The sequence below is a fragment of the Mya arenaria genome, chromosome 4 (assembly GCF_026914265.1).
Source record: "Mya arenaria isolate MELC-2E11 chromosome 4, ASM2691426v1".
NCBI classification, from domain to species: domain Eukaryota; kingdom Metazoa; phylum Mollusca; class Bivalvia; order Myida; family Myidae; genus Mya; species Mya arenaria.
Window position 1 is genome coordinate 74,605,302 of NC_069125.1, and position 288,358 is coordinate 74,893,659.

Below are 288,358 nucleotides of genomic sequence, written 5' to 3' on the forward strand. Positions count from 1 at the left end.
TAAATAAAATTACTACGCGATCTACTTGCTGCGGACTTAAACGTACCTCTTTTTGAGTATGTAAACCGTCCAAATACATCCGAGGTTGTTTTCGATAAAATGGCCGAGGAGCTCCGAATGGGTATTTCGGAACACCTCGGATGCCAACTTCCTTTTCCGGTTTCACACCGATCATCATATTGAACAAAATAAATACTGACCATAAATTCAGCGGAATCGCATACATTATGCCGGGCAGAGGTAAAGGCAGGAAGAGGAAAGCTGTAGAGACCGTTGAGGCACCCGTTGAGTTGGAAAGCACGGACGTTTGGTTGGTTGGTGACTCCCTTATTCATTGGGCGGGTCATTACGCTCAGGAGAATGGACGGGAAAATTTGGGGCTTCCACATCAACTGGACTGGATGGGTGTTAGGGGGATGCATTGGGAGCAGTTCACGCACAAGATGCAATTGAAGGTCCTTTTTTCGGAGCCACCAAAGGTTATTTTCATCCATTTAGGGGGAAATGACATTGAATTATTGACAGTGTGTAGGATCATGAATAAAATTAAATTGGGGTTCCGGTACATGCGGGCTGCGTTTCCTGATTGCCAGCTCATCTGGGTGGATATTCTGCCTAGGCTTGTTTGGGCATCAGGGAGCCCGGAGGACTGCAAAAGGCGCCGACTCAATAGGCATGGTCGGCTTGTAGCGTCCTCTTTAAAAGGTCACCAGGTGGGAGTGGAGATTGATAACACCACCCCAGGTTTCTTTAGGCCGGATGGTATACATCTCAGTCAAATTGGTCTTGAGATGATGCTTGATAACCTTAGGGATGCTGTAATACGGGTTTTTTCACAGTAAATAATAAACGCACGACTACTTGTCTGAGATTCGGATAAATATTTGGGGGATAAATTTTGGTGTTAAAATTTATTGTGGCGGAAAAATTCAGGCAGCTGACAGTCAACTTGGTATGCACTATGTTTCAATTTTTGGGAATAACTTGTAATAGTAACTAGGGGTTTCCCCTTTCAGAGGCTCGACTTAACGGTTGAGAGATCCAACGGCTGGGGTTACAACTGTGTTACTTCAAAATTTAAGATTTTTGAGGAGTTGGGTTTTGCCCGGATATTTTGGTAACTCCCAGCTACTCCTTTGGCAACTTTGTATTTTTGGTAGGGATATTTGGATTGGATATAGGGATTGGAGGATGGATTTGAAATGCGGATTTGGATATAGCACTGCGGATTGCACTGTGGAATGTGCGGGATTGTGAGGAGTATGGATTTGGGAATGGGCTTGTCCCTGTAGCGTTCATTGTTTCATTTCAATAAGGCGGGTTAAGTGCATATCGGGTTGACCGTCGGTTGTCTTAGCTTTGGTAGGGCCATTAAAGAGCAGAGCCTACCTTGGGGCTTATGTTGCGGCCTATATACTCCACATATTACATTTACTTATAACCTTTTTTGATATTATTTTGATCTGTGATGAAAGAGCTAGTCATAATAAACTCTTGACCTCTCATTTGTTTGATATTAAACATGTAATAAATATTTGAACTGTTTATGAATAGTTATTTTAGCTGTGTTAAACAACAAGTCTGGATATGGTATTGTTGTTTATTTTAGGTGTAACAGACGTGGCATAATACAATAATGGTGGTTTTACAGCAGCTTCTTTTTATTATAATGGTATACGGGATTGGAACATGCTTCCGAATAACATCAAAGACACAGAATCAAAGTATGTTTTTAAGAAATTAGTCAAAACTCACCGCTTAAATGAGATGGAGAACTTTGAAAAGTCTGTCTTTTTGTATTCATAATTTTTATGTATTAGATAAATATAAGTGCGCTTTCTAAGAATACGCACAATTTTTATAAAGTTGCTTTGGTAATTTTTCAATATTCCTTAACTATTTGTATAATTGTGTGGTATATTATACAATTATGTGATACTGATAGTAGTTTATTTGTGATGAATGTCATATATTAATTTATTTTATCTGAGTATATGATATAATATTATATAATACTGTTCAAATAGATAAATATAAGTGCGCTTTCTAAGAATACGCACAATTTTTATATAGTTGCTTTGGTGATATAATATTATATAATACTGTTCACTAAATCATTAAATGCCAACTTTAATACCTTAGACATGGACCCCGTTGGAAATAAGCTTTTGTACTTGTGCAAATCTTTACGGGTTATCCTGTGCAATGTCATTTATTATGTTAAACTTTATTTGGTAAAACTTTATTTGGTAATAAATTAGATAGTTTTATCATTTACACCAGAAGTAATACTTGTTTTAGTAGATCTAGTATTATGTATTTCATGTTAAGCTTTCTGTGATATAACTTATTAGGACTCTAAATATCATGCAAATACAATATGTGATATATCTTATATTGATGTAAAATGTACTGTTATTGACATAATGCACGAATAAAACTACTACTACTACTACTACTACTTTGGTCATTGTATACTACTTATGTTGATTGGTTCGATATTAGGTATAACTGAAGTCTTTCAGAGTGTAATAGTTTTGAGATATATGTAGCAAGTATTTCTAGTATACTAGAGACACATTTGTGATAACTGTCATAAACACGCTTTAGAAGAAAGCGATTTTTATATTTTGTTCAAATTGTTGTGTCTGATCCTGATGACCCCTAGCATTGTCCTATTTGTCGTTGGTCGGACCCTGGTTTGATCCACTGAGTCTTCATTTACCAGCCTCAAATTCTGTATTTGTCAACATACTTCGAATAGGAATGTATATGGGATAAATGAATTAGTACCTGGCCATTTAAGCCAAGTATAGCTTTGTCTAATTACATGTGTCATCTCTGGCGTAAATAACGTTTGAGTAACGGCCCTTAATGTAATGAGAAAAACAAAGCGTTGCCATCCACTTTCTGATTTTGCACGTGTAAACATGCCATCATCCTTACGTAACATATGCATTTGTTTTTCAAAACCTACAATACTGCTTGAGGCAGTTTCGATCGTACCACTGCGTGTTCAACTGTTTGTGGTGTCTATGTTCCCCCGTCACTAGCACTGTGAAACCATTTACCAATGAGCTCTTCCAGGTACAGATCCGTTTGGTTTCATTACTTTCCCATACTCGTGTTTGATATATCTGGTTTTAATTGACCAGTGTATGCGTTATTTTTCAATAGATATTAATAAAAACAAAACATTTATTGAACATATACAACCCGACAAATATTCAATTGCAAATCTAATTTATTAAATACCATATAACAACAATTAAAGTTACATATAAGCCACATGCATGTAGGGTATCTCCGAGGTAGGATAGTCTGCGGTCTTTAGTACAGTACAGGATCTTGAACACTAGAAGTCACTGTTGGCTGTTGTTCTTTCCGAGTGATACAGAAAGAGTCGAAACTCTTAGACAGTCCCTGCTGCTGCTGTTGCTTACGATGATGACGATGCTGCTGATACCACGGGAGATGTCATGCATGCATGTGGACAGGGGACAAGACGAGGGCATTCTGGATTCCCGAGATTGGACGAGTCGTGAGTCGATACCGTTACCAGAACAAGCACTAGACAGCGCCTAATATTTGCCTGCAATGACAAATGAAACTACTATTGCGACTAGATGGAAATATGATTTAAGCAAAAGCTCTGTTTATATATAATCGCGCGTAGTTTTGAAGGTGATGTGCGCTGGGATGTCCTTTACACATCTGGAAAATAAAAAAATAAAATGTCTGTATAATAAAATGCATATAATTCATTGCGATTGCCGAAGACTATTGGAAGAATAATCGACGGAAAACGGATGATAAACATGACTTAATCACCTTTGGGAGCTCCACCCTTGCCCCCGGCTCCGCCTCCCATACCGCCATTGCCGCCGCCCATACCGCCAGCTCCACCAGCGCCCATACCGCCCTCACCTACGAAGTCAAAGATAATTGTACTTCGAGTAATATACGGAAATAATTGCATACATTGATATTACCTCGGTGTCCTTTTTCTATGTTGTGTATAACTTTGTATACGAGGTATTGGTTCCCACAATAAACGGTAATTGCGTTACCTTAATAAAACAAATTTCACGGAAGTATGCTACCAACGCTGTTCTATAACGTCTGAAATAATAGCAAAATTTATATTTCATTAATACATGTATATCGAGGGGTGAGTGTCAAAAGATTCTAAGTGACATTAAATGATGAAGAAGATAGAACCTTCTAGTGGTTCTAATTTTGATTAATGCGTTCCGACGAATTGGTCGCAAATCTCTTGATGGTTCACCATTATTCATATAATTTAGGCAACATAACGCTACTGTACCTCCTCCCATTGCGCCACCCATGCCACCACCGGGCATCATCATCATGGGCATGCCGCCTCCCATTTTGCCGCCGCCCATTCCTCCGCCCATCATTGGCATACCGCCGCCCATGCCACCGCCCATACCTAAATGTGGTAAAACAAAAATATAAACAGTAAGATTATTGTTTTGAAATGTTTAAATGAAGTCGAAAACTTGTTATATAGATTATATAAAGTCTTTACCTCCGTTTCCACCGCCCATTCCTCCAGCGCCGCCCATGGGCATCATCATCATCATTGGCATACCGCCTCCCATACCGCCTCCCATACCACCGCCCATGCCGCCGCCCATTTTACCGCCTCCCATTGCCCCCATACCACCGCCAGGCATCATCATTGGCATACCGCCACCCATTTCACCGCCTCCCATAGCACCGCCCATGGGCATACCGCCTCCCATCGCACCGCCTCCCATTCCGCCGCCCATTTTACCGCCTCCCATAGCACCGCCTCCATTGGCACCACCTCCCATACCGCCTTCCATAGCACCGCCTCCCATGCCGCCGTTCATAGCACCACCTCCCATGCCGCCGTTCATAGCACCGCCTCCCATGCCGCCGTTCATAGCACCACCTCCCATGCCGCCGTTCATAGCACCACCCATCATCATTTGCATCATCATCTGTGAATGAACATATTTTTTTAGTCTACACGATTCATTTAAATGCAGACTTTGACAATATAATGTTTTAGATTTTAAACAGTTGAATGTCTTCTGAAACAAGTGTGTCGGAACTTGATATAAACATTTGTTAATCCGTTTGTGTTAGTATGAAAAAATAAATATTAAATATACCTGATCCATCATGGCCATGCCGCCTCCCATTCCACCTTTACCGCCGCCCATACCGCCGCCCATGCCTCCGCCCATGCCGCCGCCCATACCACCAGCGCCGCCCATGGGCATCATCATCATCATGGGCATAGCGCCCATTGGCATGCCGCCTCCCATACCACCGCCCATGCCGCCACCCATGCTTCCGCCCATTTTTCCACCGCCCATTGCTCCCATACCGCCGCCGGGCATCATCATGGGCATGCCGCCTCCCATGGCACCGCCTCCCATAGCACCGCCCATGGGCATACCGCCTCCCATTCCACCCTGGCCGCCTGAAAATCGGATACACATTGAACTTGTAATTTTCAATTAATACCATTTAAAGTGATTGATATGCTAGAAATACATATAAAACCATTCTAGTTCCAAGACATAGACAATATGAAACCAGCTTACCTCTCCTGCTCGCATAGCGCTTGTATCCTAAAACCAAACCATAACATGTTGTTAGTTGAGTAATTAGAATAAAACCGACATCTTGCACACTTTATATTTATTTCGAAGTTATATAACTGAATACTTTGAAACAACCATTTTTTCATATGACTGTTTTTATAACTATCTAAATCCGACAAATACATTTTAATTTTTTGTTAGTTATTTGTATATCTGCAACATTGCTTACTTTTGCCGCTGCCACCTGCAAGAGAAAGTGAAACATGTTTAGAAAAAATATACATACGGTATCACGATCTATACACTTTAATGAGCTGGTAATATCTTAATATAATGGCCTTCGCACTTTTATGAATTAACAATTAAATTAAGTTCCTCACAAAAGACTAAAAAACGTTTCAAACGTACCGCCCATAGCGGCACCCATTCCACCGGGCATACCGCCCCCCATGCCGCCGCCCATTTTACCCATTCCACCTGCAAAAGCAAAATCAAAGACGCTCTCGGTGATCTTCTGTGTACTTATACAGTATTTGAAATGAAATGCATAAGTCCAAGCAAAAAAATCAGATCTAAAAATAATTTTATCGAAAAATGATCAGACACATACCCATTGGCATCATGGGCATTCCACCGCCCATGGCTCCCATACCGCCCATGGGCATACCGCCACCCATTCCGCCGCCGGGCATCATCATTCCTCCCATGGGCATACCGCCGCCCATGCCGCCGCCCATTCCTCCCATGGGCTTTCCGGCGCCCATTCCACCACCGGGCATCATCATTCCTCCCATGGGCATACCGCCGGCCATGCCGCCACCCATTCCTCCCATGGGCATACCCCCGCCCATGCCGCCACCCATGGCACCACCGGGCATCATCATCATGGGCATACCGCCGCCCATTTTTCCGCCGCCCATTCCACCGCCCATCATTGGCATTCCGCCTCCCATCATTGGCATACCGCCACCCATTCCACCGCCCATCATTGGCATACCGCCACCCATACCTCCCATGGGCATACCACCGCCCATTCCTCGGCCACCGCCGCCACCTGAAATTATATGCTAGGAAATGAAACAAATCTGCATGGTAAAACACGTCTATGTTAAATAAATAAGATAATTTAGATGTACATTTTTATCCACTGCCTAAGCTTTATTAAACGTAAGGTAACACATGGCTCAGAAGTTTAGTTGTACAATTTGATATTCATGAAAACAGTATTCATATAGAAATAAAAAGCTACGTTAGTTTACGTTAGTTTTTTTTTAAGATTTGTTATGCTCTGTGGATACCTACATCAAAAAGTGAAATATCCATTTTACTTTCCGAATTTTAAATATGGATTAAATAAATTGTTAAAAATAAATAACATTCGCAAAAATACGTTTACATATTGCACCTTTTTTGACAATTAAAACATGTAAATAAATTATCAATCTGACCAAAGTGCCAATCTTGATAATATGACCACAAAGCGTCTATTACGATATGATTTTAATAAGATTTAGGTTAGATTTCGAAATACTGTGTTTTTGATTGAATAAGGTAATCTGTACTTGGCGAACATTATATGAGCGTATGGGGTAACCTAGCACTTGGAAATGTTGCGCAAGAAAATAAATGCTCCCCTCTTTGGAGAATCGCCAGAAACAGTCCAAATGTTCGGCCATTCTGTGTAAAACTCCTGAATGTTATCGGACACGTTGTTTCACGTAAATGTCCACAGCGATGTAACCTGTGCAGTTTATTGACTGAAAACATGACTGAACATGTTCTTTGTTTTTGTCATATGAGAGACAAACGGCAAAAGGAATTATGGAACTCTATCATTAAAGAGTATAGAATTCGCAAGTTTAGCTCATGTCAATGCCCTATGCTGACCAGTGTGCGTATTAAGTGTTTCCTCGGCAAGTAGCTACGATTGCTTAGATAATTGTGATGAAATGGTTGCATGTGCTAGGTGTTATGCTCAAACTATAGCGCCTTATTTGAATCTACTTTTTGTCTGCATGTAAACTAGTATGCGTTGTACCAAATCACATATTAATTATGCATAACTGTATTTTGTATTTTTAATGTGTTGAATTGCATAATTATCAACCACATTAAATTGCATAATTATATAAAATATTTAGCAGCTCAAACATGTACTATATACATATATTATGTAATATGTTTGTATATGTTTATCTATTGTAAATACGTTTTGCTCTTCATAATAGGAGGAAATCAATATATAAATATATATATATATATCTCCCTTAATCATGTGCAATGTGCCTACAAACCAACTATTTGCATTAATATGATATGCTAAAGCAACTGTTTTACTTTCTAGAAGTTCTTATAAAATACCGAAGATTTTCGAAAATTAAATAACTCAAATGACTTAAAAACGAAAAAATTCTGAACTTTTTGGATAAGGCGTTATTCAAGAAACTTTCACTATAAGTAGTAGAATGTCAGTATCCTTGGGCCAATTCCTGTTACATCTCATAACAGCAACTTAGAATTCATATTATAGCTTATAACATGTACAAGAACGATCCAGTGCTGGGTTTGAACCAATGACTGCCGGTTTATGAGCTGTTAACTAGTCAATCCTATCAAAAACTACAATACTTGAACACCGGGATCAAAAGAATTATTTTTACTCGAGATTTTTACGAATTTTACAAGGACGAAAAATCAGAATCGATTTTTGACCTTGAGCGTTTTGGTTACCACTAAATTGAAACCCAAAATCTGTCGAAGTTACGTTTAGATTTAAAAGGTCTCCAGCACTTCATTCGAAATATATTTCATATTGTCAAATAAATAAAGATTTGTTTACCTCTGTAGGCGAAAGAAATGGCAAACAATGCCGAGATCAGGGTGATTCGAAGTGGATTCATGTTTGCAGCTTTCTGAAAAGATTTGGGACAGTGTTATGACTTATGAAGTATATTCATCATTTTGAAACGGTAAGTTATATATCTTCTACAGTAAAAGAAGTTAGCCTAGTTATCCTGGATGCAAGAATCAATGGATTTGCTAGAATATCTATTTGGCAAACAGCATTGATACTGATTTTGATGGTAATGGTACATTACAAAATTAAAACAAATATGGCAGACAATATACACAGTACTCACTGAAAGACGTTCGGAGCAAGTAAGATGAGGTCCGATGTTCACTGAGGAGGCAACCTGTTGATCAGGCTTCTTCAGGTGCTTATATATTGGCGAGCAGGATGCTCCCGGGCGACGGGACACTCCAGAAAGGCGCCCAGTCTGCTCTTGCTCCCGAGGGCCGTTCAAAAGCCATTCTTATCAGGCGCAAAATAAACCTTGTTTGGTGACCTAAGTTGATAATTAGTTTAAACTTTCATCTGAATTACGCTGCATGTTTGTGACACGCGGTTCTCTTTATCACATCCGAACATACATAAAACAACAACAACAACAACAACACAACGACGACGACGACAAAACAACATCATAAACAAATAAAAACGAAACAAGCCAATATCAGCAACTTCATCGAGCAACCTAACGCATGCTATTCGCAAACACATAAAAATATTAAGATGCTCAAAACATTTAAGCTCTATGTTGCTATATTCAAAAATGTATTTCTAGAATTAACATCGAATAGAAAGTAAGACCAGGGGCAGCATAATACTAATTAGAAATGTTGGAACTGGTCCGGCTTAACTAGGCGAGGCAACGTTATTTCTCGGACACAATGGCCTTCACATTATTTTGAAAAATAGTTGTACTTATTTTATTATTTAAAATGTAATGCATTATCGGAAATAGGTGTATACTGTTGAGACACCCCTCACCTTTTTATTCGGTGGTTAACTATTCTACGAACATTTAATTTTACAAGCACAGAGGTGTTCATCTGCAAGGAACATGCAACCCGCTTGTATAGCAATGATCCACCTCCTGTTACCGCGGATCAAAGGGCGTAGAAAGCGTGAAACGTGATCGTAAAGCTTGTTAACACATGTTCGCAACAACGTAAACAACGTTAAAGCGCTAAAATTGTCCAACAACGTGTTGTAGTATGTTCGTAAATACCAAATTACAACAGAGCGGAAAACCTACCGACATGAATAAGGGTGACCGTAATACTGGTGTTTACAGTAACTACAAACCGTACCATCAGAATGGCTATGAAATGTCTGATTGGCTGCTTTTATCACTATATTTTATTGATAAACGCTATGCTACTAAGATGCAGCAAAAATGTACTAAGTATGCTTAAATGCGTATAAGTTAATAGTTTATCAAACGATCAGCGATCAAACACATTAAATATGGCTTGGCACTTAGGTTCACTAAAGTTAAGATGACTGTGGTGCGTATTACACCCATGATCCGTATTCAAAAGAAACTTATGTTAACATTTCAACTTAATTTAAAAATGTGATATTGTACAATGTCTGTACACCAAAACTATGAAAATAAGCAAGAACATGGTATAATAAATGATTACATATCAACAAATTAGAAATAAAGAAGTAGAGGATATTAAAAAATAATTTTCATTCAAACAATCGCAATTTTCTCCATGTTTTTTAACTTCATTTTTTTAAACCAAGTAAATTTATGAATACAGCCCCTATAGCAGGTCTGCATGTCAAGGCCACAAACCGCTTTATTTTCCTATAATGACATATGTAAACGTATTAGTTTATATTCTTGCGACTAAACTTTATCCGCTTCAACTGGTCCATACCCGGGTATGTTAGAAATAGGGCTCAATTCATAACAACCACTCTCCCTCACACTGAATGAGTAGATCCTCTGTAACCACATAACGGTTCAGATATCTAGTGAAAGGTCTATCCGTATTCACAGGTGTGTTTTCGTGTGAGTGGGACATTTGTGAGTGCTCGCTAGGTCACTTGGACCGTCCTCGAGGATTGGTTGTGAATAGGAATTGAATGAGTGTGAGTGTTAAATGTACATGGCAAGTAAAAAAGATGGAATATGTCAGGAATTTGCAACACCTAAGGGAAATCCGCGTTCCCAGACAATATTTTAGAGATTAGGATAATCTATTGGAAAACTTCAATCACGTGAAATTCTAAAAAAATGAATGAAGTCTGAGACTGTTCGTAATCACTGCCCCTGGAGTCTTTCCGTGATTCTAGAGTTTGAAGTGTTTCCTTAATTATCGTATTTCCCTGATACTGAGGATACCTGATACCGTTTCGAGGCCTGGAGAATTTTCGTGATACTGGAGTCTGTATTTTCTATCGAAATGCTCGAAACCACGGACATACTCTAGGTCCCGATATCACGGAAAAATCAAGGCTTCAGTATCATGGTAAATAATCCTGGCACTAGTATCACGGAAATACCCCAGGTCCCGCTATCATGGAAATACTACAAGCCGCATTATTACGGAAATTCTCCAAGCCCCAGTTTCACGGAAGTACTCAATGCTACAATGTCACGAAAATAACCTAAGTACCAGTAGCAGGGAAATATTCAAGGCTCCAGTATCACGGAAATACTCCTGTACACAACATCACGGAAATACTCCAGTCTCCAGTATCCCAGAAATACTCAAGGTATTACGGAAATACACAAGGCTCCAGTATTACGGAAATACACTCAACGCTCCAGTATCCCAGAAATACTCAAGGCTCTAGTATTACGGAAATACTCCGGTACCCAGTGTCACGGAAATACTCAAGGCTCTAGTATTACGGAAATACTCCGGTACCCAGTATCACGGAAATACTCAAGGCTCTAGTATTACGGAAATACTCCGGTACCCAGTGTCACGAAAATACTCAAGGCTCTAGTATTACGGAAATACTCCGGTACCCAGTGTCACGGAAATACTCAAGGCTCTAGTGTTACGGAAATACTCCGGTACCCAGTGTCACGGAAATACTCAAGGCTCTAGTATGACGGAAATACTCCGGTACCCAGTGTCACGGAAATACTCAAGGCTCTAGTATTACGGAAATACTCCGGTACCCAGTGTCACGGAAATGCTCAAGGCTCTAGTATTACGGAAATACTCCGGTACCCAGTGTCACGGAAATACTCAAGGCTCTAGTATTACGGAAATACTCCGGTACCCAGTATCACGGAAATACTCAAGGCTCTAGTATTACGGAAATACTCCGGTACCCAGTGTCACGGAAATACTCAAGGCTCTAGTATTACGAAAATACTCCGGTACCCAGTGTCACGAAAATACTCAAGGCTCTAGTATTACGGAAATACTCCGGTACCCAGTGTCACGAAAATACTCCAGTCTCCATTATCACTGGAAATACGGTCATTTCTCAAGCTCAACTCATGTACAACTGCTTAAAACATATGCAACTTAATATGGTTACAATTTTATGCAGGGTTTACGCGATCTTTTTGCATGACTCGGCGATGATCAAGGTTGTGACTCTTGACTCGTTCATCTCTTGGTGGTAGAGCGCCCGCATCGGGTGCAAAAGGTCCCGGGTCAATTCCGGACTGCGTCTTTCATAGAGACGTTCAAAATAAAGCTCCGAGGCTCGGGATTGGAGGATAGTGCTGGGAAATGGGAAGTATTCAGTATTGGTTAAACCCGTGCATCGCTGTATGACATCTGACACGTTAAAGAACCAAGAGGTCTCTTCGAAGAGCCAGGATATCGCACTCGGGTCTCCTTATATCTAACTCGTTATCTTTTTAATGTTAATATCAAGATGTGACTGGGAATTGCAATTACTTCTGTCTACGGTACATAAAAAACGTGAGACTTGACAGCGTGGTCAAGCCATACTACAACCATTGTCACGGGTATATCTTTATAACCTCTATACAGCACAGGAACACAACGAAACCTATACGGTTCCAACTTGTGATATGGGTAGATGCTTATCTAGCCATTACGTTATTCTGCGTTGCAGTGCCGACCTGCCTTTTGTGTATTTTATATCGACAAAAGAGCATCGCATGCCAATTATTTCGAGATGTTTAATCCATTTTGGGCTTTAAAAATGACTCCGCCTGGAAACACTTTTCTGCTAGACACAACTTTACCCTTGTACCGTTCACAAATAGTTTAATACCGTAAATGCAATATTATCTTTGTATGTATATAAACACTAATTGTTTTGTAACGAGCATTGACAAACATGTTCTCAATACTTATCAATTTTACAACTGTAGGTTTTGGACGGACAGGATAATATATAATGTAGACATGCACAAAACGCATGTATTATGAGCAACCAACTGCATTAAATAAATAAATGTGCACATACACTAAAATAAATTATAACAAGTGCAAAACATCAAAACAACTATTGAAGCACACAGCAACAAGGTTCATCAAACAGTCAGTCATTCACAGATTCGTATTCGCAAAACAAAACTTATGGGTCATTTCAGCTATCAAATTCTAATGAATTTGGATAATTTCAATTTATCTCAATATCTTTGAGTGTTTTTATAAATCAAATTAACGTTCTTGTGTTTGGTGGCGTACACAATATTGTCAATAAGTGGCGTTCAACACGCACAAATAATGTTCGTGATTGTCCATGTTTAGACTTGTAGGAGGAGGGCAACACCGCCAAGGATCCACTTACTAGGCTTCTCCTTTGTCTTCAGGTTGAATGTCCAAACATACGTGGGACCACGGGTCTTCGTTTTGTAGACGGGGCACTCGTAAATGTTCCTGACGTCCTGGCGGTCCACAGGGATGGCCTTGAGGAAGATGACGGGCATAGGCGGGGCCAGCTCCTTGAGGCGAGCCTCGTTGATCATGCTGGTCTGCATGTCCCAGCGGGCACCCTCCATGTACAGACCGTGTATGTAGGCGCCCTCACGCGGCGGGCCAGCCATGTCTTCGCGGGACTTCTTTGTTACGTCACACTGCAGACACATGCGATCGAGTGGCCATTCATTCTTCCTGGCCATCTGCTGCATGATGGCGGTAAGGAAGGACTGCGGGTTGAAGAATCCTCCAAGCCAAACGGCTGCTGGCAGTTGGAAATCTGATGTCCACGTCTCCAGCTCCTTCACCCTCTGCAGCAGGTCGACGTACCAGGCACCGAGTAACATCAGGGACGGGTAGGCCTTCACGGACCATGATGCGGGCACCATGTCAAGGAAAAGAGCGTTACCAAGCTCCTCCATATCTGCCGTGATAGTCAGCTCACCCTACAATATCCACAAAATACAATAATGCACGTATACGTTTTCATATGCCGTAAGCTAGTTTTATACATCAATAACTGATGTCTTGCACTGTAATGATTTCAAATGTGATTCATAACTATATTTGTCCAGAATAGTACAGAAATGTTTTAAAATTGTTTTATGACAATACCTTAAGACCAAGATCCAGTTCCTTGAGAGAGCGCCTGATCTGCGAGGTGAGTCCATTCATTCTCTCAGTTTCTTGGAAAGCGACCACGACATAGGGCGTCCTCTCCTCTGGCGGCACCTTGCCCATGATCTCAATCATGTTGAACTCTTCCGGCAGCTTCTCCAAGATCTCATCTAGGATACCCTTGATCTACACATCACAAGAACAAACAAAAACAATTAGTGTGCCCACTGACTTGACAATCGGTAATTATATTTCAATTATCAAATACTAGTTAGTGTGTTATAATCTCAAACAATAGTAAAACAACAATTTAAGTTTTCCCTTATTTCTATTTATCAAGCATAAATATATGTCAAATACGTTTACCTTTTCCTCTCTGGTCACTCCCCCAGCAGCAGCGGCGCCGGAGTCACGAGGCTGCATCTCAAACACGATCCTGAACAGATTCTCAGAGATGTTTGTGAGGAACTCAATTTCGGCGTTGGGGTGGAGGCCGTACAGGTAGGGGGTCTCAGGGGGCAGGCACTCGTCTATGTAGTTGTGATATCCCTTGTAGTCCATGTTGGACGGCACCGGGAAGCCTGGGGCCAGGTAAAGCTCACCTTCCAACTGTAAGGTGAAAAGAAAGAATATTTATTATCATGTTATCTAATAGCTTGGATATTCCCATGTCTCTTGCTTTACTTTTAAGACAAATATTGAATCAAAGTCTATTGCAGTTACAAAGATAAGAAATTCAAGTATTTGTTTTAGTCTACAATCAATTGACTAAGTTTTATTTCCTTACCATATCTGGGTGCATGTACACCTGCAGATAGGTCCGGCACAGGTTCCTGTCCCAATCGTCTGTGATGTGACCGCCATACATAATCTCTCCAAACAGGTACCGTAAGTCCTCCCATGGAACCTACACCATAATAAAAAAAACCTTTGAAATTTAAATTGCACAAACAGAAAACACTTCATCTGCAAAATATAAACCCACCTATTGTGAATAATTTTTCTAAATTATTGAGCTACTTAGAAATTCAGATGTTTTAAGGGAGTAGAAAAACCAATACATCAAGTAAGGTATTGTACCTTGGGGTTTGCCTCCAAGTAGTTGTAAAGGACGTTGACAGAGATGGTGAGATCTCCAGTGTTGAAGGGATATACTCTGTTCCAGCCCTGAGCACCGAACTTCCTACGCTCACACACCACTGCGTGAAAATAGCACAGGGAAAACAGGATTGACTTGAACTCCGTCTCCCTCGCACACATCTCGAGGGTTTCCTGTTTACCAAAAACATTAATATAATACATTACATCCACATTGTTCATGTTTTATGAAATACTGAGTTCTTTTAACAAGAAAAATTATTGAGTTCCACTGATTGTATTGGAATATGTGAAATCTCCTTAACAGATAAAATGGTTTTCTTGCTGAATTTCTTATTTATTTCAAAAAGTGTTGAGCAATACCTGTGAGAAGTTGTCAAGGGACTTGTGCAGGTTGGCCATCATGCCTGATGGGGGCTCGTTAGTGATCTTGATGGATGCCTGCAGGATGCCCTGAGGTATGATGTGGGACTCTGCGGTGGCCGAGGGCTCTGCGCTCACGAACAGCCTATAATTCTCATTGCTGCTTACAGAGTATTGATCTACCAGCTTCTCCAGTTTTGGTAACCACTTGGCCACCAAGTGCACATTCTGTAATTTGACAGCAATAAGTGATAGCTACAAAAACAATACACTGTCAACATGAAAACTAATGTCACACCCTTATTGGGTATTAATATCTATTCACATTGTAACAAAAGAACAACTGTTCTATTCTAAACATATTTTGTTGTATTTCAAGAATTATGCAGCCAGTCTCACCTGCAGGACGACCCAGTGCCCCTCCTTTGATCCGAGCTCCATCTTCTGTTCTGCGACCACCTCCTGACCCTGACCCAAGGACACATTGTGAAAGTTGCCGTTGTCTGCAGTGAACTGCAGCTTGTTACCTAGTTTCTCTACGTCCTTGAGTGGATCCACGCCTGGCGACAGGATAAAGAAGATTGGGGTTCCGATACCTGACTCCTCGTAAGACTTCGCAAACTCAGTGGCACGACCCTCAACAAACTTGGTTCCCATCTTCTCCTCAATAAACAACCTATGGAAGAAAGTAATGCCTGTACCAACATGTATGACCTGAGACCCTGTTAGGTTAACCTTTCATATCTAAATTTTCATTGATAATCGTAAACAGTAGAATGACGTTCTCTACAAGAATTATTTATAATTAGTGACTATATAGTATGTAACTTACCTGAGGGCATATGTCATTCTGTCAGGTCTGAGGGCTCTCATCATGCATAGTTTCTGCAGGGAGGACTTGTTCTTCCATTCCTGTGGGAACTTCTCCTTCTCCGGACACTCACTCTCCACAAACTTTTTCCAGCGCTTAGCAGAACCCTCGATGTCACGGTCCAGGTTCCTGAACTCCTCCATGTTTGCCAACGACTGTAGATACACATGTACATGCAATTGTGTGTAATTTAGAACATTCAACCTTTTCTATAGTACAGTAGCTTTACTGTCAATCAAGTTTCAGTTCAGTAAAACGTGCTTAAACGTTAATAATAGTAGAAGTTGAAATATTAAATCACTATTAGAAATGACGCATACAGTAATGAGTTGTAATTCTGTTCTCCTTCAATCATTAACAGGACCTAAGAGACACAAAGTTGACAAAAGACATTACCTTGATTCCTCCCCAGCCATTGTTCGATAGAAAGTCAACTGGTGTGGTGACATTTGGGATGGCCGGGAAGCGCAGCAGAAAGTCTAGCTCTGATGGGTTGATGTCTTTGCTCATCAGCATGATCTGCAACATACAGGTTTTTAACATAGGTGAGCATACCAGTTTGCTATCAAACTTTGTCGCTCTTAAAAATGGTCGAAATTACCACAACCCGCAAGACCTGCACTGGTTAAATGCTACTTTTGCTTTGTCAAATACTTGAACTTATAAAGCAGGGCTAGTTCAATTTCGTTATACCTGACAATTGTGTTAGAATAGCTAGGGTCATGTTCATCAAAAAACTGACTAACCATAACTGGCTACTTGCCAATTATAATTGAATGAAAAAAAGAGAATAGTTTATGGAACTTTTTAATGATGTTACAACAGGAGAGGAAAATACATTTGTACTTCGAATGTCCTGCAAACAATGTTAATCATGTCTTATTTTATAGAGTAGATTACCTGGAAGCACATCTGTGTGGTGAATATGAGTTTGTCCTTCTCAAATAGACCCCTGGTGGTGTAAGTGTATACGGAGAATGTGATGCAGTCTATCAGGTTTATCACACGGACCCTCACCTCCTCCGCAGGCTCAGAACGGTCAATGGCCTTCTCAAACACAACACTGAATGCCTGTAAACAAGTTGCATAGTTATAACATTTACATTTCTTTGGAGAAATGCCAACATTGGTTTTGTGAATATATGCTTAACATATCATATATTACTGTTAACGTTTGGTTAAGTGTGTTCAATTTATATGTCTATATACATCATTGCAATGATTTTTTAGTTGCAAAAGGTGTCTTTTATGAAGACCATCATTTCCATGTTTTTAATTTACGACTATACGGTCCCATCAAACTAATCCCTGCAGTGTCATTTGGTTTCTATTAATCTATTTTAAATCAACAATAAATACAGCTGAATAATATCCACTTCATGGCGGAAAAGAGTTTACCTTGAGTGAAAACTGGTACATTTGGTTGATCTTGTTGAGATCATTAAGAATGAAGTAGAGCAGGGAGGCACGTGCAGCTGCTGGACGGTAGTGCTCACGAGCGAGGTTGATTTCTATCTCAGTTTTCTTTGCCTCTTCAGCCTTCACCTCAATCTCTGCAGCGGTCCTTTTAGTTGTTTCAAGGTTCTCCACAAGGGCGTAGTCTCCCAGGAAGTTACCCTCAGCCGCAGACAGACGGGCAAGCAGATTGTCCTCTAGCTCCTTCAGGGTGATCTTAAACTGGTTCTGCTGCCTCGTTAGATCTGACTTCAGTTTCTCCAAGTCGGGACGCTCCTTACTCACAACATCTGCCAGCAATTGATCCTCAAGGCCGTCCCTGGTCACAGTGAAGTTGATAAGGGTAGTCTGGGCCTGCATTTCAGGCTTGTAGTGAGGGTTGGCCAACTTTGTGTGCATGATGAGTCGGAAGTCAGGATGATATTCAACCTCTTTATCACCCATCTTGATAGCACGCCCCTTCTTGATGGTATTTCTTCCAACTAGAGGATCTAATACAGGATCAATTGATTCTTGCATGTTTCAATAAGTACTACATCTCCATTTGAGACGGCCCTTTCTATTGCATCTAAGTAGCCCTTCTTGTCCAGATGGACAATTTTCAGGTCTTCACCGTAGCGGGTCTTGATCCACTTGGATCCCTGCAGCTGAGGGTCGATCATTAGGGGCCAGCGTTCACAGTTAGTCAAAATGGTGGCGTTCTCTGTGGACATCCTGTCACTGGGCAAGCCTTCATTGTTCCAGGAGGCAATAGTAGCATCGTCTGTTAGCATAGATAGTGGATCCAGGCCTTCAGATACGGGGATTGGGTTCTTTAGAGTTTTCAGGAAGGGGAACCAGCAGTCATCCAGCAAGTGAAGCCTATACTGTTTGGTAAAGCAGCCAACATATGATGCAAAAGCTGTGATGAGAAGGACGTCGCCAGGCAGGGTCTTCTCTTGCACTCTGAAGTTGCTCACAGCATCTGCCCATCTGACATTCTCAGAAGCCAAACCCCCAACAAGACGGTTGGCCAGTTCAATAGTTTTTGCTGTGGTCTCAGCCTGCTGACAGCGAAGCTTCTCATTTGTGGCCTTTTCAAACTCATCAGTCAATGTCTTGAGCTCTGATTCCAGCTGGTTGATCTTATTGGTGATCACTTTCAGTTTTCCTTGGCTGTGTTCAGATCAGTATTGGCCTGGTTCAGGGCAATTCTCTTTGGCTCCACATCACAAAACACTACGTAGTAGGTCATAATGTTTTTCACCCATGAACACAGACCAGCAGCAGCAAGTGACTTGGAGCGGATGAAATCTGGTTCAAACTCTGGGTCATTGAGGTATGGCTGCACAGCCTTCTGGCAGTTCTCATGGATGTTGTCTTTGTCATAGTTCACAAGGTTATCCAAAAATTGGTCAACCTACATACAAATAATTATTTCAGCATAATTCATTGTGATAAATGCACATTTTGCAGTAAAAAAAATGTTATATTAATAAATCAACATCAGAATGCAATTTATGTAAAACAGTCCTTAACTAGACGATGACTTAAAATTAAAATGTAATATTTAGACAATGACTTTGGAATAGATGTTTTACATTTCTATGTTAGACACAGACTCATACCTTAGACATAATAGTGCTCTTAGCATTCTTCCAGCTCTTGTCCTTGGGGACCTTTCCTCCTGGGGCCAGCAGACACATCACGGCAGCGGTCACATTAACTACAGCTGGGGGTGGGGTACCAAAGGACTTCAGCTCAGTGAGATTGCCCTAATAACCCAGAAAACAACTTTTATGCATGACTGATTCGCATAAAATCGTGTTGCCATTTTTCAATAATTGTCAAGCTACACCAGTTTGATACTAACAGTATTATATTTACTTATCAAAACTTAATAATGCCTTACCTTGTTCAGAGTGTTCAAGGCCTCCTTTGCAGCAAGAAGGGCAGGTTCAGCCTTCGCCAGGTCGGCAGAACAGTCTCTAGCCTTTTTTGTGACTTCATCATTGATCTTAGTCACCTTCTTTTCCTCCTCATCTGCAATTGCCTTCTCCTTGGACACTTTCTCAGTTTCTGCTCCGACCACAGCGATCAGCTTGTTGGCATCCTCATTCTTCTGGGCCAGTTCCACCTCCTGGGAAGCCAGCTTGGCTTTCAAGTCATCTACTTGCTGTGCTGTACTCTTAAGCTTCTCAAGACCATTCTCCAGACGTATGATCTTAGCCTGCAGATCTGTGTTCTTCTTTCGTAGAAGGTTCTGGTAGAGGGCAATTTGTTCCAAGAAACTCTTGGGAGTTGTATAGTTATAGCGCTTCTCATTGGACAGGTACTGTGCACTTGTCTCATTCACAGACTTGTGAACATAGGCCATGAAGTGGGAAATTGAGTCGCAGAGGTCAGGCTGAAAAATGAGATACTCCAGGTTAAAAAAGCTTACTTTGCATACAGAAAATAAGGTGCTGTCTTTTTTTTTTTAAATATCTTAATGCATCCATAAAAGATTATACAATGTACGTATTGCTTTTACGTGAAGGAGTTTCTAATCTTGAGTCTCAAGGCCATCAATGTAAGTCTTTGCTAAGACTTAAATACTAATTTCGCAATTTAAACTATTAAAGACGCCAATATTACCACAACCTAAGTTGTTTGCATACGCGTTGAAGTATTGTTCCTTGGTATGCTTTGATCTAATATAATAAGGGTCATGTTGTATGTCCGCAAAAAAACAATGAATAATCGTGGAGAAAACAGATCAGCAGCGAAATGATAAGAATTGTGATCAAGGAAAAACTATATTTGTTTTATGACACACGTTACCTTACATTGAAATCAACAAATAATGTTCATGTCATTTCATCAAAAAACAAATAAAGTGATATGACCGCTCTTGCAAATGTTGGTTCACATTCAGGTAAGCAGAAAGATTGACCAGTTTAATGTCAACAACAGCTTATATTTATACATTATGCCTAATGTAAGTGATTTTAATGAAGGCTCGTACTACTTAATTTTTACACTTTTGATGAGTCGGCTTTAGCAATTACCTGCAGAGACTTACAGGAAGTGTTGTGTTGATATGTAAAAATTCACTATTTATAATTAATAAACAGGAATTTATAAAGATTTTTTTAGTACTTACAGGAAGTTCAGACCCTTCTGTCAAGAATCTTCCAGATACAGAGATTAAGGCCTCTTCTGGCCACTCATGGAACCAGTCAATGCTGGTACAGTGTCAGGGCCGGGAACTTGCGGCTACGCACACGCAGGGTGGCTCCTCCACAGGTGAGAAGCAAAGCACAACCTGTCAACAGTCATAAATGTTTTTATTATTTGGTAAAACCATGACCAATCTGAGTCAATTCAGTTAAATTCTTGTTCTCTTAAATAATGGAAAAAATAATATGTTATGGTTTAATTTTGTTGTTCATTTCAGGTGTATCATCTGCATAAATGTTCACCTTGAGTGTTCTGCGGACTTTATCAATAAAGAAGCTCCAGCAGTTGTCACGAGAGTCTTCCATACCGAGACCTTTCACCTCGTTCCTCACACCATTGATAATGTTCTCATATTCGTCATCAGCAAACAGGTCTGGGATCTCACCAGAGGCCAGTAGGTCGTTTATCAATACAAGAAACCTCTCGTCAGCCACCTGGGCGTCTGTCATGAGAAACACGAGCCCCATGTTCTTCAGCCCAGCTTTCAGATACAGCTGTGCCAGCTCAACCTTCAAATCAGCAGTGGAGTAACCCTTTCTTAGGGTTATCTGGAACACATCTAAGCTACTGATGAACGCAGCCAGGCGTGACAAGCTCTGCTTACCACTGCCACCCACACCGATCAGAAGGGCATTACCCCGAGGAGACTCCAGGATGCGGTTGATTCTACAGATGTGGCTCATGGCATCTTCAAACAGCACGAGGTTCATTGCAGCATTCAGTTCATTGTAGTTGTCAAGTGCCTCAACCAGGATCTTGTTAAGCTCAGTCCAGCCCTCTGCAGGCAAATACTTTGCCTCACCGATACCTGAGGCAAAGTGGCAGAATATCACAGGCTCCTTGTACAGGGCATTCTCATCTAAGTCCTGCAAAACATATAACATCATTATAATACGCAATCATATGACCACCTTAGGTTTTGTTTACAAAGCAAACTAGTTTGCATGCAGTCAACGACTATACACTCAACAGTCAAAATCCGCATTCAACAAGACTGGTTAAAGATATTTTTATATCTGATTATTAATGTTAAGAAACTGACCTCAAACGACTTTTTGATGACGTCCTTCCTGAGTTTGTCATATGACTCCATATCATTCTCTTCGACGAGTTTGTCCCGGTACACGCGGTCTGACTCATGCATCCATAGGCGCACCAAGTCCACAGGCGTCTTCGCGCAGTCCGGCATTGCAAACAACACTCCCTGTAATCAACACATGGACTTAATAAACTACTTCAAATATGAAAAATAGAACGCTTCCATGCACATGTTTATATTCCACTTCGTTTTTTTTTTGATAACACACTTCTGTACAAAATAATATGTGTATCGTGATGTTTACCTGGAAGATGTTCGACAGGTCTCGGAGATTGAAGACGTAGTGAAACTTGATAGCAGTGGGCAGGAAGGTGGAGGTCACCTTGTTGTGAAGTGCCAGAGCACCGACAATGAGCGTAGACGAGTACTTCTGAACATTTCCTGCAAAACCGTTGAGAGCCAGATGCTGGGACAGAATACTCGTGTAGATCGTAGTAAGGGCCTCTTGGTTCGGGAAGTTCACAGAGAAGACAGCAAAATGTCTCTGCAAAAGAATTAAGAATGAACAATCCAAGTAAAGTTTAAATAGTGTACATTAAAATAATTTAATTAGATTAAAACATGGTAGACAAACTGCTAGAGAAATCAGTTATTTTCTAATCATATCTTATTCAGAATTGTTATGTTTTATACAAGGAACAATTTTCGTGGAAAACATGCTTGAGCTAATCAATAAATTAAAAAGTTCAACAAACTAATCTCTGGATTACCTTATGTTTTTATGATGTCAGAGCACAGGGATTTGCATGCACACTGTATAATTTTATGTCTGATATCATAAACGATCATACAATCGTTGTTTCAATTGTGTCAATCACGCTATGTGACTGACACCTGTGAGTGGGATGACTAGAGTCCGAATGGTTTGAATGTTCCACCATGTATAATAGTGATCTTTTTTGGTTTTTTGTTTGTTGGGTCATTCCTGAGTCAGAGCTTTTTGAAAGGAATATTATAACGATGCACAGTATTGCATTGAGTAAACACGTGTGTTTTCCCTAAACAGGCAACAAAATAATAATTTTCAATTTTCAACAATGGGAGATTTTAAGAGCTTGTTTCTGATACACCTTTATTGTGTTTGACTAATTTTACCAATGAGATTTCTAGTTTACGTTTATAATGATTAATACAAATCTTCATTTTATTTCGTTCATTTTTGAGGATTTCACACGAAGTTCCGTTATCCCGATTTTATACTCATTTTGCTTCGTCTTAATACCATGAGTTATGATTTTCTTTTCAAGATTCACAGACTACTCAGGCTGTATAACTGCAATGTATTTAAAAACATCATTGCCTTACGTATTGCTAAAATATTTTAAAGACTTAAGAATAATAATGATGCATGCTTTCGTTTATCTTCTGAAGACATCATTATACCACACCTGTTCATATGATAGGACAAAGAATACACACGTGCAACTGGTGTACCCTTTGTTTATAAAACGGTTTAAATATATTTAGGCACTTCACTACCGTATTATGTTGTGCTCGTAAATAAAAAAAGTACATAATACTCAGATGGTGTTGTTTTGTCTACACTTTTTTCTACCTAAATGTTAATCATGATAATCTAATAACAACAGTGAATGGGTCTGAAAAAGAACCCAGGTTCAACAATGCCTGTACAGACGAAGTTGTAATAAAAAAATAGATGTTGAAATTGCAAATAATTTTACTTACCTGTAAACGTGAGTCAATAGTAAAGCTACCAGCTGTTGGGTTCATGCAGGCGACATACTGGGTGTTGTGGATTTCCTTGAGGGTGAGCTTGGCCCTATCATACCAATGGCTGTGGTCAATGTGCTGCCTCATGAGTGTGTGGGGCTGCACTGTGAAGTATTTGTCCACCTCCGGCATGTTCATATCATCAACAAAGTAGATGAGACGACGTGTGCCTGGGGGACCGAAGTTGCGACCAGCCTTCTTTTCCAGAGGCTTCTCAAGCACACCTTGCAACATGTGCGAGGTTGTGTAAAAGTTGAACGGCACATTTGCGACCATGAAGTCCTCAGACAGACTGCGTAGCTTGTCATTCATGAGTACTGTCTTGCCTGTCCCAGCATTTCCCACCAGCATGACAGGGTGCTTCTTGTCAACCAGCATGTCTAAGAACCATTTTACTCTTGTTGTCTCGGATGTGTGCACAAGGGCAGCCTGAAATTGAAATGCCAATACATAATGATGAAGATCTAGAATTTAGAAGCATATTCAGTCTGGTCTTTCATATTAAAAAGCATAGGACAGAGTCATCTTGACACTGACAGTAAAATTCATTTCAAAACTCTAACAGCACTCCCAGGTACCAGTAAAGGAAAAGGGCTAACCTGGAGTGGCTGGTCTGGATCCAACTCAAACTTCTGCACCATCCTGGTCCACGGCTCAAACTTGTGTGTCTCATTGTCAATGTAGTAGTCAAACAGAGTGCCCTGGGCTGGGAACTTGATGGTCTTAAACTCTGTTATCCACCATTTGGTGAATTCTACACGATAGTCCACAAGCTAAAATAAAGGTTTGAATTGTATAGTCATGTAACTGTTTAAGCTTACTTATAATATATCCATCCATTGCTCTGCATTAAATAAAACATCCAGACAGTACTTCAGTATCTTTCTTCAAAGAATATGAGTTGTTGTTTTTTTTTCACAGAAAAGTGCAATTAGATATTCTTTAGATCGTGGGTTTAATCAAAGAGTAACGTGTTACCTGATCTTGGAAGGTACAGCCACCAAAGGCCCAGACAGCAGCAAACACAAAGTAGAGCTCATACAGTTCCTTGGGGCAATCTGGTGGGGCATTCTCTGGGGTAAGGAGGCACTCCAGAAGGTGGCACAACATCTGCACATGACTGATCTCCACTATGGGTGTGATCTTTTTGAACCTGTGCTTCATTGTCTCAAGACACAGGGGCACATACTTGTCAAACAAAATGAGCAGGTTGGCCTTCTCTGATTGCACCTCACGTGTATCGATCCAACTCTGAACAAACCTGTGGATGACAAGAAATCAGCTGGAATTAATATCCTGTATCAGAAATAATTCATATTAAATTTCGTATTTTGACCACATTTTTTCATCAATATACAGAAATAGAACATATCATTTTTTTAAAAAGCAATCAAAACGGTTGTGACAGAACACTTACGGGTTCCAGCCAAGATCAGTGGAGTTGATAAAGAGGATACCAGCACGTGACACAGTGGCAGGGGTGGCTGTGCGCAGATGGCTGATTTCAAACAGCAGACGCATGGACGGGGTCAGAGGAATACGCTCATTACTGGCCAACGTCAAAACCTACAACAGACAAACCAGTATATACATCAACTATTCAACACAAAATATGTATGATTTTAAAGAAATATCAAGACAATATTAAGTTTTCCAAATTTCGTAAGACGGCAAAAAAAAAAGTTTTGGGATAAAAATTCAGGTCAAGTCTGTTGGAGATGTTAGGAACCGACCTTGTTATCATCCATGACAGTATTGAGGGATTCAATCCACATAGGATCAATGTCTCCATCAAGAACAATCCACTTGGGTCCATCAGTGGTCAGATTGGCCAGGTCACGCATAATGACAGAGAACAATCCTGCAGCAAATACACATGGATATCAGTGACAGCAAATTTAAATACCAATAGTTTTCATCAAGATGCTAGTACATACAAATTTAACTATAAATCAATAATTTTATAAATAAATATTAGGTATTTAAACTGAACATGGCATTAGAAATATTTCTATGATAAATGAAAGGAGCTTAATGTTTTATATGCATACCATCTTTCCATTCTCTAGTGGAAGGGTTGATGATACCAAACAGCTCATTGTTAGTAACAGCCTTAGGGTCAAGGTCGATGGCCTGTGGTTTGCGTCCCTGGTTCCTGTATGTCCTAATGAGGGTGTTCCACACCTTGCTCTTGCCTGCGCCTGCAGGTCCCAGCAGGAACACCGAGTGACGCACATCAAACAGCTCCTGTAGCTGTACAACCTGGCAACACACACAAGCATATATATCTTAACACTTCTCGTAAAACAAAACTTATATTGTATGACATTATCTGGAGTCTCAGACCAAAACTGATTGTATTATCTTAAGATTCACTTCCATACGGTATCAATACCATACAGAATAAAACAAAAGCCTATTAAATGTCTATAAAGACAAGGTCATACCTTGAGAATGAAGTTGTCCTCTGGCTGGAGTTTCTGGTCGAGGGTGGCCTGTCTAATCAGCTTCTCAAAGTCCATGTCTCGCTTACGGGGCACGTCCAGTGACGGGAACAGATCTCCAATCAGACCCATGATGATGGGCACATCGTCTGTCACAATCTTTGGCAAGTTGAAATCTCTCAAAGCTCTCATCAACACCTACAAATAAACAGAGCTCTGTGTTGTCCATGTGCAAAATTGTAAATGGAATTTGGCCATCTCTTACGGTTAAAATAGAAGTTTTATGACAAAACTAACAGTTCCGGTAAATTTAATCACATGAATAAGTTCAGAAACATAATTAATCAAAGACTATCTTTATGATGTTCAGACTCAATTACATTTAAATCTTATTTATAAATATTATTACATTTTAAATTTGGTGCAAACAAAAACTGCAACATTGTACAACATCACAAACAATATCATGTTTAATATAATCATTCAATCATGCATGCTGCAGAACTTCATTCACCACTAATTATAAGATTGACTGACATGATCTACAGCATGTGTATTAAAGTAAAACAAAATGTTTGTTATTCCTAGTACATTTCACATGTGACACTGTCATTAATAGATATGAATGAAACCAAGATGATAACTCATGATTCTGAAAGAAAAAGTTTCACATGCAAGTTGACAGAGATACAATATAAAGTGAAATATATAACATAATGTGCATGGCGATTCTGACATTTTCTTGGTGGAGAAAAATAGCTGGGTTGTAATGTCGCTTTGGAGCAACAGGGTCGTCACCTTCAACAAGGTGATACTGAAATGTAAACAGTTACGACGTTCACACAGCCGTACAGCACTCCAGACAACAGGAGTGGGCGATACCTTAGCCTCAAATGGGCTAGAAAATGTCGCCTGTGTCTCGGGAGGGCTCTCACAGTCCTCCTCTTGTGCTCCAAGATGTAGCAGATCCATGTCAATCTACCACATCAGTAATACATGAACATAGTGTCGAGATAGTTGAGAACATAGCAGCAATAAGACCGGCTAACAATAAGGCTTATAGCTGAAGTTAAAATATCAAGGAGTCTAGAAGATGGTAGAAAGCTTACTTGAAATTTAAGGAGGAAATATGTTGTAAAATCTTATAAAATAACTATTTTTTCATCATTATGTACCTGAAAATATGGTTTAAGTTTATAATTAGAGCAGAAAGCTCAACAATTAAGCAATTTTCTAAAAGTTAGTAGAATAGTTAGTTTTTTAATCACAGCAGCATATAGGGCTACAATACCCCAGCCTTGTACCCACCTGATCCTCTGGTCTGTCAGGGTCTCCTCTCTTGAGAGCACCAGCGACCACGAGCACAGACTTGATAGCGCGAAGACCCCAATCGTAGTGGTCCTGCTTGGATAGCAGCTCCCGGCACAGACTGTACAGTGTCAGGAACTTCCTGGCCAGCAGACGAGCCTCAAGGAAGCCCTCAGCCACCAACATGATCTCAGCAATCAGCTCAAAGTCTGGCACAACCATAGCACATGGTCTGAAAATAGGCAGTCATTGCTACATTGCTTAAAAGATAGCTATGTAATATTTAATAGAGGTTCATATTGCACAGAATTGGATGATGGTATTAGAAAAAAAACATTTGTTACAATTCCTGTAAAAACAAAACATGTGCAGTAACAGTGAAAATATAAATCATGATACTGGCAATACAACATGATAAAACATGGTTACAAAGTTTAGGCATCATTTTCAGTACTTAATATATGAAAATAGCAACATAAAGAAGGCAAAAGAAAACAAAATGTTTGCTGTCCTATCAGTGATTTCATGAGGCCTTTTAAGTTGAATTAATGGTGGAAAATTAATATTGGTGCGATTTAACATTTGATTGACTAAAAATGATAAATTCATATTAAAGTTAATTTGTCTTAACATCTTATTTTAACAAGTATATCCTTTGTGTATTTTGCAGTAGTTTAGTAAATTACAATAAGGGAATCAATTAAGCAAAACTGTTTATCTTTCAACAGTTTATGCATGTTTCTGTAAAACAAATTAACAATTCCGGAAGGGTTGTCAAGTTTATTTGCCTCATGCCTTGTTGTTATACATACATCTGTATCGTTTACATTATGTCTTCTTTGAGAAAGTCTATTTTTTCAAGCTCTGTTAATGCGACATTTTTGTACAACATTTCGCATTAAAGACATGATAAACTATGGTGCTTTATAAAATTTACAAATCTTTCATCCATAATGTTGTGTTATATCACAGTTTGCAGACATTCAATTATATCTAAAAATCACAACTTTGATAACGTGATGTGGACATTGAAGTATCTTCACAATGCTTTGAGCACAAGGGTTTTCAAATCCTATCACATAGTTGTACATTAATATCAACCATAAATAATTCTGCTTATATGTACACCATTTAAATAATTGATTCTTTTGTTATACACAAACAAACATTAAATACTTTCAAACTGAAAGCAATAACCAAAAGGTAAGACACCAGCCAAAAACCTACCTGAAGAGTGCTTTGAGGTTCTCTGGCAACTCAGTTCGTCCGGCATAACCTGGGTTCATGGTGATGAAAATCCCAACAGTGGGCTTCAGCACGATGTTTTCTCCCAGGAAGTCAAAGCGAGCCTTCTTATGTTTGATGGCATCCTGGATACACTTCACCTGCACAGCAACCACAGACAACACCTCTACAGCGATACGGTTGAACTCGTCAAAGCATCCCCAAGCTCCTGACTGAGCCAGACCCTTGTAGATGTTGCCAATCGACTGAAAGAAATAGAAAGTGGTATAAAATTGAATTTTTTTTTATTAATGTCTTTAATACAAAAGAATCCTACACTTGTTAGTCGATTGAAAAAAATTGTTTCTGAGGTATAAACACGACAAATTGTACAGATATAAAAGAGAAATAACCATTAGAATACCTTGTAGTCCATCTGTTCTGAGCAGTTGAACACATACACCATGATGCCCAGGGCTCTACCAAGATCCTTGGTTGTCTCTGTCTTGCCAGTACCGGCGGGCCCAGCAGGAGCACCACTCATGATCAAATGAAGGGACTGGGTCAGGGTGATGTAGCATCTGCAGAACAATACAGGATACTCAAATGATCACTTCCTGCACTTTTGAATTGAATAATTACAAATTGAGAAGAATTGTATGGTACTATAAATATACTGCAAACCCTTTATACCTGTCAGTAAGTGGTGTGATGACCAGACGTGGTGTGTTTCCTAAGTACTCATGGGAGTATCGGAACTGCGCATCACAGATGTTTGCAAAGCAGTCACGTTCATTGTCATCCCACCTGTGGCGCAGCTGAGATAGCCAGGCAAATGCCTGTGAGCTGTCAACTTTGGTAGTGATCAGTTTGCTGATCACATCACGAGCGTGCACATCTATGGTACAAATGGTCATAATCTTCTGGCGGTCACCAGAACTCAGTTTGCCTATCAACATGACGATCAAAGCATTTAGCTGGGTAATCTGTTTTTTGTTATAGTCCTTCAGAGCATTTTCGTAGCCCTCTTCCAGTCTGCTGAAGGCAAAATTGACCTCAGTGGTCCACCAGATCTGTGTGCCACACAGTGCCACCTGTGCCGGGAAGTCAAACAGCCACTGGTCACGGGGCTTCTCCTCGTATGACTTGACGGCCTCAGTCATCTGGTATCGCACAGTAGCACAGTGGGACTCCAGTAGACGCATCAACCAAACCTCAACCTATCAATACAAATTTAACACATGTCAGCCATTTTCAACTTAAACAGAAGGAAAAAAATAGGAAAATCACATTGGAATATTTATTTTCTAATATATAAAAGAAGGAATTTCTCCTACCTGTCCTCCAAGATCGCATTCCTTGTCGAGGTCGACATATTCACCATCCTTACTGAACATGCCAAGAGCAACCTTCGTATTGTTGCCTTTGTCATCCTGCTGAAACTTCAACTTCGCCATGCTGTCAAACAGCTTTGTCAGATGCTTAGCAACCTGTAATCAAGATAAAGTCAAAATGTAATTGAACAACAATCATGTGATTTGCCTAAACTGCCTTACACACTGTGAGCCATATACAATTTATTTGACCATGTATTTCCATAGAATTCACTGAAAGCTTTGGTTTACATACCACAGTAGGGTTGTTTCCATTGGACAAGATGTCGAGAAGATCAGCAGAGGACACAAAGTAGAACCTGGGGAAGGCAAGTCGCTTGGTCTCGAGGTACTCGGCCAGGGCCTTCTCACACAGAGTAAGATTGCCTTGCAGCCCCTCCAGCTTGTCAAACAGGTTTGGAATATTTGTTGCCTCAACACAATTCTTGGTCTTTTCTACATCCTTCACAAGCTCCTACATAAACAAACAAACAACATATTTGAATCAATTTCACACATTCCATTTAAGCATAGTTTCAATCAACTGCTGTTTTAAAAATAAATGACCTGTAAAGTTTCACATCTGGTTAAAAAGAAACAATATACCTTGAAGTCAGTATCAATGCCATCAAATCTCTTGGAGTCCTCTGGCAGCTGGTTTCTGATATCCTCTGAACCGATGAAAATACTCTCCAAGTGTGACCATGTACGCTGCACCTCCATCCAGATGCCGATTACCTGGTCAGCCGTTGACAGCTTCTTTTGCCAGCCAGAAACCTCCTGCAGGAAGTGGGCGATGTACTTGGATGTGAGCATGTTTTGCAGTTGCACCTGAAATACACACAAACATTTGTATTTTCTATGACACAAAATACCTAGAAATCCAAGAATAACATCAGACAAGCTTAAAAACATGTAAACCCAAAACAACAGGTTATTGTTTTCACCTGGTTGTCCTCTAGGGTTTCAATCAACTCCTCACTGGTCTTGAGCATGGTGATGCCTGTTCGTGGATGGGGATCATGTTCAAACTCCATCTGGGCCCAAGTGACATCAAGCTCCTTCAGCACCTTCTCCATGCTCATTTCCTTCACAGCCTTGTCAACAATACCGCGAACATCATCCTCAAAGTTGTGCAGGTTTAGTGATAGCAAGTCAGCCAGTGTAGTGCTCTCATCCATCACAAAACGCACCTGTAACAAGCATGTATTTTGAATTAGGAATCTTCTCAACAGTCCATAAGGCTATTTCAAGATAGTTAGTACTTAGGTAAGAAAAAAATGGTTGTATCTGTACTGTGAATTACCTTAGTGGCTGCCATGAGCTGCTGCCAATGTCTCTCCCTGATGGCTGGGTTCTGGAGCTCGCTGACAGCCCTCAGTGATGTGAGCATGTTCTTCACTGTGTTCTCCACACCAGTGTACGTGTCCCAAGCACGCATCTCCTTATCAAGGGACCTGTAAACACACAATACATATAAAAATGGGAAACTTTACTCTAATTAAAAGCAAATAATCAGTTTTTAAAATGACTCAAACTTATATTTAATAACCATATTTGTCTAAACTCCTTGCTAACCTGATATCCTTGGCAAACTTCTTGCAGTCCATGTCCATCTGCTCGACATTGATTTCCTTCCAGGGCGTTGTTTTCCAATCGTCGATGCTACTGCGCACCATGACCACATAGTCCCATAATGTCTTCAGCATCTTGATCTCCTTGCGACACTGCTTGAGCTGCTTGAAGTCTGGCACATTCACCTCAAACAGGCTGGCTGACTCTAGCAGGGCCCTCATCTCCTTCTCCATCACAGCAATCTCCTCATGGAACTGCAACCAGAAACGTAACTGGTTCAAGTTAAGTTCATTAAAATGATTATTATCATCAGAATTTAAGAATGCCAGAAAAAGATGCCTGTTAAATAACCTATGACTAGCATTTACAAAGGAAGATCTATCAATGGTTCAAACATTTTGCATACCTTATCTAGAGAATCATACGGCCTTTCGCAGTCATACTTAAAAGGTGGAATGGCACGGAACCTTTCCCTGAACTTGTGTTGGTTGACGTCGAATGAGGCACTCTTGCGACGGATGTTGGCTACCTCATTAGCATGAAGTGGAGCCACCTGCTGCTTACCCGTGATGGCAATCTTCTTTGTGTTGTTCCACTGCTCTGGCAGCTCCTGTCATGATAATAAAACATTGGTTATTCAACCAACTTGAATGTGAGTAGGAAATTTTTACCTACTTATCAATACGTTTTGATCATAAGGATCGTAGAAAAGGCCTTGAAATAGAATTCTAGGTTACAAATATTGTGAGTCCACACTGACCTGCAGCTGCATGTGAACTTCCTCAGGCATCTCTTGGTCATAAGTCTTCAGCAGTTCAATTGTCTGCTTGAGTGGTTCAAACATGTCGTCAGTGTTGGCCTGGCGCTCCTTGACAGCAGAAAGGTGCATCATGCAACCCACCAACCCATTGTAATCTCCCTCCTCCACAGGCTTGGTGAGACCATTGTCTGTCACCTTGATGAAGCCTGCCAGCTCCTTCAAGCTGAAGCCCAAATATTCCAGTTACAACAAGGTTTAACATTTGAGTAAGGGTATTGTACAATACATTTTTTAGAAAGTGTAATTCTAAAATAAAACAATGTAATATGTTTATCTGTTGATTTCTTGGGCGGATTAAGACTATGATAAATTAATTGAATCTGTGTGTCGAAATACAACAACTAAGATCACTGAAGTATAATTGTAGAACTGAAGACAAGCAAGCAGTCTACAATAGTACATGACATGAAGCACCCTACCTGTTGGTGACATGGTCAATAAGATGCTGTTTGAACATAAAGCTCCAGCGTTTGATGATGTTGAGCAGGGCCTGCTTGAACGGCTTGCTGTCGATACGGAACCAGTGGTCAAACACCTTCACAGGGTTGATCTGCTCACACTCCTCATAGATCTTCTCATAAGTGTCAATCTGCATGAATTTAAATAATTCCATAAGTTTCTTATCATTTATATCATAGTTAAAACTTAAATTTAGTAAATAGTAAATAACATGGTTTACAAATTGCCCTCTTGTATGAGCTGTTTTCATTATCTAAATATTTACATTAAATGACAGACATGTATATCATCTACCAAACAATACCCACCTGTTCTTTGAACTGCTTGAGAGTGGGTGGGTTTTCGGGGACACCATCCTCTGCATGCTGTTCGATCTCCTCCGTGGTGAGCACATGGCCATACAGCAGGAACTGGCGCATGAACTCATTGCGGTCATCCACCCAGAGGTAGGCGTAGTTGTCAAAGGAGTTTCTGTACTCCATGCTCTTGTTCATGATGTTGTGTATGCGGTCCATGAGCTCCTGTCTCATCTCAGAGAGCTCCTCCATATCCTCCAGGTCTGGCTGGTAATGGTCCTGGAAAATACCAAACCACATATTACCTCCATCAGTGACAACTGTAATATTTGCTGCCAGTGTGCACTATAGACTTACCGGATAACTACAAGCAAAGTACTGCTTATGAAAGCTCATTTTATTTTAAATCTTTTACGGAGCTAAAACGATATGCCTGTAACCATACTGTAATATATTGCAATTTACAGAGCCTGTACAGCAATAAACTGCATTGTTTACTTCATTCAGGACAAATTATTCCATCATCATAAAATTGATATTTTTAAAACATGAATCATTAAATAATTTACTGTAACATTTACTTTTTGCATCAAACGATGCAAAACATATTTATGAATAATGGTAAGGTTCATCATGTTCCAATTTTACAAGCACATTGCAATCATCTACAGCCAGTATACAGGTTTAACCTTGTTTGTTTGTTTGTTTGTTTTTTTACTGAACCCTAATCCACAGAGGCTTAGTATTAAATACTAACAACACAATAATTCATTAACTTTTCTTACTGTCACTGCTCAAAACAGTTACAACATTTTAAAACATTTACAAGAAATTGAAAATATTTATTTACTTGACCCTAAGTATAATGCCAATAAGCATCAATGTCTTCTTTTTAAAGAGTGGTTAACAAATGTTAAAGTTAAAGAGCAGACATTAAAGTTTGATGTTCTGACCATACCAATAAAGCCGCTGGAAATGATGACAGACAGTAAAAATAAAATACCTGTCCACTATGAGCAGCAAGGCGTTTGATGAGGGAGGCCTGTTTGTAGATGTCACCAACCAGCCCATCAACAAGGTCATAGAAGCCGTCGGGGACGCCAAACTCCAGTGATGGCTGGAAAATCATCTCAGGAGCCTGCAGCTCTAGTAGTGCCTGTAGTGGGGATAGTATTTAAACAGTCATTATTGATTTATTTATTAGACCTTCTGATTTCATAAAAATGACAACGGTTCTATTCTACCAGTAAAGTCAATTTCATTTAAATAATTTAGATAAATTTGAGATTAATTCTTTTGCACATATAAGTTAATTCTAAACAATTTAAAATTATGTAACATCTATTAATTAAGACTTAATTAACTAAATCTGAAGTACTGACCTTGAAGAGGTCATCTGGGTTGTTTTTGGCATCGGTGTTGTCCAGGAGGAACTTGAGACTGCAGTGGATCGTGTTGAAGAAGCCGTCAACCACCATCTCATCCACATAGTCGACATACGCCTTCCAGATGTCAGACGTGCTGTCTCCCTTGAACAACTCGAGATTTTTCTGTACGAGAAATATAAAGAAAGATTATGTTTTATATTTTCACTACATCTTTAAGCATTGTTCAGCTCTAGATGGGAAGCAATTTGTTCTTATTAATAATTCTGTTTTGAAAATGTTCATAGATGATTGTACAATGTACCTTGACGAGTCCATGGATCTGGTCTCCAAGGTCTGTGATCTCTTTGTAGCGCTTCTCTAGACGATCTTTCCTGTCTGTGAGGTTGAGCAGCGTGTCATTCTTCTCTTCCTTCCTTGTGAAGAGCGGGTTCTTGCTCCATGTCGACATCAGCTTCTGAACCTCCTCAACGTTGTTCTTTGTCTGCTGCACGCGCGATTCAAGGTCAATCACTGTGTCTCTTGTGCTCTGAATGTATTCCCAGATTCCTGGAATACATTGAAAATGTGTAGAGTGCATTTCTTCTATTTGTATTACAATCGTCACCAAAAAATCATAATGTATTGTGTGCAATAACATGATCATCACTTAACTTTTGAAAACACATTCACACAAAGATGTTTTATATGTAAACATTTATACATTTGACTGTACTTACCATCACTGTTCCAGTTAGAGGTGGTTTCAGCCTGCTGGAGCTTGCTGTCGATGTCAGCGATCTGGGACTCGATGAGGGGGAACTCCACTTCTAGGACGGTAGTGCGCACCTTGTTGTACAGGCTCACAGTCAGGTCTAGGTTTGTCACAAACTTCCAAAGTGTGTCATAGCGACTGTAGATCTCCTTTGCGGCTGCTGGGACCTCCTCCTCTGAGCGAACCTCGAGGTACTTTACTTCCCGCAGTACTGCTACAAGCTGAGGGTCAAAGTTGACGGATATGATCTTTGTCTCCTCATTGCGGTTGATAAGCGGTTGGTTGAGGTTGAATGAGCAGGCCTCATCCACACCAGCAATCCATTCCTTGTAGAGGTCCTGATCCCACCTACAAGACAACAAAATGACAGCAATGTGAAATTTCATATCAGAAATGTATCCATAGGATGCAGATTTCCCAACTTTGTCACAAAAGCAGTCTGTTGCACAACAAGAGTAGAGGCATAAATAAGCAACCCTCGAAATAAACCTACCTTTTTTGTCACTATTCTTTTAATTGTAATAAAGATATGAAGTCAAGACCTTTTTTCTATTTAACATTACAGTTGCCTTGATTGGGACACCCAGGTACACAGCTTCACATGCAGCTAAAATCTCTGTGAAGGATTTTGAATCTAACTTAAATACTTGTTTCGATATGTGTAACACTAAATCCATGCTATGTATGCTAAATTTTAATTATGTCAAGGGCCATAACTCTTCTAGGAACAGCCACAAACAAAACCCCTGATGCAAATCTTCATATACAGGTATACATTCCTCTTAATTTTCATCACTATAAATATGCATAATTTAGAGAAACATGCGACACAATATTGTGTGACAAACGTACGGATGGAAAGATGGAAGGATAGAAAAAAGCAAATCTATATGTTGAATCCCTTTAAAGAGTGGGGGCATAAAATAAAAATGAATGTATTCATTAAGGTTTCAACATTTCAAATTTTGTAAATGCTGGAATGTTTACAGATTGTAATTCAGTCTATTGTATTAGGAATGCAGGACAAATACAGGTGAAGTAACGGAAGTGGTTACTTACTTGGCAAGCAGGTCCAACATCTCCTGGTGCTTGGTGAACACAAGCTTCGCATTCTCACTGTCCATCACACTGAAAACGCATACAGCAAATTAACATACACATTGTAACAAACACTCAATCATTTACTAATTCATAATCCAGCAAATTATTTTTAGAGAGCGTTTTAACTAGTTTATAAGTGTTTTGAAGATTAAGTTTAAATAAAAGATGTGCATTACAAAGAAATAAATTATCCTGATAGGCTTTTGCAGTGTTTTGATTAGAATAAAGTAATTGATAAGAATAAAGTTGTTAATTTTCATACAAGCTGAAAATTCAGTGCTGTTAGTGAGTGCTGATTAACAAAACTATTTCTATTGCAAAAATATTGAAACAAAACAAAATGCAAAACATACAGTAAATGATGTTTTAACATGTTTTGGTATCATGTAACAGAAATCAGAGCGCAAGTGATATGTTTTCAAGGATTTATTTCTCCATTCCCGGAGTGTGCTAGAGCTTTCAGAACCATTGTGTGCATGTTCAGACCTGGACCAGAGCTGTTGAAACTCGGGAGGAGCAGCATAATGGATGTGCCTGCCAGCCGCCATCGTGCATGGCTTAATGTCCTCAGGCTGAGGCCGTATTGCTCTTATATGGTCTTTGAAGTACTCTCTTTAATATAGATTAGATGGTGGTAACCCTGCCAATAACTTTGAACTTGTACAAAGTTCTCCTTCTTTTGTACAATCAACAGGTGATCCATTTTAGGTTTTCTTTATAGTTTAGGTAATTCATCAGTTGAATTTATATCAAAACTAATGTTTAGTTGAATTTGATGTGTATATAGATAGTTTTTAAGACACAGAAAACAGTGCTAAGTAAAACATTATCAAACTCAAGGAAATATTTTCAGAGTTGATTGCAACAAACCAATTATAAAGGAAAGCGTGATGAGGTTAAAACACACTAATAATTGGCAAACAAGTTGAGCCGATCTTTTCTGTTGTACTAACATTATAAACCAGCCACTCAAAATAATACTACCCATCAATTGAGTTTTTCAACATTTATGTTATTCATGTTATGTTTAATTTTGCCCCTAAAAGTGCAGAATCAGCATCATGGAAGCCTGGCTGTAATGGTTTTGTATCAAAACTTTAACCCAAACTTCAACCTAACACTTAACGTTGCCCATCTGCCCACCTGACTGGATTTTGCTATTCAATCTTTAAAGGGATGTTTTAAAAAAAATGCGGCTAAAAACAAGAATTAAATTCTAAACTGACCAATTAGCTCCACTGCAAATAGTTTCAATGCGTATAATTACATGCTTTTAAAAACCTCAAACACTCAGTGATTGAAATAAGCACAAGCATGCAAGCCCGAATGAACCCCTGACTTGTAAAATATTTTGTATTTTGTTATTTTTTATATAGTCGGGCTTGTTCAAGTAAATTTTACAATTAAATGCAATAGACTATTCAGGTTTGTTGAAAAAATCTCAATATCAATATCTGACATAATCCAGACAGAATACATGCAAAAGATTTTTTATGTAAAAGATAAATTGTGATAGATAAACATTAACAAACTGGATAGATGTAACTGAAATTTTAATCTTTTATACTGTATATGGCTGCTTAGTTGTTACTTGTTATGTTATGAACTTGAAGCATATACAGTACTAACAAATCAACACAAATTGTTTTTGATTGCTATTTTTTCTTGCATGCAACAAACAGTAAACATTCAAAACTGAAATCCAAAGTTAGCAATGATTTTCTATACTCACATTCTAAGGTTTTGAAAAAACAACAACACAGATACAAATCTATTGTACTTGAGTAAAATGTATATTGTAGGAACAATTCAAGAAAGAATCAAAGACAGATAATTAATAACATCTTTTAGAAGAAATAGGTTACTTACGGGTGTTCAAGGTGCTTGAAGTTGGCCATGGGGATGCTGATCCTCTCCCGGAGCTCCTGTGCCCATTTAAGGCCACCAGTCATGTAGGGCATGTTCTTGTGGATGGGAATCTTGCCTCTTTCTGCCTTCAGGGTCATCTGCGCGTCGTAGATCTCCTTGGCTGTGTCAAGTTCCTGGTTCATCATGTCTACAAGGATTGGGTATTTTTCTTCAAAGTCCTTCTTGATAAGTGGTCGGTCTAGCAAGGTACCCAAGATGTCTAGCAGCTGCAACACAACAAACACATTACAACCTACTCAGGTTAGTCACATACATAACTGTTATACAAACAAGATATGACAGTCCTTTGTTTTCCATCAAGAATTTATCAAATTAAAATTAGAATAACTAATTCCAACCTATAACGTGACGTAACCTCGTGTGAAATATTCACTTTTGTTGTTTTCAAGGTGAAAGACATTGCCATCATTATTGCAATCAAGCAGTTTTTAATTCTTTATGCTTAAATTTTGTATTAAAAGACTTTTGATTGTATTTTATTAGAAAAAACACGTTTAACTGTATGCCCACTCAACATTATTTCAGAAATGAACGATGCCATTTTGTGTCCCAGCCTTGTACATGCTGATATTTACTTTGGATAGAAAAATGGGCCAAAATTCTTAACAATGAATTATCATTTATATTTCATTGATTAATCATTATAAACCACTGGAAAGCATACAAAAAAACAACTTTATCAATCAAGTGAATACCTTAAATGCATTTTCCAAACCAGATGCATCATCAAAAGCCTGGCAGATGATGGTGGCCATCCTGCGATCAAAGTCTTCCACAATCTCTTGAAACTTGTGGTATTCATTGATGAATGTCTGAAAACAGATAGCTACCATTTTAATCAAATTTCATTGAACACAAAAATTATTTATCAATTGTCAAAAAAATCTTGTTTTATTTTGTATGTGAAGCATTTTAGTAATAGCCCAATATATACCGGATCGTTGGGATCGAGGCAGTCATAGGTGGCGTCTGTGAAGACCTTGTAATGTGCGTGGAACTCCTCAAAGATGTTGACAACCTGCTGGCTGAGCACCTTGCCCTTGATCCCACCCAGCTCAACCTTCTCCAGCTTCATGAACTCCAGGGCAGACTCCATCAGGTCCTGACACACACAAACACACAGACATGAGGAAAATTGGAACAAACACATACTTAACAGTTAACATTACATGGTTGCTAAAGTTAAACAGCAATTTGTTAAGCGCCCATATCAAGACAAGCCCTGTATGGATGCCCTAACCAGTTGGCCACGGAGAGGGTATATATATACCTTCTATTCCAAACTTTTTATTTCTTAGAGTATTTTTTTCTCTTGTGATATTGTTATTGCTCACCTTGACAGTTTCCACCCGTTCACAGAACTTGTCGTATCTTGCAAAGACAAGCTGAGGAGCAAACTCCCATTCCCGGGGCTCCTTCCCATCCTTGAAGTACTCAGATAGCTTCTTGCGGTGGACCTCATACTCATCCCTGAAACCCTTCAACACGTCACATGCCTTACGCACCTTGCCAATCACCTCCTCCACCTCACCTTTGAAGAGCTCCATTGGCTCCAGGAAGTTGCTTGCCTGAGAATTTGATACATATTTCGTTATACTTGGTGCTGTTCAAGAAATTTGTAGACTTTCAACATGAATATTGTATATATAGTGGATTACAAACATAAGACATGATGATATTCTGCTCTTCAATATAAATGTTGTTCTCACATTCTACTTCTATTTCATAAGGTATTAGGTGACAAAATTTGAAATCCATGTATGATTCACAACATAACCATTTATATTTCAGCTTAAGCCGTCCTATTGTTTCATGGTTCAACTACTGCCTTGATCATAAAAGATCAGCTGCTCATGTTACATGTAGGTGAAAAATAACATTCAGGTCTTTAACATGATTTAACATGTGAACAAATTTGGAAGTTACTTAATAAGTTCTAGAACAGCCCTCATAATTTTTTACCAGATATTGACATTACAGAATTTATGTCTTTAAAATCTGTTATATGACGTAGTATAATGTCATTGTGTATGTACACTTCCTATATAATCTACATTCCAGAAATTGAAATTACAATGTTCTCTATTACATAATTTATTAAATTTCAGTGTGATAACAACGTCAGTATTCACTAATTCTATTAAGGGCTCTACATGATTTACAATTGAATATTTGAATAAAATTATTAGCATAAAAAAGCTTGAGTTCAACCAGAATGGCCTGGAAAAATGCCAAGAATTCATGCTTGCGCCTTTTTATCAACATTTTAGACAGCGTCTTGTAAAGAGTTTTTTTAAATATCTGTAATCTTTTCAATCAATAATGAGTAATATCGATTCTGTGGCTTAGTTCCAACATGTCTTCTTAAGTTTGGCAATGATTTCTTGCCCATGTTACCACATTAATGAAACATCATTAATTGAGCAAAAACACATGATCATATAACACTTACATATAAGCAAAATTTGTAAACACTTCAAGTTGTCTCCTATAGCTCTGACTACTATTTACTTAGCTCACCATCTGAATGATCATGTTGCACATTTCTTGCAGGAGAACAATGATGCGCGCGGGTGTGTTGTAGTACTCTGAGTTGGCCCACACCAGACACAGGGCGTTCATCATGGGACCAAACAGCTTCTTGCTCTCATCAAACTCAGCCTGCTCATAGTCCTCAAAATGGTGTCGCATGGGTTTAAGGTACATGTTGATGTCCTGTGCCTCTGTCAGAGCTGAAGAAGACAAATATTCTTTTATATTAGACTTTAGTCATGCTTTCCACTTGAAGCTGATTAAGACAAAAACTTAATTATGAATTTCTATCTATATTCATACAAAAACTTATGAGATATTGTGAGGATTATAGCCTATTCATACAGAATATAATTTCAATGAATGTTAAATGAACAGTAAGTGTGATTAAACTGGTACCTGCAACACAGTCTCGGAAGATCTCCTTGAATGAGATGAAGTAGCTGCTTCCAGTCTTCTCCAACAGCTCAGCCATCTTTCGCACTTTAGGATCCCTCAGCTGGAAAAAAAATAGTCAGGTCATTTAGACTAATTCCTTAGGTGGATTTATTGATTTTATGTGAAGAGCTGTACTTGTTTTAATTTTTAGTACACACATAAAATTAACAAAAGAATTCACAGAAAACATTTATGATATTAACCTGTTCATAGATGCACTCTAAGTTCATTGCTTTGTTCTTCCAGAACTCAAGCTCAACAAAAGGTGTAGGATTCAAGCCCTCAAGGAGAGGCTGAGCAGAGTCTTTCTTCAGCACATCTTGGATCTGATGAGTCCACTCAATGACCATTGACTCAATGGTGTGAATCAAAGCTCTGTCAAGGCTGTCGGCACTGTAAGCAATAACATTTTATTAAATACTGTATACAATAAACAGGAAAAAAATCAAAGAAATTTTGTTTATAATATATATTCAATTTGTAATTACACAAAAGCACCTATTACTCTTTTTACAGCAATCTAGACTTTTAAAAAAGAAAGAATAAAATATAACCTGTCCAGCTCAATCTCATGGACTCTTTCAGCTCCAACAGGCAGGGGCAGAAGGGTTTTGCCCTTGGCTTGACCGGAGACAACAAACACATTTCCTTTCAAGTTGTGGACATGGCGTGTAACATCTTTCGAGACAACATTTGGCCAGTGGTCATGGTTTCTCTCATTGGAAAGTAGCGGCACAAGAACCTAAAATGCAATTTCACATAAAAAACATGTACATTACATTTAGATTGTTTTAATTTACTGGTAGATATGAATTTATCTAAATCAACATATAAATGTTATTCTGTTAATTCTTCACAATATGATATCCAACAAACTAGAAAAAGTCATGATTTGGTACAAATGCGTTCAATGATGTTCCAACTTGTACTCAGTAAATGTTTTTTGTTGTTTTTTTTAAAAGGGCAGATAACAACCAAGCAAATTTCCATTGCCAAAAGAAGTTTAGTAAATTGTCTCTTTGATATCATCTTCAACTGCCAGTTATCAGTTTTATTACACAAAATATTTGATAGCCTTAACCATTTAATTCTATGACTGCAGAAGGTTGATAATGCTGCTTTTCTTATTAAGGTGCCTTCAGAAACAAAAGGGTGCAGCACCCTTCCATAACTCCTTAGCTAAAACACTTACATTATATATTTACAAAATGAAAAGGTAAACCAAGGCAGTTGAATATCAATGCTATGATTTCTGTTGTTTGTTGAGAAAATGAATTAAAATAAGAACAACATGTTTACCTCATCTACAAACGCAGAAAGTTGATCCAATGGCGAGTATGACAGATCACCATACAAAACAGCTTGTCTAAATGGAATGTCCTTTGGAAGTGCTTCTTTGGACTTCTTCACAAAATAACAAGCTTTCTGCTTAGGGTTCGATGGCCATTCATACTGTGCAGTCAGAGACCCGCCTGGGTTACTCACAATGATGAGCGATTGGAGGTCTGCCTTTTCGAACCATTCCAAGATCATTTGTTTCGTTTCGTCCACGTTGTACATCTTCATGAACTTGTCTGGCTTGCATTTTGTCGTTTTTATCACGTAGTCCGCTATAAATTCAACGCGGCTATCGCCTAACTCTAAGTCCTTCACAGACGACATATCTGCGCGTTTTAATGTTTAACTTGACATGGGTAGATATGCCGGCGTTCCTTTCCCACCTGCGAATGTTCGTTTGTGTCCTTGTTGCTTGGTTAGTCGTTATGGGTCGCATTTAAACTCTATACAAGCTTAACAGGCAATACTCTATACAGTTATAAAGTGATGTCGTAAAACATTTTAACATTGGTTTCTACACGATTTCCTAGTATTCTAATTATATTGAATATATGAATAAATAAACATATATGACTCCATTAATACGTATTAAATGCAGTTAAAGCTGCACCTTCACAGATCGAGCATTTGACATTTTAAAGCATGGAAACCCTTATTTATGCGTTCGAAAATGTCCTTACTATCGTTTTAAGAAAAAAAATCCGCAGTTATCCGATCAAAATAGATGTATGTTTTTCATTTGCGTTTGAAAATGTCGTTACTTACGATTTAAGAAATAATAAATTTTCAGCAGTTTTCCAAACAAATTAGATGTTCTATTGCGAGTTTTTTTTTTCATGACTGAATTAAGGGCATTGGTGTTTAAACAATATTGATTCTGAGACATTTTGAAAAAAGACAAAACTGTTTATCTGTGAGAGTGCAGAATTATTTTTAAACATTTATATAATATTGGTCTGTCTGTGACGGATCGGTCAACAAGCCGGATCCAACAATACACGGTCTACTTTATGACAATTACGTTTGTATGTACCAAGGTTGTGTCAAGGCTGATACTTGTATAGAGATTAGCGTCGTTGTTATGGACTCAACAGGTGCCCGTTCTTATTTGAGGCAAATATTGTTGTTTTTTGTTCGAATTATAAATAGCTTTATGAATATTTTTATACGCAGTAATCTCCCCTGACAAGTGTCTGTATAAATTAAAATATAATGTAGATGACTGTCTGCAATGGCAGTACCTCGTGCTTTAGTGAGATTTCGAAATTTACAATAGCGAGCGGAATAGTTTTAATTTGACATGTATTTCGGACCAACGTTTACGAAGGCTATTAAAATAATAGCTCTACCAAAACACTGCATATAAAACATTTGTATAGGTAGTAAATATAAGTATACATTTCACAGAAATCTTCAGGATCTTTTTTTCGTAGTGTGCAAAATTTAATGTTCAGTTAGATTCGTTGAGTTTGCTTGATGTTTAATATTTAAAACAGGTGATGTACAGTAAAACAAGACGGCGCAATCCAATGACGTCAATCAGTGATTTACCGAAGTTGTTTTCATATGTGCAAAACGACCATTAGTTAGCTTAAAATAAATATTGTTATTGTTTTTATTCTTAAATTATATTTTGCGCAACTAGTCACTATATTCAAAAGAATAAAGCTGCATCTCTACACCAAGACTGATTGCACAGTTCCGTTTAATACGTTTAAGCCCAGCGAGCTGAGATATACAGAAACTGTTATTTCAATGTTTTTTTTTTTCAATTTGCACTTTAGGAGTATCGCGTTGCCGCAGTGATGTTAAAATAGGGCAATACTCATCTATTACAGCTTTAGGTTTCAACATTAAACGAACATATAAGCGGTATTACTGTATCTAGGTATAATTTTTAGCAAACTTTGACAGAAAGCTTAACAGGAAATGAGTTTTTTATGAAATCTACAAAGACACACTGTTCCGTCCATATTTCGAAGTCATTATTTTCTATCACTCACTTTGGTAAAAAAGCTTGATTCTCTGAAATTTGAGTCAGATATGTTTATTTTTCTTGCATTGACATACACACCATTTTTTTATCTGTGTGCTTCTGTGTGCTTAGCATCTTATTGTTGTTTGTTCTTTGTTGCAGTTTCTTTAAAAAAAATCCTTAGATATAAATATGCTCAACAAATATAAAAAGAGAATACAACATCTTAATAAATTCCGTGGTAGTACAGTTTGACGGGAAAGGCAGGTTATGTAGTAGTGTTATCGTGTTTCGTGGGAAAAGGAAGACATGTGGTAGTGCTGATTGGCGGGAAAGGCAAGTTCTGTGGTAAAACTATCGTGGTTTTTTTTGGCGGGAAAGGCAAGTTCTGTGGTAGTACTGTTTGGTGGGAAAGACAGGTTATGTAGAAGTGTTATCGTTTTTGGTGGGAAAGGCAAGTTATGTGGTGGTACTGTTTGGCGGGAAAGGCAAGTTCTGTAGTAGTTTTATCGTGTCTGGTAGGAACGGCAAGTTCTGTGGTAGTACTGTTTGGCGGGAAAGGCAGGTTATGTATTAGTTCAACGTTTATCGTGTTTGGTGGGAAAGGCAAGTTATGTGGAAGTACTGTTTGGCGGGAAAGGCAGGTTATGTATTAGTTCAACGTTTATCGTGTTTGGTGGGAAAGGCAAGTTATGTGGAAGTACTGTTTGGCGGGAAAGGCAGGTTATGTATGAGTGTTATCGTGTTTGGTGTGAAGGGCAAGTTCTGTGGTAGTACTGTTTGGCGGGAAAGGCAGGTTATGTATTAGTTCAACGTTTATCGTGTTTGGTGGGAAAGGCAAGTTATGTGGTTTTACTGTTTGGCGGGAAAAGCAGGTTATGTATTAGTGTTATCGTGTTTGGTGTGAAGGGCAAGTTCTGTGGTAGTACTGTTTGGCGGGAAAGGCAGGTTATGTATTAGTTCAACGTTTATCGTGTTTGGTGGGAAAGGCAAGTTATGTGGTAGTACTGTTTGGCGGGAAAGGCAGGTTTTATATTAGTGTTATCGTGTTTGGTGGGAAGGGCAAGTTCTGTGGTAGAACTGTTTGGCGGGAAAGGCAGGTTATGTATTAGTTCAACGTTTATCGTGTTTGGTGGGAAAGGCAAGTTATGTGATAGTACTGTTTGGCGGGAAAAGCAGGTTATGTATTAGTGTTATCGTGCCAGGTGGGAAAGGCAAGTTCTGTGGCGGTTCTATCATGCTTGGTGGGAAAGGCAAGTTCTGTAGTAGTTTTATCGTATTTGGCGGGAAAGGCAAGTTCTGTGGTAGTTTTATCGTATTTGGCGGGAAAGACAAGTTCTGTGGTGGTACAATCGTGTTTAGCGGGAAAGGCAAGTTATGTGGTAGTATTGTTTGGCGGGAAAGGCAGGTTCTGTGGTAGTACTATCGTTTTGGGCGGGAAAGACGTTGGTCGAGTTCTGAGGTGGAACTAACGAGATGTTCACTCTTTAACATTTTAAGATATGGTTGATATTGAAATATATAAAATCTTTTATTGATACACAATTGAGTTGAGGCACAGGTTATATATATCATTAGAAACTCTGGTACGATTATCAATCTTCCACACAAAAGTATCGAAAATGATGCACATATTTATATTGTACATGCTTACAATCGAACACATTTAACCCACACAAGACATTCAATTTTTAGGCTTGAGCGCTAGCTCAAGACTTTTGTAATAGACCACAAAAAATCTATAGAATACATGTGGAGTTGAAAATCATACTTGAATGAACCAGATTTCAATGAAAATCAATTCATGAAACATAACTGGAAAAATCCTTCATTTACAAAAAAAGTTCATGTTTAGTTAAAAGTAAGAGTGTGTAATATTTTTCGTATATTAACAGAAAACACAGTTATAAAACGAGTGAGTGAGTGAGTGAGTGAGTGAGTGACGAGCGAGTGCGTGGGTGGGTTGGTGGATGGATGGACGAGTGAGTGAGTTTTGCGGGAGCGCGGGCTAGCGAGTATCCAATAGAAGAAAGTCATTTAAATTGATGTGGGTTTTGGTCAGAGACTTGTGTCATTGCGCCTTAACTGGCCCCACACTGTATAGAAACAGCAACAATCTACTGCGACAACCAGATTTACCCAGTCTCCTCATTATATGACTGTCTCTTAATTTCTGGGACACGAGCCCCATTTCGTCTCCGCGCTGTGTGATATGAGTTTTTTCCCTTACACCTGAAGTCAATTTCTCAGGTAAGCGGTGCGACCTTACTTTTTGATGTCAATGTAAACACAGGTAACTTGTAAGAAAAATGTGATAGATTGGTCATCTAACCATATCGCACAGCGGGATTTTACAAAATTGACTACCAACAATATACACGGATACTGTAATTTTAAATCATTTTTGACCCATAATAACGTCATGTATGTGATCATGGTGAAAGTGAAAATGGATTAATTTGACACCTGGGCTGAGGTGATTAACGGATGAATGGGAGACTATCAAACTTTATAATGTAAATTTGTATTCAAAATGGCGGAATAAAATACAACATGACTAAAAAATGTAAACAGTGTATTAAAAATTTAATATGAATTATTTGATGGCAGTGTTGGAATATATAAAATGTGAGATGATCAGACAGCTACTACTGGCACCACAGTCACACTTTACATTCAACTCATGCAAATGATGGAGGGCAATCCTAAACAAAAGAAGAAAGACAGGGTATGTATGTAATAACAGGATAATACTCGGGGGGGGGGGGGGCTGGTTAATTTAAAATGGAAACTGTATATGTACATATGTATATGCCGTATATGAATACAATTGTGACATTTACATGTTTTCAAATTATCGGATGCGAAAGGGGAGCCACTTAGTCCAAAATAATAGACGTGTTATACGGGATTCTTCCAATCCCTAACGTCGTGAAGGATTTGCCATATCAAAAATCTAAAAAAAATCCGTCAACTACAATTATTTGGACTAGGGAGCCACTAGGGTAATGAGGGTATGGGATTGTTGTTATAATGGTAAGTAAAAAAACAAACAGAGTGGCATCAATGGATAGAATGTTCCTACGTTTGACCAACGGCTTATACTCCATTCATCATATTAATGCAGAGTATTTGAATGAATAGATCATTTATAATGTTGGTGAAATAGATGAATATACCTTCTAAATTCTAAAAGAAGATGTTGAAATCTGAATCTGAGTGGGTATAATGAAGCGACCAATACTGGCTTTTATACCATATATCTGAGTGACCTGCAGGAATACCTTGGTTAAAGTTGTTAAAAGTGCAAGAAAGCACTTTGCTGTATATGCGGGTCAAATTTTATGGACTGTTGTTCTCGTAATTAAATTTGTGGCTGTACATAAAGGAACTGAATTTACTTATGCCCCACCCTTTTGGTATGGAAGACAGTTGTTGTATTCTTAAAGAAAGAAACTATCACATATTTCAATATTTTTTATTTAAGGTACCATCCACCCTTATTTTTTTGTAAAATGCACTTTTTTGTATGACGAAATAAAGTGTGGCACCACAGTTTTCATAAGCGTTTTCAAGGCTAATAATCACTTAATCAGGGGTGTAGAAATGGGCCGGGAGCCGGTAAAATCACCCGGTAACTTTTGCATCCTCACCCGGCTACTTTTTAACAGCAACGAAAATATCATTTGTGTAATAAATTATGGCTGTCTGCAAAAAATCGGAAGAAGTTACCAGGAGCTTTAGCTAAGGCTTCAGTTTAAAACACCAAAGGAGGTGCAGTTCACTGTTCTGAGGCTCAAGTAGATTCAGTTTCTGTAAGTGGTATAAGTAGGGAAGAAATTTCTGAAATTGTAAGGAGGGAGTTGCTAGCCTATGATAAAATGTGTGACATTGAATACTCTGAATCTGAAAATGATTCTGATGGTGATAGCTGGGACTAAGTTATCCAGAAGCATTTGTTTTCTATCGATAACAAAACTTATCAGTTTTTATATAATAATATGAAGTAAAAATAAACAAAATCAAACACCAGGAGACTAGATTTTTGAGTTCAAAAATGGCTGAAATCATTTTCAGTCGGGGGGCTTCGCCCCCTGAACCCCCCACAGGGGGCGTTGTCCCCTAGACCCCTAATGGGGGATGGCCCCCAAACCCCCCGGCTACTTCAGGAAAACACCCTGCTACTTCAAAACATTTCTACACCCCTGCTTAATTTCGGCTTTGTTGTTGCATGATTGGTTGATTGGCATTAGCATGTGATGTTGTCAGTGTATTGTTTAGAGGTCAAAATGTCATGTTTTTTTATACTTTTAACTGTATTTTTTTCTGCAATTTAGATATCAGTTAGAGTAAAATTATGATAAAATAAGTGTTTTCAAATACATTGCCGGGAAATCATAAGTTAGAGTAAAATTAGTCCAAAAACATGACCTTTAAAGCATTCTTTATTGTTTCTACTAATTTTAGACAAAATCGAAATTCCAAGTCAAATTTCCCAAAATGGTGAGAAAAATCATTGACATTTCATATTTGAATATAATTGACATATGGACTTGGTACCATCTGGAATTTATATTGGGGTGATTATTTGGCTGGGTGTTAATCCTGAAGTCCAGCAGTTATCCCTGTAATTAGGTCCTATCTCCATACTTGCACAAACACAATAACAGGGCTTTATGGTCACACAAGAGGCAGTTACTGATAAAGAAATCTAGAGGGTCTCTCCATCACACCATTTTCCCCACTTGAAGTATCAGTTCAACATTGTTAAATCTCTCTTAAATTGACTTATCAGAAAGTTAAGCATTGAAGAGCTTTAAGAACAAATCAAAAGAAAATTGTGTTTGGGAATGTTTCAGCTCTCAACAATTCTTTTAGTATAGTAGCTGTCATATTTATGCAAATGTTGTAAATCAACTATTGTTGAGTGGTTTGTTGCTGGTCTATTAAACAAGAATTTATAGGGCAAGATAATTTATATGAAATACAAGGAAAGAGATAAAAATAGTAAATTATGATGCTTTCTAAATGAAATTAAACTTTAAAGATAGCTAAGCATAAGTTTTGTGGTAGATTTGAAGACTTATCAGTTGAAAATACTTAACAAACTTAACTTCATTGTATTCTTATTTATTTGAAAGTGTATGTTTAACGTACATGTAGCAGGTCAATGGTCAATCAAGATTTGAAAAATATGGTGGAATTATAGGAGCATTTTGCAAGATTAAGTTATGTAGTTATATTGAACTTAAATATGTACCTTCATGGAAATCTTTGGCCCATAACTGACAGTGGAGGTGATAAGCTACTGTTGTTACATGATCATTCTAATTGATTAAGTACTACATTGTTTTAAACAAGGGTTAACGAAATCACCGTTTTTGAAGATTTCCGTTTTGATAATGTCAATAGATTTAGCTATGTGTGTCACTTTCACTTCTGTGAGTTTGGCTTGTATTTATTTCTCTGTGTGAGTTTGAGACATGCATTGATTGCATCAATTAATTTGTCATTGAGTAAAAGTTTTGGATAAATTTTGACCTTATGTGTTCACTAATAAACAATGCATTAACAGAAAAAAATCATTGTTTAAGTTTTATGTAGAGTCTTGTTTTTTGTCACTAAATAAATTCTATTGATATCTACAGTTGTCGAAGTTAGACTTTTGGATGAACAAGCCCAAATTCTTATACTATTGGTTGGCATCAAACTTTTGAACAAGCCCTCCTATATAAAATTCAGAATTTGAGCAAGCCCGGAAGACGTTTTACATGTGCAGTTCTTGCGAGCTTGTGTTAATTTTGACCACTGTATATATATGGATACAAGACTGGTTCGTCTGTGACCGAAGCTTTCTGTTTCAACTTATATACATGCTTAATCCAACATTCTTTATGTTCGAATAATTGAAAGGAATGTTATGACTTAAATCCTATTAGATTAACAATGATATTAGCATATTGACTTGTGGTGAAATAGTTTCATTTCATGTCTGTTGTTTTGTCAGTGTAACTATTTTTTCTTTTGATTTTTGTAACTGACTTGCCCAAGTTACGGTAATCAGATTATTGTTGAAACACAGCCAGTTTTGTTAAATATGGCCTAACTATGTGAATATTTGTGTTTATCTTACATCAAAGGAACTCATCTGTAACAAAAAGGCTTACATATAAGTGGAGAAAAATTTGTGCGACTTGTTCAAAACTTAATTAACAGGACAGTTTTTGTTTTATTTATAAATGTTTGAAGTTATTGGTCTTTCTGCTATACAAAAACCTTTTTAACATCTTGGATTGTTAAATTTTTATTTCTACAATAAAATTGTTTCAATGTGTCAAAAATAAACTGAAAATGAATTTCGATTCTTATCTCAACTTCTTTTCTGATATTTATTTGAACAGTTCTCAATTATTTTTTTATTTGAGTGTATCAGGTGACATTGGAATTTTGTCAATATTTGAATGATTGGTTGTCACTGTGGTTCATCAAATTGCTATTATTTGATTGCAGCGTTCACTGTGCATTGTGTCTCAGAACCTCGAAATGCATTTACACTTTCTTACCTGAAAATGACAGGTAGCAAGATCTTTTTGAAGCACAAAATACATTAAGACTGACTGATTGAGGCTTTCAATGCTGGCCCCTAGCGCAGGCTTATACCAGCCTGTGAGACAGGCTTTTACCAGCTCTATAATAATATAAGCACAAGCTTATACTGATCGACCCCTAGAACAAATATTATATGGACCTCTAGCACACAATTATACCAGCCATTAGTAACAGTTTATACCTGCCGCTAGCACAGGCTTATAACGACCCCAAGCACAGACTTATTCCAACCCCAAGCACAGACTTATACATGCCCTAAGTATAGGCTTATACTGGCCCCTATCACTAGATTTTACCGCCCCCTAACCAGGTAGGCTTATACTGAAGCCTAGCATGTGCTTATATTGACGCCTAGCCTAGGTTTATACCTATGCCTAGCACATGCTTAGTGAGACGCCTAGCACAGGCTTATATCGACGCCTAGCACAGCCTTATACAGATACCTAGCACCGGCTTATACAGATGCCTAGCACAGCCTTATACAGATACCTAGCACCAGCTTATACAGACGCTAGCACAGGCTTATACAGACGCCTAGCACAGCCTTATACGATGCCTAGCACCGGCTTATACCGATGACTACCACAGGCTTATACAGACGCCTAGCACAGGCTTATACAGATGCCTAGCACCGGCTTATACAGACGCCTAGCACAGCCTTATACAGACGCCTAGCACAGGCTTATACAGACGCCTAGCATAGGCTTATACATATGCCTTTAAGCACCGGCTTATACAGACGCCTAGCACAGGCTTATACAGACGCCTAGAACAGGCTTATACAGACGCCGAGCACAGGCTTATACAGACGCCTAGCACAGGCTTATATAGACGCCTAGCACAGGCTTATATAGACGCCTAGCACCGGCTTATACAGACGCCTAGCACAGGCTTATACAGACGCCTAGCACAGGCTTATACAGACGCCTAGCACAGGCTTATATAGACGCCTAGCACAGGCTTATATAGACGCCTAGCACCGGCTTATATAGACGCCTAGCACAGGCTTATACAGACGCCTAGCACAGGCTTATATAGACGCCTAGCACAGGCTTATATAGACGCCTAGCACCGGCTTATACAGACGCCTAGCACAGGCTTATACAGACGCCTAGCACAGGCTTATACAGACGCCTAGCACCGGCTTATATAGACGCCTAGCACCGGCTTATACAGACGCCTAGCACCGGCTTATACAGACGCCTAGCACAGGCTTATACAGACGCATAGCACAGGCTTATATAGACGCCTAGCACAGGCTTATACAGACGCCTAGCACAGGCTTATACAGACGCCTAGCACAGGCTTATATAGACGCCTAGCACAGGCTTATATAGACGCCTAGCACAGGCTTATACAGACGCCTAGCACAATCTTATACAGACGCCTAGCACCGGCTTATACAGACGCCTAGCACAGGCTTATACAGACGCCTAGCACAGGCTTATACAGACGCCTAGCACAGGCTTATATAGACGCCTAGCACAGGCTTATACAGACGCCTAGCACAGGCTTATACAGACGCCTAGCACAGGCTTATACAGACGCCTAGCACAGGCTTATACAGACGCCTAGCACAGGCTTATACAGACGCCTAGCACAGGCTTATATAGACGCCTAGCACAGGCTTATATAGACGCCTAGCACAGGCTTATACAGACGCCTAGCACAGGCTTATACAGACGCCTAGCACCGGCTTATACAGACGCCTAGCACAGGCTTATACAGACGCCTAGCACAGGCTTATACAGACGCCTAGCACCGGCTTATACAGACGCCTAGCACCGGCTTATACAGACGCCGAGCACCGGCTTATACAGACGCCTAGCACAGGCTTATACAGACGCCTAGCACCGGCTTATACAGACGCCTAGCACAGGCTTATACAGACGCCTAGCACAGGCTTATACAGACGCCTAGCACAGGCTTATACAGACGCCTAGCACAGGCTTATACAGACGCCTAGCACAGGCTTATATAGACGCCTATCACAGGCTTATACAGATGCCTATCACAGGCTTATACAGACGCCGAGCACCGGCTTATACAGACGCCTAGCACAGGCTTATACAGATGCCTAGCACAGGCTTATATAGACGCCTAGCACAGGCTTATATAGACGCCTAGCACAGGCTTATACAGACGCCTAGCACAGGCTTATACAGACGCCTAGCACAGGCTTATACAGACGCCTAGCACAGGCTTATACAGACGCCTAGCACAGGCTTATACAGACGCCTAGCACAGGCTTATATAGACGCCTATCACAGGCTTATACAGACGCCTATCACAGGCTTATACAGACGCCTAGCACAGGCTTATACAGACGCCTAGCACCGGCTTATACAGACGCCTAGCACCGGCTTATACAGACGCCTAGCACAGGCTTATACAGACGCCTAGCACAGGCTTATATAGACGCCTAGCACAGGCTTATACAGATACACTGGCTTATACAGACGCCTAGCACCGGCTTATACAGATGCCTAGCACCGGCTTATACAGATGCCTAGCATAGGCTTATACATATGCCTTTAAGCACCGGCTTATACAGACGCCTCGCACCGTCTTCTACAGACGCCTAGCACCGGCTTATACAGATGCCTAACATGGGCTTATACAGACGCCTAGCACAGGCTTATACAGACGCCTCGCACCGTCTTATACAGACGCCTAGCACCGGCTTATACAGACGCCGAGCACCGGCTTATACAGATGCCTAGCACAGGCTTATACCGATGCCTAGCACAGGCTTATACAGACGCCTAGCACAGGCTTATATAGACGCCTAGCACAGGCTTATACAGACGCCTAGCACAGGCTTATACCGATGCCTAGCACAGGCTTATACAGACGCCTAGCACAGGCTTATACAGACGCCTAGCACAGGCTTATATAGACGCCTAGCACAGGCTTATACAGACGCCTAGCACAGGCTTATACAGACGCCTAGCACAGCCTTATACGATGCCTAGCACCAGCTTATACCGATGCCTAGCACAGGCTTATACAGACGCCTACCACAGGCTTATACAGATGCCTAGCACCGGCTTAAACAGACGCCTAGCACAGGCTTATACAGACGCCTAGCACCGGCTTATACAGACGCCTAGCACAGGCTTATACAGACGCCTAGCACTGGCTTATACAGATGCCTAGCACCGGCTTAAACAGACGCCTAGCACAGGCTTATACAGACGCCTAGCACCGGCTTATACAGAGGCCAAGCACAGGCTTATACAGACGCATAGCACCGGCTTATACAGACGCCTATCACAGGCTTATACAGATGCCTAGCACCGGCTTAAACAGACGCCTAGCACAGGCTTATACAGACGCCTAGCACCGGCTTATACAGACGCCTAGCACAGGCTTATACAGACGCCTAGCACTGGCTTATACAGATGCCTAGCACCGGCTTATACAGACGACTAGCACCGGCTTATACAGACGCCTAGCACAGGCTTATACAGACGCCTAGCACCAGCTTATACAGACGCCTAGCACAGCCTTATACAGATACCTAGCACCGGCTTATACAGACGCCTAGCACAGGCTTATACCGATGCCTAGCACAGGCTTATACAGACGCCTAGCACAGCCTTATACGATGCCTAGCACCAGCTTATACCGATGACTAGCACAGGCTTATACAGAAGCCTAGCACAGGCTTACACAGATGCCTAGCACTGGCTTATACAGACGCCTAGCACAGCCTTATACAGACGCCTAGCACAGGCTTATACTGATGCCTAGCACAGGCTTATACAGACGCCTAGCACAGGCTTATACAGATGCCTATCACAGCCTTATACAGACGCCTAGCACAGGCTTATACAGACGCCTAGCACTGGCTTATACAGACGCATAGCACCGGCTTATACAGACGCCTATCACAGGCTTATACAGAAGCCTAGCACTGGCTTACACAGATGCCTAGCACTGGCTTATACAGACGCCTATCACAGGCTTATATAGACGCCTAGCACAGCCTTATACAGACGCCTAGCACAGGCTTATACAGACGCCTAGCACCGGCTTATACAGACGCCTAGCACTGGCTTATACAGACGCATAGCACCGGCTTATACAGACGCCTATCACAGGCTTATACAGACGCCTAGCACAGGCTTATACAGACGCCTAGCACTGGCTTATACAGACGCCTAGCACTGGCTTATACAGACGCATAGCACCGGCTTATACAGACGCCTATCACAGGCTTATACAGATGCCTATCACAGCCTTATACAGACGCCTATCACAGGCTTATACAGATGCCTATCACAGCCTTATACAGACGCCTAGCACAGGCTTATACAGACGCCTAGCACAGGCTTATACAGACGCCTAGCACTGGCTTATACAGACGCATAGCACCGGCTTATACAGACGCCTATCACTGGCTTACACAGATGCCTAGCACTGGCTTATACAGACGCCTATCACAGGCTTATACAGATGCCTATCACAGGCTTATATAGACGCCTAGCACAGGCTTATATAGACGCCTAGCACAGGCTTATATAGACGCCTATCACAGGCTTATACAGACGCCTAGCACTGGCTTATACAGACGCCTAGCACTGGCTTATACAGACGCATAGCACCGGCTTATACAGACGCCTATCACAGGCTTATACAGACGCCTAGCACAGGCTTATACAGACGCCTAGCACTGGCTTATACAGACGCCTAGCACTGGCTTATACAGACGCATAGCACCGGCTTATACAGACGCCTAGCACAGGCTTATACAGACGCCTAGCACCGGCTTATACAGACGCCTAGCACAGGCTTATACAGACGCCTAGCACTGGCTTATACAGACGCCTAGCACTGGCTTATACAGACGCCTAGCACTGGCTTATACAGACGCATAGCACCAGCTTATACAGACGCCTAGCACTGGCTTATACAGACGCCTAGCACTGGCTTATACAGACGCATAGCACCGGCTTATACAGACGCCTATCACAGGCTTATACAGAAGCCTAGCACTGGCTTACACAGATGCCTAGCACAGGCTTATACAGACGCCTAGCACAGGCTTATACAGACGCCTAGCACTGGCTTATATAGACGCCTAGCACAGGCTTATACAGACGCCTAGCACAGGCTTATATAGACGCCTAGCACAGGCTTATACAGACGCCTAGCACAGGCTTATACAGACGCCTATCACAGGCTTATACAGACGCCTAGCACCGGCTTAAACAGACGCCTAGCACAGGCTTATACAGACGCCTAGCACCGGCTTATACAGACGCCTAGCACAGGCTTATATAGACGCCTAGCACAGGCTTATACAGACGCCTAGCACAGTCTTATACAGACGCCTAGCACCGGCTTATACAGACGCCTAGCACAGGCTTATACAGACGCCTAGCACAGGCTTATACAGACGCCTAGCACAGGCTTATATAGACGCCTAGCACAGGCTTATACAGACGCCTAGCACAGGCTTATACAGACGCCTAGCACAGGCTTATACAGACGCCTAGCACAGGCTTATACAGACGCCTAGCACAGGCTTATACAGACGCCTAGCACAGGCTTATATAGACGCCTAGCACAGGCTTATATAGACGCCTAGCACAGGCTTATACAGACGCCTAGCACAGGCTTATACAGACGCCTAGCACCGGCTTATACAGACGCCTAGCACAGGCTTATACAGACGCCTAGCACAGGCTTATACAGACGCCTAGCACCGGCTTATACAGACGCCTAGCACCGGCTTATACAGACGCCTAGCACCGGCTTATACAGACGCCTAGCACAGGCTTATACAGACGCCTAGCACCGGCTTATACAGACGCCTAGCACAGGCTTATACAGACGCCTAGCACAGGCTTATACAGACGCCTAGCACAGGCTTATACAGACGCCTAGCACAGGCTTATACAGACGCCTAGCACAGGCTTATATAGACGCCTATCACAGGCTTATACAGATGCCTATCACAGGCTTATACAGACGCCGAGCACCGGCTTATACAGACGCCTAGCACAGGCTTATACAGATGCCTAGCACAGGCTTATATAGACGCCTAGCACAGGCTTATATAGACGCCTAGCACAGGCTTATACAGACGCCTAGCACAGGCTTATACAGACGCCTAGCACAGGCTTATACAGACGCCTAGCACAGGCTTATACAGACGCCTAGCACAGGCTTATACAGACGCCTAGCACAGGCTTATACAGACGCCTAGCACAGGCTTATATAGACGCCTATCACAGGCTTATACAGACGCCTATCACAGGCTTATACAGACGCCTAGCACAGGCTTATACAGACGCCTAGCACCGGCTTATACAGACGCCTAGCACCGGCTTATACAGACGCCTAGCACAGGCTTATACAGACGCCTAGCACAGGCTTATATAGACGCCTAGCACAGGCTTATACAGATACACTGGCTTATACAGACGCCTAGCACCGGCTTATACAGATGCCTAGCACCGGCTTATACAGATGCCTAGCATAGGCTTATACATATGCCTTTAAGCACCGGCTTATACAGACGCCTCGCACCGTCTTCTACAGACGCCTAGCACCGGCTTATACAGATGCCTAACATGGGCTTATACAGACGCCTAGCACAGGCTTATACAGACGCCTCGCACCGTCTTATACAGACGCCTAGCACCGGCTTATACAGACGCCGAGCACCGGCTTATACAGATGCCTAGCACAGGCTTATACCGATGCCTAGCACAGGCTTATACAGACGCCTAGCACAGGCTTATACAGACGCCTAGCACAGGCTTATACAGACGCCTAGCACAGGCTTATACCGATGCCTAGCACAGGCTTATACAGACGCCTAGCACAGGCTTATACAGACGCCTAGCACAGGCTTATATAGACGCCTAGCACCGGCTTAAACAGACGCCTAGCACAGGCTTATACAGACGCCTAGCACCGGCTTATACAGACGCCTAGCACAGGCTTATACAGACGCCTAGCACAGGCTTATATAGACGCCTAGCACAGGCTTATACAGACGCCTAGCACAGGCTTATACCGATGCCTAGCACAGGCTTATACAGACGCCTAGCACAGGCTTATACAGACGCCTAGCACAGGCTTATATAGACGCCTAGCACAGGCTTATACAGACGCCTAGCACAGGCTTATACAGACGCCTAGCACAGCCTTATACGATGCCTAGCACCAGCTTATACCGATGCCTAGCACAGGCTTATACAGACGCCTACCACAGGCTTATACAGACGCCTAGCACCGGCTTATACAGACGCCTAGCACAGGCTTATACAGACGCCTAGCACCGGCTTATACAGACGCCTAGCACAGGCTTATACAGACGCCTAGCACTGGCTTATACAGATGCCTAGCACCGGCTTAAACAGACGCCTAGCACAGGCTTATACAGACGCCTAGCACCGGCTTATACAGAGGCCAAGCACAGGCTTATACAGACGCATAGCACCGGCTTATACAGACGCCTATCACAGGCTTATACAGATGCCTAGCACCGGCTTAAACAGACGCCTAGCACAGGCTTATACAGACGCCTAGCACCGGCTTATACAGACGCCTAGCACAGGCTTATACAGACGCCTAGCACTGGCTTATACAGATGCCTAGCACCGGCTTATACAGACGACTAGCACCGGCTTATACAGACGCCTAGCACAGGCTTATACAGACGCCTAGCACCAGCTTATACAGACGCCTAGCACAGCCTTATACAGATACCTAGCACCGGCTTATACAGACGCCTAGCACAGGCTTATACCGATGCCTAGCACAGGCTTATACAGACGCCTAGCACAGCCTTATACGATGCCTAGCACCAGCTTATACCGATGACTAGCACAGGCTTATACAGAAGCCTAGCACAGGCTTACACAGATGCCTAGCACTGGCTTATACAGACGCCTAGCACAGCCTTATACAGACGCCTAGCACAGGCTTATACTGATGCCTAGCACAGGCTTATACAGACGCCTAGCACAGGCTTATACAGATGCCTATCACAGCCTTATACAGACGCCTAGCACAGGCTTATACAGACGCCTAGCACTGGCTTATACAGACGCATAGCACCGGCTTATACAGACGCCTATCACAGGCTTATACAGAAGCCTAGCACTGGCTTACACAGATGCCTAGCACTGGCTTATACAGACGCCTATCACAGGCTTATATAGACGCCTAGCACTGGCTTATACAGACGACTAGCACCGGCTTATACAGACGACTAGCACCGGCTTATACAGACGCCTAGCACTGGCTTATACAGACGCATAGCACCGGCTTATACAGACGCCTATCACAGGCTTATACAGACGCCTAGCACAGGCTTATACAGACGCCTAGCACTGGCTTATACAGACGCCTAGCACTGGCTTATACAGACGCATAGCACCGGCTTATACAGACGCCTATCACAGGCTTATACAGATGCCTATCACAGCCTTATACAGACGCCTATCACAGGCTTATACAGATGCCTATCACAGCCTTATACAGACGCCTAGCACAGGCTTATACAGACGCCTAGCACAGGCTTATACAGACGCCTAGCACTGGCTTATACAGACGCATAGCACCGGCTTATACAGACGCCTATCACTGGCTTACACAGATGCCTAGCACTGGCTTATACAGACGCCTATCACAGGCTTATACAGATGCCTATCACAGGCTTATACAGACGCCTATCACAGGCTTATACAGACGCCTAGCACAGGCTTATACAGATGCCTAGCACTGGCTTATACAGACGCCTAGCACTGGCTTATACAGACGCATAGCACCGGCTTATACAGACGCCTAGCACAGGCTTATACAGACGCCTAGCACAGGCTTATACAGACGCCTAGCACTGGCTTATACAGACGCCTAGCACTGGCTTATACAGACGCATAGCACCGGCTTATACAGAAGCCTATCACAGGCTTATACAGAAGCCTAGCACTGGCTTACACAGATGCCTAGCACTGGCTTATACAGACGCCTAGCACAGGCTTATACAGACGCCTAGCACAGGCTTATACAGACGCCTAGCACTGGCTTATACAGACGCCTAGCACTGGCTTATACAGACGCATAGCACCGGCTTATACAGACGCCTATCACAGGCTTATACAGAAGCCTAGCACTGGCTTACACAGATGCCTAGCACAGGCTTATACAGACGCCTAGCACAGGCTTATACAGACGCCTAGCACTGGCTTATATAGACGCCTAGCACAGGCTTATACAGACGCCTAGCACAGGCTTATATAGACGCCTAGCACAGGCTTATACAGACGCCTAGCACAGGCTTATACAGACGCATAGCACCGGCTTATACAGACGACTAGCACCGGCTTATACAGACGCCTAGCACAGGCTTATATAGACGCCTAGCACAGGCTTATACAGACGCCTAGCACAGGCTTATACAGACGCCTATCACAGGCTTATACAGACGCCTAGCACCGGCTTAAACAGACGCCGAGCACAGGCTTTTACAGACGCCTAGCACCGGCTTATACAGACGCCTATCACAGGCTTATACAGACGCCTAGCACTGGCTTATACAGACGACTAGCACCGGCTTATACAGACGACTAGCACCGGCTTATACAGACGCCTAGCACCGGCTTATACAGACGCCTAGCACAGGCTTATACAGACGCCTAGCACTGGCTTATACAGACGACTAGCACCGGCTTATACAGACGACTAGCACCGGCTTATACAGACGCCTAGCACAGGCTTATACAGACGCCTAGCACAGGCTTATACAGACGCCTAGCACAGGCTTATACAGACACCTAGCGCTGGCTTATACAGACACCTAGCGCAGGCTTATACAGATGCCTATCACAGCCTTATACAGATGCCTAGCACCAGCTTATACAGACGCCTAGCACAGGCTTATACCAATGCCTAGCACAGGCTTTTACTGATACTTAGCACATGCTTTAATGTTTTAACGTTTCCCAATTCGGGCTTATTGCGCGAACGAAAATTTCCCGAAATGTCTAGGGTCTTTTCCCAAAATGGGCAGAAAAAGCCCTTTGTTCTTATACCAATGCCTAACAGAGGCTTAAACAGGTCCCTAGCTAGCATATGCTTATACTGACATCTATCACAGGCCTATATCTAAACCTAGCACAGACTTATACTGACACCTAGTACAGGATTATACTGATGCCTAGCACATTATGCTTATGCCGATGCCTAGAACCGGCTTATACAAACCCCTAGCACATGCTTATATTTTGGCGCTAAATGTGACAGGAATCTATTTTTGACCTTACTGCATATATAAACTAAAGGAGCACAGGATGTTACAGGAATGCTTGCTACATGTCTACATGCCAATGACAGTACTTTTGCTTTAAAATTAATTAAAATTATCTCAAAATCAAACTGTATGCAGTTTTAAGTAACATAGGGTGTAAAAAACGTTTTACCTTGACACTGCAGTGTGGATTTTTTTTTGTAATTTCCTGAAAAATGTGCATTTTTTCTAGTGAGTTTTGCCCAATTCATTCCGTAATATAAATGCATAACATAATGCTTAGAGTTATTGTAGCTACTCCCTAAAACAATGCTTATTTGTATTGAAAAATATCATTTTACTTGAAAAGAATGCAAATGTGCAACTGCAGATTTTAGATGTTCATGGAATCTAGATGAAAAGACCTAGAACAATCACTTGACGCTCATGTAGTAAAGCCATCAGAAAATATATGTTTAAATTTTCAATGTAGACAAAGAGACCCAGGACATTTAAGGATGATGTCGAGTGATTTTCCAGCTATTAAAGTATGTTTTAGTGTAATATACAAAAATTGACATTTTAATATTGTGGTCATAAACATTGGCAGGCAATGAACTGTACAGACACAGCTTGTGATCTCTTCCCAATGCTTTTAGCTTTAAACTTGCGGAACTTAAAATGGATAATATCAGGCTTTGCTAGTAAATAAAAAAACCTGTTTTAAAACCTCCATTTTACATGAAACTATTTCAAGCAGATTTTTTTCTATAATTATGTTCTAGTTTGTATGAGATCCTAGGAACATTAAAAATGTGCTTAAATTACCTGTCTTAAGCAGAGATAACTAGAGCTGATGCTAATTCGATTTGAACTCTCGTTATTACGACTTGATATATATATATATATATATTTTTTTTTTTTTCAAAGTCAACACAAGTTTATTGCAGTTGTAACTCAATCAGAGGTAGTGTTGCAGGCGTAGGATAGGCATTCTTGGCCTTTTGTGGGTAATCGTTGTTGAAAATTACTGTAATTATATGACGCTTTAAGAACAAACAGACAATACGCTTCTACGTTTTGATACAATTTGCAAAGCAATGAAGGATTTTGACAGACCTACGAATTGTCATGAGGAATCTCTGTTACCCATAATTCCTAATATGGGATATAATCACCATAATTCCCTTTCAGGTAAATCATCAGCGTTCGTTTAAAAAAAAGAAGATCAAATTCGGGCCTTTTACTTCCTCAGAATTTGTCACAGTTAACATTTTAGGATAAGTTGGGTAATTGTGACAATCACTACAGCCACAACAAAAATAGTATATGTTTGCTAAGCTGAATGACACATTGTACGTCTACACTCAGTGATGCAGTGATGCATAGCAATCAAACCACTGCGGTGTTTTTTTCCACCATGTTGGGAAGGGCGGGTCTATCTAATTAAAAAATGCACTTTTTTAATTTTATTTGGTAATTGACATTTTTCCTAGAAATGAGCAATTAATGATATTCCAATAAAAAAAAATATAAAAAAGAAAATAAAATACTTTTTTCATATTTGTTCCTAACAATAAAAACATAGATTCTTCCTTTCTTTCGTATATGCCATTATATATAAGGAGTCAAATTTCTGGTCAAATAATAACAGAAGAAAATCTTCAAAAGAAATTGGAAATTTGAATTTCAGTTTTGGGAAAAATGTAGATTTTGGCTTTGGGAATGGTGTCAATTTTGGCCAGAAATGCCCCCACTGCACTGTGATGGTTAAATAACTGTATCTTTAGCTACAGTCACACCAAAGCCAGATCAAACACGGAGCACCCCGCATTAACAAGCAACACTGGTCGAAATTGAGTAGACAATCCCACATTCGTCACCAGACCAGGCCCAACATGGATCAACACCGAGCCAACATGGAGCCAACATGGATTACCCCGGTACCACAATAGCATCCGTTCTTGGTCTGGCATGAACCATGTATGGTCTAGGGTCATTTGTCCCAACAGGACATGCCCTGTATCCAGGATCAACACAGTGCCACAACGGACCTTGCCCGAGCCAACACAATCACAACTACATGGACTGTCCCGGACAACCCGGAATTGAAATATCCTCATGGACAGCTGTAGATGACCACGGCAATTCTAAACAGTTTAAATTTGCAAGGGTGGTGTTCCGGACTATGATGGACCATCCAGGACTGTCCTGATTTCACCAAGGATCTTACATGGATCTGACCCTGGATTGGCCAAATTTCAGTCTTGGACAGTCTGGGAGGTCGTTATGACTAGGGGTTAATGTGTTACTGCCACAGTTATTCTGTACCACTAGGACAGAGTTTACCTCTTTACTTCAAATTTACTTCCATCAAAGTTGGTGTTTCAATGTAAACAATTGAAGCGCCAACTTTTTGACACGAATCTCAGGTAGGAATATAAAAAGGACAGTCTTTCATCATTTTTTAACTTCAACTTTTACTATTGGCCCTAAGATGTTAAAATTAAGTTAGTTCAAGGAAGAAAATAAACTGTAGGATTTGGAGTGAAAAATGAGTCAGTTGGATTAGCCGAAACAACATGGGTTTTTTATTGTTCTTGTATGAATGGAACCTGACATTCCTGTTGGAAAAACTATTCCTTCTGTTTTGGAGGCTGTCTACCATTGGAACAAGACTGAGAGCTCATAAATCAAGGTTTTAGTTTTCATCATTACTATATATGGTATTCTTTGTAGGTAACTGCAGAATGTGTCGAGTAATATGATATGTGCATTCAGTGTCAAAACTTGCTCATAAATTATCACCAAACAAACTGGATAGCTATTTTCTGTGTAACCCCAGCTCCAGTGACTTCACTGGGAGTGTGTTCTTATTTATGGATTAAATGGTAGTCTCTTGCAAGTGAATATTAATTACATGCACTACACAGAAAGTTTTAAGTCATATCCTTTCTGTTCCAGATATGGGCCATAGAGTCACAATGTTGCGTTTATATGCTGAACATTTGCCAATGGGTATTTTTTGGAGGCGTTTATATAGCAAATCAGGAAAATGAATATTTTTTATGAAGCCCAATATTTTGTCTTGGAAAGGACAAACAAAATTTTGATGAAGCTTATATCAATCAAACATTATTTGAGACATCTGTATTTAATATCAGTCTTGTTCACTTCGCGATATTATGTTGCAGAAAACATTTAAACTGTACATGTTCATGTTTGTTTAATTTTTAAACAAATTTAGAATCACGAAAGTAATAATTTCCAAAGTATCATTTCTGTACTTTGTTGAAACGATCTGCCTAGAATAAAAAAAAGTTTGATATAATATATGATAATATGTTTTTATAACAATTTCCTCCCTTTATTTTGCTTGATTTGTCGACTGCTGTAAAACCCTGACAAAATTGAAATGCCCCAAGGGTAAATCAATTGTTGCGTTTTAATATATGACATGAAAACCCCATGTGGGTAAACTTACCACACCTCCAGACTTGAGGTCTCTGAACCGTCTCCGTGGCCTAGTGGATAAGCGTCCGCTTACGGAGCGGGAGGTCGTGGGTTCGATCCCTGGCCGCGTCATACCAAAAGACGTTAGAAGTTGGTACAAGTAGCTCCCTTGCCTGGCGCTTGGCATTTAAAGGGTAGTGCTTGGAAAAGTGGTGTACTCAGTACTGGTTTAACCCAGGAAAGTTGTACCCCGTGTATCGATCGGTGCTTTACACCGAGCACGTAAAAGAACCAAGGGGTCTCTTCGAAAAAGAGCTAGGGTCTCGCACCCGGACTTCCTTGTATCCCACCACTGTCTCTTCAGCGTGCTGTCCCTTCAGCAAAAACAAAGGACCCCGTTGGAAATAAGTGCTTGCACTTTCACGGGTTATCCTTGATCGCAAGGTCTAAAGAAATACATACATACATACATACGAGGAAAGGTTACCCTTTGTGGTTGTTGGTGTTTTACATGCACATATTTGCCCCTGGCGTAAGTTTGCTCCCTAGGGTAAATCTCATCACATACACGGCCTATCAGACTCATCAATGATTCTTGCCTGCAACATGTTTGTCAGCATAGTAATCCTTGTAATGATTTATGTTCCAGCCTGACTATGGACGCCAGACATCAACAGGCTCAAGTGGCAGCCAGCCCGCCGTTCCTGTGCAGCCAGGCGTGTCAGCCCACACTCAGGCACTGTTTGTACAGAAGGTGCGGGAGAGCTATGACGCGGTGAACCGTGGTGACTTTCCGGCGGCTGTACAGGCATACACCGAGGCCATTGAGCTTGACCAGAATAACCACATCCTGTACACCAACAGGGCTGCTGCCTACGCCAAGATGCAGCAGTTCCAGAAGAGCCTGTTGGACGCCCGCAAGTCACGGGAACTCAACCCAAAGTGGGCCAAGGTAAGGCAGATTGCAAAAGCTTCATGACTTGAGTTGTTTTATTCTCAAATCAGGCATAGATTCCTGGTAACAAAGACAATTTTTGGAATGCAAAAATATAAATAATCGGAACCAATTCAACTTTTTCTTCATATATTACATCAAAGAAATACAGGTTCACATGGAGGAATTTGTTTTCTAATTATCCCAAGTGTGCTCTATACTAATTGATTAACATTTTGGCTTTGTTGTGTCATGCAGGACAATAAGGTACTTTTTATTCCGGTAATATATTATCAAGGATGAATAAATGAGCAATTATGTAGTGTTCATGTATACGATCTATTGATATTGATGTATGTTTTCTTGTATATTATCAAATTGAATGTAGGAACACAAAGCAACATGTCTGGTATATTCAAGAACCTTGGATTCCATTTATATACATATATGACCCATGGGTCTTGTGGACAAAACTCAGCTTTTTGACAATTTTACATAAAATAAAAGAACAATATTCGACAAAGCAATAGATATGCTGATAAAAAGAATTATCGGTTATAAATACTTTGTATTAACTTTTCACATGAAGGAATGGGAAATATGAATCTCTCCTTGTATTGACATTTTTCTCTGTGTGTTTTAATTGTTTTAAATTTGAGATATAATGCTATGTTAAAGGTAAAAATTAAGGAGAGAAACTTGTTATTGACATTTTACATCTGAAAATAAATGGCAGATATTTAAATCTCATTTACCTATGGTCAAATAGCATCAGACTTTTCTGATCCGAGTGCAGCAATGAGCAATTAAAGAGCCAGAGTTTTATGAAAAATCGAAGTCAGCAGTAACTGTTTTTCTCTATGAAAATGACAAGGTCAATGAAAATATATTGAAAATAAACTGAGTAACTATAAATGAGTATACATTACTGCCAGAGAATAAGTGTAGCCTTTTAAAGGTTAGCCATTTAAGTGTATTAGAATTTATACTGTAATATCCACTTTTTCCAATGACATGAGTTAGTATCCTTCTCCAACATTTATAAGACCGTGTAATTATGACCATTTATTTAATAAATATTATGTATAAATTGTGAAAGCTTCTTTCAATCAGAGACTTGAAAAAAGGATAGGCTGTTTCAAAGCCTATGTTCAAGGATAGGGGAGAGGGAGTATGGTCAAGTCGGAAAAATAACCCATTACGGTCAAAATGGGTTTTTTATGTAGAAGACTAAGAAAGGGTTGGCTATTTCAAAGCCTTGAATGTTCAAGGATGGGGGAGAGGGAGCCTTGAAAATGAACCTTACCTGTTGAAATACGAATTTTAAATGTAGAAGGCATAAAGCAAGAGGAAAGTCTTACTGTAGTAAAATTATTATCAGAAACAGTCACTGTTGTACTGGAAGTCATGTAAGGCAACAAGTTTTTGCCAGTCTTTTATCTCTTAATGGTTTCTCGTGCTAGATATTAAAGATTAACATATTCAATAGATAAAGACTTTTAAAAGATTGAAGTATCATTTAGATCAAGCATTTAATCTTGTTGAGAAGACTTCAATACTGATACATGGCAATCTGATCTAATTTAGTTTTAAGGATTAAAACTTGACTAAACACTGTTGGCCTGAAAGTATAAATTTTTCATGTACATACATTTGCTTCCAACAGGTCTTAAAAAAGTCTTTAAAAAGTTTAAAAGTGATTTCAATTATTCAAATATATAACTTTCTTCAAAATATGAAGTGAAATGTTTACAGGTTGTGCCTGTTACGAGGGGTTTTACAGGTTGTGCCTGTTACGAGGGGTTTTACAGGTTGTGCCTGTTACGAGGGGTTTTACAGGTTGTGCCTGTTACGAGGGGTTTTACAGGTTGTGCCTGTTACGAGGGGTTTTACAGGTTGTGCCTGTTACAAGGGGTTTTACAGGTTGTTTCTCAAAGAGGTCTGGCAGTGGCTTGAAGATGTGGATCAATATTATTACATACAATGTCAATATTATAACTGTGCATAAAAAACCCATAATGAGGTGACCGTCATCATTGTTGTGGTCAAATGTTAATTATTTAGAGGTGAATGTTAGTTTTCTTTATAGATTTTGGCTGATCATAATGACCATTATGACTAATTAATCATAAATTATTGATTTTATGAGAAATATATTCAGTATAAATTGTTTTGGTAAATATTAACAGGGTGGTAAAAGAGGTTAACTTTATTCTGTACTCATTTGAATATCAGCTTCATAATGTTATGGATTTCCCCTTTAGGTTTAAACTACCGTAGTTGATGAAGGTTAAGCATGCTATCCTCAGGGTTGAAACAATGACATCACCTCTGTGCTGACAATGGGACAGAAACAAAATATGCCATCATCACAAAAACTTTATTTGCTCTATCTGTAACCTGAAGCCTTCTTCAATCTGATATACAGCTAAACATTCTTTCTTTGTTATTTTAATTTATTTAAGAATTTTAAAATTGAGGACAAAACACATATGACATGGCAAACACTTTTCAGCTCTTTGGTTGGATTATAATATTATGACTGTCTTAGTTTTTCTGTATACATTTTTTTCAAACCAGTCCATGGTCATTTCACAAAATTCGAAAAAGAAAATCCCCATAGGCACTGTGTTCCCTGGTCTCAAACTGACCGTAGAAGTTTGTCCTCCATAGACATTGTGCTCCCTGGTTTCAGACTGACCATAGAAGTTTGGCCCATATATAGGCACCGTGTTCCCTGGTTTCAGACTGACCATAAAAGTTTGGCCCATATATAGGCACTGTGTTCCCTGGTTTCAGACTGACCATAGAAGTTTGGCCCATATATAGGCACTGTGTTCCCTGGTTTCAGACTGACCATAGAAGTTTGGCCCATATATAGGCACTGTGTTCCCTGGTCTCAGACTGACCGTAGAAGTTTGGCCCATATATAGGCACTGTGTTCCCTGGTTTCAGATTGACGGTAGAAGTTTAGCCCATATATAGGCATTGTGTTCCCTGGTTTCAGACTGACCATAGAAGTTTGGCCCATATATAGGCACTGTGTTCCCTGGTCTCAGACTGACCGTAGAAGTTTGGCCCATATATAGGCACTGTGTTCCCTGGTTTCAGACTGACCATAGAAGTTTGGCCCATATATAGGCACTGTGTTCCCTGGTCTCAGACTGACCATAGAAGTTTGGCCCATATATAGGCACTGTGTTCCCTGGTTTCAGATTGACGGTAGAAGTTTGGCCCATTGGCACTGGATTCCCTGGTTTCAGACTGACCATAGAAGTTTGGCCCATAGGCATTGTGTTCCCTGGTTTCAGACTGACCATAGAAGTTTGGCCCATAGGCACTGTGTTCCCTGGTTTCAGACTGACCATAGAAGTTTGGCCCATTAAGGCACTCAGTGTTCCCTGGTTTTAGAGTGACCATACAAGTTTGTCCTCCATAGGCACTGTGTTCCCTGGTTTCAGACTGACCATAGAAGTTTGGCCCATTATAAGTCACTGTGTTCCCTGGTTTCAGACTGACCATAGAAGTTTGTCCTCCATAGGCACTGTGTTCCCTGGTTTCAGACTGACCATAGAAGTTTGGCCCATTATAAGTCACTGTGTTCCCTGGTTTCAGACTGACCATAGATTAGTTTGGCCCATTAAGGCACTGTGTTCCCTGGTTTCAGACTGACCATAGAAGTTTGGCCCATTAAGGCACTCAGTATTCCCTGGTTTTAGAGTGACCATACAAGTTTGTCCTCCATAGGCATTGTGTTCCCTGGTTTCAGACTGACCATAGAAGTTTGGCCCATTATAAGTCACTGTGTTCCCTGGTTTCAGACTGACCATAGAAGTTTGGCCCATTAATGTACTGTGTTCCCTTAGGTTTCAGACTTGACCATAGAAGTTTGTCCTCCATAGACATTTTGTTTCCTGGTTCAATTCAGACTGACCATAGAAGTTTGTTCAACTTGGACTCTAAAATATTACAGTTACAAAACTATAGTAATTTATTTAATAGCCTCAAATTCTTTTATGTTTCATGTCAATAAAATGGAAGCAACTTCAGTAATTGAAAATGTGTATAAAAGTCAGTGCTGTTACCCAACACTTGTTTTCAACTATAATCATTTTGCCCTTGTAGTTATAAGATAAGTTTACATTGTTACTTTTCTCATGTTTTAAAATAAGCTTTTTTGAACATGGGTGAATTAAGTCTAATTTGATGTTAAAATTGCCATATATTTGATATATCAGGTTTTATTTGAATCAGAGAATTAAACTTGATTGGTTTGATACTATCTCCAAAATTGCTTACATCGATCTTTCATTTCATTGTAATTAACATGACACAGCCTGCCAGTCAAACCAGCTGATCAATACAAGACTGACCAATCAGCAACCAGATAAGGTGGGGCTTATCAGTTAATTACATGTTGCTTTTGGCCACATGACCTCTGATGATCAGTTCTTATCAGGAGTAGTGTAATAAGCTGTTTTCTTTATTTTTATTCTGATAAAGTAAGTAAAACATTGGCATAAAATAAAAAAAAATGTGTTCCCCATTAATGAGAGAGTTGAGACTTGATTTAAGAAAAGCAATAATTTTGTGTTGCTCTATGTTGCTACATTTTTGGTATTTGTTGGATACCAACCTTTAAATACAAGAATTTAATCCTCCAAATGTATAAATCATTTAATATAACTGTAATAAAACATGAAATATTATTATGAAGGGCTGACAAAATCTGACAATTTGACTGATTTTTACCGCCTTGAAGCGATTTCTGTAACAGAAAATTTGGTCCAAATTTTATCTATATTTTTTTTATAATTTAGGTCCAAGATGGTTTAAGTCAGTGCAAAAAGTATTACACAATCCTTGTTTGTCCTTCACACATTCCCAAATACCCCAAATAAATGTGTCAAGATAACCAATAGACCGACATAACCAAAATTGGCAGCTGCTTACGTATCCACTAGGATGATCAATCACTATAAAACAAGTCATTCATGAAAAAAAAACAGCGAAACCCTGAAACAGTTTTGAAAAAAAATCTTTTTGTTAAATTTGAAAGGCAAATTGATACAGGTTTTGTATCCATAAATTTGAGCTTAAAAATAAAGCAGCCTGAGATGACTATGATGTGGTTGGTTGGAGGAATGGTGGGTTTGGGGTGCGGAACAGAGTCTGCTAGAGGATGGAAGGTTTTGAGGTGCGGGATGGGGTTGCCTGGAGGGTGGAAGGTTGTTACAACCTCTCATTTGTGGAGAGACATATTGTTTTGCTCTGTCCATCAGTCAGTCAGTTTGATGTATGATGGTGGTGGCTGGAGGTTGGAGGTTGGTTTGAGGTTGGAAGTATGTTTGATTATGGATAGGGTTGGCAGGATGCTTGGAGGTTTTTGATATGGGACAGGGTTCGCTGGAGGACTGTCTTATGTGGGGCGCGGTCGGCTGGATGGCGGAAGGTTGTTTGTTATGGGATGGTGTCAATTGGAGGGTGGGAATTTGTTGGTCGTGGGACCTAGCAGGCCTCTTTTTATCTATGCTGAAAACTGCTAGTTAAACTATCCTCTGCTTATGCGCAGTTGAAGTTTAATAGTCTTAAACATGCTTTAATAAAGAGAACATGCAAATAAAGCTACAATATATAATATAAGAGTACATTTTCTCTGTGGAATTTCTCATTATTAGGCTGTACACATCTCAACAAAAGACTGCAGCCTGCAAGGTATTCTTCCATGTTGACAATGTTCATCAAAATTGATGTCTTAGCCTCAAACGTTTTACAAAAAACTTCAATGTAATTTCCGACTGATTGTTATATTGAGGTAGAACCAGCAATTTGTTGAAATGCCTTCCTTTGTGAGGATACCCTATTCATTCCAAAATATTTCTTGTTTCTTTAGTGCATTCTAATGGAAATGTAAAATTACATTATAATTTGAAGTGTAAACATTTTAACCACAATAGCTCACTTTATTACAAGCTAAGATTGAGGGTTTATGTTTTGTATTCTATAGGATGATTGGGTGATCTGGAACAACAGATAATTAAAATGACAGTGTTTATGGCTACCTTTTTGCTATCTAATACATAGTCTTAGTATTTTGTAATTAGTAAAGACTTCATTCTTTATTTCATACACCTAGATACTATGAACATTGTTCACAGTGAGATAAGTGGAATACAGCTGTCTGCCACACTGCCCATGTGATCCTCACATCAATTTTAAAATATTTCTATCAAACTTGCAACCATTGTAAGCTCATCAAAAACATTGAGCTATTGTCAAAGCCTTGGTATGGTTGTTTGTCCCTGTGTTATTGTTGACGGCATGCAAAATCTTAACTGAGAAAGAACTCAAAAACCACTCAAGATATTCATATGAAACTTTGTAGACTTGTTTCTTAATCATAATGAATATGCACATGTGAAGCAAGGCCCATAGCTCTTGCTTCATCATTTGTCAAATTACACCCTTTCATAGTTTAAAAAGGTCATGTTTATCTTGGTCATAACTGAATAGTTGGTCCTGATAATCACATGAAATTTTGTATCGATGTAACAATTGGTAAAGGTCCATAACTCTGGATATAATATTTTCAAATTGTGCTCTTTGTTTGACAGAGTTAAATAGTCCAGTTTGTGTCGGCATTCGCTCTTCTCTCTTGTTAGCTAGTTTGTTTTTTACAGATATTAAAAAGTCATCTTTTGTTATTTCCGTGATTTCATCACTAGCATCATGCAAAAATACTTAAAAAAGTACATACATGCCAACGAAGAGAGCACAGGAATACCAAGGCACATAACACTGGCTTTAAATGATTGAGTAATGCCCCTTGTTCAACTGAAAAAAAGAACAGATGAGTGTTGGCCTTAAAATTTGTTCCGTGGCACTCTAGTTTTAATTTAGGTCAACCAGCCTTAAAATAATGTCATGCATAATTATACATTACCGTAAATATATAACCAGAGTTAAACATGCATTCAATATAGAAACATGATGTCATCATTTCTCATTAAGTATAGCCTTTAAAGGCCCATAAGCTGTATTCTAATATAATCAATGATCAAAATGAATATATCTAAAGAATACATATAAAGAAGATGATCTTTATAAGCTTTTAGCTTCCAGTCAAATTCTTAAGGATTAAGAATGAAATATATGTTGTCACTTGTATATTTTCATGAAATAAATATGTTTAAACCAAATATATCTGATTTTTTTAATAGCAGTAAAATGAAATAAGTTTCATAAATTTATCTACAAAAAATACAATTATTAGATAAAAACTAAAAAAAATGAGGCAACAGCTGCAGGGATTGAATCAGTGTCTAAAGTTGTTGACATTCAAATGTTGATGTTTATGTTCTGAATGTTGATTAAACAATATGCTCCATTTTGATGACATGATTCGCTGCTTTGGGTCAGAAGGTTAAGAAGAAGTGTTTAGGAGGCCTATTTCTTTTTTTCATAGACATAAAGAAATACACAAGTGAAAATGGAGTATGAGCCTTTAATAATACATGCACATGTAGGTTTATCAATAAATTTTACTTTCGAAAGAAGTGTGTTTATATTGACAAAGAGAATTCCTATCCAACATTATTTTGACAAAGAATTGCGATTTATCAGTAAGACTGTCTTCTTCGGAGGGAATGTCAATATTTGCGGTGTGTACTTATTGTGACCGTGTTTGAGATTTTATTTCCATTGACATTCTGATCATGGTTATATTTTTAGTGCCCACGAAAAAGACAATTGATAAAGTTGGAAAACTATATTGCAGGTTTATATCAAAAACTTCTGTGGTGTTTTGGCAATTTTTGATTTTACGGTGCACACCATAGTTTCCCCCAGTTCCATATAAAAACTGTTTGTTCTATTTTTGTTGCTTCTTTCCTCAAATATCCACTTCATCTCACCCTACTTTAAAGGCTGAGGAGAACTCTACCATATAGTGCCAGCCCTTGTCTCTTTTATCCCAAGGTTGGAGAATGCTGCGCACCCCTCGTGTCAGCAAAGTGCTTCAATAATTACAGTGCCAGCTCTCTACTTTTCTCTGTCAGCAAAGTGCTACCATAATTAAGGTATCAGCCCTCTACTTTTCTCTGTCAGGAAAGCGCTACCATAAAGTGCCAGCCCTCTACTTTTCTCTGTCAGGAAAGCGCTACCATAAAGTGCCAGCCCTCTACTTTTCTCTGTCAGGAAAGCGCTACCATAAAGTGCCAGCCCTCTACTTTTCTCTGTCAGGAAAGCGCTACCATAAAGTGCCAGCCCTCTACTTTTCTCTGTCAGGAAAGCGCTACCATATAGTGCCAGCCCTCTACTTTTCTCTGTCAGGAAAGTGCTACCATAAAGTGCCAGCCATTTACTTTTCTCTGTCAGGAAAGCGCTACCATATAGTGCCAGCACTCTACTTTTCTGTCAGGAAAGCGCTACCATATAGTGCCAGCCCTCTACTTTTCTCTGTGAGGAAAGTGCTACCATAAAGTGCCAGCCATTTACTTTTCTCTGTCAGGAAAGTGCTACCATAAAGTGCCAGCCATTTACTTTTCTCTGTCAGGAAAGTGCTACCATAAAGTGCCAGCCATTTACTTTTCTCTGTCAGGAAAGTGCTACCATAAAGTGCCAGCCATTTACTTTTCTCTGTCAGGAAAGTGCTACCATAAAGTGCCAGCCATTTACTTTTCTCTATCAGGAAAGTGCTACCATATTGTGCCAGCCATTTACTTTTCTCTATCAGGAAAGTGCTACCATATAGTGCAAGCCCTTTATTTTCTCTGTCAGCAAAGTGCTACCATATTGTGCCAGCCCTTTATTTTCTCTGTCAGGAAAGTGCTACCATATCATGCCAGCCATTTACTTTTCTCTGTCAGGAAAGTGCTACCATATCGTGCCAGCCATTTACTTTTCTCTGTCAGCAAAGTGCTACCATATAGTGCCAGCCCTCTACCTTTCTCTGTCAGCAAAGTGCTACCATATAGTGCAAGCCCTCTACTTTTCTCTGTCAGCAATGCGCTACCAGCCTTGTCTCTTCCCTGTCCCAAGTTGTGTAAGGTTACCAAACATTGTTGGCACTCCTCTCTTGCCTGTCAGGATAGTCCTATAATTATACTATAAAGTGCTGGCCCTCATCTCATTTTAGGACAATGCAACTATACAGTGCTGGCCTTCATCTCTTCCTTGTTAGGACAGCACAACAATACAGTGCTGGCCCTCATCTCTTCCTTGTTAGGACAGTGCAACAATACGCTGCCGGCCCTCATCTCTTCCTTGTAAAGACAGCGCAACAATACAGTGCTGGCCCTCATCTCTTCCTTGTTAGGACAGCACAACAATACAGTGTGAGACCTCATCTCTTCCTTGTTAGGACAGTGCAACAATACGCTGCCGGCCCTCATCTCTTCCTTGTAAAGACAGCGCAACAATACAGTGCTGGCCCTCATCTCTTCCTTGTTAGGACAGCACAACAATACAGTGTGAGACCTCATCTCTTCCTTGTTAGGACAGCACAATAATTCAGTGCCGGCCCTCATCTCTTCCTTGTTAGGACAGCACAACAATACAGTGCTGGCCCTCATCTCTTCCTTGTTAGGACAGCACAACAATACAGTGCGAGACCTCATCTCTTCCTTGTTAGGACAGCACAACAATACAGTGCTGGCCCTCACCTCTTCCTTGTTAGGACAGCACAACAATACAGTGTGAGACCTCATCTCTTCCTTGTTAGGACAGCACAACAATACAGTGTGAAACCTCATCTCTTCCTTGTTAGGACAGCACAACAATACAGTGTGAGACCTCATCTCTTCCTTGTTAGGACAGCACAACAATACAGTGTGAGACCTCATCTCTTCCTTGTTTGGACAGCACAACAATACAGTGCTGGCCCTCATCTCTTCCTTGTTAGGACAGCGCAACAATACAGTGCTGGCCCTCATCTCTTCCTTGTTAGGACAGCACAACAATACAGTGTGAGACCTCATCTTTTCCTTGTTAGGACAGCACAATAATTCAGTGCCGGCCCTCATCTCTTCCTTGTTAGGACAGTGCATCAATACAGTGCTGGCTCTCGTCCTGTCCCTGTCAGGACAGGGCTACTATACAGTGCAGTCCCTCAAAGCTGGCCCTCTTCCCTTCCCTGTCATGACAGTGCTAATATATACAGTTCCGTCTGTAATCTCTTCCTTGTAAGGACAGGGCTACCTTACAGCGCCGGCCCTCATAGCCGGCCCTCGTATCTTCCCTGTCAGGACAGGGCTACTATACAGTGCAATCCCTCATAGCCGGCCCTGGTCCCTTCCCTGTCAGGACAGTGCTTCTATACAGTGCCAGCCCTCGTCTCTTCCCTGTCAGGACAGGGCTACTATACAGTGCAATCTCTTGTCCCGTCCCTGTCAGGACAGGGCTACTATACAGTCCAACCCTCATAGCCGGCCCTCGTCCCTTCCCTGTCAGGACAGTGCTAATATATACAGTGCAGGCCCTCATCTCTTCCTTGTTAGGACAGGGCTACCTTACAGCGCCAGCCCTCATAGCCAGCCCTTGTCTTTTCCCTGTCAGGACAGGGCTACTATACAGTGCAATCCCTCGTCTCTTCCCTGTCAGGACAGGGCTACTATACAGTGCAATCCCTTATAGCTGGCCCTCGTCCCTTCCCTGTCAGGACAGTGCTTCTATACAGTGCCGGCCCTTGTCTATTCCCTGTCAGGACAGCGCTATCTCACAGAAGCCTAACAACTGAGCCTGCTAATAGTCCCTCTTGTTTTAATGTCCTTGTTATGGTAAACTTATCATGGACAAGGCAGGCAAATATTGACATATGGATATCATACCCTTAAATTGTGGAGGCTTGAGGATTAGATAAGTTAGTTACCATATTAGTCAAAGGTGTTTGATTATAATGCTGGACAGGCACTGTTGCATGATTGTTTTTGGTCTGAGTTTTCATGTTCAGTCATGAGAATAATCAATATTTATATGATTCATGATACAGATGACTGAACAAGTCATTTCCATTATTCAGAACACTAACCCTGTTGTCAAACATTATGATTTGTGTTCACAACTTTTCTGCAGTAATTGAACCATTTTATTTTATGACCAATTTGTTGCAGTAGCCAAGATTTTTACCCACTCATTTTATTGATGTAAATATGTACTCATTTTAAATTGTAGTAAAACACACACTTAAAGAAATATATAAAGATTGAAAAAATGTGAATTTGAATTGGTTTAAAGAAAAGCTCAATTACGTAACTGGCTTAAGATATTTTGTAAACACAAATTGATTGTATATTCTACAACTTGTATCTTATGTTTGTCAAGAATGAAGGAACTTGTTTTAGGAAGGTGAGCAAATTCATATCACTTGACTGCCTTCCTGAGGTTTCAAATCCCAAACTAAACAAACCTTGTTGTTTGCTGACTTCTAAAACGTATGACATTCTGTCATGAAGCCTTGTGATTTCAAACAAATGTTTTAGAGTAATTTGATTTATAAATTAGCATGTACAGTTGGGTGAGGTGGGCAGGAGACTGTTTGAACATGTTGGGAGCTTTGTTGGCTCTAACAGTCTGTTGACTGACCACAGGCCATTAATCCATTGTTTGCTGGAACAAAAACTTAATCCACACATATTTTCTTCGAAGAATGCGTTATTCATTCAATTTAATATTGAAGGGTGTAAAATGTAGTTGGTATGTTAATTAATGTTTACAGAAGAAGGAGTTGTTGAGTCGGTATGCCTTCTAGAGACAACTGAGAGTATGAACAGATCTTCAACTGAACTCAGTTCCTCTACAACCCCTCTTTCACTTAAATGAAATCATTCGATCAGTAATAAAGTTGAGAACATCAAATGAAACTAGTTTATCATTGTAATTCAGGCATCATGAATAATTAAAGCTGCACTCTCACAGATTGAACATTTTAACATTTTTTTATTTTTTGTCTTGTAACAAGCCAATTTTTGCAAAATCCATTGAAACCAGTTATATAAGACTGCTGACGGTTAGTAATGGTTTAAGCCATAAAACATTAATTTTCGAATGGAAATATGAAAATCTACGAACTGATTTTTTTTCAGCAATCTTATATCATTTTTTCTAAGAAAAAGTTGAAAAATGGTATATCTGTGAGAGTGCAGCTTTAAAAGGGGAATCAATGTCATACTTGCAATATACATCACCATTATAGTGACCTTCTTGCTTTTTTGTGCCGCATTTTGGTAGCTTGTTGTTAAAGGATAATGCAACTTCAGGTTTACATGATTGTGCCATATTATGGCTACATCAGTTGCCCAAAAGGTCCCCATACATGTGCCATAATATGGCTTCATCAGTTGCCCAAAAGTCCCCCTACATGTGCCATATTATGGCTACATCAGTTGCCCAAAAGTCCCCCTACATGTGCCATATTATGGCTACATCAGTTGCCTAAAGGTCCCCCTTCATGTGCCATATTATGGCTACATTAGTTGCCCAAAAGTCCCCCTACATGTGCCGTATTATGGCTACATCAGTTGCCTAAAGGTCCCCCTACATGTGCCATATTATAGCTACATCAGTTGCCCAAAAGTCCCCCTACATGTGCCATATTATAGCTACATCAGTTGCCCAAAAGTCCCCCTACATGTGCCATATTATAGCTACATAAGTTGCCAAAAGGTCCCCCTACATGTGCCATATTATAGCTACATCAGTTCCTCAAAGGTCCCCCTACATGTGCCATATTATGGCTACATCAGTTGCCCTAAGGTCCCCCTACATGTGCCATATTATGGCTACATCAGTTGCCCAAAGGTCCCCCTACATGTGCCATAATATGGCTTCATTAGTTGCCCAAAAGTCCCCCTACATGTGCCATATTATGGCTACATCAGTTGCCCAAAAGTCCCCCTACATGTGCCATATTATGGCTACATCAGTTGCCTAAAGGTCCCCCTTCATGTGCCATATTATGGCTACATTAGTTGCCCAAAAGTCCCCCTACATGTGCCGTATTATGGCTACATCAGTTGCCTAAAGGTCCCCCTACATGTGCCATATTATAGCTACATCAGTTGCCCAAAAGTCCCCCTACATGTGCCATATTATAGCTACATCAGTTGCCCAAAAGTCCCCCTACATGTGCCATATTATAGCTACATAAGTTGCCAAAAGGTCCCCCTACATGTGCCATATTATAGCTACATCAGTTCCTCAAAGGTCCCCCTACATGTGCCATATTATGGCTACATCAGTTGCCCTAAGGTCCCCCTACATGTGCCATATTATGGCTACATCAGTTGCCCAAAGGTCCCCCTACATGTGCCATATTATGGCTACATCAGTTGCCCTAAGGTCCCCTTACATGTGCCATATTATGGCTTCATCAGTTGCCCTAAGGTCCCCCTACATGTGCCATATTATGGCTACATCAGTTGCCCTAAGGTCCCCCTACATGTGCCATATTATTGCTTCATCAGATGCCCAAAGGTCCCCCTACATGTGCAATATTATGGCTACATTAGTTGCCCAAAGGTCCCCCTACATGTGCCATATTATGGCTACATCAGTTGCCCTAAAATCCCCCACTTTGTTTACATGAGCCATATTATGGCTACATCAGTTGCCCTAAGGTCCCCCACTTGGTTTACATGTGCCATATTATGGCAACATCAGTTGCCCAGAGGTTCCCCATTTGGTTTACATGTGCCATATTATGGCTACATTAGTTGCCCAAAGGTCCCCCTACATGTGCCATATTATGGCTACATCAGTTGCCCTAAGGTCCCCCACTTTGTTTACATGTGCCATATTATGGCTACATCAGTTGCCCTAAGGTTCCCCACTTGGTTTACATGTGCCATATTATGGCTACATCAGTTGCCCTAAGGTCCCCCACTTGGTTTACATGTGCCATATTATGGCTACATCAGTTGCCCTAAGGTCCCCCACTTGGTTTACATGTGCAATATTATGGCTACATCAGTTGCCCAGAGGTCCCCCACTTGGTTTACATGTGCCATATTATGGCTACATCAGTTGCTCAGAGGTCCCCCACTTAGTTTACATGTGCTATATTATGGCTACATCAGTTGCCCAGAGGTTCTCTACTTGGTTTACATGTGCAATATTATGGCTACATCAGTTGCCCAGAGGTCCCCCACTTGGTTTACATGTGCTATATTATGGCTACATCAGTTGCCCAGAGGTTCTCTACTTGGTTTACATATGCCATATTATGGCTACATCAGTTGCTCAGAGGTCCCCCACTTAGTTTACATGTGCTATATTATGGCTACATCAGTTGCTCAGAGGTCCCTCTACATGTGCCATATTATGGCTACATCAGTTGCACAGAGGTCCCCCTACATGTGCAATATTATGGCTACATCAGTTGCCCAAAGGTCCCCCTACATGTGCCATATTATGGCTACATCAGTTGCTCAGAGGTCCCCCTACATGTGCCATATTATGGCTACATCAGTTGCCCTAAGGTCCCCCTACATGTGCAATATTATGGCTACATCAGTTGCCCTAAGGTCCCCCTACATCTGCCATATTATGGCTACATCAGTTGCCCAAAGGTCGCCCTACATGTGCTATATTATGGCTACATTAGTTGCCCTAAGGTCCCCCTACATGTGCCATATTATGGCTACATCAGTTGCCCAGAGGTCCCCCTACATGAGCCATATTATGGCTTCATCAGTTGCCCAGAGGTCCCCCTACATGTGCCATATAATGGCTACATCAGTTGCCCAGAGGTCCCCCTACATGAGCCATATTATGGCTACATCAGTTGCCCTAAGGTCCCCCTACATGTGCAATATTATGGCTACATCAGTTGCCCTAAGGTCCCCCTACATCTGCCATATTATGGCTACATCAGTTGCCCAAAGGTCGCCCTACATGTGCTATATTATGGCTACATTAGTTGCCCTAAGGTCCCCCTACATGTGCCATATTATGGCTACATCAGTTGCCCAGAGGTCCCCCTACATGAGCCATATTATGGCTTCATCAGTTGCCCAGAGGTCCCCCTACATGTGCCATATAATGGCTACATCAGTTGCCCAGAGGTCCCCCTACATGAGCCATATTATGGCTACATCAGTTGCCCAGAGGTTTTCTACTTGGTTTACATGTGCTCTATTATGGCTACATCAGTTGCCCAGAGGGTTTCTATTTGGTTTACATGTGCTATATTATGGCTACATCAGTTGCCCAGAGGTTTTCTACTTGGTTTACATGTGCTATATTATGGCTACATCAATTGCCCAGAGGTTTTCTACTTGGTTTACATGTGCTATATTATGGCTACATCAGTTTCCCAGAGGTTTTCTACTTGGTTTACATGTGCTATATTATGGCTACATCAGTTGCCCAGAGGTTTTCTACTTGGTTTACATGTGCTATATTATGGCTACATCAGTTGCCCAGAGGTTTTCTACTTGGTTTACATGTGCTATATAATGGCTACATCAGTTGCCCAGAGGTTCTCTATTTGGTTTACATGTGCTATATTATGGTTACATCAGTTGCTCAAAGGTTCTCTTCTTGGTTTTCATGTGCCATATTATGGCTACATCAGTTGCTCAGAATGTCTCTTCTTGGTTTACATGTGGTATATTATGGCTACATCAGTTCCCCAGAGGCTCTCTACTTGGTTTACAAGTGCTATATTATGGCTACATCAGTTGCCCTAAGGTCCCCCTACATGTGCTATATTATGGCTACATTAGTTGCCCTAAGGTCCCCCTACATGTGCCATATTACGGCTACATCAGTTGCCCTAAGGTCCCCCTACATGTGCCATATTACGGCTACATCAGTTGCCCTAAGGTCCCCCTACATGTGCCATATTATGGCTACATCAGTTGCCCTAAGGTCCCCCTACATGTGCCATATTATGGCTACATCAGTTGCCCTAAGGTCCCCCTACATGTGCCATATTACGGCTACATCAGTTGCCCTAAGGTCCCCCTACATGTGCCATATTATAGCTACATCAGTTCCTCAAAGGTCCCCCTACATGTGCCATATTACGGCTACACCAGTTGCCCTAAGGTCCCCCTACACGTGCCATATTATGGCTACATCAGTTGCCCAGAGGTCCCCCTACACGTGCCATATTATGGCTACATCAGTTGCCCTAAGGTCCCCCTACACGTGCCATATTATGGCTTCATCAGTTGCCCTAAGGTCCCCCTACACGTGCCATATTATGGCTTCATCAGTTGCCAAAAGGTCCCCCTACATGTGCCATATTATGGCTTCATCAGATGCCCAAAGGTCCCCCTACATGTGCCATATTATGGCTACATCAGTTGCCCTAAGGTCCCCCTACATGTGCCATATTATGGCTACATCAGTTGCCCTAAGGTCCCCCTACATGTGCCATATTATGGCTACATCAGTTGCCCTAAGGTCCCCCTACATGTGCCATATTATGGCTACATCAGTTGCCCTAAGGTCCCCCTACATGTGCCATATTATGGCTTCATCAGTTGCCCAAAGGTCCCCCTACATGTGCCACCTACACGTGCCATATTATAGCTACATCAGTTGCCCAAAGGTCCCCCTACACGTGCCATATTATGGCTACATCAGTTGCCCTAAGGTCCCCCTACATGTGCCATATTATGGCTTCATCAGTTGCCCAAAGGTCCCCCTACATGTGCCATATTATGGCTACATCAGTTGCCCTAAGGTCCCCCTACATGTGCCATATTATGGCTTCATCAGTTGCCCAAAGGTCCCCCTACATGTGCCATATTATGGCTACATCAGTTGCCCTGAGGTCCCCCTACATGTGCCATATTATGGCTACATCAGTTGCCCAAAGGTCCCCCTACATGTGCCATATTATAGCTACATCAGTTGCCCAAAGGTCCCCCTACATGTGCCATATTATGGCTACATCAGTTGCCCAAAGGTCCCCCTACACGTGCCATATTATGGCTACATCAGTTGCCCTGAGGTCCCCCTACATGTGCCATATTATGGCTACATCAGTTGCCCAAAGGTCCCCCTACATGTGCCATATTATAGCTACATCAGTTGCCCAAAGGTCCCCCTACATGTGCCATATTATGGCTACATCAGTTGCCCAAAGGTCCCCCTACACGTGCCATATTATGGCTACATCAGTTGCCCTGAGGTCCCCCTACATGTGCCATATTATGGCTACATCAGTTGCCCAAAGGTCCCCCTACATGTGCCATATTATAGCTACATCAGTTGCCCTGAGGTCCCCCTACATGTGCCATATTATGGCTACATCAGTTGCCCAAAGGTCCCCCTACACGTGCCATATTATGGCTACATCAGTTGCCCAGAGGTCCCCCACTTGGTTTACATGTGCCATAGTATGACTACAACAGTTGTCTAAAAGTTATGCTACTTGGTGCATACAATTATGTGTGAAATTTAGGCAAAGTTGTTGTCCAAAGGTTACCCTATGTGGTGCATGAGTGCTATGTTTGAGCCGAGTTTGTTGCCTAAAGACTACCCTATAAGGTGCCTCGACTGATGCCTACATTGACATGATTGTTCTCGGGTTAACATTATATCCCTCCATGCAGGCATCTTATGTTTATATACTGTTACCCTAATCGATGTACATATGCCATTTTGCATCATTCTTGAGTAGGTGTTCATGATTGACCTGGAGTTGAGGGTGGCACGAGTGGAAATTGTTTTGTTTGTATGATTTTTAAACCCTTAATTCATTACAAAACGTTTAGTAAAATGTGTGCTTTATGCATATTCATGTAATAAGGAAACACCGTCATGGTGGCAGTATGTCAAGCTGCAGTTCATGTCATTCCATTCATATCTTTGAGTTTGTAAAGATCTTTGACACAATATGAGTTTTATCAATATTTCTATCTATTGGTGAACGTGCTGATCCAACATTGTCACTCATGAAGTCTTGAATACAGATACTCTATAAAGGAGCAAAATAAAATAGTGAATTAACATAAAGAATGAAATTATGGCTGACAGTAATTATAAGTCCATGACATTAGGTTGTTTAATAGCCACTTAGTTATGTAGGATTTTTTGTACAGTGGCCCAAAGTCACTCATGAATGTTTGAAAAATTCATAAGACTTTCTTCCCGGCAATGTAGAAGGATTGTCCTGGCCTATAAGTACATATCATTAAAATCTACATCAACTTATTGATTATGACATTAAAATACCATTTTCATACCTTGTGATGCTGAATGAATACTACCAGTACATCATAATTAACTGCCCTTCTTCTGTGGCTGAATCACATCTAGCCCAAGCTGGCTTAGCCGAGTCATTTCCATGTGACAAACAGTTGAATACTCTTGATGCACTTCTAGTCATCAACGGAATAATAGACCCACCAAATATCATACCTGCCATTTGCATAAAAGCCCATTAAATCAGCTCTACTCTTTTGTTAGCTTCATATAATAGACATAACTTTTTGAGAAGCATTTTTCATGAATACCATGCACGATCTGAAAGAAGTATCTTCCATTTTTTGTTACTTTATGGAATATGATGGAATCTTTTATTCACCTTTATTCAACTCAAAAGATATCTTGATCATTAAAATTCCTTTATGCAGGTAAAATGAATATAAGTGAAGGTATTTCTATCATGTATGAAGTAACCATTTTAAAACAGAATAAGCAAATAGTTACATTTCTACATTTCTAGAGTATTAAGTGTTCACAATGTTATCGGTTTTAAGGCAAATTAAAACACAAAATTTATATTTAAACAAATGTTTACTTTATGTTGAAGCCTCTTTAAACGACATGTTTTATTATTTATTTATTTTTAAAGTGTATAAATGAAATGTAATTGTGGTTACAGGTGAAAGAGCCCTAAATTTCCTGTATGATGAATTATGCATTTAAACACCAACCATATAATGAAGAAATTGATAATTGTTTCGATACATTTTTAATGATTATGAACCAGATTGATTTGTAATCTATATATATAGTATCTTGATTTCAAGTCATCAATGTCACCCAACTACAAAATTCCACAATTAACCATTTATGTAGGTATTTAAGTAGTTAATGGCACCTTACCATGAATCTGCCAGATAATGTTCTGTAATATTGTCAATCTTTGATACACAGTACACAGGCTTGTGGGTTTGATCGCCACATTGATAATCGAAATAAGATCTCAATTGGGATCTGTATCGAATATCAGAGCGGTCTAACATGTCTCTATGACTAGTGGAGTTATCTCCCTTAGACTGCTCTTTGGGGGCTATAAACACCTTGATTGACAACATGATTGAAATATAAGAAAGTTGTTTTGGCTCTGGGGATTATTTCAGGGTCATAATAACAGTATTGTTTATCATTCCTTGATCCCGATATTCTAATTAACAGTACCCTTCTCCAAAAGTATTTTACATGGCTTTTGAATTGAATTTCTAGGCCTTACTGTGAATCCCCTTCAACAAACGAATCAAAATAATGTGCGATAATATTTTTTAGTGATTTTGTACAACACCTTCTTGGTTTTAAGAACTTTTTACACTTAAATATTTTTGTACACGCTTAACACTTAATTAATTAATATAATTAATGAATTTGTGCCTAAATTATTGCCTTGATCTTTCAGATAATCTTTAACAGGCAAACATACAGCCTGATATGCCTTATTTATATTTTTGTGCAAACATCAACATAAAAAAATACAAAGAATTAATCAGCTCGTGCTATGTAAGTCAAGAAACAATATCACAGATTTGGTTGAGTTGTTAATAAAAATGAACCCATTCACTTCAAGTGACTATGCACTATACATGTAGTGTCTCTGAAATGAGACTGGAAATTATGGACCAAAATCTATGCTTGCATGAAAATGAAACCTGCTATAAATTGGACCATTTCATCTTCAAGTTACAAAAATACCTGTAATACCCCTGGGCTGGACACCCCTACAGCCCTACTCGTCAAAAGAACCCTCGGTCTATATTTGCCTTTATTCTGATGTATTATTACTGTCTATCAATTGCGTTTGGCTACATTCAGAAACACAACTATTTTAAAGGGACTGTGTCACAGATTGGCACCCAAAAAAGTTTTTTTCTGTAACGAATCTCAGGAAAATTATCTAATAGAATGTGTCATAATTGTAATTATCTAATAGAATGTATCATAATTGTAAAAAAAAGTGCCAAAATGTAAAAAAAAATTGTGTCGGAGACTGGGTTCGAACCCGCGTTGCCAAAATTGTAATAATGCGTCTAACTCACTGCGCTACAAAGGCTTATTCTAATCAGGTGATATAATTAAGCTATACACCTACCTTGGTAATATCACGTGATAACACTGACTAGCCAATCACGCATAAGGAATGAATTCTACCTGGTAGACATACCCAGTAATCGTTTTTAATGAAAAAATATGAAAAACTGCTAAACTTGAATAAATTGTAAACTATGTTGTACTCCAGTTAGTAAGTTTCAATGCATTGTACACATCGATGCCAAGTTTATATCAGTTTTCAACATTTTTTTATTTTTTTTTTGCTATTTTATCATACATGGGACAGCCCCTTTAAGGTTTGGCTGCATGAGTTTCATAATGGCTGGGACAACCATACCTGAGAAGCCAATAACAATTAAGAAGAAGTTTAGGACAAAATGTTACGAAATCTGTATTGTATTTTTTAGAAATATAATATTTTAAAGATAAAAAAATCTACCTCTACATGCTATTGAATTTCAAATGAAGTGAAGAATCTGTAATTTAAAAAACAATTTGTTTACTAGCTGACCCACACTAAATTTATGTGGGTCTTCGTATAGGTAAGAGTTTATTACAGTAAAACTGTGATCGCTCGAGGACGCCAGGGTCCAAGCTGAAACTTTTAGGGAACCGATGTTTCGAACGACCCGAGTTTCAATTTTCCAGTCTGTTATGAAATATCTTTCAGTGTATTTAAGTTTGAAGTTGTCAAACCGACTGTTTACTACGACACCGATTATGTGTTGCGTTGTAGAAATCGTTCATATGTTCATACGCTGTCATGTACAAAATGTAAAAGAAAAAAACAATTATAAATGAATAAATATTCAAGTTTATTTTTACAAAAAGCACATTTTCTAAACAAGCAACATTTAAATATGACAGTACATATTATGGCATTAGTCAGATTTAAGTTTCGGAAAATCAATGATTGATGATTGGCGCATCTTGTCTGTCTTGCAAAACTGTTCAAACTCATAATTATCTTCTCAAATGCCCTTATCAACTATCATCGGTCATGCGTAAATAGTGATAAACAGTTTTTCACACCTTATCAAATTTCCTTTTCACTGTCATTGCAATTTTTACAACTTGTAAAAAAAAAAAAAAAGTTTTATTTTGGAAGACGCATTCGGGATAAAGTGTGAAATTATGACCTCAAGGTAGCCATAAGGTTTTGTGTGTGATTTGTGTATTTGGGACCGACTCCTCAACTTATTTAGGTTTTGATGCAGCGTCACTATATTTTATATGAAAATAGAAGGGAAAATGTTCGGGACCAAGCTCCGACCTCAAGGGACCGTAGGTTCTCGGAACGACCGCCTGTTCGAAAGACTGCAGTTTTACTGTAAGTAATCTCTTCGTGAATAAGTAGCCTAAGGAAGCAGAGCGCAGCGAAGCGACCGTGGTTCCTTATTCACAAAGGAATTACTAAATAAATTGTAACTGACTTAGTGTTAGCCCCTCCCAAATTGCATCAGCCTTAAAATTAAGCTGTGCGCCTGACAACTTTAAATAGAACATCAAAATCTCTGCAGTGTAGGTTCGATTTATACCATGGTAATTTTGGTTTTGTTTTGTTAATTATTCTTTTTTTTTGTAAATAAATCATTGAAACAACATTCTTGTCAATCCATTTGTGTATTCTTTATAATATGTGTAATTTGTGTGCCGCCTTTGAAGGAATTAACTCCAAATGAACACAAACTATTTTCTGTTAATTGAGCAAAATCTAGATCATTTACAATGTAGATTTCAACAGGTCATTTTTCTGTCTATAGTGTCTATTAAATGCATACTTTTCTTTGTGTACTTTTTTATATATAAAATGATAATTCTTTAGATCTTTGTCTTCAATGCCATTGCTAACTATAAACATAAATATTACCCAGTTTGTTTGAATGAGGTAATCAATGTTGAACAATTTTGACAGGGAAAACACTCATGACTGTGAATAATTAGTCTAGTTTGAAGTTGTTGCCCCTGGAACATGCTGCGCTTGTTAAGACTGAAATTGATATTTACATTTACATCTTAGAAGTTCAACCATTGAAGCACCTGATATTGTGCCAGCCCTTGAAGAGTCTATCTCCTTACTCATCTTTAACTGGGCCTCATCAGATTTCAACAATCTGAATCTTTGCAGTAAATTGACATAATGGCCCTGGGAAGAATCTCTTGTATTGTCATAATCAAGTAGACAGGAATAGATCGCAAAACTGTTACACTATCCAATTGGTGGCCCATTGTCAGTGATTACAATATCTCCTGTTATATATGGATACCTTGACTGGTTGTAAATGGGGTTTAGTACAATTGTTTCCTCAAGTTTCTTCATAATTGCTTCTTTTTGTAGTGTGACCCTTTTTGCTACTGAAATATTGATAGAGTGAACATAACCATTTATTGCCACATTCCTGTAGCTACGCTTGGGTTACTTGGAATGTTTTTGTTTGTCAAATGCTTTAAAAGCCTCATTTCAGCTCCTGTCTGCGTGCTTGTGTCTGTGTGTCTGTCCATGTCCACTTATATTTTTTAAATATATTAGATTAAAATTGTCCTGTTTGCAACTAAACATATTTCATATTTTTGTTTTCAATTTTAAAAATGTATTTTCTTTTCACTACTTAAATAAAAAGAGAAACAGAAAGTCAAGAACATGTTGACAGTTGACAATACTTGAACCTTGTATGAATTAATACCATTACGGAACCTGGCAGTCAATAGAAATGCCTAGTGGCATCCAGCAATATTTTGCTACCAACAGTGACAACTCGTTTGTCTTCTATTTGAGTTTATGATGGTCTGTCCCTGCCATAATGGCTATATTATGATTTGTCCCTGTCATATCCCGTCATATGGGACTTTTAGTTAAAAATTTCATGCCAAAATGCCATGAATTTATATTGAATGAAACCTAGATAATATCACAGACATAATTAGGTCTTGTCAAGGCTCCATCGGCTGCAGACATTAATATAATGTCTTTATCCCAGGGCGATGTGCATGCGCCTACGAACGGAAGAAGAGTGATAACCTAAAATGTTTGTTTGAGTTTAAAAGGTCTACCCGCTCCCATTGGCTGTTTTATGACTTGACCCCCCTGTGATGTCATCACTACTTTAAGTTACATAAGATAGAAATGCCTGCAGTTTCCAGTCTCATCAAGATGTTTTCAGTGTTGAAAGAACCGAGTGAATCAAACTTTGTTAAAAAGGAGCCTTTATAGATTATAAGATTATGATTGATTATAATCAGTGAAAGATGACATTGAGCTGGATGTTGGAGCACATCGGGACTGAAAGGCTTTTTGCTGGCTGTTCAACAACAGGTTGTCTTTTATGCCACCGAAGGTGGGCATATTAAAATCACCCTTCCGTTCGTCCCTCCGCCGTCCGTGTGTCCGGCTCAATAACTCGTGTCTGGGCTGTAACTTTCTCTTGTATGGACATATTTTAAAATAACTTGCCACATGTGTTCCACATACCAAGACTACGTGTCCCGTGCAAGACCCGTGTCCCTCCCTCTAAGGTCAAGGTCACACTTTGTGTTTATTCACAATGGAATGCTGCATATAAGGACTTAGGGTATAGGTTGTCGTGTCTGGGCTGTAACTTTCTCTTGTATAGGAATATTTTAAAATAACTTGCCACATGTGTTCAACATATCAAGACGATGTGTCGCGTAAAAGACCCGTGTCCCTACCTCTAAGGTCAAGGTCACACTTGGTGTTATTCACAATGGAATGCTGCTTATATAAGGACATAGAGTATAGGTTGTTGTGTCCAGGCTGTAAGTTTCTCTTGTATGGACAGATTTTAAAATAACTTGCCTCATGTGTTTGACATACCATGACAACGTGTTGCGTGTAAGACCCGTATCCCTTCCTCTAAGGTCAAGGCCACACTTAGTGTTATTCACAATGGAATGCCGCATATAAGGACACAGAGTATAGGTTGTGGTGTCCGGCTGTAACTTTTTCTTGTATGGACATATTTTAAAATAACTTGCCACATGTGTTTGACATACCATGACGACGTGTCATGTGCAAGACCCGTGTCCCTATCTCTAAGGTGAAAGATACACTTAGTGTTTATTAACAATGGAATGCTGAATATAAGGACATAAGAGTCTAGGTTGTCAAGTATGGTTGGTATTTTTTGTGTTCAGAGGCAGTTTAAAATAATTAGCCATATGTATTTGACTTATAAAGGCAAGATCAGCTCTCATGTATTGACCTTGTTCATAGGTCAATGTCACATTCGGGGGCATTCGTCACATACTGTGACAGCTCTTGTTTTGTACAAGCTAGTTCATGGAAATTACAGAGGATCTTCTCTGACTTGTCACCAGACCTTTTGAAGATTAAGCTCGTAATTGATAGTTGCAGCTAGGTCATCTTTTTCAGTGTGTTTAGCGATTATATATATATATATGCATTTATAAGGCCTATTTTTTGACTGTTCATGAAAACTGTTTGTGCACAGAACTAATGTATTGTGTTGATGCACTCTGTACTGAGGATGTGGCTGACCATCATCACTTTGTTCCAAGAATCAGTGTATATCAGTTCTTCTAACCTGGCCTGATTTCATTATGCAGCCTGAACACTTACTGCTCTGTACTTAATTGCTTTTAAGGAAATGGGTCTTGAATAAAGAATGATATTAAGGGAATAAATATTATCAAATGAATGATTTCAGTTTCTTTTGACAGGTGTGATAAGTTATTAGATATGTTGATTTGCTGCTGTTATTGGTATGTTGTTTGGGGAAATGAATCTCATTTTGCCTGCAGACAGGCCCAAATCCCAAGCTGGCACGGGTGTCTGAGATATAAATCAAATCAGCACTGCCTAAGCTGGCGGCTTAACAACCCAGACACTTTATTGTGATCTGTCCCAGTTCTGCATCAACTAATGCTTCTGGAAAAGTCTTGGACATAATAACAGTCAACTGTGTTTATCAAGTCTACTAACCAATCTGGTTCAGTTCAAGTATTGAATTTTACAAAATGATCTAAATGTTCTGATCAGTAAACACATGTTATCTTGTTTTGTCCGAATTTTTTGTGTAAAAACTGCTTATATAAGTAATGTGAATGTAGTCTTTCTCTATTGTTTATGCATTTTGAGTGCATTCTTAATGCTCAACTCATTACCCTGTTTTATGATTGCGTAAGATGGGCATGTACCTTATAAGAAAAGGGTAAAATTGCGGGAAGATGAGGAGAGAGAAAAGGGACCTGTCAAGCGGTTATTACATTTTCATGATTGTAACAGTACAGAATTAATTGTTCACTTGTCATTGTGACAGACACTTGGTTGGGAGTAATTATCCCAAACACATCACCACATAGGACTGACCACCTGTCAATGATGTACTGAAACACAGACTAATTGCTTTAATTATTGGGTGAGATATTTGTGAATGATGACAACAAGGGTCACAATATGGATGAAGTCAAGGATGCCAGGGGGCTCTTCAATTCCCTGATTGATTGTGGCCTGTAAATGGTGGTATTTTAGACATGTTCCGCTGTTTCACCTTCATACGAATAGTGATTATTGCACTACTACAGTGACTTAATTAAAACCGATTCTGAATGATTGTTTATGTTATATGATTTCATTCCTATATAGCAATATCTATCCTAATTAAAATAACAATAAATCAATCAATGATAGTGGAATCAGGGGAATGTATAATGTGAACAAGTCCCTGTTAATGGTGGGTCCTGTTTTCCTGGGTGAAGAGCTCTTCACAATTTTTGAAGAACCTGGGGTCGATTATCAATGTGCCGCTGAAGCCCCGGGGGTCGATGATGGAGGCAGTCAGAACAGTAGCCTAGTACTCTTACAGTGTCATCTTCACTCTCAGCATTGTCAACAGCTGCATTATGTATTGTTCATGAATGAATGTTATTATCCAAAATGCACAATGCTTTGTACAAAATAATCAATGATATTTAAGTTTAATTGTGTTACAAAGTTGAACATGTTTTCTGTTGTACATCATACTACCAGGCTTAGTTGCTGTAGAACAATACTGAACATCAGTGTCACAACATTTCTTTCAATCTACAGTTGTCATCTGAATGTTTCTCTATTCATAATAGTTTATATTATCATTGAATTCAATTAAAATGACAGTTACAGTTTAAGATATTGTTCCCCTGTGGTTATTTTTTCAATTTGATATTTTAAGGATCTACTTTTATCAACATGTCAATCTGGACTTTTTATTGTTTGTCATAACCATTAATGTCTATTGAGCATTCTGTGGGGAAAATGTAAAAATATGCCTACTTTACTTGCAGTTATTCTATTTGTAATAATTATACAGAAAAACTGCATGTTTTAAGACATTTCCAGGTGTATAATTAAGTGGAGCTATGAGGAATTGGTAGGCTGTCAGTGGGACTATACTGACCACTGCAGTGACCAGTGTCCATTCACGTCAGACTGACCAGCACATTTGCCCTGTCCTCATTAACACTGTCCACCTGTCATATGTTGGGAATATTATTCAAGGATAATAGTGCTTTATTGATGTTGCGAGTTTGGGTTATAGTGAAACCATTGTGTAGAGTTATATTTATCTGTGCAAAATGTTATATTATTTCTTGGAATTATCCGCCAGTGTTGTCATCAAGAAATCAACTGGGAGTCAAGTTCTGTTGTTACCAAGGTAATGCAGAACAAAAATAAGAAATGTTAATTATAGTGGAGGGAAGTATGACTATCAAAAGAAAGTGGATATATTGAGAAAATGGAGGTATTAAATATCTAAATAATTACTTGACTGGCATTGCTGCTGATTATGGAAGGAAAATTTGAAACAAGATAGCAACCCTTTTGCTGAACAAATCTGAGTTTATCCTCAGTCTGACAACATTAAGTTTGGTAGGTTTCAGCAAGAGATAGTGTTTCGGCTATTTTTTATAAATTTTAATGTACTTTTGATGCCTGTTGAGAATTTATAACGTAAGAAACTAAAAATGTAAGGAATCAAATGAAAAACTATATTTACCATTGCAGTAGAACAAAACAGTAAAAACTATAATAGATATGAAAAGACATTATTAGTACAGCCAGTAGTTTCAATTGTTTTTTTCTGATATAATATTTGACTTAACGTGTCTAATATATTATTTTTGTAACTTCGTTGTGTGGTAACCTAGTAAAAAAATTAAAAAAATGCTGATCTGCATAAAAAAATTCTATCCTTTGGCATTTTGAATCCCTTAAATGTATTTGTCAGTTTCATCAGGGGTATTCAGTATCTTCTGTGACAGTTCTTATTGAGAGATTGGAAATAAGAATCTGTGTGTGTTGCTACCAATGGGGATGAATCCTCAAGGGAGAATTTTATGAAAGTCTACATTGAAACATGAAGGATCATAGTAGGAGTGCCCTTGGGAGACAGGTGCTGGAAGACAGGGTCAGAGATCACTGCAGATTAGGATCAGAAATAGTTCCTGAAAAACAGAGGTCTCTAAAATCTGCTACCTAATATCTTACAGCCTGCACCATGTACAGGAGGATGCCGATATTGTATGAAAGAGAAATTAAGCTGATAGTCTCTTTATATATATATATATATATATATATATATAGATATAGACTAGACTGGAGCAAGAAGCTGACTGTTGGAAATGAATGGACGGGAGTTTCCTCATTCTGATCTTTGAGGATTCAGGGACGATAACTCCTTCCTGATTAACTGTTTGTTCTTGAATGAGTAAGGGCTTTTTCTACAAAGGTGTTCCAGTGCTGCTCGTAAATTTGTAATTGTTAAAGAGGGTGGCCACGGTGCAGTGCCATAATCCTATCAGTCTGCTTGCAAAGTTGAGTGTCCTAACTATTTTAAATATCAAGTAGTCTTTTAAATGAAAATTGATGGTATCTTTGAAACTTATCCAAAAAAAGATATTTGAAGCCATTTTCTTTTAACTGTGAAAGTTGACACAATTATCTAAACCACATATCAATGGAAAAAAACAGCTTAGACACCTGTCATTTCATACAGAAAAGGATACTTTGTAGGTTTTTATTGTATTATATTATTATTACTTTACTAACAAAAGCATTCCATAACAATTTATTATTTTGATTTTGGAGTCTTTCTTTCCTTGGTGAAAATGGCTTTACAAAATGTTACATTAAATAAGCTTTTGAAATTTTAGGTCGAAATGACAAGGTTAATCATTTCTAGATTTACAGTGATAAACTGTTAATTCTGTCGATTCCTATGAAGTCTTTCATATTTATGATTTTCTGTACATAGATTGAAAGAAAAAGAGCCCTTTACAAAACATTTAATTGTTTAAGATTGGAAATTGAACTTCAAAAATGTTAAAAACCAGGTTAATTCCAAAAAAACATCAAAAGATACCATTATCATAAGAGTTTTTCCAAAGTTTACCACTGATCTGCTTGTCATTGTCCCCATTGATGTATCTGGCCGCTCTTGTATGTTCCTGATAGAACGCCATGGATATTGTTTATTAAAAACTCCAACTACTTCAAGTGCTGATAAAACCCTGTGAAATTATTAGCTTTATCATATCCTGGATTAAAATCTTTATCAAAACTTTTTGATTTTTCTGCAAGAGTCAGCGACCAGGTGACATTTTTTCTAATCGTTAGGACATTGCAGGAAGTACATGATATCTTTTAAGCAATCTTGTAACCAGTTGTTCACCATTTAGTATTATTTTCTGTCCCTATACCCTGTAGCTAATGGTATTTTTTCTGTAAATTATTCATTCTGACAATAAAACTACCACACAATTTATATTGTTTTTACTCCAGTTGGTTCTTTCAATTAATTATTTTACACATATTTGGTATAATGTTTAACAAAGCATAACACAAAATACCAAAGTTGTTAATTCAGTGTGGTTGCTTGCTTGATTGGCTGGGTGAATGGTATTGACAAAGGTTTTGACTTTTGTACTTGTATTGTTTGAATGTATTGCTCCAGCGTGAAGACAGTGGGAATATCGTCCTCGTAAGGAGCGAACCCGTCACATTCTCAACATGGAGGTGGCTAGCGTTTTCCTAAATGGCTAGAGGATAGATAACTGTGCTCGATGGATAAATAGATTTTTGGGTTAAACATTATAATCTTATTTTCACTGTGGCATTCCGTCAGAGAGGATTTTAAGGTTTATTTCTGCTTTGTTTTGATTTTTTTTTTATTCTTTATGAAAAGATTCTTTTATCATTTTTAGGAGTGTGTTTAGTGTCTCAATAATAGCGCATTTGGATTTATTGAGCTGTTATAATTGGAAGAAAGTGGATGTGATCGGCCGTATGGAAGGATCAATGTATTGGACAAAACACCTTCAACGTTTACATTGTAGATTACATTGAAAGAAAATATGAAAGCAGTAGTGCTACTTGTTATTTGTTGAAGAATAAAAATATTGTTTGAAGTAAAAGTATATCATTTTTGAAGAGGAAAGTTTGAGTGCTCCACAACAATGTTCACACAATAATTGATTGTGAATTTATGGGAAGAGCTGAATTGCAGCTCACATTGTTACACTGAGAAGGAAACAGGCAGTATAGATAGTGTGGAATACAGACTTACCAGGGGAGGACTTAGGTGATAATGGTACATCAGGGAGAGGCCGTGCCCCACCTGCCTGGTAGACAGATCTAGGGACCCTGGCCCCACCCTGGGGGCAGATATTGGTTTCCAATTGCACACCAGGACTATCCATTTCTCCTGTTATCTGCTTGATTGGAATATGTGTGCCTTGGGATAATACTGGGAAGTGATTTTGGAATCAAAGAGTTGCATTAGAAGAAAGATTTCTGGCACAAAAGGAAACTGGATTATGCTTTCGCCATAGGTATATGGTATATAGTATAGTATGGTTGATAAATTTGCTGTAGGTGTAAGTGTTTACCAAATTTTGGTTTCTAATTTCAGTGTTGGAGCAAAGTGAAGTAATATATACATATTGTATTGCCTTGACTAACAAAATGTAGACAAAACATTTACATGAAACAGATGGATCTTCACATATTATCAAAACTTATGTGGCTTTATGCAAATGCAATGCGGAAAAGACTTTCAAAATTGGATAAAGTGACAAAAAAGTGACAAGGGGTTTGATATCCCTGAGTTGGGGAGACTGAGATTAAATGGTCGGATTGTTTTCAAGGGAAAGCAGAGTACTATGATGAAATGGTCCTATAAACAGCTAGAATGCACTGTGAAAGGAAAGAACAAGGTATGTAATCGTCATCTTCTTTTCTCTGAATTTTGCAAAAGCACACAACTTGTGACTTGTACAGCTGAAAAATATGCTAAGGACAAGCAGCAACTGCTTTTAAATCCAATCACATGGGTTAACATTGTTAATGGACTTAAATAGTCTAAAAGAATCTGCTACTGGTTCAGAAAAAGACTGAATGATAATTAAGCTGCAATGATTGGTTCAAAATTTCATTATTGAAAAATATTTTTCATCAGAATTGATATCTGTTGACAGTTATCATCAAGATTACCAAGTTGCTTGGCTTATCAGTTGATTATTGAGAGATGAGTGGGAACCAATATGGAATAAATGCATGGCTATTGAGTTGAAACTTTCATCTTCTACACTGAATTATATCACTGGGAGGCTTAAATCGTTTTGAGTAAATATCTTTGCATCACATAATCACCATTTTGGTTGTAATTCAATCATCAAAGTCTTTCAAGTCTAGGTTTCTTTGTCAACTTGTATACCTCTTTGAAGGTCCCTGTTATCGCTATCACCACTTCAATGCTGTACTCACATCAGTGGAATTACAATTAGGAGACAACAATGGTTGATAGTAATACCCCACTTATCACTTAATTGCTTTTTAAAAACACATTTTGGGAGAAATAAATTTTCTGATTTATGATATGATACAGGTTCAAATGCTCACTAAAGACGGACTTAACATCAATTTGACATTGTGATACCTCCCTACAAAGGAGTTTGAACTATAGATAGCTACTGAATAGGTTCAGTTTGTACTCGCTCAATTTTGTATGAGAAACGTCTTGTTTTTAACTTGATCCGCAGGTCAGACTTTTCTATTCTCTTCAATTATTCATCTTTCATATTTACATACAAAAGAGAGAGATATAATCATCTTTAATTTGATTATGTTTTAAACTCTTGGAATTATGCAGCATTAAAGCAATCTGTCTGTACAGTAACTGGACAATGAAGGTCTATTGGTTCTTGCATAAATCTTGTTAGGTTCTATACAAGGCCTAATAAACTGTTCATTGTCCAAAAATGGACTTTTGTGCTGTTCAGTTTAAAACTTATCCTATAATTCCATTGAACAGTCTTTATGACTGCATAATAGCATTTTAAATCCAAATGACTTCAGTAAATACTGGGCCTTGTTATTTCAGTATATGGGCAATAATATTTTGTCCAAAACAGTACTGTCAATGATCAAAATGAGAGCTAAATCATTTGTTAAATATTTCATTGACAGAAATGCTAGTGGTTGATATAAAATATAAATATAAGATCTTTTACATCGATTCTGCGACAAATTACAGTGAACACAATGTTTCCAACATGTTTGACCAAATTAAATTACAGACAACAAACTTTAATGACACTTATGGTACAAGGGGAGGTAACTTAATGTAATTGGTGAATACAAAGGGAATCAGTCGCCATGTTTTGGATAAAAGCAGAGCAAAGCGATCGAGGCCTGATTTAGTTGATAAAAGAAAAGCAAATTAAAGAACTGCATTTGATAAAACCTTCATATAGTTTTAATTAACACTTCTATGGTTATTAGGAGGAATATGTTGAAACGAAATTAAACCTGTTTTGTAAAATTAAACATAATAAAATATACTTGTTTATTCTTTCAAAATGTCATTAGGTTTTCTTCCTAATGTATATGGCTAGCTGAACAAGATTGAGAATATTTCACAGAATACATTCCACACAAACGTGACATAACTCTCACTTGTCGTTGACACTAATAAACTTACTGCCATCATCAGGAACATTTTACCAGTCCTTTGGGACAAATACCAGGAAAATTACGGAAATAGTTTGAAATGCTATTTAGGTTACTTAGCTTCATTAAGGGTTCTGGCCTTTGCAGACATTCAGCTGAGATTTCTAAGATTTATTTAAGATGGTATATGTTTATATGTCACCTTAATTTATAAGTGAAAGGTGCATTTAAAGTATACTAGTTTTGAATAATAAGTAATGTTCTTTTACTAAAGTCAAAAGACTAATGAAGTAAAAGTTTTTTTCCCATCATTTCCATTAATTAGAGATATGTCCATGTATTTAAAAAACACAGGTCTGAGGGCTTTTTAGTCCCAATTGTTCAAAAAGATTCCAAAAAGATGACCTGAAGTATTTAGAAGTAGTATTTAAATGATCAGACTGGTGTCTTTTGAGTATCATAAGTAACCACCAAATTGATTTTCATTACAACGGTATTCAGTCGGTAGCACTTCATCACATTAGATCAAAGAAAATTGTCAATTTTGTCAATGACATATCCCATTGAAATAGACTACACGTACACTCCATCTATTTCAAGTGGAAATGGTGGTAGTGACGGAGCATATTACCGACAACATTCACCTGAGTTGCATTATACAATTTGTTTTTTTAAAAGTTAGAAATACCAACTCGAGTCAGGTGAGACTGTGAGCAAAGTGGTGCATCACTCTCGCTTCTCACCAAGGCTTCCTGGGTTCAATTCCCAGTCTGGCTGTAAGTTTGGTAAGTGGTCATTAAGCCGGACAAGGTTTCCTGACTTGGAACTCTTAGTTTTTAATAAGTTCCACCCACAACACAATATCAGAATCGGGACTCACAGTGGATCATTGTGCCATTACCGTGAGTGGTGATGATTTAAAATGTTGTTATAATGTAATACTTCACAATTGTTGCAAAAAGTATGCAGTTTTCACCTGGTGTTTCTGATGATAAAATGTGTTTGTACATAGTTTTACATAGAAAATACAAAATGTATATGGTTATAGTGATATTAATATCTTGGAAGTAGCCCATTACGGACATGATAGTTTTTACATTGTGTGTAATCATGTCATACTTTTATTATGGTTCCTGTGAATCATGTATGATGGTGGTGTGATAGTGGCTCATATATCAACCTCTCTCACAGCTTCCAGGCACTTGGGTGTTCTTGAAATACAGGGGTGAGTTGCTAATATGTCGTAGTAATTAGCTCCTTTGCAAAAAGGGTATAATGGTAGAGATCAAGCTCTTTCTATGCTCCTCAGAGAATGCTCTTCGGAAACATTTTGTTGCATAGAAAATATCTGCAATTAGAATAAGCTGTAAAAATCACATGGACTTTCTGGAGTATCAGCTTAACCTATCTCAGTCTTTTCCTGTTGGTTAACTTCCATTGGACATCAATAGCGTGATTCCTGAATGTAACAGAATAAGTGTTTTCCACTTGCAACTTACAGGTCTTTTTACATATAGCTTCCCTTTTATGCAGGTATGTACAGTTAATTACCAGGAAGGTTTCCAACGGTTTTCCCATGGTTATTCATTTTCAAGTCTTACAGTTTCAATACTCTGCATTGAAGGAGTGTTACACCGCGATGCAAACCAGAGATAGTAACATGATTACAATTTGAAATACACTGCAATTTAATCAAGTGTCCGGGAAGAAGATTGTCCCAATGGTAATGTAGAAATTGTATCTAATTCCTGTTGCCAGGGAGGTTGATGTTTCTGTGGAGATGGGGCTGTTCCCTCTCACACCCTCCCTTCTGGTAATTACATCACTTCCAGCTGAGTAGTTGATTACAGAAAATATGTCTTTGAAGTTAACAGGAAAATGAAAAATGTATTATAAAATATAGCATCCATCAAGACTTCAGGAAATTTATTTTCAAGCTTTTTTTCTCATATCCCAGAGGTGTAGCTAGCATGCAGTCACCTATCTGACTGTTAATGAAATCAAAACGAGATTAGTGTTTCTTGGTGACAGCACTGCAATATGTCAGCCTTGTAATCAAGTGTGATCACAAATTGTAGGTACTTACTGCTGGCTGCCTACCATCTCATTAGCTGATGAGGAACTGGGACTAGACCCAACACATTTCTTGAAGATTTTATCATCTATGGCCAATATTTTAAGTCATGAATATTAATTGAACATAACTTGCCAGAAGTTTCCATCTGCGGAGAGCTTAGCCTTTGGTCTGCAAGGATTTATCTGGAACTCTAGCAGACATTTCTCTTGGAATATAAATGATTAATTTTGCATGATCAATTCATATCATTTGATAAGAATGCTGTAAATCGTATACAAAGATTGTTTCATACATCTGGACATCAACCCTATTTGGAAATACAAGGTAAAACAACAAAGTATTAAAAGGTGAAGTATGTATCATTATAAATATTCTCAGATTTGTAAACCCTGCTGTGAGATTCTCAGGGCCCTATTATGGGAGAAATATGATGGAAAAATAAATGGGATAATTACTGGGAGAAAATTGCAGTAATCAGGCAAAGTATTCACAAATTACAGCAGATTCATGCCATCTTTTGTATTTTCCTCCTGTTATAATGAATTTAAACGATTAATTTCAAAATATTTTTTTTCTTTTAATTTTAAAAGCCTTAACTTATTAGATTTTAAAACTGATACATTTTTACTGAATAAACTTGACAAATTAAAATTAACTTCTTTTTTGGTCGACTGAAATGTTCAATATTTATACAGCTTCAAGTACTATTTAATAAAATACTATGGTAAACTCCCTTATATAATCTGTGGACTTAATGCCATGTGTTGTTGGGTAAATACTTGAATGTTAAGGACACGAGCTGGTCTTTGATACAGGCTTGTGTGTCGTGGCCTTCTGCCCAGCTTCTGTGTGCGCCACTATTGTAGAAATGTTTATTGCATATTCTATAGCCCTTGTACTGTCATTCATGTGCTCTCCTTTATTCCACAAGTCATGGAAGCTTGCAGAAGTCAATTTTTGGTGAAAGAGAGATCTGACATGCCACCGAAATTGGATACTTTTATCCTTTTCTCTCCCTGAAATAGGAAAGGACTTGTTTAGAAATGAATTTGGCATTAGTTTCTCATGTTTCATTGACATGTTCAAAGAAGTTAAGTAGATGAATAAGTAGCGTTTTCTTCATGTAGGTATTAAAACAATACCTGTTGAGATTACTCTTGACTGTTGTAAGTGCTGATCAATGTACATTGTGTATTCCAATGTTGAAATGGTCGGAAATATGTACCAGTCCGTGCCCTTATGGCCATGAAATGGTCGGAAATATGTACCAGTCCGTGCCCTTATGGCCGTGAAATGGTCGGAAATATGTACCAGTCCGTGCCCTTATGGCCATGAAATGGTCGGAAATATCTACCAGTCCGTGCCCTGATGGCCATGAAATGGTCGGAAATATGTACCAGTCCGTGCCCTTATGGCCATGATAAACATTATCTGAACATCATCTAACATCCACAGCTGATTTTGTCAAAGTTTCTCTACCTCTACCTTTTCAATGTTCAAGGTCCATTAGACCTGCTTTGTTTTTAGGTATGGGTAAGTAACTTGTCCTGCTCCGACAAAGTAACACCAGAGATTACCATCTATACAGTGAAATAGTGAAAAATTGACTTGCACTTTCAAGCAAAGAATGCCTTTATTGTCTAGCATAGGCTAGGTGGCTCCAAACTCGCCTTAAATGTTTTTTAAAACACTGTACACACGTGCCTGCTAATCACAAATATGGTCGATGATTACAGTCAAGTTGCAAAGTGAACAAGCCAGTGGTTTGATCCCCTATCTGGTTTCACTTTTACTTGTGTTTCTTTATTTTCTAGCAGTCTGATGGCGGCTTTAATGAGGATTTAATGGAAGGATAATAGATTGTTAATCTTAGTTTAAGATAACTGACATTGTGAGTTCATGTATGACCATAAAGACCACTGATGTCTCATTTATGGTACCCATCATTACAGTAATAATAGTGCAGGTGAAAACATCTCCAAGTACTCAAGTACTCCAATGGCTGCATTGAGTGGGAGCAAATACTTGCATAAGCCTTAGCAGACACAAAGCCTAACTAAAGGTTTTGCTTGAATTCTTGTTAGTCTTGACTGACACTTAATTGGGCTTTGTACCAAAATGTGCCCTCTATACTTTAGTTCAGACTGTCAGTAGCCAGCCTCATAAACTATGAAAGCTACTGGACAAAGTCATCAAACAATCAAAACAAATGATATTTATGCCAGATCTTGAGTGTTGCCCTTATTTATGTGGAAGTTGTGTTGTCAGCTTAAGTTTATTGATGGATTTTATTTAGATTAAATACTGAACCACAAATAAAGATAAATGGAAGAACTCATTTCTTAAACATCACCATTTTTTCAACAAGGTCTCACATGGAGTGAACAAGAATGATATCACCTCTCATTTCCAACATTTGCTTTTCTTATCTGTTGATTAATATACCCCTTAACTTATTAAATATTCCCTTCAAGTGACAGATCACTTCTCTTAATCATATTTTACTTTTATCTCCATTTCCTCAAGATACCTGTGTTCATGAATCTGATTTCCCTGTTATAGTACTACAATGGTTGTCATTTCATTTAAATGCTTCCATGTCTGTTAGACTGTTATTAAAGTTCACCCCAGTATGTCTCATGGCCTGTTCAAATATGGATTAGTTAAAATTTATATTGCTTTCATTTAAAGGTAAGGGTTGGGCAAAAGTTTGGCCACTATTTAATTTTCTTTTTAACAAAATATTTTTCTCATTAAGGAAACATTCTGTCGATGAAGGCCCAAGCTACCTGGCTATGTTATCAGGTACAATTATAATATCAGAAATAGTAATTAATTAATCCTTCATCTCTAGTTTACTTAAGAGTCGGGTATCAATTTTCATTTGAGATAACAATGTTATATTTACAATGAGCACCTTGTTTGTCTTTATTGTGTTTGGTCCCCTACAAAGGTCAGCGCTGGAGTGTGCATGTTCCTCTACTGGAGATTATTGATAAAGCACAGCTGACCTCAGCTATGTACACCATCGGTTGACTTAAGATTTCAAAAAAAGTAGTTTTCTTCCATTTCTGTAGCAGGGTAAGGGGCACCCAGTGGCGAGCCATTGTGGCCAGGGGAGAGTCAAAGTGGATTGATTGTCATAATTTAAGTTCACTTTAGATATTGATTGTTCTCCATTAAGTGTCTGACAAATGATCTTCTGATCACTCACTGTTTCACAAAAAGAAATTTGTATTTTCTGGTCCTAATGGGTCATCAGTGAAACACATCAGTCAAATTAGAAAACCGGTCATGCAACAAACCTCATTGTTCCTCTGACTGTGTCACTCGCTGGGAAATTAGTGAAATTGATATATTTAATTCATATCTAAACCGCATATTTAAAACTTCAAACTTTCAAGTCTTAATTTCCTTTCATGAACATTGTGACATTAAAGTTAAATATTGATCTGCTTCTCTTCATTTGAAAATATATTTAGAAAACACTCCTTGGGTGCAGTATAAATATTTTCATATTCTATTAACAGTATCTGACGTTGCCGCCATTGTTTGTCAGTTTGGACAGTAGATATTGGAAGCATTCGGCCAGCTGTTAAAACTGCGGTCATTTGTTTGTTACAGTCTAACACTGGCACGGACAAATTAGGAGACATTTCAGCAGTTGCCCGGCATGTTTGTTGGTGTTTTTCAACTAATATATACTGCTTGTCAATGTTATCTTTGACGAACTTGCTATTTACCTGATATTATGTAGCGGCCTTATTTTTTTGCTTCTTTGCAACTTACCTTGTATTTCATGCCAATCAACTTTTACTTTAGGCAGGAGATTGGAGCACTACATTTGTAACTGCGTCCTGTTGTGCAGTTATTTAGTGATATTAGGAGAACAAATCACGCTGCTTCTTCTCTCTTGAGAACCTTCTAGAATTGCCAAACAAGGCACAGCTGGCTTATCGGCCTCTTCAATGGCCATTGATTGCTTACAAAAGTGGGCCTGTATTATTGTTTGTTTTTGTATATTTTTCATTTAAATATAAATCTTAAACCAGTGTGATAGTATTTGATTTACAGATACTTCAGGTATTTTCTCAAGGGAACATCATGACAAATGTTGTTCTGTTCAATTTTACCATCTTGTTATTAAATAAATATTGACAAAAAGTTTTTATCATGAACTGTTCTTGCCTTCAGCATCTTTTTAAGCAAAGTGAATGTTTTGCAATTAAGCCAGAGTACCATCAATTTAACATCAATTTGTCCTGGCTTTTCTGATAGACACAGTGGCATCTATTTACGCCATTTATGGCTGTTCCCGTTTGCTTGATTTCTCTCAAATGACTTGTGAAGGCAACAAGTTAATAGGTTCGGTGAATAAAATGAAAGATGACCTATTCCACATTGGTACATCGTTATGAAAAAATATTGACAATTCATTTCAACTTTGTCCCAATTCACTGTTTCCCTTTTCTGTGTATTGTGCTGTACTGACAACTGAAGAAGAATTTTAACAAGAAAATGAACAAAACATATGGAAGATTATCATTTTTGATCAGTTTTGATTGCGAAAGAATAGTAAATTCTGATAGAATAAACATATAGCACCACAGCTTTTGATTTTTCTTGCAAATCTCATCCCTGTTTTGTTTCATAAAATATCACATATTTTAAGAAAGGTTGATCTTTACTGTGGTACTAGACTATTTTCCTTTTTATAACTATATAGGAAGCCTTGAGCCTTTGGTTGATCATTGCCGTTGTTGCTCTCAGAGTTTGTTAAATTTGCTTTCAAGTTCATAAGAAAATGACCACAGTGTTTATGCACATGCTTCTGCCAATGGGATGCCTGGACAATTTTTTAAATATAATCATTTAGAAAGTTCTGACAAATATGACCACGAACATTTTGTCATAGATTGATTTTATTAATTGGGTTATTCAGCCGTTAGAGCACGTAAATTGGCAAGTAAAGAGACATTCACGCAGTGAGAGGGTATTAGTGGTATGTTACCTATTTAAGGCTCCTAGACAAATGGGATACAGTTCAATATAAGTCCTGGTCTCATTAGCTATCTTATTGTTTTATGTGTAAGTGAAACGCTGTCGTAAATCACCGATCTTCCATTAATTACAGAGAGCTTAAAAGGCTGTGAGCACTGAAGGAGAAAAACTCCCTGATAGGAAACCAGTCTGGCGTCATTGTAATTTATGTATTGATGAGTATTCAGTTTCACCCTTTCTTTGAGTACACAGGCATGTACAGCTATGTATTGTTCATTATTACTGTGTTAAATATTTACAGATTGGCAGTTCAATAATAATCTACATTACAGTATAGAATTCTCCCAGGTTCCAGAACTAGGGTGTTTATTCATCATTGTTATAAATAAAGTTTCACCATGTTTATTGCAGGCATACGTGCGGGAGGGTGCGGCCCTGCAACAGCTTGGTCAGCACGCAGATGCCCTAGCAGCCTTCGCCTCCGGCCTTGCACAAGACACAAACAATACGAGCCTCGTCACTGCCCTCACTGACGCCGCCTTGAAATGTCCCCTCAAAGGTATATGTAAAACAAAGCCTAGAGTCATACATGTAGTTAAATGCTGTAAGATTTTTTGGTTTAGTTTTCTAGTTCTAAAGATATGGCTAGGTGTTTTAACATGATCCTGATCATAACATTTTTTTTACTGCGTTCACTGTCTTTAGTGTTTGCTTGTCCATTTTGTATTTAGAAAATAATGCCATTCAGCAATTTAAAAGTCACCTAAAAGTAAGTTTTTCGCTACTGCAGGCTTGTCTATGAGAAGTAGTTTCAGCTTCACATGTGCCGGATTTTGTGTTATCATTTTTCTCCAACATTTATTGTTGTCATTAATAACAATTGCACACCATAAGTTGTTAGTCATGTTATCTGTTTTGGCTCTTTTGTTGCCTAACAGCTGCTCAGTGACCTGTACTCAAATGATGAAAATTTATGGAGAAAGACATAAAAATCTAATAGCTAACACATGTTCTCGCTAAAATCTGTCAGTCCCAAGTCTGTATTTTAAGTGTATGTCAGTATTTTAATGTTTCTTCGCTTTCTTATCATGTTGACAAGCAATGTAACAGAGTACAGGATTTAAGGATTTTGTAACATATATATCATGTGTCATATTTTGCAGAATTGTCTTGTTTTACACTTCTCAATGGTTGCATGTCGGGGCAGAGGCCAACACAGCATGAACATTGTAGTATGGCTGCATTTAACACTTGTCATACGCAGACAGAACAGCGTCTTAATGTTTGTTCCAGGGCCTGTTTTTCAAGAAGCTAGAAGATGATACTGTAATATTTTTCATTTATTTGTCATGGTGTGAACATTGCACTTGTGTCACATGCATTTGTTCTGTATTTTCAGAGAGGCTGGAGCCTGTCTTCCAGCAGTTACAGCAACTGAAGCTGGACAAGAGCCCATTTGTAATCATCTCTGTGATTGGTCAGGAGCTGCTGCAGGCTGGCCACTACCATGCCTCCACTCAGATGCTCGAGGCCGCCCTCAAGATTGGCACATGCAGCCTCAAGCTTCGGGGCTCGGTGTTCTCTGCCCTCAGCAGTGGCTTCTGGGGTCTCGGCAACATGGACAAGGCAATTATCTACATGCAGAAAGACCTCCAGGTTGCAAAAAACCTAGGTACTTGTCAACACTTCCATTCTTGTGAGATTGCTGAAAGAATAGGGCATCTTGTGTATAATTGTCCTTTATATCTACAATTTGAAATATCTGTGCAACATTCAAAACAGCCTAATACAATGCTAATTTTGAAATATTTCCCCTCAGCCATAATAGCTCATAGCGGTCTTAATTGACTCATTAGTCATTTACAGACTGGAAAATGTTGAAGAAATTGTCAGTTCTTTGTTGGTAATTGTTACAAGAGATTTTATCGATATATATGTGAACAGAAATAATAGCCAAACGAGTCATGTATACTTCATAATTGAAAAATTCTTTGGCTTGTAAATATCTACAGATCTACCTAAAGATTTAAGATGGTGAACTCTGATACTGTGGGTTAAAAGAGTCAAAACAATGGTTTCTGTAATGGCATTCAAAGGTCATTAAATACAGTCTTGAGTCACTTCAATATAGATTTTGGTGCAAGGGGATACATCTTTCAGGCTACTGGTTCCTTCTTGTCTACATTATGTCATATAGGTGAAGAAATTATTACCGCTTTATAGGCATTTATGGTTCTCTGACTCTTTTGTGCAGTTATGGAGTGAATGTTGATAACCAAGCCGTTTTGTGTCTGTAAAGCCAACTCACAATGAATTGGCTCAAAGATAATTTTGCTATTTGCTTTGTTACAATGTTCTTATCCAATTACTACTATAGTAGAGTACAAATGGAGTTTCTGCTATTAAAACTATTTTTCTTCTCCCATTCAGTGATACACTGTACAATAAAAGACAATAATAATTTAAAGTTGATTGTGTTGAAACAAATGGCTTGCATTTGGTATGGATTTGTTTCTATGAATCTGTTATTGTTACAAAAGATCAATATTTATTCAATGATAATTGTTAAAATCATTTTTGAACCAATGGGATGGCAGTATTTTTCAAAATATTGAAATTTTAAATTCCATTTTGATCAACAAACTAAAAGAAACAAGTTAAGTAAATTTTAATCCAAAACTTATTTTAGTAACAACTTAAATCTGCTTTATAAAAGAAGAAAAAAACATTTATCATAAACTTGACATGTCGAACTGTCAAAACATAGTTCCTCATTTATTTATATTGCTCCAGTTTCTTAAGTGTACATATATCATGAGTAGGGGCATAATCATTTTTGATTGAAAGGGGCATGCTTTGTCAGTAAACAAAAATGATTTCAACCATTATATGTATACGTTATCATTTATTTCGAGGTCTTTCAGAAAATGAAACGTTCCCCTAAGCTGTCACAGTCTAGGCTTGAACATTTAATTTCCATAATGACCTCCAAATAAACAAAATCCTGTACAAAATTCATGTCCCAAGTAAGTGTCAAAGTGATGATGCAGCCCATATAATTGTTTCAGCTTTAAAAATGGCTGAAAATGATCTACAGCTTAATCCAGAACGTGTTGATTGACATTTTATTGCACTTAATCACTTAATCCAATCAGTTGCTTTTGAGAAAACATTAAGTGGTGATTTGAATATGTTGTAATCTTATGGTGGAAAATAATCCAGTTGTTATTTTTGTGCATTTAATACATGTTACACAATACAAATGAAGTTTGTTGATAGATTTGGTCCCCTGGCTTAGCTCTCTGAATGTTGCAGCATAGGAATCTCATATGATGTTCACAAATTGAATTATAATAATCTTACCAAGATTTACATGTTTTCTTGATAAATTGTTGTTAATACTTAAAAGAAAAGGTTCCTAACCAATAATTTTTATGGAATTGTGAAACTTGTTTGTTGCTTGTTACCAGCAATCATTTATTTAACCTTATGTTGGGATTAACAATTGAAACAAGTGTCTAACATGAATGTAGTCTATTTCAATAACAATGATTGTGAATGAGCAACTCTTCTGAATCATCATAGCAAGCACCAAACAGACTCTATCTAACATAGAATGATTAATGTCCATGCAACATTCACAATGAAAACTTAATCAAATGCAATCAATGCTAATAAACAACAAACTTGTTTGTCTAAAAAAGAAACTGTTATGGCTTCTGGCAGCTATGTTATGATACATTATGATACTTTTTAGGTAAATGTACAAAATATCTTGATTGTTAAGTTATTATTTGGGACTGTGCATTTACTGTCCCTGTGAATGTCTGACAATAGCTTGATGACATCTGTTTTTATCAGTTTCTGTCCATAAATGTCTTCATTGCATTTCTCATCAACAACTTTTTTTGAACATAAACAATCAAAATGTCACATCTATATTTAGCTATATAAATATCAATGAATATCAATGATTGTTTTTGCTCTTTATTAAAGCACACACCTTGAATTCACTATATGTGGCTATGTCAATCTTCTGTATCTGCTGACACAGCGCTAACTCCTGTTGTGTATGTTTGCAGGTGATGCAGAGGGCGAGTGCCGTGCCTATGGTAACCTAGGCTCTGCCTACTTCTCCAAGGGCAACTACAAGGAGGCGCTGTCACATGACCGCTTCCAACTTGTTCTCGCCATGCGCCTCAAGGACCGCGCCACAGCAACCATTGCCCTTGGCCGCCTCGGACACGTGTACACTGCCATAGGCGACTACCCTAATGCCCTGCAGAGTCACAAACAGTGTGTGCTGCTACTGAAACAGAGTAATGAGAAGCTTGCTGAAGCTAGGGAGATAGGAAATGTTGGTGCTGTGTATCTCGCTATGGGAAACTTTGAAAGTGCTGTAGAATGTCATTTGGAACACTTGAAAATAGCAAAAAGCTTAAAAAACAGTGTAGAAGAAGCAAGAGGTTATAGTAATCTTGGTTCGGCATATCATTATAAAAGAAATTATGAAAAGGCAATAGTGTATCACAAGCAAGTGCTAAAAATTGCAGAACAGAAAAGTGATAAGTGTTTAGAGGCCCGGGCGTATGCCGGGCTGGGACATGCTGCAAGGTGCATGCAAGATTATGGATTGTCCAAAACTTTCCATGAAAAACAGCTGGACAATGCCCTCCAGACTCGTGACAGGGTCGCTGAGGGGAGGGCCTGCTCAAATCTCGGGATTATATTCCACCAGCTGCGGGAATTTGAAGCAGCTCTGAAGCTGCACAAAGTGCATCTAAATATTGCCAAGGAATTGGGAGATAAAGCTAGTCAAGGGCGTTCTCTTGGAAATATAGGGAATGCTTACTGTGCACTTAACAAATATGAACAAGCAATAAAATACCATAAACAGGAATTGGCAATATCAACAGAAGTGAATGACAGACATTCTGAGGGTTCCACTCATGGGAACCTTGCTGTGGCTTATCAGACATTGAAGATGTTTGAGAGTGCTCACCAGCACTATGTTGCTCATCTGAACATTTCCCGGGAGCTGAAGGACTCCCATAGTGAGGCTAGGGCCGTGTGCAATCTGGGCAACTTCCACAGTTCACGAGGGGAATACACCAACTCAATACCATACTATGAACAATACCTAATGCTATCTCAGGAACTGCATGATTCTGAAGGTGAGGCCAAGGCATGTTTCTGCCTTGGTTACGCCCACTTTGCTCTTGGAAACTACCTTGAATCTGTTCGATATTATGAACAGGATTTGTCACTTGCTCAGGAAATGAAAAACCAGTTAGGAATTGCTAGGGCTTATTGCAATCTGGGCCTTGCCCACAAAGCTTTGAACAGTTTCACAGAAGCTTTACACTGTCAAAAGAAATGCTTAAATTTAATGACAACTTTGAAAAATGTAAAAGGCAAGTTCAGAGCTTTAGGAAATATTGGTGATATATTATTAAAAACACATGAAACAAGTGAAGCTATTAAGTTTTATACCCAGCAATTACAGCTTGCTAAGCAAAGCAACAATTCTGACATGTTAGCCACAGCTAACGGTGCCATGGGTGCAGCTCACAGGACACTACAACAGTATGACAAGGCCCTGGCCTTCCATACACAGGAGTTGAGCATCAGGCAAGACATGAACGACCTCAAAGGAGAATGTAGAGCCCACGGAAACCTGGGCAGTGTTCACATGTGCTTAGGAAAATATATGAATGCTTTCAAATGTTATGAAGAGCAGTTAGAGAAAAGCCGTGAGCTTCAGGACAGTGCTATGGAAGCCAATGCCTGTGGAAACCTTGCCATTACAAAGATGAACATGGGGAATTTTGAGGAAGCCATAGGCTTGTTTGAGCAACAGTTAGCCATGTTAGAGCAGGTGCATGGCAACAATGCAACCTTTGACCGTGGTCGTGCTTTCGGGAATCTAGGTGACTGCTATGAAGCCCTTGGAGACTTTGATGAATCTATAAAATGTCATGAACAATATCTAGCAATTGCTCAGAGTGCTGGACACAATTCTGACCAGGACAAGGCTTACAGAGGCCTGGGAAATGCTCACAGATCAGTGGGCAACTTGCAACAGGCTTTAGTATGCTTTGAAAAACGACTAGTGGTAGCCCATGAACTGAACAGTGAGGCAGCAAAGGCTTCAGCATATGGAGAACTGGGCTGCCTGCACAGCCTGCTAGGAAACTTTGAGCAGGCGATCTCGTGCCTGCAGCACCAGCTGTCCATTGCCCGGGAAATGGGTGACCGGCTGTGCGAGGGGGATGCTGCATGTGGGCTTGGCGGTGTCTACCAGCAAATGGGCGAGTATGACAAGGCCTTGGAGTATCACGAGATGGACCTGCACATCGCTGAGGACACCAACAACAAGGCATGCCAGTGTAAGTACCCACACACCTTTACACTTGTGTATTTTCAACAATGTGATGCTTAACTAGGCATGAATATCTGCCACCATTTTAACTGTCTGCTTTTAAAGCTTTGCCTAGAAAACTGTCTTACAACCACTTCATACAGATGTAATTGTACCTTTCATTATTACAAAGTAGATTGATTTTTCCTCTCAGACATTCTTGAGAGTAAAATGAGAGGTATTACATGTCATTTTCTGTCTCGCATATTACAAGATGATGTTAGAGAACTTTCAATTACTATACTCCACAGGTCGAGCATTTGGTAACCTAGGTCTCTCCCATGAGTCCCTTGGAGAGTACACAAAGGCAATCCGCTACCAGGAACAACATCTCAGTATAGCAGCAGAAATGAATGACAGAGTTGCTAAAACTCTTGCTTACAGCAGTCTTGGTATGACCTTTGATTTGGGAATAGACTTGTCATGTAACAATAATAGGTGCTTTGAAAAAAGAGAACTTGAAAATGATTAGTAAAGGATTTGGTTCTGATTGGAACCACAACAAGCTGTCTGAATGAAATGTATAGCCTTCATCTGATAACTTAAGTAGACACTGAGACAAAAAGGGTTGTCAAATCTTGTTTCTGAACAACACAAAGCACTGCATATACTGGTATATACTCTCCATGTTATTTCCGGGTATTTGTACATCAGGTCGAGTGCACCATGCCCTCAACAACCACCAGAAGGCAGTGGAGTACCTGCGGCAGGGCCTACAGATAGCGGAGCAGCTCGGCCGCATGGAGGATGAGGCAAAGATACGTCACCGCCTGGGCCTTGCACTCTGGGGTCACGGCAACCACGATGAGTGCCAGCAACAGTTGTATAAGGCATCAGAGCTGTTTGAGAGTATCAGGCGGGATGCCCAGTTTAACAGCGAGTACAAACTCTCCCTGTTTGACCTCCAAACTGCCTGCTACCAGGCCCTGCAGGTCAGTTGTAAAATTATTTAAAAAGTGTTTAGTGTCCCAGAATAAAGAGTATCAAGGTTTATTTAGTTTTGCAGATTCTAATATTTGTTTCAAGACCCTGCAAGCCAGTGGATGTCCAATTGTTACATGTGTTGTGTTTAATGTAGTTGCTCAAAATCTGACATCTTATAAATCCTATTCATGTACAGTGAAGGTAAAAAATTTGGACACCTGCTGTATTTTGTCATATTGCTCACTGTCAAAAATAACCTAAAAAAGAGATGAATTGATTGTTACCTGGAATAGAGATATTTGGGGAAATTTTGCATTTGTCTTGAGTAATGTGTTTTGATATTTTTTTTTTTTAATTTGAGAACTGATTTTTACACCAAACAATGGGTAATAAAAAGAGGCCTGGTCATTACTCATGTGAAATCTATGTTAATTCACTACATTCTTTCACTTTCAAATGCACTTAACAGATCTGATGTACAGATCACAAAATGAATTTTATTACTTTCAAAACAATTACTAGCCCTGTAATGGAGTTAAACAGTTTAAATTTCTCCTAAAAACTTGGCCTGGTTTTTGCCAGAAGGTTGTTATCAATGAAAGCTTTAACCTGAAGATTATAGCCTGTTTTAATGTGTTTAGCATGTTTATGTTAAATAATACTTTGATATTGTTGAATGTCATTTCTGGATGGTTACATGAAGTACATGTATATACAAGATAGTGTCAATTGTTCAATGGATGAAAGAAAATGAAATCACTAGAGACCATCGTTTATCGGAGACAAGGCTGCATGTTTAGTAAATGCTACATCTAGATACTCAACACAGATGACACTTAGTCTAGTGCACAAATGCATTTTTAACAAGGTTTTCAACAAAACAAGGGTATTAGAATGGGGATGTTTTTGGGTGGCGTTTTTTTCAGAAGGGCGGGCAGGCATCAAACATTGGTTTCCGCTCAATAACTTACGCTAGTGTTGATGGATAGTAATGTTAGCTGGTGTGTAGGTAGCTTATGTAAACAGCTAGCTTGGGATTGCTTTTGGGTAGGGTTAAGGGCAAGGTCACTGTGACTAAAAATAGAAAACTTTTTTCTGCCCAATAACTTATAAAGTTAGAATAAGTGGATAGTAATAAAAGTTGGTGAGTAGGTAGCTTATGTGAAGAGATACCTTGAGATTGCTTTTGAAGGGGATAGGGTCAAGGTCACTGTTACTAAAAATAGAAAAGTTGTTTCCACCCAATAACTTAAGTTTGAATTTATGGATAGTAATGAAAATTGGTGTGTAGGTAACTTATGTAAAGAGCTAGCTTGGGATTGTTTTTGAGGGGGGTGGGGTCAAGATCAAGGTCACTGTGACTAAAAATAGAAAAAAAAATTCTGCCGTATAACTTAATTAAGAATTGATGGATGGTGATGAAAGTTGGTGTGTAGGTTATGAAGAGCTATCTTGGGATTGCTTTTGATGGGGGCCCGGTCAAGGTCAAGGTAACTGTTACTATTAATCCAAAAATGGTTTGTCCAATGACTTTAGTTAGAATTGAATGAGAGTTGATGTGTAGGTAGCATAGTGAAGAGCTAGCATGGGATTGCTTTTTTTTTTGGGGGGGGGGGGCAGGCCAAGGTCACTGTTACTAGAAATATAGAATAGAGAAAACAAATTATGCCGAATTACTTAGTATTTATGGATAGTAATGAAAGTTGGAAAGTTTTTGTAACTAAAAATAGAGAAATAATTTCCACCCAATTAATTTAGGTTGCTTCTTTTCCCTAACTAATACAAGAAATTAATTTGCTATAATATCTAATTGCCCATATTAAAAACTTGGTTTCGTCACATTGTGGTGTTTCTAGTTTATTAGATAATTGAGACATCTTGCTTCTAAAATTCCTTTCATTACATTCTTATTCCCCTTGCAGCGTGTGTTGGTGACCTTGAACCGTCACCCGGAAGCCCTGGTTGTTGCAGAACGTGCTTGCACGCGGGCCTTCATTGACCTGCTAATGGAGCGCCAGGCAGGCACAGATGGATTCTATGGTAACCATGTAACAGACCCTCCGCCCATCACCACAGACCAGATCACCAGCATTGTGCAGAAACAGCGCAGCATGGTGCTCTACTTCTCCATCGCATCCGGTTTCCTATACGGCTGGCTCCTTACCCCAAGAGATGGTAAATAGTCTGTTTTTTGTGTAACAAATTAATTTTCTCATACAAAGTTCCCTTACTTGTGAAAATCATTCTTCATTCACTACAGTTAATTTAATATGTATTCCATGAGCAGCTTTAATAAAATTATTGTAATAGATCTGGTCTGGTTAAGTGACAGCTAATACTGTGCATCCTTTAGTTAGTCTTAACATTAATTGTCAGAGTTGTACATCTTTGTCTTCAGTTGGTGTGAACAATTGTAAAATTGTTGGTATTACCATGTTGTTTTTCAATTATTGGAAATTTTAAGAACAACTTTAAAACATTACTCATGCAATATTTTGATTAATTTCAAGAGATTTTTTTTAAATATCCCTTTAAAAACCCTGATATTAACAATCATGAATCAGAACTGTTGTAGTCAAAAGGAAAAAAAAAGAATAAAGTAGATTTTTCTAATGTCCAAATGTGTGCAGCACATAAAACTTCAAGGACAAAAGAATACCTTGATAGGTCAAGTTTTACCATAATAAGACATATTTGACATTTATTTTTTCCACAGGAATAGTGAAGTTCCATGAGACGTCAATGGCAGATGTTGAGAGCGAGGTTGACGCGGGGGACAATGTGAGCATGAAGTCGAGCCTCAGTCTCTCTGCATGCTCCCTTCTGGACAACATGGTGGGCCAGATACGCGAGTCCATGGGCGTTGAATCTCATGCATCCAGTGGTCAGCAGAGGTAATCATTGGTTTCCGGTCAACATAAAAACTGAAATGGTTATGATAAAAGTAGTTTTATAAATTAATTAAAGGAAACTTTGGAAGTTCAACCTTTATTATTTATATTTGACATGCTACTTCTGAAGTGCAAAATTATTTCAGTAGTGCATATATGGAGAATGTATTTCACCATTGACATTCACAGTTGTGTGTATATTTGTAGGGGCGTGTCACGGTCCTTGAGTCTGAACGAGAGTGGGAGTGATGTGGAGGACCACTGGCAGCAGCAGCTCGAGGAACTCGGGGACAAGCTTAATGCAGAGAACGACCGCACTGGCTTTCTCCGCATTGTGAACAGAAACCACCTGTTCAACAGCAGCAACTATAGCTTGGGAAGCATGTTCAGCCTCAATGCCAGCCTCAGCGCCTCCTACCCTGCAATGACAGTCAGCAGAAAGAACAGTGTGAGGAATAAATTTGGTAGCAAATCTGCAATATCAGCCCTCTATCAGCTTCTCATTGAGCCATTTGAGGAGGCGATAAAGGAAAAGCAGGAAGAGATGGGATCTAGCTCCTCGGATCTTATTTTTGTGTTGCAGGGAGATTTATACTTGATACCATTTTCAGTGTTACGCAAAGACCAAACTATGGAGTATTTGTTTGAAAGGTTTAATTTGATTGTTGTTCCTTCATTGACTTCATTACAAAACAACAGCAAACATGAACGGCAAGGCCGACCTGTGATAGATTCTTCTGGTGCTGTTGTCGTCGGCAACCCCAAACTGACACCTTCCATCTGCCAGCACTGGCACCTACATGACATTCCTGCCTCGGAATATGAGGCGAGAATAGTGGGCGAGATATTGACAGCTAGGCCCCTCATTGGCCCTGAGGGAACTAAAGGGGCAGTGTTAAACCAGATAGAGCAGGTTGAAGTAATACATTTTGCCACTCACATCTCCTGGAAGCTTTCTTCTGTGGTCCTGTCCCCGGGTGAGGTGCCATCTCACCCACCTGCCAGGTTTCCCACCATAGACTCAGACGACAGTGCCAGTGACATCAGCACTTTTGACGGTCCCTCGCTGGCCGAGTACCTTCTCACTGCAGCTGATATCCTGAATCTCAAGCTCCATGCCAAGCTGGTTGTTCTGAGTGCTGGCTACACAGACGACCGTGCTGGCAGGATTAACACAGATGGGGTTGTGGGCCTTACTCGATCTCTACTGTCTGCAGGGGCCCAGGCAGTGCTGTATTGTCTGTGGCCTGTGCCAGACCAGGCCTCCAAACTTCTCATGAGGACGCTCTACCTGGGTCTTCAGGATGGCAAGTGTGTCTCACAAGCATTGACATTTGCAATTAAGACTGTGCAGTCAACAAAACAGTTTTCCCATCCGTCCAACTGGGGTGGATGGGTGCTGGTGGGGCAAGATGTGAAGCTAAGCAGCAAGGTGGCCCAGATGGGGCATGCTATATGTGAGCTTCTGCAGAACCCCAGCCAGTGCCGGGAAGCCATGCGAGTCCTTCTCCACCTGGTAATTAAATTCAACTATTTACCGTATAGATATTAATATTCAGCTTAAATTCTTAAGACAGAACCATGTACTTGAGTTCAAAGAAACCTTTTGATAACAGGGCATTTTTTCTTGAGGTCAGGTGCCTGTGCCTTTTAGTCCTGGAATTTTTGTGTTGTTTTCCTTCTTTATGCCCCTAAAGGTGGGCTTATTAAGATTGCACTGTCTGTCAATGCGTCCTTCTGTCTGTTTTATTTTTAGCTCGACTATTCAAAGAATAGGTGGGCTATACTACTCGACCCGGCGTCGGCGTCCGGTTAAAGTTTTAGGGCAAGTTTGGATTTTCACTTATAAGTCCAATACCCGTCATTCAATTGACTTAATACTTCACACAGTTGTTCAGGGCCATCACATGAGGTTAGATAACTCCATATTATTCTTTACACAGATTATGGCCCCTGATAGACTATGGAACTTAGGTTAAAGTTTTAGGGCAGGTCGGGATATTTATTAATAACTTCTATACCCTGTGTTCAAATGACTTAATACTTCACACAGTTGTTCAGGACCATCACACAATACGGTTACATAACTCCATATTATCCTTAATACAAGTTATGGCCCCTGATTGACTTAGGTTAAAGTTTTAGGGCAGGTTAAAGTTTTAGGGCAAGTTGGGATTTTCACTTAAAACTCCAATACCATTCATTCAATTGACTTAATACTTCACACAGTTGTTCAGAGCCATCACATAATGAGGTTAGATAACTCCATATTATCTTTTATACAAAATATGGCCCCTGATTGACTATGGAACTTTTTAGTTTTAGTTTTAGGGCAGGTTGGGATATTTATTTACGGTAATAACTTCTCTACCCTTCATTCAATTGACTTAATACTTCACACAAGTGTTCAGGACCATCACCCAATGAGGTTACATAACTCCATATCCTTAATACAAGTTATGGCCCCTGATTGATTTAGGTTAAAGTTTTAGGCAAGTAAAAGTTAAGGGCAAGTTGGGATTTTAATAAAAAAAAACTTCTATACCTTTCATTTAATGCACTTAATAAAATTCAAAATTATTTATGACCATCTGACAACAAGAAACATAACTCGATTTTAACCCTAAATACAAATTATGTCCCTTGAATATTTTTTTTTTAATTTCTTTTGAAAGGCATATTTATATATTCTTTACCACATTTTCATAATGGGAAATCAAGTTATTTGAATGATTTGCGTCATTTTTCAGGTGGTGGGAGGGCAACATCAAAGTCATATTATGTATTGAATAATTTTAGTTAGGTTTGACATAAATAGACCAAACGTGGTAATATTTATTACATTGTTATTGTATTCACTTCTAAGTCAAAGTGGCGAAGTCAAGCACGCTGTCTTACGACAGCTCTTGTTTGTGTTAAGACTGTAATATACTAATAATTGTCATGCACAGTGCAGTTTTGAAAAAAAAAAAATAGCACACTTAGTGGCCAATCATTATGGTATGCTGCATTTATGTACATAGAGATAGGCAGTGTGTCTAAGCTGTAATTTTGTAATGCACATGAGTATTTTAGAATGACTTGGGATAGATGTTTTTCGCATAAAGATGACCTGTCGTGTGCAAGTCCCCAGTCCCTATCTTGAAGGTCAAGCACACAGTTAGAGGTTAATCATAATGAAATTGTTTTTCGGTTCAGTAAGGATGATTCAAAGCTCTAACTACATTTCAGTGATTTTGGGAGTGTTATTTTTTTTTTTGTATTTGTTTCATTGAAGTGGATATTATTAGCTTATAGTTTATAGTTCCTGTGACAGTTATTGCGCGGAATTGCTTCTTTTTAAAGGGGAACCATTGTGTGCTGCCAGTTTCGGTGTAGAAAAACAACCATGATTAAAGTAAATCTGAACTAAAAAATTGAAGTAAACATCTGAACTAAAAAATATTACTGAAATTGTATTCAATTTGGAAAGGGGAATTTTTGGCTGTTGGGGGTGACTTTTTCAGAGGGAGGAGGTGGCTTTCTATCTGCCCCAAAATAGGCTGAAAAAATCCCTAGATAAAAACAAGCTCATGTCCCAGTAAACAAATCCAGCATCTAATTCTTTTTAATGTACTATTGGAAATGCTGGTTTAGAAAAATTGATATATATATAAAAGATATAACTCCAGATGATTGGAAAATATACTATTGTTGTTAATTGCAATAATATATCTCACATGTTTGGCTATTTTTCAGATTGAGAAGTCGCTGCAGCGTATCCACCAAGGTTCTAAGAACTCTATGTATACGACATCCCAGTCTATAGAGAACAAAGTTGGAGGCCTAAGTGGCTGGAAGGATCTGCTGCAGGCTGTAGGCTTCCGCTTTGAACCCTCGCTCAATGGACTTCCTCCTGCGGTCTTCTTCCCCCAGAGTGACCCTGCTGACAGGCTAACACAGGCCTCTGCCAGTCTCCAGGCTCTCCTAGGTGAGACATACCCCATTCTTAATTTAGCATAGTACGTCCATTATTAGAATAGGTATGATTCTCAACATTTTGGTTTTAACATATTTTATTGAGTCAGTTGCAACAACAGAACACACAATACTTAGATCAAATTAAATTCTGAAATTAGGATTTGTTGATTGTGACAAACATGAATTGACCACTGATTTCAGGCCTGCCCCAGGGTTCTACTATTGCGCTGGCCAAGTTCCTCAACAACTATGAGGCAGGAGAGGGCATCATCAGAGTAGTATGTTTCACATTGCATACTTCTTATAGCAGTTTAATAAATAGAATAACCATTTAAAGTCCTCTCCAATCTTTAAACAACTTAAGATTGCTTCAAGTTTACAGAAACATAGAAGGCTGCATATATTTAAGTGTGTGTGACATTTCGAGTAAGTTGTTTGACATATATAAAATGTATGGGACCTTACAAGTAAGTTGTTTGACATATATAAAATGTATGGGACCTTACAAGTACCGGTAATGTGTGTATTTAAATACAGATGCGTGACATATTGAGCAAGATGGCCGCCAAGGACAGCAACATGGACGTGAAGGTGAACGTTAAGCTGTGGAGAGTGAATGGCTGCCATGAGTTCCTAGCATCTCTCAGTGCGTACATTACAAACTAGTCTTCAGGGTATATTACCAGTCGGACTGTTTTTAAATTTCAAAGTTAACAACAGAAAGAAATTTGAGTCTGCATTGTAACATTTTATGTTGTACACTAGTCCGGCATTTACACACAGATAAATGTTTCCATACATGAACACGTCTCATTGAGATTTTTTCGTTCTCCCTGTTATATAGGTATGGACCTTGTGGAGGTTGGCAATGATGAGATCACCCTGCGACTTGGAAAACAGGCCAACAAGCGCCATCTTCAGTTTGCCCTGCAATCACTAGTTGCTGTTTTCGGTATGTTTATTGTTGATTATTACAAGTATCATTATTGGACAACTGAAATAGGATAAATATCCAACTTTCAATGTTCAACACAGTTACACTAAATGTTATGATTTGAAATAGTTTATTCTATGGCATCCTCTATGAACTTGCTTCATCACTTCTTTAGGGATACAAAAACGAAGTAAGCAAATACAATTTTCTGAATATCAATGTATCAGTATCATTTATTTCATGAATAACTGGACATTGTAATAAGTTTACATGTATGTTGCAGACACGCAGGAGGCTCCGAGATCACTGAACGTGGACAGTTCTAGCAGCCTGGAAAGCCTCTCCTCCAGCCACAGTGGCTCAACCTCCACCTCCACCTTCTCCAAGGGATCCACTCCTCCACTTTCACCACGTGGCAAGAAAAAGTCACTCTTCAACCCTGCAGAGATGGAGAAAATGAGGATCCGCAATTCACGCATGAGCCAGGTAGGGTATACTTACTAATTTCTTTAGATTATATTTTATATTAGAGAGTGAGAACCTTGTTTAATTATGACAACAGAAGAAGTTCCTAAAATGAAAGTGTCTTCCAAACTGTTTGTTTGGGGGTTGTTCTGTGTTAGAAGCTCTGCTAATATTCCTTGATTCTGTAATATGCGAGAATATGTAACTTTTATACCTTGTGATACTTAACAGTAAACTCAATGCATGATGATTTGTTATAAAGTGTTGCTTTCGAAAAATAACCAAGAAAAATCTAATACATATGTTTTGGTCTCAAAAATTAGATTAACAAACATTTGCTGTATTTTCAGGGAGGGTTGGCAGGTCGGAGGGTTGGGCTGGGTAAAGGGGCTCGGGGAAGTGACCCCGCTCTGTGCCTGCAGTACCAGAGCCAGATCCGCACCATGTACCGCTCCAACCTTCCCGACAACGACGTATCTGTGGTCGGCCTCAGTGACAGCGACACCACAGCCAGTCCTACCCTGGGCAGTAGCTCTAACAGTGAGAGGTTCCATGAACTGCAGAATGCAGAGCCGTTCAGTTTGAGTTTCGATGGTAGGAGTGACAAAAGTGGTAATAGTGAGAGGAGCATGGAGAGGCTGGCACTGACTCCAGAAATGGCCAGCGCTCGCTCATCTAATGACGGAGATGAACAGAATGAAACATTTGTGGAGCAAGACAACAGTTTCTGTAATGAAGAGAAGGAGCACATGTTTAAACGAAATGCTGACAATAGAAACTCTGATACGTCGGGGAATAGCAGCATAAGTCAGGGGACACATGGCGATAAGGAGATGAGAAAACTGGGCTCTGATATTTCTGATATGAGCTTTACTAGTGAGGGAAGGCTCACTCCAAAAAATCAAAAAGACTTGGAAAATTTCTTACAAGTGACTGACGAATCAGGCATTGTTTCTGAGGCAACATCATCCAATCAGAGTGAAGGATCCCAACAGAGTGATCAAACCAGCTACAGGTTTGACCCGGCAGAGATTGCCCAGAAGATCATGAGTGATGTGTCTGAACACAAGTCTGCTCTGGACTCAATGCAGATCTTCAATCAGTTGCAGACCCAGCAGGAAATCACTTCCATGAGGACTGAGTACCAGAAAACTGTACCTCAGCCAGAGACCAACCAGCAGACCAGTGGAAAACCAGGAAATGGGCAGACAACAGACACAAGTTCAGTGCAAGCAAATGTAGCTGCTTTATCTGGTTCTGATTCCTCAGCGTTTTCTAGTCCATCTCATAAAGCCAAGATGCCGCCTCCAGTGGCTGTCAAACCTGCAGCATTCCAGTCCAACTCATCTAACCTGAGAAATTTGTCATCGAAAGTTTCCAACCTGTCACAACTTGCGAAGTCGGAGCAAAACATGGTACAACAGACACAAGCTAACAAACCATCTTATGTCTCACAAAGTGGTCAGTCATTGAAACCATCATCCAGTGTGTTCACAACAGCAATAGTTGTAAGCAAGGACAAACTGCCGTCCTCAGCAACTGTCAGCAGTGGCATGTCTTTCTCATCATTCCGCCCAGCAGGTAAAGGTGGTCCTGTGGAGAGCGGGTCACTGCAGCGTCCTGACAGTGCCACCAGCACAAGCAGCTACTGCTCCACACCTTCATCCATGCAGAGTGTCATTTACAAACCGTATGGGGACAAGCTCTCCACAGAGTCTCCCTGTGTAGTGTCCTATGACTCATGTAGTGATCAAACCTCTGGCTCTGGCAGCACACTCACCCCAGTCAGCCAGGCAGCAGACCAACCAGACTTCACACCAAGTCTCAAGCGAGACTCATCACCAGCTCTTAGCTCATGCTCATCTGCTTCTGGTAGAAGTGGTAAACAGAAGAAGAAAGTAAGTTTTTCAGACTCTGAGCCATCAGACACACCATCACCTCTCGACTCCAGTGCAAGTTCAACACAATTGTCTTACTTTGATTTTAAGAAAGCAACTCTTGGTAATGTACCATCAAAGGCTATGAACCCTGCTATAGACCCAAAGAATCGCTATTTACCCCAGAACTCGTCAAGCAGCTCCATAGACAGTCTTGGTTTGAATCGCAGTGCAGGTAGCAATGTGAGACCTCCACCTCCCAGTTACCAATATGCCATCAAGAACTCACAGTACATCCTCAGTAAATCATTGGATGAGAAGACAATGCGACCAGGACTTCGGCCCCTGCTGTATAGCAACAGCTCACCAGGTTCATCCCTCAACAGTTCCCTGGATGAAATGACGCGATATACACCTGGGAAGCATTCACCTGGGGTTTCACAACCCGCCAACCCTCCACACATACAGCCACACACCAAAGATAGAAACAATACAAGCAGAGATGATCTTCAATATCCAGTTCAACAACCTGTTATTGGAACATTAGGCCAGACAGTGAACTTTTCTCACAGCTCACAAAACCAGCCAGTTTCAAATGGTCATGCACAGTTTTCCAGACAGCCAAATAACTTTAATGTAACTCAGGCTTTTAGAGAGGGATTATCACCCACAGGGAATACAAGTTCTAGTTGCTCTACTCCTGAAGTGCCACCCAGGGGCATCCCTCCACAGAGGCCAAACAACATTGCATTATCCAGCCAGCAACAAGAGCATGTCTCAAGGTCACACCAGCAGTCTATCCCTATCTCACCTTTGCATGCCCCCGGATCAAGGATGCAGATGTCTCCAATAAGAGAAGGTGTGCCTTTAAGCATCACACAAGATGTATCCTCTGCCAGACAAGGAGGCATTGCCTCGTTCACTCCAATGGGGATGCCAGTAACCCCACAGCATGGCCTCCCAATGGCAAACACAGGTCTAAATGCTGACAATTATTTTCCACAGCCACCAGTTCAATTTAGAGGTAGTGACCCAAATGTAACAGCCACAAACAGCTACAGGCCCAATGAAGGCTACCAAAGAAGTCAGTCCCTTGACTATATAAGCCAGTACTCAAGCCAGGGCAATGTCAACTCACCTTCACAGAGTTTTGAAATGAAGGATTTTCCATCAAGGTTTTCACAATCTCACACAAATTTGAATCAAACTCCTTTCATTGATAACCATAGAAACTTGACGAGTACTGAAATTCATAAGACTGGATATCCCTCGGTAAGCTATCCTTCCAGCACTAACCTGCCAACATCATTCAAAGCTCCCTCTGGTCGGGTTCCAGCCGTACTGCAGAAGAGGGCTCCCCCAGTACCACCAGCCAGAATTGACAGCTGGGAAAATATGGACAAACATTTAAATACAGTGACTGGATACACCGACAATACAAAACCATCATACATTCCTGGTTCTGAACAAAGATCGCAAACAAATGGACAGATACCAAACAGAGCTGCTTACCAAATTCCTGCTGCTAATGTTGTGAAGTCTAATATTCAATCAAATTTTCAACAACGACAGAACTTTTCAATGGGAAACAATAGTCCTGGTGGGAGGCCTGTACAGCAGACAGGCTACACCAGTCAGGGGTTTGGGTCGGGATCTAACCCAGCTGGCATGTCCTCCCTGGCCTATAGGGACCCACCTGGGATTCCTGGGTCAAGCCAGATGGGGGACAGCATGAATAAGGGTCCCGTTTCACCACAAAACGGTTACATGCGAGACCAGCCATCCAGCTACCTGCCACAGAGATTTGGAGGAGCAGGGAAGAGCCAACTACCAGCTCAACCATCACATACCGGTAATCAACCCAGCCTCAATAATGGTAACGGCATGCCCGGCCATGGACAGCTGCGGAGAATTGGCATAGGCTCTGACAAAAAATCCTTCACTAAGACAAACGTAATTCAAGCATCAAAATGCTAACTCGAAATCACTAGATGAAATGTACATCAGTATTGTCAGTGCCCATTTGTTCATGTTATAGTTTATAATTGTGATGGTTTGATCAACGTTTTGTTTGAATCTCATTTGCATTTAGGACATGGTCCAAAAACTATTCTTCCATGTTATAATCTGTGTTTTATATGTAGACATTTTGCAATTTATCTTTAATGTGATAGAAAGATTTCATGTTATTAAGCTGTGTTCTAAATTCTTGTAAATATACATGGTTTAGCATTTGTACATATAACGCATTGTCATATATATTTTAGATCTTGTATTCCTAAATACATGTTATTATGCAGCACCAAATGCATATTTTAGTAAATTATTTTGTACTGTAAATGCTTTATTTAATGTTGTTGTTTATGATTTACATATTTATATAGATTTGTAATACAATGTGCTGGTACATGTACCTTCTATTATACTATTGTTATTAACAGATTATGTTTCCTTGACTGGGAAAACAATAAAACTAATAACTGCCAAATCCTGGTCCTGTTCCTTCATAAAGTTGTTACCAATAGGTGCTTGCTTCGAGCCTCAACTGGAATACTTGATGGTGTCTCTATATGGGCACCAGATGTGCTGATTTCTACCTACAGGTAGGAAACGGAATATAAAGAAGGATTTATTTCGATCGGCTTAAATGCGTCTTCACAAAACATGCATCACTATAAATTTGTAAAAACTGTAATAAGTTATTATTTACAACGAACCGTGAAGGTAATAGTATATAAGTTTGAATGATAATAAAAGTCTATATAAGTCGCCTGAATGTTATCATTTCTAAAGCATTGGTAGAAAAATATAATGTATAATTATGTAAGTTTTTTTAAATGTGGGTAAAAAATAATAATGATAATAATTTCGTTAGTATACCTAATAATTAAGAGCGAATTTATCTATCTTACTTCGTTCAGTTCTAACCCCTTTCAGGGGTGCCTGGGGTCAAATCAAAGTCACTGTTAATTAAAATAAAAGAACGGTTGAACCCGAGTAACTTTAGTTGTGGTTGACATATCTTTACTGAACTTGGTATTTAAGGAGAGTTTATGGAGGCCTTTCATTAAATTGCGTTTGGGGACTCTGGGTCAAGGTCACTGTAACTGAAAATAGATAACCATTAGGTACGGAATAACACTAGTTAGGGTTGACATAAGGTGACCAAACTTGGTACGTCGCAAAAGTTTATGGAGGAATTCCATGGGATTGCGGTTTGGGCCCCATAAGATCAATGTCACTGTTACTAAAAATATAAAAACAGTTAAAACTGAATCTCACATCAAGGGCTGAAGTTCTTCTGTCAATCATTTAAACCCTGGTTTTGTCGCATAGTGGCGTTTCTGGTTTACTTTTAATTTGACTTTTTATTGCTTTTGACAGGCACATGTTACATCAGTTACATGTATTGTACGTATTCATTTCTAAGACAAAACCCTAAATATCAACCAAACATTCCAAGATTATTTTCCCCCCAAAATACATTAATTAAAGGTACGAAAGCTCTTGTTATATGTGAAGTACGTAATGTTATGTGGTTATGTATGTCCTGTAAAATAGGGAAGTATATGCATTTTGGATGCCAAAGAAAAAGTCATTTCCACTAGCGGTTCCAGGGGGCATCCGGTGCGCTCTCCCCTAAAATCGTCCAAGTTTATTCGGAGAAAAAAAGAGTAAAAGAAACGCTCAAATGCACCATTTCGGACTAGAAATTGTTAAAATTTCCAGCTCAAGTAATATACTTCAAATAGTATTAGACATAAATATTGACACTTATTATGTAATTATACAAACATCGTAATACATTAAAACAAATGACGCATGACAATGTTTAACGTACACATTTGAAACATACGTCAATAAAATTGCTTTTTATTTTATTTCATTTGTAATTTATGAATACATTACACCAATCGTGTATAAACTTGTATAAAGTCATCGTATGTTGCATAAGGAATTCAACTAAGCAGAGAAATTTTGTTTATTTCATCTCCAATAGTATTATTATTACAAATTTCACATTCCTATCAATGCGTGGAACATACTGCTACAATGTATTTTAATTTGAATATATATACCATCTTCCAGTCATCTATTGACACTGGAAGGCTCCCCACAGACTGGAGAAATGCTTTTGTCGCACCAATTTTCAAGAAAGGCGATGTACACCTAGCTGAAAACGACAGACCCGTATCCCTGACTTGTGTAACATGTAAAATCTTAGAACACGTCATCTGTAAACATATCCTATCCCACCTAGAACGAAACAATATCCTCACTTCTTTAAACCACGGTTTCCGGTCTGGCTACTCCTGTGAAACGCAGCTGATAACAACAGTCCATGACCTACTTGCCAAGACTGACCCAAGTACTCAGTTAGACATGGCCATACTGGATTTCAGCAAGGCATTCGACACTGTCCCCCACCGAACACTACTACACAAACTGGAACAATATGGCGTCACAGGCAACATGAACCACTGGCTGAGCGACTTCCTTACCAACAGGAGTATGAAGGTCATTGTAGAAGGTGAAGAATCAAAGGCAGCCACCGTTGATTCCGGAGTACCCCAAGGCACAGTGCTGGGTCCCCTACTCTTTCTCTGCCATATCAACGACCTCCCGGAGTCCGTCAAGTCAACAGCCGACGACTGCTTGCTGTACCGTACCATTAGAAACACCAAAGACCAAGAAATACTACAACAAGATCTACAACAACTAGAAGTCTGGGCCAATATATGGGGAATGAAGTTTAACGCAAAGAAATGTTACATTATGTCTATCAACCAGAAATCATCCAAATTTTACCAACTAGACAACCACATCCTACAGCAAGTGCCCGAAAATCCATATCTTGGCGTCACTATATCAGAAGACCTCAAATGGGCCTCCCATATCACCAAGATGACTAAAAAAGCGAACTCTACACTAGGCTTTCTTCGCAGAAACCTAAAGCACTGCCCTCAAAACTGCAGAAGAACGGCATACCTATCACTTGTACGCTCCACCTTAGAGTACAGCGCTATAGTCTGGGACCCCTACCACCAAAAAAATGTAGACAACATTGAAAAAGTCCAGACACAGGCAGCCAGATTTATCACCGGCGACTATACGACCAAGTCGACCGGATGCGTTACCCAGATGCTCCAAGACCTGAAGCTCCCATCTCTGCAGGATCGAAGGAAGGCGAATCGATTGATCTTATTTTATAAGGTGGTCGGGGGGCTGGTGCCAGCCCTGCCTTGTCACGACTATTTAACACCTGTACGTTCAAATAAACGTAGAGTAACCCCTAAGACATTCAGTGACTACCGATCAGAAAATATTGTGGAAAGACAAACAGTAAACAATACCAAATGCTTCGTGTCAGTGCAGTGTAAGACCATAAGACACAAACATTCGTTCTTTCCAAATACTATAGTAGACTGGAACAAACTGGAAGATAGCGTTGTATGCGCTTCCACAGTGAACAGCTTCAGGAAAGCTGTTCTCCACTGGGACTAAACCCACACTCTCTCCCGTTGCGCAACGCTGAAAGGCTCTGCAACGTACCTATCCAGATCCAGATCCAGATCCAGATAAACTATCCGTAGTTACTTTTGTCATTTTAATTTGGAACTATTTATATGGCGTATCGTTGACATTCTACTCTGAGTACTTTGGCTGTCAAACACTCGGTTCAGAAAGTGGAACTAAATTGGTAATAAAAACACCGTTTTAAGCATGTGATAAAAAAGATCTGACACTCGTTGTCATTTAATTCAAGAATTTTATTAAACTCGTCCATGAAAGTTGTTAGTAAGCTCGCCTACTAACAAATTTCATGAACTCGTTTAATAAAATCTTGTATTAAATGACAACGAGTGTCAGATCCTATATTTATTTGATAGATGGTTAATTGTGCTAGCTTTGAGAACAAGGGAGAGTATGCAGTGTTTTCACTTTTCGATTACAAAATGTTGTCTGCTCTGAAATAAAAGACACAAAAATGTCGGAAGAATTTCCAGAAAATGAAGACGAGTTAGCCAATTTAAATCAGGTTTAAACATCTGTTTTATTTAGTCGGTATATAATGCAAGCACATTAGTGTTGGTAAAGGGAGTAAGCCTTGCACGAATCAACTTTTTATTAATGAGGTATATTTCGGACGGATTATTTCGGACTGGTGTTGTTAATAGCCACAATAATGTGCGTTTAGAGATTTTTCCAACATGTGGATATTTATTTTGTTCCCTTAACAAACAAAAATCGCCAAAGGCTGAAGCGAGTGTTAAACAAAAATCGTCAAAGACTGAAGCGAGTGTTTAAATGGACTAGTATCATAGGCGGATCCAGGGGGGGGGGGGCGTGCCCCCCCCCTAAAATTTTCCAAGTATATGTATAAATTATTAATATCGTTCCATCATTGTAGATAGCTTTTAAGGTTATGATTTGCTCCACACAAAAAAATAGATCTCGATTTACCGTGGTTGTATCGAACATCTATTTGGCCACATTGGACTCTTAGGCCTAAAAAAAAAATACATTTGGTTCGGGTTACCCGACCCTACCTACGGAATAGGCGCCGACTCTACCATTTTTATAGTCAGTTTGAAAAAAAAATGAAAAACTAAAAAAAAAAAAAAAAAAAAAAATTTTCGTTTTTTTTAATTGCTTTTCAATATGTAGTTTAAACCTTAAATGCTTATACAGAAGATAGCTTTAACACCATTCTCCAATAATGAAAATGATATTCTTATATAAAGCCTAATAAAAAAAAAAAAAAAAAAAAAAAAATAAACAACCTACCCTACCTATTTTTGAGAAGGATGTAACCCTAACCAAACAATTATTTTTTTTAGGCCTTACGAAACATAATTGGTCCGAGACGTTGTCGAACGCTCTTATCGATTAAATTATCTATTATGATGTATTCAGTATTCATCCTGCCTTCAAAGAAATAGTCCGCTGAATTATCATGTGTTTGGTCATTAAAACTTGTTTGGTCCGTCTGAAAACTGGTATAACAGTTGACTGAGTGTAAAACACTGAGTGTTTTTTTTTATGAGTTTAAATGAATTGCCTCTCGTAAATTGTCCCTTACCGCTATAAACAGTGTTGACCCTAACATACCTATCGCGACCATAGTAATTTTAAAGTTAACCAGCTTGGACGAACTAACTCGGCGTCTGATCTGGATCCAAGCTGGTTAACTTTAAAATTACTATGGTCGCGATAGGTATGATAAGGGTCAACACTGTTTATAGCGGTAAGGGACAATTTACGAGAGGCAATTCATTTAAACTCATAAAAAAAACAAAAATTCCCACAATTGCTTCAATTTCTATATGCTCGAGATGCTAATACATGCGTATCTATGAAGTAAATGGGTAATTTCGATAAAGTTTTGTTTGTAACCCTAAGCATGCCGATAGCGACCGTAGTGATGTCGTCAACCAGACTGGATACGGATCAGACGCCGAGTAACTCGGCGTCTAATCCGGATCCAAACCGTTTAGCAATCCAGTAACATTTTCACCAAATCCGATAATATGAAACAAGATTAACTTAAGAGATCAAATACACGAGAATTCAGCGGACTACTTGCTTAAAGCAGACACTTTCACTCGGTGTCACTGAACAAACATTAAAGTTTGCCCAATAACTACATATGAATTACTTTTTTAATTTTACCAAGGTCTTTCAATTTATGTGGGGAAAAAAACTTGATCTATAGGGAGGTGACGATCAGCTTAACGGCGTTACTACGTTACAAAGTGTCTCTTGCAGTTCAAGCTTTGTAAAAACAGTGTAAACTATGGAACACCGGGGCGCAATGCTTCTTGCGAAATGCGAAATACTTCATACTTTTTGCATAATGCTTAATGTTTTTTGCAAAACGCTTAATGCTTTATGCGAAATGCATTTTGCGAATTGCTTAATGCGAAATTCTTTTTGCGAAATGCGAAAAGCTTCGCTTCAATATTTTTTACCGTTGTTAGCATAAATTGAGCAGAATCATTTTGTATGAAATGAAAAAAGGAACACATTAATTTGAAAAATACTTTTATCTGCATGTAATAGAGGTGAAAAATAATACGTTTGTTGTGTCTATTCATTAGAATAACATATATAAACACACCAATACAATATAATATTCAGAAACGGTAAAGTAAAGAGGTGTCCTAGAGAAAATATGACAGAAAGTCAGTTAGATTGCGAATAGCAAGATGTGCAACTCTGTATATTGCTGTAAACGCGTTAGGTTAGAAAGAGTATCGTTTCTTCCACCGTATAATAATATTTCTGTAGCAGTATCAGTAGCCTATGTCTTACATCCCCTTCACTGCCGGGAGCAGTTCGGAATGTGCACAATATTTCGTCCGATTCAATTTGAATGTGTTATGCAGTATGCAAAATGTTTTTTGGGAAATGATTTTTGTGCAAAATGCGAGATGCTAAATGCTTTTAAAATGCTTCATGCGAAATGCGAGATGCGAAGGAAATCCGTTATTCAGGAGGTGTTACTATATTTAGATTTCACATAGCACGAGCTTCCGTAATTCAGTACCCGGCCATTCGATTGGTCGAAAATGAAACTATTGTTCTATATATAGCATTTGCATAACGCATTTCGCAAGAAGCATTGAGCCCCGGCGTTCCATAGTAAACACATGCAATAGTTTAAGAGCTTGAGGCCGTCGCGAAGGCCTCCGACCCCCTGAATTACCATGAAAACACATGGGGGCCTTAGTGGCCAACAGAAGTCAATTTCAGAAGTTACGCCGCCCCCCCCCCCCCTAACTGAGAAACCTGGATCCGCCACTGAGTATTGCTACATTAGCACTGAGACATGTATTTATTTATCATTCACAGGCCAGTGGACAATTATGATACACGAGGCTTAGATATTCGCCAATAAAGTTTGCTTTCTTATTGACTTCTACTTCTACAGAGCAATGCTGTAGAGGCATCTGTAGTATTTACTCGGAACACATTTTGCATGTTTGGTATGCCCAATTATTGTGGCAAACGGATCACCGGGGTGGGCTGGTTCTGCTTTTACCCTGCCTGCATCATATTGGTTATCGTGATCGTCATCTGGATCGTTTCCCTAGCCTACAGCCGTAGCAGAAATAATTTCAATGCGACCAATCCCCTGTTTAGGCACCCGAAACTGCCAGCGCCCTAACCGTGTCCTTTGTCAACCCTGCCAAGTCCGAGTTTGTCCTCAGGCGGTTCCAACATTCCGTGCCAGTTTCGATTTCCTCAAATTCAAAATGCGAAACTGGCAATCATAGCACTCAACCATGATCTACTCTAGTACTAATCCCTCCCTCCCTCCCTCCATCTCTAGTTGTAAATTCTCCAAAATTGTTAACATTTAAAGTAATATCAAAGTTGCATTTTTCAGTTTCCAAGTGTTATCAACCTTAACGTTGGAGGTCGGAAGTTCGCGACGCGCCTGCGCACGCTTAAGCGCTTCCCAGATTCGATGCTGGCGGCCATGTTCAGCGGACGGCACGCGGTTGAGAGGGACTGTGACAATTGTTTCTTCATTGACAGGTGGGTGTCACCATATATGGTGAAGGTTTCTTATAGCAAAATATATGTATCAGTTTGTGTATACATTGAAAATAGGTTGGACGGTATATTTTAAACTTCACTGAGTCTGAGTTAACAGTTTGATAATTCAGCAAATTTCGTTTTTATTTTAGGGACGGTACATACTTTGAGCACATACTTAATTTTCTTCGAGACGACACCATGCCACCTGTTAACGTTAGTCAGGTGGTATTGACAGAGGCTCTGTATTACGGAATCGACGATTTGGTCGACATTCTCAAATCTTCACCGGCGTTATTTGCTGAATTTGTGGTTCGTGATAATATTCGTAAAAAGCTGGTTTGCTATAACTATGTTAAAGAAGAACTTGTGCGCCTTGCTCGCTTGGAAGCGGAGGAGGATGAAACCATTGTCTCAAAAGTCAGATTAGTGACTACGAAAAACCAGCCTATCCCGAGGGACCTTCAGTTTTCGAAACAAGCATATAAGCAGTACTACCGTAAGTTTAAGACATACGACAGCTTTGAAAAGTGTTACGGCAAGTACTACGTGCATATCCCGTGTGAGGACGTGGTTGGCCACCCCGATGACGTCATGGGTCAGGTGGCCGCGTGCATTCAGCACGACCTTGCCACTTCTGGTTACCGATGCGGCCACCGGAACGAGGGTTCTTATGATGACCACAAGATACGGACAGTCACGTGGTGTGATGAAGAGTTCCACGTGTGCATGAGCTGCCACCTATTTGACTTTGACTGGCTCGCTATTGACGCCACATAAACACACCACATTATACGACAGTATCGTTAGTTATAATGCCGAATATTCCTGCTGACGTTAATAAGTTCGGACGATATAATGTCGATACACAATGCAAGTAGTTCATTTACAGTATACATGTATGTCATTTGAATAGTGCAATAGATATCTTTTTTAAATGTATGAACACAGTGGTACCTTATGGTGTCTTTTTTAAATAGAGTTTTCATGTTTTACTGTTTATTATTTATAATAATTTAAAATGACAAAACTATTCAGATTGTTCTATTTTTACAGATGCGATGGCAATTTATTCATCACCATGCGTCCAAATGTTATCACTAAAACCAAAAGTTTCTATATAAGTATTCAAACTCGACATTTCGTGTGCTAGTCAAGTCGTAGCCTCTTCATATAGTGGTCTTGTACCCTGTAATTTTCAGTTATTATGTACAATACCGTTGGTCAATTGTACCCTACCGATCGATCAGTAGTTATAAGGCTGTAGGCCTCAGGCCAGAAGACTATTATTACCGTAAATCGGAATCTACTCTCGGCAGATCGACAAAATATTTTTAACATTTGACAAATAAATGCGCGCCCGGGAGTATCAACCCCAGCGCTGTTAGAACTGCGGTGGTCAACGACCTTATTTAAAATTTAATGTACATCTAAATTAATTATTTACCAATCTGCTCTAATAGAGCTCTGTTCTGCATATTAAGTAGCTTGCTAAAAGTAGCGCTGTAATGAGTATTCCTAATAAAAAAAATGTGCTATGCGGTTAATATAGTGCGGATAAGCTGCAATTGTGCGTTATTACGCAATTAAAATAATAAAAAACGCAATTATTTTAATACCATTTAAATATCAAATTATTTGTGTTACAAAACGCAATATAAACCGCAGAGTACGCAAATAGTTTCAAAATAAACGCGTACTGAATCAGAGTAAATACATACATACGAGTATATCTGTGTAAACTATTGTTTTATTGAGTATAAAACGCTTACGATTGCATTGATAGAAACAGACTCTGGTATAAACGTATTATGTTGGGAAGCGATGGTAAAGTTTTGTCCCTTGTAAGATCAATCAATGTATAATGAGGTGAAACTATTGTGTAAAACACTTGGGAACATCTGTTTCAAGGAGAGATAACCTCGCCGATATTTTTCTCTTTTCCTAAATGATATTGAAATGCATTCACAAGAAATGCTTGACGTCGGAATAAACATTGACCATATTTCAATTTATTTGCTGCTTTTCGCCGTCGGATGCGGTAATGTACCGGAGACTAAGGCAGAATTGCAGAATAGTTTACATTTATACTGCCGCAAATGGAACCTCACTGTTAACATAGATAAAACTAAGGTTATGGTGTTCAGGAAGAGTGGAAGACAAGGAAATAATACTTATTGGTTTTATGACAACAAGGAAGTGTAAATTGTTAGCTCTTTTAATTATCTAGGAATTGTATTTAGTAGTGGCGGTGCAATCATGCAAGCTACAAAAACTTTAGCTGGAAAGGGGTTGAGATCTCTTTACTCTTTGATGGCGCTAGTCCGTAATATTAAGTTCCAATAGATATAATTTCTTGTGTGCAAATCCCGGAGATAATCATAATTATGATCTCCGGGATTCTTGTGTGCAAATCCCGGAGATAATTGTAATTTTGATCTCCGGAGAATTAATTCCCGGGGATAATATTTTTTCTATTGAAATATATAGGCAAAATTATGATCTCCGGAAAGGTGAACTCCGGCCTTCCATAAATTTTAATCTTTTTGATGCATACGTATTATCAGTCCTTAACTATGGTTCTGAAGTCTGGGGGAATGGTTAAGTATTTCTTAAAACTTCATAAAGTCAAGCAAGATGATTGCATTTTAAATATTTGTATATCACAGGATCAAATTTATATTGTTGAAACTCATTCTTCTACGAACTTGACATCAAAAGTTAAGGATATTCTCCAATCATCTGGCCCCAATTTCTCGACACTTCTTAAGCTTAATAGGCTTAAGTAGCTTATTTCAATACGTCAAAGGACGTTCTTAAATTAGAATTATTTAATAAAAAATGGTTTAATGTGATTATCATAAACATAATTCCCATCTTACGCATTAAAACTCTTAAAGAAGTAAATATTACGCAAATTATTGAAAGACCAAAAAGCGAGCTTAGCTTAATCCTGTTATAAGTGACTTAAGAAGTTTCGAGAAATTGGAGCCTGGTCTTTATGAAGTATGGTTGTAAGCTGGGTCTGTAAAAATGAACGTATTTGTTCCCGTACTAAAAAGTTCAAACTTTAATCTGTAGATCCTTAAGACATCCAAATATTCTTGTTTCTTTTGTGTTGTTTGTGTGTTTTATATTATTTATATCCTTACACAGTTAGCCACAAAGTTGTATGTACCACGCAGCATGAACCCTGCAGCTGTATTTATCAACGTCGATCAGTAAATATAACACCGACATCATTACCTTTTCATTGTAAACCTTCATAATAATAACATCCTTGTTATTGTTATACACACTGTCACAATATATTTATACCAAACTTATGACTAATTTATTAATATAACTTTTGTTGTAGTTGTCACACGCCATGTCTTTTGTTTTTATTCATATTGTTGTGACGATGAGCTTTTTATGCTTAAGTCTAATACAATTTCTGTTCTGTTCTGTTTACATTTTGGCCGCGGCCGGGGAACTAGATACTATCGGTTAAAAATAGAATCTGGGTCATCGGATTCGGACAGGTTTATTCACCGGAGATTAACCCGATGAACTCGTTAAAACCCGGTAAAACATGGATCGCATTAAAGATGCAATTTAATACTTATTTGGTGTAAGATAGTCATAAATTATTCATTAGAATATTTCTTTTGGTATCATAATCAGTTTTTAGGTGATTGTAATTAATTCATTAGTATATTTTCTATGCTTAAAATAGCCTAAATCTGGTCTTACTTGACATTTTTTTTATATTGTTAGTATGTATTTATTTAAAAAAATGGTTATGCGATTGTGTCGCATCAAAGCAATTACTTTTGTGAGTACATACTAACAACCTTTAACCGTTACTAAAAGCATATTATACACTTATATAATTAAAATCAAAGCGTTGGCAGGCTTTCGACCGGCTACAATATGAGAGTTACAGCCGTCATGTAATACCGAATGGAACGGATCGAGTGTGTGAAGATTTCTCAGTTTGACTCAGTAATTTTACCCAAGGATCACGAGCATACTGCATATGCATATTTATAAACCACTGATATCTGTTATTTTTTCCACGTGTGACATAGGTTGAGAGCAATATTAAGATATATCAATACATACAGGGAATAAATAGTATGTGGGTGATTCGATCCAGGGGAATTTTGCGCGAGGATCTTGTCATTGTAGAAAGAAACCTCAAACATTAACTTAATTAACATGTCCAATGTATTTTGTTGGGTACATTTGGTTAAGCGGTCATACCCTGGTAGTAAATTAAATATGACGTAGTCAGGTTTGAAATGTAGAGTAGATTTTACTAAAAATGCTTAAATGCTTTATCCGTGGCAGTGCAAGTTCCAGATAAGGTTTTTTATGCAATTGGGTATAACTCCATACTTACTTGGTAAAAGTAATTATTTGGGTATTCCACATATTAAATAATGATTTCAAGTGAACGATACTCCATGGTTTAGATTTAATTGAGTATCAGCATAAAAAGCTAAATGTATTTGCGAAGGAATTTATGAGCATGCATATATTATATCTTAAGATGTTTATGTAAATTTGTTTTACAATTACATGGTTTGAAAACCTTTCAACGCTTACCTGGGAAGGTTAAATCCGTAGACGGTATAATAATGCGCTAATTGAGCCTGCATAGGGTAGGAAATAACTACATTTCGTGCATTCCTGTTAAGTTGTGGTTTTTGTTCATATCGATTCATTCGATGTTTCCGACCTCGGTTTTCGATAATTTAAGTAAAAAAAGTAATTTAAAAAGCTGTCGTATGTCTTTTATTGATTTGAAGAGGTCTCTTGTAATGAGTTGCTGTCATGTAAATATTGCTAGTAACAATTCAATTGATCAAATAAAAATAATGAAGTTGAAAATATCACTTATATGACGATTTTTTTGTGAATCACAGCATACAAACTTAGATTCATATGTATGTACCGTGTTTTTATATACCAGTATGCACTTAATGAGTTCATTGTGTCTGAAAAATATCCTTTAAAGGCATAATTAATTTCAGGTTACGTAACGACTTTCGGTCGGCTAGGAAATGACTTTCTATAAAGAGTACGAAGTAACTAGGGTACGAAACGACTGTAAACCGGCATGTAATTTGTCGAGGTTATTACTTGTGAAAAGTCTGAGAAGAGTGCTTAGCAAACTTTACTTGCCGGAAGGATATCGATATTTGGTACCGATAGAAGGATTCCGGTGTTATTAAAGCAGTGTCCTAATTAAGTTTATGGCGAGTTGGGTTTTCGAAACTATTGCATCAGTTGTTTGGTAAAAGTGAGTATATATATTTAAGTTTAGTTACACATGTATGTTTTAAAATGTGGCAATCAATGTTAACGACATAATTGAACATCAACGTATCGTGAGCTTTATGTGAGTCGAATGCGTACGTGAAGTCGTTTGATGGTTTGCTTTGGTTTAATATGACCTGTAACTTTTAGTGACATCTAACTTTATTTTTATTTTTTAGCTTTTCATGAGTTTAATCAAAAGGGGTCACTCCTACCTAGCATAAAATAACTATGAATTACTGGAGTTAAACGAATGTTAGAAAATCTCGAAAGGCCTATAGATATACTTTAAAGTCAAATGTCACTATAAAATTTTACAGGTCATATGGCACCAAAGCGGGAGTTCATTCCCATCAAACGATTGAGGATGAAACGAGAGCAGTATTTACTATTTACGTCTAACTTTCAGACCTTGTTAAACCATAGACCACGGGCAGGAGCGCCAAGATGAGCACTTCGGAAATGGCAAGTTAAATTTTCAAATATCTGTGTTAGTTCCTTAATGATTAAAAAAAAATGTGTACGCAACCAACGACCGGCCTAAAAAGTGCCAATGTTTAATTTATCATGGCAACGGTCAAATAAGTGCATACTTTTCCAGTAATGAAATATAAAGAGAATATGTGTATATAAGATCGTATTTTATTTTAAGAGTGTCATAGAAAAACATATTATCACTGATAAAGCATGCAAGAAGTATGAAAAAAACAACTAACGGCGGTCCACTTGCGGCCTGGCATTTTATACTTAAGTTACAAATCCATTGCATAACCTATTGCCTCATGTATAGGGAGGGAAGTTGTGGGGTGGCCGGTTCACGGGGTCAGTGGACCCCGTCATGGAACGCTTCAACCAGTCGCTGTCCTACGACCGCCGGATGTGGCGCGCTGACGTCACTGGAAGTCAGGCGTACGCCAGGTGTATCCAGGAGGCAGGTCTCATCAGCCAGGACGAGTGTGATTCTATTGTCACCGGGTTAGATAAGGTATCATAAATTAAGTTATTAATTGCAGGCAATTGCTTTACAAAATGTAAATTCACATGTTAATTGTTACTCGGAAATTGATACTAGTATTAAACAATTATGCCATAAGTATAATGTACAGTTCGGAATTGTAGAGAAAGGATATTAACGCACTATTTGACCTAGGTTGGTGCGGAATGGGAAAGCGGCGTGTTCCATGTAATGCCAGGTGACGAGGACATACACACCGCAAACGAACGGAGGCTAAAGGTTTCTAGTGATAAGTTCTATTGAGAAGTGTCGTTGAGAAACAAATCATCCTCCGTCTGTTTTAGAAACGAGTTAAGCCAGCACTTGTTCCAACCTGTTCTTTTGAGTTGAAATTTGCGTATGTCAAGTTGACATTTCAATATCAATCAATTGTAATTTCGTGTGTCATACGAAATAAACCGCTCACGAATTTCAACAATTCATCTTTTAACAAATTATTTTAGGAGCTGATCGGAGAGGCGGCGGACAAGTTGCACACCGGCCGCAGCCGAAACGACCAAGTGGCCACGGACATGCGGCTGTGGATGCGTGCCGCCCTTGCTACCCTTGGCGAACACCTTCGCAGCCTCATCAGCGTCATGGTCGACAGGGCCGCCAGGTACTGACATATTAAAATTATTACAAGTCTGAAACACAATTTATTATGTTGTGAATTCAAACCCATTTCTCTTTTTAATATTTTATACATTGTTAAGGATCTACATGTCCGGAGTTTTACCGAGTTGAGTTTGTGTTACAGTGAGATTGATGTACTGATGCCGGGCTACACTCACCTCCAGCGCGCCCAGCCTATCCGATGGAGCCACTGGATACTTAGGTTAAACGACTTTTAGTTACTACTGTATCATTTCCCGGGACGTTTTCATGTAAAGGTGACACTCTAGCCTGGGCGCGTAAAAAGAGGCAACACATTTTAAATAATTCGATCTATTGTAACACAAAAATAGTTCATGATTATATTAAAGAGATAGTATTGGGCATTGTCAGAGGTGATCCCGGCTGTTTCAGTTATTGCTGGATGTTGCGGCGGGACCACGAACGTCTCCTGGAACAAGCTCGGCGTGTGGACGTCTGTCCCCTGGGCAGCGGCGCCCTCGCCGGAAACCCCTTCAATATCGACAGACAGGCGCTCGCCTCAGGTCCGGTACACCATTCTCGTTTTGTTCCACTAAATTTACAATCCTACTTAGTGAGCTTAGTTTTGTTCTATGATAAAACGAACACTGATTTATGTTATATAAAGCGATAAATAGAGGTAATGGGATTAATTTAACCCCTTGTGTTACAGATCTGGGATTTTCCGGCATCACAAACAACAGCCTTGACGCGGTCAGTGACAGAGACTTCGTAGGTATGGACGGGTACGCGACGGGGGGGGGGGGGGGTGATTTTTCAGATGTATTTTTATAACTATTCGTTTTGTATTTTTATTGTCCTAGTAGGTAACCAGTGCTGTATGTTTTGCTTTAGCGGAGTTTCTGTCATGGGGGAGCCTATTGGCGGTGCACGTGAGCCGCTGGGCGGAGGACCTCATCCTGTATTCCACCAAGGAATTCTCCTTCCTCCGCCTCTCAGACGCTTACAGGTATCGGTACAGTTAGAACAACCAGCATAATCCTCCCAATACTAATATTAATTTATATGTCGATTCATTCAATCAATATCTACGTCATTTTTCCATCAGTTTGGATGACATGTATGCCAATAATGGCAGTGTACATTTATTTCAGTACCGGAAGTAGCCTGATGCCACAGAAGAAGAACGCGGACAGTCTTGAGCTTGTCCGGGGCAAGTGCGGTCGCGTTATCGGCAAGGTCAATATTTTAAACCACTCCTATACAGCCAGTGTAGCTTCTGAATGTCTACATCCCAAACTGTAGTTTTAATGATTCAATTGTTTTTCTTTTGAAGAGTTCACATGTTGATACGCTGATTATTGGTCTTTGTTTACAGTCCTGCGGGTTTTTGACGACATTGAAAGGCATCCCCAGCACATACAACAAGGACTTACAGGTAATCGTCTATGTATGACAGTCGTACCGAAAATAAAACGTTTCTGTTCAAATAATGTTACTTATTCATTAGTTAAATACGAATGATATATGAGCTCTGCTTTTCTATCTACAGGAGGACAAGGAGGCGATGTTTGACGTGTATGATACGCTAGAGGGCGTCCTGCAGGTGGCCAATGGCGTCATGGCAACTCTAAAGGTACAGTCACACTCTGTCGAGGTGTCCTTTCATTCTGGATAGTGGCTCTTGCGTTGTATCCATGTAATGACTATTATTGTGTTGCCTGTTATCATGTGGAAAAGCATCAGAAATTGTTAGAATGTTCATATTTTTATCATTGAATATTATATCAGACTTTTCAAGAATATATTTATTTATATTTCTATGTCACGTGTCGGTTTCAGGTAGACGCGGCCCAGATGCGGGCGGCGCTGAGCCCGGACATGCTGGCCACAGACCTCGCCTATTACCTCGTCAGGAAGGGGGTAAGCTACGCCAACGAGGGCGGGGTTTCACATACTTCAAGGGAACTTTTCTGTCCGGACTCCTGTTACCTCTTAGTTGATAACCCACGAAAGTGTGAAGTGTTCTTATTTCCACTGTGAGCCTTCAGTGTGATCATGGATGTCATGCATTAATAGTTAATACAATCATTTTTAATATAATTTTAGTTTAGTAACCATATAAATTATATTACTATTATCCGTGTAAATTGTTATACATGTAGGGTAAATGTTGTCTGTTGCAGGTTGCGTTCCGCACGGCGCACGGGCTGTCCGGGGGCTGCGTCGCTCTGGCGGAGCGGCAGGGCGTCCCCCTCGACCGCCTCACAGTCGAAGACTTTCGGTCTGTCAGGTACTGGTTTTTGATGTTTCTACATGAAGGTTGTTCATTCAATGAACAGCATGATTCGCTGTCTCGTTGTTCCTGGTGGTGGTCGTCGTTAATTGTAGCTATGTTGAAAGTTTCAAATGATCAACTATTAGAAACCGTCATACCATTCAAGTGACAAAAACAATTTTACAAGAACTCCGTCGACCGTGCTCGGAGGATAGTTGATTTATATTTTCTAGCTCATTTGTTGTGGGCTTTTTGCCTACTTAACGCTTTGGTACTCGAGCGACATAGTGCCTTAATGGCTCTCTTGTTTGTACACAAATTATCATTTTAGTAATATAGCTGTACCATTTTGATACTGTAACAGATAATACTAAATCAATTAAGAATGTAAGAAGTCGACCGGATTCTATGTTTCTGTTTTCAGCCCCGAGTTTGGGTCGGACGTACTGGACATCTGGCACTACGAGCGGTCCGTTGACCAGTACAGCGTGGCCGGAGGTACTGGGATGACCAGCGTACGGGCACAGCTAGACCAACTCCGGCAATGGCTCCAGGCGTCCGGAAACTGAAGGAGACGCAGCCCGCACAAAGCTCTCTCTGACTGTCGGTTCGGAGCACTTTGTTGTGACAATCATTGTTGGAAGGCTATACATGTATATGAACCTGCTTTTGCTATTGTTATAGTATAGTATGCTACCGTTGACGTATGCTACCGTTGACGTTTGCTACCATTGACTCTACCGTTGACGTATGCTATCGTTAACGTATGCTACCGTTGACCTTTGATACCATTGACGCTACCGTTGACGTTTGCTATCGTTGATGTTTGTTACCGTTGACGTATGCTACCGTTGACGTTTGCTACCATTGACGCTAACGTATGCTCCCGTTGACATATGCTATCGTTGACGTATGCTTCCGTTTGCGTATGCTACCGTTGACGTTTACTACCATTGACGCTACCGTTGACGTATGCTACCGTTGACGTTTGCTACCATTGACGCTACCGTTGACGTTTGCTACCATTGACGCTACCGTTATCGTATGTTACGGTTGACGTAGGCTACCGTTGACGTTTGCTACCGATGACGTATGCTACCGTTGACGTATGCTACCGTATTCTTAAACGTCTGTATGTTCACACATTAAAACCTTAAAGAGAATAAAGACGCCTCTGTCTGCTGGTCCATCCCACTTCTTTACCGCAAGATATATATTTTCCGTAGCATTGGATGTCCCCAATATAACTCGAGCTTACGAAACAACTTCAACCGTGACATCAGGTCTTGGCCCGCCCCCTTACCAAGCCAACTTCAACCGTGACATCAGGTCTTGGCCCGCCCCCTTACCAAGCCAACTTCAACCGTGACATTAGGTCTTGGCGCCCCCCTAATCAAACCAGCTTCAGCCGTCACATCAGGTCTTGGCCCGCCCCTAACCAATCCAACATCAACCGTGACATCAGGTCTTGGCCCGCCCCTGACTAAACCAACTTCAACCGGGACATCAGGCCTTTGCCCGACCCTGACTTAACAAATTTTAACCGTGACATTAGGCCTTGGCCCGACCCCTATCCAAGCCAACTTCAACCGTTACATTAGGTCTTGGCCTGCCCCTAAACAAACCAACTTCAACCGTGACATTAGGTCTTGGCCCGCCCCCTAAACAAACCAACTTCAACCGTGACATTAGGTCTTGGCCCGCCCCCTAACCAAGCCAACTGCAACCGTGACTTCAGGACTTGGCCTGACCTCTAACCACAACCAATTTTAACCGTGACATTAGGTCTTGGCTCGCTCCCTATCCAAAACCAACTTCAACCGTGATCAGGTCCTGGCCCGCCCCTAATCTACGCAAAATGAACCGTAACAACATGTCTAGATACAATTTGATGAAGAAAGTGATTTAGTTCAGCCCAATTGTAGAACAAGATTTAACAACATTATATAAATCACTTTCGTTGGCACGATGTGACGCGAGAGTGTGGTTTCGTGGGGTAAACCGGAGTACCTGGAAAAAACCCCACTTGTCCGGCTTGGTGATCACCATCCAAACGCACTTGTGATTTAAGACAGTGATTTTTTTAAACGATGTCTAATTTAATTATTTTTCTCTAAGCGTGCGAACGTTGAGGGGTCATCTCGGTGTATAATGGAAATAATAAACGATATGAATCAACGGTGCATGTTTATTATTCCTGATTTGCAAAAAATATTCCATACATAAAACAACATGTCGGAACGATGGCATGTTTCTAGAAAAAGTAGCGCATGATTGTGCTCTCATGTAATCGATGGAAAGAAAACGTTTGATGAACAAGGAGGTAGTATTTCAGAGACAAGATCAAAAATGTCTCATGAAACTAATTAATGCGATAAGTTTCCCAGTGTACAGAACAACCAATATTCAAATATACGAAACCTCCTCTAGCATAATCATCTAGATTGTTCACCGTAAAAAAAATCATTAAAAAATGACTGATCGTCAAAGACACAGAACCGTTTTCCATATTTAGCGAATTCTTCTAGTTCGCATATTCATAAAAAATACACTGCCAGTATCAACTTTGCCAACAGAGAAGCAATACAGAGGCCATTATGCATGTCCGACAAACACAAACTAGGATCACTTGTGCAAGTGAGTTACAGCAGCAACATGGTCGTAATCAAATACAACGATGCTCCTGTATGCACGTCAGAAGCACGACTATTAGTCCAGTTGACACTCTTTTCAATCTGATATATATCTGGTCAGTACCTTGGTGCCAGTTGCAGTGTTACGGCCCGCGCTTCCCGCCGCCATTTAGCGACGGTCTCTCCATCCTCTTCGAGTGTGAGGGAGGCCGGGCGTGACTTCCGGCTTAGCGACTTTCCGTGACTGCGGGGTCCCCGCTTTAACTCCCACACTGCAGTGTGGGTTACTGGTGCTATACTGTTAGTGTGTGCCACAGGTGTGACGCTGTTTCTTGTTAAATTACCCTTAAAGCTTCTTTTAAATCCATTCGGATGGAGCTCGGCAATTTTAGTTAAATCTGACGCCAGAGTGGTTGAAGGCTCCTGCTGAAAAACGTCGTCCGATAACGACGATTCCTCTACCATACTCGATACAGAAATAACATCCGGGCCAGCAGATTGTTTCAAATTTGTATTCATTTTTATTTGGTTTTCCGCGGACAAAGTACATAATTTTAATGGCTTCACTTGTACAAATCTTCCACCTTCCGACACCATTGAACCTTGGTGCTCTCTCCCTGGATGTCCATCATTCAAGTGATCTACATGACATGTGCACTGTCGAGAAACTGGAATTGTAAAACAGTTATGTGGGCAATGGGAAAGTGAAATAGTCTCGCCGGAATGTTTCACATGCAGTTGTTCCAAGGCGCCATAGTTTGCCAACATTGGTTCTTGATCAACTAGCCCCTCGTGCTCGCCCAAGGCCGAGGTCGCGTCAAGAATCATCCCCTCGGGCAGACCGGGGTCAGCACGTGGTGCCGCGTGCAAGGGGTGTTTATGTGAACTCCCTTTTTCACGGTTTATCTCGTCCTTCACGAGGTTACTTTTTTCAGTCCAAATATTCCGTTCCGGTGGACTTCCATGTATAAGGGAATTCATGGACGACGCATTTTCAATCGTTGATGATTGATTAAAAAATTGCTCATGATCTGTATTAGCGTTTTCTTTTTTACGTCTGAGAATTTGAAGAATTTTCTGAAAGCCAAACAACGCCCGTGATTTGGCCGTTTGTTGTCCATTTCCGGTATTGTCTGCCCAGACGCCCTCCATGATCATGTTTGCTCGCTGAGGCGCTATCTTGGTCGGGGATTTCGTGTAGAACATCTCCAGCTTCCGCATGCGCGCTAGGCGCTTCCGGCGGCGGTAGAGGCAGAAGTCGATGGGAAAGCAGACCAGGAAGACAAGCGCGGTTCCTCCAACGATCAGCACCACGAGCAGCCACTTTTCTGACATCGCTGAAACAGACAACAAATCGGTGCTATTTGCTCATCATTAGTTCTATTAGTCCATCACCATTGACTCGTGAAACGGTTTGATGTTCTGTAATACGTTGTTAATTCTATTTTAATGGAAACGATGTTCCTGTGAACGGATACTAACGTATTGATTCTAAGGAAAACATCAAGGCAAACGAAGTAATAAATTGTATCAGCGATTGACCATAAAATAACTGTATAAAGTCGAATGTTTACGACAGAGAAAACCCGTCTGAGATGTTGCCGATAATAGTTTCAACACTGATGCTTTAATTGCCAATGTCAATATGCATGTGCTCAATATTACACTAGAACGAGGAATTACACTTTAACGAGAAATAAAACTGAGCATGTTTGAAATACGTAACAGTTGAACTTGTACGAAGGCAGCAAAGCTCTTACATATCTTAGGACAAACATTTTTTTCAAACGTAATCATTATTATTATTATTATTATTATATAAGTATATATTCTTTGATTTACATTATTTTCTTTGTCACGAACAAGGGCAAATACGAATGAAATCGCTCGCAAGAACTGCCTGTTTTTAAGGCAGACCACAAATGTCTGCTTACGTTTACCAGTTCGTGCGCTCTCTCGTCAATGGTTTGTGCATGCCACAGCGTACAAGGAACACCGCCTCCCCACTCCTAACGCTCGCCAGCCACTCAATGTCGTCAAGGTAACATTTCCATAGAAACTTATCGATTTAACATAAGATTTAAGTCTCCCCTGTTTAGTATTAAACGTTTAAATCACCACAAAACATACAGAAAGTCTCATCGGGTTTTGCTGTCTTACCTTAACACGCGTCTAACTATCCCTGAGAAGTCGCTTTAATATCCGTAAAACATCCTGCTGTCACATTGAAGAGATGCGCTTATAACAGAAAACACACATGCACAAAAAAGTGTGTGGGTAACATTTGTGATCATATATACACTCAAACACACAATAATAGTATTGTGTGCCTAAACCTAGGGTTTATAAAATTATAGTAAATACATGCGACATATAATGACATCCATTCTGGAAAAGAAGTAGATGTGTCCACTTAAATTATATATTGAATTAGTTTTTCACTTAAAAATAAATAACCGAGTTGTTTTGGATGTACACCGTTGATTAAGACAAGCCGTGCACACATGGAGGAGCTTGGCTGTTTTCTTCTGGAAAATGTAATTTGGCAGGATTATGCGATTAATGCTTTGACCTAACATTGCGTGGGAATAAAAATCTGTATGATTAATTCAACCTAATACAGCACTGGTCAAGATGCATCCAGGCTTGGTTTAAGTTGTGATTGGTTTCAGGCGTATGATTGGTTTACGTACGCTGTATCATAATACAAATACAACACTCAGTATATCTGTTTAAATAAAATATAATTTCTTGAGACTTATGAAGTAACTATAGTTACATGTAGGGTTGAAGCTGTACATGGCAACAGTAATGCCTCGGTCACATATCCGTACCATATCCGTAGGATTGATAAAACCACCTTATCAAATCCATACGGTCTCCATACAATCGTAGCTTCTGGTCACATGCCTACGGGCCTTTTGGAGGATGCACTCGTAGGATATCCGTACAGACATCGCAGACAAGTCATGCGGAGCTCACGAGGAACTCGGTTTTATATCACTTTTTATCCTCAAGAAGTCGTACAGCGAACGTAACGCCGTGCGGACATCGAAGGTTTCCAGGCTGAAGTGCGCAGAAGCCCATATGCATGTACGAGCTCAGCCGGGGCCCTAGCGAGCTGCTCCCGATTTCGCCGACATATGGAACAATAGTCAAGATGACCCTAGATTGCTCACTTTAGTATGGCTGAACAGTAAACATGACATCGGGAAAGCGGTTTCAGCACACGAGGTAGAGAAGCACTACGTACAAACAAGAGGGCCATGATGGCCCTAAAACGCTCACCATAACTCTGTGATTAAGCATTAATAAAAATGTTGCAATTTAATCATGCCTTACTGATTACGATGCCTTGTTTTATATTTGTAAAGGGTCATGTAATGAAGCTACCTGTAAAGTTTCATTGAATTTGGCCTGGTAGTTTCAGAGATTTTTTTAACGCAACACAGTAAGTCGCCCATTTTGTTGTTGTTGCTGTTGATCAATCTCAATGCATTGTTGTATTTTTGTAGAGGGTCATGCAATAAAGCTTCCTGTAAAGTTTCAGTGAACTTGGCCTGGTAGTTTTTCAGGAGATGTTTTTTAAAAGCAAAACAGGAAGTTGGCCAGATTGTTGTTGTTGTTGATTAATCGTGACCCCTTGTTGTATTTTTGTAGAAGGTTACCTAAGGAAGCTTCCTGTAAAGTTTCATTGAATTTGGACTGGTAGTGTTAGAGATGTTTTTAAAGCAAACCAGGAAGTTGGTCATTGTGTTGTTGTTGTTGTTGATCAATCGTGACCCCTTGTTGTATTTTTGTAGATGTTTTTTTTAAAGGAAAACAGGAAGTCAGCCATTTTGTTGTTGTTGCTGTTAGTGTTGTTGTTAATCAATCGTGACCCATTGTTGTATTTTTGTAGATGGTCACCCCAGGAAGCTTCCTGTAAAGTTTCATTGAATTTGGAGTGGTAATTGCAGAGGAGATGTTTTTTAAAGCAAAACAGGAAGTCAGCCATTTTGTTGTTGTTGCTGTTGTTGTTGTTGTTAATCAATCGTGACTTCCTTGTTGTATTTTTGTAGAGGGTCATCCAAGGAAGCTTCCTGTAAAGTTTTATTAAATTTGGAGTGGTAGTTTCAGAGATGTTTTTTAAAGCAAAACAAAAAGTCGGCCATTTTGTTGTTGTTGTTGTTGTTGCTGATCAATCGTGACACCTTGTTGTATTTTTGTAGAGGGTCACCCAAGGAAGCTTTCTGTAAAGTTTTATTAAATTTGGAGTGGTAGTTTCAGAGATGTTTTTTAAAGCAAAACAAAAAGTCGGCCATTTTGTTGTTGTTGTTGTTGTTGCTGATCAATCGTGACACCTTGTTGTATTTTTGTAGAGGGTCACCCAAGGAAGCTTTCTGTAAAGTTTCATTGAATTTGGATTGGTAGTTTTAGGGGAGGTCTTACGACTGACAAAGACCGATCACAATAGCTCACCTTGAGCACTTTGTGCTCTGGTGAGCTAAAAAGTATAAGCTTAACTTGTCTAGTTTGAACAGTAAATATGTTGCCATATAACCATATAGCGAAAACCATCCCTGTGGTTTAGGAGATACATGTACTTTACAGTGACAGGAGCGCTGGGAGGTGATCGGTTGGGCAGTGTCGTGTTAATGTTTGTGAGAGGACGTCTCCCTTCCGAGGCTTGTATAGTCGGAAGGAGAGAAACTTAAATCTACATGCATTGCTAAAAACCTACGTCAGTTTTAAAAACATGTTCAGGTGCCATTTATTGTATAATGTTGCGAAAGAAGGACATCAGAGATGCTCTAGTGCTCTGATCCTATGCATGTATGTATGCCAGCGACACATAACTACGGCTATCACATAATAGATCTCTTCTCTTGTTTGCTGCCTTGACACAATGTAAACCATTCATAGTTATTATTTCATAGGCAAGGTCTAGGGTCCTCAAGATGGCTTCATTCAGACACATGTGTGAAAATTAACTCTGTTAAACAAAAGGGCACAGCAGGATGTTGTAAAAGGGCAGCAGGGTGTTTGAAAAGGGCAGCAAGGTGCCCCACCCTTCTAATTTAGGCCTAACTGAAGCACTGCTCCAATATACCCCCCCCCCCCCCCCACACACACACAAACCACCCCCTCATCCAAGTCTGTTTGCTGAGGTAAGATTACAAGAATTCATTCTGGTGTCAGCTACATTTATTGATAAGTGTGTTGAGCAGCTGTTTTTGCCCATGCACGGTGTAGAGGGCATACCGCTGCCGGCTGGTGAGGTCCATTGTCCCCAACTTTGTCTGGTCCTCTGACATTGCGCTACCATACCGACCCAAAGTCAGCTCTGCACCCCTGAAACATTCAATCATTGATAAGTTGATTCAGTTCGAAAGTATACATCCATACATGTTCAAACCCTTTCATCGAAAAAACCTTTGTGTTTACTTACCTTAAATATCATGATTTCATGCACATAGGTTTATCCTCTCTAACATGTTGCTTACATATTTATTATTTAGTTTTGCATATTGATCAATCTGTTGCTTCGTAAGACAGTAATAATGATGGACAATATCCAATCACAATAGCTTAATATGAACAATTTGTTCTCAGGTGAGCCGAAGAGTGAGTTCTAAAATGCAATAATCAATAATGTGCAAGTAAATAAAGGGCACCCGACAATGTGATACTCAAATAAGGTTTGCAGAATCCCAATGACCACATCTGTCGTATAACACAAAACTGTCATGCTATAAAAGCTATTTCTGATACTGCATGTTGTATCATAACACAAAAACAATAATTCAATTTGGTCAAGTTACCTTTTTAGAACACTTTTCCATTCCCCTTGCAATGAATCCATTGAATCTGCAATGATACAACAGAAGTACATGTGTATGACCAGTGGAAATGATACAACAGAAGTACATGTGTATGACCAGTACAAATGATACAACAGAAGTACATGTGTATGACCAGTAGAAATGATACAACAGAAGTACATGTGTATGACCAGTGGAAATGATACAACAGAAGTAAATGTGTATGACCAGTGGAAATGATACAACAGAAGTAAATGTGTATGACCAGTGGAAATGATACAACAGAAGTACATGTGTATGACCAGTGGAAATGATACAACAGAAGTACATGTGTATGACCAGTAGAAATGATACAACAGAAGTACATGTGTATGACCAGTAGAAATGATACAACAGAAGTACATGTGTATGACCAGTGGAAATGATACAACAGAAGTACATGTGTATGACCAGTGGAAATGATACAACAGAAGTACATGTGTGCGACCAGTGGAAATGATACAACAGAAGTACATGTGTGCGACCAGTGGAAATGATACAACAGAAGTACATGTGTACGACCAGTGGAAATGATACAACAGAAGTACATGTGTACGACCAGTGGAAATGATACAACAGAAGTACATGTGTACGACCAGTGGAAATGATACAACAGAAGTACATGTGTACGACCAGTGGAAATGATACAACAGAAGTACATGTGTACAACCAGTGGAAATGATACAACAGAAGTACATGTGTACAACCAGTGGAAATGATACAACAGAAGTACATGTGTATGACCAGTGGAAATGATACAACAGAAGTACATGTGTATGACCAGTAGAAATGATACAACAGAAGTACATGTGTATGACCAGTAGAAATGATACAACAGAAGTACATGTGTACAACCAGAGGAAATGATACAACAGAAGTACATGTGTACGACCAGTGGAAATGATACAACAGAAGTACATGTGTACGACCAGTGGAAATGATACAACAGAAGTACATGAGTACGACCAGTGGAAATGATACAACAGAAGTACATGTGTACGACCAGTGGAAATGATACAACAGAAGTACATGTGTACGACCAGTGGAAATGATACAACAGAAGTACATGTGTACGACCAGTGGAAATGATACAACAGAAGTACATGTGTACAACCAGTGGAAATGATACAACAGAAGTACATGTGTACAACCAGTGGAAATGATACAACAGAAGTACATGTGTATGACCAGTAGAAATGATACAACAGAAGTACATGTGTATGACCAGTAGAAATGATACAACAGAAGTACATGTGTACAACCAGTAGAAATGATACAACAGAAGTACATGTGTACGACCAGTAGAAATGATACAACAGAAGTACATGTGTACGTACATGTGTACAACCAGTAGAAATGATACAACAGAAGTACATGTGTACAACCAGTGGAAATGATACAACAGAAGTACATGTGTATGACCAGTGGAAATGATACAACAGAAGTACATGTGTATGACCAGTTGAAATGATACAACAGAAGTACATGTGTATGACCAGTGGAAATGATACAACAGAAGTACATGTGTATGACCAGTGGAAATGATACAACAGAAGTACATGTGTATGACCAGTAGAAATGATACAACAGAAGTACATGTGTATGACCAGTGGAAATGATACAACAGAAGTACATGTGTATGACCAGTGGAAATGATACAACAGAAGTACATGTGTACAACCAGTGGAAATGATACAACAGAAGTACATGTGTATGACCAGTGGAAATGATACAACAGAAGTACATGTGTATGACCAGTGGAAATGATACAACAGAAGTACATGTGTATGACCAGTAGAAATGATACAACAGAAGTACATGTGTATGACCAGTGGAAATGATACAACAGAAGTACATGTGTATGACCAGTGGAAATGATACAACAGAAGTACATGTGTACGACCAGTGGAAATGATACAACAGAAGTACATGTGTATGACCAGTAGAAATGATACAACATAAGTATATGTGTATGACCAGTGGAAATGATACAACAGAAGTACATGTGTATGACCAGTAGAAATGATACAACAGAAGTACATGTGTACGACCAGTGGAAATGATACAACAGAAGTACATGTGTACGACCAGTGGAAATGATACAACAGAAGTACATGTGTACGACCAGTGGAAATGATACAACAGAAGTACATGTGTACGACCAGTGGAAATGATACAACAGAAGTACATGTGTACGACCAGTGGAAATGATACAACAGAAGTACATGTGTACTACGACCAGTGGAAATGATACAACAGAAGTACATGTGTACAACCAGTGGAAATGATACAACAGAAGTACATGTGTATGACCAGTGGAAATGATACAACAAAAGTACATGTGTATGACCAGTGGAAATGATACAACAGAAGTACATGTGTAAGACCAGTGGAAATGATACAACAGAAGTACATGTGTATGACCAGTGGAAATGATACAACAGAAGTACATGTGTACGACCAGTAGAAATGATACAACAGAAGTACATGTGTACAACCAGTGGAAATGATACAACAGAAGTACATGTGTATGACCAGTAGAAATGATACAACAAAAGTACATGTGTACGTACATGTGTATGACCAGTAGAAATGATACAACAGAAGTACATGTGTACGACCAGTAGAAATGATACAACAGAAGTACATGTGTACAACCAGTGGAAATGATACAACAGAAGTACATGTGTATGACCAGTAGAAATGATACAACAGAAGTACATGTGTACGACCAGTAGAAATGATACAACATAAGTACATGTGTACGACCAGTGGAAATGATACAACAGAAGTACATGTGTACGACCAGTGGCAATTAATAATGATACAACTTAAGATGTTAAAAATCGTGTAATGTAAGTCTGACCTACAGAGATTATTTGGTTAAACACGACAACAAATTTGCAAAACAGATTCGAAAAATAGATTGGACACAACAAACATACCCTATTTAAAAAAGTCCAATAGTCAAATAAAAATATACAGTATCACTGAACATCTCACCCATCAATTTTGACTTTTGTCCAACTAGGGGTGCACACAGACAAACAACTTGACAACTGTTTACAGGGCAGACAAGTAGACAAAATTATATAATAGTGAACATGAAGACAACCATATAGGAGGGCAGACATGTAGACATATATGACGGCAGACATGTAGACAGCCTTATGAGGGCAGACATGTGACACCATATGTGAGGGCAGACATGTAGACAACCATATGTGAGGGCAGATATGTAGACAGCCATGTATAAGGGCAGACATGTGGACAACCATATGTGAGGGCAGACATGTAGACAGCCATATAGAAGGACAGGCATGTAGACAACCATATATGAGGGCAGACATGTAGACAGCCATATGTGAGGGCAGACATGTAGACGGCCATATGTGAGAGCAGACATGTAGAAAGCCATATATGAGGGCAGACATGTAGACAACCATATGTGAGGTCAGACATGTAGACACCATACAGGAGTGCAGACATGTAGACAGCCATATAGGTGGGCAGACATGTAGACAGCCATATAGGAGGGCATACATGTATACAACCATATGAGGTTAGACATGTAGACAGCCATATGTGAGGGCAGACATGTAGACAGCCATGTATGAGGGCAGACATGTGGACAACCATATGTGAGGGCAGACATGTTGACAGCCATTTGTGAGGGCAGATATATAGACAGCTATATATGAGGGCAGATATGTGGACAGCCATATGTGAGGGCAGACATGTAGACAACCATGTATAAGGGCAGACATGTGGACAAGCATATGTGAGGGCAGACATGTAGACAGCCATTTATGAGGGCAGACATGTAGACAACCATGTATAAGGGCAGACATGTGGACAACAATATGTGAGGGCAGACATGTAGACAGCCATATATGAGGGCAGACATGTAGACAACCATATGTGAGGGCAGACATGTAGACAGCCATATAGAAGGACAGGCATGTAGACAACCATATATGAGGGCAGACATGTAGACAACCATATGTGAGGGCAGACATGTAGACAACCATATGTGAGGGCAGACATGTAGACAACCATATGTGAGGGCAGATATGTAGACAACCATGTATAAGGGCAGACATGTGGACAACCATGTGAGGGCAGACATGTAGACAACCATATGTGAGGGCAGATATGTAGACAGCCATATGTGAGGGCAGATATGTAGACAGCTATATACGAGGGCAGATATGTGGACAGCCATATGTGAGGGCAGATATGTGGACAGCCATATGTGAGGTTAGACATGTAGACAGCCATATGTGAGGGCAGACATGAAGACAGCCATATGTTTGAGCAGACATGTAGACAGCCATATGTGAGGGCAGACATGTGGACAGCCATATGTGAGGGCAGATATGTAGACAGCCATATACGAGGGCAGATATGTAGACAGCCATATGAGGTTAGACATGTAGACAGCCATATGTGAGAGCAGACATGTAGACAACCATATGTGAGGGCAGACATGTAGACAACCATATGTGAGGGCAGATATGTAGACAGCCAAATGTGAGGCAGATATGTAGACAGCCTTATGAGGTTAGACATGTAGACAACCATATGTGAGGGCAGATATGTAGACAACCATATGAGGTTAGACATGTAGACAGCCATATGTGAGGGCAGACATGTAGACAGCCATGTATCAAGACAGACATTTGGACAACCATATGTGAGAGCAGACATGTAGACAGCCATAAATAAGGGCAGACATTTGGACAACCATATGTGAGGGCAGACATGTAGACAGCCATATGTGAGGGCACCCATGTAGACAGCCATGTATAAGGGCAGACATTTGGACAACCATATGTGAGGGCAAACATGTAGACAGCCATATGTGAGGGCAGACATGTAGACAGCCATATAGGAGGGCAGACATGTAGACAGCAATATATGAGAACAGGCATGTAGACAACCATATGTGAGGGCAGACATGTAGATAGCCATATGAGGTTAGACATGTAGACAAACATATGTGAGGGCAGACATGAAGACAGCTATGTATGAGGGCAGACATGTGGACAACCATATGTGAGGGCAGACATGTAGACAGCCATTTGTGAGGGCAGATATGTAGACAGCTATATATGAGGGCAGATATGTGAACAGCCATATATGAGGGCAGACATGTAGACAGCCATATATGAGGGCAGACATGTAGACAACCATATGTGAGGGCAGACATGTAGACAGCCATTTGTGAGGGCAGATATGTAGACAGCTATATATGAGGGCAGATATGTGAACAGCCATATATGAGGGCAGACATGTAGACAGCCATATATGAAGGCAGACATGTAGACAACCATATATGAGGGTAGCCATGCAGACAACCATATATGAGGGCAGACATGTAGACAACCATATGTGAGGGCAGACATGTAGACAACCATATATCAGGGCAGACATGTAGACAGCCATATATGAGGGCAGACATGTAGACAACCATATATGAGGGCAGACATGCAGACAACCATATATGAGGGCAGACATGTAGACAACCATATATGAGGGCCGACATGTAGACAGCCATATATGAGGGCAGACATATAGACGTCATATATGAGGGCAGACATGTAGACGTCATATATGAGGGCAGACATGTAGACAACCATATATGAGGGCCGACATGTAGACAGCCATATATGAGGGCAGACATATAGACGTCATATATGAGGGCAGACATGTAGACAGCCATATATGAGGGCAGACATGTAGACAGCCATATATGAGGGCAGACATGTAGACAGCCATATATGAGGGCAGACATGTAGATAATCATATATGAGGGCAGACATGTAGACAGCCATATATGAGGGCAGACATGTAGACAGCCATATATGAGGGCAGACATGTAGATAATCATATATGAGGGCAGACATGTAGACAGCCATATATGAGGGCAGACATGCAGACAACCATATATGAGGGCAGACATGTAGACAGCCATATATGAGGGCAGACATGTAGACAGCCATATATGAGGGCAGACATGTAGACAACCATATATCAGGGCAGACATGTAGACAGCCATATATGAGGGCAGACATGTAGATAATCATATATGAGGGCAGACATGTAGACAGCCATATATGAGGGCAGACATGTAGACAACCATATATGAGGGCAGACATGTAGACAGCCATATATGAGGGCAGACATGTAGACAACCATATATGAGGGAAAACATTTAGATAATCATATTAGAGGGCAGACATGCAGTCAACCATATATGACAATCTGTGAAATTGTTGGAATCAGGCCAGTGGTTTTTGTTAAAAAGATAATGTTTTTCCTTTTGGTTGCCATTGCAACCACAGTTCTACATGGAACCACTTTCGTTGAAGGAATCTGAAAAATGACCACCAAAGAAACATTACTGTAAAGTTTAGAGTGGTTTAAGAGGAGAAGATGTCTGAAGGAAAAAGTTGACTTCTGAAGAAAGACGGATGACTGACATATGACGACGGACAATCACCCTATCAAAACCAGCTCAAGCTAAAAATCCACAAATAACCTACCACCCACTGAATTAAAAACCTCAACAACTACCCAATGAATAAAGAAATCCATAAACTACCAACAGAATAAAAGTATCCACCAATCAGCCACTTATTGAAATAACTCTACAACTACCCATTGAATGAAATAATCCACCAACCACTCAATTAAACAAGAGCTTTCACAGTTAATGATCAATGCCCCCGAAGTGCCATCCAGTTCAATGGTTTATACAATTACTCATATGCATACATTCAGGAATAGCGATCATAACTGAAAACAGGTGCCTTTTTTATTCCTCTGTGCATGAAAAAGTAACATCAAGGACACGACCATATATGAGGGCAGACATAGGACACCACCATCCATACTGTATATGCATATGCAGCATTCAATAACGATAAAACTGTAAGTGTATACATGACCATTAAGGTAAAGAGGTGGGTCCTGCAAGCGACATTTCATCTTTATGTACTATGTAATTCTAAAATCCCTCTCGGCATGACCAGAGAGACAAAATAGAGCACGGACAGGACTAACTCTTCAATTTGTGCATATATGCAGCATTCCATAATGATTTAACTCCAAGGGTGACCTTGAACTTTGACATAGGGTTGTGGGTCTCACACACGGGACGGCATCTTCATGAACAAAACACATGTGCCAATTTGTTTTAAAATCCCTCTGTGCATGACAAAGTTACAGCCGGGACACCACCAACTATACTGTATATGCATATAAGCAGCATTCCTTAGTGATAAACATGTGACCTTGACCTTTATGGTAGGGATGTGGATGTGAATGACAAAGTTACATCCCAGACATAACCAACATTACTCTATGTGCATACATGTATATTTGCATTATTCCATAAGGTTTATACTCCAAGTGTGACCTTGACCTTTGAGGTATGGATGTGGGTCTTGCACGGGACACGCTTGAATGAAATAATCTACCAACTAAATAGGAAAAAACACCAACTACCCATTATGTGATCAGCCTACACAAACACCTTACCATGAGACACAAACATCACCTCCACCACACACAAAATAAAACTATAAATTCCACACCATATGTAAGAGCAGGATCACCATCCTCCTCATCATCACTTTCCCAGCCATCATCAGCCAGGCGCCTGTCCACTTCATCCTCGTCCAGACACGAAACCTGCAGCAAACCATGATACAGAATTAAATAGGTAAATATGAGTTGTACCTTAATGTGTTACAAGGCTGTAAATAAATTGTGGTAGCCATACATGTAGGCATGTGTACCTTAAGGACTTCTGTCATCTCCAGCTCATCCAGGATCCCATCCACGCCCACAATGAAGCCCACATCCTCCCCATACAGGCTCTGAAAGCACATCAATACCATACTTTGACATACAGAACACAATTATTTATACTGGTAAGAGATATTGAAACCCTTTAATTTCACTTTTCTGACATTTGGAACATACCTTGGACCCTTTGGTTCTATATAACTACAAGAGGAAGTTTAATGCTATGGCTAAACTATAATCCTAATTTCATTTACGAGTAAGTCATGTTTTTTTACCAAAATGGTATATACATTACAAAGACATTTTCCTGTTACCAGTAAACTGTGACAAGCAGCAGTATGGGAAACTTCATCATTAATACAAACACTTATCTGATATTCTTAAAGCCATTTGGAGTTTCCATTGTACACAGGGAATTGGCTGAGGGCATTCTCAGACATAAGATAGACTCCAATGTTTGCCTACACTATGTAAAAGCTACTCAAATGTTTGCCTAAACTATGCAAGACCGACTCAAATGTGTGGCTACACTATATGAGATCACTTATCATTCTTGCCTTCACTATATAAGATCACTTATCATTCTTGCCTACACTAAGTTCACTTATCATGCTTGTCCACACTATATAAGATCACTTATCATTCTTGCCTAACTATATAAGATCACTTATAATTCTTGCCTTCAATATATAAGATCACTTATCATTCTTGCCTACACTATATAAGATCACTTTTCATGCTTGCCTTTTCTTTATAAGATCACTAATCATGATTGTCTACACTATATAAGATCACTTATCATTCTTGCCTACACTATATTAGATCACTAATCATTCTTGCCTACTCTGTATAAGATCACGTATTATTCTTGCCTACACTATTTGATATACCTTTTTTATGCTTCCCTTCACTTAATAAGATCACTTATCATGTTTGCCTACACTATATAATGCCACTTATCATTCTTGCCTTCACTATTTAAGATCACTTATCATGTTTGCCTACACTATATAAGATCACCTATCATTCTTCTCTACACTATTTGATATACCTTTTTTATGCTTCCCTTCACTTTATAAGATCACTTATCATGTTTGCCTACACCATATAATGCCACTAATCATTCTTGCCTACACTATTTCAGATCACTTATCATGTTTGCCTACACTATATAAGATCATTTATCATTCTTGCCTACACTATATTAGATCACTTATCATTCTTGCCTACACTATTTAAGATCACTTTTCATGTCTGCCTTCACTTTAAAAGATCACTTATCATTGTTGCCTACACTGTATAAGATCACTTATCATTCTTGCCTTCACTATATTAGATCACTTATCATTCTTGCCTACACTATATTCGATCACTTATCATTCTTGCCTACACTATTTAAATTCACTTATCATGCTTGCCTTCACTTTATAGGAACACTTATCATTCTAACCTACACTGTATAAGATCACTTATCATGCTTGCCTACACTATTTAAGATCACTTTTTATGCTTCCCTTCACTGCATAAGATCACTTATCATGTTTGCCTACACTATATAATGCCACTTATCATTCTTGCCTACACTATTTAAGATCACTTATCATGTTTGCCTACACTATATAAGATCACTTATCATATTTCATTACACTATATAAGATCACTTATCATGTTTGTCTACACTATATAAGATCTCTAATCATTCTTGCCTACACTATTTAAGATCCCTTATCATTCTTGCCTACTCTGTATAAGATCACTTATCATGCTTGCCTATACTATATTAGATCACTTATCATGCTTGCCTACACTATTTAAGATCATTTTTCATGCTTGCCTTCACTTTATAAGATCACTTTTCATTCTTGCCTTCAATATATAAGTTCACTCATCATGCTTGCCTAGACAATATTAGATCACACATCATGCTTGCCTACACAGTGTGTGTATACCACGTGATAAATTACTTCATAAATGCTAGGTTGGAAGGCAACATTTTGCTTCGAATGAAGTCTTAAAACAAAGATATTTTTTCTTTTTCTTCACCATTTCCAATTTCCATTGAAACAAAGGGCAGTCTGTGCTGCTTAAAGAGGCCCCCATTCATCTTATTACACAATTTGATTAAGTGATTAGTTTCCTCAAACACTTTGACAAACCTCTTTACAAAATAATGTTTTGACGGTTCTCCATTAGGCGGAGGTTCTGCGAAAAGATTTGTCGAAGTTTTTAAGAAACTAAACTCTCGATCAAACCCTGGTAACAGACTGAAGGCGGGACTTGTAAGCATCATAGAGTGTGATATGTTTAATTCAAAATGGTAGAGAAATAGTAAAGTTATCTTTGTTTAAAGATAAAAAAAAAATCCCTTTCGGCCAAGCATTTATGATGCAATTTATCACATGGTATATACACACTATACATTGTGTATATTGCTCACCATGTTGGTCAAGAGCTGCCTCTTCTTCTTCAGGAGAGTCCCTGTGTTGACAGGAAGTGCTGTCATTGCATCCAACATCGTGACCGACTGTATCTCAACCTGCCAAAGACAAACACATAAAACAAAATGAGACAAAAATTCTTCAAAATTTGTATATTTCTAGCAAAATAACACAATAATGACACAATGTCAGATCAGAATAAGAGTTAAATAAGTACATCAAAGCTCAACATGTAGCATTAGAATTGTTCAATACTCAATTTATAGTGAAACATTATGCAGGAGAAGGAAGTGAAACAAGAAAACAATAGTGCAAAGGGCCATAACTGAGTGAAATGTGAAATACTCCTCCCCCCTTGATGGTGCACAAGGTCCCATGATTTTGTAACTAAGTCCATGGCCATTACTATGTCCCTATGTGTGAAATATAAAACAAGCACACCGTTCCAGAGTTCATCTAGGGAAAGTATTCAGATTAAGTTTTATGTAAAGTGGACCAAATGTGATGTCTCTAGTGTGTTTGAAAGAAATTTGACCTAGTGACCTAGTTTTTGATCGAATGTGATCCACTTTCACAAGCAGTTGAAAAAAGATCAAGGGGAACATTCTGAACCAGTTTGAACATAATCTTACCAATCCGGTTCCAGACAAAAAAAAATCCAAGAATTGTCCGAGTGACTTAATTTTTTGTTCACAGGTGACCTAGTTTGTCAAAAATTTCATTAAGGGAAATATTTCATTAAGTTTCATGAACATTGATCCAAATATTATGTCTCTAGTATGTTCCAAAGAGTTTTCCAGGATTTGGACCTCATGACCTAGTTTTTGACCCCATGTAATCCACTTTTACCAGCGGTCGAGATTTCATCATCGGAAACATTTTGACCAAGTTTGAATAGTATCTGACCAATCCCTTCCAAGATATGGTAAAACGCGATGAAACCAGGTTTACAATGTTTAAATGAAGAGATTCAGCCTTCGTTGTGAGATTCAGTTTAAACTGTTTTTGTTTTTTTCAATAATAGTGACCTTGACCTTAGTAACAGTGACCTTGACCTAAGGGCCCCAAAACACAATATCATGAAAGGTCTCCATAAACTATTCCTTGATACCAAATTTGGTTGTGATATGTCTACCCTAACTAGTTATTCAGTACCGACCACTTTTCTATTTTAAATAACAGTGACCTTGACCTTGACCATAGGGCCCCCAAACATAATCCCATGAATGGTTTCCATAAACACTTCCTGTATTCCAAGTTTGGTAACTACATGTATATGTCAAACATGTAATACCAAAGGTAATTTTGATCACTATGTTAAACCCTGGTTAAAATGTGTGAGGGATGGTTGGATGGACAGATAAACAGACTGAATGATGGACAGACTGACAAAGGCTAAACAATATCCCCCTGAAACCTTCTTTTCTGAGGGGGATAACAAAACCATGTTGCACATCTACCAATGCTGACCAATATTTGTATGAAGTTTCATGAGTCTAGGTGTAATACTTGCTATATCTGCAACAAGATAATCTCATTTGATTTTAATGAGTCAAAGGGTCATAACCAAATAATCTATTATAGAAAATCCAAGGTGCACTACAAGACATTTTTTTACTACGTCAAGGGCAATAACTATTCTTAGACAGAGTGACCCCAAACCCCAGCAGCCATTTGTATAAAACTTTTATTACGAGGGGTGAAAGCCGAAAGGTTCTATCTTCTTCTTTATTTAATGTAACTTAGAACTATTTAGTTCTCCACAAGTTATCCTTTCGGCTAGGTTGATTTGATTGGTTAATAGTAATTATTTGATAACTATTGAACATTCAATAAATATATTGGCTAACTTTGACCAGAATTTCTGTATTTAGTTTAATATAGTTTAACACTTGATGCACAAGGTAAGTGTATTGATTTTTGAAATGTTCAAGCGTATGTAGCCTTCACACATTTTGCATTCCTGAACAGCTTGGGCATATTCATCAACACTACTAGTAGTACAGTAAAGAACTACCATGCCCAAGTGGTTGTGTGGGTGGGGCTTGGGCATATTCATCAACACTACTAGTTGTACAGTAAAGAACTATCGTGTCCCAGTGGTTGTGTGGGTGGGGCTTTGGCATATTCATCAAGACTAATAGAAGTACAGTAAAGAACTACCGTGTCCCAATGGTTGTGTGGGTGGGGCTGGGCAAAGCCGTACATGTGTAGCAGGTGCCAGTTGGCAAGCTCCCCGTACGTGTTGAACACCTCCTCATCCTGAAAAAAGTCACACAACATACATGTACAAACACTAAGTAAGGTAGGCACACACTGCCAACATGGCTCTTGTGAAACAACATGAACAATGCTGGTTGCACTTGCAAATTTCTTTTAATGTATTCTTGCATATAGCAAACCTAAAAACTCCAGATAAATATCTACATGTTCTGTAGTATAAAAAGTACCATCATTAACCTAATGCATTGTAGCCTTTTTGCATCTGGAATTTAATTTGTCATCTCTGCACCAAAGTTGTGACCCATGTTATCAATATCATGTTTTTTCAACTTCATTCAACGTGTCAATCTGATTAAATTATACTTCAGCTCATTGGTTGGTAAAGTTTTAAATAGGGCAGTTGACAGACAGCGGAATAAGTAAAAAGTTAATATCCTAACATGGTCACTAATACATGATATCAGTACAAGAAGTACACTTAAAGATCTGTTTTGTTTTGTTTTTCTTTTCTAAGCTCAAGTTTTTTTCAAAACATGAATTGCAAGCTCTTTCGTTCGGTCCTCAAATAATATTGTCTCAAAAATGAAACAAAATGTGCTGCTATGAATGTTCATAACAATGGTTACTGTTTGTCAGCCACCAGAAGAGTATCTCCTTCAGGTTATTACGACATTGACAATTAATCATCGTTTTTGGTCTATTGACTGACTATTCAACTGTATTCAAGTTTTCAATCAAAGATGAACCTTAGTAACATGTATCCAATATATTAAAATCCTATGATTCTGAGGGGGTAGGGCACTTCCAGGTAACACCCTCCAACATCGAGCCACATACATACATGAATCCAGACCTTGATTGACCTTATTGTACTTACAGTACTGTTAAGACCAAACTTGACAGTTAAGTGCATATCATGTTCACTATCAGTTCACTTCGTAGTGCACTTCGTAGTGCACTAGGGTAAGACAAGGGTAAGACAAGGGAAAGACTAAATGGAGACAAGGGGCTGACCAGATAAGGCTTCTTCAGTCTATAATAAATGCTAACTTTACAGTGAAACTTAGAATGATGTGTTTAGTTTCAACAGATGTTTTAATGTAAACTATTTTATAGAATAATTATAATCAATTTTGACCTTTCATTTTAACAATATAGAATTACATGATTGATGTTGTTTTATAAAATAAAGTTAATTTGTCAAACATTTAGACATTTAAATGTTTTTGTTTTCTTTATAAATATGCATTGCATTATTTTCATATTAATTGATAGCTTTAATTATATAACTTTGGTTCTAAATAAAAGGGTTTCATCTTCAAATACTTTTATGACATAACATTCAAAGGAGTTCATGAGCCTTTCTTTAAAGTTTCACAAGGTGATAACTACACGTTGTTCGTTATTTGTAATAGTTAATTATCAAAGTTCACGCCTTATATATTGTTCCAAGCTCAAACTGTGAAATTCTTGTGCCATTGTTGATTCATTCAAAGGATATATTAACAAAGATTTTCTTCCAACTCTTCTGAAACTTTCAATTTTATGTTTATTCTTGTTTAACAAATTTATGTGTTCGGATTTAAGGTGACAGCCTGACAGCAATCATCATCATCAAATAAGCACACCATTAAATATTATAGTATATTTTCTACATTGTACCCAGATTTATTAATTGCATTTCTAATTTGATACACATAATAGATAAACGTATATTTTAGGCATTTTGTATTATTGGTTATGCTGCTCCATTATTTAATGAAATACTATCCATAGAAGGCTAATTTAAGCCTTCTTTAAGAGCCCCCCCCCCCATAGTACACTGTGTATTGATTTTTATCTTTATTGCCTCCTGCTATCTATCAAATGCTTTAGAATAAGAATATGAGTAGTATTTTTTATAATATCCCATTAAAATTATTTATATTTTACAACTTAAATGGAATAAAACCCTTTTTACTTTTTTGTTTATTATTTACTCCCAATCAGTCAAATTAATACATTTGCTATGCATATATGTTTATGCAAGAAGTGGTTGTGTATTAATGAGCTAATGATATTTTCTACTCTAAATGTTGTCAACTCTAAATGGCCCCAAGCCAATAAACAAATACACAGGAAATTGGCCCCTGCAATGACACTAGTGCAATAAACAAGGGATACACAGCAGACAATTAATTAACATGACAACCATTCCTAAAACTAGGCCTTTGAAGGAAACTCAATATATTTTTTACGAATTTTGTTTTAGAGAAGAGATGCAAACAAATATGTTTTAATTAAAGATGGAAAATAGTTATTATATTTTGTGTTGCAACTGCATAATAAAATAAAAATACTATTTCTTAAAGTGACACTTTTATTCAAAATCAATACATACACATGAATAACAAACATAAATTGTGACTGATAAACCATTAACTACCTACTAAATAAGGCATTAATGGAAAATATTAACTACTGATAATAAGATTGTAACCGTGAATTTAACAGCAGATGGCGCAAAAAATATTAAATGACTAGTGAATGCTAAAAGATTTACTGTACACTACTGTAGTCTACAATAGTCTAATAAGGTAGAGATAGCGTGTTTTATGCTCATTTCTTTCAAATTTAATTCGGTACCCTTATAAGAACCATTGTTTTTGACATTTATTCATCCTTTTTGAAATATTAAAACAATATTATTAATTTTGGTAAATCTTATTCTGCATCTTAAATGACACTTTTCATCATTTGTGAATCAAATTATTAAGAGTGGAGATATTTAATATTTACCATGCATATCATGTATTTTAACATCAAATAGCAAGTTTAATATGAAATAATATTCATTGTAATGCCTGGTTAATGGTTGAATGCATAGGATAATTTCATCTTTTGCCATTTTGAATGTTATCACAGCAGGGTTCCTGATACTTCCTGTGTATTGTTTATTGGCTCTGACCTATTGGGGCTTACACTGTTACAATGGGTAATCTCATTACAAAAGTATGAATAAGCATTTTATCATTTTGCTGATATTCAATTAATTTTAATGCCTGGTTAGTAGGCCATTTGGTAGGACAATTCCCTTTGTGCTATTTTTATAGAAAAAGATAAATAGATATATTCAGTATCAAATGCTAAAACTAGGCTTTAAAGATGTTTATTTATGGAAAGTTAATGAAATAAATCGTGAATATAGTTACGTTAAAAATTCTGAAAAATAGCTTGAGCTACTATTTTTAAATTATTCTAATTAAGGCAAGATTTTTTTTCAACCGCATGCATTTTTTCTTTTGTTAAATCACATTTACTTTTTTATCATAAATGATACAATGATTTTGTATTTACAGTTTGAATATATAATAGTGCTGTTCACTTTTATACGTAGGATTTAGAATTGCCAAAAAAATCATAATTGTTTGGATGTTACAATAGTATCACAATTATATTTATAACACTCTTATTTAAAATATTGGCTAAGAAATAATTTATTTAAGAAATGTTTTATTTTTATTTCATCTGCATTAGAATTAAAAATTGACAAATATGACCAGTAAATGACGGGTCCCCTTTTCTTTAGTTACTGGCCCGAAAAAATGATTTACATCATCAGGTGTGGGCTGAGTGTGTGCGTGTTATGGACAAAAACAATGTGTACTTGTGATGAGTTGTTGGGAAGAAATTTGACATTTCATCTGTTCTAGCTTACGTCTGTTAAGGGAGCAAAACAGTATTATGTGTTGTAAATATTATGATAGAAATAGTGCTGTTAACTGTATATACAAAGCATTCAGAGTTAATATTTTGTTATCACTTAATGACTTAAATCAAATGTCTGAATTACAAAAAATTGTCATAATTGTTCAGATGTTACAATAGTGACACAAGTATATTATATAACACACCTGTTTCAAAATGATGACTTGCAATTTATCATTTAATGCAGTGTATACCCCAGTGTCTTTAGAGCTTTGATATTCATAATCTAATGTACAATATTTCATATTTACTACAAAATAATGGGAAATTGTCATATTCAAATGGCTTGTTAAATTAGTTAAACCATAACCTCTTTTTTGACTCATGAGTATTGACAAATATTCTGTTTATAAAATGAACTTCAACTGTTTTTTTTCTCTTTTCTTATTTGGTAACAATACCTTCTTAATATTGCATGTTGCCACCATCTTTAATGCATTTTTCTCAAACTTAAGGTGGGCATTGTTGTTAGCAACGTGGTTCAGAATGTCTGCAAGGGGAACCATCATGGGCATCGTCTTGGCGGACTCCTCGCCCTCCTCCAAGCCCAAGGGCTCTGTGAAACTGTAGGCCATCACAAATGCCACCATCCTCTTGTAGAACTCCAGGCTCTCACACTCTGGGCTGGTATTGTGTTATAACTCATGTACAGGCATTTATATAAACAGTTGAAAGCATGAAGGAGAACAATCGGAATAATAGTTATTTATTTTTGTTCATTCTCCATTCTAGAATGTACATGTTTATACAGCAAATTGTATCACTTGATACTACAAAATGCATTGACATTTGCCTTAATAAGTTACACTGGGCATAACCGCTTCAATTTTACAGCACATTATATAAGTCACCATTTTGAATGATTAGCTAACCTGAACTTGTCCTTGTGCTTTCTAACGAAAGGTCTGACAACACTGTTGAACTCATCTTCCATGTTTGCCAGATCCCTTCTCACAGCCTCCGCCACCCCTGACCCCTGCAGAAGGTCAACACGCTCTGATCTACACATAGGGATAAAATGGCGTCATTGATCAGAATTCCAAATATAGAAATTATTATAAGTAAACTTTACAAAAAGAATGTCTCAAGTCATGAGCACAGACTGAAAAAATAAACTATACAAGTCAATCATGTCAGTATTGCAATATTTTTTATCTATCAGACAACATAGTACATACTTGCTCCAGAACATGGGAAGGTCGAGCTGCGAGAAGTCTGGGACCAGGTCTAGGTATGGTCTCCATGGAGACTCTGGGTTTGTATACTCATACATAAGGGCCAGCAGTGTTGGTACCCACCCACTCGTACCAGCAATATCCTTACTGTCTGCAATGTACACAACACATTTATAATGTCTTATCTCCTAGTTTTCCTCATTTTTTTTTCACATTGATCATGGTCAGAAGATGACCCCTTTTGATTTTGGGTCAGTACATCAAAGGTCAAGATCTAGGTGACCTTCATCAGAAATCAATTTTCCGATCAAAAACTTATGACTGACTTCTTGTTTATTCCTGGATTTCTAGATGTCACCATGGCCTTGACCTTTGACCTACTGACCACAAAATAAATAGTGGTCATCTCCTGACCAAATTTATTACCAAGTCATTCAAGTTTGTAAGAAACAAAAATGTGAGGCCAACAACAACGCTGAAGCTGAAAGAGTAATCTGCTGTATGCTTCAAAGGCGACACAAAAATCTGATTCCAATAAATAACTTGTTATACAAATTACTTGTTATAGTCCTCAAACTTTGTATGCAAATTTGGTCATGGTCAGTTGATGACCACTATTGTTTAGTAAAGGTCAAAGGTGACCATTTAAGACTCTAAATTTGGTTTAATTTTGATCATTTAAAATTCAATACAGTTTATCAACCTACCTTCTTTCAGACACTTAGCAATTCCACAAGTGTCTGGATTAAGGAGGAGAGATCTCGGAATCTGGAAAAGCATTTCATCTGCAGATATGTCATCAACAGCCACCAGGCCATACTGGGCACAGCTTCCCTCTTGAGAAACTTTTACCTGCCATCACGATATAAATACATGACTATTCTGATAAAAAAAATAGATTCTTAATTCGCAAATGTTTAACAATATGGAACTACCAAAATTCTAATAATAAAGTAATAACATGTACTTGATACTTATATGACCACCCTGAAAACTTGGTAAAAACTAATGGTAAAGTGTCTTCATCTGGTGAAAGCTCACAGTTTTAAACCCCAGTCTTATCTTATCCTTGCTTGGTGCCCTGCTTTAGAAGGTAAGACTGGGAAACTTGGGAGTACACATTGCAAGTTGAATCCATCCCCCATGTATCAGTGCTTTACCATGGGCATATGAAAGTATCAAATGGTCTATTCAAAATGTATGAGCTAGGATTATAATATTCAAAAAGTCTTTACTAAAAGTATAAGGAGGCATATTTTTTACCTTTCCTATTTAATACACTTGTCTAAGGTTACTTACTAAAACATTGACATGTCTGATACTTAAGTAGTGTTTGCTATAAATATACTTCTAAAAATAAATATTGTGAAACAAAGAATAAATGATGTCCCAGATATTTAATCTAAATGAATAAAAAAATGTACCTTCTGCTTATGTTTTAATCTGAAATATTGTATGTCTTGAATGACATAAAATGCACAGAATGTGCATTACAACTTATATTAATAATACCTGGAAACGTAGAATAACAAAGTTGCATAAATTTGTTAGTTCTATAATGCTTAACAAGGCATATACTGTAGTCAGCTATAAATAACAGCTTTACTTTATATTTATACAATGGAATCTGTCTTGACCTGTTCAACAGTTTTTTGAATGAGCATCAATTGGGTTATTTATTTTCTAAGCTTGATTGTAAAGACATGAATCACTTTTGATTCTGTTTCCCAAGCATAAACAAGTACCAGTACTGTGTTTATTTGGATCCAGGAAACCCTTGTTAATTCTCTGACAGGAGGGTGAGCAGAAGAAGAGTTATATAGTATACTCCAGTCCACCAGGCAGTTCTCAAACTGGTGATTAAAGGGACATGCTCATGCATAGGTTCCAAAAATGAGGTTTCTGTGTAATGCATCTGAAAACAGCTGTACATTATAATTATTTAACTCTTTGATAATGAAATTGCAGAAAAATAACAATCAAGGTATAAAACAAAACTTGGTTGTAGTGGGGAGCAAATTCAAGCTGATGGATATTCTAACCTTTATTGAATACATTGGAAGCATTACGTGATAGTGCCAGTCAACCAATCATGCTATGTGTACATCCTTTTGCTATATCACGTTACTAACTGTTGAAATTGTGGACTTCAAAGACAATATTTCAGTATATATAAACATTGTTGAAGGGTTCCAGTCATCAGTATCATAGTTCTTACACTCCTAAAGATTCGCCACACTTTTTTTCTTAATACATTTTTCTCCATAAAAGGGCATTTAAAGCTGCACTCGTACAGATTGACTGTGTAAATGTCTGGAAATCAGTGATATGTCACTTCTGACAAAAAAACAGATCACAGTTTATCTTATTTATGTTCAAAAATGTTTTATGGCTAAAAAAGTTACTTACGCTTTAAAAACAATGATATTTTCGGCAGTTTACCAAACATTTGAGATCTGACTTATTGTGAGCTATCTAATAGGACTGAATTGAAGGCATTCAATAAAATACATTAAATTTGACATTTTCAACATAAATATGAATGCTTATACACAATTTATTATGTTTGTAACCAAAACTTACATTCTTAAGTAATGTTTAATGGTGAGAAAAAAGTGTATGGTACAGTATTAAGGTACGGTTGTAAATAGTTGTACGTTGACGGATATTTTTTACGATTTTTGATATGGCAAATCCTTCACGTACAAATTGTTTAGTATCAAAAGTGGGTAGTTGTTCCGATCAGGATTCCGGGTTAACGCATATAGAGTCTATAAAATATCATAAAAACAAGAAATATTGCCAGATAATGTTATTTTATATTAGTTCCGTACACAAAAAAATAAATATCCAACTTATAATTATGAGTTTGACGGCTTTTTTTCATTTCATTCTGTCAAAACATAACGATATATACATGAAGGGCACCTGCAAGGCTTCAGGGCAGTTTTAAATCACTCGGAACATTTCGGCCATGGCCGAGTTGTTACGATTGTATAACAAGGTCTATCTCGAAGCTTTGTCGGAGGAGGCCGAGTTATTACGATTGTATTGAGTTGTTCCCCTTCGCATAATTGTTTTTGTGTCAGTCAACTTTCGTTTTATTGGAAAGGTAAACAACTTGTTTTAATGCATTAAATGCTTGTTTAGTGCAAAATAACATTTCACTTACATGGTAAAATATGAATATAACTCTTTATGATCAATTTCAACCATAAAATACTTCACTTAAAACAATTTCAATATTTTTAAAACACCCCCGTTTTTCGCACATTCCCGTTTAGACGTTAGGGATTGGAAGAATCCCGTATAACACGTCTATTATTTTAGACTAGGTTGTAGAGTAGCCACAGTAATGCACCTTAAGTTAACTTCTTAATCATTTGGAGAATTATTATGTCTCTTCTTCTATAAATATGTTCCCGCAAAGTCGCCAAAATAAAAATTGTTAAAAAAATGGTTCTATGTACAGTATATATTATATATATATGCCACAAATGGACTACCATCATCTCAAGATACTGTATTATCACCTGTACTGTCTTTTCACCTAAAACAAAATACCCGACTGAATGAGTGCAGTGTACTGTTATTGGTTATTGAAAATGACAAAACTTTAATTATCCACTTTCATTACTCTCTGTTTATGATACTTAGTTTGGACATCCGAAATACAAGTACGTGTCCGACAACATAGCTGGATGTTAACTATGAAAAAAAAAATGTTCTGACCTTGTCACTTAGCATAAAGTTGTTCTTTTGAATCCACTGAGCAAAGTCATTTAGTTTTTCAAAATTTTCATTTGCTTTTCTCTTCTTAACGGATACATTTCCTTCAACAATTTCTTCAGCATTTCTTTTCATGGGCGCAGCCATCTTTAGCGTTCGGAATCATTCGGACATTTTACAAGGAGGTAAGTCACTTACTAAGTGTCAGTTCACTTTATTTTATTTTTTTCACGTTTCATCGATAATATTTGTATAGCATGATTTTTTCCTTATTGAACCGTTTCTGAATTATATGCATTTGAGGTCTATAGTATATATGTTATCTGCCATGATACAATTGGTCGGGTTTAGTCGCTCTTTATCAAAAGTTTTTTTCTAGCTAACTTAAGTATTAAAAACACAAAATGTAATTTAAACACAAAATGTAATTTATAACATTTTTTACCAACTTCATTACTATACCATGCAGTTATTCCCATGTACATTAAGCTACTTACAATCTTTGCTGTTTAAAATGTTTACCATGATCCTTACTTTATACAAATGTCACCCTATATGTCCTCTTGAAAGATCTAATCATTTTACAGTGGTACAGACTGTACTATGTCAATTAGCGGAACTGTGCGCATGTGGACTGGCCGTACAGTGGGGGAAACTAGTTGATTTTATCATTGTTTACAGTGCTCTGATCCATCTCACTTTTTGTAATTGTTTGCATGAATATAATTATAATTATAATTGGAAGCTCCGAAGTCTGGTCCCCTTACACTCAAACTCAAATAGACCAAATAGAAGCGGTTCAGAGGAGGGCAGCGTGTTGGGCTACACACCCTAAGATGGCGCCGCCTAGATCTCCTGCGCATTGATTCCAGATTGTCCCTCATATGTACAAAATTACTAACCAGTTGGTGGCAATCCCCATTCAAGATTTCCTTATCCCTCTTACTAGACAATCCCACCATTACCATCCCTTATCATATAGGTTAATCTCTGCCACAACTGACTGCTACAAGTACTCCTTCTTCCCCAGGTCCATAGTACTATGGAATAATCTCCCCCCAGATATACCCCTTCTTCAAACCCTTGAACAGTTCAATGCTGCTGTCAGCACCATTGAACACAGTTCACCATAACCTGTTCTTCACTCCTGTTTAAACCATTTAAACTACTAACAAATGATTCCCTTCCCTTTATATTTGTATTTTGGCCTGAATTCTTTTAACTTCTACTAACAATCTTTGTGGCTTGACGCGCACAAAATTGAAAAATGTCTACGTCCCTGTAAAGGTTTCGACAGTACAGGAAGATAGATAGAATTAGAAATGGCCTTTGTAAATATTTTTCACTACGTTGCCTACATGTATTTTAGACTATACGCTTTTATTTCCAGGTCACCAGTTCATTATTAAGTTTTGTTAAATTCATATATGTTTGTTATTCATATCGGAAAATAGCTCATTGAGCTTATATTTCGTGTTATCATATACCCGACTTTAAAAGATTCTTGTAACTTGTCAAGTTTGTAATTGTAACTTGATTTATAAAAAAATAGAATGATCAGTAACAGATACTGGAAAATGTCATTTCATTAAAATGAAATTATCAAGTTATTGTCCAACCCTCCTAGATGAGTGGACCCCTAGAGCGTGTTGTGAAAGAGGAGCTTGGGCTGTCGGTTCTGAAGGGGACAGGGGTGTCTGGGGGTGGCTGTATCAACCAGGGAACTGCCTATGACACTGACAAGTATGGCCGAGTCTTCATAAAGGTCAACTCTAAATCTGGGGTGAGTTCCATTAAAAGTTCTTGCGATTGATAGATTTTGTTTTTTAACAGGTTCAAATTGTTATTATTATGCCCCCCTTCGAAGAAAAGGGGTATATTGCTTAGCACATGTTGGTCGGTAGGTCGGTCGGCCCGTCGGTAGACCAAAGCTTGTCCGAGTGATAACTCGACAATTCCTTGAAGGATAGTCACCAAACTTGACCTGAAGATAGGGCATGACCAGTAGATGACCCCTATTGATTTCAGGGGTCATCGGGTAAAAGGTCAAGGTCACAGTGACCTTAAATGGTAAAAGGATTTTAAATCTTGTCCGAGTGATTAATCAACAATGGATAGACCTATGGTCATCATACTTGACATTGAGGCTGGGCCTGACCAGTAGATGACCCCTATTGATTTTAGGGATCATCGGGTCAAAGGTCAAGGTCACTGTGACCTTGAATGATAAAAGGTTGTCCAATTGGTAATTTAACAATGCCTGCACCCATGGCCCTCAATCTTGACTTTGAGTTTTGGTCTGACCAGTAAATGACCCCTATTGATTTTGGGGTTCATCGGGCCAAAGGTCAAGGTCAAATTGACCTTGAATGATAAAAAGTTGTCCAAATCATAACTCTAAAATGCCTTTACCCATGGCCCTCAAACTTGACTTTGAGGTTCAGCCTGACAAGTAGATGACCCCTATTGATTTTAGGGGATCGGGCCAAAGGTCAAGGTCACATTGACGTTGAATGATAAAAGGTTGTCTGAGTGATAACTCAACAATGCCTGCACCCATTGCCCTAAAACTTGACTTGTAGGTTGGGTGTGATCAGTATATGACCCCTATTGATTTTGGGGTCATCAGGTCAAAGGTCAAGGTCACAGTGACCTTGAAAGCAAACTTGACAGTTCCTGGACCTATGGTCATCAAACTTGACTGGAAGGTAGGGCCTGACCAGTAGATGTTGATGTTGGGTTTCATCGGATCAAAGGTCAAGATCACAGTGACCTTTAACACGAAAAAGGTAACAAAGCTTCTCCCAGTGATATCTCAACAAAGGCTAGACCTATGATCATCAAACGTGACTAGGGGGTTGGGCCTGACCTGTAGATGACCCCTTTTAATTTAAGGGGTCATAGGGTCACAGTGGCCTTGAATGCAAAAAGCTTGTCTGTGTGATAAACTGACACTGCCTGCACCCATGGCCCTAAAACTTGACTTGGAGGTCCATGCACATTTCATTCAATTGTCCAAATAATCCTGACAAAATGGCGCTCGGGGGGGGGGGGGGGGGGGCATAATGTTTGACAAACATCTCTTGTTTTTCTTTAGAAAATATACAGCATTGATATGAATGATAGGCTAGGCGTTACAATATTGAACAATATTTTAATCGCAGGCTCGTACTATGTTTGAAGGGGAGTTTGCCAGTTTGGAGGCTCTTGCTGCCCCAGGCATTGTCAGAGTCCCAAAACCTATCAAGGTAAGATATAAAACAATGAGAAAATGACTACTTTCAATCTTTTATGAAATCATCATTCATCTAAGGCATAAATGATTGAAGACAGTGTTTAGACTTTTCAGTAAACATTATTTTTATTCATTTTTTAAGTTGTATGCAAGTTATAGCGGAGTTTAAAATTTGCGTTCAAAGATTCTGCATTAAGGTATCTAAGACCACACAAATTACATTGTTTTTTGGAATTTGGGGCGAAACAAATTAGAGCAAGTTTTTTTCAATGCCCCCAAAGGTGAGCATATTAAAATTGCACCGTCCATCTATTTAGATTTTCATGTCCGCGCTGTAACTTTATCATTGAGGGAGGAGTTTTAAAATTACTTGGCACATGTGTTCTGTACATAAAAAAGAAGTGTTGCTTGCAAGACCTACAATCCTACCTGAAAGTTCAAGTTCAAAACTTAAGAGTTTATCATTTTTTAATACTGCATCTATGCCATAGATAGAGTATTGTGTTCAGGTTGTAACTTTGTCATGCACAAAGGGATTTAGTAATTATTTTACACATCATTCAGGCAATGTGTTGCGTGCAAGACCCACATCCCTACTCTTACGGCATCACTCCTCCACACTTGACATGAACCATCATTGGGCTGGCATTTGCTTTTGTTAATGATAGCTCTCTAGTAAGTCATTCCGGTCTTTCAATAAAAAACACATGTCTACGCCATATCTCTTAAATTGCATGAAGGATTTTGAAATTAGCTGCCACAATTTATCACCATATTCAGATGATGTGTGGAGTGCATGTTAAAACCAGTTTGCTTCTGTGTCAATATCACACTTAGAGTTGAAAGGTCATATGACTATTTTCCATGTCAGCTCCATATCTCTTAACAGCTTAACAGATTTTGAAATCACTCACCACAAGCGTTCACCATATTGAGAAGATGTGCAGAGCCCATGTTTTCAACTAGCTTGATTCGATGTCAAGGTCACACTAAGAGGTCAAAGGTCATATGTCTATAATATGACTATATTTTGTGTCTGCTCCATATCTCCTGAACAGCTTATATGGTTTTGAAATTATTACTCACATATGTTTGAACAATATTGAAATGAGTTGCCGATTGCATGTTACAACCAACTCAGTTCGTTCAAGGTCAAGATCACATTTAGAAGTCAAAAGTCATATGACTATATTTTGTGTCTGCTCCATATCTCTTGAACCGCTGGAAGGATTTTATAATAACCTGCTACAAATGTTCTGATATTGAGACGAAGTGAAGGGGGGGGGGCAATATCCGTTGTTGATTACAAAAACGTTTATCATTGTTATCCTATGACGTACATGTAGCACGAAGTTAATACTGTTCCTAATTTGATGGGGGATATTGTAGTCTTGTTTAAAATTAATTTAACTGCCTGTGCCTTTTGTGTGATTAGTTTCAAAAATTAGAAAAATAAGAACATGGTTATTTTACATATAAAGATAAATATTTTAATTTAAATTTTAATTTAGCTAAATGTACCCTCTTTCATCTGAGAAGTGCATTTGTCAAAACTTTCAATATCCTTACTGATTCGGGGGAGAAGGACGATTTTTGGGGAAGATACTGTGAAATCATAAATATTAGTGGGACATTAATTTTCGTGGATTTTGTGGATTGGCTTATCCACAAATTCAAGATCCCAATGAAAATTTTACCTTTAATTCTGATATCATACTGCCTATATTAAAGGGTATACATGTATTCACATGAATATACATGGTTGCGGAACACAAATTGTAGGTACCTTAATTATTCTTTATTTTACTAGTAAGATATTTTATATTTTATAATATTTAACCCCAATTATAATTAGTTAAAGTCAACCATATGTACTTGCATTCAGTTTATTTGTATAACATTGTCGGAACATTAAAACAAGCTGAATATCAACCTCCTGTGCAGCACATGTAAGACGTGCTGGTTATTAAACTCGTGTGTTTGAGGGTCGCCACTTGATTTTGTGTCTTTGGTGAAATATTTAATCGTTTATTTAATTTAACACCCTTATTGTGTTCTCACAGTTTGCGAAAAAATACTTAATTGACATCCAATGGCCTCACTATTTTATATTCTTGATGTGGATGCATCGTTATTTAAGACCCTTAAATTACTGATCAAGCGAAAACTGAACATGGATATCTGAAAAATGAACATGGATATCTGCGCTAATTGGCCCATTATATTGTCATTAACTGGGTGACGTAGATTATACACAGTGTAAGGAGAATCTGCAGTCAATTTAGGATCGCAGTTTTGATTTGTTGATTTTTAAAACAAAATATGAAAATCCAAGAATTTAAGTATCCTCGAAATTGTCCTTCTTAGAAAAACCACGAAATTTCAAACCCATGAATATAAATGATTTCACAGTAGGGCAATTTTTGTGAGCGGAAACAGCCAATATTCCTCTGTAAAATAAGGGAAAAAGATCACTGGACAACTTTTTTATTTGCATTGTGTGATTCAATATTTCATTCTATGGCACAAATCATTTCTCTCCCAGAGGATAAATAGGGAACTTATATAAAACTTTTTTTTAAATTGTACAACAGGTTATTGACCAGCCCAGTGGGGGTGCAGCCTTGGTGATGGAGTACGTGGAGATGGGAGGAGGGTTACACAAGTATGCTGCACAGCTCGGGGAACAGCTGGCCAGGTACTTAACTACAGGTGACACAATCATGTAGGATGTTGGATTATCATGGAACAGAATTTTAATATAACTTTTGTTTACTCATCTTCAAATCAAAATTCTATTGTTTTATTTCGGATTAAAGTGTCATAATGATAAAATATATTGATCAGACAAATAATTGTGATGTTAGATTTGGTTATATAAGCTTAACTGGTGTACGGAAATCAAGTGAAACATTTAAAACATGTGCCTAATTGCTTAATTGTTGTTTACAGGCTGCATCTCCACAACGGGAGCCTAGAGAGTGCTGCCAGGATGGCAGAGAGCAACGTTCACAAGCTTGAGGGCGGGCCTCATTACGTTGGAAAGTTTGGATTCCATGTGAACACCTGCTGTGGCTACCTTGAGATTGACAATACATGGCGCGACAACTGGCAGGTACACCTCCTTCCATGTTTTTTTTCCAATTTTGTCAAATGAATTTGTAAATAAAGTAGGTCCATACATAGGTGTGATTTGATATACTAAGAATACCATGCTTATCTTAAGAGATATACAATAACTACATATACCAGCACTAAGTCTTGAAAGTGTATTGATTATTGACAAGAACTCATCAGAGTCCTGTATTGTAATGAGTATTAATTTAACTGTCCTTTTTTTGTTTAGGGGGAAGTAGTCCTTATAATTATTTAAATTTAAGAAAATGAAATGAAAGTGTGAAAGCAAAGTTAATTCATAATAAATGTTCTTCGCTATGTAAGCTAAGCCTATGCATAGAATATTGTTGCATGAACGGTACATGTGTGTTAAATTTATTTATCTAATGTGATATCTTTTCAGGAGTTCTATGCCAACATGATAGAGAATCATGTTAAAATGGTTGAAAAAAATGCAAGTATATTTTCCTATCTCAATCATTATCAATTTGTGTTTTTAGAAAGAAATATCAAACTTTCAATGCAATCTTTCATTTTTAGATACTTGAAGAGATAATAACAAGCACAAGGAATATTCATTTGTGTATGTAATGGCTTAATACTTTAATATGATTTAAGGTTTAATATATTGTATTTAAGTGTAGTTCCAAAGCCTTTCATACGTTTTTTCCTAGCTGTTTTAAATCCAGACAGAATGATGTAAAAACTGCTTAGAGTCAACATACCTGTCTGATGTAAGAAGGTAACCGCCAGACGAGAGCCTAAACATACCGGTACTTGTTTTGTTTAGGAAAAGTGACCTCCAGATGAGACCCTACACATACTTGTCTAAATCAGGGAGGTGACCTACAGGCTACACCCTTCATGTCTGAATCAGGGAGGTTACTTCCCGGCAAAACCTTACACATACATGTCTGAATCAGGGAGGTGACCTCCAGACGGGACCCTACACATACATGTCTGAATCAGGGAGGTGACCTCCAGACAAGACCCTACACATATATGTCTGAATCAGGGAGCTGACCTCCAGGCAAGACTCTACACATACATGTCTGAATCAAGGTGTTAACCTCCAGGCAAGACCCAACACATACTTGTCTGAATCAGGGAGGTGACCTCCAGGCGAGACTGAATCAGGGAGGTGACCTCCAGGCGAGACCCTACACATACATGTCTGAATAAGGGCAGTGACCTCCAGGCAAGACTGAATCAGGGAGGTGACCTCAAGGCGAGACTGAATCAGGGAGGTGACCTCCAGGCGAGACCCTACACATACATGTCTGAATCAGGGAGTTGACCTCCAGGCAAGACCCTACAAACACATGTCTGAATCAGGGAAGGGACCTCCAGGCAAGACCCTACACACACATGTCTGAATCAGGGAGGTGACCTCCAGGTGACACCCTACACATACTTGTCTGAATCAGGGAGGTGACCTCCAGGCGAGACTGAATCAGGGAGGTGACCTCAAGGCGAGACTGAATCAGGGAGGTGACCTCCAGGTGACACCCTACACATACTTGTCTGAATCTGGGAGGTGACCTCCAGGCAAGACTGAATCAGGGAGGTGACCTCTAGGCGAGACCCTACATATACTTGTCTGAATATGGGCAGTGACCTCCAGGCGAGACTGATTCAGGGAGGTGACCTCAAGGCGAGACTGAATAAGGGCGGCGACCTCCAGGTGAGAATCAGGGAGATGACTTCCAGGCTAGACCCTACACATACAACCCTACACATACTTGTCTAAATCAGAGAGGTGACCTCTAGGCAAGACCTTACACATACATGTCTGGATCAGGGAGGTGACTTCCAGGTGAGACCCTACACAAACTTGTCTGAATCAGGGAGGTGATTTCCAAGCAAGACCCTACACATATTGTCCTACACATACTTTTCTAAATCAGGGAGGTGACCTCCAGGCAAGACCCTACACATACATGTCTGAATCAGGAAGGTGATCTTCAGGCAAGACTCTACACATATATGTCTGAATCAGGGAGGTGACATCCAGGCAAGACCTTACACATACATGTCTGAATCAGGGAGCTGACCTCCAGGCAAGACCCTACACATACTTGTCTGAATCAGGGAGGTAATCTCCAGGCAAGACCCTACACATACATGTCTCAATCAGGGAGCTGACCTCCAGACAAGAACCTACACATATGTATCTGAATCAGGGAGGTGACCTCCAGGGCAAGACCCTACACATACTTGTATGAATCAGGGAAGTGACCACCATGCGAGACCCTTCACATACATGTCTGAATCAGGAAGGTGACCTCGTAGACCCTACACACCCTTGTCTTAATTTGGAAGGTGGCCACCAGCCAAGACCCTACATGTACGTGTCTGATTAAGGAAGGTGGGTGTCTGATATACTAACCTGTCTGATTTAGGATGTTGACTGCCAGGTTCATGTACCTGTCTGAATCAGGAAGATAACAGCAAGGTACACATAGCTGTCTGATTCAGGAAGGTGGCTGCCAGGTTCACGTACCTGTCTGATTCAGGAAGTTGACTGCCAGTTACACGTACCTATCTGATTCAGGAAGGTGGCTGCCAGGTACACTTACCTGTCTGATTCAGGAAGTTTGCTGCCAGGTACACGTACCTGTCTGATTCTGAAAGTTGACTGCCAGTTACACATACCTATCTGATTCAGAAAGGTGGCTGCCAGTTACACTTACCTATCTGATTCAGGAAGGTGGCTGCCAGGTACACTTACCTGTCTGATTCAGGAAGTTGGCTGCCAGGTACACATACCTGTCTGATTCAGAAAGTTGACTGCCAGTTACACATACCTATCTGATTCAGGAAGGTGGCTGCCAGGTACACATACCTGTCTGATTCAGGAAGTTGACTGCCAGGTACACGTACCTGTCTGATTCAGGAATGATGCTGCCAGGTACACCTACCCATCTGATTCAGGAAGTTGACTGCCAGTTACACCTGTCTGATTCAGGATGTTTGCTGCCAGTTACACCTACCCCTCTGATTCAGGAATGATGCTGCCAGGTGAGACCCTACACGTACATTTCTGATTCAGGAAGGTGACCGCCAGGCAAGAGAGTTATGGAACAAGGTGCTGCCGAAACTGCCCAGGTTCTTCGATGGTGTTGACATAAAGCCGGCCATCGTTCATGGGGACCTCTGGGGCGGCAATGCTAGCGAGAACAATGAAGGCCCATGTAAGGCTTTGCCTGTATTGGTGATTTGAGATGAGTTAAGGGTTGAATTTTCATATTCATGTGTATTTCATTTTTTTATTAATTAAAATAGTCAAGTTTTTAAAAAAATATAAAATAATCATTTTCTGTCTTAGCCCCTTAAGTCTATTTTTACATCAGGTATGCAAATTGAAAATGAACGTTATTGTGTACACTGGCTATGCATGTTGCTTTTGCTATTAATAAGTAAGCAAATACTTGATTCACCACAAAAATCGTGTTTTGAGACAACCATTCCATAGATATATTGTATAGTATACATTATACAATTTGGTAAAATGCAAGTTCAACAATAAGGGCTAAATTTAGTATTTATCTTTTGCTTCTAAAAGTACACTTTCATAGAGATTGAGGATAAACTTCATTCACTGTCAAAACCATCATTCACAAGGAGGGGCTCATGTATTTGAAACTTACGTTAGAGTGCAAGGACATCGTTAGTGCAAGGACATCGATGAATTTCTAGCCTTTGCAATGACACTGTCAATCATGAAAAACAATAATCAAGAATGATATAACTTTTTCAAACAGCACTTTTCCTAAACATGAAGGTTTGTTTCGCACAAGACCTGTGTCCCTACCTTCAAGGTCAATGTCACAGCAACCTTCTGAACTAAGTATGTTTTACTATATAAGCCTTACTGATAATAGTGTTCCTGTTCCATATCTTTGTCATACAAAGTCAGATTTTAAAATTATATGGCAGAAGTATTAGGACATGTTGCACACAACACCCTTGTTCCTACCTTCGAGGTCAAGGTCAAAGCAACCTTCTGAACTTATGTTTTGTTATAAACTTTACTGATGATAGCTTGTGTCACATATCAGTTCCATTTTTTCCGATCTTCCTCACATCCTGTGTCTACATGATTGACAATTCTGTGGCATCCTCATCTTCAGTGAAACACGTTTCACTTGATTTCTTTCATTGTTCTCTCCAGGAAGTATTTCCTACACTTGCTACGTGTGTGGATATTAAGAGAACAGGCGATCATTAGTGTTCCTTCCGAATCGCTCTAAACAAGCAAGCCCCCCCCCCAATATGGCCGTATTCCAATCTTGTGACGTCACGTCATATCAAGTATCATTGCACGATGTTAAAAGTATCATTGCACGATGTTAAAATGACGTCATAAAACAAAATAGTGCATCCCCTACAATGACATTTTTTATGAAAATATGGCTTTTTAAAGAGACCTAACAAGTGTTTTTTTGCAAATTCGGATTTCACGAGGCGCTTGCCGAGTGTTATCAAAAATTGCAAAAATCCACGAGAACCCTATTATATTGTATATTTGTAAACAAGTATGCATGTTTTTGATCAAATACAATTTTAAAATAAAGTTGCAGAAAAAACCTATTTCCCAAAGGAAGATGCATGAAATTGTACAGAAATAATCGACGTTGATATGGGTGGAATACCTTTGATTAACATTTATCAGGCCCTGGTGTCTTATGATCACCAATATGTCAATTCTTTGTGATGTATTACAAGCAGGTTATGAATGCACATTTGTTTGTTGCAGTGATATTTGATCCCGCCAGTTTGTATGGCCATTCTGAGTACGATCTTGGAATAAGTTACCTGTTTGGAGGATTTAGCGGCAAATTCTACGAGGCCTACCACAAGGTGATACCGAAAGCCCCTGGGTTTCAGATGAGAAAAGAGCTCTACAAGCTGTTTCATTACTTAAATCACTGGTTAGTGTCTTGTTATCAATATTGGCTGTTTTTCAAAGGAGTATTTGTCAAAGCCTTAGTGTTGTTTTAAAATTCTAAAGTTGCCCTCATTTAAAAACTGTTCTTAGAAATAAAGCTGAAACTTGATACACATGCTTACTTTATTCATCATAGGAATAGGCACATCAAGAAGCAAGTCTCATAGGTGGCTCAAATACTTGCCAAGTTTTGCCCGTTCAACTAAAAAATTCCCAGATGCCTCGTTATGACAAAAGTAATGAGCTATACATGTTTGTATTTCCAGGGTATTGATGCACAGTTTTGAAATCATTTTAATTGGATGAGGATATAAGAACAGTACAATTTATCTTCAATTACCGGTAGTAATATTTTGGAATACAAAGAAAATTTGTGCAGTAGCCTTTTAGAACTCACAGATTTGGTACTTGCATATTTATTGAAAATATTGGAAGCCCTTTGTAGGTCTATATGAAAGCAACTGAATTTTAAGCTAGTAAAAAAAATTGGTTTGTATGTTTAACAGGAACCACTTTGGAGGTGGATATCGCGGCTCATCTATCTCGACCCTGCAGGCATGTGTTAACTCCGTGTACCCGTGACCCCAGGGGCCCAATACAGGGGCTCCACACAAGAGCTTAATCACAGGTGTGGGGGTGACCAAAGAGTCATGTCACCAGATGTACAAGCTGTATACAGCTAGGAATCTGAACTGTTGTTTCAAGCATACCAGATACGGACATTTAATTAACAAGCCTTGTGTAGAATATCGCTGCATTACATTGCTTACCAGCATCATAATGTCATGCATATCTGATTTTGCTACTATTCAGCGAGTTAACGTTGTGGAAACTTCCTTGCTGCTTATTGTTCCAAGGTTTTGTACAGGTCTACTGAGATATTGATGCATTCACAACCTGTACAGTTCTACTGAGATATTGATGCATTCACAACCTGTACAGATCTACTGAGATATTGATGCATTCACAACCTGTACAGGATTACTGAGATATTGATGCATTCACAACCTGTACAGGTCTACTGAGATATTGATGCATTCACAACCTGTACAGGTCTACTGAGATATTGATGCATTCACAACCTGTACAGGTCTACTGAGATATTGATGCATTCACAACCTGTACAGGATTACTGAGATATTGATGCATTCACAACCTGTACAGGTCTACTGAGATATTGATGCATTCACAACCTGTACAGGTCTACTGAGATATTGATGCATTCACAACCTGTACAGGATTACTGAGATATTGATGCATTCACAACCTGTACAGATCTACTGAGATATTGATGCATTCACAACCTGTACAGGATTACTGAGATATTGATGCATTCACAACCTGTACAGGATTACTGAGATATTGATGCATTCACAACCTGTACAGGTCTACTGAGATATTGATGCATTCACAACCTGTACAGGATTACTGAGATATTGATGCATTCACAACCTGTACAGGATTACTGAGATATTGATGCATTCACAACCTGTACAGGATTACTGAGATATTGATGCATTCACAACCTGTACAGGATTACTGAGATATTGATGCATTCACAACCTGTACAGGTCTACTGAGATATTGATGCATTCACAACCTGTACAGGATTACTGAGATATTGATGCATTCACAACCTGTACAGGATTACTGAGATATTGATGCATTCACAACCTGTACAGGATTACTGAGATATTGATGCATTCACAACCTGTACAGGATTACTGAGATATTGATGCATTCACAACCTGTACAGGTCTACTGAGATATTGATGCATTCACAACCTGTACAGGTCTACTGAGATATTGATGCATTCACAACCTGTACAGGATTACTGAGATATTGATGCATTCACAACCTGTACAGATCTACTGAGATATTGATGCATTCACAACCTGTACAGGTCTACTGAGATATTGATGCATTCACAACCTGTACAGGATTACTGAGATATTGATGCATTCACAACCTGTACAGTTCTACTGAGATATTGATGCATTCACAACCTGAACTTTTATGATAAACAGAAATACTTACAAACGATGCGCCTTAAGCTTTGATTCATTTTTTTCCATGTTAAAGGCTAGTGTATAGGGGTTAATTATTGCTTTGTTTTCTGTTTCCATAAAGTTATATAAACATACCACGCTTGCTGCTATATAAGATCATCTGAAAGCTATACCTTTGTTGGTCTAAAAGCAGATATAAATAATAGGGAAAATGTTGTCTTTCTTTTTCCTTTTCCATGATCTCAAGAGGATGGCAGAGATATTATACTACCAAGGGCAGACCATTTGACTTTTTTAGACAATGAAAAGGATTACAAAATAATACGAAGTGTAACAACCTTAAAGAATGGTAGCTAATTATAACTAGAGCTATAACAGAAGTGATGAATAGCCAAGATGCTGCCGGGACACAGAAGTGATGAATAGCCAAGATGCCGCCGGGACACAAAAGTGATGAATAGCCAAGATGCCGCCGGGACACTGAAGTGATGAATAGCCAAGATGCCGCCGGGACACAGAAGTGATGAATAGCCAAGATGCCGCCGGGACACAGAAGTGATGAATAGCCAAGATGCCGCTGGGACACAGAAGTGATGAATAGCCAAGATGCCGCCGGGACACAGAAGTGATGAGTAGCCAAGATGCCGCCGGGACACAGAAGTGATGAATAGCCAAGATGCCGCCGGGACACAGAAATGATGAATAGCCAAGATGCCGCCGGGACACAGAAATGATGCAAATACTTAGGAGATACATAATGATTTTTCAGACCATTTTTTGTTTGATTAGTAAAATGTCAAAAGATATCGCAGGTGCATAACTTCCCATGCTGATCAACATTCATGTGAAGTTTTATGAGAGTAGGTGCTGTACTTTTTGAGGTACAGGCGACACAAGATTTTTCAGGGATGTGACGTGACGGACTTAACTGCTATATAGACCCAAGATACAACTAGAACAAAGTGAAAAAAGCAAGAGTGAAACAAGAGCTGTCACAGTATGTGACGAATGCCCCCGAATGTGACATTGACCTATGAACAAGGCCAGTACATGAAAAAATGATCTTGCCTTTACATGTCAAATACATAAGGCAAGTTATTTTAAATTGCCTCTGAACATAAAAAAATACCACCCATATTTGACAACCTACACTCTTATGAACTTATATTCAGCATTCCATTGTGAATAAACACAATGGTATCTTTCACCTTAGAGGTAGGGACATGGGTCTTGCACGCGACACATCATCTTGGTATGTCAAACACATGTGGCAAGTTATTTTAAAATCTGTACAAACAAGAAAAAGTTACAGCCCGGACATGACAACCTATACTCCATATCCTTATATGCAGCAGTCCATTGTGAATAAACACCTAAGTGAGACCTTGACCTTAGAGGTAGGGACACGGGTCTTGCACGCTACACGTCGTCTTGGTATGTGGATTACATGTGGCAAGTTATTTTAAAATCTGTCCATACAAGGGAAAGTTACAGCCCGGACACGACAACCTATGCTCTATGTCCTTATATGTAGCACTCCATTGTAAATAAACACTAAGTGTGACCTTGAACTTAGAGGTAGGGACACGGGTCTTGCAGGCGACACATCGTCTTGGTATGTGGAACACATGTGGCAAGTTATTTTAAAATCTGTCCATACAAGGGAAAGATACAGCCTGGACACGACAACCTATACTCTATGTCCTTATATGCAGCACTCCATTGTGAATAAACACTAAGTGTGACCTTGACCTTAGAGGTAGGGGAACGGGTCTTGCATGCGACACGTCGTCTTGGTATGTGGAACACATGTGGCAAGTAATTTTAGAATCTGTCAATACAAGGGAAAGAAACAGCCCGAACACGACAACCTATGCTCGATGTTCTTATATGCAGCACTCCATTGTGAATAAACACTAAGTGTGACCTTGCCCTTAGAGGTAGGGACACAGGTCTTGCAGGCGACACATCGTCTTGGTATGTGGAACACATGTGGAAAGTAATTTTAAAATCTGTCCATACAAGGGAAAGTTACAGCCCGGACACGACAACCTATACTCCATATCCTTATATGCAGCAGTCCATTGTGAATAAACACCAAGTGTGACCTTGACCTTAGAGGTAGGGACACGGGTCTTGCACGCGACACGTCGTCTTGGTATGTGGAACACATGTGGCAAGTTATTTTAAAATCTGTCCATACAAGGGAAAGTTACAGCCCGGACACGACAACCTATGCTCTATGTCCTTATATGCAGCAGTCCATTGTAAATAAACACTAAGTGTGACCTTGAACTTAGAGGTAGGGACATGGTCTTGCAGGCGACACGTCGTCTTGGTATGTGGAACACATGTGGCAAGTAATTTTAGAATCTGTCAATACAAGGGAAAGTAACAGCCTGAACACGACAACCTATGCTCGATGTTCTTATATGCAGCAGTCCATTGTAAATAAACACTAAGTGTGACCTTGAAGTTAGAGGTAGGGACATGGTCTTGCAGGCGACACGTCGTCTTGGTATGTGGAACACATGTGGAAAGTTATTTTAAAATCTGTCCATACAAGGGAAAGATACAGCCTGGACACGACAACCTATACTCTTATGTTCTTATATGCAGCACTCCATTGTGAATAAACACTAAGTGTGACCTTGACCTTAGAGGTAGGAAGACGGGTCTTGTACGCAACACGTCGTCTTGGTATGTGGAACACTTGGCAAGTACTTTTAAAATCTGTCCATACAAGGGAAAGTTACAGCCCGGACATGAGTCATTGAGCCCGACACACGGACGAACGGTGCGATTTTAATATGCCCACCAACGGGGGCATAAAAATAAATATTAATAATACTATAAGGCATAAAGAACAAGTTTCTTGTATACAACTTTATTATAATAAATCCAAACCACAATTGCACCATTCACCAGTCATCATTATAAACTTCTATACTACTACAGTGGAGTTAAGATATGTGATCAATTGGGAATAATAGGGGTACAAAACAAATGGTATCATCACTTGATGGACATTTTATTTTATAGAGACTCAAAGTTAAAACAAGGAAGGTTATTTATTTCTGCAGAATTTAAAATGAGATTGTCCATATCAATGTATTTTACTTTTAACTTATTGCAAAATAATCTGGTGGCAAGTTATGGAGCAGGTACAACTAAACTGAATTTCAGATCTTCACAACACAAGCACAACACATCTTGCAGTCCGGCAATCACACCACAAGTAAATGTAGCACTATCTGTCACATCACACACAATACATAGCACTGTTTTGCCTTATTCAAGCACACAACTGCAATAACTCTCAAATCTCATTCAACATCTTCACCATACAACTTAACACAATATAATATACAATCACTAGCACACCACAACAAAATGACTAACTACAGAATTGATGAAAACATGTACACATGCATAATCAATAGAAAATATCATAATACTTAGATAAATGTCTATAATATAATTCATTAATGTAGCAATTGCTTATGTACATGTATACAGCATGTTAAGCGCTATGGCAAAATATTCATGTGTGAGCATTGAACAGACCTGCTTATGATTCCTTGGATTATATAGGCCTTTTAATACAAAATAAACTGATCACAATCAGCACAAGACCATAAGCCATGTACAGGTGAAATGCTTGCCGGGCTTGTTCATCTGAATATTATAAAGTAGGGCTTGTTAAAAAAAATCAAGCCCAGTAATTACTTAAAAATTTGGGCTTGTTACTCCAGAGGTGTAATTTGATAAATGCAGCGAGTCGATTGTGTATACTTCTACCCCTCACTTACAGCAACAGATGTGTTAGTTATAGTTACAGTTTAGTCACTTCCTACAGAATTTTTTTTTTGACAATACCAAATTGGCCATATCTAAAATCACAAAGCAGTTAAGTCCCACTTAAATACGAACATGCTGCACTATAGGTCTTTAAAAAGCTTACAGAACCTGGCTAAATGCCTTTAAAGCTGCAATCTTACAGATTAAACGTTTTGACAACTTTTTTTAATTTTTTGTCTTGGAACGAGCCAATTTTTGCGAAAAGCCATGGAAACCAGTTAAATAAGACTGCTGACAAAAAATAAGATCGCAGATTTTTATATTTAAGTTCAAAAACTGATGTTTTATGCATTTTTCTTAAACTGTAAGTAACTGTTTAAGCCATAAAACATTAATTTTCGAACGGAAATATGAAAATCTGAGATCAGATCTTTTGTCAGCGATCTTTTATCATTGGTTTGCAGAAATTTAGACAAAAAATTGCTCTTTCCTAGACAAAAAAATAAAAAAGTTGTAAAATTTGAATATCCGTGAGAGTGCAGCTTTAAGATTAAAGGAAAATTAACAATACACATGCATCAATAACAGCACAAGCCATTACTTTGGGAACAAAAAGTTGAACTTATCACAGATTTTAATATTAGCTTCTCAATTTACCATTTTCTTTCATCAGTAAGAATTACAACAACAATATAGTGTTATTATACATGTAGTGAGTTTCAGTGTCACAGACACATTCACTCTGGAGTTAAATAGTTCAATATCAAAACTGTGTCCTTAATAATTTAGTTTTAAATACTACCAAAGCAATGTGAGAACACAAATTCAACATTCCAGTTAATAATCAAATATTCAGTTCTACACTTTGAAATTCATCAAGTTAAAAACTAATGGAGCTAAGATGGGAAAGTCTGGTAACACAAGGTGTGTCACTATACACAATAAAGTAGAGAAATAGAACATCCTATGACTAAGTCTGGAACAGTGCAGTGATGCGGAAATATTCATTAACTAGGGCAGGATGACTCCGGACCAAAGCATGAAGTATTGCATGTTTATCCCTGATGATCATGGTTTCAGTCCTGTCCGCTGGAGGATGAAATCTAAAACAAAAACCATCAATAATCATAAGGAACTCCAATACAGCGGATAAATGTATGGCAACGTATTACAGCATCAATTAATAGAATGATTTCACTTAAGTGGCATCTATGTATGGCAACCTATAAGGGTGTCAGTTAAAAAAGAGACTGATTTTAATAAAGCGGCATGCATGTATAGAAACCTATTACGGAGTCATTTTATATACTGATTTTACTGTATGTATGGCAACCTATGACGGAGTCAATTAATAGACTGGTTTTACTAAAAGTGGTATGTATGTATAGCAACCTAATACAGCGTCAATTAATAGACTGGTTTTACTAAAAGTGGTATGTATGTATAGCAACCTAATACAGCGTCAATAAATAGACTGATTTTACTGAAGTGACATGTATGTATGGAAACCTAATACAGCGTCAATTAATACACTGATTTTACTGAAGTGACATGTATGTATGGAAACCTATTACAGCATTAGTTAATAGACTGATTTTACTACAATGACATGTATGTATGGCAACTAGAGACATAAAGGACCTTTATTTCTCAATTTTCAAATATTCAAATTGACCTAGACATAATAAGTTGCAGTCTGATCATGTAGAAAATCAAGCTGTTTTTATAAAAAAAAATACCAAGTTTCTGACCCAACATACCCATGTTCAAACTTAATCAACATTCTTTTAAATAATGTTTGTGGTATGGCACAGTATTGTATCAAGATTTCTAAAATTTTACATTTTACAAACTGTTTGTGATAGGGGACAGGCTGCTTTAGAATAATTGTTAAAGCTAGACGCCAAATGGTGACATGTCGAGACCGTTAAAAGAGCCTGAGGCACAGATATAATAATCTTCCATGCATTTGCAACACAACATAATATGGTGTTGAACAATATGTGTAACCACATCAGGTGAACCTTCATGGCATGTTTTATGAAAATACTAATGCATGATACAGCCCAGACATCCACATTCACTATTATTTTAGAGTTTATGCACATTTTCCATTATGAATAATTATCAATTTGTTTTTTAAATCATCAATCTTGAACATAGATAAAACTCTTAAACAAACCTTACTTACATTAAAAGCTAACGTAATGAGTATCATTCAAATTCTTCCTGACTTTTTCTCACTGTTCTCGATACTCTTTTCTTAAAGTCATCAAAATGTTCTCGCCACATTTTCTGAAATTCAAAGTTAGATTTTAGAGACTTCATGGCTTTATCTAACTGTCACTATTAACAAGAGCTGTCACAGAGACAGCGTGCTCGACTATTCCGCCGCTTTTCAGTGTAAGGATTGAAAAGATTTGGCGAAACATGCATGGATCACTGTTAGATTAGATTTCAATGCAATAAATGATGTGGTGAGATATTAACATGAATGGGGTTACATGCAAAATTTTAACCAGAAATTTTGAGTCTAATAATAAAGGGCCATTATTTGCAACATACAGTTATCTAACTTGGTTATTCAATTAGGTTTGGGTGGTTGAATAACATTGTATAAAGTATCAATGCAATACATGAAGTAGTTGCTGAAATATTATCCTATGTGTGCTAACATGCAAGACCTTAACCAGAATTTTTAAGTCGCATAATAAAGTGGCAAAAGTTATATAATATGAAAGATAGAGTTATCTTTCTTAATTAAATAAGAAGGTTAAATGGTTGGGAGCCTGTGTGTAAAGTTTCAATGCAATATGCAAAACCTTAACCAGAATTTCTAAGTCAAATAATGAAGGCCCATAATGCAAATTATTGGGAATACATATCTAAAGTTTCAATTCAATACATGATATATTTGCTGAGATATTGACTTAAATGTTGTTACATGCAAAACCTTAAGCAGAATTTCTAAGTCAAATAATAAAGGGCAATTATTTTCCATTAAATGCAAACTAGAGTTATCTAACTTGGTAAATTAAGTAGGTTGGATGGTTAAGTACCATTGTATAAAGTCTCAATGCAATACCACAAGTAGTTGCTGAGATATTAACCTATGTGTGATTAGACGCAAAACTTTAACCAGAATTTCTAAGTCGAATAATAAAGGGCAATTATTTGCATTAAATGCAAACTAGAGTTTTCTAACTTGGTTAATTAAATAGGTTGGCTTGTTGAGTACCATTGTATCAAGTCTCAATGCAATACCTCAAGTAGTTGCTGAAATATTAACCTATGTGTGCCTGCACGCAAGACCTTAACCAGAATTTCTAAGTCAAATAATAAAGGCCTATTATTTGCATTAAATGCAAACTAGAGTTATCTAACTTGGTTAATTAGGTAGGTAGGATGGTTGAGTACCATTGTATAAAGTCTCAATGCAATACCTCAAGTAGAAGCTGAGATATTAACCTATGTGTGCTTGCATGCAAAACCTTAACCAAGCTGTGACGCCAATGCTGATGCTTGGGTGAGTAGTATAGCTCTCCTTATTCTTCAAATAGTCGAGCTAAAAACATGCATTTTCTTTAATCAAATATGATTATTTGATTAGATTCACGAAATATGCACTGACATAGCATGTGTTGCAGAATTCAAAAGACCGAGAGTGAAGAATTAATTTCCCAGACCATATTACTGGCAATTGCCCTGGAAAAATTGTTCACTTACTGCTGCATCTACGTTGGCTGGGGACTCGTCATTTGGCTCAGCCAGCATGGATATCACACTGACGATGATTGTTTCTACAGTGTGAATTGGCAGCCAGCGCTCTGAAGCACTCTCGTATCCCCACTTGTCATCACCTGGCTCATGCAGGATCGATATGCACACTGACCCATCCTTCTCAACTGAAAATTTGTCAGTTTTCCCAATACACATGAGGAGCTCAGATGTTATCTATAGATATGAATTTAGGCTTTCATAAAGATGTACAAGAGTGTTGCAGAGCGGATGGCAGACCCATATTTACATCTATAGATCTTAATGTTAACAAATATTCTGACAGATTTCATGAAGTTTCGATATAAACTGTTGAATTTATGACACAGACAAAAATATCTTTAAGGCAAAAAAATGTTAACAACACCTGAGAACACCAAGATTAATTTTTTTACATTTTCTGTCAAAAAAACAATTCTATAAGTATCATTTTGTTTTAGTGATGTAAACTTTTTTGTACATATATCCAAATGGCTTCTCTTCTTTTTTGACCTTTTTAACCCCCAGTGAAAAAAAAATGTAATTACAAAATGCTACAAAACCGAATGAATAATACAACGATAATCTAAAATTAGCGAGCACAAGGTCATTACAAAATTTGCATTTCATGTGACTTGCTGAATACCTAAAATTCTATGTTGCTTTACATACTTATAATTTGCATTTTTAGCTAAAATAATTTGGGTTTGAATAGTATTCCTGGTAATTCCCCTGAAAACACTTATTTTATCATCATTTTACTCATTGATGTAGAAAGTGCAGAAAAAATATAGTTAAATACATGCAGTATAAAAAAAATAGTGGGGTATGAACCCATGCCGGTAAAGTCAAGAAAAACAACAACAGGCTTATTGTCACCTGGACCACTAGACCATGAAGACTTTGATACATCTGGTTGATATTTTGAAATCTTGATCATACATTAATAACATCATGTGATAATGTCAACCAATCAAGAACAACAAAGTATGATAATTGTGGTCTTCAAAGACGATATTTGAGCAAATATCTACATTTGCTGAAGGGTTCCAGCTTTAAGTATCTTAGTTTTAACAATGCTGATGATTTGCCACACTTTATGTTGGCATACACAAAAAGTACATTTTACAAAAACAAGAGCGAGACCCTATCTGCGATTTTTCATGATTTCATGTTTTTGAATTGTGTACATGTATGTTGTATTGTGGGCCAGAGGCCTTTCTTTACAAATTAAATTTGACTTTGAATTAGTTGAGGGTGTTTTTATCATACTGTTAGGATGCCACATCTCTGTAGTGAACAGCATCTTAGGAGGTTTCTGTGGGTATTCCTTTGAGAAAGTCAACAATGCCTTGAACATCCCACCTTCACTGAAACACAAATTAAAACATGGTGTATGAATATACATTTAGCATGTGGCTTATCCCACACCCTGAGTATACTTACTTTCATTTACATTGGGTGACAAATGTATGACTAAACCAATAGATAATATTATGACTAAACCAATAAATAATATTATGTGCATTTGTTGGTGATCGTACCCTGGTTACACTAATGATGTTAATATACATACTAGAGAGTGTCCTGAGGTCCTATGATGACCACTTCCCACTTGTAGATGTCATTGTCATCTACTGGTCCTGCTGAAAAGCCTTCCACAGGATTCTTGTTTAGGTCTGAAATCACAAACTGCATTTAAAACAATGTGCAGATAAAACTAAAATCTAGCATAAAAATATATTTCTTCCTCGGTTTTAATTATGCACAATAGATTTCTTCCCTTTCACCACATTAGTACTCTGAGGATAGGCCAGCAACTGGTAATCTCTTAATGAGATGTTAACATGTATATTTAAAATGAGCTGTCTTATCGCACTCATGTGCAGTCATAAACTTTGTTTGGTAAATTCATGTTTTGGATTTCGCAAATGTGTGTCCAAATGCAACCATATACCCGGTATTTATTTTCTTAGAAAACTCAATACTTAGACTTAGATTTAGTTCAAATAATTGTACATGGACAGATTTTTTTTTACGATTTTAGTATAGGTCCATCAGATTTTTTTATTTAAGGTTTGAAAACAGGTTGAACATAATATGAACAATCTAATATTTCTCCCCTTTTTGCCAAAACAATGCTATTTTTCCTGTTTCAAAGAGCCCTGCTACCATTCTCTCATAGGAAAACATGAGCTGTCATAAGACAGCACGCTCAACTACGCCGCTTTGTGTTAGCAGTGAATACAATTTGTAATATGTGCCTGTCAAAAGCAATAAAACAATCAAATTAAAAAGTGAACACGAATCGCGATGTGACAAAACCGGGTTTTTAATGATTGGCAGAAGAGATTCAGTTTTAACTGTTTTCTTTTATTTTTTGTAACAGTGACCATAATCCTAAGGGCCCCAAACACTATCCCATGGAAGTCCTCCATAAACTCTTCCTACATATCGAGTTTGGTCACAGTATGTCAACCATAACTAAAACAGTAATCCATTTTTAGTAACAGTGACCTTGACCCTAGGGGGACAAAAGGCAATCCAATGAAAGCTCTGCATAAACTTGTTCTATATACCAAGTTTGGTCACACTATGTCAACCCTTACTTGAGTTATCCAGTACTAACCATATTTCTATTTTTAGCAACAGTGACCTTGACCTAGACCATAACTCTCAGGGCCCAAAACACAATCTCAGGAAAGGTCTCTATAAACTCTTCCTATATACCAAGTTTGGCCACAATATGTACACACTTACTTAAGTTATAAAATAACGACAATTTTTCTATTAATAGTAACCTTGACCTTGATCCTAGGGGCCTGAAATGCATTCACATAAAAGGTCTCCATAAACTCTTCATATGTACCAAGTTTGGTCTCTTTATGTCAAACCTAGCTAAGATTATTCCATACAAAAGGTGACTTTGACGCTGCCCTCCCACCAGTCGGCCCTAACAATGATGCAAGTCATTCAAAGAACTTGTTCTCCCTTAATGAAAATATGGTTAAGAACATAAAAAAGTGCCGGTCGAACTAAATTAAAAGAAAAATAAATTGTGCGAAGCATTAAGAACATTGAATGAAGTGTATAGAAGTTTCTTCATTAAAATCCCAATTTGCCCTAAAACTTTAACCTGTCCTAAAACTTTAACCTAAGTCAATCAGGGGCCATAACTTGTATTAAGGATAACATGGAGTTATGTTACCTCATTGTGTGATGGTCCTGAACAACTGTGTGAAGTATTCAATCAATTGAATGAAGGGTATAGAAGTTATCAATAAATATCTCAACCTGCCCTAAAACTTTAACCTAAGCTCCATAGTCACTCAGGGGCCATAATTTGTATACAGGATAATATGGAGTTATCTAACCTCATCATGTGATGGGTCTGAACAATTGTGTGAATGAAGGGTATTGGACTTATAAGTGAAAATCCCAACTTGCCCTAAAACTTTAACCGGACGCCAACGCCGGTGCTAGTATACTACTAGCCCTCCTTATTCTTCCAATAGACGAGCTAAAAAGCACTGGAATACTATATATCAGTGTTTGTTTTCAACATTGACAAGTAAGAAGTTTAGTTGAGTAGCACTGTTGCGAAACAGCACATGCGCAGAGGTGACATATATATATGTTGTAATCAACATGACAGCTGAATGTCAAAAAAGTTTTGGTGACTTTTTCAAGATTTATTCATCCATTTTGAGATTAAGCAAGTTTGAAAAACATATTTCTGAATTAAGGTGTAATAAATGTATTACTTACCCTTAAAAACGACGTATCTATTGAATATTTCTCGTTGACATATACCGAGAGATATTGAAAACAAAGGATACCTGAAATGCTCTTCAGGAACTAGATATTCAGACTATTCAGATTAAATCGGTCATCAGTAACCACCCGTAATTTGTAAGTTGGAGATAGTCATTTTATAATACAAAAAAAACTTCACTCTGTTATTCATAGTTTCTTTTATGTTATAAGAAATGTAAAATTTGTGTTCAACCCCCGGCCTAGATTATAGGGTACACAAATCTAGAGAAAACCCTGTGACTAGACCCAGTTATTCTTACATTTAATAATTTTTTGATACAAAATAATATTTTTTAACAATTTTACCAGTAAGTTGTTTCCTAAGTAGAAGTGCTGACTGCTCCGAAGCCATAGAAAATAGTATACACTTAAAAAGGACAAAAAAAATAACAATAACTTTCTGACGCAGTCGCAGGAAATCAACCAAAAAAATCGAGAATAACCAAATGCGTTCTTAAGGGGAAGTAACTATATAATATCTTGCTCGAAAAAACCTATACCGTATTAATGATTAACAAGGGCAGTAATACATGTCAGGTGCGTCCATGCTTCCCGGTTCATTGTTTTGAGTAATAAACGTCCCCGAGTCGGTGAGTATTACCACTGTTTTCTATATGTTTCAACGATAATTTTTAGAAACGACCTTGTGCACCGAATGAAGAGCAATTGCTCGTTTACAAAGACGCTTGTTTTAGATCAAAATAATGTCTGCATTAAAATATCTCGTGAAAACAATGCACGTTCTTACTAGGCTTCCCGACTCACTCAATGCATTTTTTTTGCTTCAAAACAACTAGTTAATACCGTTCTCTTGCGTACAAACCCCATCCGATGCTTTGTTTTGGACAACAACAGTATTGCTATTGTTTTCCGAACGCAGACAGCCAATTTTGGAGTTAAATCGGCTTATTTACGAAAATGCTTGCTGGTTCATTCTGTACATTTTTAGAAAAGTACGGAATACCGTTAGGGCCATCGCCTATGAATCTGTGATCTGAAACGCGATACCCGATAGAACGACGGCATTCCGTACACAAGTTCTGACCGGGTGAGGCAATGCCGCGTGGGTTACCGAATCATGAACTTGTGAGGGGACATAATCCCGCTCGCTCTCTCTGCAGTTGAAACAATTATTTTCGACCCCGTTTTTTATCGAAGGTTTTTTTTTTATCGTTAACGTATCTTTTTTTAAGGTTGAAAACTGACCCCGTCCGTTAATTAATAACCCTTTGCTGCGTTAAATGTTTATCCTAGTTTAAACCTGATAAAGGTTGATATTCAATAAAAACAACTCCGTCAATAGGCCATACTTCGTACCAAATAAACCAAATATGCAACTAATAGAATATTAGTTGTATATTTGTTTGTAAGGTACGCACTCCGATTAGCTACATCAATCTTAGATCCAAGTAAGGACAATATTGAATTCCCTAGTTGTAGTTGGGAGGTTTTCAGCGATAAAACTGACCCTTATAGTCGCAGGTAAGTAACTTGTTACCATGAAATACAAATTTTAGTCAATTAAGAATTTCTGAATTGTACGTTATATACTTTTAGTAAAGCGTATGCTGGATATGCTGAACTATATGATTTTGCTATGTCAAGGGCCATAACTCTGCTGATGCTAGTAAGGAAAAGTATGCTGCTTAACTTGTTGATTAGCATTTCTGAAAACGATTTGGTAGATAAAGGTACCTTTTTAGAATAGACCATAGAAGTAGCTATAGCGCTGTTCTGTTTTGTTACTGTTATGTTTTGCTGTAGATGAATAAATAGAAAGGTACTTTTTAAACTTAACTCTTAATAAATCTTATAAATCAGTATATTTCCTTGGATCATTGGTGCTGTGTATTATATTATGTTTAGCAATTGTTCGATTACTTAATAGGCCTATTATTGCTGATTCTTGTATGCATAAGTATACTTGAGCGCAATTAATTGGTGGCTAATTATTCAAAGAGATATAACTAAACATGAAGCGAAGCAGATATTAAAGGCTTCTCTCCCTCCACACAGGCGTGCAGAGCGAATGAACTCCAAAACTTTCGCCAATGTAGAAACAGTTTTCGAAAAAATAAAATACTTGTATTTGTTTAGGAGGCAGTTGTCGTAAATAGGCACTATCCGTTTTTGCGAATCACTAGTATTTAGATCAAATCTATGATCGGTTGATTACGCACTAGAACTTCTCATCCAGATATCGATGGTTCAATCAACCACTCGTATTAATGGTCTCAAACCGAGGTCACATTGGTATTATACGTAAAAAAGAACCAGTGGTCTCTGAAATCAGGGTGCATTTCGTAAATCCCAGGTCGGCGGATTTCTATATCTCATGATTAACAACCTGTCTAGGAAGATGTAGGTTCGAGCTCCGGCTGTTGTATAACGACTGTGGAAGGCATTGTGTGTAACGACGGTGGAAGGCAATGTGTGTGAAGGCACCGTGTGTAACAACGGTGGAAGGCATTGTGTGTAACGACTGTTGAATACATTGTGTGTTACGACTGTGGAGGGCATTGTGTGTAACGACTGTTGAATACATTGTGTGTTACGACTGTGGAGGGCATTGTGTGTAACGACTGTTGAATACATTGTGTGTTACGACTGTGGAGGGCATTACGTGTAACGACTGTGGAAGGCATTGAGTGTAACGACTGTTGAATACATTGTGTGTTACGACTGTGGAGGGCATTGCGTGTAACGACTGTGGAAGGCACTGTGTGTAACGACTGTGGAAGGCATTGTGTGTGAAGGCACTGTGTGTAACGATGGTGGAAGGCATTGTGTGTAACGACTGTGGAAGGCACTGTGTGTAACGACTGTGGAAGGCATTGTGTGTAACGACGGTGGAAGGCATTGTGTGTTACGACTGTGGAAAGCATTACGTGTAACGACTGTGGAAGGCATTGTGTGTAACGACTGTGGAAGGCATTGTGTGTTACGACTGTGGAAGGCATTACGTGTAACGACTGCGGAAGGCATTGTGTGTAACGACTGTGGAAGGCATTGTGTGTAACGACTGTGGAAGGCATTGCATGTAACGACTGTGGAAGGCATTGCGTGTAACGTTTGTGGAGGGCATTGCATGTTACGACTGTGGAAAGCATTTTGTGTAACGACGGTGGAAGGCATTGTGTGTAACGACTGTGAAAGGCATTGCATGTAACGACTGTGGAAGGCATTGCGTGTAACGACTGTGGAGGGCATTGCGTGTAACGACTGTGGAAGGCATTGCATGTTACGACTGTGGAAGGCATTTTGTGTTACGACTGTGGAAGGCATTGTGTGTAACGAGGTGGAAGGCATTGTGTGTAACGACGGTGGAAGGCATTGTGTGTTACGACTGTGGAAGGCATTGCGTGTAACGACTGCGGAAGACATTGTGTGTAACGACGGTGGAAGGCAGTGTGCGTAACGACTGTGGAAGGCATTGTGTGTAACGACTGTGGAAGGCATTGTGTGTAACGATTGTGGAGGGCATTGCGTGTTACGACTGTGGAAGGCATTTTGTCTAACGACAGTGGAAGGCATTGTGTGTTATGACTGTGGAAGGCATTTTGTGTAACGACGGTGGAAGGCATTGTGTGTTACGACTGTGGAGGGCATTGCGTGTAACGACTGGGGAAGGCATTGTGTGTAACGACGGTGGAAGGCATTGTGTGTAACGACGGTGGAAGGCATTGTGTGTAACAACGGTGGAAGGCATTGTGTGTTACGACGGTGGAATGCAATTGCGTGTAACGACAGTGGAAGACATTGTGTGTAACGACGGTGGAAGGCATTTTGTGTAACAACTGTGGAAGGCATTATGTATAACGACTGTGGAAGGCATTGTATGTAACGACGGTGGAAGGCATTTTTTGTAACGACTGTGGAAGGCATTGCGTGTAATGACCGTGGAGGGCATTCCATGTTACGATTGTGGAAGGCATTTTGTGTAACGACGATGGAAGGCATTGTGTATTACGACTGTCGAGGACATTGCGTGTAACGACTGTGGAATGCATTTTGTGTAACGACGATGGAAGGCATTGTGTGTAACAACTGTGGAAGGCATTGCGTTTAACGATGTAGCAGTAGTTGGTTACTTCCAAGATACACCTAAATGTTGTTGTTTTCTTCTTAGGACACTCGATCTCTGGTGTAATTTTATTTACCGTTAAAAATGACCCCATTTCTGATCAAATTTAATGCTGACCAATTTCAAACATGTAACATATTACAGGATCATCACTCACATAAAGATGCTCCACACCCACTTCGTTTTATGACAGTGTACACTGCAATATCAAAAATAAAAGTTTATAACTTAGTTTTTGTCGTTAAATATCTTATCAGCAATCACAATTGTGTATGTAGTATATACAGGCAGGCATAAAATAGCATTTTAGTCATTGAAAATATAAAAAGGTGGATTAAATATCTTAAATTCAAAGCGCCTATCTGTAGATTAAGTGTGGTTCCAATATTACAAGCGTGCTCTAGAAATGTTATCTTTACTAAGTGTATGCTGACCATGTTTATGAATCATTGTGACGAGAAAACAATATTAGTGAATACGCGTGTACGTTAATTGAGGCAATGATATAAAAAATCGTTACACAGAAGTTTGAATAGTTAATTTCATCATTGGTATTAGAAGCCCTCATTTCGATATCCAATTTCCGAATTTTTACCTGTGAGTTTGTGTTCTGTGGGAGGAGAGGTAGTGGTTTAGAAGGCTAGTGAACGTGCGAGGGAACTGAGCGCTCTTGCTCGCGGGAACCCCGGTGACTGTCGGCGCGAAGACACCTGTTGTTGCGTTTGATATGAAAGTGAATCTACTCATAGCTCGGAGTGTACAATGACCATGTATGGCAAACCGGCGGACGACGTGTTTGTGAAGTATTTAAGACATTTAGTTATTTTGGCATTAACCATACTGTTATCTGTTGAGAACAGTGAGTGTAGCGGATATGGATATCATGTTATACCGTCTGTCGTGTCAAAGTAAGTAACAAGTTTAAAGTTGTTTTATATTTTACAAATTGAAGATATTTTACACTTGCACGCTCCCATTCACTGGGCTGAGTTAACACAGAATATTAAAGTTGTATTGTACATTTACTGCTACTTAAGGCAGCAGAATGACAGTACTTTAAATGATTGGAATGTGCTGTCACATGTAATAATCGCGTATCTTCAGACATGGTAGATACATACACCATGATAAATCACCTGGAGCTTGAAAGCTTTAAATGCAGGTATATGAGTTTAACATTATATGCAATCATTGTCATGATAGTACTTCAAAACAGACGGCAGATTCGTTGACATGGTAATCTAAACGACCACGCCCCTCCCCCTCCCCCCCGCGCGCTTTATGCAACATACAATGAAAATCTTACCGTTGTTGTTTAATGATTTGTTTTTAGGTATTATAATGTTCCATTGTACGTTTGATTGAGACTTGAAAACATAGCGGCGGGTGCGGCGTGTTTGTCCCTGTGTGTGTTTGTGTGGTGGTGGGGGGGGGGGGGGGGGGGAAGAAAAGGTGTACATTATAACCCATGTCATATGATATTGTACTCAAGTTCTGATGTGTGTAAAATATGTCAGTAAAAAATTAAAGTGTAACTTAAACTCGCCATGTCCCGACAAAGAATAAATTGTACATTATCTGAAAAGACCAAATATCGTATGACATAAACCGTACAAGATATCACTTAACTTACCATTAATCTTCATCTGAAGAAACCGTATATATATATATATATATATATATATATATATATATATATATATATACATATAATTTACATTCAATTCGTTATATTTCACTGAATATCTCTTTAATGTAGTACTCAAACATGTCTAAAATATAATTAATTCATACAGACACTCAAATAATATTAGTTTGAAGCTGGGCAACTTGTCAACGTTATAGCTGACATTTTATGTGCTCAAAATCTGTATTATTTTCAATTAATGTGCGAATGTAACCCGGAGTCAATCTCTCATCTCCGATTATGTAGCTATACGAACTAAGTGTAGCTCATCCCACATTTTTATAACTGACTTCAAAGTGGGCCATTTTGCATTATATATGCTTGACTTAAGATGCTTTTGTTGTTACCATTTGTGTGTGGTTGAAAACCCTTTACAACCTAGACCTCATGTATTATGATTTAATCTGCACATTAAAAAAAAGCATCAATCGAGACTTTTTGCCATATCCAGCATGCATATCTTCACTACTTTTAAGTTTTAGTTATCATATATGATAACTCTTCTTAGAGAGAAACATTTGTTCTTTAAATATAGATTTAAAAGTTAGTCTGAGGTAGAGTTACTCAGTAATCTTTAACAAGTTCGAGGTCTGACTTGAATGTTACGGTTTGTTTAATACTAACACATCAAAGCTGTTAGAGACGTCACAGTCTCCCGATGTCTCTCAGATCTGTACTAGTGAGAATGAGCGGACTACACAATTCACAATTCACATTTTTACAATTTTATGAAATATGTGGTTGCACATTGTGAACTATGTGTAGACCAACAGGGCGGTCGCATCACAAAGCGCATTTTTCTCAAAAATTGTCTTCTGTAATTCATACATTTGGAAGTGTCTTTTTGTCCGTCTGATGGTTACGTAGACATTCTTCAAATCGCTCGACTTGTACACACTGATCTGTTTTTTTTTTATTATTTGACTGGCAGAGATTAACAGAAACACTAGACATGTAAAAGTTAACTTGGTGTTTGCATTTTTTGTGTTGCGCAGGCCAATGAAAATCGAGGATTTTTCAATTTTTCTGTTCATTTATACTACGCAGATCGATTATGACGAATGCACCAAAAAATTGTATATTTCAGGCAGTCTATTCTTACTGACTTGTTGAACCAGTGTCAGTAGTTAAAGGTAGCATATACTTGGTGCATTTTGTGAAGGTCATGGACAAGTGATCATTTTTCCAATTTTCTGTTCGTTAATTTCACGTAGATCGATTTTGACGTATGCACCAAAAGTCACAAAATAAGTGTACAGAAAAAAATACAGAAAAAGAGAGAGAGCTACCGTAGCCTGCGTCGGACTGGGGGGTTCCCGGGAGTAATGAATCCCTCGATCCGTTAGAGCGCGTCGTGTATCGCACTCAAGACCTAGGCGATATCTTTAAATAATGCCAAGTTCACACTTCGGGTTAAATACCTTTTTTGCACGTCTTTCATTATTTCGTTATGCAAAAAAGAGAGGAAAATGTACAATGTAAAAACAATATAAACGACTACAAAAACAACAGCATTGCCCTATCGAGCATAACATTTTCACTCATAAATATTGTAATACCATTTTTTCACAACTGTGAATATTGTGATAATATTTTTGACTTTCAAAAAATATATCAAAAGCATTGTGAAAAATGTCATTTGATAAGTTTGTGTTCTAACAGAACTTAAACCCATAGTTTGTACAAGCACAACACATCTATATCTGAACAGTGTCAAGTGCCCTCATCTTAAAGTGGTCCTCCGTCATATTTGATCTGAATATTGAAGCTAATAAATCGATTAAAATTTGAAAGTAAATCTAAAATCAGATTGTAATCGAGCCTAAAACAAATATTTGTAGTACACGAAGGTCTTGTTGCACGCCAAGTGTCCCGACTGTGTCCTGGACAATGTCATACCCGCCCATGGCCTGTTGGCTTCCTCCAGCCCTGACAAAACATTGTCCAAGCTTGAGAGGTCATCCGTCATTCAACAACAAAAGATCAACGGCTAATGTGTGATAGCATATATTTTAAGTTCTTCAGACATATTAATTCACCAGTCCATAAAGCAAATATTTTTATTCGGCATTTTGTGAATTTGTCACTGGTCGTCTGACAGGATGCCAGTTTTGACTAATGTTTTCGCGACATTTTAGTTGGCCAGTGTATGGGTGGCCAAATACGTTATTAACAGTTTTATGCGTTTGTGTGGCTGTCCTTTAATGCGGAGTTATTTTGACTTTTGTATCATGATTAAGTTTGTTTTGTTTTATGATATTCTGTTCCAAAATATATTCCATCAAATGTTGTATTGAGACTCAACCTCTACTGTTAACATTTAAAATGATAAATATGTTATGTAAATCATCTCCAGACTATAAACTTGTTGGGGTGCTTTATTTAGATTCTCCAGAAATATGAATGCATATATCATAACTTTCAGGCTGCCTGGATTTTTTTCGAGTATTTCTGAGAAATATATTTATGGGTGATTTGAAACATGCAGCTAATCCCAAGTATTTGCCTGTCGTAGAAGCTGTACGTGTAATCATGATAACAGGAAGATGCACGGCCGATTTGAAATAATGGCTTACTGTATTGTAAAATATCGCACAGTATTAGCGCAAACTACAATATACGTACGTAATAATGGTATGGACTAAAACTTTATTGGAATCAGATTTGAACTGACCTGGTTCCAATTTACCTGGGATCCATTTGAAGTAGTTCGACCATGAAATACTAGTGTAAGCGAGTTTCTTTCTTTACTTTCATCAAGCCCCATTTGATAACAATCTTCCCCCATATAACGAACATAAAATATGGCAGCATTACAGCTACCTCGAGCAGTAATACTGTTGGTGATGACCAGATACCAGATAAGACTAGAAATGTAAAAAAGATTAAAGACAAGGTACGTGATCCGCAATCAATAGGCCCAAAATTAATGTCTTAGTGTGAAACTTGAGCAGACGAGTAAAACACATTTGGTCTCAAGTTGCAATACCTGATATCTGTCAGTAATGCTACGGTATGTAACATTACATTACATTGAACAAATGTATGGGACACGTGCAGTACATAAAGCGCATTTAAACGCATTTTCAGGACTCACATCAATCGTTTGAAACAGCTACAAAATAACGAAAACTGTAGATTATACCACTTATTTAAACTACTTGGACTATTATTCTTTTGACTACATTTAAAAATACATAGTTCTACCGTTTATTACGTTTATATATCAAACGATCCACACTGTTTGTATACTTTCGCAATGAGCACTATATTCTGATTTTTACCATCTGTATTTTATTTAAATTCAGTAAATGGGTGTTTAGTTTGACTTCGTCCATATACAACGTTTTCACAGAAGAACACTTTGGAAAATAAGAAAAATCGAGGTTGATTTGGCTATGACATTTTTATTAAGAAAATTATGAAGATATTGATACATAACTGCTTTTGTTGCAACTCATTTTTGAGTAAACATTTGTTTTTCTTTGATCTTTTCTTGACGAAAAATGTGATAATCTAATATTTAATGACCGCTGATAGGTTCAATATCGATAAACGTGTCAGTAATTGCCCAAAACCACGTCACGCGTTCCCATGGGCACATACGATAGCGCCCTTTAGACATTGGCACTATAAATGACCGCCTCCCCTGTCACCTTAGCTCCGACACCTCTGCAGCAACAGCAGCAGGAATGGTGATGACGATGACGAAAAAACAACAACAAAAGCAGCAGTTACAAATACAACAGCAGCAACAACATACCGTGACTTACAAGGGCAGTTTGAATGCGTACTTGCCGACTTGCGACATTTCATTTGTCAGAAGCTTGCTACCATCTTGAAATTCTGTCTGCTGATTTGAACACATAGCGTTTTAATTACCGTCACTTTTCGTTTAATACAAATTATTTTCCCATAAGACTGCGTTTCCTTTAATGTTAATAATTACAGTAAATTGAATAACAAGACCAGGCGTTTCCTGGATGGCCTCGGTAATTGGGGCCGTCTTCTGTACAGACCGGGTTTATTTTTGCTGCTTGTGGACCAAAATAAACTATGCTGTGTTATGCAAGATCTCGCAAGAACTGGCAATTTGATTTGTTTATACCCATGAATGTTCTAACTCATCCAAAAATTTTACGAAATCTCGCCTTGGTTTGATTACAATCACCTGCTAAATTGAACAGAACCACATCAATTTCATTGCGAGTCGAGAATTGAAGAGATTTCAATTATGTGAGTGAAGTTAGCAGCACAGCAGCATAGCAGCAAGCTGCTAGCAGCAACAGCAGCTAGCTGCTGTGCTGCTGGCAGCTAGCTGCTGCGTTTTTACTATGAATATAATAATATATATTTACTATAATACAATAGTATATAATTGTTTTTTATTTCAGCTGTTTATAGGAATACAAATAGGAGTAAGAAAAAAAAGATTTTACTGATTTAGCTTATTTGGTAAAATTTTGATTACGGCAGGTTTTTTTTCATGAGCGGCCCACCAATGCAAACATTTAGTTGAGAAAGGCCATAAATAATAACAATGTTAATGAGGATATCAATGATTCGGCGTTACTTTTGGCTTTGTGAACTAGCGCATGTTAAGAAAGTATGCTCATATATTGACACATATAGTTAACTAGTGTGTGCTTCAAAAGGCAATGCCTGTTTTGCATTTAAAATAACCAAAACCAAACCAACTAGACATCTCTTATTTCTAATCAGGGATATGCATAGGTCTCCGAGTCACAACAATGATTCCATATTTCATTTTAATTTTAGCAGGGACCGACTACTCCCAAATTTGACATATACAAGAAAAGACCCTTTGTAATGGAAACACTTAGAGAATTAACTAGGATCTTTGTACTTCTTCCTCTATTAAATAATATTGGTATATTATATCAATAGCCGGACGTGACAATTAAACGTAAAAGGGGAATTAATAAAGAACCAACTTTTAACATCTTAATTTGACTTGAGTCATTTGAACGATAAAACTTTGTCGGCACTTAAACAGCGACTCGCAGTTATGTCAGCTAATACCACAAGCTGGTCAAATGCACGTGCCGCTAAGACAGTGTGGCTCGGGCTCGGTGAAGCTGCACTACTCAACCGGAGGTACGGATAATATCCCCCCGGATGATTGCCCCCCAGACATTAGCCCCTAGGACCATAGCTCTCCCGGAAGATAGCCCCCCCCCCCGTCTTAGTGAAAAAACGGACGATATCCCCCCAATATTAAAATGCATATTATAACCAGTTTATTTAAGCAAATTTGTATGATATTCTCAGACCTCAATGACTCGAAATTGTGAGGACTATTTTTACAAGTCAAAATCGAACTTGTAACACTAATTCCCACAACATTGTCCTCTTCAACACTACGATTCTGTTAGATGGTAATAGGGACAAAAGGCCCGGAGCCAATTAACAAATACACAGGAAATGGCCCCTACTGTGACACCAGTGTAATATTAAGAAGATGCACGGCAGTGGATTATCATGGCAAATATTCCTTAAACTAGGCAGAAGTCAATACAATGAACACTCAAGGTCAATATAATTGTATTTTTTTCGGAACTATACGGGACAATATTGTGCGGGTGTTCTTTAAATTGACTTTGACACAATTAACGTCTCTGACGGAGTTATTAAAAATAAATATTTAAAATATCAAAATCAAGTTCCATTTCTAGAAATACATATTTGATATTAAAAAGTAATTACGAGATAATCGCCAAATTATAACCAATCAAGCTTAGTTACTTATGAAAATCCCTTAAACAATAAAGGTGTTAATCATAAGTATTTCCCTCTCATTGTCCTCTCGAATGTCTTAAACGATTGAGCAGAATAACGTAAATCTCTTTCGATAAAAATGGCCGAGGAGCTCCGAATGTCTTTTGGCTATATTGGACTAACTTAAACGGATTGAAGATGTTACACTGCGGAAAATGGTTTAATATACGGGAATATACTGAAACCCGTACATCCAATTTGTACGGTAAGTGTACGGGATGTTGAGTATACGGGTGTTATATTCATAAAACTCGCACATCTTGAGTATACGGGATTCGATGTATGGGCATGCAGTAACCCGTACATCCGTGTTGTAACAAAAAAAACAATGAATTCTGTAGCCAATTTAGGTCTTTGGGGGTTTAATTTGATAGCACATTTAATATGAAAGTCATTTATACCATTGACTTAAACATATCTCTGTTTCGTAAAAAAAACATATCTCTGTTTCGTAAAAAAACAGGATGGTGTCAGTAAAAATTACCTTTGTAGAAAATTTAATGCTTTAATGTGTTTCGATAGCTTTTGATGAAATTTAAAAGACTGAGTTCTAAATTATAAAAATAAATAATTCGGACAATACTGAGTTGATTGACTAACGACTAGTACTTATACTATTTTGATGGATGTACGGTACATCTCCGTATATCTTGAGTGTACGGGCATGAACGGTCTCCATACATGTTGAAAATACGGGAATTTATGCTCTTCCGTACACTTTGAGAGTATGAGATTACACTATTCCCGTACACGATGAATATAAGGGCTTGTACAATTCCCGCATTATATGGATGTTCGGAAATAAACCAGTTCCCGTGCACACTGAGTGTACGAAATAGTAACAATTCCTGTACATTATGGGTATACGGTAATGTACCCTTTCCCGTACACACATGTTATAAAGGTTTTGAATTTTGTAATAAAGTCAGGAAATTTGGTGTTATATTTGACAGCATACATGATATGAACAACATTTAAATCATACACTGGTATACATTGGCAGGGAAACCGCAATGTGTTAGTAAGGGTCCCGTTGTATAGGAAATGTTATGCTTTTGGTGGGTTTTAACAACCTTTGATGAAATTAAAGCGACATGTTTATAATAATAAATAATAAAAATCGACAATGCTGGTAGGGTTGATGTACGACTGGTACTAACAAAATTTTGATGAATGTACGGTACCATACATCTCCGTATATCTTGAGCGGATGGACATGTATGGTCTCCGTACATGTTGAGTGTACGGGAATTTATGTTCTTCCGTACACGTTGAGCGTACGGGTTTATACCATTCCTGTACACGAAAAATATACGGGCGTGTACATTTCCCGTATTACGGATGTACGGACATATACAAGTTCCAAAAGTTACAATTCCCGTACCCTATGGATATACGGAAATGCACTCTTTCCCGTACGCCCATGTTATAAAAAAGTTTTGTAATCAAGTAAGGTGAGTGGGTGTTTGGGTATGTGGGTATGTGAGTGAGTGAGTGAGTGAGTGAGTGAGTGAGTGAGTGAGTGAGTGAGTGAGTGAGTGAGTGAGTGAGTGAGTGAGTGAGTGAGTGAGTGAGTGAGTGAGTGAGTGAGTGAGTGAGTGAGTGAGTGAGTGAGTGAGTGAGTGAGTGAGTGAGTGAGTGAGTGAGTGAGTGAGTGAGTGAGTGAGTGAGTGAGTGAGTGAGTGAGTGAGTGAGTGAGTGAGTGAGTGAGTGAGTGAGTGAGTGAGTGAGTGAGTGAGTGAGTGAGTGAGTGAGTGAGTGAGTGAGTGAGTGAGTGAGTGAGTGAGTGAGTGAGTGAGTGAGTGAGTGAGTGAGTGAGTGAGTGAGTGAGTGAGTGAGTGAGTGAGTGAGTGAGTGAGTGAGTGAGTGAGTGAGTGAGTGAGTGAGTGAGTGAGTGAGTGAGTGAGTGAGTGAGTGAGTGAGTGAGTGAGTGAGTGAGTGAGTGAGTGAGTGAGTGAGTGAGTGAGTGAGTGAGTGAGTGAGTGAGTGAGTGAGTGAGTGAGTGAGTGAGTGAGTGAGTGAGTGAGTGAGTGAGTGAGTGAGTGAGTGAGTGAGTGAGTGAGTGAGTGAGTGAGTGAGTGAGTGAGTGAGTGAGTGAGTGAGTGAGTGAGTGAGTGAGTGAGTGAGTGAGTGAGTGAGTGAGTGAGTGAGTGAGTGAGTGAGTGAGTGAGTGAGTGAGTGAGTGAGTGAGTGAGTGAGTGAGTGAGTGAGTGAGTGAGTGAGTGAGTGAGTGAGTGAGTGAGTGAGTGAGTGAGTGAGTGAGTGAGTGAGTGAGTGAGTGAGTGAGTGAGTGAGTGAGTGAATTGATGTATTCATGAATTGATGTATGAATGAACAAATAATATATTCAAACAATATTATATAAATTGTAACACCTGCTTTGATGAATGCTGATAAAATACAATCATATCTAAGATTAGAGACCGATTGCTAATTAAAAACAGATTATTGAAATCGAAATTAATTTCAAGTTTTCTAATTGGATGTTATTATTTTTAAGAAGCCAGATTTGTTTTTATCTTATATTTATCTTTATATTATATTTTTACCAACGCTCTATCGATTGAGCTCACTCAATACTGAAGGTGGTGGTGGTGTTAGTAGTTTATACTCCGGGTCCCGGCGTGAGCACATTTAAGGGTCCCAGAGTGACAGTTCAACCACCGCACAGCACTCCTGGGCAGAACCAGTACTTGGTGCCTTCACCTCTGCAAGGAACTGAAAACTTCTGTACATGCCAGGGGCAGTGGTACACTGCGAATGGTCGTAGAAAGGATTTCATAACAAATCACAACAGTAGTGACCTGGTCCGCCCGGGAACCGAACCCGGGTTGTCCGATTCAGAGTTTTACACTCTACCGATTGAGCTAACTCATAACTGTGTGGGTGTGTAAGCTTATTTATATTCGCACTCGAGCCTTGCCCATTCGGCGAGTGCTCCATTAAGATTGTTAGTCATTTTAGGTTTTTGGAGCATTGTGCAAAGACAGAATGTAAAACTGAGCTACGCTACACTGGTTCTTTAACGTGCACCAGTGTACTGCACTGTCACACGGGACCCCCATTTAACGTCCCTTCCGGAAGACGATTAGTTTTTGTTAGTGATGCGACGGGGGATCGAACCTGTGACCCCTGGATTGATAGTCAAGTGTGTTATCTCAAGACCACGGATCCGCCACACTCACTAGTGCAGATAGTCGGAGGTCGTTTGTTTATTTGAGTTTATCAAAGTCTGCCCGCGCCCATTGGCTGCATTATGGCTTGACCCCGCCGTGACGCCATCACGAGTTAAATTGTGTTTAAATGCCATAAGTGATATGAGATAGAATGACAGCAATTCGCAGAAACAGAGTGAGATACAAGAGATCCGGGTGTGTTACCCTAGCTCTTTGCGAAGAGACCTCTTGGTTCTTTAACGTGCTCGGTGTAAAGCACCGATACACGGGATACAACTTTCCTGGGTTGAACCAGTACTGAGTACACCACTCTTCCAAGCACTACCCTTTAAATGCCAAGCGCCTTAACCATGGCGGATAACAAAGGGCAACTGATAAGCCACGCCTTATTTGGACGCTGATTGGTCAGTCTGGTATTGGCCGGCTAATTTGACTGACAGCCCGCGTTATGTCAATTAGTGACATGATCATTTGCTTATAAAAACACATGGCCAGTGGGTCATAAAACTATACGAAATGCAACTAAAACACACACATTCTAAATTTAATTAATTAATTCGACAGACTGTGGAAATTTTAATGACCGAATTATAAATCAATTGAAGTAATGACATATAAATAAATCTATAAAAAGGCAGCTTCCTTATCTCACTAATTCTTGTATTTAAACTACCTAATTTAAACAATTGTGACAATTGTGATAACTGTTTTGAAGAATGATGATAAAATCCTTTCCGAGATCATATCTAAAATAAGAGGCTACTGTTAAAAGAAAAGAGACTGGTTATTTATTTAAATCAAGAACAAGAATATTAATTTCAAGTTTGCATGTTATTGAAAGTTCTGAATTTAAACTTATTGATCATCTCATAAACTGCATATTGAAACCGGCCGATATGGCCGAAATAGAATAGATAAAAGCCCAACGTTATTGTACTATTTGTAACTCTAATGATTTAGAAGATGAATATCATTAAATCATAACATGTCCTGTATATAATGACTTCAGAAAAAAATGATAAAAATATATTACATTAGAAACCCAGGTATGTACAAGTTTATCGAAACTATTGTTATCTAAAAACGTAAGCATACTAAGTAGCTTAAGTAATTTAATAAATCAAGCATTTATGTTAAGAAATTCCTTACTAAATAACATCGTTTAGATCTTTCAAGTATTATGTCATTTATTAATAGCCTCCCATAATACTTCATTAGTTAATATAATATATATCTCAGTTTGCATTTGAAATGAATCTTTTTTCCATTTATTGAAACTTTTTTTGTTCTTTAATTTAACTTACTTTTTTCCATTTATTGAAACTTTTTTTGTTCTTTAATTTAACTTACTTATACTATTGTCTTTTATTTGTATATAGGCCATGAATCGTTGTGACCATATTGAATATTTATATGTGTGTTTATATTTTTTATTTTTTGGCAAGAAACCGTTAAATAACATGTTTACGACAAAAACATGTCTGGTCGTCCGTCCATCCTTAAGACCGCCCGCCCGTCCGACCGCCCGCCCGCCCGTCATTCCGTCCGTCCGTCCGTCCAATTTAAGAAGCAGCAAACCAGATTTTTTTATTCCTAAATGTATTTAAAACGGCTCTAATTGTAAGCTTACTTTTCTCATAATTTGTTACCCATTACTAACTTTATTTTCATTGATAGCGGTTGACCCTAACCCACCCATTGGTATGAGGGAGTTGCAATAAAGATGCCTCTTTCAAGTTGCACTCTTACATGTTTGACAATTTTAACTTATTTAAGTCAGAATCAGAATCAGCTAAATTTGGCATCAATGTGTTCATTTCTGTCATTAAGATATCTCACAATAATGATCTCAACTATTTGGCAATCTGCCGAAAATTCTATTTTTCTTAAAGCATTAGTATTATAGTAACGCTTTAAGAAAAATAGAAGAAAATTTATTTAAGGAAATATAACACACAATCTAACTAAATCATTATTATTATCATGATTATTATTATTATTATTATTATTATTATTATTATTATTAATTATTATTATTATTATTATTATTATTATTATTATTATTATTATTATTATTATATTATTATTATTATTATTATTATTATTATTATTATTATTATTATTATTATTATTATTATATATCCATCCCGAACAAGCGAGTGTACGGGCTCCGTACATACATATATATATATATATATATATATATTTGCCAAAAATGCTATGCATAAAATATGTTTTTCTTCAAAAGTACGTAAAAGAAATATAAAAAAATGACATTTTTTATATTTATTGATAACTCCGTATATCCACGGGTGTGGGAATGGATAACCGGAAGTCCGTACACGTGGTGTTCCGTATACGTATTCGTGTACGGGTCCCGTACACGTTGGGTGTACTGGGTCGAACACGCCCGTATATATTATTAAAGATGTATGGGGTTGGGTTTAAAAGACTGGCCGGACCGGACCAAATGCGGACGAACGGAAATCTCCGAACTGTTACGGAATTCGTTCGGTTTATGTATGTATGTGTGTGTGTGTGTGTGTGCGTGCGTGCGTGCGTGCGTGCGTGCGTGCGTGCGTGCGTGCGTGCGTGCGTGCGTGCGTATGTATGTATGTATGTATGTGACTATATTGTTCACACGGAATCATTTTCAAAGATTAAATTAACTTATGTATATTTTTTTAATTACTATGTAATAATCTGTTAATTATTGTTTTTATTATAATTATATATTATTTTAATAATAATAATAAATATTATTATTATTATTATTATTATTATTTTAACCTGACATAATAAAATATCTACGAAACATAGCAATGCGTATTTTAATTTGGTCGGGAAATTAGGTAAACTTACGAACGATTTCCGTAACAGTTCGAAGATTTCAGTTGGTCCGCATTTGGTCCGGTCCGGCCACTCTTTTATACCTACCCGTGTACGGGACCGTTCTTTCCCGTAAATTCAACCATTTTCCGCAGTGTTAGTACAAAATGCCTTACACATGTTGTGAATCATCATCCCTGAAGTATGATAAGCCGTCTCATGCCACGCTTGCTTTCAGGTGTTCTAATTTTAGTTGTGTTATGTTAGGCTCTTTTTCATTGGCTATAGTCAATCGCCAAGGTTTACCGACTGCAAGATAATCTATTAATAGAATACAGTGAAACGCCTCTGATTGGCTGAAATTGTCTCTGTTTGCTCTCCGAATCTTAGCGATTGATCCAGAGTATAGTCACATATCATCAACATTCTGGTGATCGAGAAAGGTTAACATGATGGGTTCTAAACCTATAATGTATGGCTTATAGAAAGCACATTTTTATATATAATCTGGTAATTTTATACTGTCAGTGAGTTCAAATTTAATTTTGAAACGAAGCTGATCTCTGCATCTTTTAAGGATTTCAGAAAGTTGTTTTTTTGGACACTTAAAAGTTGCAAATATAATTTCGAAATTTGGATTCAAGGCTCTGTCCCCTCCACCCTATAAATAACAAACTAAGCACAATATTTACTTTTTATTATTATTGAAAGCAACTGTTTGCTTTTTTCATATTTTAAATATTGAAGAGAAAGAATGACACATAAAAAAAAACAATCAAATCTTACAAACCCTACCTACATATAGGCGCGACCCTACCGATTGGTTTAAAAAATATTAAAACAACTGTATTAATACTTGTGGTACATTTTCTTTGGGAATAGGAGTGCATCTTTTTAAATATGTAGTTTAAACATTTTTACGTTTTATACAGGAATTCTTTAACGCTATTCGCCAATGGAAAATAACGTTCTTATATCAATATTCTTACATCAAGCCTTATAAAAAAATGCCTGTTTTAACCTTAACCAAATCTTTGTTTTGCCTTATAGTTCTTAACACAAATAAATTATTATAACAGTACAACAATTTAAATAAAATATTAAATGAGTCGCTTTGCTTTATAAATCTTTAATTTTAAATTACAGTACAGGTTTCTCAAGTTATAAATGGTATGATGTCATTGCCAGTAAGTGTTACTGACCATCAAATTTTTGATCAAACAAACGCACTGAACGACCCCCGCTGAGAAAAGTTATAAATAGGTCAGATCTAAGTTGATTACATAAGAAACACCCGCTGCTGACAGTTTATAGTATACTAATTAAGCATCATCGAAGGAACTCCAGATAATGGGAGCAGAAATTAAATCACAGCAGGTGGCTGCTAATAGCACTAAAATGACTCAACAACGGGCTACACTATAACCACAGATCAAGAGAGGAAATGTTTCACTTTTCTTTAATCTTTACCTATATATATATATATAAAAGAAGTGATATGAAAGAAGTCGATCATTTTCATGTACTAAATCGTTAAAAGGTTTTAGTATGTACGGAAATAAATGTAGAGAAATAAATTACTTGACATGACACAGCCGTACACAGCCATTTATTTTGTACAAGTACATACTGAGCCAATAGTTCAGAACTTCAGAATATTTACTGCTCTAGAAGTTTAATGGAAACACTTGTGATCTGCAGTATTTCTTAACAATCAAAGTCACTGTTATCTTAACATTCCAATGACAGGATGATGAGGATTTAAAATCAGTGTTTCAATGTCTAATATGTTGTTTAAATAGTTCAGCGTATACTTTGTTGCAACCCTTTTAAAGGGGACTGTCTCACAGATAATAAAATAGCGGAAAAAATAAAATTGTCGAATAATGACATACACTTGGCATCACTGTGTACAATGCATTGAAACTTACTAATTGAAGTACCACATAGTTTACAATTTATTTAAGTTTAGCAGTTTTATTGCATTTTACCATTAAAAAAGATTACTGGGTATGTCTACCAGGTAGAATTCATTCCTTATGTGTGATTGGCTAGTCGGTGTTATCACGTGATACTACCGACATAGCTTTATAATTTAATAGTCATGGTAGCTCAGTATGGTAGGGTGACTTTAAGCACTTTTGAAAACAGGGACCCGGAGCCCCCTTTGCTACATTTCATGTTATGTACCAAAATAACCGGGAAGGTCTGAAGTTTATCAGACTGCCGGCATAAATTGGCATAAATGGCGGCGAGCCGAGAAAGTCCAAGATGGCCGACAAAGATGGCCGCCAAAATCTGAAAATCAGCTATGCTCTTTTTTGCCTTGTTAATAGAACTTTTTATCTTATTTTTAAATATTTTTCCATCTCATTTGCAAGAATATAGATGGTTTATGTCTTTTCAGCATGTGACTTGGTAAAAATATAAAAGATTTACAATTTTTTTCATAATATATAGTGAAAATTTTGCCAGAATTTTGCATATGAGGGTACTATTCTAATTTGTATCTTTTTATTTATTGCACCCATTACCTATTTCTTAGATTAAAATATAACTATAAACATTTATACATAATTTACAAATTTGTTTCCATCTATCACCAAGTCATAAATTGTCAAAAGCTGTTTTTAGGTGGGTGGGGTAAATTAAAGTGGTTTAAAATTCGGACCAGGTCAGGATTTAGTTCAGAATATACTAGAGAGAACAGACTGTTAAGTTGCAAAACTGCCATCTATAATTATGTTTGATCAAAGCATATTAATTTAAAGATTTCATAAATTAAAAGCCATTTATACAGGTAGAATCATTTTCAAGGGATAAAATTAACATCAGCACCGTGGAAGTTTTTTCGGCAGGAAAATTTAAAAACATGTAAACAAAGGCCTTTTTTCAACATTTGACACTATTTTGACACTAAAGTGAGTATAATTATAATGAATATTAAACATTTATTCCTTCTTAAACATAGTAAGTGTGTTTTGCCATGTATAAAATGTTGAAATATTTAAGAGATGGATGGATTGTTTATTTAATATTTATGTGATCAGAAACTTGAAAAGTTGATTTGAGAGTGTCCTAGACACAGGTGCTCGTCACATTGCCTGGATACAGTAATACATACTTATTTCATATTTTCTTCTTTTTTTTTTAATTATTTATTTATTTCGGTCAAGATAGTGAATACATGTCATTTAAAAAATTATTCCACAATATTTCATGAAAGAAAATTGGTATATATAGATTTCAAGCATAATTTTTTATTTTTAATATTTTTTTATTATTTATTTTGGTCAAAATAGTGAATATATGTCATTTAAAAAATATTCCACAATTTTTCATGAAAGAAAATTATTATAATATATATATAAATATATTTAAAAAATAAAAAAAATATTAAAAATTATAAAAAAAATGTATTACTGTGTCCAGGCAATGTGACGAGCACCTTTGGTCCTAGACAATTTGTTTTGATAATTTGCAATAATGTTATGAGTGAAAATGGTTTAAAAACATGTGTTTACATGTATGTTCAGTATAAGACAGCTGAATAAGTATAAATATTACAATATATGCATGAAATGCAAATAAATCTATTCTATATATGAAAAACGGTGCAACTGTAAATTATATCCCTTCAAATATATCCACTGTATTTTCAGTATGAAAGTTTGATAATGGACGTTTCTGAGGCTGTCCCATGTACTACAAAAAAGAGAAAATTAATATTCAGTCCAGAAACATGTTGTTTTTGTAAGAAAGGTTTCCAGAGCAATAGAATTACACTTAATCCAAAGAAGTTTGATTCATTGCTTACAACTTGTAAAGGCAGAAATGATGAAATATCTGCAAATTTTGTAGAGTATGAGTCTATGATAAGGAACAATGAAATAGCAGTTCACTACCATAAGGCATGCAGATCAAAGTCTATGCACCCATTTTATAACGGCTATAATAGCAATGGCATGATTGATCAGCAACAAAATGACAACACACCAAACAAATTTACCAGATCACAAAAAAAGAAGAATTTGATTGGAAAGAGAACTGTTTTATCTGTAGTAAAAGATGTAGCAACAAACATAGAAATGAGTGGTCATAAGTGGAAGGCTCCACAAATGAAAATTCTATACTCATAACCAAACTTTTAAAAGTGACTGAAGCCAAAAATGACCATGCATTACATGCTAGGCTACTTGGGTGTAGTGGTGAACTTGTTGCAGTTGAAGCGAGATATCATCGCAAAAAAGCCTGTCTCAGTAATTACTTAAGAGAAAGTGGCAACAACACTGATAAAACTCCACAAAAGAGTAAAGAGACAGAGAATTTCGATCAAGGTCAGTTTGTTGCTAAACTCACAAAAGGCACGTTCAATGCCGTCTGGATAGATTATGTGCTTGAAGTCACAGAAAATAAGGCACTCAACTCCTCTGGTGGTATTATAGGGTTAACACACAATGACAGTGCATTAACACGGTGGTTTTTATCGAGACCGTTAACTGCAAAGTATGCCATAGCATTTGCAAACCGCAGACAGACCACATCAACAAAACATCACACAGACACTCCATTCCATACAAATGCATACAATAGTGCAGTTAGTCAGATGTTGTCCCTTTTTGAGAATGAATCATTTATAGATCCGTTTTCTCTTTCGTCTCCCCCTGAAAAGCTAGTAAACATCGCTACAGGAGTAGCAGCCCTGCTTGAGGTGGAGGAGAGCCTTTTAAATTGTCATGATACAGGCAAACGATTGCTGCAAACCTTTGTTAGTGAGAGGTTCATAGTTGAAGAAGATCAGTCAACAAAAAAGTCATTCTTTGATCCAATGGCACGAGTTAAAATATAAACCATGGCTCTGTCTAAGTCTGTTGTTCGAATGGTCACAAAATCTGTTCAGATGAATGGTGAGGAGATGTATCTTCGGCTTTTAGCCATTAATACATTCAAAAAGGTGCCTTTGCAACAGGTTTTATCATTTGAAAATGCCCCAGTCCCTCTTAGTTTGTTCACTGATGAAGGTTCCATAACAATGACAAAGAAATCTGACTTCCTAGACAAAATTGAAGGTCTTGTTAAAGATGAGGTTATTTACAGTATCCCAGCTGCTTCTGATTGTATTGTCTTTGATGGGATGGCTATTGTCCAAATGCTTCAACCTTCAACAAATAGACAAATCACTTACTCGGAAATGGCTTCAGAGTTTTGGAGATGTGTATTAGCCAGTAGTTATGGAATCAAACACATCCATGTGGTTTTCGATAGGTATATGACTAACAGTTTGAAGGCCCAAACGCGCCAAAAACGGGGTGAAACTCTTTCCCATGCGCCAGTTACAATTCAACCAAATATGCAGATCAGGGACTGGAAAATGCAGATCAGGGACTGGAAAAGTATACTGACCAGCACTAAGAGCAAAAGTGAGTTGACTAAACTTTATACAGAACACCTTGCATTGCATGCCCATGATATTCTTGTCAATGGTGAGACATTGTTTGTTGCTGGTGGTATGGGTACAAAGGATTTAAAAGTCACCGGTCTGTCAGTAGCATTTGTTGGTGACCTAACATCCGACCAGGAGGAAGCAGATGTTCGACTGATATTTCATGTTGCACATGCATCTGATTTAGGTGCAAATACAATTGTTGTTGCTAGTCCAGACACCGACGTGTTTGTTTTCCTTGTACATCATTTTGATCAGTTGAGAGTTGAAAAGATATTTTTCAAAACGGGTCGTAAAGTGGCGTATTCTGATCGAACAAGGAATATTCCAGTTCATTCCGCAGTTGAATTTCTTCAGCCAGAAGTTACACAAATATTGTTACCGGTATTTTGTATCACGGGCTGTGATACATGTTCTTCATTATTTGGTATTGGTAAAAAGAGAGCTTTCCAAGTCATGACCAAATCGGCAAATGTTGGCTTGTTGTATGGTCAAAACAATTGTAAATCACTGAATGTTTTAAGAACAAATCTTGTTCTTGCAAAAACAAAAGTAAACCAAGGAAACTTCCTCCAACCAATGACAGTTTCATGCTCCACTTGCTTTGATGTATGTACCAATTGTTGATCTGGAGAGGTGCATTATCCCCAACACCATTGGCTGATCCAGTGGACTATGGTTATACTGTTGATCCACATTCAGAATTTTTTATTCCTCAGATGATGACACAATCTGCAGCTGCCCCTGAATTGCTAAGTGATTTGGTTTGTAGAACTTTGCTGTAATTCATGCAAAGATGATTGTGTTTGTTGTTCGAATGAGCAACCTTGTACCGAAGCATGCGATTGTAAGGGGTGCTTGACAAACACAAGTTCATGTCAGAACTTGTTTACTGAACTTGCAGATGTTGAGTTAGAAGATTGCTAAATTAGCTTTATGATTTTATTAGTTCCCAGAAGTGTTATTAAGATGCACTTGTATATACTCATATGCAAAATGGTAAAAAATATTTGTATGTGCCTACTGTTATTTTGTCAAAGATATCAAATATTAGCAACCATCTTGGAAGTCATTATGTTATCCATCATTGATTTAATGAAGTTAATTCATTTTGAAAAATAATATAATTGTTTAAATATCACTATTTTGTTTTTTGTTCATTAATAAACTTTCATCTACTTATACACTTTTTAATACTATTATAAATATAATCATGAAAAATTGTCCATGTTGCCGGGAATCCAACCTAAAGGTCAGCCATCTTGGATAATTTTAGCTCGCCACTGTTTATGCAAATTTATGCTTTTACCCTGATAATCATGCTTTGATACAACATAATTGCAGGTGTCAGTTGCATGCAACAGTTTTTTCCTCACAATGAAACTTTAAGAAAATTCTCAATTTTTGGTCCGGTTTTCAGAACTGCTTCAATTTACCCTACCCACCTGAAACAGCTTTTGGTTGGATAAAAATTGGTTAAAACTCATATAAAAACATATTTATTTATGTATAAGTAATTAAAGTTATCTTATAATACAATAAAAAGTTACTGGATGCAATTATTCAAAAGATATATGTTAGAATTCCACACTCCCTTGCAAAATTTGGGCATTTTTTTATATATTTTTTGTATAAAAGTTATATTTCCCCTTTTTCCCCCTATGTCATCACTAAAAAGCATAAACTATGATCATTCTTACAGTTTAGGTGAAAAATAATGTTGAAACGAGATGAAAAGTTCGATTAACAAGGCAAAAAAGAGCATAGCTGATTTTCAGATTTTGGCGGCCATCTTTGTCGGCCATCTTGGATTTTCTCGGCTCGCCGCCATTTATGCCATTTTATGCCGGCAGTCTGATAAACTTCAGACCTTCCCGGTCATTTTGGTATATAACATGAAATGTAGCAAAGGGGGGTCCGGGTTACCCCTTTTAATAGTGGCCTTTTGAGCTGAAATTCACCCCAGTAAGGAAGACGCCGAATTTCAATTTTGGCAACGCGGGTTCGAACCCAGTCCCGTACACAATCTTTTTTTTTCATTTTGGTACTTTTTTACAATTATGATATCAAAGCGTAACAAATTCTATTAGATTAATGTCCTGAGATTCGTTACAGAAAAAAACTTTTTGGTGCAAATCTGTGACACAGAATTTGCTTAATGAAACCCCCTCTGTCCCCCTCTACTTAAACACTGTTTACACTCCGTACCTCTTATACCATTCAAAATATTACCTCTGTGTACCCTCCGTTGATACGTATGTACGGTACTAGTCAATTGTTTGCTCGCCATTAGAATGTTTGTCGTTAGATGCGAACTGGGGATTGCAAATTTCTTAATATAAAGCATTAAATGTAAATTTTTGGCAATATCTGTCTCTAAATATATAAAGCTATTGTTTTTGTTGAGCAGGTGTTATTCGCCTATTGTTTGTTTTATTTTCGGCAATATTAATTCGAACCTGCGCTAGACGGACCCACTTCAATTGCAAATCAGCGCCTAGGATTCAAACCTGTTGTCTACTAGCCGGCGTTAATAAATCTCCATTGACATGCAGAATAGATCCCTGCCTGGAATTCAGTTACATATACTTTTTAATGAGTTTTAAATAACCATAATTGTTTCGAATGAACCTGACAATGCCTAGCTGAACATGAGCCAAAGGAGCGTTAAGCGAAGAATGTTCAACATTACACTTTTCGCTTAAGATCCCTCAGTCGAATTTTTGGGTTCTATTTTCGCCTACTCAGGACAAAAGCTCCAACTATCGAAATAGCACACATTGTAGGGCTCGTGGCCTAGTTCATCCCTGCACTTTTCGTTATGGTCCCCTTACTCGAATTTTCGGGTCAGTGCGTCCCCAAAATGGCTTTTACAGCAGCAAATTTCGATTTTCGAGCTCTATTTTCGCCTACTCAGGACAAAAGCTCCAACTATCGAAATAGCACACATTGTAGGGCTCGTGGCCTAGTTCATCCCTGCACTTTTCGTTATGGTCCCCTTACTCGAATTTTCGGGTCAGTGCGTCCCCAAAATGGCTTTTACAGCAGCAAATTTCGATTTTCGAGCTCTATTTTCGCCTACTCAGGACAAAAGCTCCAACTATCGAAATAGCACACATTGTAGGGCTCGTGGCCTAGTTCATCCCTGCACTTTTCGTTATGGTCCCCTTACTCGAATTTTCGGGTCAGTGCGTCCCCAAAATGGCTTTTACAGCAGCAAATTTCGATTTTCGAGCTCTATTTTCGCCTACTCAGGACAAAAGCTCCAACTATCGAAATAGCACACATTGTAGGGCTCGTGGCCTAGTTCATCCCTGCACTTTTCGTTATGGTCCCCTTACTCGAATTTTCGGGTCAGTGCGTCCCCAAAATGGCTTTTACAGCAGCAAATTTCGATTTTCGAGCTCTATTTTCGCCTACTCAGGACAAAAGCTCCAACTATCGAAATAGCACACATTGTAGGGCTCGTGGCCTAGTTCATCCCTGCACTTTTCGTTATGGTCCCCTTACTCGAATTTTCGGGTCAGTGCGTCCCCAAAATGGCTTTTACAGCAGCAAATTTCGATTTTCGAGCTCTATTTTCGCCTACTCAGGACAAAAGCTCCAACTATCGAAATAGCACACATTGTAGGGCTCGTGGCCTAGTTCATCCCTGCACTTTTCGTTATGGTCCCCTTACTCGAATTTTCGGGTCAGTGCGTCCCCAAAATGGCTTTTACAGCAGCAAATTTCGATTTTCGAGCTCTATTTTCGCCTACTCAGGACAAAAGCTCCAACTATCGAAATAGCACACATTGTAGGGCTCGTGGCCTAGTTCATCCCTGCACTTTTCGTTATGGTCCCCTTACTCGAATTTTCGGGTCAGTGCGTCCCCAAAATGGCTTTTACAGCAGCAAATTTCGATTTTCGAGCTCTATTTTCGCCTACTCAGGACAAAAGCTCCAACTATCGAAATAGCACACATTGTAGGGCTCGTGGCCTAGTTCATCCCTGCACTTTTCGTTATGGTCCCCTTACTCGAATTTTCGGGTCAGTGCGTCCCCAAAATGGCTTTTACAGCAGCAAATTTCGATTTTCGAGCTCTATTTTCGCCTACTCAGGACAAAAGCTCCAACTATCGAAATAGCACACATTGTAGGGCTCGTGGCCTAGTTCATCCCTGCACTTTTCGTTATGGTCCCCTTACTCGAATTTTCGGGTCAGTGCGTCCCCAAAATGGCTTTTACAGCAGCAAATTTCGATTTTCGAGCTCTATTTTCGCCTACTCAGGACAAAAGCTCCAACTATCGAAATAGCACACATTGTAGGGCTCGTGGCCTAGTTCATCCCTGCACTTTTCGTTATGGTCCCCTTACTCGAATTTTCGGGTCAGTGCGTCCCCAAAATGGCTTTTACAGCAGCAAATTTCGATTTTCGAGCTCTATTTTCGCCTACTCAGGACAAAAGCTCCAACTATCGAAATAGCACACATTGTAGGGCTCGTGGCCTAGTTCATCCCTGCACTTTTCGTTATGGTCCCCTTACTCGAATTTTCGGGTCAGTGCGTCCCCAAAATGGCTTTTACAGCAGCAAATTTCGATTTTCGAGCTCTATTTTCGCCTACTCAGGACAAAAGCTCCAACTATCGAAATAGCACACATTGTAGGGCTCGTGGCCTAGTTCATCCCTGCACTTTTCGTTATGGTCCCCTTACTCGAATTTTCGGGTCAGTGCGTCCCCAAAATGGCTTTTACAGCAGCAAATTTCGATTTTCGAGCTCTATTTTCGCCTACTCAGGACAAAAGCTCCAACTATCGAAATAGCACACATTGTAGGGCTCGTGGCCTAGTTCATCCCTGCACTTTTCGTTATGGTCCCCTTACTCGAATTTTCGGGTCAGTGCGTCCCCAAAATGGCTTTTACAGCAGCAAATTTCGATTTTCGAGCTCTATTTTCGCCTACTCAGGACAAAAGCTCCAACTATCGAAATAGCACACATTGTAGGGCTCGTGGCCTAGTTCATCCCTGCACTTTTCGTTATGGTCCCCTTACTCGAATTTTCGGGTCAGTGCGTCCCCAAAATGGCTTTTACAGCAGCAAATTTCGATTTTCGAGCTCTATTTTCGCCTACTCAGGACAAAAGCTCCAACTATCGAAATAGCACACATTGTAGGGCTCGTGGCCTAGTTCATCCCTGCACTTTTCGTTATGGTCCCCTTACTCGAATTTTCGGGTCAGTGCGTCCCCAAAATGGCTTTTACAGCAGCAAATTTCGATTTTCGAGCTCTATTTTCGCCTACTCAGGACAAAAGCTCCAACTATCGAAATAGCACACATTGTAGGGCTCGTGGCCTAGTTCATCCCTGCACTTTTCGTTATGGTCCCCTTACTCGAATTTTCGGGTCAGTGCGTCCCCAAAATGGCTTTTACAGCAGCAAATTTCGATTTTCGAGCTCTATTTTCGCCTACTCAGGACAAAAGCTCCAACTATCGAAATAGCACACATTGTAGGGCTCGTGGCCTAGTTCATCCCTGCACTTTTCGTTATGGTCCCCTTACTCGAATTTTCGGGTCAGTGCGTCCCCAAAATGGCTTTTACAGCAGCAAATTTCGATTTTCGAGCTCTATTTTCGCCTACTCAGGACAAAAGCTCCAACTATCGAAATAGCACACATTGTAGGGCTCGTGGCCTAGTTCATCCCTGCACTTTTCGTTATGGTCCCCTTACTCGAATTTTCGGGTCAGTGCGTCCCCAAAATGGCTTTTACAGCAGCAAATTTCGATTTTCGAGCTCTATTTTCGCCTACTCAGGACAAAAGCTCCAACTATCGAAATAGCACACATTGTAGGGCTCGTGGCCTAGTTCATCCCTGCACTTTTCGTTATGGTCCCCTTACTCGAATTTTCGGGTCAGTGCGTCCCCAAAATGGCTTTTACAGCAGCAAATTTCGATTTTCGAGCTCTATTTTCGCCTACTCAGGACAAAAGCTCCAACTATCGAAATAGCACACATTGTAGGGCTCGTGGCCTAGTTCATCCCTGCACTTTTCGTTATGGTCCCCTTACTCGAATTTTCGGGTCAGTGCGTCCCCAAAATGGCTTTTACAGCAGCAAATTTCGATTTTCGAGCTCTATTTTCGCCTACTCAGGACAAAAGCTCCAACTATCGAAATAGCACACATTGTAGGGCTCGTGGCCTAGTTCATCCCTGCACTTTTCGTTATGGTCCCCTTACTCGAATTTTCGGGTCAGTGCGTCCCCAAAATGGCTTTTACAGCAGCAAATTTCGATTTTCGAGCTCTATTTTCGCCTACTCAGGACAAAAGCTCCAACTATCGAAATAGCACACATTGTAGGGCTCGTGGCCTAGTTCATCCCTGCACTTTTCGTTATGGTCCCCTTACTCGAATTTTCGGGTCAGTGCGTCCCCAAAATGGCTTTTACAGCAGCAAATTTCGATTTTCGAGCTCTATTTTCGCCTACTCAGGACAAAAGCTCCAACTATCGAAATAGCACACATTGTAGGGCTCGTGGCCTAGTTCATCCCTGCACTTTTCGTTATGGTCCCCTTACTCGAATTTTCGGGTCAGTGCGTCCCCAAAATGGCTTTTACAGCAGCAAATTTCGATTTTCGAGCTCTATTTTCGCCTACTCAGGACAAAAGCTCCAACTATCGAAATAGCACACATTGTAGGGCTCGTGGCCTAGTTCATCCCTGCACTTTTCGTTATGGTCCCCTTACTCGAATTTTCGGGTCAGTGCGTCCCCAAAATGGCTTTTACAGCAGCAAATTTCGATTTTCGAGCTCTATTTTCGCCTACTCAGGACAAAAGCTCCAACTATCGAAATAGCACACATTGTAGGGCTCGTGGCCTAGTTCATCCCTGCACTTTTCGTTATGGTCCCCTTACTCGAATTTTCGGGTCAGTGCGTCCCCAAAATGGCTTTTACAGCAGCAAATTTCGATTTTCGAGCTCTATTTTCGCCTACTCAGGACAAAAGCTCCAACTATCGAAATAGCACACATTGTAGGGCTCGTGGCCTAGTTCATCCCTGCACTTTTCGTTATGGTCCCCTTACTCGAATTTTCGGGTCAGTGCGTCCCCAAAATGGCTTTTACAGCAGCAAATTTCGATTTTCGAGCTCTATTTTCGCCTACTCAGGACAAAAGCTCCAACTATCGAAATAGCACACATTGTAGGGCTCGTGGCCTAGTTCATCCCTGCACTTTTCGTTATGGTCCCCTTACTCGAATTTTCGGGTCAGTGCGTCCCCAAAATGGCTTTTACAGCAGCAAATTTCGATTTTCGAGCTCTATTTTCGCCTACTCAGGACAAAAGCTCCAACTATCGAAATAGCACACATTGTAGGGCTCGTGGCCTAGTTCATCCCTGCACTTTTCGTTATGGTCCCCTTACTCGAATTTTCGGGTCAGTGCGTCCCCAAAATGGCTTTTACAGCAGCAAATTTCGATTTTCGAGCTCTATTTTCGCCTACTCAGGACAAAAGCTCCAACTATCGAAATAGCACACATTGTAGGGCTCGTGGCCTAGTTCATCCCTGCACTTTTCGTTATGGTCCCCTTACTCGAATTTTCGGGTCAGTGCGTCCCCAAAATGGCTTTTACAGCAGCAAATTTCGATTTTCGAGCTCTATTTTCGCCTACTCAGGACAAAAGCTCCAACTATCGAAATAGCACACATTGTAGGGCTCGTGGCCTAGTTCATCCCTGCACTTTTCGTTATGGTCCCCTTACTCGAATTTTCGGGTCAGTGCGTCCCCAAAATGGCTTTTACAGCAGCAAATTTCGATTTTCGAGCTCTATTTTCGCCTACTCAGGACAAAAGCTCCAACTATCGAAATAGCACACATTGTAGGGCTCGTGGCCTAGTTCATCCCTGCACTTTTCGTTATGGTCCCCTTACTCGAATTTTCGGGTCAGTGCGTCCCCAAAATGGCTTTTACAGCAGCAAATTTCGATTTTCGAGCTCTATTTTCGCCTACTCAGGACAAAAGCTCCAACTATCGAAATAGCACACATTGTAGGGCTCGTGGCCTAGTTCATCCCTGCACTTTTCGTTATGGTCCCCTTACTCGAATTTTCGGGTCAGTGCGTCCCCAAAATGGCTTTTACAGCAGCAAATTTCGATTTTCGAGCTCTATTTTCGCCTACTCAGGACAAAAGCTCCAACTATCGAAATAGCACACATTGTAGGGCTCGTGGCCTAGTTCATCCCTGCACTTTTCGTTATGGTCCCCTTACTCGAATTTTCGGGTCAGTGCGTCCCCAAAATGGCTTTTACAGCAGCAAATTTCGATTTTCGAGCTCTATTTTCGCCTACTCAGGACAAAAGCTCCAACTATCGAAATAGCACACATTGTAGGGCTCGTGGCCTAGTTCATCCCTGCACTTTTCGTTATGGTCCCCTTACTCGAATTTTCGGGTCAGTGCGTCCCCAAAATGGCTTTTACAGCAGCAAATTTCGATTTTCGAGCTCTATTTTCGCCTACTCAGGACAAAAGCTCCAACTATCGAAATAGCACACATTGTAGGGCTCGTGGCCTAGTTCATCCCTGCACTTTTCGTTATGGTCCCCTTACTCGAATTTTCGGGTCAGTGCGTCCCCAAAATGGCTTTTACAGCAGCAAATTTCGATTTTCGAGCTCTATTTTCGCCTACTCAGGACAAAAGCTCCAACTATCGAAATAGCACACATTGTAGGGCTCGTGGCCTAGTTCATCCCTGCACTTTTCGTCCGCATGGTATTTGAACATTTATCATACCTACTCGTAATGGTAGTCAAATCTTAGGCATTGTAGTTTCCTTACTATAAATAAAGATTACGTTTAGTTGGTATGATCCCGTTGGCCCGAGAAATTGTTCTTTCGCAAGAAAATAAATGTGTTGGTGGACCGCTTATCAAAAAGACCCGAAGTAATCAAAAGTTTACCAAACATTAAGCTAAAACAGTAAAATCTCATTTTTTCTTACCACTATTTATATTCCTATAAACAGCTGGAAAGCATACAATGATTAACTAAAGTAGTATATAGTTCAATATAAATCATTATATTCATATTTAAAAAATGTAGCAGCTAGCTGCCAGCAGCATAGCAGCTAGCTGCCAGCAGCATATCAACTTGCTGCTGGCAGCTTGCTGCTATTCTGCTGTGCTGCTAACTTCACGCACATGAGATTCGACGGGTTCTGGATTTATCAGCATTTTTTCCTAACTGTATTCACCGTCTAATTTCAAAATCTGAGAAGCATATTCTTGCAATGAGCTAAGATATATAAGATAATTAATAATATAATATTCTATTTTAGTTCAGAAATGTATTATTTATTCATGCCTATCTGTCTGACCTGGGTTGTTTAGAATCACATACTATCAATCGTAACGAAATTCGTAACTAGGTTTTACCTTTTTTCTGTTTTACTAAGGAAAAGGACGCTTGTGTTGTGTTGATCGTATAGTACTGGTTGTGTTGTGTTGATCGTGAAAAACTGGTTGTGTTGTGTTGATTGTGCAGTACTGGTTGTGTTTTGTTGATCGTGCAGTACTGGTTGTGTTTTGTTGGTCGTGCAGTACTGGTTGTGTTTTGTTGATCGTGCAGTACTGGTTGTGTTTTGTTGATCGTGCAATACTGGTTGTGTTTTGTTGATCGTGCAGTACTGGTTGTGTTTTGTTGACCGTGTAGTATTGACTGTGTTTTGTTGATCGTGCAGTACTGGTTGTGTTTTGTTGATCGTGAAGTACTGGTTGTGTTTTGTTGATCGTGCAGTACTGGTTGTGTTTTGTTGATCGTGCAGTACTGGTTGTGTTTTGTTGATCGTGCAGTATTGGTTGTGTTTTGTTGATCGTGCAGTACTGGTTGTGTTTTGTTGATCGTGCAGTATTGACTGTGTTTTGTTGATCGTGCAGTACTGGTTGTGTTTTGTTGACCGCGTGTAGTATTGACTGTGTTTTGTTGATCGTGCAGTACTGGTTGTGTTTTGTTGATCGTGCAGTACTGGTTGTGTTTTATTGTGCAGTACTGGTTGTGTTTTGTTGATCGTGTAGTACTAATTGTATTTTTTTATCGTTCACTACTGGTTGTGTTTTGTTGATCGTGCAGTACTGGTTGTGTTTTGTTGATCGTGCAGTACTGGCTGTATTTTGTTGATCATGCAGCACTGGTTGTATTTTGTTGATCGTGCAGTACTGGTCGTGTTTTGTTGATCGTGCAGAACTAGTTGTGTTTTGTTGATCGTGCAGTATTGGTTGTGTTTTGTTGATCGTGCAGTACTGGTTGTGTTTTATTGATCGTGCAGTAATGGTTAAATTTTGTTGATCGTGCAGTATTGGTTGTGTTCTGTTGATCGTGCAGTACTGGTTGTGTTTTGTTGGTCGTGCAGTACTGGTAGTGTGTTGTTGATCGTGCAGTATTGGTTGTGTTCTGTTGATCGTGCAGTATTGGTTGTGATTTGTTGATCGTGCAGTATTGGTTGTGTTTTGTTGTTCGTGCAGTATTGGTTGTGTTCTGTTGATCGTGCAGTACTGGTTGTGTTTTGTTGATCGTGCAGTATTGGTTGTATTTAGTTGGTCGTACGGTATTGGTTGTATTTTGTTGGCCGTGCAGTACTGGTAGTGTTTTGTTGATCGTGCATTATTGGTTGTGTTCTGTTGATCGTGCAGTATTGATTGTGTTTTGTTGATCGTGCAGTATTGGTTGTGTTCTGTTGATCGTGCAGTACTGGTTGTGTTTTGTTGGCCGTGCAGTACTGGTAGTGTTTTGTTGATCGTGCAGTACTGGTTGTGTTTTGTTGATCGTGTAGTACTGGTTGTATTTTGTTGATCGTGCAGAACTGGATATGTTTTGTTGAAGGTGCGGAACTGGTTGTGTTGTGTTGATCGTTTAGTATTGGTTGTGTTTCTTGATCGTGTGGACTGAACTGGTTGTGTTTTGTTGATCGAGCAGTACTGGTAGTGTTTTGTTGATCGTGCAGTACTGGTTGTGTTTTGTTGATCGTCCAGTACTGGTTGTGTTTTGTTGATCGTGCAGTATTGGTTGTGTTCTGTTGATCATGCAGTACTGGTAGTGTTTTGTTGATCGTGCAGTACTGGTTGTGTTTTGTTGATCGTGCGGTATTGGTTGTATTTTGTTGATCGTGCAGAATTGGTTGTATTTAGTTGATCGTGCGGAACTGGTTGTGTTTTGTTGACCGTGTAGTATTGGCTGTGTTTTGTTGAAGGTGCGGAATTGGTTGTGTTTTGTTGATCGTGCGGAACTGGCTGTGTTTTGTTGATCGTGCGGAACTGGCTGTGTTTTGTTGATCATGCAGTACTGGTTGTGTTGTGTTGATCGTGCTGTACTGGTTGTGTTTTATTGATCATGCACTGCTGGTTTTGTTTTTTTTAAATCGTAAATTACGATATTATGCCTTCTGATTGCTTCGAATAGCATCACGATTTAGGCACACAAAGTTTATCCCTCAAAATGGAATTTTGTTATGATTCTTCGTGCTCCAGACACAAATCTCGTTCTCTTCTGTTCAAAGTATCTCTGCAGTAGTATACGGGAATTTAGATTTTGGCTAGAAATGCTGCAGTCAGCAACGAAAATTAGAAATTCTCATCAAGCCTTTTTATGTCAGTTTAATTTGGATAAATCAAAGTCTCATCTTGCCGGTCGGCTGATGTGCCCGAGCCCCTGGTTCTCGTCAATCCTCAGCCAGGTCGGGAAGTGAACAAATTATGTAATAACGACACAGACCAGAAATACGATCACTAATCTGATAATTTCTCATTTATATCATGTTCCTTATATCTGTAAATTATAGCATACTCGAGATTAGAGTCACAAATCTGTGTTGTGCGTCAAGTCTGGGATGGCCCACAGAAACTTCTTGTCACTAAGTTCATACATATATACGGACACCGAGTCAAGTATACAGGAGAGAAGTGTGCATATTTCCTTCAACAATTCTTAACTGCCTACTTCGAGATTAATTTCAGCTTATTAATGCGAAACAATTGATTTATAGGCGGATTCATTTTAACTAAAAACAAATAAGAGTCCCATTGAAGAGTTTTGCAGGTGCACATTTCATCGAGTCGGCGCTAACCCCATTCGCGATTAAACGCCTTGTAATGGGATAAGGATCCCTTTGAAACATGTAATCTAATTTTCATGGTAGTTAGTTAAGTGATTTTAAATCGAAATCAGTTAAGAAGAGAGACATTCCTTTCAGTTTTCCCACATGTGAAGTGACTTTCATTCATAGATCTGCTCCGTACATTATTTGTTCATCAATCTAAGTCATCAGTCTACATAAATATATACATAATTATTTCGTTTACAATCACGACTACATAAGTGACAGTATATCAGTGCGTTATAGTGTACAATGTTTACACTTATCTTGTGTAATGTAGACGCAATACTGGTTCGGAATCAAACACACTTTGAAACTATTTAAGCAAAAACGGTCCTCAAACAATAAATCACTCGTAAACACGTCAAAATTACAACATATATTAATGTTTTCTGTATATAATAACGATTTATGGTGTTCACCTTGCATGCAGGCGTAATTAAGCAACGCTTGTGTAATTTCCCTTTAAATTCGTTGCAGTAAAATATGTTCTAACGAGTGCAAGGAGTGGAAGCCGAAACAGTGTTGGGACGGTTACTTGAAAAGGTAAGTAACCCCGTCCAGTTACAATCTCTCAAACGCTGTATGATCTTATAAACAAACTTTCTTACTTTAATTTCTGCAATATCGCGATATATGTCTAGAAGTTTGTTATTTCTGTTTATTGTTTTCATGTTCGTTTGGTGGTCGGTTGTGTTTCAGGAATGTCTGGAAGATGGTGTGTGAGAAGAACGAGATCACGTGCTGTCCGGGTTTCCAGGGGCCCCAGTGTGAGGATGGTGGGTACAAGGCCCCTACAAAGGGGACTTTGTTGAGTGTATAAGTTGTATCTGTTTCTGACCACAGACATGTCTAGATTATTTTGCACTATCCAAGTTATCGCTCATGACCATTTCTACAGGGTATGTAAAGTGCTGACATAAATTCCGCGTACAGTACAATGACGTAAATACCGCGTACAGTACAATGACACAAATATCGCGTACAGTACAATGACGCAAATTCCGCGTACAGTACAATGACGTAAATACCGCTAACAGTACAATGACGTAAATACCGCGTACAGTACAATGACGTAAATTCCGCGTACAGTACAATGACGCAAATTCCGAGTACAGTGCAATGACGTAAATTCCGAGTACAGTACAATGACGTAAATTCCGAGTACAGTGCAATGACGTAAATTCCGAGTACAGTACAATGACGTAAATACCGCGTACAGTACAATGACGCAAATTTCGCGTACAGTACAATGACGTAAATACCGCGTACAGTACAATGACACAAATTCCGAGTACAGTACAATGACGTAAATTCCGAGTACAGTACAATGACGTAAATTCTGAGTACAGTGCAATGACGTAAATTCCGAGTACAGTACAATGACGTAAATACCGCGTACAGTACAATGACGCAAATTTCGCGTACAGTACAATGACGTAAATACCGCGTACAGTACAATGACACAAATTCCGCGTACAGTACAATGACGTAAATACCGCGTACAGTACAATGACGTAAATTCCGCGTACAGTACAATGACGCAAATTCCGCGTACAGTACAATGACACAAATTCCGAGTACAGTACAATGACGTAAATACCGCGTACAGTACAATGACACAAATACCGCGTACAGTACAATGACACAAATTCCGCGTACAGTACAATGACGCATATTCCGCGTACAGTACAATGACACAAATACCGCGTACAGTACAATGACGCAAATTCCGCGTACAGTACAATGACGTAAATACCGCTAACAGTACAATGACGTAAATACCGCGTACAGTACAATGACGTAAATTCCGCGTACAGTACAATGACGTAAATTCCGAGTACAGTACAATGACGTAAATTCCGAGTACAGTACAATGACGCAAATACCGCGTACAGTACAATGACGTAAATTCCGCGTACAGTACAATGACGTAAATTCCGAGTACAGTACAATGACGTAAATTCCGAGTACAGTACAATGACGCAAATTCCGAGTACAGTACAATGACGTAAATTCCGAGTACAGTACAATGACGTAAATTCCGAGTACAGTACAATGACGCAAATTCCGAGTACAGTACAATGACGTAAATTCCGAGTACAGTACAATGACGCAAATTCCGAGAACAGTGCAATGACGTAAATTCCGAGTACAGTACAATGACGTAAATTCCGAGTACAGTGCAATGACGTAAATTCCGAGTACAGTACAATGACGCAAATTCCGAGTACAGTACAATGACATAAATACCGCGTACAGTACAATGACACAAATTCCGAGTACAGTACAATGACGTAAATACCGCGTACAGTACAATGACGTAAATACCGCGTACAGTACAATGACGTTAATTCCGCATACAGTACAATGGGGCAAATTCCGCGTACAGTACAATGACGTAAATGCCGCGTACAGTACAATGACACAAATTTCGAGTACAGTACAATGACATAAATACCGCGTACAACAGTACAATGACGCAAATTTCGAGTACAGTACAATGACGTAAATACCGCGTACAGTACAATGACGTAAATACCGCGTACAGTACAATGACGTAAATACCGCTAACAGTACAATGACGTAAATTCCGCGTACAGTGCAATGACGCAAATTCCGAGTACAGTACAATGACGCAAATTCCGCCTACAGTGCAATGACGCAAATTCCGAGTACAGTACAATCACGCAAATTCCGCGTACAGTGCAATGACGCGAATTCCGCGTACAGTGCAATTACTTAAATACTGAGTCAAGTGCAACAACGTTAAACGCGAGTCAAGTCAAATTACTCAAATAATGCGGACATAATAATGACGTAAATACCGAGAACAGTGCGATGTAGTAAATACTGAGTACAGTGCAATGACGAAAATACCGCGTACAGTGCAATGACGTAAATACCGCGTACAGTGCAATGACGTAAATACCGTGTACAGTGCAATGATTTAAGTACCGAGCGCAGTGCAATGACGTAAATACCGCATACAGTGCAATGACGTAAATACCGCGTACAGTGCAATGATTTAAGTACCGAGTGCAGTGCAATGACGAAAATACCGCGTACAGTGCAATGACGTAAATACCACTTACAGTGCAATGACGTAAATACCGCGTACAGTGCAATGATTTAAGTACCGAGTGCAGTGCAATGACGTAAATATCCCGTACAGTGCAATGACTTAAGTACCGAGTGCAGTGCAATGACGTTAATATCGCATACAGTGCAATGAATTAAGTATCGAGTGCAATGAATTAAGTATCGAGTGCAGTGCAATGAAGTAGATACTGAGTACAGCGCAATGACTTAAGTACCGAGTGCAGTGCAATAAAGTAGATACTGAGTCCAGTGCAATGACGAAAATAGCAAGCACAGTGCAATGACGTAAATGACGCATACAGTGCAATGACCTAAGTACCGAGTGCAGTGCAATGAAGTAGATACTGAGTACAGTTCAAGGACTTAAGTACCGAGTGCAGTGCAACAAAGTAGATACTGAGTACAATACAATGACGTAAATACCGCGTACAATGCAATGAAGTAGATACTGAGTACAGTGCAATGACCTAAGTACCGAGTGCAGTGCAATGAAGTAGATACTGAGTACAGTGCAATGAAGTAGATACTGATTACAGTGCAATGAAGTTTACATTTATAACATAATGTCCATTCTAAAGGCATGATGATATATTATATAGCGCATTTTAAATATGCAGTTATCAACTGAAGTTTGCAATTCTTTAGAAACGCGTTCACTTATAATGAAACTGATAACAGTCCAGGTATGCCGAACATAATTATTTTGTTTTATCTTTTTCAGAATGCATTAACTGTGATAAAATAAATAGCTTTGAAAGAAGATTTGTCGATATATATTCCAAGGTAAGACATGGTGGAGGCAGCTTCACATGCACCAACTGCAGGATGATGTAGACCTTAAAAATACCGTTGAATAAATAATGATTTTATCATTAATGTTTAGTTATTGGTTCCTGTTAAATATTAAACCTATCGGCTTGATATTGAACGTCTAAATTAATGGATTGAAATGTTTTTCACTGAACAAGCCGGAAAGTGAAAAAAAAATGTATCAAGCCTTCCTAATTGCTATTCCATAGGTTCGAGGCTCATAGGGAAGACACCAGGAACTGGTTAACAGTTCTTAAGGCTTTAATTTGAAAGAAGAAAGTAGGGCGGAAACACTAGCAGATTAGATAAACTTCTTGCAATGTCAGATATACAGTTTCAACACCTCGTCTTTTTATCTGTTCAACTCAATCATAGACAAATTACCGATTTAGAAACGATGAGAGAGTGTGTTTACAAACTATTTCCCTTCGTTCGTTTCTGTTTGGTTTGGCTTTTATCGAAGTAAATCCTATCACATAATCCGCATAGTCAAGTCATTGAACATTCGTTTGTATTGTCTTGTTCTGTTATGCCAAAGAACCTGGGCCTTTATTCATATATAAATCTGTTCTGCCTATGACGGGGCTGTTTACCGAATGTTGTGTTCGTTTTAGATAACCAAAATAGACGAACTGTGCTCCAATATTTCCAATTCTGGTGGTGGAGGCACGAAGGACTGCACGTGTCCAGCCGGCCCACGTGGAGAAACTGGTCCAGCAGGACCGCCTGGGTTGCCAGGGCCACGGGGGTTTGAAGGACCAACGGGGCTACCAGGCAAACAGGGTTCAGATGGCCAAGCGGGATCACCAGGGAATGACGGAGCTACAGGAAGAGACGGTCCGAGAGGGCGCGACGGGCTGCCGGGTCCGCGAGGAGAACAGGGCCCGTCCGGTGAGACTGGTGCTCCAGGTCTACAAGGAGTGCCGGGAAGTCCAGGAAAGCCAGGGACCTCTGGTATAGATGGACTACCGGGCCAAAAAGGCGAGACAGGGTCTAACGGGGAGCGTGGTAGTCCAGGACAAAAGGGTGAAAGAGGAGAACCTGGCTTACCTGGAAGAGACGGAACTGGCGGGGGCGGAGGGACGGGTAGGAAAGGGGAACCAGGTAGAGACGGAACCAGTGGGCGCGATGGCATGCGGGGTCCTAAAGGAGAGTCTGGTGCTCAAGGGCCTTCAGGGCCCCCAGGGCATCCGGGACAAGAAGGTCCAAGCGGTCCATCTGGACCACGAGGTGAACCCGGCTTGCCCGGTGTACACGGTCAAAAGGGGTTGGACGGAGAACCTGGACTTCCAGGAGAAGGAGGATTGGACGGACGACCGGGTCAAAAAGGTAATCCCGGAGAACCTGGACCCCGGGGATTGCTAGGGCTTCCTGGGCCGCAGGGTAGTAAAGGTGAACCCGGATTTAATGGAATACCCGGTGATCGTGGCTTCCCGGGTTTGGATGGGGCACTGGGAGCAAAGGGTGAAAAGGGTGATAGAGGAAATGTCGGACTTCCAGGCCCTCAAGGCCGTGATGGTATCCCGGGAAGTATTGGTGAACCAGGCATTCCTGGCCGCAATGGTCATCCAGGAACACCGGGACTCACTGGCTTACCAGGTGAGATGGGACCAAAGGGTATGGATGGCAGAGATGGAGAGGAAGGCCCATCAGGAACACCGGGGCCACAGGGGCCGCCGGGGCCCGCGGGCAGAGACGGCATTGATGGACACCCAGGGGAACCTGGACAGCCGGGAAGAGACGGCAGCCCGGGTGACATCACCAAGATCGAGGAAAGCACAATCATCAAAGAACTTCAAAACACTGTCAAGGTCAGATCACGTTAAAAAACACCTTAATGGCATGATTTCCTGGTTTGCATTGACCAGGATTCAGGAAGTTGTGGCTCTGTTAATGAGACTACATAATATCGTTTTGACCTCTTTTAAACCGTTTCAACCGTTGTTTTTGAAAAACATTATAATTCAGAAAACGTTGACACATTCCGACATGATTTGGTCATCAGTTATTTTTTTTGGAATAAACGCCGTCGATGTTGTTCTCATTTGCATTGTATTATGGAAAGGATGAATGCATAGTATTATAATGTCCATCATCACAACAAGCCTAGGTTTTATAGTGTCTGATCTCGAGTGTGTTAACCTATTTCTTTTTGATAAATGCTGATGTTTGTTACAGCACCTGGAAACCAAGATTGAGCGGACGCACGTGCAGCTCCAGGGGACGACTGAGCGGCTGGAGACCACCCGGAAGGAGCTTCTGGAGTTACGCCTTATATGTAACCGGGTCGTCAGTAAGTATATGTACAACACACCCGTGGCAGCACTGTGTTGGTTATTGGTACTCCGAGAAAAAAAATGCTTAAGGTTTCAAAAACAATAAAAACAGGACCAAAAATGACAAGTATACAATACATAATTACTTGTTTTTCAAAAATATATATACACTTGCGGAACTGCTTGTACATTGGGGATGTATACTACTATACGCCCCGTACATCCCATATCGGGTCACCTACTAACCCCTTAACGTATATATCACGTCGACAACCTGTTTACATGTTTAAATGTTTCATTAATTCATCTGAATCGGAAAATAGACGCCATTTTGGTACGATACAAATTTGGTGACCCAATATGGAAAACTTTTGGGTCACCGCATGACCAGTCCTGGACCAATGGCGTTGCGTCATTCATGTTTGAGGCGTTAAATAATAACTTAATAAGGCATTAGTTTGACTTTTTACTCATGTGTGGTGCAGGTTGTCGGTTCAACTGCAGCGAGGACAGCTACATGTGCAGCTGCGGCATGTGCATCCCCCGGAAGTTCCAGTGTGACGGCTTCCCCCAGTGCCCCGACGGATCAGACGAGGACCCAAAAATCTGCGGTAAGCCGACTCGGCAGAGTCTTCTCTCTGCAGATACTGAATCTATGAACCATAACTTAGTGAGTGTAGTACCTAACACACGAAACTGAAATCACCGATAACTCAGGAATTTGAAGCAAACTTTATAAAGCTATTTTTCAAATATTTATTTCAAACCTCATTTTCAATTTGTTAAACCACATCTTCGTCGGTCGCTTCAGTATATAGCACGAATGTTTGCTTTCATATGATGTTGTTCATGCTGCAGAATACGAGTGCCAGGTTGGTGTGGACTTTAAGTGCCGCTCTTCCGGCCGCTGCATCCCGGTCGCGGACGTCTGTAACGGCGTCATAGATTGCCCAGACGGCTCCGACGAGGACGCTATCAACTGCCCGGACTGTAAGAAACGTTTAGTGCCAATACTTTGAAAAGATGAAATAAAACATCATAAAGTAATGGTTGACAACCAAGAGCACCCATGCATAGCAGTAAAATTATAAAAGATAGTAAACTATACTGTTGAATACTTGATATGAATATTCAACTTATTGTGTGTTTTTAAATTCCATACAAAAAGTAAACTGTTGTGTGTGTCTTTTTCCCCGTGCAGCGCAGGGATGCACGGAGGGCGGTTTCCCGTGCCAAGATGGCAGCAGGTGCGTAGCGCGCGAGGAGCGCTGTGACGGCAAGGACGACTGCCAGGACAGCAGCGACGAGAAGGACTGCAGTGAGTAACAACACGTGCATAGCTTATACCTGGAAGAGGCTTTAACAATTTGTTTCGACCTTTATCTTTTTCATCAGTTTGAAATGAATGTTTTCCGAGCAATCGGGATCCTGCATTGAATTATTGAGTATATTATCGCTTTATGGAGGACATGTTTTAAAAAAAATGTTCAATTAAAGTATTGCTCGTCAATCTGTCGGATTTAAACTGTAACACAAAGCACGTAGAACTGATTGCCTGATTAATACTGCCCATGTATCTACAATGATGTGTGTGTTTTCAAGTGTTGCTATATTGATGTACGTTTGTGTCTTTGTGTCTAGATAGAGCGAAAGAAATAGGTAAGATGTTCCACAGTGCGGGTGGAGGTTTCCATTATTACTCGGGCTATACGATCCTGTAGTTGTGTCTGTGTCCCCCTCTCTCCTGCTTCAGCTTCTTCGTTTGTATTAAATGAACGCAACTAACCAGCAGATGTTCACTAATCTACATGTCGTCTTATAACTTTATAAGCTCATTTTGGGAGCTAACCTTTTCGTCCTGTATCCCTAGTTGTCCGTCACAAAATTTGCTTCTGAAAACTGTAGCATTCTCATACAATATTGGTAATTTGGACGGATTAATTGTCTCTATAGGATCTTGGTCATGTTTGAATATGAGTCATGTTGGTTGCAAAATAGGGTCATGAGGTCAATAGATGGACGTCTTGTCAACATGCTGTATCCTGATTCGATCATCCTAAAACTTTTTAAAGTATTTATTTCATAACAGGTTCAAATATGAGTCGTATCGGTTAAGGTCACTGGGTCAAGGTCAGTGACAAAAATGTGTCATGTTGGGTATACAAGAAGGTCAGAATGTCTATACTATTAGAAAGGTAGGGCCTACATTTCAACTAAATCTTAACAGTGATAAGTAAAATAAGATCTAAGTCAGACTTGAGTATGGGTTATGTCGGATTAACAGCTAGGTCATTTGCTTAAGTGTTCGCAAAACATAGGTAGCGGCCTGTATATCATATTTTATACCCAATCTTAATAACACGTAGTTTATACATAACATATGTCTTTATGGAATTGGGTCATTTTCATAAAAAAATATCTTGTTAACGTTCTAGAGACAACGTTTTAATCAATCTTCACCGATTGTACTTAATGTCATCTAGGGTAAGTTTATATTTATGTTTCCATTAATGTTTTCTTTTACATCCGACTTTCGGCCTCCGAGGTGTGGCGATATGGGACCATCATGATCCTCTTGTATCATAACTTGAAGTTACAAGCTTGTAGTGCCCAGAAGTGTGTATTTCCTAACTACCGTATATTTTGAACTCCCAGAAGGTTTAATAGATCATTTTACTGCATGAACATTACAATCCTTTATATACGCTTTGTGCATGCCTAACAGTGCTACTAACATGTAGTAAACAGTAAAAAGAATAAAAGTTATGCTCTCTTTATGGATACTTATAAATATTAATACACAACACAAATAATACAGAATTGTGCATAAACTTAACATGATAGATACATGTATCCAGCATCGAACTGTAGCGTCCATGCACGTAACTACGTATAGTAGTATGTGTCTTAACTTCGATCTAAGTTCTGAGAGAGCCCAGGATGTTAACTATCCGTTGAGCGGCTGTACTGCGTGTTTCAGGGTGCGAGGAGAACGAGTTCATGTGCAAGACGTCGAGGGAGTGCATCCCGGCCGTATTCACGTGCGACGGGGAACCTAACTGCCAGGATGAATCGGACGAGAGCGTCGACATTTGTAAGGGTAAGTACATGACATGCCGACATTTGCAATGGTTCGACGGCAAGGGTACGTCTTTGATGACGTTTGCACGGCTAAGTACGTACCGACTTTCGCAATGTTTCGTCAGCACGGCGAGTACATCCTGACAGTGACTTCTTATACTTCAGTGTACGCATTCAGTAACTGATACACGTGTGCTGATTTTATCAAATAGACGTTCATGTTTCAAGGCTATAGTAACTAGGCTAAATAGTAACTCATGTCAGATGCAAGTGTTTTAAATATTTAAAGCAAATATAGGACATTATATGCCACATGTTATTTTATGTGAGGTTTTGTCCCAACAGAGGGGAGGACGTGTCCAGAGGGCCAGCTGCTGTGTGCCGACCAGAACGGCTGCATCTCGCCGTCCCAGCTGTGTAACGGCATGCGGGACTGCTTTGATGCATCGGACGAGGCCCCCGCTAAATGTGGTGCGTATCCCCCCGCCTCCGCCTAGCAGACTCCGTGTTTATTGGAACTGTAGCGTAGCTCTTGTGCTCGCCATCTATACGTCCACATAATTTATACTATACGGATTTATATCTGTAACTCGTTACATTATTATAACGTTTGAAATCTTTAGATATACTATTATCTCGGATTGGACTACAGTGTTGGTGAAGAGCACAGAGGTTGGAGCAGGAACACGGCGTCGAGCTGGAGACGTAGTCGAACTTTGAGCTGTGTCACATTGATTAATTTCCAGGTTTATCTAAAGAAAATCTAAATTGGTGAAAACTGTCCAATCAATATAAAATCACTTTGAAGTTTAATTCATTAAGTTTTATTATTCTAAATTGTTCGACAGCTCGACGCCGATTTTTGCTTCAGGTGTAAAAAATGTTTGTTTCCGGTTTCACGCAAAAACAAATAGTGTAGGTAGGTCGGAATTTTTTTTATATTACACAAATTGTTTATTCGTGTTTTTTCCTTTCACCAAAATAAATTATATTTTTAAGAACATATATACAATCAGTATCAGCGTCACTGTTATTGTTAAAAGTCACGGCAAGCAAATAATACATAATATTTCTCAAGCAATAAAAAGGCTATGTGTCGGAGCAGAACAATAGGGCAGGTCGGGAAACATGAAACAAATATTTTATTTTCTGACACCTCGATAATGCCCAGTGTGTTTATGGCTAGTGTTTAGTTATTGAACTGCTTTTGGTAATTTCATTTCAAAATCTTTATATCCGATATAAAACAATAAACATATATCATACGCACACTGGCCAGTTGGTTGTTTCATCCATTCAATGCATATTAGTGCATATCGCTGCATACGGTCTAGAAATGTATGGTAGATGCTTGACCAATTTATTTGTTTTTCAAGTTTACTTGATAATTAATGAATATGCAAATTGAAAGTGCAAGCAGTTTTCAGATATGCATGTCCATCGTTAAATTCTGATTTATATGCATTGAATGGATAAATAGGTCTTTGCCTCATTATATATTTCTTTTATTTAAATGTATATTCTTACTCAGCTATTCTAAATGCTTTTAAAGAAGTGTTCTGTCACTTATCCAAAATGCATTTAAAGTCTTACAAGCGGCTATTGAATAAGTCTTGGGACGGATGTATTGTTTTGCGTGTCACGGCCTTCGCATATCAGAAATAAACTTCTCAAGACTTATTTCAGCCGGACTTCTATAACACGAGTAGTAGAGCTAGTAGCGGAATCCCTCATCCTGCCTGGTGTGATGTATTTTCTCTCTTTAACCTCTCCAAGCTGTTGTGTCAATACTCGCCTTCCTTTCTATGTTATATACAACTTTGCAACAACTGATTCTTAGCAAAAGTTAGGGTTATTTTTGGTCTTCTGAAAATGCACCCGACCTGCCGACTTAATTGTTCAGAACACCAAAAATGCTGACTTACTTTGGCGCAAAATGTATCTATACTAGCCAGCGCGTATGCGCGACCTTCTAAATAACCCAGTTAATATATTCAATTACGACCTAATGAAAAAGTGGCGGTTATAATTTACTTAATGGATTTTTAATGGTCGGTTTCATCAAGACTGTTCGAACTGCTTGAATGTGATTCTGTCCGGCGATCCCATATTCGGCGAGGTAGACACCTAGATCCGCTGGCTTTAAACTCTCACACATGTAGTTTGCGCTTTGTCTAGATGCAGTACTCAGCTGTTGTCGCAAAGATAATTAGCGTCATGTCATCTTCTTTTCATTTTATGTTTAAAACACGTACGTAATTGCACAAACCGTTCAAATGGTGATATAACTTCAATAAAATATTTTCTATTGCTAAAATGTCGATCCTTATTAACAACTATCCGAATGTTACTATAACTATACTTTAACTCCTCCCGTTACCTTTTCAAATGGTCAAAACTATGATGTGGGATTCTTTTGCTACACGCTCTAAGCTAGTGTTATTGCATTCTTCCCTGTAGCTGCCCGCTCACGTTTGCAGGGCCGCCGCCGACGACAGCGGCGCCACCAACGCCGACGCCAGAGAAGGCGACTAGTACGACGACCGTGACAAGAACTACGACAGAGGAGGACGTCTTGGGATCCGGGGATTATGGGTCCGTGAGCTGCGAGGAACTGTATCAGAGTTGGAACGACCCTGGCTTCCCCGGAGGCCAACCACCACCGCTTAGCCCCGACGAGGCAGTGAGCGAGGAGCTGTGCCTATACCTGCGTACCCGCACCATCGAAAACTGCAAGTCCGCAGAGCCCAGGGTGAACGCCGCCCTGTGCGAGCAACTTCTCAATATCGACCTGCCGGAAATGGCCGCCCGCCATCGCCGCCACAAACACATTGATGACGAGTTGTCCCCCAACGATGACGACGATTTGCGGGACATGCAGGGGGACATGCCCATGGAGCACCTTAGTTTTGATGAAATTCCAGACTTGTCCTTCGATGAACTGGACCATAAGGGGAAATACAGAGTTGAGATTGAGTCGCCGCCTGTTGCGCACGCCGCGCAGGGGAAGGCTTCCGGCTCTGCATGCGCTCTAACTGCCAATGGCTTGTTTCTGGCTGTTATGTTGCTTTGCGGCCTTATATGTAAATTTGTTTGAAATGTTAATATTTACGAAATCGGGTATTTACAACTAGTTGTCTTTCCTCACACAAAGTGCCATATTGAACGGTTTCAAATACACATTTGAAAGAATTGAAAATGGAAGCGAATGGAACAACAATCAACTTGACGAAACTTCTGTCGTAGTTTTAATAGTTAACGATGGGTAGAGGTCAAACACTTTCCTCGTGTCGTCTACAAGAGAGGAAACAAGGAAACGCATTGCAGATCTGTGGTATTAAATGTATACTTATTTAAAACGTGTCTTACTCAGGCGCTGCTGTTTGTTATGGCGGGGTACTTTTTAACCCATCGCACAAATTGATATTATAGGTTGTATGTTTTTATGATGATTTTTGTAATTTAACCTTACATGACCAAGGTCACTCATCGCTGTAAATGTGATTATAACCCAGGTTTGCATGTGGATGTTTGGACGATGTTTATGATTTGTGTTGTTCATTTTTGTTTCTGTATCGTTTCTTTGATGTAGTGTTACATATGTTACTGTCTTTGCGCTTCTATGCATATTTAGCACTTATTACTACTTGTACGCATGCTGGTGTCTATAACAGAGAGCTATTTAAAATTCGTCATACTTCGTGCAGTAATAAGAGGGCCAGTGACTTTGATAACTGTTCACTAGTTGTTTATTCTTATGTATACAAAATCAGGGAGGTCTGCGTATATACAAGTACGATATGAGCAACAATAAAACCTCAACAGCTCTCACAATGTTTAAATGTGCCCTGTATAGTGAACCTTTACTTACCTATAGAACATTATAAACAAGATATGAGAATTATATTACTTTCCCATATTTGTATTCATCCAAAACTATGATTAAAGATAAATGGGAAGTAAGTTAGTAACACAACAAGTCCATCTACCACTGCAAGGCGTGATATTTCTAGGTTGAACATCGTTTCCCCGCTGTGAACTGTCCTCGAGAACCACGATGGGAACATTCAGTGTCTGTATTTATAACCTTGCCGGAGTTCATGTAGCAGCGCACTTGACAAAATGATCTATGTTGAGGTATACAAAGCTGAGTTAGTGCAATTCTATCAGTATTATTAATCATTGTATATACATGTATTGTAATTTGTTTCAAAATGTATTCAAATAAACGAAACAAAATCTCGTTTGTTTTAGAAGTTTATTAGTGAGTTCAATTTTGCCAATGCTGCTGCCTTTAACTTTGTGCGGAGAGTAAATGGTGGACGTACATGCTATGCGTTCTCAACTATTTATAGTACTTTAAATTATAAATAGTTTGATTGAATTCTAATGGTGGTGACACTGTTATTGAAGAACCGGAATAACGACTTAAATCCACAGTTGGCAGAATTAAACACAAAGTGTATGCTGACCTTTGAACAGAACTGATCCCAAAGTGTATTTTGACCTTTGGACAGAATTGACCACCAAGTGTATATGTAGACGTTTGGAAATAATTGACCACCAAGTGAATGTGACCTTTGGGTAGAATTGACCACCAAGTGTATGTTGACCTTTGGACAGAATTGACCACCAAGTGTTTGTTGTATGTTAACCTATGTAAAGAAATGACCTTCAAGTGTATGTGACCTTTTGTTAGAATTGACTGCCAAGGGTTGTGTTGACCTTTGAACTGACAGAGTAAATAAATCGCTGATTGTCAATTCAAATAAAAAAACTGCAGTGCTCAAAGTTTGACAGTAATTAAAATATGAACATACAATTAATGCTAAACACGACCCTAGTGCCCAGTGAAGGAATCTAAGTTACAGCCGAGACACATGGTATGACTAACTTTTGATATGAAATCTTTAAGACTGCTTTGACCCCCACTTAAATTGTGACCTTGACCTTCGAAATGGCTGTTATTGACGACGTGAGCGTTATAGACTAAGGAATCCCTCTCGGGTGGCATTGAACACTAAGCGAGACCTTAACCTATTGCTAAGCGCACACGTTAGGCATCATAATGTAATACTTGGTCAAAATGTGTATGGGCAGAATATCACAAACACGTTTGATAACATTCATATCGCACTACTCACTCGAGAGTTATTACCCTTTATTATAGAAATTACCTAAAACGGATCTTGTCCGATTAATAACTTTAGAAGCCGTTGACAAATCATCACCAAATTTATTAGGCATAATATCTTAAACATGTTCTTAACAAGCCATATCTCCTTAAGCACTGGAAGTTATCGTCCATTAATAATTATTATAGAAACTAACCAAACTCGGTTTTGTATGATCAATAGCTTCAGTAGAAGCCCTTGTCCAATCATCACCACATTTAGCAAGAATGAGTATAGGCATACTATCTTGGTCAGGCTCATTATTAACCAGTTAATCCAGAGTTATGAACCTTTAATTGGCAAACACTGTATTTAGTGTCCGCTCTCTAAGTGTGGCTCAACGAACAGCAATTTATCACCAAACTTGGTGTCCTAAAAACAGGACGGGCGTATTTTGTTTGCGACTATTGGCGCTCTTGTTAGAATTGAAAAGGTTTCAAAATACAATTATGAATTATGAGTAGGACTGATGTAACAAGAGTGATATGTTTCACTAATGAACTTGGTGAAGTAAGTTCAGTGATGTCCCTCTCCCCTAATTAGGAAGGCAGGATTTCGGGACATTTTGGGCGATATTCAGAATGACGCGAGGTTAGGGTTCCACTAAAAGAGCAAACTTGATACAGATTCAATAAGAAAACAAGCAAACGTAAATGTCTGTAATATAAATGACCTTCATTTACTAGCAACCAGTCAATATGGCAACATTTCCGAACATACATAAAATACATTTATAGAGGGCCGACATTGTTTGGCTCATGGATATAATTTTTAAATAAAAATACGGGGACAAGCCCAGTAGTCAGTAATTTACCCGGTCACCTTGAGTGTAGGCACTAAAAGAGCACATGTAGATCGTGTTTACATTTATGCTTGTTCTGTAACAAATATTAATTCTTGCTTGCATTGGATAACAACACCAGGAAATGTTACTATTGGTCTTAAATATTCCATACAAAAACTCTGAACACATCCTTAAATATAACATATTACTTGACCCCTATCATAACGGGCCTACACATATAAAATCAGTACGTCTCGGTACATATCTATTGTGTTATTACTGATTATTTCTTGTAAGAGATTTCGGATAAACAGTTTACATGTAGTGGGAAAGTTTATAGAAAGTAAGAAACACAGAAAAGAAATAACGTTTATTCTCCAAAAGAGCATTCTTGCACTTAAGTATGTGGCTACTGGGACCAATAATACATACTCCCAGGTGGCTAGTATATGTAATTAACACTTGCAAAACAATATGAGGTAAACCAGATCATAACAACTAGTGCATATATTTAACAAATGATGCAATGATACCAGTATATACCGGTACATGTATACTGATGATGCTAAAGCAGTGAACTATTGCCAACATTCCGAATACAGGTAGTTATTATACAGCACGGGAAGTTACCTTACAGCATGGGTAGTTACTATACAGCACCAGTTGTTACTATACAGCATGGGTAGTTACCTTACAGCATGGGTAGTTACCTTACAGCATGGGTAGTTACTATACAGCACCAGTTGTTACTATACAGCATGGGTAGTTACCTTACAGCATGGGTAGTTACCTTACAGCATGGGTAGATACCTTACAGCATGGGTAGTTACTATACAGCACCAGTTGTTACTATACAGCATGGGTAGTTACCTTACAGCATGGGTTGTTACTATACAGCATGAGTAGTTACCTTACAGCATGGGTAGTTACTATACAGCACCAGTTGTTACTATACAGCATGGGTAGTTACCTTACAGCATGGGTTGTTACTATACAGCATGAGTAGTTACCTTACAGCATGGGTTGTTACTATACAGCATGGGTAGTTACCTTACAGCATGGGTTGTTACTATACAGCATGGGTAGTTACCTTACAGCATGGGTAGTTACTATACAGCATGGGTAGTTACCTTACAGCATGGGTTGTTACTATACAGCACCAGTTGTTACTATACAGCATGGGTAGTTACCTTACAGCATGGGTTGTTACTATACACAGGGATGATAACAGGGACAAGTTGCCAATCCTGAAAATGTCTGCGTGGGGTTCAGGGGGCCGCTAAAGGCCCCCGATGGGTCCAGGGCAAAGCCCTGGTGGGGGGACAAGGGGGGCGAAGCCCCCCGAAGCTTTCAGTATTTCAGGGTTTCTAATACCCTTTGTTGCCTTAGAATAGTGTTGAAGGAGTACACCTTTCAGTTTGGTAGATATAATTATGTCCAACAGGAGACTTCCGCAATCAGAACAATTATCAGGAATCTTAGCAGTGAAGTTAAATTTACTTTTTTACCTTAAGTCACAGGCATAAGACATGTACCTGCCATTTTGGTTCAGTTGTCCACTTCCCATAAAACTCAACTGGCTATGATCAAATGCCTGTGTATGAATAGTCTATACTGTGGGATGTTTGATAAATAATAATGAATAACATATCAAATATCAAGCTTGCAAATGTTTATTGTAAAGTTTTATTTATTCAAATTTTATATATCAGACATAAGAGTATTTATTCCATTATCTGCACATTTGATGAGAATATAATATTATTAATTTTTATATATATTATTCCAAGTAATATCCAAATGGGACTGTAAATGCTTTGGCAGGGTAACCGTTGTGGATATGGCGGGCTGGGTCACCATCAATGTCTATGAGGTGAGGGACAAGTTGACGTATTCTGGTCTCCAAGCCGGATTTTTTCTCCTCATGATGTTACAGGTGTTCAGTAGCACACACTCTATATTGTCCCACGACAGTTTAAGTCTCTCAAACAGGCTTCCAAATTCCTTGAAAATTGATTCAGAATCAGCCCTTGTGATTTTTAAGGACAAATGTCTCAACACTATTTCTTTCTCTATAGCACAAAAATAGCTGCAACAGTTTTCTCATTTTATGTGTTTGTTGACTCATCTAAGTTCAAACAAAACCGAGTGTCACTTAACTCCTCCACAAGTTCATCATTGAAATGGCTTGCCTCTCTATAAATCATCTTATATAATGCTGTACACATTTGAAGTTTTAATTCGCTGAGAGCTTTTGTATCTTTGGCAAGTGTCTTAAGTAACACCAGTGGTCGAAATTAGCACAAGCCCGCAAGCCATGCACTGATAAAATGTCTCCCGGGCTTGCTCAAATTCTGAATTTTATATAGCAGGGCTTGTTCAAACATTTGATTCCAAGCAATAGTATAAGAATTCGGGCTTGTTCATCCAAAAGTCTAATTTCGATGACTGTAAGACTCACTACATGGTACCAGGGAGTATGGAAGGTCATGTTCAGCCATAAATCCAAGAATCATGGCCTCTGAATTGAATTGTCGGTCATTGACAGGAACAACCTGATGCACTGGCTGAGGTGTCTGTTCATCCCTGACTTTTGGAACCATCAACATACCTGGAAATACAAATTAGAAATTACAACTATAGAAATTAAATCTCACTCAAACTGGGTCCTCAAGAAGATTTGTTGAACTGTCTCAAATAGAAAATAAACTGATTGCTCTTACTTAATATATATTACTTCTACAAAATATTAATTCATTTTTTCTTTAAATTTTAAACAACCCAATCTTATCTATCTATCTATCTCTGTTTAATGTCAACCCCTCTTCCGAGTGTTACTGACATGAACGGTGCGCGCCGGCTCGTTAGTGAAAAAAAATTAAAACACTGATGGGGCAAATCACATCAGAAAAGTGAGAACTAGGGTATAAAAGAGAACACAATTTATGTAACATGATAAAAAGTGATTGGTAAACTGGTAAAGGGATAAAAACACTGCTCGCTTATCTAATGCTTAATGGTTGTTACAGCCACCTTGAATGTGTCAGGGGTGGGGATAGTGATTTTCATTTGAACATTCCATTATGGTCAACAGCCACTTCTTATTGAGAACAATGCTTCAAACATTTTGAGAACAATAAAGAAACGGTTCACATCGTAAACTTCAATCGGCCAAATAAAATGTGTAAAATAAAAATCGTTTATTATAACAAAATCCGAATCGGGATGTCCGAAATATTGCTATATGCGCAAAAAGCCATTCTCAGTTTTAACACATTCTATTAACTTTAAAAGTAACGTTTCGGGAATATCTCTTAAAACTAAATAGCAAATATACCTTTAAATCGACGAATCGATGTTTTTAGAAGTTGGTGGTGGTCGTGTTTTTCCAATACTCGTTTTTTAATCTTCGTCGTCTGTCATATCCGGATACGAACCATCCGGATACTGTTTTCTAGTCCGATCGGTATTTTCCGTAATCACCCGACGCTATCTTAACCAATAATATAGCTCGATTGGCAAGACGTAAATATGTTCGTTAATTTCCGGCTTTACACTTCCGGAAAACTCACCTTTCGTACCCATATTGTTCGAACATCGCTCGAATCGCTCCCTGTACCCCTCCCTCCCTAGAAAAAAATCAACGGATTTACATATATCTCAAAATCGATCCGTGAGACCTTAAATCCGGAATTCCGGATTAATCCGGAATTTTATCATCCCTGTATACAGCACGGGTAGTTACCTTACAGCATGGGTAGTTACCTTACAGCATGGGTAGTTACCTTACAGCATGGGTTGTTACTATACAGCATGGGTAGTTACCTTACAGCATGGGTTGTTACTATACAGCATGGGTAGTTACCTTACAGCATGGGTAGTTACTATACAGCACCAGTTGTTACTATACAGCATGGGTAGTTACCTTACAGCATGGGTAGTTACTATACAGCATGGGTAGTTACCTTACAGCATGGGTTGTTACTATACAGCATGGGTAGTTACCTTACAGCATGGGTAGTTACTATACAGCATGGGTAGTTACCTTACAGCATGGGTTGTTACTATACAGCACGGGTAGTTACCTTACAGCATGGGTAGTTACTATACAGCACCAGTTGTTACTATACAGCATGGGTAGTTACCTTACAGCATGGGTAGTTACTATACAGCACCAGTTGTTACTATACAGCATGGGTAGTTACCTTACAGCACGGGAAGTTACCTTACAGCATGGGTAGTTACTATACAGCACCAGTTGTTACTATACAGCATGGGTAGTTACCTTACAGCATGGGTAGTTACCTTACAGCATGGATTGTTACTATACAGCATGGGTAGTTACCTTACAGCATGGGTAGTTACCTTACAGCATGGGTAGTTACCTTACAGCATGGGTTGTTACTATACAGCACCAGTTGTTACTATACAGCATAGGTAGTTACCTTACAGCATGGGTTGTTACTATACAGCATGGGTAGTTACCTTACAGCATGGGTTGTTACTATACAGCATGGGTAGTTACCTTACAGCATGGGTAGATAGCACGGGTTGTTACTAAATACAACACGGGTAGTAACTATACAACACGGGTAGTTACTATACAGCATGGGTAGTGACTATACAGCATAGGTAGTGACTATACAGCATAGGTAGTTACTAAACAGCATTGGTAGTGATTATACAGCAAATGCGTTGTATAAACTGGAATAGCGATTATTTTAGTGTGGAAAACTGTTTTCAAACTACCTACCAATAAATCTATCTACAAATGATAGTCAATTGATAAAAATAAAAACAAATTATGCTGTAATATTATGGTTGAAATAAGGTAACCGAAACACTTATTAATAATTAAATATGTTTCAACCTTTAAAGACTTGACAGCTTGGTAGGGAAACTAAATTTCTTAAATATGTAAAATGATCTGGCAGCATGAAGACTAGAAAAACACGAGGACAAACACACACAAATGAACAACAAAAACATTTTAGTTCATGCATGATAGGCAATCATTGGAGCAACAACATTTTGTTACGAGTTTAAAACAATTGCAGTGCAAATGACTGGGAAATGGATCTCTTATTTTCAGGTTTAAACATGTAATAGCCTGTATTTAAGCATAGAAATGGCTCTGTTCTGTGTTAAAAGTAAAAAATCTGAACAAAAATCAAAAACCTTTTGTCAATACAAATCTACAAATACGCGATGGAATTCCAAAATCTATTGAACAATATCACTCATGTGAACATTAAGGTAAAGGCCAGTTATGCAAGTTCTAGTAAAAACAATTGTTAAGATTTTTTTCATTTAACCAAACACATGGATAATCTGATGTGGAACTACATATACTTCCTGTACAAACCCCTAAAACGCACCACACTGGAGCATATTCAATGCATACAAAATGTAGCTCCAAAAATGACCTGCTGTGTCATGGTTAGTTCAGAAGACTGGCCTTTCAGACGAAATGAGCAAACAATTTAACAAGAAGGAATTCAATTTCCACTGGCTCAGCAACTTAATGGATTACATTTACAGATAACAATAATACAAATCTTTGTAGAAGAACAAAAGCATGTGATTAAAAAAAATGGAAAATAATAACAAATACATCACACATGGCTATATATTAAAACAAAAGTATCAACTAAATACTATGGAATAAGCTGAATAAGCTATTGTTAAATAAAGGAAACAAAACAAAAGAGGAGCATAAAATGGAATGATAACAAAAGACTAGAAGTGACTGCTTTTCTCAATAGTGTAAACATTGAAGTGAACACCCATGACAAATCACACAATTCAAGGATATATGAAGCAAAATAGTTCACTTCTATATCAACCTAATATGGTGACTGCACAGCAACACAGTCAACACAATAGCAGAATGACTCACTTCTAAAACAGCATTTCAACAATATCGGATTATAACCGCGCAAATTTTTGAGTCAATCAACGACACCTAGGTTTACTGTAACAATGTATTTGCAATGTTGCTGGAGTGTACCTGTGAACCGTACTGCACATTACAGTCTATATAGAAAGATGGACAAAAACTCATCTATAACAGCCTTTGGAAAGAATCAAAATAAACAGAATCACAAAAATGCACATTACAGTCTATAAAGGAAGATGGACAAATATGTATTTATTACAACCTTTGGAAAGCATAAAAATAAACAGAATCACAAAAAAATTAATTGTAGATATCATACAAGTTCTAAGTATTTCTCATAAAAGCTAAATGCATAATAAAACAAGAATATCTCATAGATGTAACTATATATGTATTCAATTTTCCGTGCATTATTTAAAATATACAGTTCATTGTGACATGGATGGTGTGAAACAGCCTAAGGTAGTTACAGGACAAGACATTGGCATCACTAGTTACAGGACCATTAAGCAGGGAAGTGCATTGGCAACACCAGTTACTGAACTAGCCAGACTGGTAGTGTATTGCAAACACCAGTTACAGGACCAGCTAGCATCAAATTGCATGACCAGCCATCATGAAACTGCATTGGCAAAACCAATCTCAGGACCAGACAGCATGGAACTGCATGGTGACCAGCCAACAAAGAACTGTGTTGGCAACAACAGGTACAGGACCAGCCAGCATGAAACTGCATGGTGACCTGACAACATAGAACTGCGTTGGCAACAACAGTTACATGACCAGTCAGCATGGAACTGCATGGTGACCAGCCAACATAGAACTGTGTTGGCAACACCAGTTACAGGACCAGCCAGCTTGGAACTGTGTTGGCAACAACAGTTACAGGACCAGCCAGCATGGAACTGTGTTGGCAACAACAGTTACAGGACCAGCCAGCATGGAACTGCATGGTGACCTGCCAACATAGAACTGCGTTGGCAACATGAGTTAAAGAACAAGCCAGCATGAAACTCAGACGACATGGCATTGCATTGACAACACCACCCTTGTAGCTTAGTAATAAGAGGCCCAAGAGGGCCTATGCTCTACTGGCATGGCTTTTGTGGTCATTTTCAATCCAGAGCATGTACGTATGAGTAATAGGCAACAAATATATAGTTCACTTTTTGTGTTTGGGTTAGCTAAAAATTGCTGCATGTTCAACATCTGAGGACAGAAAGTGTTGTAAACAGATTAGTTGCATGGACTATTTTAATATATGCCAAGTGAAGGTAATCTGAGAGTAAAAAATATTTGCTTTCAAAACTGTACTCATGGTCAAAATTTCATTCTGTAGTTTTAAAAATAAGTTGGTCAAAAGGTCAAAGTCAAGGACATCCGAGGACAACTTTGATGCACGTTTGCAAAACTATACACATGGTCAAAATTTCATTGCTGTAGCTTTAAAAATTAAAAAGTAAGTCAAAAAAGGTGGGGCCAGCTTTTGCCCAAGGGGCATAATTTCAAATGTTTTGCTAGACAGTCATCATATGATGCTCCAAAACAAATATCAAAGGTATGGGCCATGTGGTTTGAAATATTTTGAAAATATTTCTTAAATAAGTCTCTAGGAAACTTGTGACACCCGGGGCAGTGCCAGTTTTGACCCAAGGGGCATAATTTGAACAACCATGTTAGTGGACCACTAAATAAAGCCTTGTTCAAAATAGCATGGATCTGCTTAGCTGTTTCAGACAAAAAGGTTTTTAACATTTCCTAATTTAAGTATACCAAACCTGTGAACATGAACATGATTTTCAAATAAAAAGCAACAATAACATACATCTGTTTATCTCCTGCCCGGCTGGCAATTTTACCCCATATGCCATAATAACACAAAATATCTCTAGTTTAGAATAATATTAGTCAGTAACTTAAATAGGATCTCATACTGTAATATAAAAATAAAGTATGAAAGACATAACTTATTTAGAAGGAAACAGAAGTCAAATGTATAATTAGTTGAACTACAAATTACACAAACACTTATGTATCATTCTAGCAAATGTACTCTTGAACATTAATAAAGATATATGATTATATGAATATTGCAACACAAAATACTTCTATTATGCATGATGAGTATATACAAGTCAAAACATGATCATGAAAGTATAACACATTTATTGTAACACAGAGCAATAATGCAGCTATCAATGAATTGTCTCCCTGGTAGCGGTGGCTGACACTCATAAAGCATTTAATCAAACTGCCTAAATTCAACCCTTGGTTCACAGAAATTTACCTTCACGGTATCAAATGTACCAAATATCTAAGTCTATTTCTCAGGAAGCAGTCACATCGGGCCTGTCAAAATCCTGCCAGTTGAGTATCACAAATTGTTTCCCCGGTAGTGATCACACTGGGCCTGTCAAAATCCTGCCTGTTGAGTATCACAAACTGTTTCCCCGGTAGTGATCACACTGGGCCTGTCAAAATCCTGCCAGTTGAGTATCACAAACTGTTTCCCAGGTAGTGATCACACTGGGCCTGTCAAAATCCTGCCTGTTGAGTATCACAAACTGTTTCCCCGGTAGTGATCACACTGGGCCTGTCAAAATCCTGCCAGTTGAGTATCACAAACTGTTTCCCAGGTAGTGATCACACTGGGCCTGTCAAAATCCTGCCTGTTGAGTATCACGAACTGTTTCCCAGGTAGTGATCACACTGGGCCTGCCAAAATCCTTCCTGTTGAGTATCGCAAACTGTTTCCCCAGTAGGGATCACACTGGGCCTGTCAAAATCCTGCCTGTTGAGTATCACAAAGTGTTTCCCAGGTAGTGATCCCACTGGGCCTGTCAAAATCCTGCCTGCTAAGTATCACAAACTGTTTCCCAGGTAGTGATCACACTGGGCCTGTCGAACTATTTCCCAGGTAGCAAACAAACCGAGCCTGTCAAAATCTTGCCTGTTGATTATCACGAACTGTCCGAATCCCCCCTATGTGCCTGCCCTCACCCAGAGAAAACATTGATAGGTGCATAATACATTGACTGCAGAAACAAGAAGTGGTATATGTTCATAATGTTCTGTGAATAAAACAATAACAATTATAAGGGGAGGTAACATAGCATATTTTTTAAATCAAAAACTGTTTGGCACACAGTATGGACATACAAGTGAATACAAGTGACTGTGTCACTCTTTCCCATGGATGACCTTGTCCCTGTTGTCAGCAAGGTTGAGTTCCGGTTCCACCTTCTTGAACTCCTGGCTGAGGTCGGCCAGGCTGACGACGGGAACCAGGGTTTTCTCCACCTTCTCGTGGACAGTGTCCCAGGTTTGGGCCAGGCTCAGGGGCCGTGCTGCCTCAATGGCGGCCTGACCCTTGATGAATTTGTGAAGCTTGTCAATACAAGCGTCCTGGTAGTCATGGATCCACCTACAATAGTCAACCAAAGCATAACTCAATGAATATAAAATACTAGGCACAGCAGTTTAGTATAGTAACATTGAAGAACACACACCGGTAAATATTATGTTAATTAATAATAACAATTAAAGAAGAAACAAATCTTGATGACATTTACACATAATTTATAAACTTAAATTCTACATTATCAAAAAGTATAATTGTATTCATATAGTAAGTTATAATGTAATTGAATAAAACATAAAGCAACAATTAAGTAACATTTAGCACATAAAGAGCGAATAAGTAAACATAAAATAATGGCTTTAAGGTCATTCAAGTACTTTTGTTTTAACAAGATGCGCTTGTAGGCCTTCTCCTAACAGCATTTACCAATACTCACTTTTACCTTAACAAAAATCAAGTTTGTTTGAAAAATTCAGCCATAAACATGTCTAGGATTATTTCAAGAAAAACTAGAAACCACAATGCAATGAAAAAATGGTTTTCAACATTCGTGCAAACAAGAGGCATAAGCAAATTAAATAAAAGATGATTTAGAATACAGATAGAGAAGGAAAAGAACCTCTAAATAGGTTTATATACTTTCTAAAACCCTTAATTGTGACTTTGACCTTTAAAGTACAGACATGAGTGTTGCTGGTGACATGAAGTCTTTTCATGGTGACAATGTGTGCCAAGTGTTATTTTGAATTCCCAAAATACATGACCATTAGCAGACTTGACAAAAACAACAAGGAATTTTGAGCTAAGACCTTGAACTTGAACATTAAAACATGAGTGTAGTCTTGGTGAACATTTGTGCCAAGTTATTTTAAAATCCACCAATGCATTACCAAGTTACTGGAGCTCTGATAAGCTAAATTACCAGGCATTTGGACAAATGATCTTGAAGTGTGACCTTAACCTTTGACCTACAGATAATATGGCTCTTGTAGGCTATACATTGAAAATTGCCAAATTATTTCAAATCTTGTTATGCATGGTCATGTTACTGCCACCTTAAGTCATAATATAAGCCATTTTGACCTTGTGACCTTGACCTTTGATGTACAGATATAAGTCCTGTACGTGACAAACCTTCTTGTCATGGAGAACATTGTGCCAAGTTATTTTTAAATCCCCAGATGTATAACAAAGTTACAGCCCAAACACAAAGTACAAGCCATTTTGACAAATGACTTTTAAGTTTGAACTTTACTTTTGATTAACAGACCTGGGTCTTCTAGAAAAGCTACAGTCCAGACAGAAATTGCTGATGCAGCCCGTGAGTGAAAGTAAACCTTTCTTTTTTATAAGAATGAATGAGTTGATTGGTTTATGGCAATGCAACCAGGGATTAGACTTTGATCAAGTATTGTCAAATTATGCAGTGGTTAAGGTCATCCAAGCACAACATTGATTTTTGTTTCCCAAACTGTACACATGGTCCAAATTTCTTTGCTGTATATTCAAAAATAAGAGATCAGGGTCACAGCATAGCTCATCCGGAGTCAACATTGATATTTGTTTTCAAAACTCTAAATTTCAATAGTTCAAAGTCAAGGCCACCCAAGCACAACATTAATTTTGTTTTTAAAAATGTATACATGGTCCAAAAAGTATTGCTTTAGCTTAAAAAATAAGTCTGTCTGGGCCATGTAGTTTGAGAAAAGGATATTTTCAAAGATTTACCTATATAAGTCTATAGGAAACTTGTGAACCCCAGGGCATGGCCAGTTTTGTCCCCAAAGGCATAATTCGAACAAACGTGGAGAAGGACCACTGTATGATGCTACAAACAAAATATCAAGGGTCTGGGCCAAGCGGTTTCAGACAGAAAGATTTTTCAAAGTTTTTCTTGTATAAGTCTATTGCAAATTTGTGACCCCTAAGTCAGGGTCAGTTTTAGACAAGAAGATTTTCAAATTAAATTCTATAGGTAACTTGTGACCCCAGGGCTGGGTCAGTTTTGACCCCAGAGACAGGTTTTGAACAAACTTGGTGTATGATATGTGATGCTATAATACAAACTATCAAGGGTCTGTGCAAAGCTGTTTCAGACAAGAAGATTTTCCTGGATTACTCTATTTAAGTACATAAGAAACTTGTGACCCCCGGGTGGGGCCATTTTTGTTGTCTCCCTTAGAGAATACTTTTCATTTGGCTAAACCATTTCACGGGCAATAATTGGCAGATCTGGCTGGTTTTCCACGGAAACCGAGCTGTCATGGACATCTTACTACTGTACAAGATTGATTGAGATCAAAACTAGACTATCCTGTGATAAACAATTGTTTATGGTCAGACAACGGACACCGCACCATCACATAAGCTCTTCAGCCAGTAGAGCTGGAAATCACAATATTTGTTCAATGAGATGATAAGTCCAAATATATTAGTAACTGGCATACATGCTGTAACCATGCTAATGTTAGTAAATTAGTAGAGCATTAGTACTAAAACATAAGTGTAATTGAAGGTGCATTCAAACAAGGTAGTGACTGTCACATTATCCTTCAATACCCAGTGACTTCTACAAGCAACCATTAGCAGGTGAACTTAAGCTAAAGCTGAATGAAACAGAGACTGGGAGTAACTGATATAATAGGGAGGGTCCCACGCACCAGCAGCAACTACAGGGCGGAGAAATGGGAGAACTCAAAAATGCTCACAGAGAATGTCACTGAGGCATGTTACTCAAAGTCAAAGTAGCGCACCAGAGTCCCAATGACAGGATTATCATCGAGGCTCCAGTCAGAGGGCTTCGGAAGATCGAAGCTAAGCTGTGGGGTCAGCGTCCCTCGAGTACCCCGAACAGTCCCCTTTTTCAATACCTTGGATTGACACATTTTATCTGGCAGATTTTTCAGTTGACCCCGTAAAAAGCTTTCCAACTTGTTAATGCATGCATCTTGGTACTCATGCACCCATCTGTGGACGATAAAAAACAGACCAACACAAAATGTATGCAGGATTATTGAAACAGATATAACTAGAGAACAAAAATTACCCCTCTTATTTTAAATCTATGTATCAACTATCCAGGTTTGTATCCATATGTTATTAGTCAAATACAGGTACCACCAGATAATATTCAAAGCTGATAAAGCATTGACTTTTTGTACATTAACTTATTTCTCATTCTTTTTTGTATGTGGTATATTATAAGGTAGTTTACAACGCCTTTCACAAATATTGGTTAGTGCACTAAACAATAGCTTATAAACTGCTTTGGCTTTCTCAAGCTATTCATTATAATTTGCAATTTGCAAAGTTAAACGCTTATAGCCTGAACTAGAGGTAATGAATTTATTATAATAAATGAACCTAACAGTAAACAGAAAACACTTATTGAAGGCAGAGTAGACAAGTACAAACAACCGCACCAGATATAAAGCTTATCTGTTGTATTTTCGTGGATAAATAGTACTTAACAACTATTATTGAAGCTGGAGTTATGGACCTTTACATAAATGTGTGACTTGATACTGGTATATGGAATACGCTCAAAGAAGCACATTAATATAAATACAAGTATGCACATGTTATATACAATGTTAGTAAAACAGTACAGGTTTTAACTCATTCTAATTCACTATAGGGACAACTAAAATAACCTGAATTTCTAATAACATTAAATAGCACAGGCAAATGCAGAGTAAAATGTAAAAAGAATATTAAGTACAGTCGAAATTCGCTATGTCGAAATCTGTTCATCTCGATGTTCTGGTTATGTTGAAAAAAACCCATTGATTAAGTATGATTTAGTCATACATGTTTTGTATGGCAGTAATATCAAATTTTCGCTATCTTCAAATATTTCCCCGAGGTCCCAATGACTTTGACATAGCGAGTATTGACTGTATGTTACTAAAGTTGATCTTAATAATCTAAAACTAAAGCCAGCAAATGCTTGCCTAAATGTGCAAGCATGCAAATATAACTTGCATGGAATATGTCAGTTTATGCATTCTCTATTCAAACACAATGACATGATTAGAAATCAACATCCTTTGTATAAGGCACATATTTTTAAACTGACCAAAGTGCCCTTGAAAAGGTAATAAAATATTAAAAAGTGATATGAGAGCGCCAACTGGCACAAAATACGTCCCCTCTAATTTTAGGACACAAAATTTGGCTGGTGGTTGTACAAGTGGTTGTACATTTAGCCAAATTTAGAGAAATAACACTGTAAAAACAGTCTTAGGTGACATGACAGGTTATTGAAACTGACCATGGTATTCTGCCCATACACACTTTGACCAAATTTGTTGATGATTGGAAAAAAGCTTCAATAGTCAATTGATCAGACAAGAGTCATTTTAGGTAATTTACATACTTAAAGGGCTATTATTCTCGAGTGACTTAAGTGAAATTGTCCAAGATATTATTCCAATACACATTCTGACCATATTTGGTGATTATAGGACGAAGGCTTCTTAAGGGTGTTAATCGAAAAATACCAATTTTAGGTTATTTCTTAAATTTAAGGGTCAAAACTATAAAATGAATCAAGTGATAAGGCTGGTTATCAAAGTTTTTGTCCAAGATATTATGCCCACACACATTCTGACCTAATTTGGTGATGATTAGTCACTGTTTTTTTAAGTTATACATCAAACAAGATCAAGTTTAGTCTTACACGTGAATCATCATCTTTATGTACGGAACACATGTACAGAACACATGTACAGAACACATGTACCAAGTGATTTGAAAAGTCCACCCTGCATGAAAAATTTACAGGCCTGACAGGGAAAATGATGACTTTCCCAATTGTGGGTTACATAATATAAATGTTTCATCATAGGGACAGAATGCTTGACTATTTCACAAATTTTAACAAGAATTATGGAGTCGAAAAATAAAGGGCCATAGTTTGCATCACATATTGGATAATTATCTGGCATGATAAGATAAATAGGTTGGATGGTTGGGAGCCATTTTATTAAGTTTCAATGCAATACATCATGAAGTTGCTTAGATATTAAATAATGCATGCTTTCATGCAAAACCTTAACCAGATTAAATCTGAATTTCATGAAAGACAAATTATTTGACTAATTAATTACCGTAAGTAAGTTGGATGGATGAGAATTTGGATGCATGTGCTGAGATATTGACTTAAATTTGCTAAGATGCAAAACCTTAATGAAAGTGTAATGCCATCGCCTATGCCAGGGTGTGTAGAATGGCTCTTAAATTCTTTGAAAAGCCAAGCTTAAAAAATGATGTCATAACCCCTTGGGGGTTATACAATATGAAGCTCAAGTTTTCCCTACACAGAAGACAAGGCTAATGTCAATATTCCAAATTGGAGAAGAAACCACACACCAATCTTTTATTGTGTAATTGAGTCCCCATAGAAGTATACAATTACATGTCTCACAATCTGAGAAATAAACATAGGCTTAATTGCTTCCTATGTTCCGCATACATGTTGAAGCCAAGTTGACAATCCACCACCTGGTATATGATATATCCCATAAGATTGAGAATAGTTTAGTAGGTATTGTGTATACCTGATGCCGTTGAAGTAGCAGACCTGCCTCATGTCCTCTGGGAGTTGTTCAGGCTCAGGCCACTCACAATTGTCCAGGATTGGGATGATGTTACACTGGCTCTCCAGCGCTGTCACTATCTCCTGGAGACCACATAAGAAGACATTCACTAGAAAACATGTGTAGTGTTGAAACCTGTACTTATATTAAACAGTAATACTCCGGACAAGAAAAAGTAACGAAGGGCAATAACTCTGTAATTAGCTGAAATAGAGCAATTATTCATGTACACTTTATTTCCTCTCATTATGTTCTATCACTGTATTGAATTCCATCCATTTGTTTTCAAGTTTTCTTCCAGGTCAAGGAAAATTCCAACAGACAGACCTACCACAGAGAGGTTTAATAAGCAGGGGGAAAATGTGATTCTTAACCAACAAGGCAATTGTTCATTTTAATTTCAAATTATAAAATTATTTCCAACAGAATAAATATGCCTTAAAAATGAATTATTGAAAAATAGAATGCTAGAAAATCTTCATTTACAGCACACCATCCCGATATTATTGCCCATCCGCCCTGATCTTGAGGACCAAATCTGCCCACTGAATAACTGTTACCTTGTGGACCCAGTCTACTCGCTCTAGGTCGTTGACACATCTGTCAAGGGCATTGGTGGTCAGGACTAGCAGAAAGTGTTTCGCCAGCTTGATGTTCATGAGCAGATTTTCATCAAACTTGCCCGCCCGCAGCCGGTCTATGTCTAAGAACACGGAGAAACCTCGCAGCTGTAGGTGCACCTTTAACAGGCTGGAAAAGACTATTAGTATGAGACTTACAGGTGTAAAAACATTCCTGATATTTCATAACGACTTGCAATTCTTAAATCATTTAATTGGCTTGCAAATTGATTTGCCTGGTTTTAGATTTTTTCAAAAATATTGTACCATTTTTGACAAGAGAGCCATTGAAAATGATTTGATAAAGGCTATTCTTGATTCATTACAAACTCTCAAGAAGTGTAATGATAAACAACCTTTATTTACAGCACAGCAAAAATGAACCCTTATAAGAGTATTCTTTAAATGACATTATATCCTTTTTTTATTTTAGATGCTACACCAGAAACAAAACGTTTGAATTGCATTTTCCTAGCTTCGTCCGCTATAACGTTTTTTTGTTTGCTACTACTGAAGAGATTCTATTAAATATGACAAAGAGTTTGCTTCTCCAATTGTGTCCTTGACCAATAAGAAACTGTCTATTTTAAGGTCATATAATAAAATAATACATTGCATACAAACAAATTGATTCCATAGTTCTTGTGCAGGGACAGAACGAGGAGTAATTTTTTTTTTTTACAAAAGTAACTGTATGCCTTCTTTAGTCTACCATGCATGGTAAGTTGATATTTTATAGAGTAAGAACCTGGTGAGCAGATATAATAGTCCACATACCTGGCAAGCTGGGATCCAGTGGACCTGCGGTAGCTGATGAACACATCCACTGGGCGGGGACAGATGGACAGGCTTGAACCACAGTCAATACTGGCACGGGCCATTGAACCAATCGGGTTACGCAAATCTGTAAACCAGGAATGCACAGTAGAACACAAACGTCAGGTGGGGAAAAAATAACATGCAGATTTTAATCCTTGACTGCTTGTGTCCCAAACCTCCCGCCAACTGTTATTGTTTTTTATAAAGATTTGGTGTTTACATATTTACTTCATAAACAAATCAAATCTACCCATTTTTTCAGATGAGAATCCAAGAATAAAGCCAGTATCATCTTAAATGTAACTTTTTTGTGAAAGACTATAAATAGATTTCTACTGAATGTTTGTACGACAGCATTAACAGGCTTCTTTTAAAACCCATTTTCAGCACTCACAAAATTGTTTCTTATTAAATGTTTTAACAAATTTTCTATTTTTTGTCTTGGAACAAGCCAATTTTTGCAAAAATGTATGGAAACCAGTTATATGAGACTTCTGACAAAAAAATAGATCGCAGATTTTTTATTTAAGTTCAAAAATTGATGTTTTATGCAATTTTCGAACGGAAATATGAAAATCTTTCATCTGATCTTTTGTCAGCAATTGTTTATCATTGGTTTGCAGATATTTACGCAAATTTTTTCGTCTTTCCAGGCCAAAAAATAAAAAAAAGTTGTAAAAACGATAAATCTGTGAGAGTGCAGCTTTAACAAAGTTTAGTAAAGAAAGCCATTATTTTAAATACAGAAAGAGGCAGTGTAAATGTTACAGTAAAACCTGACTGGAGTGTTTGACAGAAGCATATAATGTCACATAAAGCTATCTGTACATAACATGTGTGCTGGCTTGCTAGTTCACCTCATACTAGTGACAACTAATCTATGTCTACACAAGGTTTAACTGCTCGTTAGTTTTTGTATAATAGATACATCCTAATATATACATCCTCATTTAAGGCCTACAGTTATCAGTGTGCACATGTACTGGGTGTGAATGGTATATGTACACTTACGCATCAGCAGCCCACCCTCAGATATTGCCTCATCTACAGATACAATGAAGGGGGGTCAGGGATATAATGTGACACAAACTTACACTGCACTCAGGGATATTATCCATGGTTTGTGACTTAATGAAATCTCATTCATGTAATTATGGAAATGGTTTTCTGTCTCTTCCCTCCATCCATATCATCAGGAGTCATTGGGAGTTTACATCCCGCATATCTTTCAGTTGCTCATACAAGTAACTGTTGATATTCTTTGTATGAGAGGAGATTCAAAGAAGGCTGCATTTAATTCATCAACTTTACACCAAATTCATTACTTCTGTTTACCTTTACATACAATGTGTAGGTAGAAAATTCACAAAATGCACTCATGCAATTCTAAACAGACAGAATTATCCACTGTAAATATTGATAAATGATAAATTTTTATTAAATGTAAGTTTAACTTGCTCTACACAGTTATAGGGTCATTGAGACCAATTAATATGCATTTAAGAAGTGGGAACTGTAAATCAATGAACATCAAACATGTTAAAAAACAAACAAAGAAAAGCCCATGCCTAGCATCCACCATGCATGTACATGTACAACATGTTACTTTGTACAAACACACCACATGCTCAAGTAGCTTTACTAAAACAGTATAAACATGCTTCCAGTCCGTGTACTGGCATATAAACAAAGTCAATCATTATTGAACTGCAGATCAAATACGATACTCCTAACATTGCTTCTTGCATCTGAAGGTTTGGACCAATTCAATCATTCAATTCTTATATACAAGCTATGGTTCATTCAGCCAAGCTTAGATTTCCCCAGACTCTTGGATTTGCTATGCCTGAACTATTGACACTGCAGAATAGCTTCTACTAGTACTAGTAAGTGAATATTTTTTCTGAACAATTGGCTGTTAATCATACCATCTATTTATATATAAAAGTTTACATCCAGTAACAATGAAGCAAATGAGGGAAGAAGGTGAGAGCCACAAGACGGCAAGTTGGTACCCGGTCTGTACTCACAGCTGGACTCTGGAGAGAGGTGCCCATCATCCACGCTCAAGTTTAACCCTAAAAAACACATGCTGCCCATCACAGAACAAACATAACAAAACAACTGTGCATGGCTGCCCAATGGCTGCGGTGCGCATGGCTGCTCAATGGCTGCAGGATATGTATATGGTCATAGCATTTCACTCCCTTTACTGAAAGTCTCTGTTTTAATTTGCTGCTGTCCTGTTGTTTTCAAGGTTATTTAAATATTTAAATCACACACAGACTAGACATAGACTGAATATAAGCCAGGTAAAATTATTGTGTGCTCATTTTCTTAAGAAATCTAGAAATAGAAAAACATCAGTATGGGGAGTCAAATGATGAAGTAATGTGGCCCAGTTGACCGAGACTGGTGTTACTCAGTGGCAATATTTGTATTGTTTTCTGCCTACTGTTTGTGATATTTTACATAACATATCATTTGAAAGGTGTTATCTATTAGGATAAATGCGAGGTTGTTGACTATCTAATTGAATGTCATGGATTATTTTATTTAACTTTTAATTACCATGACTCAACAGAAGAACTATGACTCAACAGAAGAATAGGATACTTTACCAGAGCAATTTCAACAACATTACCATGGATAAACCAAGAATCATGAATGGTCACTGTGCAAATGATTAAAGCCACACTGTATTTCATAGCCAATTAGAAGATGCAACAATGCAGATACATATATTCCATTTTATGTATCTATGCCCCTTTTCTACATGCATATAAATATATATAAACAAAAACCAAACCAGCAACATACACTGTATAACTTAAAAAAAAGGCAAGTCAGATTTGTACATCATATGGATGATTGATAAAGCCCAAAACACAATCATTCAGATTTTGACTTTAGAATCTTCTGAGTTGAATCTCTTAAGCAATATTCTAAATATACAGGGAACATATTTCAACAATGCTTTATATATTTATACACATCTGTCTTCCATTCTTTGCCCATAAATCTTTGTACATTAAATGAAAAAAATAACGCAATTCTATAACTGGATTAACTGATTTACAAACATCTCTAACAAGATCTATCACCCTAAAATAGAAAAAAGAAACAAAGTCTCATTAAAAAGATATATGTATAAATAACTTAGGTATAAAACACATTTCAGACTAAAAACATGTTTCTACGATTAAAATAAAGAAATATATACAAGGTATTGCCATTATGCACATAACACTGTATTCAAATATTTGTGGAATTGTTAAACTGTAGACTAGAGCTGTCGTAGGACAGTGGGCTCGACTATACCCTGCTTTTGTCTTAGAAATGAATACAATAATGATGTTAAATGTACCTGTCAAAAGCAAAAAAAAGGTCAAATTAGAAAGTATACAAGAAATGTTGCAATGCGACAATACCAGGTTTTCATACTCAAATTTAAGTTGATTTACTTTCAGATATTTAGGCATTTCGAGATTTTCTGACATTGTGAAACTACAGTACCGTAAATGACTGGGTATTAGACGCACTTTTTTTCCTCAGATTTTGATGCAAAAAAATGCCTGCGTATAATACCCAGTAACAATTTTTTGAACTTTTTTTCTGAGGTCAATTTCAAGCCGAGAGTTTGTTTAGATTTATGTAGAAAGGGATGTTACTCGCGTCATATTGATCGAGTATATACGGGTTAAAACGGCAGTTGAAGATCAGGATACGGTATATCGTAAGACGTTTATAATTTCAACAAAAATATTTTTCGATTAAAGTTACCGTAATTCACCTAAGAGGTCGGACACTCTAAATATTTGGACACCCATAATTATTTCCCAAAATAATTTATTTTGCGTACCTAATTTTTGGACACCCAAAGGACATCAATCATAACTTTCATAGTTACCAAGTTTCACAGACGAAGATTATTGATTTTTATCTTTACAATGCATGGCTAGATTACCTACCCGTATACACCACTGTGACAATTTAATTAGTTACTACCCATCCTAAACAATTTATTGCCTGTTGAAAAGGAAGTGTGACATATTTATTTGAGGATTAAACAAACAACAAGGGCAATCAAGGGATTAAGAAAACATCGACATGGCATGTTTGTAAAACGATCTGCCAATAAGCTTTCAAACTTGTACCACACTTATAGACTATATGAAGCAATAATCGTACAGTTATACATTAATCCTGCATAGCAATGTCCATGCTCTCCACGAGATCCTCGTGGGTATAACTGTAAGTTATGTGACGTCACACAGTGTGACTCTTTGATCTGAAGCCGATAGAATGTGTTTATTCAGTTCAGTGCATGTATAAAATGGTGTTTTAATTAACTTGATGAAGGATTTACACTTATAGGCGTAATAAATAAGTTTATGACCATTGATTACTACGGATAAATTAATAAGTGGTAAAAATAATTAATTTATGGTGTCCGAACTCTTGTGAATTACGGTATTCAATATTATTTTGAATAATAAATTGAATTAAACAATAATCAAACTTACATATAAAAAAGCAAAGTTGGGCACTGTCAAAATATTTTTTGCATAACATAACTTTTCATTCTCAACAGTATGGTTTTAAAGATAACCATCGCCATTTTCACGAAAAAAAAAAATTGTCACTGTCAACAAACATGGTGGTAGAAAATGCTGGACGATTTTGACATTTTTTCTATGCGTCTTTTAACCAAAAACATAGATTAAAAGTTTTTTTCTCGGACTTTTCACAGATTTTTTTCCCTGCGTCTAATACCCCCTATCGTCTTATACCCAGTCATTTACGGTAGTCATTTCATGCTAGATCATTGGTAGGAGTGACCCCTTTGATAAATCTGAAGATTTTTTTTTAATTCAGATTGTCTCTAAATTGTTTACAGGTCATATGTCACCAAAGTACTGTGCAAAAACAATCCCATGAAAGGTCTCCATTAATGTCAAAAACCCTATGAAACCTTATTGTTAAATGGTAATCAATAGTTGTGTGAAGTATTAAGTCAATTAAATGAAGGGTATAAAATGTATTAGTAAAAATCCCAGCTTTAACCCGACACAATGTGCCCTAAAACGTTAACATTTATAAGTGCCTAAGTCAACCAGGGGCCATAATTTGTATTTAGGAAAATATAGAGTTATGTAACCTCATTGTGTTATGGTCATGAACAAAGTTCTGTGTGAAGTATTAGGTGAATTGAAATAAGCCTATTGGAGAAGGATATAAGTGAATACCAAATTGCCCTAAAACATCAACTGGATGCTGACGTTGACACCGACGCAGGGACAAATAGTATAGCCTCCTTCTAATAGTCAAGCTAAAAATGCTATAAATGTGAAACTTTGCGCAGTAGTAGACTTAAAATGACAATTTATGAATCAGAAATAAATTTTTAAAAAGTTTTAGTCATGTTTACTTTTAAATGAGATGTAAAAGAAATGCATTGAAACTCCACAACACTTTGAAGGCATTAAAAAGCAAAAAGGGTCTGAAATAAAAAAAATAGCATCAACCATAGCCATGGGAACGTACCACCAAGATGCTGCATGATGATGCGCCTGTGAATGCCGTTGCTGATGCTGCAGACGTCGCGGAGCTCCTCTTCAGTAGTAGAGGCAAGAAGGGCGCGGTCCATGCCGTGTCGCAGCATGGCATATGTGTACTGGGAGAGCTCCGGCAGCACGCTCATCAGCCAGGGGTCGATGTTAGTCGGGTCATAGGATGAGTAGTCAGCTGTCACCTTCAGCGTCACTAGCTCACGCATGAACCTGCCACATGATTAAATCATCTACTTAGACAGGGTAAAGCATATAAAAATTTTTTTTAAGTCATTACCCTTTTATTATTCATATACAAAAAGTTGCCACTACTGATTTATTTACTTCTTTAAAATTTTGTTAGCTAAAATACGCTTCTTCTATAAAAGTAAAAGTGGAGTCATTGTATACACTATTTATCCATACTCTTTTCCAATACCTTGGAATGTATGATAATTATGTTACAATTATTCTCATGAAAAACATGAGCTCCTGTGCAAAAGGGAGTGTACCTCCGGCGGACCATGCCAGGTTTGATATGGATACTGTCGATAAGGTCTTCCTCTGTCATCTGTAGCAGCAAGTCTCCATCCACCTTACACTTTTCAAACTGTTCACTGTACTCACAGAAACCAACCTGCAGGCACACAATCAATAGGAAATTAATGATTAAAATGATCAAGAATTGATATCCCTCACCAAAGGATTCAAGTGTACTTTATTTTCTTATTTTTTTTAATAGATATGAATTCATGAGGTAGAAACATAAGTAATTGTGTTTTGTTGTTTTGATCTCACAATTCCTTGTTATTATTGATTGATATTCACTTTATAATTTTATATTGAGCGCAAACAATAGTAAGTGCTACATAAAGACAAATTCAAGTATAATAACTTTATAAGTTAAAGGGCAATAACTCTGATGATGCTGATGCAATCTAGACAACTTATGTGTATGAATCACAGTTCTATGGTTGTAGTACACACATCATGCCAGTTCACTAATTTCTGTCAATTAGTAAAAATAGTTGTAAATCACTTCAAACCGAAAACTTGACATTATATTAATTAATTGGGCAATTACTCTTACAAGTGTTACTAACCACATTCATATGAATCTTACACAAGCACAATCACACTAAAGTCATACATAGTTCATGTAAGTTTCATTAATATCCCTCCTTGAACAAACTTTAGCTTTTTTATTACTCAAGGGCAATAACTCTTGTGACTTAACAATTAACTGATGTAGATGAATCAGAGTTATACAACCTTAATATAAGTTTGATTAAGTTATGACTTCTGTCAATAAGAAACATAGTATTGGCTCTGGAAAAACAATTTAAGGCTGTTCATTAATTTAAGGGCAATAACTCCTGTTTTACACACTAATAATGGCTCTGACCGGACATACTTACATATATGGTTTATGAGTTTTTCCTTTTTTCAAAAATAGCTCATATGCAGTCACTTTTAGGAGCTTTCCATAAAGAAAATGATAAAAAAGCCCCTATGGACAGACAGGCAGTCAAGACAGATGAACGGATAGACAGGATGATGACTGTAGGGAACAGGCAATCTTTTGCAGACCCAATTCAAATATAAAATTAAATGATAGATATTGGCAATGTAAATAAAATTCTGCTCAAATATGCTTGACATGTTCGAAGGGAGTGAAGTACCTCAGTGACCCAGTGTTTGACATCCTCTGCCGTCCAGAGCGGAACCTGCTGGGTGAGTTTGTGTGGCGCTTCCTCTCCTATCAGCTGTAAAGCCTCCCTAGCCAGCCTTGAGGCCACCGCATTTGGACTGCTGGCAACCTTCCGCAGTGGCTCTATCACACCAATATCATAGAATACCTTGGGAGGAAAGGTTACATACATACAAATGTATAAAAGCTTAAACTTGCAGATGCATCTACCTCTACTGAACAATCTACAAGGAAAAAAATATTGTTTGTAATGAATAAAAGTATATCGAGTAAAACTAATATCTAATACTAAAAAGTGACTTAGTGACTTATTCCGGTTGTATTTCATTCCTGTTGAATTCAGTCCCAAAATATTGTATGATTAGAACATAAAATAAGGATACTAAATAGCATTTCTGTATAACACAAGTGTTTTCTGATTCCATATCACAGAGTAGCATAGTGCGCATGCACAAATCTATTTCCACATTGCTCAGCAAAGAACAAGAGCCGTTGTAAGACAGCGCGCTCGACTACGCCGCTTTGACTTAGAATACAATAACAATGTAATAATACCAAGTTTGGTCTCTTTATGTCAAACCTAACTAAAATTATTTGATACATAAGGTGACTTTGATGCTGCCCTCCCACCAGCCCGCCCAAACAATGACACAAGTCATTCAAATGACTTGATTTCCCATTATGGAAATGTGGTTAAGAATATACAAACATGCCTTTCAAAGGAAATTTAAAAAAAAAGAAAAAAAAAGGGCCATACTTTGTATTTAGGCTTAAAACAGAGTTATGTTTCTTGTTGTTAGATGGTCGTAAATAAATTTGTATTTTATCAAGTGCATTTAATGAACGGTATAGAAGTTTTTTTTATTAAAATCCCAACTTGCCCTTAACTTTTACTTACCTACAACTTTAACCTAAGTCAATCAGGGGTCATAACTTGTATTAAGGATATGGAGTTATGTAACCTCATTGGGTGATGGTCCTGAACAATTGTGTGAAGTATTAAGTCAATTGAATGAAGGGTATAGAAGTTATTAAACAATATCCCAACCTGTCCTAAAACTTTAACCTAAGTTCCATAGTCAATCAGGGGCCATAATTTGTATAAAAGATAATATGGAGTTATCTAACCTCATTATGCGATGGCTCTGAACATCTGTGTGAAGTATTAAGTCAATTGAATGAATGGTATTGGTTTTAAGTGAAAATCCCAACTTGCCCTAAAACTTTAACCTGCCCTAAAACTTTAACCTAAGTCAATCAGGGGCCATAACTTGTATTTAGGATAATAGGGAGTTATGTAACCTCATTGTGTGATGGTCCTGAACAACTGTGTGAAGTATTACGGTAAGTCAATTGAACAAAGGATATAGAAGTTATTAATAAATATTCCAACTTGCCCTAAAACTTTAACCTAAGTTCCATTACTGCGTGAAGTATTAAGTCAATTGAAAAAACTTTAACCGGACACCGACGCTGGGGCGAGTAGTATAGCCCACCTATTCTTTGAATAGTCGAGCTAAAAATGATGCTTGTTTGACCATTATATTTTTTAAAAAACTACTGTATATTCAAAGAATACTTTATAAACATAGAATAAAAGAATTACTATGTTAGTCTGCTGGTCTATGGTATGGTATCACTTCTCAATAATTGCATCAAGATACATCACAAAAAAGCTATTTTATATAAAACATACTTTATAGGTATGCAATAAAAGAAATACCATATTAAATAATTAAAACATTAGTCAGTTGATCTGTGGGATTGTATCACTTCTTGTTGGTTGCATAACTACGGCTTCATGTGATACAAAACTTGACGCAAATATCTCAAAGTGATACAATATCCCAGATCAACCACCTAACATTAATATTCCACATATACCCAAACAAATGCTTGAAAATATTGATGGCACTCACATTATTTTTGCCCTGTTCTGCCTTGATTGCAGCCTCCATTGCAAAATGGAAAGCAGCAAGTGCCTGTGCTTCCGGTCGGCGACTGCACAGCAAGGGCTTGAGCCTCTTGAGCCAGACCGGATCACGCCCCTGTCGGTGGGCGTAGTCACTGCGGGCAAACTGGTCTGGCTTCTCAGTGGACACAAAGGGGATAACTAGGTCCAGAGTCCCTGATTTGATAACTTGAGCTTCCAGTTCCTTGTTTGCCACAAGAACAGCAATGGATAGGCAGGCATAGTATTTGACATGTTTGTCATCAATAAAAGCCAGCGGGAAGAGCCACTCTGGCACCTTTTGCTGGATCATCACCTCTTGATTCTCAGGACCTCCAAACAATGACAGGTTAGATAATGCTTTTGCACATTTTCGCAGTATTTTGACGTCATTACTTCTACACCAGTAAAGGACTGCATCCAGGCCTCCAGCCTGAATCACCCTGGTAGAAACCTCCTCGCTTACTTTGAACAAGTTCTCTAGTATTCCTGTTGAACTTAATGCAAGTTCATTGTCACCAATGCTTCTCTGGGTCATCCTTACTACACCTTCCAGTCCCTCACCAGAAATTTTTTCTCTATTTTTCAGAGACATAACTTGTTCAAGAAGTGCTGCAGAGGTCACAACAACCTTTTTAATGTCACAATCGCAATTCTTTATTAACAGGCTTAACACACTTTCATTTCTTACAATGTCACAGAGGCCATATGCTAGGTCCCTTCCATAAACTTTGTAATTCCATGCATCAACCATTGCCTGTTGAATATTCTCCAAAGGCTTAATCTCATCAATCCCAGTAGCCCTCTTCAAATCAGAAATGTCTTTTTCGAGACTTGAACAAATCTGCTGATACTTTAGTTTCAGATTATGCTTGTTTTGCCAGAAAGCATGGTTGTCTGAGCCTGGGCTCTGGCTTACATTAAGAGGATATCTGGTGTAAAAGCTACAAGGCTGCTCATTAAGTCCGGCCTCAATATGCTCAGCAGATAATTCAGGCTCGACAGAGTCATCACTCTCTTCAATGTCATCCAGTGTATCGGAGGAGTAATTTCTGGAACTCATTGAGCTGTAAGAAACTTTTGTTTGCTTTGTCACTAGAATCTCGTTCTGTGGAATCGTTTCAAGTGACTGATTCATCCTCAGTTTGAATCTTATGTCTTTCATTGAAGATGCACTAGCAGCTGTACTCACTGTTGATGACTCCATTTCAGAATCAATCTTTGACAAATCAAAAAATACTCTTGAGCTTTCAGAAACTCTGTTGCCTGAAAGAGGAGGCTCTTCATCAAAGTTGTCCATGGAAACAGCACACCCCAGGATGCTTTGAATGCCTCTTGAAGTGAGAGCTGCATCTGATTGAGATCTTCGTGGGAAAATGGAGTCAAACTGTCCGCTTTTATACGAGTCAGAGTCATCGTCGATGTTCTCATCGAGTCCATTGGCAAGAGATTCACTGTCCTCATCCTCAAACATATCATCAACATTCGCTTCTGCCATGTCTTTTTATGGTTAAGGTGACATCTGAAATGTGAATTCTAGGTTAGAAATTATTGTTAATGTTTCCACATTTCCAACATTCAAACATTTTTCTTCTACCTCAGTAACTGTCCAACTGAGGTGGACTCAAATAATTTATCAAAACATCTAACTAATGTATATTTATATCCAACTTCACAATGGCATTATTACAATTTTTATTACCAGACATAATCCAATGATTTTTTTTCTTGAAAATAAAACATATCAAGCAACAAACATTTTATTTTTTTTTATAAAAGATAAGAGATAATAAGGATATTGATCAGACACCTTAAGCTTGAAAGTTACTTATTCAATTTCTTTAAAAAGTGTTAAGAAAAATTGGTTTGGGTATTTTGGTGTATATATTATAACACTGCATTCCACAACAAGCGCTTATCAGTAAGTGAGAAAGATGTTTTCCTGATTAAAAATATCTCATGACATAAAAATGTATGGAACTGTTCAAAATCATACGGGACTTTTGTCAGAATTTGGCAAGACATATGTAGCATATTTAAACGAAAATAAACAAAAAGCTTCAAAGACTATAAGCACTGATGATTTGGGGCAATACTATTTCCCGGTCCCGATCTCATCCGTTTCCAGTCTTCTCCGGTCTCTGTTTTCCAAATTTTATAGTACTTAGCTATCGGGCGTGATCAAAAAGGTGTTAATGACCGCGGGGGGTTAATAGGATTACAAAAGATTACAGTTGATTAAAACATTAGATATTTGATGATAATTATGTCACCATTTATTTCATATTTTATATCAATAAAACATATAATAAATTAAGGCAAAGATAAAAACATGAAATATGCAAATGTACTAAAATTAATGTCATGAATAACAAACACATTGTGTGTGTTTTTTTTCATATTAAATTCAGTTATAAGTACAATTGATAATAGTAATACAAAAAGAAACAATGCTTGACTACATGTAAATCAAATTTGTAAGTTAACCCAGTACTTCAGGAATTCTATTATTTTTCTTTTGTTTAACTATTGATTTTGTTGCAGCAGATACACTTCCACGACCAGTTGCCTTATGTATTTCTGCCAACTGATCGTCTTATTTTAATTTTTAATAATGTCATACCATGAAAGGTGTAAATGCGTTACACAACGGGTGTCAGAGATTAACGAATGTCCCTCGTTAAGGGCATGATAAACGGATTAGCCAGTTTTTTTATTACACACGCACGGCTACTGTTCGGTTCATACCCTAAAAATATTGTTCAAAAATAAATAAAATAATCAGCATCAGATTTCTTAAACAGCTAGAGTTTTATTGCAAACTTCAAGTTGACAAATAAAATATATTCGGCTAAAGTTGTGTAATAATGATGAAGGTATTCAAATGTATTCATTCGGGTAAACAAAAAAGGAAGAACAATAAACAACTTTGACATAACATAATTTAAAAGGTGCAATTCTAAGTTACTTCTTACTCTAGCCGTCCTCAATCTTTTATGCAAAAAACATGAGCATTTGGACTGCCATCGCATCTTTCTCTACACCTTTAACACGAATTGCATAAATAGTGTAGACCTATAACAAATTGCATAAATTAAGACTATGTTTATATATTTTATACCATTTTGTTACATATAAAAACAAATAAGATTGTCAAAATCGTGTTATAAACATAAGCAACACAATCCGTTGCCTGGGGCCATAAGTTATGAACCGGGAATTATGAGACCGGATGAGACCGGATTTTACGAGGAGAGACCGGGAAATAGTATCCCCGATGATTTGTCTGTAGTTCATTTTACTGTCAATAATATCAATTTATTTTAAACATACACAGTCTAGATAGATGCACAAAAGAAACATGTTAATTTTAATGCATTACTTAACTTATTATGTTTAACTCATATAATTTTAATGATCAAAACAAAAAAAGCATACAATTTGTGTTGTAGCTAATGATTTGTGTACTCCTCCCCGCCAAAAAAATAAAAATATTAGCGATATACAGAGGGAATATCTGTTGGATATTTTTGCATTTACTGGGCAAATATTGCAAATCTCATGGCTTTCTCAGTCAATTCACTTAACCTAGTTCAAATAATTGTACATTTAATTTTTCTATGATTTTTGATATGGCAATAAAAATCCTGAAATAACATCCATTTGTTACACTAACTGCTTGGTTATCCTCCAACAATATATTGATTGGCAACAAACTACTGTATAAATGGTTAAATTTCAACAAATGTCAGAAATAATCATATATGGAAACAGTTTCAACCACAGTAATTTTCATCAGACCATCTTAAATGCCACAGAAAAGAATTCACTTATTCAGAAGATTAGTATTGTACCAGACTGACTATGTCAGTGAACAGGTGAAAAATCATTGAATCAGCAAATGTCTTAAAATCTAAATCCTTTCGTATGGCAAATCTCACTATGTTCTTCGACACTTCACATGGAAAAGTGATTACTATTTTGTCCATATATCGTGTACAGTAAATAAATCAAAGAAATTCACCTCAAAATTGCAGAACACTAAATTTGGCCAAGGTTCCTATCTCTCCTATCTGAAGAGTAGCAAAAAATTCCGGAACTTACAAAAATTGTAAACATTAGTTGTTCATACTGTACAAAAATGGCTCAAGGGAACAAGAAATTGAATTCCAAAGGATTTACATTGAAAAAAGATAAGAACAGAGTCAAGAAACAACAAACTAAAAAAGGAGGTATATTAAACACAAAATATAATGTTGGAAAATGTTATTGTCATATATTTTCGCGATAATCATTCCCCCCCATAGACCATGTTCTTTGGCTTTGCTGTCTCCCAAGGGTTCATGTATACTGATATGCAAAGAAGAAGGCGATCGCACAAGTATCAGGCCAAAGAGTGTGTTGTAATGATTATCTGCTGGAAAATTCGTCAATTCAAATAACCATAATAATGTGCTATGAAGTAGTCCAGTAGTAGTACTGGAAAATGCACCATTTCATCAAAAAGGTCGAAAGTTTCTTCAAACCTCTGGTCAGCCCCCTCAACACTGACTAGTCTGAGACCAGCTCTGATCTAAATGGACCACCATAAGTCTTGACAATTTTTTTGTGGGCAGACTCATGGCGTCCATTCTCCCTTCTGTAAGTTTAATGCACCAGTCAATTGTAACCACGGCCCCCCAGGTCCGGGGGTATACCGGGGATAATGGACAGTGGTTTTACCATTAAAGTGGCCCCGCAGTGCCAGGTGAATACGGTGGTTTTGTCTTCAAGCAAAATATAGCGGGGAATCGGCCTAACCTAGGGTCCCTTGGGTGCAGGGGCATTTGGCGGGGATTTTACCGTTAGTTCGTCGCCGCAGGGTGGGGATTTTACCCGGGGTTGGCTTGACCGGAATTCAAAGTCCCTGCAATCCCCTGGTCCTGGCGGAGGGGGGGGGGGGGGCGGGGTTACAATTGACTGGTGCATAATGATGAATGCAGTGAAGCGAATTTTGTGTGCCGCCATTATTCCTGATTTTTACGATATCAGATTCTAATAAGTTTTGCATGTCATACATGTAAGTCATGTTTTACACTTGCTCAAAACAAAATATAAGAAACACAGTCTTAAGGTTGGATAGTAACACAAATTTTCCAGATATTAATTGGAAGAACCTTCACAGTGGAAGGGAATAATGGAGGCTTCGTCGACTCTCTAGTTTGTAACACTAGTTCTTTAAATTAAATTTCAAGGATATTTTGTCACACAAATGAACAGTTTTGACTACTTAATTATATAGAACTATTTCACACATTTAAGCTTAACCAATTAGCTTCAACAACTGCATTTGACAGCGTGTTTGTGGGCATGTTTCTGTTATAATGCTTATGAGACATTGGTGTAAATTTGGTTTGTGGGCATTTGTTTCTATCAGTTTGTCATATAACTGATGGGTGTTGATAAGTCAGATTGCTTAAAAGCAATCTTTGATCTTGTTTGTGTCACCAATCATCTGTATCCAACTGCTTAAAAAGATAAAGATAGCTGCATATCAGGTTAAGAAAACTGCTAGGGAGCGCATCTTTGAGTCCCCTTCAAACATCAACGAGCGAGTGATGAAGGAAATGACAACATCAGCCTACCAAAGCTTGAGATCTTGATACGAGGGGAAAACTATCACAGAATCTGTTTGCTCATACCTTATACATCATTGGACATAAAGGTTGCATTAATTGCTAATTATGATGAGGTTGACAAATTGTAAAAATACGATGTCTAAGGAAGATATTACACATTTAATTGACCCTTTGGCTCAATGTTTCTTCAGATTTTTTTTTTTAATGATAATCAAAATCTTATATTAGGCATGAAAAGTTGAGCATGAGATCAGTGTGCGACATTAACAGTAGCCTGATTACCCATGGCGACAAACAAATTACCCAGGCCACGAAATTTCCATTAAAATAGCCCGACTGGCGATGAAATCATTGGGCTTGGTGGTTAAAAACCCTAAATATCAACCAAAAATTCAAAGGAAAAAAAAATCCAAAAGAATACTAATATTCTAAGTAGAAAAAAAATGCTGGAAGTTTTGGTTGATATTAAGGGCTTTGTGATAGATGATTATGTTCTAAATAATTTTGGTCTTGAATTTTTTTTTTGACTAATTTTTCAAGAAGGGGGTGTGGCCATAGAGTGGGTCATGTCAACGTAACTCACCCCCCCAATCAAACAACCATCAGCCTCCCCGCCCCCTGGCAACAACACAGGACCAAACCATCACCATACTTGCATTCATACCAAATAAAATAAGAAATTGTACAGTTTTCATATCATTCCTTGTTTTTAACCATATAAGGTACTCAAGATGCGTTTTTCTGTTCACCAGTTGGCTCCGGAAATCTGGCTCAGGCTTATTACAGGGCTCATCCTACCAGGCGACTTAGGCCATTAAGTCGCCCTGCCCGAGGCGACTTCGCTATTTTCTAAGATCAAGGTGAAGTCAACTTCGCCGACTTTTTCAGAGATCAATAAACGATATCGCTCTCAAATACACCGACATCGTTTAAAACTACCGCTTGTCATAACAGAGCGACTCCGCCTCCCGTCTGTCAGTGTGATTGACAAACAGCCAATCGTGTTAAACCTAGTAAATTTGCTCCATTTACTTCAGCCAATGAGAACGCTTGTTTTATTCAATCGAGGCACGTGTTTGCACCATTGAATTTGTGTACATGCACTACGTCATCGATGTAATAAAATTGTAAGGGATTCATATTTACACTTGCCGTTGTTTGTAAATGTCAATTAGTGCTAAATAGGATTTATACTTGATGACAATAACGGTTTAAACGATGTGCACTGATGACAAATGAACTTAACTGGGTGTGATTACCGCGAAGTTAGCGAGAAGAAGGCAAGTGCGAATAATACTTCCATTTTGTTGTTTTTATTTCAGAAATGCTTTCATTAATATTTATTCTTCGATCGGTTAACATCAATATTCTATATATGAGATATTTGCATTCTGTTCAATAGTAATCATGCTTTCTACGTGGCTTCTGCGGGATTCCCCAGGCCTGAAATGTAATGCTGACGATGTTGAAAGCGATGACATGAACGACAGTCCAAATAAGAAATCATTCAAAAAGTAAAATTATCAAAATAATTTCAGTTGTAACTAACTTTTTATATGAAATATTTTGTGTACTTTCAGCCAATCAGCACAAGGCCGCCTTAGAGAACACAGTTCTGTGGTCCGAGGAGCCCATGAAGAAAACTGTACTGGCCAAACTGTCCCAAGGATGACGAGCTTGGGGTCAAGCTCCTTAAGACTGCCTACAACCTGACCAAGTGGGAGCACCAAGGAGTAGTTTCACTGATGATATATTGACTAGTTTTGTTTCGTTTTTACAATTGGTGTCATGTTGTTTGATATAAGCTAGTTCTGTTTGTATTAGCTTTTTTGATTCATTTATGCAGTATTTAATTCTGATATATTTATGTGTGCATGATAGGTTTGCATGAAATAAAATGTTTGAAACTTGCATTGTTTTATTTTTTTAAAGATAATTTCAACAATTTAATACTAACTAAAAACAACCAGTTTGACCATTTTAAAACAAGAACAACACCTATTTGAATGCATAGAAAAGTTGTCCAGGACACACCAGAACCCACCATTTGACATTTAAAATCTCAAAATTTTCCGACATGAGGGCACACCCTCCCCCAATCTCACTTCTCCCTAAAATTTATGTGTAGGATGAGCCCTGGGCTACAGAGATCTTAAAGTCTGTAGCCCCATTGGCTACCAGTTAACAAAGGTGTATCTCACACACTGTGTGATAGTCAGTGCCTTCCTGCCTAAATGGTGTAAACAATGAAGGCAAATTTAAAAAGGTCCTTTTTGATTAAAACTGTATAACTGGGTTAATTATATGTTTCTGTGTATTTGATAAGAATTTATTACTATTTGTGAACATGAAATGGAATTTAAGCTTGAATTTAAGCTTAATCAATTCTTGATCTTTTTGGCATTGGATGTACAATTGAGAGTTGTGATGTTACAGGAAAACATAATAATGTCCAAATGATAAAAAATGTTTGCCTGGATGCCAAATATTCTAGCTTTTTTCCCCAGTAGCACCAAAGGAATGCTTACAGTTTTTGGCTAGCATAGAGTATATTAGGATATAGTTTATAAAGCTGTTTTGGTGATGTTCAAAGTTTGGCCGAACAAAAATTTGGCTTGACTTTTACAATAAAGAGGAAACCAGATCAATTAAAAATTGAATATATATATGCCAAGTCATAGAAACTTGTCATTTTTTTTTTTTTGGCCTTATTGCCATATTCTATAACTACTGCGTACAAATTTCTTATGCATTTTTTAACTCTTCTTTTTTTTTCTTTTTTTTTACATTGCATTTATCTTGCATTGATTTATAAATCAATAATAAAATTGATGAACTAAAATGGAAGATTAATTTTGGTGAGAAGTTTGGTTGAAACAAAGTAAATGAGGTAGATATAGCCTAAAACCATGGCAAGAAATTTCAAAAGGATGTATTTGTATGCCCCCCTATAAAAGAAGAGGGGTATATTGCTTTGCACATGTCTGTCTGTCAGTCGGTAGGTCGGTCGGTCCGTCGATAGACCAAAGCTTGTCTGAGTAATAACTCAACAATTCCAGGAAGTATGGTCATCAAACTTGACATGAAGGTTGGGCCTGAACAGTAGATGACCCCTATTGATTATAGGGACCATCAGGTCAAAGGTCAAGGTCACAGTGACCTTCAACGGTAAAAGGATGTTAAAGATTGTCCGAGTAATAAGTAAACAATGCCTAGATGTATTGTCATCAAACTTGACATGAAGGTTGAGCCTGACCAGTGGACGACCCCTATTGATTTAAAGGGTCATCAGGCCAAAGGTCAAGGTCACAGTGACCTTTAAGGCAAAAAGTTAACAAAGCTTCTCCCAGTGATATCTCAACAATGCCTGGACCTTTGGTCATCAAACTTGACCTGGAGGCTATCAGTAGATGACCCCTTTTGATTTTAGGAGTCATCAGGGTAATGGTGGAGGTCATAGTGACCTTGAATGCATGTTGTTTGAGTGGTAACTCGACAACGCCTGCACCTATGTCCCTCAGACTTGACTTGGAGATTGGGCCTGACCTGTAGATGACCTCTTTTGATTTTAGCGGTCATCAGGTCAAAGGTTAAGGTCACAGTGACCTTGAACACATAAAAGCTTGTCACCCAGCTGATGACTCCTATGGATTTCGAGGTCATAGAGTCAAAGGTCACGGTCATAACTCATATTCATCATTAAAATTTCATCATATTTACTTATTTCCTGCTTCTAAGAGAATACATATTTTTATCTGCGAATATCAGTTATCATTTGAACATTAAAAACTGTGTCTGCTATCCTCACACTTTGAATGGTCATAATCTTAAAACTGCCTCAAAGGCATCCAATGACAAATCAGCTGTCAATTTGGTCCATGATAACCTGACAACATGGCGCTGGGGGGGGGGGGTTATGACAAAATAAATCACGATTGAATTTATAGTAACCAACGTTGGGCATTCAGATAAGTTTTCGATTCTAATTCTAATCGTTCTGCGGTACAGCGCAATACATGTGCCACTATGGTAACAGTTGGTTACTATAACAGAATTTTCGACAACGAACTCATCACCCATTTGAATCTAGCCTTTAGGGTTTTTTTTAGGAAAAAAGGTTGAGGTATTGTCATATAGCATTGGTGTCGTTGTTGTCTTTGGCATTGTAAGAACCAATAAAAGTCTTTCATATTCCTAAAAGTTACCAATCATGTTAAGTGGATGCAATTATTTGTGAACTAGTGTGAAACAAGTTTTATTCAAATTTCTATGTCACAGTTGCTTCTGGGTTAATGATGTCAGAAAGTTCAGCAATTTAATAGCATACCTAATAGACTATTATGTAATACTCAAGTTGAGAGCACTTCAAACTAGTGACTTACACTTTTATACTTATAAACTGTTTCCTTTTTTTTTAATTTTTAAGTTATTATCAGTCAGCGAGCAAGCATTCTATAGAAAATTATCTGGCAAAAATTGAAAAAAAAATGATTTTAAAAAACTTTTAAGTAGTTTTAAGCTATGGTAAGGTTTTCTAAGACTTTTTTTGCACCTTTCAGTGCGCTATATTGCTCCAAAGAAACAGAAAATCCTTGAACAGGCAAAATTAAAAAAGGTAAGTTTATTGAATATTCCTCAATACATGAAATAAATTTCAAGGTCATTATCTTGCTTTGATACTGAAGACATTGTATAGACACAGTGCCAATGCATAAAGATGCACTGTTACCTGCAAATAAGATTTAAGACATTTAATACAATTGTTTTAATATACCAAAAAGGGTGAACAAATGTCGAAAACAATGATGCTTATGAAGGATACCGAGTTTAATTATGCCCCCCTTCGAAGAAGAGGGGTATATTGCTTTCCACATGTCGGTCGGTACTCGGTAGGTCGGTTGGTAGGTCGGTTGGTCCGTCGGTAGACCAAAGCTTGTCCAAGTGATAATTCAACGATTCCTACCGGTATGGTCTTCAAACTTGACATGAAGGTTGGGCCTGACCAGTAGATGACCCCTATTGATTTTAGGGCTCATCGGGTCAAAGGTCAAGGTCACAGTGGCCTTTAATGGTAAAATGATTTTAAAGCTTGTCTGAGTGATAACTCGACAATGCCTGCACCCATGGCCCTCATACTTGACTTGGAGGTTGGGCCTGACCATTAGATGACCCCTATTGTTTTTGGGGGTCATTGCGCCAAAGGTCAAGGTCACAGTGACCTTGAGTGGTAAAAGATTGTCCAAGTGATAACTCAACAATGCCTGCACCCATGGCCCTCAAACTTAATTTGGAGGTTGGGGCTGAGCAGTAGATGACCCCTATTGTTTATGGGGGTCATCGGGCCAAAGGTCAAGGTCACAGTGACCTTGAATGGTAAAATAATTTTAAAGCTTGTCCGAGTGATAACTCGACAATGCCTGCACCCATGGCCCTCAAACTTGACTTGGAGGTTGGGCCTGACCAGTAGATGATTTTAGGGGTCAAAGGTCAAGGACACAGTGATCTTGAAAGCAAACTCAACAATTCCTGGACCTATGGTCATCAAACTTGACATGAAGGTTGGACCTGACCAGTAGATGACCCCTCATCGGGCCCAGGTCAAGGTCACAGTAACCTTTAACACAAAAAAATTAACAAATCTTCTGCCAGTGATATCTCAACAATGCCTGAACCTATGACTTTCAAACTTGACTTGGTGGCTGGGCCTTGGCAGTAGATGGCCCATATTGATTTTAGGAGTCATTGGGTCAAAGCTCAAGTTCACAGTGACCTTGAATGCGAAAACGTTTCGAGTGATAACACAACAATTCCTGCACCCATGGCCCTTAAACTTGACTTGGAGTTGTGTCTGACCTTTAGATGACCCCTTATGATTTTAGGGGTAATCGAGTCAAAGGTCAAGGTCACAGTGACCTTGTGAGAATTTTTTTTGTCTGTGTGATAACTTGTCAATGCCTGCACCCATACCCTCTAACTTGACATTTAGGTTTTTGGTGACCAGCTGATGACTCCTATGGATTTTGAGGTCATAGAGTCAAAGGTCATGGTCATAACACACTCTATCCTCACACTTTGAATGGTCATAATCTTAAAACTGCCTCAACGGCATCCAATGTCAGTGACAAATCAGCTGTCTTTTCGGTCCATGCATATTTCATTTAGATGTCCACATAATCCTGACAACATGGCGCTCGGGGGGGGGGGGGGGGGGGGGGGGGGAGGGAATAATGTTTGACAAACATCTCTTGTTTATTACTACCTTATGAGATGATAGTCGATCACAGTAAATCTTTTAGCATTCACCAATTATTTTTTTTGGGGGGGGGGGGTCAGCTATTAAATACACGGTTATAATATTGTTTATAGTAATTAATATTTTCCATAATGCATTATTTAGTAAGTAGTTGAGGGTTTATCACTCAAAATTTATGTTTGTTTTACATGTGTATATATTGATTTTGAATAAGTGTGCCACTTTAATGTAATGTTTTGAATTAGTCTTCAGATTTATTTTTATGAGTTTTATGAGTTTTGTTCCAATGACAGTTGAAGGCATTCCCGAGAGTTAAGTTTATTTTGAGATTCAAACAGTATTTATGTAACACTGCAGCAGGAAAATTAAGGTTTTTGAAAACAGTAAAATAATTAAAATGCTAAATATCTTACATTTAATGACATGAAAGATCAATGCTTCCCAGAGAAATTGCTTTAAATATTGTGCTAAAATAAATAACAGACTTCTTGCAATTGTTATTGAACTACAATGAATTATTTAGTTAGGTGACTTTACAAGAGAAGGGATTTTTTCATAAGAGGAGGCAAAAAAAAAATAAGTTAAGAAATGACAGTGTTCAAATCCTGTAAAGACTGTGTTCTTGATGAAGTTAATGATTGAGAGGAGTGTCTGTTGCTGTTGCAGGGTCTGGAGAAGACGATCCAAGCAAACATTGAGCAGGAGATTACACAGAAGGTCAAGTCCGTCGAGGCAAAAGCCTTCCATAATGCCTTTGAGACCCCATCCTCCAGCAAAGACAAGTCGAAACAACCTGTCAAAGTTAAAACTAAATAAAGTGTAAAACATTACCATTGTTTGTTATTTGGTACTTAGATTTTGTATTTATTAAAATATGATGAGAAAGAAGGTCACAGATACTTTTGGCAATCTTCTTCCTATTAGCACGATTATTAAATTGCAATGAGGTTTTTGTGCAGTTATCTTTAATTCATTTTCAGCTGATTGCAATATCATGGTACATATTCCATTATTGTGAACAGTCATTAGCCCATTTTAACTGGGCATATATCCTAGTGTTTATTAGTCTCAATCATGATAAAGAATAAAAGATAAAGACAATAAATGGTGGCATAAGCCACAGTCAGTGATGATTATTCCTGGACTACTGACAAGTGATGTTAACAAATGGGCCTCATGAGAGAAGTAGGAGGCCAAATGGTAACATTTTTAGCTCACCTTATAGCCGTAGGCTGAGGGTGAGCTATTAGGATCGATGAATGTCCGTTGTCCGTCGTCTGTTGTCTGTCCATCCACACTTATTTAATTAACACTCACATTTTTGCCTCAATTGCCATGAAACTTGGTCAGGATGTTTGTCCCAGTAATTACTCGAACAAGTTTGAATATGGGTCATGTGGGATGAAAATCTAGGACACATGACTCAAAAATAGAAAAATCTTGTTAACACTCTAGAGGCTACCTTTTAGGTCACAGAGCCCAAATATGGAAAAACCTTGTTAACACTCTAGAGGTAATATTTTCAGCCCAAATATCTTGAATTTGTCAGGAAGATTGTTTCGATGATTTCTAGATCAAGTTCGAATATTGGTCATCTGGGGTCAAAAACCAGGTCACAGAGCCCAAATATGGAAAAACCTTGTTAAAACTCTATAGGTAACAATTTCAGCCCAAATATCATGGAAATTTGTCAGAAATGTTGTTTTGATAACTGTTAGGTGAAGTTCGAATATGGGTCATCTGAGGTCAAAAACTAGGTCACAGAGCCCAAATATGGAAAAACCTTGTTAACTTTCTAGGGGTTACATTTTCAGCCCAAATATTCTGGAAATTGTTAGAAAGGTTGTTTTGATGATTTCTATGTCAGGTTTGATACTGGGTCATTTCGGGTCAAAAACTAGGTCACAATGCCGTAGTATTGAAAAGCTTTGTAAACCATTTAGAGGCTACATTTTCAGCCGAAATATCCTTGAAATTTGTAAGAAAGGTTATTATGATTTTTTCAAGATCAGGTCTAAATATAGGTCATTTGGGGTCAAAAACTAGGTCACAAATCTCAGTTCTCACTCTTCAGAATAATTTTCTTGAACATCAAGGATGGCACTGTGATGTAGGGATAAAGCATCTGATTCCTCATCTGTTGGTCATGTTAATATAACCCGGTTGTTTGCATGTACTACAGTTTTGCAAATTGTTTGTTCAAGCCGAGGAATAGCATTAAAAACTAGTACCCCTAAATTACATTATTTTTTTACCAAAATCAGGTATCTTATGCTAATCTGTTTGGATGGTGCAATAGCCATAAGTAAAATTGCAAACAAATAGGATGTATGATCTTGTTTAAAAAAACTATATGCAACACAGGGTACCATGCAGCTATTTCCAGTTTTTGTGTCGCCTGAAAAGACGACATATAGGGGTTACTTTTGTCGACGGCGGCGGCGTCGGCGGTGGTTGCGGCGGCGGCGTCCGCGTCCCATTTTCGCTTGTCCGGGGGTATATCTCCTAAACTATTAGTGGTATCAACTTGAAACTTCATATGTAGATAGATCTAATTGAGGGCAAGTACAGTGCACAAGAACTGTTACTCTTGCTTCCATATTTTTAAAGTTATTGCCCTTTGTTATTTTTCATGCTTAAAGTTTTGTCCGGGGCATATCTTGTAGAATAAAAGAGTTATCAACTTGAAACTTCATATGTAGATAGATCTCATGGAGGGCAAGTGCAGTGCACAATAACAGTAACTCTTGCTTTCTTAGTTTTAAAATTATTGCCCTTTGTTAATTTTCATGCTTAAAGTTTTGTCCGGAGCATATCTTGAAGAATATAAGAGTTATCAACTTGAAACTTCATAGCTAGATATATCTCATTGAGGGCAAGTGCAGTGCACAATAACAGTAACTCTTGCTTTCTTAGTTTTAAAGTTATTGCCCTTTGTTAATTTTCATGCTTAAAGTTTTGTCGGGGGCATATCTTGAAGAATATAAGAGGTATCAACTTGAAACTTCATAGCTAGATATATCTCATTGAGGGCAAGTGCAGTGCACAATAACAGTAACTCTTGCTTTCTTAGTTTTAAAGTTATTGCCCTTTGTAAATTTTCATGCTTAAAGTTTTGTCCTGGGCATATCTTGAAGAATATAAGAGGTATCAACTTGAAACTTCATAGCTAGATATATCTCATTGAGGGCAAGTGCAGTGCACAATAACAGTAACTCTTGCTTTCTTAGTGTTAAAGTTATTGCCCTTTGTTAATTTTCATGCTTAAAGTTTTGTCCGGGGCATATCTTGAAGAATATAAGAGGTATCAACTTGAAACTTCATAGCTAGATATATCTCATTGAGGGCAAGTGCAGTGCACAATAACAGTAACTCTTGCTTTCTTAGTTTTAAAGTTATTGCCCTTTGTTAATTTTCATGCTTAAAGTTTTGTCCGGAGCATATCTTGAAGAATATAAGAGGTTTCAACTTGAAACTTCATAGCTAGATAGATCTCATTGAGGGCAAGTGCAGTGCACAAGAACTGTTACTCTTGCTGCCATATTTTTAGAGTTATTGCCCTTTGTTAATTTTCTTGCTTAGGTTTTGTCCGTGGCATATCTCGTAAACTATAGGAGGTTTCAACCTGAAACTTATTCCGTAGGTATATCTGATTGAGGGTTCAAATGCCACCTACAATTGAAAGTTAAATGGCAACATCATTGTCTATAAATGAATAAAATGCCAATCTAACAGCTATAATGTCGACAGTAAATAATTCGTCAGGCGACACATCCGACTCTCGGAGTTCTAGTTAGCTCTACTGGCCATAGGCCAGAAGAGCTTATGTTGTGGTAATGTGTCAGTGCGTCTGTGCGTCTGTAAACAATTGCTTGTGAACAGGATACAGTCTTCAGTTTTGATTGTATCTCAGTTCCTTTCGAAAACCAGCCAGATCCGCCCAATCATGCCTAGATTATGGGCCTTGATAGTATAAGAAAATGCTATTGTGTAAACAATTGCTTGTGAACACGATACAGTCTTCAGTTTTGATTGTTTCTCCATGAAACTTGTACAGTATTTAGATATCCATTAGAGCTCGGTTCCTTTCGAAAACCAGCACAGGTTTGGTATACTTAAATTTGGAAATGTTAAAAACTTTTTTGTCTGAAACAGCAATGCAGATCCTTGCCATTTTGAACAAGGCTTAATTTAGTGGTCCACTTCATTGGTTGTTCAAATTATGCCCCTTGGGTCAAAACTGGCACTGCCCCGGTGGTCACAAATTCCTAGAGACTTATTTAAGAAATATTTTCAAAATCTTCTTGTTTTAAACCACAAGGCCCATACCTTTGATATTTGTTGTGGAGTATCATATATGATGACCGTCTAGCAAAACATTTGAAATTATGCCCCTTTGGCAAAAGCTGGCCTAAGCCCTTTTGACTTACTTTTTAGCCCAACTATTCGAATAATAAGGAGAGCTATCCTAGTCACCCGATCGTCTGGCTTTGAAACTTCGCACGCTTGTTCACCATCATGCCGCAAACCTGTACACAGGAGGATGTCACTGTATCAAGCATTTTGACAGACTTATGCCCCTTTTTCAACTTAGAATTTACGTTTAAGTTTGCGTACCACCTCAAATATTTTCAAAGTCCATTGACATCTGGCTTTGAAACTTTACACGCTTGTTCACCACCATGCCCCCAACCTGTACACAGGAGGATGTCACTGTATCAAGCATTTTGACCAAATTATGCCCCTTTTTTACTTTACGTTAAAGTTTGCTTACCACCTCAAATATTTTCAAATTCAATTTATGTAAATATCTCAGTACATCATGTTTTGCATTGAAATCTAATCTAACAGTGATTCATGCATGTTTCGCCA

The 288,358-nt window shown here is 38.5% G+C and overlaps 12 protein-coding genes across 27 annotated transcripts; 6 read left to right on the forward strand and 6 right to left on the reverse strand.

The window, feature by feature from the left end:
• Positions 1 to 3,226: 3,226 nt before the first annotated feature.
• Positions 3,227 to 8,778, reverse strand: LOC128229897 (uncharacterized). The gene is made up of 11 exons (XM_052941798.1): positions 8,744 to 8,778; positions 8,443 to 8,515; positions 6,214 to 6,657; positions 6,012 to 6,080; positions 5,833 to 5,847; positions 5,604 to 5,630; positions 5,166 to 5,479; positions 4,553 to 4,991; positions 4,328 to 4,453; positions 3,832 to 3,927; positions 3,227 to 3,714 (listed from the first exon to the last, which is right to left on the reverse strand). The coding sequence occupies exons 2-11, from the start codon at positions 8,501 to 8,503 to the stop codon at positions 3,707 to 3,709; spliced, it is 1,599 nt and encodes a 532-aa protein (XP_052797758.1). The 5' UTR covers positions 8,504 to 8,515; positions 8,744 to 8,778; the 3' UTR covers positions 3,227 to 3,706.
• A 3,867-nt stretch (positions 8,779 to 12,645) lies between these two features.
• On the reverse strand, positions 12,646 to 43,124 carry LOC128230464 (dynein beta chain, ciliary-like). Its single transcript, XM_052942738.1, is given in 57 exon segments — positions 12,646 to 13,768; positions 13,938 to 14,126; positions 14,307 to 14,549; positions 14,728 to 14,847; positions 15,021 to 15,212; positions 15,402 to 15,629; positions 15,801 to 16,077; positions 16,234 to 16,427; positions 16,669 to 16,791; positions 17,173 to 17,343; positions 17,671 to 18,251; positions 18,254 to 18,877; positions 18,880 to 19,126; positions 19,335 to 19,481; positions 19,619 to 20,113; positions 20,852 to 20,945; positions 20,947 to 20,987; positions 20,990 to 21,013; positions 21,171 to 21,794; positions 21,971 to 22,132; positions 22,272 to 22,511; positions 23,714 to 24,187; positions 24,358 to 24,531; positions 24,737 to 25,019; positions 25,176 to 25,324; positions 25,492 to 25,619; positions 25,810 to 26,020; positions 26,206 to 26,400; positions 27,511 to 27,742; positions 28,738 to 29,000; positions 29,159 to 29,315; positions 29,428 to 29,954; positions 30,072 to 30,224; positions 30,364 to 30,582; positions 30,714 to 30,938; positions 31,055 to 31,300; positions 31,414 to 31,564; positions 31,686 to 31,936; positions 32,089 to 32,292; positions 32,443 to 32,665; positions 32,922 to 33,091; positions 33,270 to 33,536; positions 34,261 to 34,413; positions 34,640 to 34,807; positions 34,947 to 35,191; positions 35,362 to 35,744; positions 36,456 to 36,524; positions 36,984 to 37,109; positions 38,367 to 38,632; positions 39,122 to 39,238; positions 39,361 to 39,528; positions 39,761 to 39,994; positions 40,947 to 41,158; positions 41,358 to 41,457; positions 41,600 to 41,789; positions 41,951 to 42,138; positions 42,696 to 43,124. Coding segments are annotated over 57 exon segments (13,518 nt in total). The 5' UTR covers positions 43,059 to 43,124; the 3' UTR covers positions 12,646 to 13,150.
• Positions 43,125 to 46,992: 3,868 nt separating this feature from the next.
• Positions 46,993 to 125,207, forward strand: LOC128231456 (tetratricopeptide repeat protein 28-like). Of its 2 annotated transcripts, XM_052944294.1 has the most exons (16): positions 46,993 to 47,437; positions 65,670 to 65,972; positions 105,668 to 105,815; positions 106,656 to 106,928; positions 109,339 to 111,645; positions 111,929 to 112,069; positions 112,332 to 112,609; positions 114,524 to 114,776; positions 115,318 to 115,495; positions 115,700 to 117,008; positions 119,231 to 119,462; positions 119,654 to 119,730; positions 119,990 to 120,098; positions 120,297 to 120,404; positions 120,670 to 120,872; positions 121,202 to 125,207. In XM_052944294.1, the coding sequence occupies exons 1-16, from the start codon at positions 47,393 to 47,395 to the stop codon at positions 124,703 to 124,705; spliced, it is 9,468 nt and encodes a 3,155-aa protein (XP_052800254.1). In that variant the 5' UTR covers positions 46,993 to 47,392; the 3' UTR covers positions 124,706 to 125,207. The 2 variants fall into 2 exon arrangements, with proteins under 2 accessions (XP_052800254.1, XP_052800255.1); XM_052944295.1 differs by lacking the exons at positions 46,993 to 47,437; positions 65,670 to 65,972 and adding an exon at positions 95,243 to 96,443.
• Positions 125,208 to 128,667: 3,460 nt separating this feature from the next.
• On the forward strand, positions 128,668 to 133,301 carry LOC128232309 (BTB/POZ domain-containing protein KCTD7-like). Of its 3 annotated transcripts, none has more exons than XM_052945791.1 (3): positions 128,668 to 128,768; positions 132,123 to 132,274; positions 132,427 to 133,301. In XM_052945791.1, the coding sequence occupies exons 1-3, from the start codon at positions 128,718 to 128,720 to the stop codon at positions 133,052 to 133,054; spliced, it is 831 nt and encodes a 276-aa protein (XP_052801751.1). In that variant the 5' UTR covers positions 128,668 to 128,717; the 3' UTR covers positions 133,055 to 133,301. The 3 variants fall into 3 exon arrangements, with proteins under 3 accessions (XP_052801751.1, XP_052801752.1, XP_052801753.1); XM_052945792.1 differs by having other exon boundaries at positions 128,707 to 129,101; XM_052945793.1 differs by having other exon boundaries at positions 128,707 to 128,865.
• Positions 133,302 to 138,350: 5,049 nt separating this feature from the next.
• On the forward strand, positions 138,351 to 143,632 carry LOC128232527 (argininosuccinate lyase-like). 3 transcript variants are annotated; one of them, XR_008260542.1, is made up of 14 exons: positions 138,351 to 138,566; positions 138,732 to 138,815; positions 139,040 to 139,194; positions 139,336 to 139,413; positions 139,605 to 139,735; positions 139,885 to 139,947; positions 140,067 to 140,181; positions 140,327 to 140,411; positions 140,551 to 140,610; positions 140,725 to 140,808; positions 141,015 to 141,095; positions 141,359 to 141,465; positions 141,875 to 143,096; positions 143,143 to 143,632. XR_008260542.1 is itself a non-coding variant. In XM_052946151.1 (13 exons), exons 1-13 carry the CDS (start codon positions 138,420 to 138,422, stop codon positions 142,017 to 142,019), a joined length of 1,335 nt encoding a protein of 444 aa, XP_052802111.1. In that variant the 5' UTR covers positions 138,351 to 138,419; the 3' UTR covers positions 142,020 to 143,632. The 3 variants fall into 3 exon arrangements, 1 of the variants encoding a protein (XP_052802111.1); XR_008260543.1 differs by having other exon boundaries at positions 141,875 to 142,733; positions 142,780 to 143,632; XM_052946151.1 differs by having other exon boundaries at positions 141,875 to 143,632.
• A 213-nt stretch (positions 143,633 to 143,845) lies between these two features.
• Positions 143,846 to 146,061, reverse strand: LOC128232528 (uncharacterized). The gene is made up of 2 exons (XM_052946152.1): positions 146,018 to 146,061; positions 143,846 to 145,420 (listed from the first exon to the last, which is right to left on the reverse strand). Exon 2 carries the CDS (start codon positions 145,416 to 145,418, stop codon positions 144,201 to 144,203), a length of 1,218 nt encoding a protein of 405 aa, XP_052802112.1. The 5' UTR covers positions 145,419 to 145,420; positions 146,018 to 146,061; the 3' UTR covers positions 143,846 to 144,200.
• A 3,191-nt stretch (positions 146,062 to 149,252) lies between these two features.
• LOC128231837 (N-lysine methyltransferase SETD6-like) lies at positions 149,253 to 171,199 on the reverse strand. The gene is made up of 11 exons (XM_052945056.1): positions 171,057 to 171,199; positions 168,032 to 168,176; positions 167,328 to 167,475; positions 167,022 to 167,150; positions 166,551 to 166,773; positions 162,343 to 162,441; positions 160,179 to 160,277; positions 157,732 to 157,812; positions 157,528 to 157,624; positions 149,888 to 149,933; positions 149,253 to 149,417 (listed from the first exon to the last, which is right to left on the reverse strand). Exons 1-11 carry the CDS (start codon positions 171,186 to 171,188, stop codon positions 149,261 to 149,263), a joined length of 1,356 nt encoding a protein of 451 aa, XP_052801016.1. The 5' UTR covers positions 171,189 to 171,199; the 3' UTR covers positions 149,253 to 149,260.
• Positions 171,200 to 171,226: 27 nt separating this feature from the next.
• Positions 171,227 to 184,597, forward strand: LOC128231838 (ketosamine-3-kinase-like). 2 transcript variants are annotated; one of them, XM_052945059.1, is made up of 9 exons: positions 171,227 to 171,238; positions 172,681 to 172,836; positions 174,218 to 174,301; positions 176,883 to 176,986; positions 177,241 to 177,403; positions 177,809 to 177,863; positions 180,462 to 180,599; positions 182,165 to 182,339; positions 182,863 to 184,597. In XM_052945059.1, the coding sequence occupies exons 2-9, from the start codon at positions 172,681 to 172,683 to the stop codon at positions 182,936 to 182,938; spliced, it is 951 nt and encodes a 316-aa protein (XP_052801019.1). In that variant the 5' UTR covers positions 171,227 to 171,238; the 3' UTR covers positions 182,939 to 184,597. The 2 variants fall into 2 exon arrangements, with proteins under 2 accessions (XP_052801019.1, XP_052801017.1); XM_052945057.1 differs by having other exon boundaries at positions 171,229 to 171,256.
• A 3,615-nt stretch (positions 184,598 to 188,212) lies between these two features.
• On the reverse strand, positions 188,213 to 196,198 carry LOC128232180 (probable ubiquitin-conjugating enzyme E2 7). Its single transcript, XM_052945589.1, has 6 exons — positions 196,046 to 196,198; positions 193,500 to 193,602; positions 193,196 to 193,293; positions 191,894 to 192,072; positions 190,359 to 190,462; positions 188,213 to 189,270 (listed from the first exon to the last, which is right to left on the reverse strand). Exons 1-5 carry the CDS (start codon positions 196,089 to 196,091, stop codon positions 190,382 to 190,384), a joined length of 507 nt encoding a protein of 168 aa, XP_052801549.1. The 5' UTR covers positions 196,092 to 196,198; the 3' UTR covers positions 188,213 to 189,270; positions 190,359 to 190,381.
• Positions 196,199 to 200,159: 3,961 nt separating this feature from the next.
• On the forward strand, positions 200,160 to 244,376 carry LOC128232121 (collagen alpha-1(I) chain-like). Of its 4 annotated transcripts, none has more exons than XM_052945495.1 (13): positions 200,160 to 200,731; positions 231,356 to 231,421; positions 231,578 to 231,654; positions 234,699 to 234,760; positions 235,402 to 236,598; positions 236,966 to 237,080; positions 237,549 to 237,674; positions 237,922 to 238,053; positions 238,265 to 238,381; positions 238,705 to 238,722; positions 240,044 to 240,163; positions 240,490 to 240,615; positions 242,625 to 244,376. In XM_052945495.1, exons 1-13 carry the CDS (start codon positions 200,586 to 200,588, stop codon positions 243,239 to 243,241), a joined length of 2,919 nt encoding a protein of 972 aa, XP_052801455.1. In that variant the 5' UTR covers positions 200,160 to 200,585; the 3' UTR covers positions 243,242 to 244,376. The 4 variants fall into 4 exon arrangements, with proteins under 4 accessions (XP_052801455.1, XP_052801456.1, XP_052801457.1 ...); XM_052945497.1 differs by having other exon boundaries at positions 200,162 to 200,731; positions 242,605 to 242,837; XM_052945498.1 differs by having other exon boundaries at positions 200,164 to 200,731; positions 244,158 to 244,376.
• Positions 244,377 to 246,460: 2,084 nt separating this feature from the next.
• Positions 246,461 to 275,707, reverse strand: LOC128230121 (NAD(+) hydrolase sarm1-like). Of its 7 annotated transcripts, XM_052942143.1 has the most exons (13): positions 275,640 to 275,707; positions 271,584 to 273,137; positions 269,636 to 269,812; positions 268,466 to 268,590; positions 267,949 to 268,184; positions 264,432 to 264,479; positions 263,413 to 263,445; positions 262,360 to 262,486; positions 261,523 to 261,712; positions 260,924 to 261,045; positions 250,488 to 255,425; positions 249,848 to 250,447; positions 246,461 to 247,292 (listed from the first exon to the last, which is right to left on the reverse strand). In XM_052942143.1, exons 2-11 carry the CDS (start codon positions 273,111 to 273,113, stop codon positions 255,182 to 255,184), a joined length of 2,832 nt encoding a protein of 943 aa, XP_052798103.1. In that variant the 5' UTR covers positions 273,114 to 273,137; positions 275,640 to 275,707; the 3' UTR covers positions 246,461 to 247,292; positions 249,848 to 250,447; positions 250,488 to 255,181. The 7 variants fall into 7 exon arrangements, with proteins under 7 accessions (XP_052798103.1, XP_052798106.1, XP_052798105.1 ...); XM_052942149.1 differs by lacking the exons at positions 246,461 to 247,292; positions 249,848 to 250,447 and adding an exon at positions 258,233 to 258,329 and having other exon boundaries at positions 255,273 to 255,425; XM_052942144.1 differs by lacking the exons at positions 246,461 to 247,292; positions 249,848 to 250,447 and adding an exon at positions 258,071 to 258,329 and having other exon boundaries at positions 255,286 to 255,425.
• Positions 275,678 to 284,316, forward strand: LOC128230123 (UPF0390 protein zgc136864-like). The gene is made up of 3 exons (XM_052942150.1): positions 275,678 to 275,847; positions 281,793 to 281,848; positions 284,153 to 284,316. Exons 1-3 carry the CDS (start codon positions 275,757 to 275,759, stop codon positions 284,300 to 284,302), a joined length of 297 nt encoding a protein of 98 aa, XP_052798110.1. The 5' UTR covers positions 275,678 to 275,756; the 3' UTR covers positions 284,303 to 284,316.
• Positions 284,317 to 288,358: the final 4,042 nt, after the last annotated feature.

Coding starts and splice junctions, on each gene's coding strand:
- LOC128229897 (XM_052941798.1), bottom strand. CDS start 8,503: ATGAATCCACTTCGAATCACCCTGATCTCGGCATTGTTTGCCATTTCT. Junction 6,658..8,442: donor CATTTCTTTCGCCTACAGAG/GTAAACAAATCT, acceptor ATATAATTTCAG/GTGGCGGCGGTGGCCGAGGA. Junction 3,928..4,327: donor GGGTGGCGCAATGGGAGGAG/GTACAGTAGCGT, acceptor TTGACTTCGTAG/GTGAGGGCGGTATGGGCGCT.
- LOC128231456 (XM_052944294.1), top strand. CDS start 47,393: ATGCAAATGATGGAGGGCAATCCTAAACAAAAGAAGAAAGACAGG. Junction 106,929..109,338: donor CCAGGTTGCAAAAAACCTAG/GTACTTGTCAAC, acceptor GTATGTTTGCAG/GTGATGCAGAGGGCGAGTGC. Junction 120,405..120,669: donor ATCACTAGTTGCTGTTTTCG/GTATGTTTATTG, acceptor TGTATGTTGCAG/ACACGCAGGAGGCTCCGAGA.
- LOC128232309 (XM_052945791.1), top strand. CDS start 128,718: ATGTCGGAAGAATTTCCAGAAAATGAAGACGAGTTAGCCAATTTAAAT. Junction 128,769..132,122: donor AGTTAGCCAATTTAAATCAG/GTTTAAACATCT, acceptor TGCATTTTTCAG/TTTCCAAGTGTTATCAACCT. Junction 132,275..132,426: donor AATTGTTTCTTCATTGACAG/GTGGGTGTCACC, acceptor TTTTTATTTTAG/GGACGGTACATACTTTGAGC.
- LOC128232527 (XM_052946151.1), top strand. CDS start 138,420: ATGGAACGCTTCAACCAGTCGCTGTCCTACGACCGCCGGATGTGGCGC. Junction 139,414..139,604: donor TGGAGCCACTGGATACTTAG/GTTAAACGACTT, acceptor CGGCTGTTTCAG/TTATTGCTGGATGTTGCGGC. Junction 140,611..140,724: donor CATACAACAAGGACTTACAG/GTAATCGTCTAT, acceptor TTCTATCTACAG/GAGGACAAGGAGGCGATGTT.
- LOC128232528 (XM_052946152.1), bottom strand. CDS start 145,418: ATGTCAGAAAAGTGGCTGCTCGTGGTGCTGATCGTTGGAGGAACCGCG.
- LOC128231837 (XM_052945056.1), bottom strand. CDS start 171,188: ATGAAAAGAAATGCTGAAGAAATTGTTGAAGGAAATGTATCCGTTAAG. Junction 168,177..171,056: donor ACTTTATGCTAAGTGACAAG/GTCAGAACATTT, acceptor TCGTGATGGCAG/GTAAAAGTTTCTCAAGAGGG. Junction 157,813..160,178: donor GGCAGCTCTTGACCAACATG/GTGAGCAATATA, acceptor ATGTGCTTTCAG/AGCCTGTATGGGGAGGATGT.
- LOC128231838 (XM_052945059.1), top strand. CDS start 172,681: ATGAGTGGACCCCTAGAGCGTGTTGTGAAAGAGGAGCTTGGGCTGTCG. Junction 177,404..177,808: donor CATGGCGCGACAACTGGCAG/GTACACCTCCTT, acceptor ATATCTTTTCAG/GAGTTCTATGCCAACATGAT. Junction 182,340..182,862: donor TTTCATTACTTAAATCACTG/GTTAGTGTCTTG, acceptor TATGTTTAACAG/GAACCACTTTGGAGGTGGAT.
- LOC128232180 (XM_052945589.1), bottom strand. CDS start 196,091: ATGGCTTCGGAGCAGTCAGCACTTCTACTTAGGAAACAACTTACTG. Junction 193,603..196,045: donor ACTTAGGAAACAACTTACTG/GTAAAATTGTTA, acceptor TTGTGATTTCAG/ACCTAAACAAGAATCCTGTG. Junction 190,463..191,893: donor CAGCCAACGTAGATGCAGCA/GTAAGTGAACAA, acceptor TTTGAATTTCAG/AAAATGTGGCGAGAACATTT.
- LOC128232121 (XM_052945495.1), top strand. CDS start 200,586: ATGACCATGTATGGCAAACCGGCGGACGACGTGTTTGTGAAGTATTTA. Junction 231,422..231,577: donor TGGGACGGTTACTTGAAAAG/GTAAGTAACCCC, acceptor GTTGTGTTTCAG/GAATGTCTGGAAGATGGTGT. Junction 238,054..238,264: donor CGCTATCAACTGCCCGGACT/GTAAGAAACGTT, acceptor TTCCCCGTGCAG/CGCAGGGATGCACGGAGGGC.
- LOC128230121 (XM_052942143.1), bottom strand. CDS start 273,113: ATGGCAGAAGCGAATGTTGATGATATGTTTGAGGATGAGGACAGTGAA. Junction 264,480..267,948: donor CATCATGCAGCATCTTGGTG/GTACGTTCCCAT, acceptor TGTGTTTTTTAG/GGTTAAACTTGAGCGTGGAT. Junction 261,046..261,522: donor GAGTAGACTGGGTCCACAAG/GTAACAGTTATT, acceptor TGTGGTCTCCAG/GAGATAGTGACAGCGCTGGA.
- LOC128230123 (XM_052942150.1), top strand. CDS start 275,757: ATGGCTCAAGGGAACAAGAAATTGAATTCCAAAGGATTTACATTGAAA. Junction 275,848..281,792: donor ACAACAAACTAAAAAAGGAG/GTATATTAAACA, acceptor TGCACCTTTCAG/TGCGCTATATTGCTCCAAAG. Junction 281,849..284,152: donor AACAGGCAAAATTAAAAAAG/GTAAGTTTATTG, acceptor TTGCTGTTGCAG/GGTCTGGAGAAGACGATCCA.